Genomic DNA, 288,358 nt, shown 5'->3' on the forward strand with positions numbered 1-288,358 from the left:
GACATTCTATGGAACTTCATGCAAAACTAAAAGGGAACATCATCACATTTTTGAACTCCAGCATTAGCTAATTTAAACAAATAATCAATATTAACCAAAACTATGGTATAATAAAATGTATATAAATTAAATGCAAGATTGCAACTTTTTAAAGCATTTTATTAATTTATTATTAAAACTGTGCATACAGTATATGTTATGGTATTTAGAATTATTATTGTTATGTGAAGAACAATATAAAGTTGTATTGTTACCCTTTTCATGGTGATGTTAATTTAAAGAACACACTGCATTGAAAAAACAAAACAAAACCAGAAATAAAATTATTTATTGATATAAACACGTAGATGTTAAAAGAAGTTCTCCTAACAAGTCTTGGTGTACACCTAGTTAGACTGACAAGAGGATCATTTAGTTACCATAGACAGTATCGTTGGGAAAAAGCAGACTGTGGACATGGATGTGGACTTAATAATGTAGAGAACGATAAAGGCATAAAGTGACACAATTGTTCATCATAACACAGGGTAACACTCGTCAAGAGGTCACAGGCAACAACCCTTCGATAGTGTGGTCACCGGCCATATATACATGTTCTTCCAGGGATCCAGCACCTTCCTGTTAAATAAATTATTTAAATGAACTGTTAATTGTGTATTGCTTGATTTGTGTTTTAGTATATTTCCATAAATTAAGTGTAGTGTGGGTTTAAGGGGCAAGACATTGTTCATGACAGTTTTAGAAAGGCTAAAAGTGTCACGCACCTTATGCTGCAAAGGCCTCATTCCTTCTGCTCCTAATTTGGGTGCGCAACAGATGAACAAATTACAACAACCACAACAACAACAACAGGTGTTAAAAAGGAGTTGGCACTGTAATATATAGACAGCAGAGAATCAGAATTGCTTAAAAAATAAAAGAAAATAAGTATTTTTATTCAATAAATTCTGTATTTTTTAAAACCTATGTATGAATCTGTTTTAAAAATAGTGTTATCTAGCAATTTTCTTATGTTGGATTGTATACACATACATGAATAGACAGATTAAAGGTCCAAAAATGTTCAAAGTGTTAGTGTGGAGGGTGTAACCTGCAAATAAAATGCTGGATCTCACTATTGCTGCTGCTGAGTCGTGGAAATGTGACTACAGTGAGCCAACTTGCCGAGTACACGACGAGCCTTCAGAGATTTAATTTATGGGAGCTACCTCTAGGACTCTTTCAGTGGCAGGAGCAACCTTTTCCAAGTTTAGTGCCCTCCATGTATGGAGGGTAAATCACGGCGAGAGCAGATGTCACCTCAGGACTCATATAGATCAACCTATCCAAAGCATCCAGTTTAATGTTCTCAAGATTTTATTGCCTTCAAAGCATTTCCCATATAATCATGCTGTGCTACTAAACAAAATACAACTTTACTCGAAAATATAATAAAATCAGAGTTTATTCTCATGTATATTTTACAAGGTTGGCCCTTTGATTTGATGATGTCTAACCTGTGAGAATGTGAATGTTGACTTATTTCTTCTCTGAATCTGGAACCGCGATCTCTGTTAAAAATAAAGACATAAATGTTAATACACATACTGGCAAAGCCAATACCTCAATTGAAAAAAAAATGTTTGCATCCATAATTGGTTAAATTAGTTTCTTTAATGTATATTGTTGAGCTCTTGACTTACGTTTGACCTCCAGCTTGCAGCTGACAACTGCCTCTCCGTGACTGTTCTTGGCTTTGCAGGTGTACACACCACCATCAAAGTTACCGGGCTTACGGATCTCCAGAGAACAGATACCCTGGACGCAAATCTGCCTGTACTTTGGGTCTTCTCCAATAATCATCTGGTTCTTCATCCAAATAACCTTGGGCTGTTGAAAAAAAAACAGACTTAAGTGAGCAAAAACATGTTGCATTTGTACTTTTTTCACAACCATTAGCTCACAAACTAACAAGCACCCATTTTGTTCCTATTTATAGTTGTGTTTCATGGCTTGAAAAAGCATTTTGATTGAAGTGGACACAGCACACACCCTGTTTTGGGGTTTTAACGGCACTGACATGGTGAGGACCACCTGGGGCCCCATAAGGGAATGTTACACATGTGACCCCGCTGATCTGTCGCACTCCCCTCCTCCTCCTTTTGCTCCAACTCTTCTCCTCTTCAGGAGAAAAGAATACATTTTCTATCCTTCTCATCAAGACTCATCTACACCACTGTGCTTTTGTTGAGCAGGTGGGATTTGGAGCATAAACAGGAAGCAAGAGCCTCAGACAGAAAGGCTAACAAGGACGGGATCCCACACATTCTCCACTCCAGCACACTGACAGGGAAGGATGAACGAGTGAGGGAAACTCTCAATACATTCACTCACCACCTACATAATGGTTATTCATCTGCTGACAAGTGGCACCATGGGTGTGAAGGAAACAATGAGTGCAAAATTGTTCAGAAGTTTAAAATAACAACTCGGATTCATCACAAATGATACTGTTTTAGACCTCCAGGTATCCAGGCAGTCATTTGTTTCCATTAATCCCTCAATATTATATATGAAAATCATCCTTCAGGGACCTAATAATATAGATAATTCATTAAAGCAAGCTTTAGCCCATTCTCTCCATCTGTATTTGTCAAATTTATGTTGCAGTAGCTTATTTTGTATTTCTGCCTCGGTTCTGTATAAAATTACACTCAGATTTGGTCATTCAACACACTGAATTTATAAGCTACATTTTGTGGACAAACTATGAGCAAGCAGAGGTAGTAGGTATTCTACATTTAAATGTAGAATTTAAATGTAGAATACATTTAAATGTAGAATCTGTCGATCAACAGAGTTCAACGGCTGGATGTTGTTGCTAAAGTTGTGTAACTGCTGGATGATACTGGTCATAGATAAAGATTTTGTACTGTGAATGTACCCTTGGCATTCCCCTGACGGAGCACAGAAGCTTGGTGCTGTAGCCGACGGTGGTGGCTCTGTCGGTCAGAGAGGTGGTGAACTTTGGCGGCTCGGTGAAGTCGCGCTCCTTGAACTCGGGAGGTTTGTAGTCAATGCCTGGAGGGAAGAAACAGAAACAGACATGAAGCATTTAATACACTGAATGGGAATAGAGTATTTTATTGTTCTGTGATTTTTAAACATGCTCATCTCAGTTTCTCCAACAGTTCTTTGAAATATCCAAGTTTCTTTTTCTTGTTTTTCCCCCAATGGAATTAAAAAAGTAAATGGTGGGTAGCACACTTGGATTCAATAATAAATATATTGTTCAGTTGTATTATTATAACATATTTGGAAATTTGTTTAATTATAATTTCATCGTTTTCATTATTTTATAGAAGACAAAATCAATCATTTCCGATATTATCTGATTCCATCTTAAAACAATAAAAAGAAAAATGTGTTGTTTCAACTCTGGGAAGTTGTGATGGCCATATTTGGAATTTTAATTGACTTAACCATTATCTATTACTTAAAGTATTAATCGTTACTAAATAAAGTATTCTTAATTTAATCGATAATGAAAATAATCCGTAATTGTCGCACTTTGATCTAATAATCTACGCTCTAAGATTAATGCAAGAGCTTTCTGAGTTTTAAAGTCTACCTAAAGTGGAGACCAATTTCCATGACTTAATGTGAAATTATTGGGCTGAGTTAAAAGCCTACTAGTAGATGAAGCACTTTTAATACAGCATGAGTGCTACTAAAACTGTCCAAAACTAAATTGGAAGGCTAGGGTAGTTACAATGACATGATAACTGAAAATCCCCCATTAGAAATGTCAATGAAAGTAAAGAGTAATGTGTGCATCTGCCTTTAATTTGGACCCTCTACAATATGTAAGAGGTTTTTCCCTGGCCTATGATCCACCTCATCGTCAAATTTAATAAAAAAAAAATCAGGCCAATCAAACTGAACACATAACTCCCTCAGTGGATGCGATGGGTGAATTCTCTGTGTTTTTGTCCCTGCTGGGCGATGAACTCACCAATCTTCACAATTGAGGCTTCCTCCTTTGCAACTGTAGCCTCCTCGCTAATTCCACACTTGTTTTCAGAAAACACTCTGAACTTGTAGGTGTTGCCCATGATGAGGTCAGAGATGGTGGCATTCATTCTATGGTAATGATCCATGACAGTGAACCAGTCCTGTGGACACATCAGGAGGAAGGATTTACTATCAATAAAGAGCACTTTTTTCTGCCCTTGCACACACACTGCCTTCATAGTGAAAACTTACTCCGGTCTTTTTGTCGGACTTCTGAACGGTGTAGCCTGTGATCTCTGTGTTTCCGTTGTCTTTGGGTGCAGTCCACTCAAGAGCAACATTGAAGCCCCAGGTATCTGTAACCTTCACACTGGCGGGAGGCCCTGGCAGCTCTGGGAACAGCCAAAAAACAAGTTTTATACCAACAGTTTTTATATTTAACTCACAAAACTATTTATTTAATACATTGTAATGATAATAACACATTTCTGAATTAAAGCTTCATGCAGTTGCAGTTCAGTAAAATATTTTGATAATGCTTTAAAAGCACTATAATAATCATAATGTGGTAAAAAGAAGTAGTGAAATTATTAGGATATAGGCAGATTCAATAAGTTAGAAGTCAATAAAAGAGTTCATTATTATTTTTAAGTAAAGTCAAACACCAGCAGTTATGACATGTATTATGATATCTGACCTAATGTCATTATACATTCATTTATGTTGTTATGAATATTTATGACTGCTATAAATTTAATATTAAACAGCTATATGTAGATAAGAATGCATCCTAAGTAGGTTTTCCCCTGCGGTACACAACATTAAATCTTCCACGTTCTTTTCCCCTGTATCATCATTTCCTCTTCCAAACGTTTTGCTCACCAACGATCTGCAGGATGAGCTGAGCCTTGTCCTCAAAGTCGTCCACCTTCACACACATCTCGTACACACCGGAGTCATCCCTCTCGGACACACGGATGAACAGGATGCTGTCTCTCTCCGAGCTGCGGATGTTCACCCTCTTGGTGTCCAGGGGCTGCCCGTCCTTGGTCCAGGAGACCACGGGTTTGGGTTTGCCCTGGTTAAAAATCACACGGGCCCGGGTCATTCATCTGTACCCGTAGGTAGATTTGGTTTGCAGTAAAGAGACAAAGTACCCATAACACACAGCGTTTCAAACAACACAGAGAACAAACTCATATTTTTTTTAAGTAGCCCAGGCTGCAGCACATTAAAAAGAACTACAACTGAAATACAAAATCTAATAAATGAATGAATAAACCAAAAAAATGAAATAAGGAGGAGTGCTGTATTTTTATTCATGATGCATTTACAGGAATGACACATTGATCTTCAGCTTACCGAGAAGGGGATGGTCAGGTTGATCTTATCTCCAACATGAGCCACGTATCTCTGCCTGAGGTAGCGCGGCAGGCGGACCTTGGGACGATCTACAAGAAACACCAATGAATAGTTATTAGAGTATCAGTGGAGGATCAGTTCAAAAAGACAAAATGAGAGCTAGGATCTGTCGAGAGATTTCTGGAGTGAAACAAAAGGATTTTTTTTTTTTTGTGACCTGCAAATTTTGAAGAAATCGATAAACCTACTGAGCAGATCTGAGCCTGTTTAAGCCAAGGACTTTTCAATGGTGCCATCAGTGTGTCTTCCCTGGTTGTAAAAGTAACCCTTTTTTAAAGTTCTTTATCTCTTAAGCTCTTTATCTGTCCACAGGGGGATGCAAACCTGTCATTTTTCATTGCCATGATGGGTTAAAGGTGCAACGAAAAATAAAAAAGTAAGAATAGATTATATGAAGGTCAATAAATGGAGAAGCACATAATATTTAGGACAGGAGCTACAGACTGGACTACGGAATAGTTAGTTTTTGTGTATGTGTATGTTTGTATCATTATATGCTATTTTCTGTGCTACTTTTTAATGTTTAAAGTATTTGAATTATTTGCAAGTTGGTTTATGTTGCAATCTTTTTTCAAATAAATACTGTATTCATTTCCTTAACATTTATTGTTTTATCTAGTTTTTTTGTCAGATATTTACTCAAACTCACCTTGAAAACTATAACTGTGTTTTAATTGACCCTTTTTCAATTGTTTTTTTCTTCCCCAGTTTAATGTTATGTGTTGTCCAAAATGGACGATTGCCTTCTAAAATCAAATGAAGTTCAAATAACACAGTACATTGAAGTGTCAGAGGTGAAAATTTCAGGTTGGGAATATAAAGATGTATAACAATTTAATAGAGGGGGGGGTGGCAAAGTTCCCGAAAGACCAGGTGCTATCGTGGTGTCCCTGAGCAAGGAGCACTAAGCACCGTTCCCTACACTGCTCCCGGGGCGCTGTGCATAATGGCAGCCCACTGCTCCTAACACTAGGATGGGTCAAATGCAGAGACCTTTTTAAATTTCCCCTCTGTGGGACGAATACAGGGATTCTGAATATCAGACATGAGGTACCCTGGTGGCTCATCTCTACGTATTACCTTGTATGAAGCGCCTAAATCTTCATAAAAAGAAAATCAAGAGGATAGTTAGCCAAAGTGACACTTGAAATCATACATAAGCCCCCCCGGCTCATTTGTAAAAGTGATTTGTTGAGAAGCACCACCTGCTGAGTTCAGCATAGCAACATTTGTCCTAACTCTAAATAAAGAAGCGCTCTGGAGTATATCAGCTCGCCTCATGACGCACCAACCGATCCTTCAGTAACTCACATGAGAATGCACTAAAAGCAGGAAATAGTTAAGCAGGAAAGCAACTTGTGCGTGAACATTACCTGGATCAAACATTATTTGGTTTAAAAAAGTAAAAGAGTGATGTGATGCTAAAATGTTTATTAGAGCATATAGTACACAGCATATTAGGTGTCTTATCACTTCATTAAGAGAGGATTAACCTTAATGAACATTCCCCCTGTAAAGTCCGTGGCATGTTTTTAAAATAAACAGCGAATCTCTGGAAGCGTCATGAGACTTGGGTGTCACCTGAGAAGTGAGCTCAAAGTGAACCCACCCCCACCCACTGGAATTTAGCATCTCCCCCCCCCCCACCTGCTCGCCTCTCAGATCATTTGTCACCATCGATCTGGCAGGGCAGCCTGACACTCCATCAGCATGAGTCATGACAGGGACCACAATACAATGCCAAGCCCTTCTTAGAGAAAAATTTGTGTTAATAGCAGCGACATCCCAGCTATTCTTTCACAAAGCTTTGTGTTAATTTTCTCGGAAACCATTCATGAGTTGTTGCAAAACATGCTGGCCCCCCGGTGAATATGGACGTGACTTTTTAAATATTACCAGTTCGGCTGGATCATGTTTCTGTCCCTCCCTGCTCGGCTCTCCATTACTCGTAAGGATGATTTGGAACTGAGCCAAACTAACGCTGCTCGTCCTTTTAAAGCCCTCTGGGGCCCATCATCATTTCTACCACAAATCATTTTAGATGTAACGTTTATAATTAACACTTTTAAGTGTAGGGCTTCTGTAAAACCTCTCTACTTTACAAATGAGTAGTTATCTCACTGTGGTTAGGTGGATCAGTTTTCCAGTCAAAGTGGAAACGTGAGAGAAGTTTTATACCGTTAACACTGCAGGTATGTACCAGCAGGACACGGACAGCTGAGGAGAAGACATAGCTGAGCTGCTTTAGTTTGACTACTGCACTTTACAGCTCCCCTTTCCCCTTGATAAAATGCTCTGTTAAGTTTAAGCCAGACCTGTGTCAAATAGTTTGTGTCTTATTCATTTAACTTTACAGATGTAATAGACCATGCAGGGTAAGAACATAAGCTTAATCCCATAAGATAGCTTCAGAAACTAAAAGGTGTCCTGATGTAATAACCCCATAAACATTTTAAATACACATTTATTGGACTTTAAAAATAGACGTGTTTGTGATTTGACAGTGTAGAAGATGACATCAAGACATGTTTCATGCCTGAGGCAAATCTTGAGAACTAAATATAAAGAATTAGTAGCAATTGGCTCCTTATTTGAGATCTTTGTGTCTCAATAAATATTACGTTACGTTTGACACAATATGTACGCATTATCTGGACACATTTGGGAAGTGTTCATTATTTCCTGGACATAGCAGGTTTAAAACATTTTTAAGGGAATTTTATTTATTTTTTTGTGTTTTAAAGCTTAATTTTCCATATGAAAAATCTGTTCTGCTGTTTTATTTCTTACATGATTTTGATCATAAAGAGGTAAAAAACAGTTATTTTGTTGTGCTTGATAACGGTTGTTAGTACTACATGTTGATGTGCTGTGATTGATTTTGCGTTTTTTTGTCTTTGTGAACACTTCTTACCAGCGACCTCCTTCACCAGCACGGCCTCGGGGAGGGCGAGAGGGGGACTGCGGCCGCCGGCGTTCACAGCCACCACACGGATCTTCAGGCGGTCACCAGTGGTCAGGTTCTTGATAACGTAGCGGCAGGACTTCTGCAGATCCTCATTGACAGCTTTCCAGTCCTCAGCTGAATGTACAGATAACACAAAGCAAGCACACACTTACAGGGCAGCTGTTTATCTCCATAGTATGGAAACTTAACTGTTATCAGACAGTAGTCCGACTGTTAAAACCGCAGGCGGCTTTGTAATTGAAATAGAGGGATTGTGCTCGACACAAATGATCTTGTATTATTAGACAGGAAATTGGTGTTCTCTGGGTAAACAGAGTGCCCTGCTAAATCCAGCCTACATTCAAGGGCTGCTGATATGAGCTTAGTGCTGTAAGTCTAAAAACAGGAGCCTGCAGCAGCTCCTGAAATGCCTCCTTCCTTGTATGGAGAAGTTAGGAAGCTCGAGATGTAACTCTGCGAGTGACACTTCGGTGACAGCTGCAACCGATATGGCTGGCCCGCATTAAAACAGCAATTTAACATGTTCCTCAATGTGTGTTTAAAAGGTACTGAAATAGTATAGATGTAATTACATATATTTGTAGGATAATGATTATAAAAAAGAAGTAAATAAGTCATGCATATAAAAGCTTTACATTAAAAAAGATCAGCTGACTGACATTTTTGTCAAGGGGTATTAATAATCTGACCCCTTATGGGCACATGCTGGTATTCGGTCAAAAGCAGAGAGGGACTTACTTCCATCCTTGCAGACCTCAATTGTGTATCCATCCAGACCAGAGTTTCCGATCACCTCGGGCTGGCTCCAAATGATAGTGACTGAAGTGTCATTCTTGTCCTCAATAAACAGATCCAGAGGGACACTTGTGGGCTCTGCAAACCATAAAAGAGTCAATTATTCAACTGACATTTGCAGAAATGCACAAAATCATTCACAAATCGAAGTTGAGATCCATTAGAGGTGCTCATCCGGTTGTTTACTTTCACAATGCGATAAAAAAAGAAGAAGAGATGGAAGTGGAATCAATCTGAGTCTCCTTTCTTTATAGACCTTTACCTGGAGGAGGAGGGGGTGTGGCGGGTCTAACCTCTTCTGCAGGGGCTTCAGCAGCTTCAGCTAATGTTAGATAGGCATTGGCATTATTATTGGTAGCATGTTATAAGCTGAGCAATACTTGAGCATCAAATAAAGATCAGTTATGTTACTTGTAGCTCTTTGCTTTACAATGCTAGCAAAAAAAAAAGCTTTTTATCCAATCTGACTCAAACGTCATCTCTTAGGGAGGAGTGAGCAGGAACATGTTCTGTTTTACCATCAGCAGGTGCTTCGGCGTCAGCAGCGGGAGCACCTTCCTCTGCAGCAGGAGCGGCAGCAGCTATTATTAAATGTTAGATATTAATACTGAGTGCATTAAGCAGATGGGACATGTTATAACAGATGATAATGTATGTGCATCAGAGTGTCGTAAAGAAGTCAGTTAGTCCGGTTATCCTTAACGTGAGAGGTTGAAGATTTTAATAATTCAAGATGTTTGTTGTGCCTCATGTCATTGTTTTACCATCAGCAGTGGCCTCAGCGGGGGCGGCGGCTTCCTCTGCAGCAGGCGCAGCAGCTAATATTATTGGTTAGAGGATATCAGTATTAGATATTAGTGAAGTAAGCTTTAGTGTAGGAGGAGGACGCTTCAAGATTTAATAAACTTATAAAAGATGTCAGTAGTTGCTCTCTTTTCTTTACCATCAGCGGGGGCCTCAGGCGCGGCTGGCACTTCCTCCGCAGCGGGCGCAGCAGCTAATATTAGAGGTTAGAGGATATCGGTATTAGTGAAGTAAGCTTTACTGTAGGAGGAGGACGCTTCAGGATTTAATAAACTTATAAAAGATGTCAGTTTTTCCTCTCTTTTCTTTACCATCAGCGGGGGCCTCAGGCGCGGCTGGCGCTTCCTCTGCAGTGGGTGCAGCAGCTGGTAGTACAGGTTAGAGGAGCATTAGTTATTAGTTTCATTGTAGGAGGTTCAAGGTTAAATACCTATCCAATATCTGTGTTAATAAACTGCTGTTACCCTCAGCGGGGGCCTCGGCGGGGGACAGCTGGAGCTTCTTCTGCGGCGGGCGCAGCAGCTGACATTAAAGGTTAGAAGATATCAGTATTATATATTAGTGTGCTTCACCGCAACTGTAGGAGCTTCATGGTTTAATACATATATAAGATCTGTGTTAATACACTGATCTTATATAGTGTGTTTTACCATCAGCAGGGGCCTCAGCAGGTGCTGGTGCTTCCTCTGTAGTGGGCGCGGCAGCTGTTTTTAAAGGTTAGAGGAGCATTAGTTATTAGTGAAGTCAGGTTAAAGTGTTAATACTTATTTAAGATATGTGTTAATAAACTGTTACCCTCGGCCGGGGCCTCAGCGGCTGCCGGTTCCTCTGTAGCGGGCGCTGCAGAGGTTAGCAGATATTAGGATTAGACATTAGTGAAGTTGAGTTAACCACAAGGGGTTAAAGTTGTTTTAATATGCATTATATTTGTTAACACACTGTTTTTTCTATCAGAAAGGGCTGCTACCTATAGCAAAAGCAGCAGCTGGTTAACTGGTTAGAATTCACAGGCATTCAATACAGTTATATTTTACTGCTGGAGGTTCAAGTTTTAACACTTGTATAAGATCTGTGTTAATACACAGATTTTACCATCAGCAGGGGCCTCAGCAGGGGCTGCGGTTGGATATATTAGAATTAGACATTAGTGAAGTAAGCTTTACCACAAGGGGTTCTAAGTTTTTCTAACATGCATTTAGTTGTTAAAACATAGATTTTTCTACGAGCAGGGGATGTTTCCTAAAACGGAAGCAGCAGTTGGTATAAGAGGTTAGAATAAATAAGCTTTCAATATTAGTACAGTTAGATTTCCCTGCTGGAGGTTCAAGTTGTAACATCAGTTAATACACTGATTTTACCATCAGCAGGGGCAGCTGGTTCTGCTGTAGCAGGTGGAGCAGCTGATATTAGAGGTTAGAGGTTATCAGTAGACACATAACGTTTTGAAAATATGACAGGACAGTTTCAAAATGTTACAAAAGAGGTTATATCTATGAAAATAAAAAGGAGACGTTAGAACAAGCAGAAACTGTTGGTGGTACTGAGATCTCAGGGTTACCGTCGGCGGCTGGCTCATCTGCAGCAACAGGAGCTCATGAGTGAGAGCAGCAGATATTAGAGGTTACATTTGAGAAACAGTAGTCACTTTTCTTTAATATGAAGTGTGTTGATAATATGCGTTACACATCAGTCTGAGAAAGTCAACACAGCAACCAGTGCCTCCATCTTGACAATTAAAAAAAATGTGGATTTTATGTTTTTTTTACATCAAGATGGAACTTTCACTGAGGTATAACAGCTCACATTAGCAACAACCTCACAAGTGAATACAAGTTAACATCAGTTTTGCAAAAGAAAGGCAAAGCGCACTTTAAGTGCAAAGATCGCAAGAGTATGGCTTTCAGTAACTTGAAGAAAAGTGGTGTGAAGCAGGCGGTTTATGCAGTTAACCATGCTTTTCCGTCTAATGCCGATGGCTACGACTCGTTGCCATTACAACTTACCACCTTACAACTTTACGCTGACTGCACACAAATGCGTGTGCGTAAAGGTTACCGCGTGCTTACCGTTAGGTGAACCGACTACTAGGGCTTTATTTAAAACTTTAAACAATTGTCATTGATTGTAAGTCATGGCTCAGGCGCTGCGCTCGGTACATTACCTTCTGCGGGTGGAGGGGTAGGTGGTTTGGGCTCCTCAGCTGGCGGGGCCGCGGGGGCCTCTCCCTCGGCAGGGGCGGCCTCAGCAGGTGCAGCCTCGCCCTCAACGGGGGCCGGCACGGCTTCGGCGGGTGCAGCTTCGGCGGGTGCAGCCTCAGCTGGTGCTGCTTCAGCCGGGGCAGCCTCCTCCTTCTTGGCTGGTTCTTTCTTCGCCGCCTTCTTGATGGGGGCAGGCTTGGACGGCATTGTGGCGATTGCTGCTAATTCCCAACTCCGTTAAGTCCTCCAAACTGGATCCAATGCCGTCATTTGTGCGGAGGTGGCGGGCTTATAAAGGACCCGGTAGGTCGAAGCCCCGCCCCCTAATGAATTACATGTAACAGATACAGTCTGAGTCAGGCTGCCCTGACTGTTTGTCTCTCTCATCAATGCTCACTGTGCATAGCTAACTGTTGGCCTACTTAAGTAAAACATGTTAAAACATGAAAACATAAGCACAATTAAATAAAGAAATATATGGATCACGCTACCAGGAATTATTTAATTAAATTGTGCTTTTCCGTGGCATTTACAATCATGATGTGTGGTATCATGCTTATGATTATTTAAAAATGTAAAATTAAAAAAATGTATTTATACTATATACATATAAAAAAATATATTATTTTTTTTACTTTTATAGCAATTGTACAGTGTATTGTCTTCATCCTCCCTAAAGCAAATGCAATATTGTTTGTATATTTCCTATTATTTGTATAAATCATGACTGTTAAACTGACACACAGGAGGCAACAGAGTAAATATAACATGTATTTTATTGATTCCAACAACCAGTGATAGGTGGATGAAAGCCTTCAGAAACATGCCTTATTCATGTTTTGGACCAAACTCTGAAGAAATAAACCTTTTTTCTCAAGGATGATTTTTGTTGTGTTTCCCCTCCTCAATGATTGTTGCTGCATCCAGAATGCTGCCCTATTTACAATCTTTACAATGATGCCCTGTACAAAATAGAGAAATTAAGTTTTACAAAGGATTCGTTAGAAAAAGAAGAAAAGGAAATATCAAATATTTTGAGTATTACAAAGGAAAACATTATCTAGCATGAATTTCCTAAACAATAGCCTACATTAATGTCATCTTTTTTTTCTCATCACACAGCAAGTTTACATGCATTTACAACACTTAGGAACCCTTGACATTTCCACGTCAGTGACATTAGATACTGCATACATTTTTTTCTTTTTATCTTAGCTTAGTCCACAACAAGCTTTTGCAAAAATATGACTATTCAGCAACCTGTATTGGCCTTCTGGTTTGATTCTACATAAAATTACCTATGCAAACAGTTAAGTGCTGATTTCATTCTCATAATTCAATTTTTAAACATTTTTGTTTGATTGTTTATCGTGATTTGACCAAGTCCAGTTATGAGACTTTTGTTGCCATTCATCAAAGACAAAACACAAAACACAGCTTCTGCTTGATTTCTTTACCTACGTACATCTACCCTGTTTTCAATGCAACGCCCAACAATCCTCCTCTCTTTAAGATTCCTGCTTAGTACAAGCTTTCACTTTTGTCCTGTGTTGCAATTTGGTCCAAATAAAAACTCAAAGACAGACCTGAAGTTGCTGCATAGTCCTGATACACTAGTAAGCGAACACAATTAACAGCTACTACAGAGCAACAGGCACAACAACAAGTGAATTAGATGAGAAGCTTGAGCTAATGGCTTTGGGGAACCTGCAGAAACAGACCAGGGCTGATATCACTGTCTAACACCTGAAATATTTACAGTAAGTGACATTAGTCCCAATCGCCATGTGACCAGTGTGAGGGTCACTGTCCATTTGGCATCTTTTGGCTCTTTGTCTGTAATTCATTCATTTCTTTTGAGACCAATCAGAGCCGCGGATTAGCTTGAAGTTTCGTTACCAGCCTAACTGTGCAAGAATGAAGCGAAAAGCAGCTCAGATAGCATTTAAAATGTTTAACTTTCTTATTGAGCTGTCATAAAAGTGGTCCAACATTCATTTACAGGGTTTATGTACATGTGAAGTCTGAGCACCTAAAAATGACACAGTTTGGGATGAACAGGTGACTTGTTTTGACAACACTTGAACAACTAATGTCTGCTATTTACCTTCAGGGCTTATGTTTTTACATACAAAATCTACACAAAGCACCTTAAAAAGTGTTTAAATCTTTTCCTTTTTGCCTCGGAACAACTACTCTCCAGTTTCACTTTGACACCAACATGGATGAACACCATACAATGTCACACATGACTTCACTCTCTCTACCTAATGTCTTCAACATGTCCTAAAAAATGATCATCCAGGTCTATTTCACATGACTTAAGTGTTTGTAAGTTCTACTGTAGGACACACAACACTTTTCTAACCTACCCTGAAAAGTCTATGTGATCTTTATTCAACACTAAAGCAATTTGGGACATTGTTAAAGAGCACCATATGTAACTTAATGATGATTATGACATTTTTTGAAACTAAAAATGGGCCTAGGTAGCTTTAAAGTCACTCTACTCAGATGTTGTGTTGCAGTGGAGCTTTGTGATAAGGCTTCTTTTAAAAGCACCTATAAGATGATTGATGATGCTCAATTTGTATACGTGTTTTCTATACATTCAGAGTTGAACTTAAACCACTAGCATGGCAGTCAAGAAGCATGATTAAAGTACAATATTTGGTTCAGTATACTAGATATTTGCACCAACTAATATAATTAAATGTGATGTAGCCTGATTGTATGTACACCATATATATAGTAGCTACTCTGAATATGGGGGGAAAGATTTGAAACAAATGTACTCTTTCCTATAAAAGAAAATCTGGTTTGGATTCAAATAGTTTTTACTAAATCTGTTTAATCGAAGAGTGTTGGTTGTGTTGTATTATCCCTGTGTAAAAAGTATCTAATACCTGATATACATAGCAACATTGGTGGCACAAATTAAGTGCTTGAAAAATAAAATATGGTACTGTGCAGCGACAAAACACACATCACTAGTAAATAGGTTTGTTTTAAGCAAAAAGAGTATGACAGCAAGTGTATTTTTTAAAACTTAAAGCCGTTTAACTGATAACGAAGATGTTAAACTAGGTGAAAAAAGAATACTTATAATTGATTGTATAATATTTCATAATTTTACATTGTAAAAAAGATTATTAATTGACTTAAATAATACAGAAAGTTGAACTGATTCCTGACAGTTTTAGATGGATGATATTTTATAAAAGCACCGGTTCACTCTGATAAAGCTGAGGTGACGTCTTTGTTGTTAAGGCATTTTAATCGTTTCACCCGCTCTGGTTGCTAAGTTAACATTGCATATGTATAAGATTTGGCCTTCAAAGACTTATACAGTAGATATGTACCAAAGAACTTTGCAATAAATAGTAGCATCTGTCATGCTGTCATACTCTTTTCCAAAGTGAGTCACCATGAAGGAGGATATCTCCTGTTGACAAACACTACATATCCCATGATGCAAGTAATGCTGTTGCAGAAATCACCTGAAGTCTAAACACTGAGACAATTAGTGATCTATTAGCACCGATCTAAGGGTAATGAGTGCTCATGTGTTGGTAAAGGGAACTAAAGTGAATGTCAAAATATACACTAAAGGAATACAATATAGTGTTTCATTTAATACGTATGAACAGTCATTTGAAAATACTGTATGTAATAAAATGATTTGTAATTTTCCAGTTATACTTTCAGCCTACTGTGGGAAGGACTTTTCTGAGGGGTTGTTTGTTCCTGAACATGCACTGTATCATCACAGTGGACAAAAAAAAACAAAAAAAACTATACATTTGAAGTGCTGAGTGAAAGCTTTGTGTTCAAAGTTTTGGCAGACTAGGGTCTTCTTTGTCTGGGGATTCAATGTAATTGGCAGCCTCTTGAAGTTTCAAAAGCATTGCCATCTAAAACAAAAAAGAAAGATTGAAGAAATTAGTAATACTTCAGGATTCATTGCAGTTGTGTTGATCAAAGCTGCAGGGCTGTACCATTGTCTCAATACTTTTACATTCCAAGCTTTAATTGAGGTTTTACATTGCAGATTTGTCATATGCTTTTATGTTATAACACTTAAATACAAAACAAATTCTCGAACAAAACACTCAATCTGAAAAATAGGATTCATCCAATTAATATTTTTTAAAGTTTCAAAGCCAAAAATGTAAATGTAATTTTGGTGCTATTAAAATAAACATGTGCCTTCCTCTTTATGTGCGGCAGGCCAGAGATGGAACAGTTTTCGAACCTATCGAAAATGTTGTTTTTTAAAAGGTTCAACACCAGTTAAAAGGAAATTAGGTGAAATAATGTGTTACTTAAAATCATATGAATTTTTGCAATTATCTATGTTTGTTCAATACACTTGGACTTCTAGCCAAAACCTAATTAAATAAATAAAATAATTCCAATAGCATAAGTGTATCCTAATCTTTATCAGCAAGTGTGCAGATATACAGAAAGTGAACAGAATAAAAGTTTTTTAAAGTTGGTTTAGAATCAATAAAGCTTGGGAGCTACGCATTATTTGGTACAGCCCATCAAAGCCCTTCTGACAGACAGACTGAAGTGCTTTCTCACCAGTGGATCAGATTCCATGGAGCTGGGTGGAGTCTCTTTGTGAGGCCTCTCCTCGCAGGGCTGACCGGGGCTGCTGGAGCCGATGCTGGGGGGGGGCAAGTGGAACAGCTTTGCCTGGTCCTGCTGGGCAGATGGCCAAGGCAGCGTGCCCCTCACCCACTCCACCGGGTCCTCCCATACTGCTTTCTGCCCGTGGACCTGCAGCGTCACAACATACCATGACGGTATAATTAGAGCGCAACATTTCCTATGAAAGGGGAGCCATCAGCAATTCGTAGAGAAAAATCTAATGCATGTCCCAGACCGTTTTCCTGATCTGTGGTTTCTCACCTTGATGCCGTCCTTGGCTCCCTCTTGCAGGTAAGGAATAATAGAGTGGTTCCAAAGGTCAATGAACCACGATCGAAACTCATCAACCGTGACCGGACACGACAGGAAGAAGCAGGGCCCTGAGGAGACACGGCAATAGAAAGTAGAACATTATAATACAAACTATTCTACATCATTTATACAAAAACATTTCGCTACGAAATTGAAATGCAGCTCTCTTCAGCCCTGCAGTCATGCCCTGATAAGAGTGTGTGTCATACCGATAAGGAAGTCGGATGTGCTGTGCTTCTCCAGGAAGGCGTGAAGGTGATACCACAGCTTGGGCACCCAGTCTAACACCCTGATCAGGTCCTCATTGGTCAAGTTCTTCTCCTCCTCCGACTCCATCAGCTTCCTGTGCAGGTAGCGCACCAGGAAGCCGTTGGCCGGCTCCACATTGTTGGAGAAGGTCACCATCCTAAGATGCAAAACAAGTCACACAAAAGTCAAAATACAGACCCAGAACTGTGTACATCCATAGGCTACTTCTTAAGCCACTTATTAGATTATGTCTATGCAGTAACCCACTTATCAACATAGATCCTTAAATTTATAGTTAAGGGCCAACCTGTAGGGAATGTTTAGTCGCCATTTCTATTGAGATCCACAAATTAAATGTACCACATTTTGAAGAGGAAACCTGATTAAACTTTTGGTTTAGATACGTGACATTTAATGTAATGGAAATGAAAGTAACCAGCAACATCAGAAAAAACAGTTTGGTGGTTCAATTTCACATGTCTTCTCCTCTCCATTTTTATATTGCAATATCTTATAATCAGTTAGATTCAACAAAATGTTGTTACTTTGAAAGTTTCACAGACAAACCCTATAACTGTATTTATATGTACAGATAAAGGATATATCTGTTTCCGTTTTCCTTAATGTGTGAAAGGGTTTCATGTTGTTAATGTAGAACAGTTTTTAGGGAGATTTTTGTTTTGATTGTCCAACATAAGTCTAAAAGCAAAGCCTGTCAACAACAAAACAACAATTATGCAGAACATTTAGAAATGCTATTTCACAAAATAGTCAAATAAGTATTTGTCGAAGTCTCAACCATAACACAGTACAGTCATAATTTATGGCACTGAACAAAGTCCAACTGTATCAGATCACATAAACACATTTACTCAGAAATGACTATTGACGTGCTTTAAGTCTTTTTTATCGTATTGACTTGCAGACTCCAGGGGGAGCTTCAGATCTAATTTCAGTGTAATCAGGATAATTACAGCCATTTAAAAAAAGACAAATCGTGAAGTTAATCTTCAACCGTTCCTTTAACCAACCTGAAGCTGAGATGAAGGCCATTGTTTGCGATCATCTTGACCGGCTGGTTGCTCGTTCCAATAATGTAAGGACTAAAAGACAGAAAACAATGTTAGTTCAATTACAATAAGTGATCACATAAATATTCTTGTGGCTATTTTCAGTATGAGTTAGTGGAGCGTACCATCTGTGATATTTGCAGGTGAGAGCACCGTTTACAAGTTCACTGAGAGAACCCGGTGCGTGAATATCATCCAGAATAACCACCAGCGGTACTTCTGACACGCTGCTTTCCCTGTCGATTTCATTGGCCAGGTTGGAAAGATAAAGCTGCAGATCCTGAGGAGAGAAAGAGCAACCGTGAGGAAAGGAAGCTTTTGACATGACACGCCAAATAATACGGTGTTGAACTGTATGGGTCGTCACTCTGTCACCTTGCATGACTGCCGGTGCATGTTGAAGGTGACCACGATGCCGTCGGTGACTTCACGGGCACTGCGGTCCACCAGGTACTCAGCCAGCCGGGAGGCGAGGTAGCTCTTACCCGTCCCGCTCGGCCCCGAGAGGATGAGGCGGCGGTGTTTGAGCAGCAGACTGATGTAGTGTTGCATCATGGGTTTGGGAATGAGGGTTTCGAATACAAGGCTGTCCACACACTTCTCCTTCAAACCTGAACAAAGTGAGGAACAGTGATGATTAACTATGTGATCACTCTCTGCTAATTACCCATCAGAAATGAGAAATGGCGATAACCTGTAGTTTGATCCAAATAAGATGACATTGCATTACATGTCATTTAGCTCTTTTATCCAAAGCGACTTAAATAACGGCAATAAACGATGAAAATACAAACTCCGAACAGCATATAACTTGCATTTGCTTTAAGTAAGCCAAACCCTTTCAAGTGCTGCTGCATTAGTCTCAATTGATATAAATATTTTTGTTGCGCCCATTTGTATGTTTTTGGTGTTGTTTGTGAAACCTAGATTGCGCAATGGGGCACTGGGTATTTAGGTGACCTCACCGGCACAGGTGCGGATGATTGGGACTGGGAAGAGCAACAATTTTGTTGACCGTGTAGCTGTGCACACACTGTTTTTCTTTGGAAATAGATGGTATTGAAAAAACTAAAACTGCAGCGTTAATGGAGATTGCACGCGTCCAATTAGTTTGCCAGGTTAGCCAATCCCTCTGTGATATTGAGTGGCAATAGTCACCACAACTTGTATTGCTACAATGTTTTTTTGGTTTATTGGTCATGTTGCAATCAAAACTAGGTGGGTTTTTAGTTTGTGATTGAAGTGCAGACTTTTTGCTGTCCTGATATCTATGAAGAGCTTTCTGTTGAGGGGTACATGTGGGTCCAAACCAATGTGTGGGAGAGGTGAGTCAATTGGCTGACGAAGAGTAAAGTTAATGTGCTGGAGTGTATGGTTTTATCATGTCCTGAATGAAGGGTCTAATCCATTCAAAGCACTTTGGGCCAGTACCAATGTCTTGAAGCGGATTCGCCAGCCACTGGAACCGTGTGAAGGGAGCGAAGGAACGGTGAAGTGTGGGAGAACTTAGATATAAGCTTGTGAAAGAATACGTTGGAAAACAGATTCATATCACCTTGCATGTCCTTCATAAGGAACATTGAGGCTAAGTATTTGGCTCTGAAAATAACTTTGCATCAAGTGTAGGGAGTCTTCCACCCCCCCTCCCACCAGCCTGCAGCAGTCTTATTTTCTGCCTTCACATCTTTGGGGCCCATGTGTCTGAGACAGGCTGACCAGCTGGGCCTGGCTGCACTGGGATCAGGTTTCCCTCAGCCCTGTCTGAGCCACTGTAGCACTTCGCTCCTTGCATTCCTTCATCCAGAAGGTGCGGTGGGGTTTATGATCAAACCGGAACCTCCTCCTTGATCCCAGCATGGGTTTAGAATAACTGATGGGCTTCACATATGTGCAAATCCAAAAGCAAAACACTGCTGTTATAGGATTATAAAGTATAGGACCAATCACAATGTTTATTTAACAATTTAACAAGGCTGTGCAACGAGGTGCAAGAAAATATTTAAGTCGTGTTGAGACTAGGGGTGAAGGGTAATGAATAAGAGTTGTGAAGGGGGCACACTTTTTTTCCCTACATTTTTAGTTGCATTAAGAGCAAACATGCTCAAAGGCAGCTCTGGCTTCTGATGAAAACTGTTTGCGTCAGTTAAAAAAAATATGATGTCTTATTAAAATGTAATTATCAAAGAAACTACTTTTTTGAAGGATATGGTATTGCGTTTCATTACGCAGACTTTACTTGTCGAGAATTGACGCTGATGGGCTAACACTGTTTTTTAAATAAATGTAGTAGATACACTATGATTTTAAAATAATTGATTTGAATGTATTACAGCAGGTCATTACAATTGTTTAGTTATGGCTGAGAATAACCAATAAATAAACACAAACAGCCTATCTCAGCAATTAAACTACAACCATAGGAAGCACAACATAATGTTGGTCCACTAGTGAGTTCATCCGATGCCATGGGGTCGTGTGAGTTTATGTTTTGGTCGATGATGAGGACAGCTCACAGTTCCAGGTAACTGAATCCACGTTGGAGGTAAATGAGAGTTGTTTATTAAAGTAAGCATAATTGGATATGGATCAAATGGCAATAAAGAGAGACAGGTTTAAAGTTAAGTGTGATAACAGACAGGCATGAGGATCAGCACTTTGTCGTGACTAGGATTTAACTGGGGAGATAAACAGATAAACACTTCACAGCATAGCTTATGCTAAGGAACCTGATTATGCATTTCTCAATGTATCGTATGAGGGTGGACACAAGCTTTTAATCCAGAGATGAGTGGTTTCTGAATTGAACAGATTGCTTTGAAAATGGAAGCTGGACTGACTCCAACATGCTCTACTGCTGAAACATTTGAGTACTCTAGGAAAGGAAGTCTCATCAGTCCAAATTCTGATTGAATAGAGAATCAAAAGTCTATAGCTTTGTTAGGATGTGTCAGAATAATGTCTTTGAGCCTAAACTGTTGGTTACACTTAGTTATGTTTTGATGAAATCAACTTTGAGTGTGGAAATGTTATCTTATTTTGATGCTAATAATGCCAGATGTGATTTTATTCCAAATCTGAGAAAGTAAACCTCTAATTATATTATATTATACATGTTTACAGACCTTTCAGGGCCACTGTGATGCTGCTGGGGCCCCGGGACATGCAGCGAGAGGGCTGCGTCTCTGGAGCTTCTCCACCCAGCACTCTCTTAATGTGGCCCATGCTGTAACTGTAGATGGAGTCTGTAGACAGGCTCAGACTAGAAGTGGGGTCCACCTTGGCTATGTACACCTAGAAGTAAACAAAACCAGAAGAGAACTGATTAAATCTACCTTAATATAATTCAGTGCAGAAAGACAGCGCTGCATGTGTTTCACAGCTGACAAACTCCCACTACTTGATGGTGATAATCTTGTTTAGTTACCTCTTACAATAAGGTCAAATACATCCTAAAAGTTGTTGCCTCTTCATAAATCAAGTACAAACGTGATTCTATTCACTATTTCTGCAACATATTTTCCTAACTGTGTGTGAGTAGTAAACACATACCACATTTAATGTGACAGCTGAATTGGGCTTGATGCAGGCTGTACATTCAGTCCCTGCTCACATTGGTCATCAGAGGAAGGGTCTCACCTTGAAAGCCTGGCTGACAGCCGAGTCCAGCATGGGCCAGTCCATCCTGCCATTCACCCGGACCGTCCCAACGAAGAAATCCTGCTGCTTGACCTCCTGCTTTTACAGGGTGCAATAATATGAATAATTAGCAACTCTTCTGCAATATTAAAGTTTATGCAAATTATTTATATTATTATAGCTAACACAATGAACACAAGATTCTGAAATGGGTCATTCTGCATAATCAGAAGTTTGAATTTTCATAATTACAGTACATTTAGAAGCTAATACTTTTGTACTTTTACTTAAGTAAGATTGTGAATAAAGAGATTTAGTTGTAGAAGAGTACTTTCTACACTCTGGTATTGCTACTTTCACTTAACATCTGAGTATCCTGCCGCATGACAAGCAGTAGAAAGCACATTTATTTCAGTATAAGTTAACTGTGAATTTACTCTTTCTACTACTTTATACTTATTGACAAATATTATAGTTTTTACTTCACTATATAAAATAGACAGCTTTAGTACCAGTTACTTTGAAAATAAAACTGATGACCAAGAAGTATTAATGCAACATATATTTAGGTATGCATTTATGTATTTGAAACTAGCTATAAGCATTTACCAGCTGCAACATTTATGCGTTTGAATTATCCATTATGCATAATGAACGTTTTTACTATAAATACTTACAATGCAGGAAGTATTGCAACTTTTGTTATAATTAAGTTCTGAGTACCGCTGATGGAAGGCATCTTCAGGAGTTTTGAAGTGCAATATAATTCAGATGTTTTACTATGTTTACTATTATTACGGAGAAAGTAATATGACACACAACAAACTTACATCTTTGAAGACTCGTAAATCTGCAACACATATCACCACCCTAACACGGTGATCATCCCTCTGTGAGGAGAGACTGAGAGTATCTGCAGAGTAGAGGTCTGCAGGGGACAGAAACAGAAGGGAAGAAAGCATGTATGACACGTCCAGATGTAAGCAACAGTGTTTGTTGTAGTAAATGAAAACTGAGTCCAATGAAGGGTCATGATAAAAAAAAAAAAAGGTTGTAAAGAGTGTGGCCTTAAAGATATTGTCAAAATAATCAAAGATTTAAACTAACTGACTTTCACAATAAAAGCATAATATGATTTGACATCATTTTGATACCTGAACTGAACCAAAGAGTAGATAATAAATAGGTTTTTGCAATTGTAGATGGTGCACATATACAGTACGTAAATGAGATGATTTACAGGCCGGGGAGTTAAAACAAAAAGGTCATAACACACATTTGCGCAATAAGTACAACACAATCCTTAATTAAAAGTGTCCTTAGAACAGCGGTCAAATCATTTCAGTGATACGTATTGGCCATTCATACTGTAGAATCAGCAGGTTATTTACACGCCTACTTGTTTACAACACTGGTCACACCATTCTGACATTGTCAACATGCTGTACCTGAGCTGCCCCCCTCATTCAACCCTCTGCTGTAGCTTTTGGGCATGTGCATGGCTACAGACTGCCGTGGTGATGAACTGCCCAGAGCAGTGAGACCTGAGGACTGGGAGACGGAGCTGGAGGGGCCTGGAGACGGACAGGGGGACAGGCTGCCTGTCTTCAGATGGTCGTTCTCGGCCTTCAGGTTCTCCACGGTCGACTACAGACAAAATAAGGAACAGTAAATAAATAAAAAACAGTTTTTGTATTTTTTATTGAAGTGACAGTGTTGAAAAGGGGGAGACAGATGGGGTTGACACTTGGGCACAGGCCAAATTTAAACCTGGGTCCTCTGCTCAGGGATAGAGACCAAATATATAGGCCGCTCCTCATTACAGTCAGGCTATTAACCATCACAAAACCAATTATTTAAAATATAAAATAATGCAGTTATACAGTACTTTACAGTTAACAACATAGGACAGCACATACATACAGTTCACACACATTATACAGCCACGGAAAAAAATAAGAGACCACTTCAGTATTATCAGTTTCTCTTTTTTTTTAATATATATATATATATATATGTGTTTGAGTAAAAAAAAAAAAAATGTAAAAAAAATTGTATTTTATAAACTACTGATCTTTTTTTCTCTGTCGGAATTCAACAGACACTGTAATGGCTGCCATACCTGTAGAGATAAAGATTTAAGAAAAATGTGGAGTGCTCTCTTAATTTTTTCCGGGCCTGTATATTAGATTCTTCCCAGATATTAGCAAAGAAATAAAAAGTTTGACATCCTAATCACCTCTACAACTCAACACGTGAACTGCAGTATTATAAAGTTTAAAAAGGAGGACATTTTCCATCAAATATCAGAGTGACATATGACACATACCTGCATGCTGCTCATGGCCTCCTGCAGCTGCTCCAGCTGATGGGCAGAGCTCAGAGCCTCCAGCCGGATGTCTGTCAGTTTGCGCTCCTTTTCCCACAGCTCTGTGCGCAGTTCTGTTACAACTTTATCATCGCCCTCCTCGCCTTCTTCACCAAGTCTGGAGATATCCAGGTCAAATAGGACAACATTAGAGAGGTGTGAAGGCGGTAATGATCATTACACTGACAGCTTGGAATAAAATGTTGTATATATCAATGTTATAACACAACTAGACATTGGTTCTGTTGTGATGCACTATTAAAGACAGAGGTTTACCCCGACGATGATGCAGAGGCGGAGGATTTCATTGACAATGTGGTTTTGTCTCCACCATAGTGCACTTTGGGGGAGGAAGGAGCAGAGGATTCTGGGGTGGAAATTTCCTCAATGTCAGCGTATGGCCCTGACTGCTTGGAACCCTTCTTACTAAAGGCTTTGTTGAAAGAGCTGCGCAACTGTACAGAAAAAGAAATGAGACTGAAATCAATGGTACGTCTAACCAAATCACATCAGCGAATTAAACAATTTTGTTGAGGTGAGAGGGATCATCCACACATTTCATTTTAAACTTCTAGTAAACACTATACTTTATTATTATTTACAAAACGGAAAGACTATAAGTCCAATCCTAGCCTCGTGTAATGTTTTATTTTTTCAGTAATAAAAAAAAAATGCTCATAGCACACATACTTAATATATTTTAGTAAAATAAGACACACTTAAAAATACAGTTTCTGAAACTCTCTTCATTAAAACCTCTCCCCTCATTGAACCGGCTATTGCTCATGAGGAAGAATGTCCACAAATCATAAGATAAGCGGTTCGACTCCCTTCTCCTCTAGTGTGAATGTCAATGTTTCCTTGGCAAGATACTGGACACCAAACTGCCCTTGAATTGCTTTGTGAGTGTGTGAATGTGTGAGTGTGTATGAATGAGCACTAGTCTAGAGGATGAGCAGTGTGGCACATTGCATGGATGCCCTGTCGAAATGCATGAAAAGGCAAGTACAGTGGGGCAAAAAAGTATTTAGTCAGCCACCAATTGTGCAAGTTCTCCCATTTAAAAAGATGAGAGAGGCCTGTAATTTTCATCATAGGTATACCTCAACTATGAGAGACAGAATGAGAAAGAAAAATCCAGAAAATCACATTGTAGGATTTTTAAAGAATTTATTTTCAAATGATTGTGGAAAATAAGTATTTGGTCAATAACAAAAGTTCATCTCAATACTTTGTTATATACCCTTTGTTGGCAATGACAGAGGTCAAACGTTTTCTGTAAGTCTTCACAAGGTTTCCACACACTGTTGCTGGTATTTTGGCCCATTCCTCCATGCAGATCTCCTCTAAAGCAGTGATGTTTTGGGGCTGTCGCTGGGCAACACAGACTTTCAACTCCCTCCAAAGATTTTCTATGGGGTTGAGATCTGGAGACTGGCTAGGCCACTCCAGGACCTTGAAATGCTTCTTACGAAGCCACTCCTTCGTTGCCCTGGCGGTGTGTTTGGGATCATTGTCATGCTGAAAGACCCAGCCACGCTTCATCTTCAGTGCCCTTGCTGATGGAAGGAGGTTTTCACTCAAAATCTCACGATACATGGCCCCATTCATTCTTTCCTTTACACGGATCAGTCGTCCTGGTCCCTTTGCAGAAAAACAGCCCCAAAGCATGATGTTTCCACCCCCATGCTTCACAGTAGGTATGGTGTTCTTTGGATGCAACTCTGCATTCTTTCTCCTCCAAACACGACGAGTTGAGTTTTTACCAAAAGTTCTATTTTGGTTTCATCTGACCATATGACATTCTCCCAATCCTCTTCTGGATCATCCAAATGCCCTCTAGCAAACTTCAGACGGGCCTGGACATGTACTGGCTTAAGCAGGGGGACACGTCTGGAACTGCAGGATTTAAGTCCCTGGCCCTAGTGTGTTACTGATGGTAGCCTCTGTTACTTTGGTCCCAGCTCTTTGCAGGTCATTCACTAGGTCCCCCCGTGTGGTTCTGGGATTTTTGCTCACCGTTCTTGTGATCATTTTGACCCCACGGGGTGAGATCTTGCGTGGAGCCCCAGATCGAGGGAGATTAGCAGTGGTCTTGTATGTCTTCCATTTTCTAATAATTGCTCCCACAGTTGATTTCTTCACACCAAGCTGTTTACCTATTGCAGATTCAGTTTTCCCAGCCTGGTGCAGGTCTACAATTTTGTCTCTGGTCTCCTTTGACAGCTCTTTGGTCTTGGCCATAGTGGAGTTTGGAGTATGACTGTTTGAGGTTGTGGACAGGTGTCTTTTATACTGATAACGAGTTCAAAAAGGTGCCATTAATACAGGTAACGAGTGGAGGACAGAGGAGCCTCTTAAAGAAGAAGTTACAGGTCTGTGAGAGCCAGAAATCTTGCTTGTTTGTAGGTGACCAAATACTTATTTTACCGAGGAATTTACCAATTAATTCATAAAAAATCCTACAATGTGATTTCCTGGATTGTTTCCCCCATTCTGTCTCTCATAGTTGAAGTGTACCTATGATGAAAATTACAGGCATCTCTCATCTTTTTAAATGGGAGAACTTGCACAATTGTTGGCTGACTAAATACTTTTTTGCCCCACTGTACATGCACTGTAAAAATGCTTTTAGAGGTCAGAAATGTTCTATATATTTGCAGGTCCATTTATTATTTATAGTTATACCATAGAACCATTTAATGTTATTTGTTCAGTCCTTAAAACCGTGACTGTAATGTAATATGGTCAAAACATGGTACAATATACTTCTGTGTATCAGAATTATAAAGACACAGATGACATAGAGTTTCCAAAGGTTTTACAAGTATGACTCATGAAGTGCATGCAGGCTGGAAACGGGGAGAAGGTGTTTAGGGTTTATTTACTGTAGCAACATCACTCACCTCAAAGACCTAAAATAAAAAGCAGACAGGGCAGCATGAGGGAGAGACCAGAGTCATACTTAATAACAGATTTGGAACTAAATAGGATGAAGGTGACATACAAACACAAATGCAGGAACACACTCACAGGGAATAAAACAAATAAGATCAGCGGCTGACTGACTTCATATATTTTCAAAACGAATAAACAATAATTGATAATAATAAAAAAGGATAATATCACCACAGGAAAACCTACTGTGTTAAAATGAAACCAGACCAACCGAACTGTTTGGTTCAAAACTAAAAACTGTTTAAAAAATACAATGTATTTTTCTGGTGATAATAAATACAAATTTGATTTATGAAAGACTGCAAAACATTTTTTTATTTCATAATAATAATAATTAATTATCTTAAAAAGTAATAATGAAAACAATATAAAAAACAATAATACTCCAAAATATTGGAATAATAATATTAGAAAATAATAATAATAATAATAATAATTATTATTATTACTATTATTATTATTATTATTATTATTATTATTATTATTATTATTATTATTATTATTATTATTATTATTATTATTATTATTATACCATTATTTTGATCTACTTTTACCACACTAATATTATGATTATTTGTTATGTATCTTATTATTTATGATTATTTAAACGATAACTAATAATAATAATAATAATAATACTGATTATTATTATTATTATTATTATTATTATTATTATTATTATTATTATTATTATTATTATTATTATTATTATTATTTTCTGCTTTTACCACACAGGGGAGTATGTTTAGACTCTGCTACACCTCTCAGTCTCTCTGATCACTGTGAGCCCTGGACTCTGTCTGTGTGTTCTCACCCAGCTTTTCTTCTTCTTTTTCTTGGCCTCCTGCTCTTTCAGACTGCCCATACTGGAGTGGCTGGAGGTGCTGGCCAGGCTGGAGATGCTTTCTGAGGAGTTCTGGCGATTGATCGGCATTTCTTAATACCAGAAAAAAAAAGTACATGAATATAGAGAAAAAAGCTTTGGAAATGTATATCTTTATCCTTGCATGCATTTGCTTTTTTTCCCAACGCATTCTGTACCTTTAGGTGAGATTTCTGGAGTATTGAGAGCATCCTGAATGATTTCCTGGGCCTCTGAGTTTTTGACCCTCAGAACCTCGATGGTATCCTTCAGATCAGTGAGCTCAGAGTCCTAAAAAAGGAATATAAGACCATGTGAGCTAACAGGCTGGTAAATCATCCAACATTTCTCTAAACCAAGAATTATGGAAGGTCTATCGGCTTTCAACAAGGATGACAGGGTTGTTTGTGGGGGGTGGCTGAAGACAACATTGAAATCCTACTATACCTACTAACCTTTGACCCACAACTCATTTCCAGAACCCCTATGTCACCTGGAAGCATCTCATTCTCTGACGGGATCTAATATAAAGCATTGAACGATGATCAGACTAATAGATTATCATCACCATCATCAGTATCATCATCAAGTATTTCAAACGGCCTGTTTCGGACATTGTATGTTAATGAAAATAAATTAAGTAACCAAGGGTGGGGGTTTACATCTCTGTAGTCATATGCTTATGAGACACTAACTTGGTTAGACGATAAAGTCATAGTTTGCATGAAAATATGTGTTTTTATCACCTCCCTAGTATGCTAGTACAGTAAGTATGCTTTTTATTATTTGTATTCATACAATGATAAATAAAAATGGGAAATGTTTGTTTTTATCCAATAAATGTGTGATTTATTGTGTGTTTTTTCATACCGCCTGAGTTTTCAAATAAACGGAAACTGTCAAAGGGAGTATAACTATAATTCATCAGCACAGTGATGGATACCTTTTGCTCCGAGGAGACGGACAGGGTCTGCAGGCGTGCCGTCATCAGCGCCAAACTCTGTTCAAATGCTGCTACCAGATTAGCCTTTAGAGACAAGACAAAAAGACAGAGAGTTGGGGGGGTTAGACAACAGACAGCTATGAGTCACCAGCTGCATCAAATCACTCTGCAGCCTCACACGCTCACAGCACATCAAGCAACAGCTCTCTCCATCTGCTGGGAGAGGCGGGAGGGGGAAGGGGCAGTGGACAGCTGTGGATGATGTCAGAGATGAAAGAGGACGGTGGTGTTGGTGAGGGCGGAAACCGGTGTAGTGCTGCAGGACAAACCTCTTCCAAATCATGTAACATGTTTGACCTTTAGGCCAGGCTGTCTCACACTATTCCTGCTGATGAAGTGAACAATTACAAATATACCAAAAGATATGGCTGTCTCTATCCCAGGGAGTTTGTTAAGAAATTCCTGAAGTTTGTTTGAATGATGGGTCAGATATTCTTTTTTTACTGCTTTATTTATGTTGCGTTCAGTTTGTTCTTTTGGTTTTATAGTTTGCAGCATGCTGTGTGGTTGGCCAGAGTGTGTTGCTAGCTTTTGTTAAAATGACCAGCCTTCTTTCAACTGTTATTTACGTCTTTATGGGTTTTTTTTAATGGTCCTTGCTGATGTATTTTTTTTGGGTCCCATTTATCTCAAGGCAACATAAGAGCACACATGGCGGTCGTAACAGTCGCAATGACTGAATAAAATTGCAGCAGGCTATCAATTTTTTGTTAGAGTTTGTTACATCCCCTGGAACTCCTGATTTCAAACTTGTTTTACACATACATTTCTTTATTATATCTAAAAGTTATATTTCAAAGGCTGATGTATGGTATGTTTTTTACCCATCAAATGAAAGAAAGCATAAATTGGTGCTGTGAAAATTTGTATGGTAATAATAAGCAAATTGACAGAAAATAAATAATAATTTCATTATAGTTTGAGGTATTTATCAAGCGAGTATGATAAACATTTGCTGTTTTTTTCAGGATATCCTCAGAAAAAAATTTGAATGTAATATTTTTCAACTATTTGGGGTCGGAAGAAATTAGAACTATAAAGACACCAGCTTGGGAAATAATCATATTCCATTTAGGTGCCAACATGTTCCCACACACAGGAAGCCTAACATAGATGTGAGATAAACGTGTAAGCTTGACGTGTACTGAATCATGCAGAAGCGACAGACAGTTCTCTGGAAGCGACAGTCCAACAAACCTGGCCTAGCTGCTACACCCAGCATCCAAAGGTGCGGGGCAGAGGGATGCAGGCAGGGGGAAGCAGCAATTCCAGCAGGCAATACGTCCAAGTAATTAAAAGAGAGGGACACTGGCGTTAGGCGTGGGAGTAGACTTCTTATATGGCAGAATGATAATCAAAAACAATCAAATATATGCTTGACACGGTCACTTGAACACCCATGTTAGTTGAGCATTAGCAGCGGGTAAAATGTGCAGTAGGAGACTTTAGTTCCGAATGAATGTCTATTACATTGGGATCAGAGGTTAGGTGGTTTCAAAGTAAAAGTTAAGACGAAAACAGGCAGACTCAAGCATCTAGAAGCTGCAGGGGTGAGACAGTAAGAAGAAGCTGAATATCATTCAGTCGAATGTTAAACAGGTTTCCTTGAAGATTTCAGAGCTGGAAATGATAACAGTATTAGTAGTATAAAGACTTGAGTGACAGTGAGTGAACAGGATAGTGGGGTTAAAGAGCCAACCACGAACGTTAACTGGAGACTTTGTTTTCCCTTCTTTAGATGTCATTCATCATCCTACTGTCAGTTACCAAATTAAAAGCTCAACATGTGTTTAAGAAAAGCCCAGATTTAGGAATAGCTCCATAGATCCTAGAAAGGTTGCGGCTGGTAATCCTTCCTCCCTGAAAATCAGCCAGAGTTATGCCTCGACATCCAGAGTCCTCCCCAGTGATACTCATTTCCTAACTTGAGCAAAGATTCACACCATATCTTCCCTACATCTCACCCTCTGAAAAATGCGGGGCAGATATTAGATACACCTGTTAAATAGGTTCTGGATCTCAGTTGGTTATAGGATAAAACACCAGGGACATAGAGGAGTAATAATCTAGCGGTTATATATATCTCACACTGATAAAAAAATTGGGCATGCCCCCAAGACATAAATGAATGAAAAGAGGCAAGAGGTGCCGCTTTGAGAGATGAATCATACATACGTTGGCACTCAGCTGCATGGTCAGGTCTGCAACCTTTTCCTGGGAAGACTCCAGCTCTCGCCTCAACTTGCGGATTTGCTGTGGACAAAGTGAAGAGTAAGCCCAAGCTGCATGAACAATGTTTACAACACCTTGGACAAGAAAGGCAGACGTGTTGAGGATATTTATTGCATTAATGTGTGTTTACGAAAAACAATAACCCACAACAAATAGAAAGGAAATGAAAATGACACTCTAGAAGAAGTAGAAAATGTTATATAAACAATGTTTGAGCACATTTCTCATGCACATGAGGTCTGACAATGTAATGTAAGCAGGTGTTGCTTAAGGATCAAAGATATTAGAGATAAAACAAAATGAACTCAGTTATGAGACCCTGAGTGAAGAGTGTAGTCACAGACTTCACTGAGCACTGATAACATCCTCTTATGAATGGACCCGTTTCAACAGGAAATGACTGACAGACGATACAGAGACAATGTGAGTGGTGGCACGTCGGCCTTACCTCCCCTTGGATCCTCTCCTCATTCTAGAGAAGGCATGGTGGGAACGAACAATAAAACAGGAATAAGGATAACCACTTATCAACGGTAAAGCACATCACTGAAGATGTATAGGGACAATAATGGTGGAATAAAGAGTCGGAATAGGTACCAAGCTGCTGAATCACAGAAAGCAGTGGCAGGTCACTAAGAGGTGTGTTACTGACTAGGTGAGGCTTTAAGTTACCTGAACACTACACATGCTTGTAAATATCCCTAAATAATTCTAAATAGGGCCATTGAAAAACGATGTAATACTGTACAAACGTTCTTAAATGATCAAATCCTCTCTTGTTAACTGGAACATAACATTCACACTTACATTGTACATTTATATATTATTTAATATTCCATTCATTTGTATATAATACCATGCTTTTATTTTGTTAATTTCAATAGTGTTTACTTGTCTGACAGTTTATAGATTATTTATCTTCATAGTCAACTGTATATATATATATATATATATATATATATATATATTTTTTTTTTTTCTAATGCCAGTTTTTTTCCTTCTATTTCTTCTTTGAGATGTCTAGACTTTAGCATTGTTTATTTCTTCTTTGTATTTGTAATTATTTGCTATGCCTTGTATAGTATTGTATTGTATTGTATTTTATTTATTGTATTGTATTGTATTGTATTTTATTATACTGCTGCAACACAAAAATGTCCCACTTTGGGATTAATAAAGTAATTCTTATCTTATCTTGTCTTATGACAGTCTGGAGTCACAAAGCATTAAACTATAGCAAAAGTAACATTAACTGTAAATATAATGACTGTATTGACTCACCGCCGAATAGTTGGATGAAGCATTGGACGCCAAAGAGAGCACAGAGCCATGCACTGAAACAAGGAAGGAAGAGATTTGAATTAATATTTAAAGTAACTGCCAGTTTTCCCTGCTAACCCCAGCCATAAATGCTGCTGACAACCCCTAAAGATACAGGAATATATTAAATTCAGGCAAATTCACAGACAGGATTTAATTGTTTGATGTAAAAAAAAAATGTATTATCACATCCAAATACATTAGGAACTTGGAGTTCTGCCTGCAGGTGAAAGCAGGTTTATAACATTCATGGAGGTTCTCCGTTTTTGTTTCCATTTGGACCACAGATGGTGTCTTCAAATCCTTATATAACTCACTATTGAAAGGGGCCCTATTATTCTTATTTTCAGTTCATATTTTCATTTTCACCCTCTGTCTGAAACCAGAGCCCAGTCTGCTCTGATTGGTTAGCTGGCCAGCTCTGTTATGATTGGTCAACTTCTTAGAGATGTGTCCCTCCCCCTAGCTTATGTCCAATGTGTTTGAGGGCTAGCCAAAAGAAGCGCAACTGTTGCATAGTGATGTCATGAAGTTACAGAAGTAAACAAGGGAGTCCTGCGTTTCAGACAGCAAAGAAAAAACCCCTAAAAGAAATAATACGACGCTTTTAATCTGAAGGTACTCTTAATACAAAAAAAATGCTTTTCACATTTAGCAAACAGATTGAGATCTGCGTGAGTGGACTCGTTTTTTTTTTTGAGACTATGTTGTGTAACTCCCCTGCGAGGGGGGGGCAGACTGGGCACACTCACCATCATCTCCTGGTTCACGGAAAGACCCACAACGCATCATGCTTTTTGGCCGGTCAGCCAGGGACATACTGCTACCCAGGGGGGAGGTTCCAAAGGGATCGCAGGCCAACTCACTAGGGGGGCCGATGCTGTTGGAGCGCGATATCCTTGGGGTGCCACTGGAAATGGGGGCAACTATCATAAAAAAAAGAGTAGGTTTTGAGAAACAGTGAGTGGCAGTGATAACAGTGAAGGATGAGTTGCCTGGAGAAACGCTCTCTGGCACACACTCTTCACCCATAGGTCCATCTGGGTATAGCTCCCCTCTTTCTGATGACTAAGTGAAACACAAGACTACGGTTCCACAACAGTGAATGAGATAAATATAGCCTGACATGACCCCCTACTGCCTCCAGCAGGGCCATATTTCAGATTTGAACACAACTCTAAATGACTGCAGATGTGGGACTGCAATATTTTTTCACATAGTCCAATCTGATAACAGCTAGACAACACTTCATCGTACAGACATAACTTATTCTTAAATCAATATATATTTTCAAAACTATGCTGGACTTTTCTCTTTCCAGTGGGAACTTAACATCCCTGCCCTCAATAATAATCAGCGATTAAAATGGACGGCTAATCAAATACCTTAAAGCCTCATTAGTTTGGAAGCTCATACAGTGTGAGTGTTTTTAGAACTTGGCAGCCAAATGGAGCGAGCAGACTCACCCACGTTGGTGAGAGGAGCCTTGCCGGAGGAGGGGTGGAGAGGGCGGGTTGGAGAAGGCAGCTGAGGGGGGCTATCGCTCTCTGTCATGCTGGATATGGTGTGGGAGTGGCGCCTCCCTGGTTTGCCGTCACTCTCCGACAGGCTTGAGCCATAGCGTCTGAGGAAAAGAGGTCGTTTTAACTTCAGAGATACATCAGTGAGACATGACTAATAGATGGTTGGGACTGTAATTGTTTCGACTTACTCCAAGCCTTTCTTCGGCAAGGTATTTCTGTCTGTTTGCAAGCTGTTCAGAAGAGAATAACACGTTACTAAAAGAGATTAAACAGAGTGTGTTTCTTAGATCTTTACATGACACCATCATTCATTTGTCATAGGACCTCTGCAACACCTAAATAAGACGTCTCAAAGGTTCGCCAATAATTCTTAATGTACATTTTGGCCCTTCACTACACAGCATGGTATTGCCTTAAAGTACATTCTTTGTGCAGGAAATTATTTGGACTATCTCCAATTTAACAGACAGCAATTTTCCAAAGGATCCAACCCTCCATCTTTTAAATGACACCTCAGAGTTTCCTTTCCCGGAAAAACGCACATAGAATCTGGTGGGCTGGTTTGTCTGCTGCCAAGAAACTTAAAAGTCCAATGTTGACTGTGTTCATAATGAAAAAAAGTACAGCTGTTGGGTTATTTAGGGATGCACCAATACATAGGCCAGACATCAGCTGGTGTGCGCCCTATTTACTGCCATTACCAATGGCAGTCGCCGATGCTTTTGTTATTTTTTCCCGCGTTCCCTCATAACATCTATGGCACCAGTAGTTTGTTTATATAAAAAAAAACATTAACGTAAGAAAACAAAAAAATAAAGAACAAAAACATGTCGGCAGTGTGGGACTATTTCACAGTTTCACCGAGAAATTACTTATGTAGATGAACTACATTATCCAAAGTTTACAGTACCTTTGGATAATGACACAGGAATAATAAACGGAGCGCTCTTTCCTCTCTCCCTCTCCTGACAGCTGGTCCATATCCGCCTCATGCAGCTAGCTGATCCGGTAATGAGTGATCTGACAGTTAACCATAAATATATTTATAACTAGTTTAGGTAGATTCAGAGGTAGATAAAACAGCTAATTGTGGTCTAACTCTAAACGTGTGTTTTGCTCCGCTCACCGGTCCCCTCACAGCGGGCAGAGCTGCAGGTAATCCGGGCAAGCTGCGTATTTTCTAAACAGCGTACTATGATGTTATAATAACGAACTTGCTCGGCGTTTGAAACTGAAACCATTTTGCGAGTCAAATTATTTGTTTTTCCTGGCAGAAAGTGGAATAACAACAGTGGAAAAAAAATGACTTTAAAGCATCGGCGAAGAAATTAAGCATTGGTGCATCCCTATTTAAATGAAGTAACTTCTATCAATAATGGTCCATAGGAAGGTGGAAAAAGTGGGCTTAGTGTTGTTTTCATTTACTGTGTGCATCTTTCATGGATCAATGTTAGATGATGCTGAGATGAGACTTGCCTATCTGTAAGATTGAGGGACGTCCTGCTTCCGGCCCCCCAGGTTCCTGCACCCCTCTCTTCCTTGTCATGCGTCTCAGTTCTGACAAACCTCGAACTGGAAGGCACGCTCATCTGGAGGGGCAGGGACTCCATGCTGCGGTGCATGCCTGAGAGCTTGGGGTAGAGCAGCGGGGAGCCACTCAGACTCAGGCTCTCACTGGTGTAGGAGCCGGGGGAGTCGATGTGGAGCACAGGTGCAGGACTGGGGGTGAGGCGGGAGGAGGTGTGGGAACCAGCCAGGTCCTGAAGCTTGGAATAAGGGGGGACTTTTGGTGGAAGGTCCTGGATCGTCACACAGGAGTCCAGGCTGTTGGAGTTGATCTTGTCAAAGTGAGCCAAGCTGGGTGGACGTCCCAGAGACTTTGTGTTCATCATCCTAGGAATTGGGCAAAAAAAACATGTTAAAATACAAAAACAGAGATTTTGTAGTTGTTTTTGCCAAGTATCTGTCTGAGGTATCTGTCTGTAAGATGATTTGACTCTAGCAACATAGGTCAAAAAAACAAAACCTGTTTCCAGTACTGTACACCAGGGGTTTTCAAAATCTGAGACTGTGGGACTGCCCTCAGACAAAGCTTGTAAAAAGGGGCCAAATCAGCCCCCATTAGAGCCAGGATAAGCTAATATTGCTGTCTGACATCACTTCAGACAACCCCAAGTAGATAATATAGCTCTGTCCTAAAGTATTTAATAGTTTCTAAATCTGGAAGAGTGAGAACAAAAGAACAATTTCCCAAATCTCTTTTATCAAGTCACACCCATTAAGGCCATCTAATGTGATCTTATTTTTATAACTAATGTAATGGGCTAACTAATTTCATATGTTACACTTCCTGAGCCTACCCTGAAACAGTTTAGATTCTCCCTGTGGATACGCGCATCCCACTCTGAACATATCCGCTCACAATGTTTGTGGAGAAAGATATTGCTGGTGAACCTTTTTTTTTTTTAATGTATTTTAGTTTCATTATGTTATGGTAGCATATTAAGTGGCTTCATACATTTAAAGTATACAAAACCAAAATTAATCACCTGCATGGCCAGATACTAGTGAAGTATAATACCTGTAGATGTCACTGGAGGACAGAGGGATGACACTTTTTTTATACAATTTAATTGATATTACTTTAAAGTGATATTTAAATGAGACACCTTGGTGTGGTGGGAGATGACAGCTCAGGGTATTTGCTGCTGCTGGTCCGTCTCAGGCCGTGCAGTTTCGTTGTGGACTCTCCTGAGGACCGAGTCTCTGTTTTCAGAGACCCACAGTCCATGTCGGCCCCCACAGCCTTGGCCTTGGCTCTCTCCTTCTCCTTCTCCCGGTCGGTCATGTTCACTGGGCCTGTGCTCGTTCGACTCGACATCTTACTGCTGCTGGGCTCTTTCATCCTGGGGCCTGTGGAGGCCATGGGCACGGGTTTCAAACTCAGCAGGCTGGGGTCGATGGTGCCGCTGAGAGGCCGAGATGCAGGGCGACCAATCACACTGAGCGTGCTGGATTTGGCCGGTCGAGGCAGGCTGCGGTACTGAATGCTGTTTCGAGTGTTTGGCCCCAGAAAGCAGTGCTCGCTGCTGGCATCAAAACTGTTCTTCCTTCCTGAGGGGGTCCCTCCTCCCACAGGCTTCACGGGGATACCAGATGACTTGGGGGTTTTGCCCAGAGTAGCAGAGCCACTGGAGATGGTGGTGCCCCCTGCTGTCATAACGGTGGCGGTGCCGGTGGCTGTGGGATGTTTCTTGTAGCCATAGGAGGCTCCAGCTGTGGGTTTAACTAAACCTGACGGGGGCTTGCGGTACTCTCCAAGATGATCCCTGCCAGCATCTGAGCGAGACCGCTGCAGACCGGCAGTTTTGAGGGAAATCCTGGATTTATCCAGCGGCTTCTCACATTTAGGTGCTAGACAAATAAAATATTGTAAAGTTGAATAACAACATAACGGCACTATCTTTAACATGTATTTAAATATTAAAGAGCAACAAGAATGTGTGTCCTGTAAACACCAGGACTCTGACAAGAATACACAATAAAGATAAATAAGTCGGTAAATGGGATAGTAAAACCAGTAAACCTGAGCAAACAAAAATGAAAACACACATACACTTTAATGGCACAAACACAACTCTCCTGCATATGTCAGGGGGCCAGCAAATAGTTCACCCTAAGCTCCCCTATCTAATCCTGCATAAGGTAGGCCCTACAAAGTCCTAATGGCCTGGAAAACATTTACACAAATGTTGAATTCTCCTGCAATCACCCTAAATGCTTAGGAAAATATAACTATTAACCTTTTCCTAAGCCTTCTCATCCTGTGTATAGGTGCCAACTGTAGTTTGAACAGTTTTTGTCCTATTTAAAAGTCCTTTTTTAAAGATGTTTTATTAGTTGATTCATTTTTTGATGTTGAGTCCTGTCAAAGAAGAATTTCTGTAAGTATGTGACATCTTATCTTCTGTCTGGAACCAAAATGGATAATCAGCTCTGTGATACATCATTTCTCTTTAGCTAAACACTTTTACATAAAAGTGAATGCAAGTATCCTTCCAGCTACAGTTAAGATCAGATATAAGCAAGACACATCTGTATTCACTTAGAGAGCTTTTATGTGCCTATGACATACAAAGTGATTCATCAGCTGACTTAAAAGGGTCTTATGCACAATTAAACTTTAAAAAAAAAATATCATATGAAGTATCCAAGTGATATAATCACTCACAAAAATCTGATTTGTATGGATCGTTAAGAGCACAGAGCTGGAAAATATTTGGCGATTCATTAAAGTATAATTGCAAAACTGTGGTCAGCATACATGCAATCAGATCCAATTTTAATTGCTTATGTTGAAAACTAAAATCAAGGCTTTGTCCAGTGTTGGAACTCAACTTTACCATTTAATCGTTCTATATTGTGTTTGGGATTAACCTAATGTATTTGATGCAGATGGCAGACATGGCGTCTCTGTACAGAAATCAGCTTTTCAGAGATGATGAAACATGGCTCTGGGCTTTAACGTTTTTTTAATTTAATAACTGGATTGCATGACGCATTTTTCTTCAGTATACTGCGGTGTGCTACAAATCAAAACCTGCCTAAGGGGTACACTTCTGTATTCATCCTGACACCAAGCAGATATCCGCCTTGGCTGCTCTACAAACAGGCTGTTTTACATTTGGAAAGAGCATACAGGGAAATAATGGATGACATAGATTTACAACAGCAGATACTGTAAACTACATTCCTACAGGAGATGAATCGCAGAAACAATTAAAAGCTGAGCATAAAGATGACAATCTGTTAGATCTCACCTGCGACTTTCAATGTGCTCTGAGAGGTGTGGGTGATGGGGGAGGTCACACCTACAGGAGGATTGCGACCCCTCCTGAAACTTCCTGGTTGACCCAAGCTTTGAGGCTTCTTCAGTTCTCCTTTACACCCAAAATCTTCACTAAGGCTTGGAGGCTTCTTCCTCCACTTGCTTGGCGCCTCTGTCTTGAGGCTCCCCGTCTCATAGCTGCCACAATCCAGCTTGTGTCCGGCTTTGTGATCCTCGCTGTACCAAGAAAGTCCGCTTTCCACCAGGGAGCGCTTCTCTGCATCAGTGCGGAGCTGCAGAGAGGAGGAAGAAAGAAAAAAAAAGAGGCACAGTGTGGGTAAAAATGTTCGGAGTTATCTATGGTATTGTGTGTTATCTGTAATCTTTGTTTCATCTCAGCTGCATTCCAGTCGGAAGCAAGGGAGAGATAGACTGATATGCCCAAATTGGATTTAGTGAAACCACAGAGGAAGGAGAACAGAACATTTAAAGGGTGAGAAAAAGGTCTCAAGATGTAATGTAAATCTTTCAGAAATAAATCAACACATTAAAAGAAAAATAAAGAAAAGTGTTAGAACAGGAGGAGAGCTTGAGAGTTTATTTTGGTAATGTATTACCAAAAAAAGACACTGTAATAGGAAAGCTATCATGTGGTGCATTAAGGAGGTGGCACTGAGGACAGTTTTGGGCATGCTGCTTCTTGGCACCCTATTAATGTGATACAGGGCGGCAGATGGCTCATTGAATAGCACTAATGTTCAGGAGAAGAGTTCTCCCTGGTGAGCGTTATGTAAGTTAGAACGCTCACCAGGTAGACAGCTCTCCTCTTTTTAGAAAAAATCTGAATATAAGTCACAAAATAAAACTCTTACATGCATGATTTGAAGTTATAGAGAAACGTATCACCTTCAGATAACTGTGAAACTTATCATTCAGTGCACTGTAAGTCAATCATCCCAGTTGACTGACAATAAGCAGAACATTTCTGATTAAAAAAGGGATTTAAGGCTCAGTGAAACTACCGGAAGTTAATATGTGACTGTAAGAACAGAAAAGATTCATTGCACTGCGAGGGATCCAGATTCTCTTCAGAGTTTGTTTAAATGACAGAGATGAGTTCTGTGGCATGTTTTTGTGGCTTTGTCAAAACAAAGGATGTGCATTTAACATAAAAAAGTAAAACCTTGTTTTTATCATTTTAACAAAAGAAATCACGATGAAAAGGAAAGTCAAAGGTTGTCAGAGAGTGTTAGGTGCAGAATTTCAGCTCACCATGGCAGAAGAGTTGCGTCTGGACCCCAGGGGTGTAGTGGGGAGCGAGTTGAGGGAGGAGCTGACGTTGAACTCCTCTGAACTGAGGTTCTCGGAGCCATCGCCTTCACCGTCGCTGAGCCCACTGCTGATGGAGCTGCTCTCATCCCAACTGAAACAAGACAGGATGACCACTTAGCAAAAAAGGACAACAATATGAATGTTCAGAGTTTATATCTGCAGTTTGGAAGTTAAAACAAAGGCTGGCAGCCACAGAGACATTTCCATCTGCCTGCAGTAAGCTGTCTCTGGAGGTGGTCACATGCTCAAACAAGCAGGTAATTCCAACATGGCTGCAGCTGCTTTGTTCAACGAACACATCAGAGCTGCAGACGATATGGTGACCAGAGCTTTCAGAGTGGACCGTTCAGTTTTAAAGATATAAAGCATTCATTTTTTGGACTTATAATCCAATTGATTCTGCTATGTACTTGTTCCAAAAACTTTTAAATGTTGTTTTCTAATATTTATATGAAGGAAATACCTTGAATTAAATGATTTTATAATGTATAACAGCTACTATTAGTTTATAGCTGCCGATAACCCTTTTTCACCTAATACAACCCATTACAGATTAAAGAGGTAAAAAGCTTAAAGCAAACCACAACTCTTTTTTTAGGAAAATGCTCTCCAAATAAGAGAATTATTTTAATGTTTGAAAAGATATTTAAAAAATATACAAGTTTAGCCATAATTCAATACTCCCAGCATGTTTTAAAACAGGGTCAACGCACTGCAATCTCTAACTATATCTTCAAAGGAAACTTTACAAGATATGCTGATAAATCACAATGAATAAAAAATATGGCAACTGACAGCTTGTGGTTTAAGAAAGCAGTCTGGTATGCTCTAAAGAAGCAGGATGAGGAAGAATCGGAGTGACAAGCTGCTAACCCTTCCCTGACCCTTCCCTCCACCCCAGTCCAGCATCGCCCTGAAACACATGGTGCCAGATTGGCCTCTTGTGTGAGGAAGACGAGGACAGTGCAGAGAAACGGCTCACTGGGCATTAGGTCTCTGGATACATGATATCTAAATACATTTAAAATGCAGATTACTGTGTGGAGTTCAACAAGAGGTGTAGCCTTTCATTCAACCGAAACCTCCAGGGAGAATTAAACAATTCAGGGTCAGAAAGGAGTTAGAAACGGAAGAGGAAGTCTTTTTTATGTGCTTTATGGAAGCAATAATACCATGTTGAATTGAAAAATGATTTCGTAAGAGAGCTAAATGCAAGTCCAACTAAAATGATGTTCCCCCATCATTACTACTGGCAACCACAGGTGGTCATCAATTTTTTTGGCACAAAAAAAAGCGGCAAAGGTAAATTAATAAGACCATTTAAAGCTGAGTCACTGCTCAAGCTGAATCAGTACTTTTCCCTTTCTTTTGCGTTCCTACTGAGCTGAAATGTTCTCTGTGGCTCTGCAGTCTGCAATTAGCAGAGGCATGGAACACTGAATAGCATAGAAAAATACAGGGAAACGAAAATGGCCCATACACGTTCAGGATTGGATTTAATCACATGGCTGTAGTCGAGTTGTATACGCAGTTGTTAAACAAGGAAAAAGCTTACCCTGACACTTTGGTTTTTAAGCATTCTGTTGCACAAAAGAAACATTTAAGTTAAGCGACTTGTGGCCGTGCAGACGTGACCTCAAAGACGCAATTTGACACGGTCAAGGAAATTCCTAAGAGTAATGTTTGATTTGAGGATTTTACAATGTTTTCATATACCATCAATGAGGAAAATAAGTTTGATTTACATCAAGCCCAGATGTTCGCAGTATGTTCGGACAATACCACCTCTGTCAGAGGCGACAGAGGGGGCTGTGAATAACCCCACAGGGATGTCAGTCTGAGAGGAGGCAGGAGGGCCGATGTGTTGTTGATATTATAAGCCGAAAGTGTCTGCTCCCAGAGGTGAAATCTAGACGTGGAGAGGGTGGGAGTACACCAGCAAAGTGCATACTTCATACATAGGGTGGCAATTAACTTTTGTTTTCTGTGGCACAACTCCAACGTCTCTCTGATTTGTGTGTCCGTGCTATTATTTGAGTAGGGCTGCTGAGAAAATGTTTTGATTTAGGATGACTTAGGGATGATTGGTGATGTGGAGCTGGGTGGAGACGAAACAATCACTGTCCATACAAAGACCTGAGCATCACTGAAAGCACACACACACACACACACACACACACACACACACACACACACACACACACACACACACACACACACACACACACACACACACACACACACACACACACACACACACACACACACACACACGATAGTTGCCACCATGGCATGTAACAAACTGCAAAAATAAAGGAACAAAAAACCAGCACAGAACTGACAAACTGTATATAAGCACTAGCCTGGTGTAGCTATAAAACTAGATGAAATAGCACACATTAAAAGAAAATTGCATATTGCAGTTCAATTGGCACTGTGTCTACTTTCTGCTTAAAGGAGAGCTAAGACAAAGCTCCTAGGGATGCATGCTTCACTGTGTGAGGGGTGGAGACATCCTCTATTATACAGATAGTTGTGGTTGCAGCACCGCAGTCTTCCAAGCATAAAATGTGTTTCAGCAGATGTTATAGTTCACAGTGCCAAGTCATTGTCAACAAAGTGTCACTTTTCACAATTTCAAACTTCATGTCAACATGATGTAGTGACACGTGTTCAACCCTTTAACAGTAGTTAAAATAAAGGAATCAAATTATTTACTGTAATCCATTCTGTGTTGAAACGTAATAAAGTCATTATAAAAGTACAAAAATAGCAGTAAATCTAGCCAAATATCCTCTATTCATGACCAGAGAATCTTTAGACTCAGAGTATTACATCGATAAATTAAAATACACGTTAGTCAAAAGAATGCTAAAAATTATAAAAAGGCAAAGAATAAATGTATTATCCCACATGCCCTAAATGAGAAACAGCAAACTGTCAGATATCTTAAAGTGAGAGGGCATTTCAAGACGATTCACATGTTAAAAAGGTCGGGAAGCTTTGCACCCGTAATGAAACATCATCTTACCGTGGCGTAAAAAGTAAAGTCCTTTTAGCTCTTGGCGCCGATCGCAGAGGAGGCACTTTCCCGATCAAAACTCGGCCGCTCATCTGTGACTGGTTTAAACAGGACTTCCGTGAATTATCCGTGTGCAACTGAGATTGCAATTCATACCATCCGAAAGAAAAGAACCTTTTTTTCGTTCTTCAATTCAAAGACAGAACGGTCTGCGGACCGGACAAGCAACACTCCCCTTTCATAAAAAAGGAAAAGAGACCCTGATATTCCTCTAGAGGTGATAACCAACGGCTGCAGAGCTCAGCTGTAGCCATAGTAACGCCCATTACCCTGCCTGTTTTGCAGTAATATGACTACTCATAGAAATAAATTAGGACTTGATTAATAAATAATACTCAATTATTAAAGTAGTTAATGTATAGATTATGAAGCCTTTTATTGTCAAGTATATCACTTTGAAACCCAAATTACCTGAACGTTAGTCAAAAATGTTACACGTGCGCAGTTTTCCTCCAAAATTAGCCAGTTTAGCTACAAGCTAAATTAACTTGTCTGACTATGGTAGGACTAAATTGCATATCAAACAGAGGAGTATACTACAGAAAGTCAAAGAAAGGGACATTTCAACAGTGTTACTCATGAGGTTCCTTTTTTTAATCCTCATAAGAAATACTACTCAGCATTAGGCCTAAATAATTATCATTAGGTCATTAGTGTTACCTGGGTATGGTCTTGTGACGAAAACATTTTAAACACAAACTGATGTGTGGGATGGGGTAGCCTAATGAAGCAGTCATTTAGGAGGCTGAGTTACATGATTTCAGGCATTTTCCAAGATAGAAAATGTTCCAAGGTAGAGCGGACCCTAAATGTCTTAAGGCTGGATCCTTCGCAGCAGAGATAAAATCTGCTTATGGCTGCTGTAACACATTTTTCCACCTGGGATAAGAATTTGGCAAATATTAAAATTTTTAAAGGATCATCTTGCTAAGCGTGTGGAAAAGTGACTTTTTTGTGTGTGAAACAGTCTGTAATTCAGTGTAGACACTGTAAGGTCATATTAAATTCAGCAAATACTTTGAATTCTAGCCCAGTCACTTCAATTTGTTTTACAGATTTCTCAATAGTTTCTAAAGTGCTTTCTGAACAGGACACTAACTTTTTAAAGCCCAAACACAAACATTTATTGAATTAGGCTTTCACTTTGACTAACAAGATTACCATGATGACTGTGCTTAAAAATAAAACACGTTCCATCTTCATTCATTACCTTCTGGGGCAAAAATGGAAAAACTCAGTCCAGGGTAAGGCCTGAATCACTGCGAGGACAAACCACAAATACACAGCTGACACGAGGACCTCCAGTGAGGCACGATTTGCGTTGGAAAACCTTCCTCCCCCTCTCATTAGCAGTGGAACAGCCTCACAGGGATGATCTCATCAGATCTATGCTCTGTAAACTAACCAGGAGGTAAAAGCTGTGGGTCAAAGAGGTCCCACACCCATCCACGTCTTACAGTAGGCCAAATTCAGTTCACTCTACTGTTAAGTCAGGCTGGTCTTATTTTTGTTCAAGTGTAGTGCCAAAAGATTGTATCTGACCAAAGGACACATTTATTTAAATCCTCATTTACTTGCAGTGCATCTATTACAAATCGCATAAAGAAAAGATGCCAGCAATGACAGCAAGCTAATGTTTGATAAGAACTTAATAACAAATTATGTCCAACAGTTTTTAGCCTCTTTCTGTTTTTCCACATAAGCCACATTTTTTTGGCATATGAATACAGTCAGCCCAAATGGAATGTAACTGTGGTTTTACTTCTTGTTGAAATGAAACAACTGTTTGTATGTTGGTGTTTGTACCAGCCATACAGACATTCCTCAAAATATCTTTGACGAATAAGATGCTAGTTTGATATAACTTTGTTTTGTCTACTTCCATCTTTTGTCCTGGTGGCAGGGAAGTAGTCCTGTTCACAAAAAAACATAAAACATTTTTGTTTGCCTACCTGTGTAACTTCAGAACTTTAATTTCTAATAGCAAAAATAAACTTGGCATGTTTATGTCTATGCCCAAAATGATAAATGATATAATATGATTTATTGTTTACAGCATAAAAAAAGTGAACCGTGTTGCTCTTGTCTGCTGTTTATCTCTCCCGGGTCAGTGAGCTCTAAACAAGCGGTGTTCTAGAGAGCCTTGAAGTCGTGTTTGGACTGTATACTAATAGCTGTCCAACACTGATAACCAAACGGCTTGTGTCAGAAACATCCTTTGCATGTTTGGTCATTTACAAACTGTGTAGAGATTCAACCCATCTGTGGGAGGTATAAGCACCATGAAGATCAGTACTGAGGTTGCCAGACCAGAAACCCCTTTGATGATCTGACCTTTACTGCGTTTTATCTATTGGTGATGTCTGCCCCTAAAGCAGTAAACTGTGCTGCAATATGTGATGCTTTAAATGCTTGAAAGATGTTGGAAATATTTGGCGACAATTGGCAGCTGAACCAAAAATAGGTCATCATAACAAGTCAAAGGAAAAAATACGACACTATGTTGATTGTTGTATACAGTATGTAATTCATAGCCATGAGTATATAATATCAACAATTAAAGCCATACAACAGATTCTACTCCACAAGGAATGCTTTCCATGAGATTTAGGAACCTGGCTGCAGGGATTTGCTCCCATTTATCCTCAGGCTCATTAGTAAGGTTCGATGCTGGTGTAGCGCGATAAGGACTGGCACTTTTTTGCTTCAGTTCATCTCAAAGGTGTTGGATGAGATTGAGGTCAGAAATCTGTGCTTGCCAGTAAAGTCTTCCACACCATATGTGGAAAACAGTTTTTCTTTTCAAACCTCTCTTTATGTTCACAGGGGCACAGTCATGTTTAAAAAGGGAAGTCATTTCCCCAAAATGTCACTACAACATTGGTTAAAATGTGTTATTAAGATTTCCCTAAATTAGACCTAAGGGTCCTGACCAAAAGCATGAAAGAAACCCAAGGCCATAAATATAGTATGTGGAAAGGGGATATATATATATATATATATATATATATATAATGCATCTTCCATCCACAGAGCTGTTATTTTTAAATGGCACTTTCCCATAAAAAATACTCTGAGTAGATTCTGAGTAGGTAAAATTATATCGAAAACCAATGCTTCATTTTACCTTGGATGAGATACAGAAATAATACAATAAACCTACAAAGTGTGTTTCATGTGGTGTCATGACATCAGATTTCCAGCAGGAGGCACAATGACTTAAAGCTGTGCCTCTAATGACATGTTCTGTGTATTAATCACTGGACATCACTGGATGTTGAAGCCTTCGATGCAGAGAAAGAGCAAACATTCCTCTACTAAATTGATTCAATTCAATAGTACAATATATGGGTGAGCCAGCATTAACACAGTGCTTTATGTCTGTTTAAGTATCCTTCGTTCCAAAAGGACTACAGATAAAAAAGCCAGTGGAGCATTGCCTCAGCATTTATTTGCTCTAGCCTGTGCCTAATTTTGATTTGTATTGAGCTTGACCATAGCTAGGCAAATAGGAGTGGGCTGCAGAGCAGAGGTATTTCAGTGAAGTAAATGGCTCTGAGATGCATCAGTGACTGCGTCTGGGAATGCAGTCGGCCGCCCCATCTCCGCAATGCCTCAGAAAATGGACTTCATCGTCTGATCATTGGACTGGAAAATAAATGTACAGTCTCCATCAGCCTCAGACAGGAAACTTCCCCCCACAGATGTAACCACAATGCAACTAACACACAATTCAACCTGAGACTCAAAGACTCCTGCGGTGCCATGTTCACAGCCTGACAGTCTGAAACAGTCTGCTGTTTGGGTGCAATGATGTCGTTTTGATATGGCACTTCAACACTGACTCTGGTTCCTGTCTGAGTTGCAGATGCATTGTCAACACAGAGCCAAATCCAACATAGAGCAGTATATTATGGATTAATCTGCACCAACCAGCCTTTATTACTCATACCTTAAGCAGATAGTCTGACTTTTTTGTACCAACTTCAAATAAACAAAGTGATGAATTGGGAATGACAGATTAACAGCTACCATATGATTCACATTTTCTTTTAAATATAATACTGTCAGCCAAAACAGTATCGGATTTTCCACCTGGGGCTGAGCATTATGCACTGGTGGGATCCAAACTGCACATCCAGGCGACCACACGCAGACATGATACAGGCATGATTCATGCTCCCTAGGGTGCTGCTGTAATGGTCCATTATTCACGGTGGTGAGGATGCTTGTGGAAGCACATTTGGTGTTGGGGGTATATCACTGAACCTGGTTGGGATTGCTCCATATTGACCCCAGATGTGTTTAAGCCTGGGTGTCTAGGTGACTGTAACAGAAAGTAGGGTCTAATGGAGTGGGTGCCTTTCTGTATGGTTCTTTCTTTAGCCAATTAAATGTATGCAAATTCAAATTTCAGATTGAAAATATAAAGAGTCTAATAGTTAATATTGTGTGTGTGTGTGTGTGTGTGTGTGTGTGTGTGTGTGTGTGTGTGTGTGTGTGTGTGTGTGTGTGTGTGTGTGTGTGTGTGTGTGTCTACACAGGCATAAAGACACCATCCTTTCTTACAGACAGAGGGCCCTTAAACAACTCCAAGTGGTGGCCTCACTTAACTGTAATAATCCCTGCTGCGCCTGCGGAGATCCAAAGAACAGAGGCCAAAACCCCATTTTGTGCATATGGGTTTAAGTGGGTCAGAAAACGTGTGTGCTTTCAACAGTTAAAGAATCACTCAGTGACTATAGGAAGGTCCAGCCGAGGCAGGAAAGGGAAATTGAACACAGACTGCCGGAGGCACAGATCCAGCATCAGATGACTACAGCAATCCCTTTGTGCTTTACAGAATGTGTTAGTCGATAGACATGGGATCCATAAGTGAGGCTGTAACGTATTCCAATATTTAGAAAACCAAAAAAATCTCCCTTTCATATTGAACATGCCAAGCTATGAACAGACCTACTCACTGGCAAAGCTTTTTTTATGGTTACCATGGAAATGACATTGCCAGAGGAGCAAACTAAGGGCTTACCTACAATGTACAGTAGGCAAGGACAGCAATGGACACTATAAGGTGTCTTGTGAAGGGTAACAATGTGTCATTTTGAAATGTCTTTTAATTTGGATAATTGTCTATACCATGCAAGTTCATGTGTTTGCTTTAAAAATATTTAAATATGGTTGTTCTTTTTAGGGCAATCATACATTATTTCATAGTAGATTTCAGGAAAAACTGCTTGAATAAAAAACATTTCCACAAGCACCACAACTGTACATCCAAAACTAGGACACAAAAGGAAACACAAACAATAGCTGTACAGGCAGACGGCTCTCCCCCATAATGCCAATTATACGACAATCTAATTAAGTGGTTAGCATGTAGTCTTCACACCAGTGTTCCTCCCTCTATCCGTCCGTCTATCTCAGTCCCTGTCTTTTTCATTCTCTTTCATTCTCTCCATCACACACACAAACCAGCAGTTGATGCACACACACGCACATCCTCCACATATATATTTGTTCAGCAGCTACAGTATCACACTGACACACAAGGCAGCCCATCAGTGGGTCAGTGGAAGACGGTTGCCATGGCAGCACATCCTGAGCCATGGTGCCGCATGATGAGGTGTGACGCTGCTAAACCAGTCTCCTTACTCTGCTCTGCATTGATGCCTGTATGCTGCTGTATATAAAACACAAAATGGTACAGTCCAGAGCCCCAGATTTCCAAATCCTCACCCCAAAAACCCTCTGTCCCCTTGTAGAGTACAGGACACACTACTTGGTTTCACCTCCATTATGTCTTTCTACAATATGTAATCTAAATGATCAGCTATGATGAAACGGTGGCTTGTTTTGTGTCATGCCTCAGGCCACGAACAGCACATGGTGCCATCATGAAACCTAATAAACTTCTCAGATGAATAACCCATTGTATCTAAACAATTCATTTGTACTGTGAAAAACATTTGTATCTCCAAAAAGAAGTTTCGAAAGATATGTTTATGAATGTATTTATGTCATCTATCGTTCTTTTGTACCGTTTTAAATGACCTGATGTATTAATACAGTCCCCTTGCCTCAGAAAAAGGTGCTCTAATCGATATGTTTTATTAATAATTAAAATTGTGTGATGTAAAAAGGGGCCGCTCAAAGTTGGACACTTACTGATGATCGGCATTTTCCTTTTAGCTTTACAAAACGTTTTAGCTTCTTTTAAGTTTATTGTTTTGATTTTACAGCTCACGACTTCACAGCAGCTGTTTTTAGCAAAAAAGCTACAATAAATTGGCTTTTCACAATCTGCCCAGCACCAAACAGCAAACTGACAGTTTGTGACTAGCTGGTGAACATACAGGAGAATTTAAAAGCTAGCTGAGCCAGATATTACCTCTACAGTTGGCAGAGACCAAAACAGAGCTAAAAGGAGAGCAAACATTGGATTTTCGAGGTGGCCAGAAATACTACTCTGAATTAATCGTACTGTTGCTATACAGTATATACTATATGTGTAACTAGGCAATTAACATGTTCAATATATAAACAATGTTACAATACAGTATTTCATTAGGCTATTTACAGCTCCGGGTGGAGGAAAACTATCAGTTAATGCTCGTACAACAGCAGCAGTAGGTCTAACAATGGCTACTGCACAGACCATGCTTACAGTAGCCAGTTGGAAGTGACTTTCATAAAATACACTGTCAAACCCTAATTTTCCAACCAATTGAGGTTTATGAACAGTTAGTAAATGATAAATTATCCTGTTCACCAATAGGCAAGGTACAAATAACTAGTCTTAGTATTCTTGTCCTTTAGGGTTTAAGAGTTGCTGATGCAACAAAAACAAGCCCAGAAGTTATGCAAGGCTCCAGCGCTACTGATGCATTGCAGTCATTGCAGTCATCAACAGCTCTTTATTGCAGCTAAGTGCCTGTTGCTGCTATTCTTCAGCAAATGCTCCGCCAAGGGTTTTGGAGGCAAACCAAATGCTGAAAGACATTTGCCTTATTTTCGATCAGATCTTCCATTTTAACATGTTTCGAACAGTTAATCTGCCAAAAAAACACATAAATCTGTCACAGACAATTATCGTGTTCTGCTACAAACATTAGGCTTGCATTTATACCATCAAATAAATGCGTGATGGAAAAACAACTAATTTTCCAGATGAACATCTGTACAAGACATGTAAAACTAACCTGTGCTTACATACAGCTGAGTGCCTGTAAAATATCAACCATAATTGACAGAACACTTCTATAAATGACACTGAAGGCTGAATAGTGGTAATAATTTGTATACCAGATATGGAAAAAACTGACCAAACACCAGCAATATAATTTGATAACTGCTTTAGCAGTGTTTTAAATATGGCTTGCAATGGGATGATATCATTTGAGTGATGGTGAAACTCTGCCAATATCGTGGGAAGAAGGTAACCACAGGAAGCAGTTATGATTCTTGACGCGGTCAAGGCTGAATATGTAGCCACCTCAACACTAAAGAGACAGGAAACACAGTCACTCTGGGAAGAAGTTGAAATCAGTCTCGTAAAATTAAGTGTATGGAAAAAAACGACAAACATTTCGAGCAGACAGTGTCTGAGGTAACATTAACAGCAAAGATTTTATGCATGCAATCTAAAACAACTATATAAAACCTAAAACAACAAATACTTTTTATTGTACCAGGGAAACAGTGATTTAGGTCTAATGCAATGTAAGGGTACATTAGTAATGCAACCAAGTGTAACCCTTCAAAATCTCTTGATACATTTAAAGTAGTATCACATTTCTGTGCACAACATGAAAGGGGTTGCTTGTACACACTTCCCAAAAGAGCAGAGATTTTGAGCTCATTATTTATGGTCTGCAAGAACCGCTCTAAACAACATAATTTGAAGCAGCAGCCAAATGTTTCAGGGAATACATTTTTATAAACGAATGCCTAACCTGCACACCTGCAGATAGACAAATGTTATGTCTGGTTTGAGAAGAAAGTAAAACAGCAAACAATTGAATGGACCTAAGTGCAAGTGACCAAAGACACAGTTATACTGAATATTTGAGGTGTGGCTGGTCTGTAAAGGGCGAAAGTTGTCTGAGTCAGTGATTTAATGGCTGCCGGAAACGCTAATAGGCACATTTTTGTTTTTACATTAACAAATACATTATAAAGCACTTCTACATTTCGGTTGTTTCTTCTATCCTCTAATGGCCAATAATGACAATGCAGCTTTGTGTAAGGTTTTATTTATTTCTGGGTATGTATGCTATATTGTACAATGACCATCAGAGATTCAAAGATGTATTATCATATACACAACTACAGTCTAGTTATGCAACGAATGAGAAACTTAGGTCAGTTCTACTAATGATGATATTCCCAGTTTACCAGGAACAAACAGAAATGCTACTTAAATGATAAATAAAACAGGCTTTTTAAAATGCGTTTTTCTCCTTACTTGGCCAAACCCGATTACCATTAAGCTGTGTTTTGGCTGTAGAGAAGCAATCATTCCTCTCTGATGGAAAGATAAAGCTCTTGAGGAGATTGGGATGCATGTGGCTTCAGATTATTGAAGAGGCAGACACAGAGCAGCAGTGATTACTGTCAGTGTGTTCACATTTAGCCTCAAAGCCAGTACTGTCTGCTGCGGGTTAATCAATATCCATTAGACGTCAGGCATTGTGCTGTAGTTCCATGTGTTGATAAACAACATGCATTGTTTCTTAATATTTTACTATTTTTCCTCTTTTTCCAGACAGTTTCAAGCATTACACGGCGGTCTTATACATTACATAACAACATATATTAACAACCGTTTTATTAATTAGTAAGGAGTCTTTTTTTTTACTATTCAGATAGAGTTATTTATAAATGGGGCTAATTTCAGATTAATGAAAGGCATAAATATGTTAAACTGAGGCTCCAGTGAAAGGGAACAAAAATTGCACCTCTCCTTACAGCCGATTACCAGCTGGTTTCCATGGTTACGCAAGAGGAGCCTGATCTATTTTCAAGAGCTGGTAGCTAATGTTTCTCAATGAGCCAAGCTGTGAGAGTGTGACAGGGGATGTACAGTAGCCTAGAAATGCAAATGCAACACAGAATTTGCAAGAGCATATTGTAAGGGAAAAGATTGAGCATGTGCATGTTAAACGGGATTAGCTAGTTATCTACACCAAAGGTTGTTGGTGTATGAGGCAGGATTAACTTTTGATATAGAGAACAGTATTCCTGCAAGAAAATCAAGGATGCTTTGCAGTGAAATTAATCCACACACAGGCAAGTGAACCATACAAATAAGAAGAGTGCAACCTACTCAAGGTCAGTGAGAAGATAGCACCTAGTGTTAGTGTGCTTTGGTAGCCACTACAGCCTAGAATCATCTCATGACAATACCATGTATGTATCCAAACACACCTATAATCCTCTTGGTGTAAATGGTAATAATCTAATGTAGGGGACCATGGCACAATCACCTTGAAAACAGGTTAAGGGACGAGGAAAAGAACTGTCCGGTTACAATGTATACTCAACTATAAATGAGAATGTGTGCTCTTGGAGCGCCAAGCAGGCAATGAAGGCTTTCCAAAATGTCAGGTTAAAAAACCCTTACCAACACTGACAATGGTCGAAAAATATTTATGTTTTTAATCATTTAGCTACAACAAAAAAATGTTTTAATTGGGAGGCACCGATTGCTAATTTATTTTTGAACCAAAAGTTGTTAATAACTATTTGGCTAATGCCAAAACAAATGTTGATGTTTTTCAGAGAATTTTCTGTTGCTGCTTTTTATTCCCCTTTCAGTCCCAGCGAAACAAATAATAAGTGTCATTAAAAAAAAAAAAATCGTCATTATAGTAACTTTGAATGAACACTTTATGAAACTTGATTAACATAATACTGTGACAATGAAAAGCAAACGTTCGTGAAAAAATAACCTTGTAAAAAGCCCATGTTTCAGGCAATTACCTACAGTATTCAATAAGAAGTATTTTAAGTACCGAGTCACAGAAAAAACGACAACTGTCTAGTGACATCAGCGCATCTCACCTTGTCATCTCAATGACAGTAAATAAAGTGGACATTGGCCAATAGCATCCATACTTCTAAAAATGTTTCACTTGTTCCTTGTTTTATTATTTAGATCGCCTTCCTGTTTAGGGATTGTGGTTGTCATAACACTGAGCATGATGGTGCATTTTTTAACACTGTTACATAAAATGATTAGCATCTTCAGAGCCTGTGGTGTTGCAAAGCAGAGGCAAGTCCCCACATTCACCTCTCACAATAATATGAACCACCACAGTAGCGCTGACGTAGCGAGGGACAGAATACAGGACAGATTTAAATGGATTTCGAGTGCACGGATGTTACTGTGAGGAATGGACCCAAACGACATAATCCCCATTTAATCCTGACTTTATCAGAGTTCTGCTGTCTGGTATTTTCCACTTTTCTCCTGACAAAATACCAAACCTTTTCACATGCAGCTGGTAGTAATTTTTCATTTACTACAATATTTACAAGACTCTGTTTTCATCACTCATCATACTCCTATGATGAGTGTCTCTCAATCTAATTCACTTCAGCTCCAAATTTGACAAAACTTGAAAGACCCATTTCCTTTTCACACTGTTTTTTTCTTTGCTCCAATTTTTACTCATCTAAATGTGTCTCATCTCTTTCCTTGTCCTTAATGCAATCTGTAGTAAAAATGTGACCTGGCTAGCAGGGACTAGTGAGCGCTCCAGGGGCAGAGCTTAAATCCCACTGCATGTGCAACAGCGATAAAGCTGCTAAATCACACTGGAGAACTGTCCTGGATTCCTTCTCTCCCTCTCTCTGACTCTCCCCGTCAGCTATCGACTTGGGAGAGGGAATTAAAGAAAGACCACAAGGGATGCCAAAAAAGGGAAGCAAGGGTGAAGGTCAAGAAGAAGACATTGAGGAAAAAGGTGAAAGCGGAGTAGAAGACAAAGAAGGAGTAGAAGAAACAGGACAACATTAAGACTACGAACAAGAGGAGTGTGAAGAGGACAAAGTCGTCTAAGTGAATTTAAAAAAGCAGAGTGTGAAGAAACACAAAAAAGAGAAAAGCAAAAAAATGAATGAGGAAGAGAAACTGTGAGAAGCAGCCTTCATTTGTTGCTTGTGCTCCTCCTAATATAATCTTTACAAGACTCAGAAGCTGCACAGTTCATACCACTGAGAGACAAGGAAGCATTTATTGTGAGGCACAGAGGACACCTGAGGAGTTTTGAAGTCCATTGGTGAAAAAACTTCTGAAGGCCTTCTCTCACTGTCAGCAAAAAAGACTCACAATGTTATGAGAGCTTTGAAAAATCCTTAAACAGCAAGTAGAAAAAAGAGACTGCTGATGAAAGCTCTTTGATAGGCCTGCCAAGTGCAAAAGATGAGATAACACAAAGCAGAAAGCCACAATGTCAGCATGAAAAGCTGACTTCATCCAACTTGTCTGCACAACTGTTGAATGTTAAACAACCCTCTCCAATGAAAATCAAGTTTTAAACCTTGTTAAGGTGTCCATATGGATTTGTTTATACTTCAGGGCACATCATACGTGAAGAAAGAAGTCTATGACGGAACATTTCCACCTTGGAACTGTGGTGCACCAATGACAGTCTCAAGAACATGCCACATACCGTAGGTCACATTTCAAAAGGAACAGATCACGCCAAATTAGGATGGAGCATTCCATAACATTAGCGTAACGGTTAAACGATGGATATCAGAGGAGGCAAAATTGTGATGTTCCAGACAAACTTGAGACAGAAAAGTTAGGTTTGCAGCAGCCTTTTTCCAAAGTACTGTTTTATCATGATTACCCACAAACAGAAGCAATTTGCCATAAAATGATTGAGGTTCAGCGCTTTGTCTTTAGGCGACACAGTGAGTACAAGCCGACATGTTGATCAACCAGTACGTTTCAGTTTCAGTCAGAATAATTCCAATATAAGGACATTGTTACATTTAAGCCATATGGGATTTCTTTCATTCACAATACATACAACAAAAAAAAAAAGTTTTTAACTCCAAGCTGGGATAGGGACTTTAAAATGCCCATATGCATCCTAATGGAAATGCAGCATGGAATAATGACCAGCAATAACAGCAGGACAGTAACCTCCTTATTGCTGTCTCTGAGTAAAAGGAAATGCAACAATTTCTGACTGACCTTTTCAAAGTAACAAGGTGCAGGCCTAAAGGACAAACCGGCATTCAGCCGTCTGGAGCCACTGATTGAATCATGTTGTCATGGTAACAAGAAGTGCAAACCCATGCTTATCTTCAAATACTCTTACCCATTAGCCAGGTTGTCGTCATCATCCGGCAGGCTCTTTCCTAGAAGGTCGCTGTCACTCAGGTAACCAGACTTGAGGTCGTCCAACCCCTCAATGAGCTCGATTCGAGACGTGCTGTTGAGGCGGCTGGAGCAGCGGGCTGGCATCGTCTGCGCCGTATACTGGGAGCAGCTCTTACTCCCCTGGTACCCTCCGCCCGTGGAGGACGGGGCCTCGCCAGCTTGGAGACGAGGGCTGGACTGGCCGTGGCGCCAGGAGAGGGGCGACGAGCGGTTGGACATGCTGGATATGCTGCGAGCGTTGGTCTCATCGCTGTCATAGCCCATATTACTGCTGTCCATACAGCTGGAGAGACACATGGAAGGTCATTGTACCTGAGGCATTTAGCTGACTATCTTCAGAAGTCCTTCAAAGGAACCCACACAGGCATTGAGTCGCTGTTGACCCAAATAGAGCAGTGGTGGCGTATCGTCTGCAGGGACTAAAGCTAGAAATGTGGCCTCTCAGGACCCGAAGACAAGGAAAAGGATGACCTGATATCTCTGGTTTTACATAGCAAGAAAACCCTCCCTGTCTCTTCAGACAACACTTTCACAAAGACAGAGGGATCTGCTTTGCATGACCACACCCAAAAACATGCTGTCAGCACTACTTTACACAAAAATTCTGAATGGAGTATGTCAAAGATTCCTAGTCACTCCCCTAAGTGGGTCAGGGTAAGAAATGTCCTCCAAATGGCTGTGTCTGCAGGTTACGTAACATATAAACCAATTCACCCAAATAAATATTGCAACAGCAACGAGCATGGGAGTATTTTTATCCATTCTTGATGGATAATTTATCAATATGGAGGCTCACTGCTGCCACTCCAGTACTGAAACTGGGCGAGAAGAGTTACTTTTGACAATGAGTATGATTGTAGATAACTACAGTATTATAGTGCTGTGAATTACAAGACGTCTTTTCAAGCATCCATAACAAAAACTGGCCAACGGCAAAATAATACAATTGCACCATTTCCCAGATAAGATAATGGATGGAATGAATGACGGATGAGAAACATATCGTTGTGTTTCGCTGATTGTAATAATTTGTTTAGTCATCGATTGTAATCTAACTTATGCATCACTTGGGTTTAAATGGCTCGAGTTAATCTAATAGCAGACTAAGAAAAGTGTTTAATCAAATAAATATATTGATATAAAATACCACTTGATTACATAATCATTGATGAAACAATTAAAACATGAATTTTGATTCATTTTTTAAATCAAATGCATAACTTTTTTTTAAAGGATCGTTTGGTTTTGCAACAAATTGACTAATATTTTGCACACTTAAGAGTTACTCATTCATGTTTCTGGCCAATAAATGCTCCTTATTTTAGAATTACACTGTTTATGTTGGTATGATTTTGGTTTGTGGGTGAAAAAAAGCATTTTAGAATATGGTTTTAATCTTCTATAATATTTTAGAATACATCCTGTTTTAAAACAAAAATAATCAGTGCAGGTTTAAAGAGCTAGAAACCAGACATATGTTTATGCTCCATTCATGTTTCACAGGATATTACATCCAAACTTTGATGTTGAAATGAAAATACAAACACCTGTCCTCCTCCACCACTGCCTTGTGTTGTGGTTGTTGCACAAATTAATGCCTGGGCCTTTGGCCTATGAGAGCCAAACAGAGAGATTCCTACAATGAAGTCCTGACCATGAAAAAGAGCCGGGCTATTTCAGAAGGATGGAAGCCAGATGTGCATCATCATCCTTTCCAAACAGCCACAGCACAAGTGTTTACACATGACGGTTGTGTTGAGTATCGATCCAACAAACTATCCAGTACTTTTTATGAGTTTCTTTTCAGTTTATACCAATGACAAAAGAATTGGCTCAGGGTCTTTAGATTTCATGAACAAAACATTAACCCTAATGTGTTTGTGATAGTAGCCAGTGGTGCAGGATACAGCATTATGATACAATATAAAATCCTCAAAAACAGATGTATGGCTGTTACCTATGACTTAGCTGGGATCCCCGCAGACTCGTCATTGTATCCTCCAAATTCTGGCGAAGGTCAAGGACATTCTGCACGGTCCGCTTCCTCTGGGACTCGGGGTCTGTGGATCAGCCATGCAGAACAAAAGGTTATGAAACATTTAGAGGGTCAAACTAAAATTCAGACACAGGCTTCTGTTTTTATCCTGTTCCCTGTGTTTGTGTTATAAGAGAATTCATGCATGCACACCCTTCCTGCCTCCACCTGCATGTGCTCTCACGTGCATTATTTGTATCTGGACTGATGTGACAAGTGTCTTCCGTGTAAGCACACAGCCAGCGTATGTTCACATCATTAGGCAGACAAATTTCACTCCATGGGCCCCCTCACCACGGTAACCTCCGCTCCACCCCCCCTTCTGCACTGACATGGTACATCCTGAAAATGAAATAATGAAAGGTTGCCCCACATTGCCCACCAGGGGGACGTATTCTGACATATACAAGGATCTCTTTCAAGGAGTTTTTTTTTTCTTTCCAAAGCTTCTGGTTTTGTTTTATTGAGCATTAACTCAGAGTCTTTCAGTCGAAGCTGTAAGGTTAACAATACACGGAACTGCAGCCAGAAAGATTTCGCTGCAGGTCAGCGTATTTGGACAAACCTGCGTGCAATGCAAAGTGCGAAGTCAGTGGGTCATGACCATGTCAAATCAATATTACAGCGCAATTACGACTGTTGTTGTGTTAGCTGTGACAAATCAGTGAAACCACCCTGTCTCAGAACAAAATGAGATGGGGTTTTCCACTGCAGTGTGCGAAGGCTAAAAACCCTTGGGAAGAAAGAAATTAAAATTCAATGCATAAACTGGAATAGCTGGAGGACGGTGGGCGGTTTCATGGGAACACACGTCAAATAATGTGCTGCTCTCATAAAGACAAGTTGAAGTACTTCAGCACAGTCACATTAAAACATTTACACAGTTCACACATTCAGAACACATTCGTTATGTCCTTTTTGTAAACAAGTCCAAATCTGCATCCAAACGTGTTACTGTAGCACTTTTGATACATTAGGAAGTTTGAAAAGCATAAATCTAAAATACATTACATTTATGGCCTCAGTGAAAAAGCAATAAATAATCTTCCTGGCACTTGTGTATCGTAGTATAACCCAATACAGGGTAATCATAGTTATGCATTATTAACAAGCAAGGTCATCTGTGATCTATGAGTCTGTGAGAGCCCAACTAAATGAGATATTGAGTTAGTTTAAATATTATGTTGATAGAAACAAGTCTGGGCTCAAGGTAGTTTAGAGAAATTATGTAGTGCAACTTGATTTATATGGAAGCAGACAATTCTCAGTGTTTCTAATGCAGATGAAAATTATTATAAAACTTATCATCGGTGGAAGTGTATGGCAGTGTCCTTGTTCAATAATAGACATATTATAATAAAACACACCTAACAGTTCATTGTATTGAGCATTTTAAGTGAGATTTGAACACAAAATGATGCGTGACAGACTCAAATAAAATTGTGTACCGTGAATAAGTTACACTGTTTTGTAGAACTGTGAATTTGGTTCTATCGTTTATCAATTATTAAGAATAACACATTGTGGTTTTGAATACTGTGTACAGTATTTAGTGCATCCACACAAAATAAAGATGTTGTCAGTTAACATTCAGCTGTTATGTTGAGTAATCTCATGTGTATTCTATAAAACGTCATCTCACACATATTACATTTAGTTTATTTGAGATCATGAGAAGAGAGATACAGTATAGAATAACATCTCATAAATTCAAGGCAAACATGCTAAAGTCTCAAACTTATTTCCACTAGTCTGAGACAGTCCCTGACTAAATCTTTTAGTAACCTCACATGAACAAACTCTAACCACATGCTTATTCTGGCATAATTCTAATTTATTTATGATGAATTCCTGGGAATATATTCAAACTTGAATCCTGGACACAGGGAACACATGTGCATCACAGCTGTTTGGAGCATGTGCATTATGCACTGTGTTCCTGTGCAGTGACAGACAGTCCTCTGGCACTCTGCAATGCAGTGACGCCTACAAGAAGGAAAACTCGGACAGTATACTGAAGCAGATGTGAAGGGGGAAAGACTAATGAATGATGCATCCACAGGAAGTGCTCAATATCGACACTGTGCAGAGGCAGATTAAAAGCAAACTAATTATAAAATACTGTTAAAATGCCCTTTGTTATTAACCTTATAAAGATTGCTAAATCAACATTGAAAGGTTCTACATGGTGGCCCAATTAATTGAAACATTAACCTCTAAATTTCCACAAACAAAAAAACGATCAGGGTGGGTATTCAGGGTAACAGTAGTTTTATTGGCCTCTGCAGGTAATTTAAAGCCTGTTTCTTTGGTTAGATTTCCTAGGGAATCTAAAGCACTTGACAAAAATAACGAGAGATTGCTTCATGGCACAACACTTGAAGAGGATGTTTTTACATGAAACATTTAAATCTTGTATAAGGGGCAAAGAGAAGAACTAATTCAAAACTTAGATAGCCTGCCATTTTGACTGAGGTATCCAAATAGTGCATCATCAGAAAGTATGAGACTGTTGTCCTGTTCAAAACTGTTTACTTAACCATTACAGTACCTTATAGAGGAAATCAGGTTCGACCCCTTGCATGCTTGTATAGCATGAAATAATGCAATCTGTGACTATTTCCTCCCCCACATAACATTTTACTGCTCCTCTATGAATCTACATACAGTAGCTGTAGGCCATTGCTACGTTGGAGATGACGATGTTTGCTCAACCCCCTTTTTTTCCAGGAGTCCTGATGTCTGACTTACTCTAATCTTTGTGGATATACATCTATAGTTATAATGACCTGGAATGTACCATTTGTTATAGTCCATTCATTATTTTGAAAATAATTCCAAGCAGCTGATTTAAGGTAAGTCCATTTTCATTTACTACCAAGCTGACGACTGCCCTGTGTGAACTGGAAGAAGATGGGAGCTTAACAGAAATTGCAATTATTTGGTGAGAGAATCAAACCACAAAATAAAAGCATGATAATTCCATTTGACCGGGATGGAAATGTTTTATTTAGTTTTGTTATCCGCAGCCTTGTCTTGTGATGATGAAGTGATGTTCAAGCACTGAATCTCAGCCATGGGGTACTAACCACTATTATAAATGAGCCTTATAACCAATTTCCCCATTTCCTGATGTAATGTTGGTAAACAAAGAGAACCTTTATGCTCAGAAATAAAAGTATCTATTCAGCAGGCTTAGAATGAGATATGCTGCAGAAGCACAGCACTGTATTAAGCACAAAGCTGGCCTTGAATGTAAAGCAGACTATTAATGGAAACATCTTTTTACAGTAACATGCATTTCCACTGTAAATGCAGAGTTAGGAAAAAAGTTCCAGTCTTCAGTTAATGTTACCATGAATGGAACACATCATTATTGTAGTTTAAGATATTTTCATCTTAATGATGATAACATTGTTGTGATAGTTCCCCGCCTTTCCATCATCACGTTCGGTCTCCATTTAGTGGTGGTCTTTACTTTATGTGCACAAAGCACTTGACTTGTGTCAAAGGTAATAAAGATAAGGTAAAGATAATAAAAACCCCCTTTGAGGAAAAATATTTTCGATTGATTAGGAAGAAATCAGTGAGGTCAAAGCGTTACATTGAGGAGGGAAGATGTATCAGCCAGAGGCATTTTGCTACAAATGTCGTGCAAATAGGCTATTAAAGTAGATGTGGGTGTGGTTCCCAATCAAACTGAGCTTTCAGACATTTATGTAAATTCCCATTTTGAAAAAACTGTAATGATGCAAAGCAGCTATTTTTGTTATTGTTTACAGTTCATAGCTGCTTTATGTGTGACCAACATGAGTGATAGATGTCCATGTACGCTAATGAAGCATAGATAACAGATTAAATCACCACAGATGTGTTCATTAAGATGCAGAAGTGAACATGCTCTCCTGATGATTTGGAAGCAAGCGTATGCAGATAATTGAAGAGTACATCAAATACAAGCCTGAACCAGATATGTAGATCACAGGACTTTAGCAATACGAATTAATGCAACGAGCTAATGTGTAAGAAACATGCGCGATAATATTTATTATTATTATATTGTTCTTTACACTAGAAGACCTTCTGTGTCATCAGGAAGGGTAATGCTTCTTTCTTGATAGGTTTTGAAATGGCCACTAGATTTGAGACTGATCTGTAAAAACAACTACAAAATACTATATAAAACAAAAAACAGGTGCACACTTTCTGGAATACAGGTCTAAATCAGACACATACTACACCTGCAATTAAACAAGGAGTCATGCTTTGAAATGCAAAAACAAAAACAAAGCAACAAAGAAGATGGAGTCTTCATAATTATAACCCCCTATAAAATGATCAATATCCCTATTGTTGATCGAGCCCTTCTATTGATGAACCTGACCTACACCACCAGGGAGAAAGCCATTTTCTCTGCCATTTGCACTGCTGTAGTACACAGGGTGTAAACCATCTGTCAGAGCTCTACAGATGAATGGAGCTGGGAGGAGGCTAAATATGTGTCTGTGTGCCGAAGATGAATTCAATACGGCATGCCTTCTTTTCCCATCTCTCTTTTGAATGGAAGTGTATGTGGAGCAGGGGATGGACCCCCTCGAGTGCATCGGCAAATGTTGCAGCAAACAAGAGCTTTATTAAGGGGATCAGCGTGCTGAACCCCTCTGGCTTTTTTCATGCAACCAGCCGGCAATGCTATAGGGGCTATTGCACAATATCAATGGCAGCAAGCCTCAGCCACCTGAGCGACATGCTGGAGGAATAGGAACAATAGAGCTATAGCTTTGGCATTTTCACAAAAAGCTAAATGGTTAATCAAATCCCAAACTGATGCAGCATGGAATGAAATAAGAGGAGCATGATTTGCAGAAACCACAAGGATGTCTTCAATTTTTTCTCATTCGTAGAGCTTCATTTAATCCGTTTAGAAACAGTGTGGGTCTGCAGCAGCAAGAAGGTGCCGTGTGCTATCAAAGGGGGCGTGCTGCCGAGAAGTGCTGAGAAACCTTGCAAGCCACATGGTCACCACACGTACTGTAGGGGCCCTGGAGTGTTGGCGTTATCAAGAATGCTCTGCTGTACTCACCTAAAATCTGACTGAAGAGCAGCTGCTCCAGGTCGCCCAGCACTGTCACCACCAGTTCTGGGTCCACCTTCAGGAAGGGCTTGTCTCCACCTTCCTCCCCCTGGCCTTTGGACCCAGACTCCCCTCCGGCTCCAGCTCCCTGCTTCTTGGCCTTCGCCTTGCTGGAGAGGATCTCATCATCTGACTTCCCATCCTCAGGTGCCTTGCTCAGGGGCTTCACCTCAGCGTAAGGCGCACGCGGTATCCGGCTCTGCTTGTTTAGAGCAGATGGAGCAGCCAGCGGGCTGAAGGGCTTGGGTTTGCCCTGGAACAGTGAGTGCTCAGATTTGGAAAGGTTTCTCGAGAGAGGGGCACCCCCTCCGGCACTATTGCCCCCCCCTGCTGTCTTTGGCTTGCCCATCTTGCTCTGCCCTGCTCCTGTCTTGGCCATGTCATCACACCACTTGGGTTCATAGAGGTGCAACTTCTTCTCAGCATCAGTGAGGACCGCCAGGTTTGTCATAGACCTCTGCTTCCGGAGATTGGAGGGCACTGGTATCCTGCCATCAGAGCTCCCTGCACGGTAAACCTTCAGCTCACCCCTCTGTGTGCTCTGAGGTACTCCAGACTTTGCTCTCTTAGCTGCCATACCAACTCCTTTGCCATCTGCTTGGCCGTATGCCTTTGTACTATCTGTCCTTTCCATCTTCAAATCTCCTTCTCTGCCTCTCACACTATTTCCAAGCATGCCTCCTGCATGAGACCATATAGAGAAGCATCAGCAAGGGACAAAAAAAAGGCTTCCGTATTAGCTCCTTTTCCTTGTGCAAAAACACACATCAAAAACCTCTACAGGCAATCCGGCAGCCTTCTCTTTCTTCCCTCTGTCTCCTTCTCTCCCTCTTTCCTCCTGACAGGCTGCTGCAGTTGCAGCTGTTGCAGTGCTGCCCAGGCACTCCCTTTCTCTCCTTTCCTTCCGTCCTTCTTTCCTCCGATTTTTTTCCACACTCCTCCCTTCAGCACAGCCTCCTGCCGCTGAAGCGCGCAGCAGCGGAATGACAGCGGCAGCAGACGCAACAGCGCTCCCTCCTCCCCCTGCTTTCTGCTGCCTCTCCCTTGCCTCCTCCTCCTCCTCCCCTCCCATCCTCCTCCTCCTTCACTCGTTTTTTTCTTCATTTAAAAGATGCTTTGCTGTGTCTCAGCAGAATATGTGAAATGTGAGAAAGCGATGAGAAGCGATCATGTGTGGCTTTTAAAAACCAGGCAACATTCTCCTCTCACACACCATGTTTTCTCACCATCTCCTCTGGTTCCTTTGTTCTCCCCCTCCCCCTCCCTCACCTCCAGTGTTCCCTGTACAATACTCTCTACGCGATGCATGATTTGTGGACGTGTTATTAATGTGAATGGATGCACGTTTGGATATGCAATTACAGACACATCATAAGTCATCCTCACTGTCAAAATCCCAGACCCTGCAACAACTACAGCAGCCAGATTATCTTTTGATCCCGTCTAAACCTCCTTACCATATCAATTCCAGATTAACAGTTGGATAAATCATATGCTAAAAATCAGCTGTGTAGTGTCCTGCCATAAATGGACAACAGTATTCTTGTCAAATAGCATCTACAATGATGACATAAAAGGGGATGGTTAATGTACTGTACAAGGCAACACGTTAAAGAAAACTGTTGTTACTAATAAAAAGGGGTTGGCTAGTTTTTGTCCACTGCTTAAATTAAAAAAGGGAAAACCGGATTTTCTATCCACCAAAGGCTTAGCCAAATGGGTGACATCACTTCACTGAGCAGAGATGTGCCAGTGTAAGCAAGACACACACCCAAAACCACACTTTGGAAATCCTGTCAAGTCAGTGCAGGACACATGTCCACACACGCGATTGTTTTAAAATTGATAATCTAGTCCCATTGTTTTCTTATCTTCCCCCCATCTCTCAGGAGGATCAGGGAGGCTCCATGGAAACCACCCTCTCTCCTCGCCTGCATGTCATCTGCACCAGCCCTCCAGACAAGACCTTTAGTACACTCTCTGCACAAAAACACAGCCTTTCCTATACCTACAGTGATACGACCCTCATGTTTTTATGTATCAAGTTCATCTCAGGTTTAAATAATCAAAATCTTTTTTCTTTCTCTTTAACAGAGCATGGCCGGATAGAAACATGCTAGATGGTGCTGATCCGTTGGACACGATTGACCTGTTAGCGACAATGCCCACAGGGTCCCCCCTCTAACTCTCACAGAGGAGTTTGCACCACACTCCACTGCTTTTCTTATTTAGCTTTCAGGGCACCTGGGGCAGCTCATGGACTAGTGAGATTGTTCAATCTGGCAAATAGTTTCTGGGAACAATGTGACATCTTGTTCCTTCTCATCACGAGGTTCCAAGGGCTCCCTGCTGACTCCAGACCTTCAAGTTTGATCTTACTCCCATGATGCATTGAATAGCCTTTTCTTTTCCTTTTGGAGAGTGGGAATTGTTAATGAAGCATAAATACTAAATCCGACATGCCAAATTTACTGCAAGTCGTAAATGTTTTATTGGGATATCTACACATAAAGTCTGTATCAGATAGTGATTCCATTCTACTCATACTCAAGAATGAACATATCTTATTAACTTTAATGATCCTGTGAGTTCTTCTCTAGAGGCTAACCTTGTCTTTTTTAGTGGACTTACTTGACAACTATAGGATGGATTGCCATAAAAGATTGGATTGGCACAAAATGTGGTTTATTGTCGCTTTAGCATAACTGCCAATGACTCTGGTGATCCCATGAGCTTTGCTCTAGGGCCACCATGACTGTGACATTTGTTGGTGTGTGTCCTGATAAGTATTGAATGGGCTTTTTTTATTTGGGGACAGTAAATTGTTAATGAAGCATAGGATAAAAAATCCAGGCGTGTACAATTCACTGCAAGTCTTCAATATTTTTTCTAGGGACATCCATGCATACAATTTAAATCAGACAAGCAAATCAAAAACTATCACATTTTTAACATTTTGACCTTGGTTGCTGAAGTGATAAGAATCAACTTTCCACTTGAGAATGGATGAATCCTAATCCTATTGACTTCGATGCTTGTGTAAAATCTCCTCTAGTACCGCCATGAGGCTAACATTGTCTTTTTTTTGGAAATTACCAAAGAACTATTGGAATTATTGCCATAAAAGATTAGAATTGTACAAAATGTGGTTTATTGTCCCTGAAGGATAAACCCCAATGACTTTGGTGATCCCATTAGTTTCGCTCTAGGGCCACCATGAGACTAACATTGTATTTTTTCAAGTACAATTAACCAGACAACTATTGGATGGATTGCCATTAAAGATTGGATTAGTACAAAGTTTGATTCATTATCCTCAGAGCATAAATGCCAGTGAATTTTGTGAACCACTGAGTTTTCCTTAAAGGGCCACTATGAGGCAGACCTTTTTGGTTATTGTGTCCCGACGACTATTGAATGGCTTTCTTTCATTTGGGGAGAGGGACTTATTAATAAAGCATAGGATAACAAATCCAGACATGCCAAATGTAATGCAAGTATTACATGTTTTAGGGACATCTATTGCATCAGACAAACAAAATCAACACTTTCAATCAGTTTTTAACCCTTTGGACTTTGGTTGTTATAGTGTTCCAGTCTTCTTTTACTCAAGATAGATAGATCCTATTGAGTTTGATGATCCCACTCACAACCCTGAGGCTAACATTTGTTATTCTTTTCCAGAAATGCCAATGACTTTGATGATCCTGTGAGTTTTCCTCCAGAGCCACCATGAGGCTGAAATGTGTGGTTGTGTTTCGTCGACAACTATTGGACACACTTGTAAATAAAAACTTTAGAAACTTTGAAAAGCCACCACATCTCAGGAGAGAGGCAGGGTGGAGCTGCATCTTTCATTTGGTCTCTTTCACATCTGGGTTTGATTCTCACTTTCCGACAGGCCATCTGAGCAATTATGTGTGTGTGTGTGTGTGTGTGTTTTATGTGTGTGCATGCTATGACAGCACACTTCCACAGCTGTCTATTATACATTTCCCTGGACAGCACATGTAATCATTTTTGCTCAGCTGCTATAATGCAATAGATTCAAGAACTTTCACATGAGGTCAAAGTGGAAAACCACAGAGAATATCGACATAAATGAGCAAATTGTCACATGTAGCTCAAAGCATGGTGTTAACTAAGCATGTAAAGATAGTGTTTGTGCATAGTATTAAGGTCATATGGTTATTCATTTTGTACAAAAGCCCCTTAATAGAGATTTAATAGAATCATTATGCTTGCTGGAATGCCTACGCCCTGGGGGATGAAGACTTGATGAACTCAAGCTGCTGGAAACAAAAAGGTAAAACCATCTTGATGAAACATTTGTGAGTTATTAAATGTGCTGTTCGATAAATACGGAAGCAATCAATACTCCCTCCTGTGAAACTTAAGTCATTTAAAGTAAGTTTTCTCACCAGATATCCTAACCATGCTTTAGTTCCTGCAGATGTTTCCTACTGCATGGAACATTCATTAAAACAACGCAATTTCTCAACTTCCAGGAAACTTGTATTGAGGCCGGATGACAGCTTACAGAGACAAATCTCTCTGCTCTACAGTCAAAAACTGAATTTAAGCATCCCTCAGGCCCGTCCAGTAGGGACAAGAGGATCTCCCAGACAGGAGGTGAAAGACTATCCTCCCATCAAACCACTCAATCTCTCCGTCCGGCATCTGTCCACCCCGCGCTGAGGGCCACTCAGTCTCTGGCCTCTCCCAGAGGAGGCTCTCTCACCCCTCAGTCATTAAGATAATTAAGAAGGCAGTTAGAGGGCTTCATAATAGCCAAGTGCAGTAATAGGATGATTTCACATGTTGGTTGATATGGAGCAGGAAATATATCACAGATTATAACCACAATGACTTGTCAATGCAGGCTAGTAAATTAGTTTTAAAAAAGAGAGATCATTTACTAAAATGATCACACAGATTGCTAACAGGTTTTATTTTAGTTATGATAGATTCCCTTAAAAAATATTTTTAAGCTATTTGATTTCCACATTTCTTTTCATATAACACTTTAATGCGTTTTCATATTTTCTTTATGGCATCATTAAAGATGGATTGGTCTTTTGGTGAGTCTCATATTATTATACTATTTCATATTTGGATACTTCTTCCACTTAGGATATTGCAATTGTTTAATTTATTATCATCATCAGATCATGTTGAGCATTATCATCAAATCAAATCATGAAATATTAGCTAAACTCAGATAGCTGATTTAGTTAGTAAATGTTATTCCTGCTAAACATCAGTATATAAGCAGTTTTAACATGATGAGGCTCCTGTACAAATATCTAATCTCTAAAGTGAACTAAACAAACATGTTTAAGTATTCATCCTGTTTTGTGGTCATAACTGTTACCCCTGAGTCGATGGTGTCTGCTTACTTAATTAAAATCAATATCACTTATTTACAGTAGATCTTTAATTATGTAATCTGATTGAATTATTGTGTCAGCTAATGGGGAATTGCCTTCACTCACTAAATGATGCCATGCACCTTATAATAATGAAATATTGAGTAGATACAGTGAAAGTGTTTTTATACTAGTCTCTAAGCAACCTAATGTGTGAAGTACAGAGTAATTGCAAGTTTTTTTTTTTAAAACACACATTCAAATCAACTTATGTTTAACGCAGCATAAACAGAAATTACAAAATGAAATCACGATGGCGCACCAGAGACAGAAAAACATTCAGGAAAACAGCGCTGCATTAACGCTGCTGTGTTATTTGAGAGGAGGGCTCTCAAAATCAAGAAAAGACAGATCAAGAATCTGTGTTTTCCCACATGCACATACAGAAAGGAAGCACTTCAGCAAATCTTGATGCAAATAACATGTGGTACATATAGTATGAGGCTTCGTTGTGAGTTGGCAGCGGCTCTGGTGAGAACAACTGCAGAGCTGAACAGAGTCCAGTGTCAACAGTCAGCAGTAATAAAGCCTGGGTGTTACAGAATACAATATAATTGGAAAAAACGGGTGTTGCACAACTAAGTGGTGGAACTTTGTGAACTGAGTGAAAAAGTTAGTTTTTTCCAAGATTGAAGTTATCTGTTCTGCCACTAAAGAGAGAGGACAAGAGGACAGAGAGTGAAATCAATTGTAAGTCGATAAAGTGATTTAACTTTATGGACAGTCTGTTTTTCTACGATCCCAGCTACTGAAAGAAATGACCCTGCTTCCTTTTTTACCGGCAGAGTTTCTGTTGTTTATAGCAGCAACTATTCTGTCTTTGGACCCCTTACAACATTACAACACTTTTGAAATATTCCTTGTCACAAACTGCATATGTGTGAGTCTTATTTTTGTATACTATATATATTTTGGGGGATTTTATTTCTTAATCAGATAGCGAACAGGAAAGAGATGACAGGAAACGAGGGGAGGGAATTTTGGAATCTAACAAATATCCACAGCTGCATACGAAGCAGGCACGTTGTTGTTCATTTAAATAATGTCTAGATGTCTGAATAGTCAAAATGTACTACTCCTCTGTATCATCATTATAAGAATATAGGTAAGAACCATTCTGCAGTTTCCCTTTTTTATTAGGACACGTATAGAAAATGAATTCAAGAAAAAAAAAAACATAGGAAGATATTGATACAAATAAATCTTTAGTCCAGACAACCAACTGGTTAAAAAAACATCAGGGGGAGGAGATTCAAAGAGACTTACCTATATCTTCACAGCAAACCTCCATGGAGTCCGAGGAACAGTCACTGAGATCCTCAAGAGTGGGATCTGTGTCCTCACGGACCTGAAACCTACAGGAAACGAAAACAAACACATACAAGAAAGATACCATTTGTAATGATTGTTAACACGAGGCAGCACAAGATGGCCTCTGACAGCATGATATTTAACGTGTTATGAAAATAGACATCAGCCTTTGCAATGCTGCTTATCTTGCCATCTTTAAAGAGGTGAAACACTGCCCTCACCTGAACCTGAAGGGAGCCACAGCTGCCATGTTGACTTTTCCTGGCTCACTCCCTCTGCGTGGCATGTTGGAAGTTTGAGGAGAAGACTTTGGTTTATTGTAGGACATGCATCTTTCAGCAGTTTCCAGGTGCTGGTGGGAGATGTTCCTCACCTCTTTCTGTATGTTGCCCATCCCAGCTGAAGACACTCCTGATATATCGTTCCCATTTGCCCCTTTAGCATGGAAGAGACGTCCTCTTCCTTGGCCTGACTGGGCATTAGCAGAGAGCCTGCACAAGGCGTCGCCCTCTGCTGCGTTGTCCACACTCCTCAGACGATACTTTCCAAAGGTCCAGTTTTTGTTGGTGGTTCTTCGTAATTGAAGTTCCCGCAGAGCCTTCTGGTTCAGCGTGCTAGCACGGAGGTCCAGAGTGTCTTTAGAGCGTCGGACTTCCCTCTTTGGTATCTGTGGGCTGCTGTACGCCGAGCACGTTCCGTCAGTGCGCTCTGTAGCTGCGGGGCTTCTGTGAGAGTACATGCAGGCTTTTTGCTGCAGCAGGTGGTTCTTTAAAGCTGCACCTCTCAGCAGCTCTGCAGGACCCGAGGAAACGGAAGATGAAGAATAGGATGTTTGTCTTTTGGCTGCATGCTGATACTGCATTGTGGGGTTAGAGGGGTTGCTGTATTGTTGTTTGGGATCCATCTTTGAGAGAGGCATCATGCTACGAGGTAAAGGTAGACTCGAGCTGACACCTGTGTCGCTCTGACTCTGGGATATGACTTTGATATTGACTCCACCGCTCATGGTTGGTGGCAGACACCGGACTGAGATCTGGCGAAGGAAGGACAAAAATCTCAATAAGAATTCAATCTTAGAACACATACAGTATTCCATAAACGCAAACATATTGTGAGTATTTCTAAGAGCATGTGCCTTCAGAGAAATGTCACTATTGCAGTTTGACAAATATAATTAAATGTAAGAACATAAAAAGTAAATGTGGCTGAACACATCTCACACGTAAAGAATCCTAAACTCCTTTTTCATGGGATACATTTAATAATGGCATGATTGTATCAGGGTTTTGGTTGTAAAATATTATCCAAACAGGCAGAAATCTTAGGGACAGGCAAAGAAGAAAATGATCTGCAGTAGCTCATAACTCCCTGACAGGCAACATTTCAACCATCTTCATCAGGCAAAGTGTTAATATGACAATGGGAAAGGTACGGCATAGAGTTGCATGATCTTAACAGAACACTCAATATGCAGTTTTAGAACAAAATAACCAGATTATGCAAACATCTTTAGTTATTTTCAACTGGCTACTTAAGAAGAGTTTATTAACAGCAGATGGAAAATCCTCTAAATATATTTTCTAAAGTTTAAGGAAAAGTTTGTTTCTGTTACAGTAGATGTGATATCATCATGAGACAGCCAGAAATCTGCCAGCTGAGCACAAGGACTGTAAACGTGGGGAAACGGTTAGCCTGTCTCTGTGCAAAGGCAACAGAAACTAACCAGAACACGTAAAGCTCAATAATTAACTAGTTATACATCCTTTTTTCTGCCTTTGTTGATTTATAGTCTCTCTACCAGCTGCTGGGGGATCTTAGCTTCCTTTTAGTGGATCAATCAATCAATCTGCTGTATCTTCCTTATGTTTTTGGCATTTTTTCAAAAATCTCAGCAACAGAGATGGCTAATGTGCTTGCTTGTTTGGATTTGTCTCCCTACAAATAAGTGGAATTCCGAGCTCATGCCAACTCCAAAATACCAAATTTGCCCTAGGGGAGTAACATTGGCCGATTAAAACATTTCCTTAAAGTTTTGAAACTTAAAGCACAACTCAAAAAGGCACATACTGTGTTTCTAGTGGTTAAATGAAGATGATTGAGTACGGCAGATGAATTTATAAAGCCTTTGTTAGTGGGAGGCTGCACACATCCATCCTTGCTGTGTCTCGCATGATGGATAACAAGCTTTCATTTAAGATTATATATATTGTAAAAAAGACTCTAGCAGCAGCTCTGCATTCCAGGGTGTCTGCTTTACTGAGAGCAGCTTTTAACCACAGAGGTACTGACAAAATATGGATGTTAGCGAGTGGGAAAGAAGAAAGAGGAGAGGATATTTTGAAAGTAAGGACCATTACAGCATTAGCCTATGTATCAGTTACAACATCAAAGTGGCCTAAAGCTCGGAGAACCAGTGAGTCACCACTTCAGATTCCTCAACCGGGAGAAACACTCAGATCAAGTAAGTGAATAAAAGTCTCCTGTTGATGCAGCTTTCTGAAGTGAGGCAGTGAAGCAGCAAAAAAGCTTCAAAAGACACCAAAATGTTTGGGAAGAATTTATTCCAATAATGCATTTAAATTAAGATTAAAAATAATCAAACGGTACATAAAAATCAATCAAGGCATCAGCTGCATCTCAAAGACACCATATGTTTCAACAGCTTTTCCTAATGTATTCCCGCTCCTCTGGCCACAACCTCAGTGTGAGGCGTGCTGTGCGAGTCGGGGCAGACTGACACCACTTGGCAGCGGCAGCATAAGGACGGCTCCTTTCAGGCCGTGCCAGCACCGGCTGTCCCCCCCATTGCCCTACAGACACCACCTCTCCTCATAAGACTTAAAGGTGGGGGCTTCATCAAACCCATATCCATCAACTCAACCCTCCATCCTGTCATTTAATGCCGATTGAACTAAAAGTGCAAAATGACCAAAGTCCAAAGGTGCATTAATAATATCTAACACTTTATAGCAGGGGTTTTCAACTGGTTTTGTCCCAGGGACCACCATTCGGACTAGAAAGCAATCCGCGGCCCACTGATGTGCCTGCGCATGCGCGTGTGTATTTGGTGTTACATGCATAGCTCAATGCATGAAACATGAAAGAGAGGCCACGCAGATTTTATAATAATAAAAGTAGATTTATTAAATTAAATTAAATTAAAGATTATTTTAAAGAAAGAATAAAGAATAATAAAGTGTTGTGCAATTCAGTATTGGGAAAAGTAACTAAAAATGTCATGCAAAGTCAGTCTAGGTGTGTGACAAAACAACAACGGAGAACAAAAATCCAACAACACCGGAGAACCAAAATCCAACAAATGAAGACCAAGGCAGCCTCAACTGCTGGCTGGTCAGGGCTTTTATAACCCAGCCAGGACAGACCTGTCACCAATCACCTGCTGTAGAGACAGAGAGATTGAGAAAAGCAGAGAGAGATTGAGAAAAGCAGGGAGAGAGAACAGGCTTACCATTAACACAGGGCGGGGCCTAAACCCGCCAGGGTCGTAACAGTGAAAACATGGGAGAATTAGGCCTACCTGTCAGTGTGATATCTGGGCGTGGTGAAGTCCACACAGCCTGTCTATTCGTGGCGAAATGGTAGACAGAGACAGTCTCATGTCATTCTCTGGATCAAGCCTAGCCCTGTACTTATTCTTTAAGTACGCCAGTGTAGAAAAACCACTCTCACACAGGTATGTGGTTGGAAAGGGCAAAAGACACCTCATTGCTTTTGCAGCAAGCTGTGGAAATTCTGTCTGGCAACTTATCCAGAATTTAACAAGGGGCTGTGTGTCGTACATATGCCTCCTGACAGAGTCTGTGGACATCTCAATCAGCTTATCCTCTTCCACAGCCGTCAGACTTGACCCTACTGATGCATCGTCACTGAATGGGAGCAGGATCCACTTGCTGTCACGGCGCCACTCTTCCGAATCAGTGAAGTACTTTGCGAATTGACGCACAAGCTTCCTCAAATGCTCACATATAGTGTCGTTGATGTCAGTGCTGTCAGGGTATTCCTCAACTGAAGGAAACATCGCCAAGTTATTGCTCTCCACTCGTTCGATCCACTTTGACATTTTTTTCACAAATGCGTCGAGCTTCTCGTAGAGCTGCATGACGTTTGCTTCTCTCCCTTGCATGGAGCTGTTCAACTTGTTCAGCTCTGCAAAAACATCTGTGAGGTACGCCAGCTTAGTTAACCAGTAACTATCGTTGAAATTGGAAGCCAGATCAGAATGCTTCTCGCACAAGAACTCGTAGATAGCTCCGCGTAGTTCAAACACACGGGCGAGCACAGCGCCGCGAGACAGCCAACGCACCTCTGAATGATAAAGGAGAGAGCTGTGTTCACTTCCCAAGTCATGGCATAGGGATGAAAACAGGCGTGTATTCAATGCGTTTCGTTTTATGAAGTTGACCGTCTTGACAACGACATCAAACACACCACTGAGCTCAACACTGAGATCTTTGGAGGCGAGAGCCTCTCTATGAATCAGGCAGTGTGTCCAAATTACCCCCGGAGCCACCCTCCTTACATGCGCAAACAGTCCAGTCTTGCTGCCACTCATGGCTCGGGCCCCATCGCTGCATAATGCAACGCACCTCTGCCCACGAGATATTGTGCTCCGTGAAAAAATCGTCCAGTGCTTTAAATATTTCTACACCGGTAGTTCGCCCGGGCAGTGGTTTGCAAAAAAGAAATTCCTCGCACATAGTGCCACTGTCCTCGTATCGCACAAATGTTAACAGTTGCGCATCATTAGTAACATCTGTCGTCTCGTCGATTTAAGGGAAAACAGAACTGTCTGAATTTTTGCCATCAGCTGGTCTTTGACATCATTTGCCATTTCCCAATTCGTCTTCCGATTTGTGTTGTCGACAACGAATGTTTTCTATTTGTTGGCACATTCTTTCGTTCATAAGATCTCAGCACAAGATGCTATGGCTGCTGGGAATATAGCTGCTCCGACAATAATGGTATGGGCGCTCATGCTACTTTGCAATACCTAGAATGCGACCAGGATAACATTGCTTCAAGCTTTCCTTAGTTTTTGAACTTTTCCACTCAAGTAAGCCACTGTGTTCTGTGAAATCACGCATTGATTGCATGTACGCACGGTGTTTTAGCCTTTCAGTGGAGGATGCTCCACATCATCCGCTGTTTCGAATGGATTCATAGCTTTCATTAAGAAATTTTGAAAAAAAGACTCAGATGTAGCCTCTCTTCCATGGTGTCTGCTTTACTGAGAACCTTTTAACATATCCTACATGTATTTTGTCTACAAATTGGTTTTGCGGTGGGAAGATTAAGGAGAGGTTTGAAGTAAGGGACCATTACAGCATTAGCCTATGATCAGTTGCAGCCATGGCCCTAAGCGTCGGCAGCCTGAGTCCCACTTCAGGATTCCTCCACCGGCACTATTCCATCATATAAAAACGATCCTGTTGTGCTTGAGTGAGCATAAGCACTAGTCAACCAATTTCCTCTTACCTATTTGGCATTTTTCAACACAGTTTCTTCAAAAAACATTAACTGTCCCTTTTGTTTCTTATAAATTCTGCTTCTTAAAAAGGTTCCTACTTATGCAGTATGCTGTAATTATTACTTTGATCAAAGAGTTTACACACTGGTCTTCCCTTCTTTCCAAAAAAGTCACAAGAGCAATTGATTGGGTTGTTCCAATTAAGACACAAGTAGGAAATGGATGTCAGGTTTTAAAAGCTGAAACATAAGTGGATTAAATCAAATAGAAGATCAACAAAATTTAAGCTGTAACTTTTATGATAATTTTATACTAACAATTATGTTTTTCCCATGCAGACTTACAGGTTCATATATGTAACGCAAGTGTACAGGAAACAGTGCCAATTCGTAATTTTCAAAAAAAAAAAAGTCACCTTTTTGTCAATCTTTAAGTTTGTGTGTATAGACTGAGAGATCAAAATACCACCATCCAGAGGATTAAAAAAATACAAATATATATATATATATATATATATATATATAAAATATACAGTATACTGAATATACCCATACATAATTAACATAGACACATATGCAGATATTAAGAGGCATAAATAAAGGCATGCATTCTGTTAAAGGAAACAGCATTTATTGATGTTATAAGGCTTTCACTCAATAAATACTTATACTTAAACTATGAAACCAAATTACAAATGACAACCTCAAATAAAATCATAACTCCATATTCTCAGGTTATAAGTCTATATTAAATGTTTTGTCTTACCTGAGTAAATAATTGTCCCACATCACCCTCAGCACAGAGACACTAAGAAGACAACAGTGCGGTGCAGACTAACTTGCTCTTCCCACACAGACGAGCTTCACTTAACAGTATAATGCAGTTTACCGTAATACAATTTAGACCCACGTGCTGCTTTAAAGACTGTGTGTGTATGTGTGTGTGGGGGGGGGGGGGCAAATCGATGCTAGACAACAACACGCCTATGAGAGAGGTGAAGGGAAACTACATATCTTCACATCAGCAGCTCCACACACTTTCCTCTCTGGTGTCACTTTCACACACATTCCACCTTTTATGAACAGATGTATTAGTGACTCATATTTCGATTTCTCTCTGGTGACATTGAGCTTTGTTCCCGCCACCCCCCCCCCCCCCCCAGCCTTTTAACATGCCATCATCAAAGCAGCAGCCAGCAGAGCAAGGAGCTAAAACTGCCTCAATCCTCCAAACCTATAATCAGCCCCAGGGCCAGACTAAAGATACTCAGACGGCCCGACAACATGTCAGCGTGGCAGCACTTTACTTTGGAGAAGCTTTCAAACTGCAAAGTGTCTGATAATGCTCTCAAAGAGTTTATTTCCTAAATGTTATGAATCAAATTTGGAAGAAAATAAATTACTCTTGAAGCACAGTTGACTAAATCTGGAAATCATCAATTAGTTAAACATTTTAGCAATTAAGATGCTTTCTGTGCCAAATGTCATCTTCTAAAATGTGGATATTTTCCTTTCACTGGCAGATCCTCAGAGCTGGCCCTGCTGTTTTAGTCTCTTCATGCTCCAGTTTCTCTCCAATCCAGATAATAGAGTAGAACGAGTGCATCAGGATCTGTGTAATTCAATTTTCTCAACATTGTCGCACTATCTAGTTTTTACGAGAGGCCTGATCTAATTTTTATTTATAGCACCAAGTCCCAGATTTTAACTGCTTCCTACTGTGTCCTAGCACTGTCTGAGAGGAATTCTGTCTAGGGCAAACAAAAACTTGGGTCAACTCACAATGTATGAAGCACATGAAACACAAAAAGACACTTTTAGACGTGCAGATGAACATGAAAGGGACAAGCTCTTCTTACAGTTGGCTGAAGGCACACTGTTAGGTGATACCAGTTCAGACTTTGCGTTTCTTTTGTGTGTGACGACTGAAAACCACCCCTTTTGTCTAAGTCTTCCCTCCAGCACCAGCAGTTTTGAGCTGTTTGGGATTTTTTTTTTTAAATGGTTGAAAGTCAAAGCAAAATGAATATTTTTTTAAGTTTAGTTTCGTGCATTTGTTCAAATAAAAACATATGAATGTGTTATCGATTTGCCTAATAAGACATTTGACATTTATTGAGTCATTTAGCTGGGTAGCAATATCAGTCAGTCGGTCAGTCCACCACTTTAGACCAAAACTGAATTATATCAATCTCAGCTATCGGATGTGATGCTATGACATTTTCCTCTTTTTTTTGCCACCAAAACTACAGTAAATACACTGTGTAGCTTTATATAAGATGTAAGCACTGTAAAATAAGCAAAGAGTTTTTTGTTTTTTTTAAAGACTATCATCTTTAATGTATGAAGACCAAACTAGGGATGCACTTAGCGAACTTGTATAGTCTATGGCAGTGGTTCTCAACTGGTGGGTCGCAGATATGCAAGTGAAAGAAAATATTTAAGAGAAAAAAAGAAAAAAAAATCTGGGAAAAAAGTCAAACTTTTATTTTGAAGGCCGAAATTTTTAATGCTGCACGTGCAGTAGCCGTTTGACTCGAAATGTCGAAGACCAGAAAATGTTTTGAAAACTGCTGTCACGTAGTGATCCAGGATTGGCTCCAAGTCTGTCTTTTTATTAAATACAAAAAACCATATATATTTAGTACTGCAGTGTTTCAAAACTTTGGGTCGTGATTTATTGACGAAGGAAAAAGTGGGTCCTGAGGCTTGACCAGTTAAGAATCACTGGTCTATGGTATAAACGTTAAACAAAATTTGTTATATATATATATATATATATATATATATATATATATATATATAAAAGATTAAAATATATTATATATATATATATATATATATATATATATAATATATATATATATATATATATATATATATATATATATATATATATATATATATATATAATATATTTTAATTTGTTAATCCATGATCATTCAAGTGAAGGTGACAATAAATAGCCTTTTCTGATTTTAATGGGAGTTATATTGTGTTTTTACTGCAGCCTCATCTGCCAATAAAGCAGCAAGCTAAAGGTCAGACTACATTGTGACCAGACTAGAGGGAATCAATGTGTCAAATATTCCCAGATATTCCAATTTTAACACATCTAAGATTGCACATTTTGCACGGCAACACCTTTTAAAGAAGCGTTTCCTGCTGTAGAATAATTTTCTTTTCTAATCAAATTGTCTCTCCCACATCAATAGTAGCCAGAGTCTCCCTTCTAGTCCATCCCACATGGTTATAGCATTACAACACACTGCAGCAGCACTCTCCCACATTGAGTTAAAGCAATGTTTCTCTGTCGTGTCATCAACTTTAAAAGTGTCACTTTGTTGTCATGTTGGATAAACATCATTATTCAAAGATTAGCGTAAAAACATTAAATGCTGACACAGCCTTTCTATTAAAACCCACTGTAGTTTTTGTGACACAGGATTAGGGTGGGCATTAGGGCGGGCTAGATAATCTGCTGGCCCATTAAAGGGATTTATCCCTTATAATTCCCTTTATGTGATTACCCATGGTCAGTAGCTGCATGGCATAATCGACACCCTGAATAATGCTTCAGCCTCAGGCGGATGTAAACACTTAAATATTAGATAAGTTGAAGATGAACATGAAGTTTTCTTTTATTTAAAGAAGAAATATTATGCTTATTTTCAGGTTCATATAGTATTTGTATTTTGATGTCCCGCCCCTTAACCTAGCATGTACAATGTGTTGGAAAGCAGTGTGGGAGAGAAAATTCCAACACCTAAAAAACTTTGGGGATTTTGCCTTTGCAGACCATTCACACGCAAAGAAAAACAGTACAACACCCTACAGGGAAGGGGAAACCTGAAAAAGGCCCCTTTAAAGCTTGATTTAAACGCATTTTTTGTTGCTGTCATACTTAAGGTTAGTATTTTTAGTATCTAAGTGTTTTATCCAAAGTGTATTAGTGTGGAGGTGGACCACTTGACCTAAAATGAAGCTTATTACCTTAAAACAATAAATAGGTTTTGTAAAACTAAACATTGACACTCAAAGCACAAAATGTAAATGCACCATTTCACATCGAAACAATTATATATTTAGTTTCTGCAATGATTAGCTTAATTGAAGCTACGATGTGTCATGCGGTGGGTGGCACTTCTGACTGGCGGGCTTTGGCAGGGTTTCATTCAAAATGATTGTGTATTTATTTAAAAACATAAACTTTTAAAGCTGCAGTAAAAAGGTTTAATCATTCCAAATTACAGATACAGCCTTGTCTGCTAGCTCTAATCTTCCCCTATTTCCCCCTTTGACAAATAGGAGCAGTTAACCAAGATAAATGTATATGGATTAGCCAATCAAACCCTCAAGTCATGATCGAAAAACCAAGTTAGCTGTATTGGAAACAAGAAATATTGCAGTGGTCAACATTCTGGGTCTTGAACTGATTTGGATTTTCGATTTATTCAACTTATTGCAATTAAATGCACAGTGTTCATAAATAACTCAACATACAACTAATCATATAAAACATAAACACAATAAGTTAAGTGCATGTATATCATATTTTATGATCGTGTTTTATGATACCTTCACTGTTAAAAAAGGAGTTTACAATCCTCTGGTTTTCATTTCAACAGGCTGTTACGACATGTTTTTCATGACCTGGTTTCCTTTTTAAAGAAACACAGGCAGAGCTGGATTTCTTAATTAAAAAAAGTTCATATCAGAGACAGAATTTCAATTTCAATTCAGCTGCAGACATTTAATCTAGTGGTGTCTGCTGATTTGAAGCTGAACAGGGTCAATGAGGCCTACCAACATATCCACGTAATATCCCAGATTACATTGCTGCTCTGACATGAATTATTTCTTTGAACCTGGGACAAAAACAGACATTGCCCCAAAAGGATCAGAAAAAGGATCATAAGCAGCACAGGATGTTGTATTGTCAAATCCCTTATGCACACTGAAACAACCTGCATCTGCTGTCATGCTGCATTTATGCAACCGACACTGTTCTCTAAGGTGAACTGGAGCTCATGTTTGAATAGGAAAGCATTTTTTACAGCATACTTAAGTGCTGTGATGAGCGCATGAGTGGGCTGTTGTCTGTGATGGCCCATCAATCCTGCAAACTGGGCCTTTAGAACAGGTAAGAGAGGTGCGTTGGACATCCACTCCCCAAACTCTGCAGCAACAGATCTTAAAATAGTGGTGTCGTGATTCACTTCATGCATAAACAAATAAAACACGGTTTTTCACTTTCATCCTTGAGACCTCAAAGAAAGACAGCAGTAAGTGATGTGTGCAGATTTTTGTTTCCCCATGTATAGATCCAATAGGAAACATAAATGGTGGCATATGGGGCAAATAGAAATATTTCCATGTGTGTGAGGTTTGCCAGCAAAGACCCAATGATTTCTTCTTTGATATTTCAGATTTCATAGCAACTTCAGTCTGAAAACTCTTAGAGTTAGCGGCAAAAATCTTGCTGATTTAGTGCATTCACGACTCAGGCACATCATGTGTTTAGCTAATGAACATTAACCAATTAATTTTTCAGCTAACATTTGAAGCCCTGAAGTATCTTTTGCCAGGGTGTTTAAAAACAAAAGTACATTTTTGGTTTACTATGTAGTGCAATTTGTCACAAAAGATTATGTTACACTATGTGTGTTGTACAAATGGAGCATGTTCTCACATTTTCAGCAAAAGTCAGGCATAATAAATGTGCTATTCTGAACTTGTTTATTATAAACCAAAGCTCAAAAATCATAAATTAGAGGAGGCCAGGAATATATAATTGTGGGATTCTTCTTTTCATTGAGGCACATTGTGTTATAGCCTCATGTTGTACAGAACCCTTATTTGTAATTCACTTTCTTATGAAGTTTTTGAATAACAACAAACAAAACTTTATTTGTGTTGTGAGTGAAAAAGATCAAACTTCTCTACTTTTTCCAATTTAATCTACCATTAATATACACAAATATTGCTTTTTAGACCATACCTTAATATATTAACAATGACATGTATACGCAGTTGTTGTGTGAAAACCTAATGCCATTTTTTTTTTTAAAAAACCTTCTGATTTAGAATGAGCATCATGTTTTTGAGTTGGTACACAAAAAATAAAAAGTATATATATTTGTCGTTGTATGAAAACCTTCCGAACATCAGTTTGTCATTATATGTGCATCCTTATTAACCAGATACCAAAGCTTTATGTTCAAACACGCACATTTTCGTCAGAGTGACAGGAGTTGTTCCTTCAGTTTGAACAGTAAAAGTCAGTTTTTCTGACGTACTGAGCATCTGCTCTTCACATTCCTGAAAGCCGTCACAGTTGTCAACGCGTCTCAAGAGCCAGCAGAGGAAACATCAGCCAGCATTCATTTACCATCAAGCACTCAGAAAAATGGTACTGTATGCCAGGTTGCTATAGCACAACCATATGCTTAACAGAACTGTATGGATGTTTTTTTTTATTTATAACAGTAACACTTCATTTAACTATTAACACACCTAAAGCCAGAAGGGGAGGAACTAATTAGTGAACAGTGTAAACGGTTGGAATGAAAACATGTGTACATATGGCTCTCAGTGGCACCGCTGAGCTCCGTTTTCAACACTGCAAAACTAAAACTGACCAACCATAATGCTGACCCGGTCCATCTGCAGTGTTACCCACGTTACACTCTCTGTTAGGAAGCACAGGAATCATTGTTAACTCTGACCTATTTGTTGTTCATTTGTTGAGAATAGTGTATTATATTTGAGCTATGATAAGGTTATATTCTGTGAGTTAGTGCAACCATTCACAAACATACAGTTTATTTTTGTGATTCAAGTTTTTGATCTCTATAAGTACAAAAAGTTAGGAACAAGTGTTGCTTTTAGGACGTAAAGAAGTCTTCTTTAAGAGTAGAACAAGCTTTGACCGTGTGAAGCAATGAGTAAATAAAGGACCAATCTAAGATATGTGATGTTATGATCTTTATCTACAAATAAACCCTCATTCAACATTTTGTCACATGTGAGTACCATAGGGTTCCACAAGAAAGTGCAATTTATTTCAATAAATAAACATTTCCAATTAAGACGCGCAGGAACTTGGAACAATTGAAAACGTTTTCTATAATAACTCAAATGTTTGGAATGGGCTGCATCATGAATTTAACTTTTAAATTGCTGTCCTATTGCTGGGACATCATCTAAGTGGTACAGTCCACATCTGGGTTTAAGAGTTTGTGCTCATTGCCTATAAATGAGTGAGTAATGATGTGAATCATAAAACACTCTTGTCCAGCCTTAAACCGACTGCAGATAACATCCACTATGGTGTCCTCATACTCAACTAAAGTCTACATCTCTAGCAAGACGGTAAATGTTAAAGTCTAAATAACATCCATATTGTTTAAAAGGATTCCCAAGCCGCCCCTGTCAGTTTGTCTGAACAGTGTTATCACTAAGAGCCTTCTTTGTCCTTACATCAACGTCTGCTTCAGCTCCCAGAGGACAAAGCTGAACTGAAATGTCATTTCTTCAGGGAGAAACAACGCTCCAACATGCCACTCGACAGTTGTCAAGATGTTGGCAGGGACATTAAATGCAACCTGAAGACTTAACACTGGAACTAAACTTCATTTAAAATCTCAAAATGTGTGTCTGACTACACTTCGAGCAAACGCAATAATGAATTACTTATGAAAGAAGCCTGAGTCATAATAGTAACATTCATTTTACAAACCAAAACATACAATTACATTTTCAATGTTATGTTGTTTTAAAGGGAGCCAGGTAAACACCTTTAGAACACTTCATTCCCATTTAAATGTGTTCTTCTAACGGACATCTGGACCAGAAACATGCCAAACTTTTTTGCCTAAAAGTATTCATGTTGACATGTGGTCTCTGAAATCACAGACTGGAAACATAAAAAGACAGATAAAGTTAGAGCTGCACTTCCGCACACCATGGGAGGAAGTCAAGTCATGTCACATCTTTGTAGCAGATCAGATAAATCTCTGTTCCAAAAAGTCAAATATTATGTAAAACAGTTTTATATAGAAACATCAAATATGTATCAAGTTTTCCGAGCCCGTCATTTTGGGTTAGCCAAGGTGGAACATGTCTGCCAGTGGAGCGTGACTGTAGAAGAGACTTTCCAAACCAGACAAACCACACACACACGAACACACCCGACACACAGAGACGTGGCATTTAAGAGGCAGCAGAAATCCCTCTGAACATGATTCTCTCCGGCATGGCATTTCTCATCATCACTGAGCATTCACGTGCTTTAATATTATATAATCATCAAAATTATTTCGATGATATGTGTAATTTAAAAGTTAAGGATTTACTTTGCAGCAGCTCAGTGTAACCCCAAAGCCTGCAGCGGTAATTCTAAGATGAGAAGGAAGCTACAAAGCATCTACTTTAGGGATGCAAGGCTCCTGACAGAGTTTAAGGCATGATGCAGGCAGTGAACGAGAAAGAAAAGTATGCCTTCAGCAGCATTTCCACCACCAAACTAGTTGTTGTCTTACCACAGGACACTATTTCTGTGATGTCGTACTGTAATTCAGAGTGACAGTGAAGTTATTGAAGTTCAAAAGTGCAGCAAGTTGCGCGCGCACACGCACACACACACAAACACACAAACACACACACACACACACACACACACACACACACACACACACACACACACACACACACACAACAGATCTACTTTATTGGCAATGACTTCACCCGCCATTAGTGGTATTCCCAGGGCCAAGCATGGACTATTTTGAATTGAATTACTTCTATGTCTGCATGTTGTGCATTAGTGTGTGTAAGGGGCTGGGTATGGAACATAAATATTGTTAGGTACCATCCACAATGTGTCATGGTGAAGCACAGAGCACCGACATTTAGCATGTATACATACTTGGATTTGTGACTAAACTGCTGCAAAATTAATGGCATCTCATCAGCCTCAGATACTCAGTGTTAAGAGTTCCTAAGCAAACCAAGGTCGGCGGCGAAGGAATAGTGGTTGAGATCAATGAATCTGGATTAAAGTTTGTTATTTTGAGAAATACAAATAATTTAAGACAGAAATAGTACATTTTTGTGAATATGGTGACATGATAACACACATCTGTATTTGTGAAAAACTTGGAGTGGCGACAGACAACCCAAATAAACTTGCCTTATATATATTGAGTACATACTGTATGTTAAACATGGGCATGTTAGCATACTGATGTTGGTATTACGTGCCTATGATTATGGTTGGGCAATATATGCAGAAAATGAAAAATTGCAATATTTCAAAAACCTTGATAGGTAAAACAGTCACCCACTAGAAAACCAAAACAATGAGCTGAAAGACGCTAAAACGTGGTGCAGAGCTGAGAGATGAGGGTGATCATAATCAGCGGTTTCATAATTATGAGGACACACATTTAGTAATTTGATGAATTTAATCTAAAAATATTGATTAGAGCAGGCAGTTTCAATAAGAAACATGTTTGCTTCCCTAAAAGTAGGGTACAAAATTAACATTCTTGTAAGCACGGAATAAATTTTCCAAAACTATCTTGAGCAGCATTTACATACATTTGTATATCACATGAAACGTCTCGGCGTGTTTCCATTTATTAAATAAAGATTAAACATAATTTAAGCTTCATATTTCAAAGATATTGCTTCTGGCAGCTGAAGAGCTCATGTTGATTCAGGCTTCAATCAGACAGCAGTGCACAAATAATCACAGTCTTCTGTATCTCAAAGTAAACTCAGATGATGAGTGTGAAGTGTGATCCTGATGCAGTGTTAGCCTGAAGCACAGACACTGGTATGAGTCAGCAGTACATCCCAGACAATTACTGGGCCCATGACTCGCCGACCCCCGCAGGATGACGAAAGTCCAGCACAGGACCACAAAGTGTTTAGAGGAATTAGTTCAGCAGCCTGGCCTCTGTCTCCTTGCCTGCAGCCACACACATGACTGAAATATCTCAGCCAATCATGGGACACTGTATTGTTAAAAAGGTCTGCCAACAGCTCACAGGCTCAACAAACACGACAGTGAAATGCACTTTGTAGTGGTGCACTTTATTTGATTTGGATAGCAGGGCCAGCATGTAAGGGAATGGAAAGTTCAGATCAATAACATGATTCATCCAATTACAAATCCAACTGTGCAGCTGGCTTGATCACAAATCCTACTTTATATATTCTTAGACTATTCAACATGGAATTCAAACTTACCTAAAACAAGGTTGACAAAACTTAGTGGCTCAAAAGCAAGTGCAAAGGAGGCGGAGTGATGAGCAGGTGTCCATCAATCTCATGATCCCACTGTGCAGAGTTGCTCCTCCAAGCACTGTGCAAGTACAGTACACTGCAGGGTCTGTCTACTCCCCACATAGGACAGCGTATAGCATCCTCCAGCTCGAATGAGGACCGGAGCAACCCAGCCTCTGTCCGATGCTTTGATCAAAGTGGGACTGCTCCCTTCCTGCTTGCATAACAATACTCTAGACAGATCCTCTGCTGCAGTTGCAGCCCGTGGAGCACACTACTTAGCGGGAAGGCGCTCTCTCTGACTTGCAAATGGACCTGGCACTGCTCCAGTCCAAGTCTCTCTGAAAGAATAGTGGCAAGCCAAAACTGGACAACATCCCTTGTTAAACACTCAAAATAATGGCTCACACTCTGCACTCATTTGATTCTCTCACTCTCTTTCTGTCACAGTTTGCGTATGCATCGTTTCCGCCTGGCGCAGAGTGTCCTGAGTCACAGCCAGCGCCAGTGGACTGGACTGATTTGAATTGTCACTGCATGTTTGTAGCTGGCAGCCTAAAGGGCACAGGCTCCCTCAGAGGGAATCTGGGCCAAAGAAAGCCAGCTCAGAGGTGTCAGCTGAGGAAAACTGAATGACAGGAGCGAGGATGCGGTGACAACATGGGCTAACATTCACATTTTCCTCACATGATTTTTGCGCTAGGATTACACTGGCTAAGACACCCCCTCCCTGTGTGTTGTGATGCCAAATTACAGAATGACTCACACACTCATCTTACAAGGCCGAATAAGTGCAGGACGAGGTGATGTGGTAAAACATGACCAAATTTAGCGTGTGCAGAGAGCACAACTGGGGTGAGGACACAGGGCAACGGGTGGTATGATGCAAGTTATGATATATTCCCCTCGTGCATTTTGCCTCTCTTTGAAGTTAATTGCTCTGCAGGAAGACTTAAGTTCATACGGAGAGATTATAGACTGGAGGCAGTTTGGAAATAAGAACCCTACATCCTCTGTGTCGAGTCACAGACAGGAGATAAGTGAGGATTACAGTCAAAGACGGGCACTGGCTGGACATAGAAATACTCAGAAATGTGCACACAGACACACATACTGTGTGCTGTCTGACCTTGAGAGATACACATTGCTATCTACATTATTATATCTCTGGCACAGGGCCGAAAATAATCACAGCTTAATTAAAGGAGCTGAGATAAAGAATCCACGGGATCACAGGCAGGTATACACAGCAAGAGAGAATTGAACTGATAGCAAAATCCTTCATCCCTCAGCCTACTCTCCCAGCTTATTAATTGTGCACTTCACGCTGCAATGCGCTCTGCACGTTATGCTTCAGTTAAGTCACCTTTTGCATCAGTGTGGCTTACAGCAATAAGTACATGAGAGAAGAGAGAAAGCCAGAAATAGAGGAATAAGGGTGTGCCTCAACACCACTTAAAACACAATCTCTGCCCATACATGACCTCTACTGACTAATTTATGAAACTGCATCACCTCACCTCTCATTATGGCCATGGTGCGTGCCGCAAAGCAGAAGTCAGCACGTTGAACTCAGTGAAACATGATCAAACTGCTGCTTGTTGAATCAGACAGAGAGGGTCATGCAGCTCACACATCCTGTCAAATTCCCTCTGCCCTCCACACAATGATCTCACTTCCCCCCCTGAAACGCATCTGGTGAACAAACAAAGGGTCGTATTTCCATATCCTAATCCATGTCAATGAAAAATTACAAAAAATGTATGGCTACTTGTGTTTAAACAGCTTGGTTTTGTTTTCCCGAGACTGGGAGTCCAAAAAAAACAAGATCTTTATTGCTATAAAGTTAAATTTAGGCGGATTAGTGACTTGATTCATGATGTCCCTTAACACTGTGGAAAAAAGGGCATTTAGTTTAATGAGAGGAATTTATGTTACTGTTCTCTACATAAGAACATGTTTAATTGTCAGCAAAGGATGGCTGCAAGAACATTTTTCCTTCCCATCAACAAAATCTGTTGATAATCTTATTAATTAGTGCTGCAAAAGTCGGAAAAAGTAAAAAAGTCAAAGTTGACATATTAAAATGTCTAATTTTGTCCAACCACAACTCTAAAGTCCACAAAACATGTGGTGTGGTATTCATAAAAAAACAAGAAAACCAGAAAATATTAACATTTGAGGAGCAGGAACTCTAAATGTTTGGTAATTTGCTTAAAAACACGTTTCTGTAATTGATAAATGATCAAAATAGCAGCTGATTAATCTTACTGTATGTCAACCCATTGATTTACAAGCTCTACACTTAAGTAAATACACATATAAAAACATGCATCTTAAACATGCAAAATAAGACTTATACATTATTCTTTTGAGAAATAAAACACCAAACAGCCGCAGTGGATTTACCATGTTACACCAGCGAGTCAAATGTCCAAACACTTTCACACAGTGACAGCTATTCACACACATTCTCAGCATGAACTCACCTCCTCCGGCTCTACCTCCTCACCTGACAACTTGGCAAAGCCTCTGTGAAAGCCGCTGCCAAAAAGAGAGACCATTACCAGGGGAGGAGTCCTGGCTGCCAGTCAGGTCAAATGCAAAAAAGAGAGAGAGACTGTGCTGAATTCCTCTATGAGAGTCCAATAAGCTCCCAGCACTCCTCCGTATGCTGATGGATGGATCCCAGCCCAGCCTCAGCCCTGCCTCTTATCCTCTCCTCTTCCTCTGGATTAAATCCATTGAGTCTCTGTCACTCTACTTCTCTCTTCCTCTCTTCTCCCTCTCCCTCATGAACATAGTCACATGTGCACATACTACACAACAAGCCAGGGCGGATGTCCACAGAACAGAAACAGAGGGCTAGTCTTGGCCAATAGTGGGCTATAAATAGTCTTCTTGAGTTCATCATTGTCTCTTCCTATGATGGTGAAGAGCCTGCAGGGCTTGGAAAGAGGGAGGAGGGCAGACCAAGCAGCATCACTCTCTGCTCCCTCCTTTTATCGATTTCATCCTCCCTATCAGTTTCACCTCTCCTGATCCTTCTTTTCTGGACGGAGATATGTGAGCCTAGCTGGAAGCACCAACTTCCATGTTATTTATTTATTTAAAAAATAAGGAATTAAGGCGCTGTAATACAGCAGGCTGACCTTATAGTGAAGCTGACCATGCCATCCATCTATCATACCGTACAGTAAAGGTCACACAAGTGATGTGATCTAATAAAGAGTGAAAGAGAGTGAGCAAACTGCATAATTGTTGAATGTGACAACAATTATGAATGTGTTGAAATACCAACAACGCTCTCATTGTAGTAGTCGTCAGTCACAAACAAAGGTCAAGTCCACATGCTCCTATTATCAACAACAAAATATTGTTGCAAAAGAGACATTGTGAAAATGGTGCTTCTCCAAATGGTGTGTTGTTTATATAATGATATAACGTTGAGGAGGCAATTTCTCATAAATAATGAAAAATGTATGTTTTGGAGGGACATTGTTTTCACAAGATAGCGACAACTTACTTCTATACCATAGTGACATCACTATGTAACACTCAGACTTCTATTGGCTAACGTTCCAACACATTACGTGATAGATTAGAATGGGTAGGACATCACTAAGCAGTTGACCAATCCCAACAGCGCCAACCAATAAAAGACCTCTTTGAACATTAAAGCATGTACATATGTCACAGTAAAGGCACAAAGTACAAATATGGACCTGAAACTAAGCATATGTCCTCTATAAAGAGACACAAAAGCATCATTGGGAGTACACACATCCAGTCCCTGATCATTTCATGACAGCATAAGAACTACCCTCAGGACTAATCCACTGCAGGAGCTGACATGAGAAAAGGTCAGATGTGGTTAGGAGGAAGGATCTGAAACACATTGAGTTATCACAAAGGTTGATTGCCCACTAGATTCGAATTGAATTTTCCTGTAATCTCACACTCAGTTTTTCAATTTAAATCCAGTGCAGTCATACACTTTCAGCTTTAAGAGTATTTGAGGTTATTCACATCCATATTTGGTGAGCAGTGGACCTGCAGCCCTTTCTGTTCTTCTTTATAGTGCCCCAATTTAGGATAAGCAGCAAGACAATCAAACCAAAACGAACAAGGAGGTTTTTGGTGCAAATCAGTGGAATGCTGTTGACTTGCCAAATCACACATCTGACCTCAATCCAACTGATCATGTGTTTCACGTGCTAAATACCAGACCAATGAAAAAAAGAGGGACAAAATCCCTGAATCCAGCAGAGCATCATCAGGGGGTCAGATAAAGCATGTTGGCCACTTGGGGGCAGCTGCACAACAACTATGACCATTTTTCGACTTTACTGTATGTTGATTTATTTAATTTGTTTAAGGTTGGTGGCAACAGTTGCTCATTTACACATAGAGAAGACAATTGTAACATTAGCTTTTATTTGTTGTGTGGAATTCAAGTCCAGTATTTACTCCCCTTTCAACTCTGTTTTGGTCTCCACCAACTCCAGAGGGAAATCTCTATAAATATATATCATTTAAATAAATTAAAGTGAGAGCCCTATTAATAATGTTAATTAATGTATGTACATTACAGTTTAGCAACTATATGTGAAAGGCTGTACTGTATTGTTTGTTCAGTTTCACGGTTTAAATATGAACATACAACCCCAAATTAAAGCTGAAACTTTTCACCTTTACATAATTGTTATGGTCAATTTCAAATTCAGTGAGATGAATGATGTGTGATTACAATGCCATAAGTTACAAAGCCTTTATCTTCAATAATTGTCCTAAAACTTCAAAAGAAAGAGACAGCAGCATATACACAAAATCCCTCACACTGTCGTTCTGTGAAGAAAAACAAAAACTGAGCTTTCAGAGGAAGAAACAAAAAAAAAGTTGAAATATTTACTTGAGGTGTTCAACAAAGAGACATTTGGATTTCATCATTTATGGAGGTTTTGCTGCATTATTTGTAGATATAAAAAACATGAAAATCAGTTAGCTCTACTTTCCATTTGGGGTCGCTAATGTGCAGAATTACTTTGAACCTCAACAGTTTTGGCTCCTTTTTAGACAACACCATCTGTTGCTTTTACATTTCAATTAAGACTTTTTTCTGGTAGGAGGTTCCGTTTTCTCAACAGTTTCTCAAATATGGAGATGAAGGATCTCTTTCTGTCTCCCACCCTCTCCTATAATAAACTATGAATAACTACTCTCACAGTCTTTTCCCCCTTTCCTCCCTACATCTCTCTCCCTCTCTTGTCTCCCTCTTGTGACTCCTCCCTCAGCCTGGTGTCCTCTCAGCCTCCCTCTGTCTCTCCTCATCAGACCTCTGCCTCTCTTAAACTCAGACATCTCTCAAGAACAACAGAGGATCATTCTTTCACTTACAGGTAGGCTCATTTTAATGTCAACACGTGACATTAAGATGTGATAGTAGAATTAGTTTTAGTTTTGTCTATTTTGTATGCTTTTTCAACTTATAAACATTGGTTGATGTGATGGTTTGAGCTTTAAACGACAGGCCGTATTCATTTTAACAGGAATAAATAGAAACATAAAATGACTAACATTCCTACATTGTATGGTTTTAGTGTGTTAACAACAATCCTAAACAAATCTATTACTTTGAACATAAAAGTCAGTCTTAGTATTATATACATTTGTAAAAAGAAACATCAAATTCAGGTTAAAATGTAGATAAAGCAAGAACTTGGTATTTTTCTTAATATTTGGGCTTTGGAGAAGGGTTACTTTTTGTGTAAGTGTTGCACTTTGCATTCAGTTAAGAGGCCTATTTTTAGGGATGGACATTTCCTCATATTGTCTAGATAGGATACATTTATGCTTCAAAAGTGTTTCCTGGTCATCAGCAGGAAAGAAATGAGACAACCTTGAAAAAAGCACAAGAAAAAACATTCTTGTTTACTTTGTTTTTAAAGTGTTGTAGCCTGAAGCCTCAAACTGTGTTCTTTAGCATTTTCTAAAGTATTGCTTGAGTAAAGTACTCAGATCATGGTAGCTTGTCGGGTTGTCTGAGGTCACGACTGTTAACGTGTGATTACAAAAAAAAAAGGCATGGAATTTCCTGTTTATCCAGAGCGAGTTAGTAGATTGATGACATTCTGTGTGGATTGAGGCCCTCATTACATGAGATCATCCCCATGAAAAGGCCTTACATTTATGTTTCCGAGAGCTGACACTGGCGTGGTTTTAATGCAGAGTGTATTCTGAGGTCATTTCATCTTTATCTTGGCAACGTCAGCAGGTATATTTTGCATTTTATTATCAGGGCTGGACAGTCCTGCTCGAAGGAAAAAAGGAGCAGTGTATCATAGCAAAGTGATACCTCTCCTTTTATAGGTATTATTTCAAATCACCTCAAGTGTTGCAGATGTCCTCCGTCTGCAGAGCAACACTGATCTGTTTTACAAAAGACAGATGTTATATATACAATGAATGAAAAGTGTATACAACTGGCTCTCGTGCTGGCTTACAGAATGCCTTTCGGAGGAGGAAACAAGTGCGGCTGCTGCCAGAAAACTGTATACTTCGCAGAGGAAGTGCAGTGCGAGGGGAAGAGCTGGCATAAATCCTGCTTTCTGTGCAGTAAGTATTTTAAGTTCCCAGGTAATCTGCTTTTTTTGTATACTGACCTAACTCCCAGAGGGTAAACGGTAATCACGGCCTGTGCCAGGTTGGAATGCGGAGTATTTGGCATCAGGGCAGGAAAGTGAGCATCTGCAGGTTTTGCTCAGACGTCTCAGTCCTTATATGGATCCAGTGGAAACATGTGACAAAAGCTTCCTTATATGGCAGAGGAAGGTACACACACTTTCCCTGCAGCACAGACAAGCATTTATCTGAGGCAGCCAAGCACATAGTGGGTTTCCTCCTTAAAATGTCACGCATAGTTTGGGGTAATGTCACAGCTAATCATCCGAGAAAAAATGCTTTGGAGAAAGGGAGTTACTGTGCTGTAGGAGCTGATGAGAGTAAAAGAAAAGAAGTGATTGTACATAGATTTTTAATTTGTTCTCTTTTTCTGTTGTAAGTGGTCTGTAAGAAGAACTTAGACAGCACAACAGTGGCCGTCCATGTGGATGAGATCTACTGCAAATCATGCTATGGCAAGAAATACGGGCCGAAAGGCTACGGCTTCGGAGGCGGAGCCGGCACCTTGAGTATGGACACAGGAGAGGGACTGGGGATCAAGCCTGAAGAGTGAGCAAAACAGCACTTATTTAAACTATTAAAAACACAATTATACTGTACATCCAAATTGTGGAAATACATGTTATATAAATCAAGTTGGAGTCATTGAGTTGAAACTCTTTCTGGACTCTAAACAAGATTTTACAAGTAATCTTTAGATCAGGACATCACTAAAAAAATCCAAGGCACTCTCTTATAAAAAATGTAGATTGCCTAAATTATAATGGCATTATCATATTAAGTGCCTTGGATTTTTTTTTGTCATTTCAACATGTTATATAATATTTGAGTTCTGTTTGAATCAACACTTTCGACTAAGAGATGAAACATAAACCAGATCCAGATACCTGTACCTGCTCTTAATGTAAAGAAGTGGTTTCAGTCTCAGAGATTTTGTAGAGTCCTCCCCAAATGCCTTCTTTAAATCTCTCTTTTTCCATGGCAGACAAGCTCCTCATCGCCCTACATCCAACCCCAACGCCTCAAAGTTTGCCCAGAAACAAGGCGGCTCAGATGTGTGTCCTCGATGTGGGAAAACAGTGTACGCAGCCGAGAAGGTTGTTGGAGGAGGCAATGTAAGAGATAAATGAGTTATCTCAGCACTTTAGATTAAAAAGAGGATTTGTCTTTTCTCAGTATTTTTATTTTTTTTTTACATTTAACGTTTTCTCTGCTCTCTTGTCAGTCCTGGCACAAAGGCTGCTTTCGCTGCGCCAAGTGTGGAAAAGGACTCGAGTCCACAACCCTTGCCGATAGAGACGGAGAGATCTTCTGTAAAGGTAATCTCATGAGGTGATGTCTGAAAGAAAAAAAATCGGCAACTATCTCGATAATCACTTATTCATTTTACCAACAGAAATGGCTATGTTTTTCTTGGTCTAAAACTAATAATCTGGATATCCCGTTTTCTGTTTCCAGGTGTTATATTAATTGGCATTTAGAACTTTGATGCTCAAAATAAAGCACTGTGGGCTTTAGGAAATAATTGGCATTTTAACTAATGGACATTTCTCTTTATTTTATGATATCCTATGGATCAAACAATATATTGATTAATTGAGGAAATAACCTTTTGATCAGGTGATTACATAATTATTTATTGTACTTTTCACATCTATCACAAATGAGAAAATCTTCATCAGTGGATCACAACTGGATGACTGTATTGCAATTGTTTTGTATAGACAGTATAAAATTGTACAACATGTATAATTCCAATATGCAGAGGTCAAACTCAGCCAATGACATTTGAACTTTAACCTTTGGTGCAGACAATCACTCTAAATGTCTTAAGACAGAGTATGAACAGGTCAGCAGCCGTCTGAATTTTGCCATTTAGTATATTTGTATTCATAGTCTATTATGCCTTTACTGTATGTACAAATAAATAGACCAACCGCCACCCAAATGCTGCAGCAGTGCTCTTCAAACAGCAATTTAACAAACCATGTCCCTGCAATTTCATCCACAGGTTGCTACGCCAAGAACTTCGGCCCCAAAGGGTTTGGTTTTGGTCAAGGTGCAGGAGCTCTTGCTCACTCCCAGTAAAACTCCAAGCCTGGGCCCTCCAGGGACTGACCTCGCTCAGATAGCATCACTTCAAGGATCCTTCAGTTGATATATGGCCTATTTTACTCTGTTCACTCCAGCTGAAGGCAAAGCGGAGTGACAGAGGCACTCGACACACTGCTTTATATACACAAGTTCACCAAGTAGATTTTGCTCTGTGTGACATTTCAATCTAGATTGTCCTATTTTTGACGGCTTAAAAAACAAAAATAATGCTCAATGTTTAAAACGCTAACTATGTTTGAATGTGCACATTGTGTGAGTTTGACTGAATGGTTAACTAAAAGATGACCCTCCTTAGGGAAAAAAAAAACAGTTCCCGAGGCTGTAATACTCAGAGACATGTCTAATGCAGTAACAGAACTAAGTTTGGCAAGTGTTGAGACCGATTTATGCCTAAAACAGTTGGCATCTAACCGAGAAAAATAAGATATATTTTAAGACTGACAGCTTTGAAATATCAGGCTTACATAATGCTTCAGTTACACTCAAGATAAAGCGTCCCTTTCTGCCTAGCATGTCACATGCTGTAGATATTGTCTTAAGATATGCTTTACTGCTGAGACACAAATTAAATCAGGCAACAAAAAAAACAAGCGCAATAGATTTTTCTTTCTCCATGAGTCAAAGTTTGGCATGCTCTGCGCAAATGTCATTGTTCTTTTTGGGTTTCTGGTCTGGGGTGTGTGTGTGTGTGTGTGTGTGTGTGTGTGTGTGTGTGTGTGTGTGTGTGTGTGTGTGTGTGTGTGTGTGTGTGTGTGTGTGTGTGTGTGTGTGTGTGTGTGTGTGTGTGTGTGTGTGTGTGTGTGTGTGTGTGTGCGCGGTACTGGGTGTGCTAGTAATTCCTTCTAATCATCATCAAACAGAGGAAAACGCCAGCTGTTGTTAGGAACAACGGAGTCGCAGTGCTCAGCCCCATCTCTGCCTGCGCCGAGGAGCTGGCACGCTGACCAGAGAGAGGGGCAGCTGTGGAGGGGAGGGGGGCAGCTGTTTGTTTTTGTAAAGACTACAACGTGTGTGAGTCAGATCACAGCCAAACTAGGTCCGAATCCACACACAGAAAAAAGTATGACAGTATTTAGATTTAAAAGTCATAAATAATATATTTAATTTCTGACACATTAGACACGTTTTAAAATGTAAACATGTTTTCTCCAAATGTCCTGCTGCAAATATGAAAATACCATGGACATGTAGTTCAATTGTCTTCAGACTTTCCCCACTAGAGGGCAGTAGAGTAATTTAATCTAATTTTACAGCGTGATCAGGTGAAGAGCTAATGACTGCAACAAATCTTTTTATCTTCAAAAATAAAACTACAAATAAATCATTTGGTTGAAGTTGTATTTGTATTATTTGATGGTCTTTTTATTTGTGATTGCACTGATTTAAGCATGTTGAACTGGTGGTTTACCCTCCTAAAGGCATGAAGACAAGAGCGAATATGTAAAGAAAGTTTAAACACTGTTTGAATTTAACATGCAAGTCTAATGAAACAAATGCAATCTCACTTGTTTTTCCCTGGAAAATGTTATACCACATTGTGTTGTGGTTCAAGGTTATGTAAGAAAAAAAGCCTCATTCCCGTCTGACACATCTACGGTGTGTATCTCTCGGTGTATCTCAGTGTGTCAGGGCAGAATAATCTGTATTGGATTTAAAAGAGGTTGACACTTCTGACACAACCAAACTGTGTTTTATTAGTCTAGTAAATCCTGTCATTTCAGCGAGCAAAGAAAGCAAAAGGACCTTGACTAAAGAATCCTTAGTTGATGAAAACTAATAAGTGTCTTGGAATTAAGTTGTTTGGCTGGAGTAAAGCATTAAGAATCAAGCAGCAGCTCAGAGAAGCCTGCATTTGCTTACACTCATTCTATAAATCACATGAAAAATGTTTGTTGGTTAATCTGTTCCAGTTGTGATTGTAAACTGGATTTATGAAAGACCGACAAGATACAACTTCCATGAACACTACAGACTTCAAAAAATGTACAGCACACGGTCACGTCTGAAAACTACTGTACTGTACTGTTGCATAATTCGCTGGCATTTAAATATACGAGTCAGTGTTCAGTTTTTTAGAAACACACACACTCACACACACACACACACACACACACACACACACACACACACACACACACACACACACACACACACACACACACACACACACACACACACACACACACACACACACACACACACACACACACACACACACACACACACACACACACACACACACACACACACACACACACACACACACACACACACACACACACACACACACACACACACACACACACACACACACACACACACACCGCACTTTGGTAATCCTGTTGCCATATAAATTTACTGAGGAATTATAATCAGCTGCCCATAGAGGGGATCTCAGTGTCATAAATCAAATCATCAGCAGGGCTTTAAAGTCCTGATTCCGCGAGAGTCAAAGAACAGTTCGGCAAGTTTTACTATTTCCCAAAAACTGTCAACAGAGAGTATTGGCACACCCAAGGCAAGGCAAGGTAAAGTGGTAGTGCAACAGAAACACATTCAAATGGATATAAATTAATTGCATTTAAATATATTGTGTCCCTAAACAGTTCAGTGCTTTATAAAGCAGCAGTGGTTGAAGTTGAAGTCCATAGGATATCTGGCCATAGGATATTTTACGTTATTATTAACATTGCCGACTGAATCTGAGCACTGACTTTAGTTTGTGCCTCTCTGGCACCATAATCATTTTCTCAGTTTTATTTTTGTTTGATTGAATAAAGTTGTGACACATTCAATCGTTGGTTTGTTCAATACACTTAGTGCTTGGACCATAGAACAGGTCTTTATTGGACTGGTCTCAGTCTGCCGCTTAGATAAAAACTCAAAACTGCTTTATCACTTAGAAATGTAACTATCTATGTGACCAAATTTCCAACTTGGCTTTTACGTTTGTGCCACTGCTGTCCAAGCTTAATCATTAAATCTCTAGTCCACAAATTATTTTGTGGACACAAATTATTTTGTGGACTAATGTAAGAACTTCTTGTCCTTGCATTAGTGAACTCAGCACTTTTTCCTAAGCCCTGCATCCTGTCTTCAGCATCACGGCCGATCTCAGCGAAGGAATGGAAAGGAAAAACAACTCTGGAATACACAAATGATTAAAACAAGGGATTTAAAAGTGGTCGTATTGTGTAGTTGATATAGTTAAAAAAAAAAAAGAAAGAAGATGTTTACAGTATATATTTTCACAATTTAAGTCAATTGGAAAAAAGTATGACTGACACTGCTGTAGTAGTACCACCGTTTGGCCACTACAAAAATTTACTTCCACTTCTACAGCCTTCCGCACACTTCCTGGGGGATTGGTACACAAACCTTTAGCGTGCACGCATACAGTATGAAAGCTCGGACCCAGAATCAAAGAGTGGCAGCCTCACATGGTGCTGCAATTTGTCTATGTTTAGTTGTTGGCCTTAGCTAAATGCATAGTGGAAACTGCATTCCTGCCTTAAAACCACAGCTTAGCATTGTCTGCAGCCATTATCCTAATCAGACCAACGGGGGCCTGGAGTCTCAGAGGTGGTGGGGGGCAGTGCATGTCTCCAACATCACGTTAAGAAGCCAAATAAACTTTCAGAAATCCTCTATAGCCACAAGACAAGCCGTTTGGCTACAGCAGCTTGAAGTTTGCTACAAAATTGGATAAAAAACAAGTCTAACGTCTCAGCTATCTGTTGAGGTTTAACAAAGCTGGTGTATGACAGCAGAGAAGATCCTTTAAATATATCACAAGAGGAAAACAGATTAACAACTGACTGCAAACTGCTGGTGTGAAAGTGGACAAGAACGCTGTTTATCGCGCCTTGGCACACAGAAAAGTTCTCACACATTATTATAAGAAAGCAGCGATCGATGATCTGTCAACACAACATGACCATCACATTTACTGTTATCCTGAGACCACCCCCTCTCATTAGTGTGTATTTGTGTGTGTTTCTATTTAGGTCTCTTTGTGATAGAGGCGGGATAGAGGGCAGCAGGAGATAAATATTCGGGTACGTTCTTCTCTCCATCACTTTGTGCCTGTCTGCATCCACTGCAACAACATAGAAAGGTAAGAAAGGCCTATGCTTCATCAATTTACTCGATTACTTCTGTGTGATTATTTACCTACAGTCAGGGATATTGGTAGAGATTGTTTGATCAAAGATGGGATTTTATAAATGAAATTGTATATTTAAAAATAAATGGAATCAAAAGTATATCAAATAATCTGGACAACAATCAAACTACATTTTGGGTGGCAACTGATGGTTATTTACGTCCTCAACAGATCTAATGGTTAGAAATGCAAATACACATCCAATAAGTTCCCAGAAACTTTGGTGAGAAATGTTTTGGGATATTTCGGTTGACCCACAGTCCAAAAATCCAGGATTCAGTTTAATTTAATTTGCCCTTTTTGGATGTAGAAATGTTTGGGCCAGTCTTGTTTTGTTTATAACTTCTATATATACCAGTCTATAGTCTATATCTGTGTCTTTATCCAGTGGGACAGGGGGTGTAAGCAGGAAATGTAATTTGGATTATCTTCCGTTCTTGGGCTGTGCATGCTTCTCCCCATCTGCCCTCGCTCTCTGGCAGACGTCTGTGCTATCAACACTGAGAGGTGACAAATGATTTGGTCCAGAAGGCCTTTCTACGAATTAGATAATAAAACAATGCCTGATAAACGACAAAAAAAAAAGGTTGGCCAAGTGGAAAGAAATGTCCTTTAGTAACTTAAAATATAATACATTTAAGTGTTAAAGGATAATAAAAGCAATGGAGTAACAATTAACAAAATAAAAGCTTTAAATAGATCAATGTCTCTTCATGAACACTCTATTTTTTCCAGTATTATAACACTACAAAGCCAACTGAATTTGAATGTATAGTGGAGCTAAAAGGGAAACCATAGTTAAGACCCTTTGGGCCACTCGACCCAGTGGTCCCCCCACTTCAGAGGCAAAAACTTTTATTTTTGTCTTCCAGGGGGAATTGAGATACCCAAGATGCCTGAAAAAGCGTAAGTATTGTGTTAATCTGTTATTGTTTCCATTTCCAAATCAGAGTATCAGTTTCATACATCACATCGATGCATCCATAAAAGCACATGAAGTATAATATGGAAATGACCACGTTTTTTGTATCTGCAATGGCATGAATTTTACATTTCTTCTGTCTATTTTGTCCTTTCTTTATTGTCGATCCACAGACCAGAGGTAAGTTTGCCATGACACTTCCCACTAAGAAGTCAAATAAATCACATGTTAAGATTATCACTTTATTGCTCGCCACTATAAAGTTACACTGTATTTAAAAACTGTTTAAATCTTTTTGCAGAGGAAATCAAAAATCTCAGCTTCTCGCAGGCTAATGCTGAAGGTAAGTCCTCCGTCCATTTTGCCCAGAATGCATTTTCACAGTAAATCAAAACTAAATATGATGATTCATGATATTTCAGAGTTTGATGGCTGCCACGGCCAAGGAGGCGCTGGAGCAGGAGTTGGAAGAAAAGGAGAATGAGAAGAAGAAGTACCTGGAAGATAAAACTCCTCCCTTACATACCAGCTGTATGTCGATAGCAGAGTTAAAGGTAGAATTGCCACAGAGTATAATATTTGCAAGCTTAGACTATAGAATATTGTTGCTTAATCTGCTGATGAATTCAATATTAATTTTCTCTTGTTTGTATGTCTTTTTTTAGGCATTATGTGAAGAGCTGCATGCCAAAATTGACGTGGTGGACGAGGAGCGATATGATATTGAAGCCAAAGTCTTGCACAACACCAGAGAGGTAACTGAACATTATTTAAGAAAGATAACAATGAACAGCTCCTTATGATTGCTTAACCAACAAAAAAGACATCACAAAGCTTTCACAGCATTCTGATATGGTCAAACGTATGTCAGAACACCAAGAAAGTTTAGTTTTTTTGTTCGAATGTAAAAGTTGAATATCTCTCACTGTCTGTGGCAAGATACCTAAATTAAATTACTCTTTATGAGTGGTGGAAGAAATATTCAGATCACTCACTTCAGTAAAAGTAGAGATAAAATAAGCCATTACAAGTAAAAGTCCTGAATTGCAAATGTAGTTAGGCTACAGTATTACATTTTTTCCCAGTTTTACATTATCACTATACTGTAATACTATAGTATTCTGTTTTTCTAATTAACAAACTAATGTAAGAGCATATTATGTTGTAGTTGGTGACCACATGGGACCCTTTTTGGATACTTTGTAACATGCAACATAGTAGTACAGTAATGCATCGACTCATATTAGCATCGCATGTGTTTTTATATGTAAAAAGTAAGTGTTACTGAAGTAAGGAATACCATATTTCCCTCTGAAATGTAGTGGTAATAGAAGCATTAAAGAAAACCTTTTATGATTTTGGAGTGTTATTTTTCCTGTAGAGTGTTATATAAGTTTGTGTGCATGTAAATGGTTTGCAAAGCCTACAGTAAAATCCCGAAGTTCCCTCCAGAGTGTGTCTCTCTCCAACACACTTCCTCCCCCTCCTTAGTTTACTTCCATAACATAGTGACATCAATATCTAACACTCAAGCTACTATTGGCTAGTGCTCCAACAACATCAAAGTGATAAGCTAAAGAGCGGGACATCTCTAAGCGGTTGTCCAATAACAACAGAGCTAGCTAACCAATCAGAGCAGACTGGTTGACAGAGGGTGAAAAGAGGGGCTGCAGCACTGGCAGTATGAGGGAAAATAAAGACATTTTTTGAACATTAAAGCATGGAAGATATCACAGTAGAGCCACAAAATACGAATATAAACCTGAAAATGAGCATGATGTGTCCTCTTTAAATGGAAATAATCAAAAGATGTCAAAATACTGTGTAAAATGCTTGTGTAAATGTACTTTGTTACACTCGACACTACTCTCTACTTTCTCTGCAGATTAAAGACCTGAATATCAAGGTAGTGGACCTGCGAGGGAAGTTTAAGAGACCAAGCCTGAGGAGGGTGAGGGTTTCTGCTGACGCCATCCTGCGCTCCCTACTGGGTTCAAAACACAAAGTCTCTCTGGATCTGCGAGCAAATCTTAAGTCAGTCAAGAAGGAAGACACAGAAAAGGTGGGTTAGGAGAAATTGCAGAGAAAGTAGAGGAGATCATTTTAGCCAAGGGACAACATCCTTATTTATTGACATGGCTAACAATGTGCTGAGATATTTTCCAAAAAGAAATTAAAAACCACAGGTGTAAGGGTCAGGATATCATATTGTGTAAAATAAAGATTGTTATATGTCAAAAGGGTTTGTTTTATGGAGAGGCTGTGCCCTAATAGAGGTTTCATTAATCAAAATGTGCAGAACAACATCCCAAAAGGGAAAGATTTTACAAAAGACTCTGTGTTTTTCTCTGTGTAGGAGAAAACGGTGGAGGTGAGCGACTGGAGGAAGAATGTGGAGGCCATGTCGGGCATGGAGGGCCGCAAGAAGATGTTTGATGCAGCAATGGGCCAAAACCAGTAAATGGCTGTCAGTGAAAGAAACAGCTGGCCCCAAAGAATCCATACAGCACAACACATTAATGCATAAACTTAGAGGACTTCACAGGTCTACAGGCAATCTTATATATTCAATTCATTTCTGTGTGTTTTGTTGCATTATCACTGAAATAAATACACCACATGCAGTTTAACTTTTCGTGTCTATCTGTTGCTCTACATTCTTAAAGACACACAGTTTTGCATCAACCAGCTGTTGTGATGAAATGTCAATAAGATGTTTGTTGTTCTGGTTAGTTTGTGTGGGACTGCCTGTCCTCTACAGACAAACACACATGTGATGGGAGATTCCTACAATTATTACCAAAGACATAATTTAAAAGTTGCCAAAACTGCAATCAGGGAAGAGTCAAGGAAGACGCACATTTAACAAAATATAAGACTCAACATAAACAACCTTTACCATTACTCAAATAAAGAGCAAGCATTGATTACAATGCAAATCAAGTAGATGGACAGCAGCATATATGCATACATGCAAAACATCAACCAGCAGGACAGACATTTAAACGTTTGCTAAACTAGCATAAGCTGTACACACCTGCTCTAGCCTGGGGGAAGTTACGCAGTCTTACCTGGCTTGTCGGCGGAGAATAAATCCTTTATGAAGAGTATCTCTGCAGCCCAGGACAGCATTAAACTCCAGCTTGGACCAAACTTTATGGCTATAACTAGCCTTCACTTACACACATTTCTTCTGAAACTGCATGTTAGCTTCTTAATGAAAATGCTAGTTTCCAAGCGTAGCATGCCGCTACACAAGAGCCCGCGTCACTGTGAGGGGTGCGTTTGATTATTAAGTATGAAGGTATCACCTGCCCTATGCACTCTGAATACTATAGCTGCAATAAAATACTATAACTGCAAGTCTTTACTACGTTAACACAATAAACAGTTGTAGTTTTGACTAACTTTTACGGTATCTTTTGGAATCAAAATAAGGTGGGTTGGGGTGAATTTGAGCTCTTTGAGGTGCAATCCTGGAGGCTAAATGTACATTTATGTTAACATTACTTTTAGGTGAAATGTTTATTTTTATTTTTTAAACATAAACTAATAATGTTAATACATATAACCGGGCTTAAAACCTATGGCGATTATTTTTTCAAAATTAACCAAAAATCAACCTAAAAGGGTGAAAGTGCTTGTTTTGTTCCCTGAACATCCCAAACCCCAGTGTATAAAATGGCATGTCTATGTGAGTTTAAGGTGCCTTTAGTAGGCTACTAATTAATATTAATGTATCAATAGTACACTTTTGGTTATTTTAGTAGGCTACCATATGCTGGTTTTACAAAAGATGACGGAAAGTGCATGCAGAAACCTTGATTTCCCCCAGGTGTCAGTATCAGCTCAGTTTAGTAGGAAAAGGATTTCCAACCAACAGGTTTCAACAATTTAAGATAACAACGTGAATAAAGGTACTGTTTGGGTCTTATTGCTTGTGCTGCTAATTGAAAAGAGATTACAATGAGTCTGAAGATCCCTGTCAGGACTGGAGCCATGTCAGGGTTAACCAGTATTATAAGGCCTTAAGTGCTTTCTGTTTGTTTAAATTGACTCCAGGCCAGACGGGTGGAGTTTGCAACAAAATAATCTGGGGGAGAAGGTTTATTTAATCAAAAGAAAGTATAACTTAATACTGTGATTAACTGAGTTGTGCTCCATTCAATGATTAGTAAAGTAACACAACATGTAATCAAACACACACCGTTTTTCATGAAGGGCTATTATTAATGGATAGAATATCATGTTGTAGGGCTTTGCTGCCTATCTTATGAATGACTTCTCTGTGGGGTATTTTTATTTTCCTGTGCTGTGAGTCATCTGTTCAGTATGTCGGTCTCACTTGCATTGCAAACATGTCAAAACAAAAACAAAAAAAATAGGTCAGTTGGCTATTTGTGCTCAAACAACTGTAAGGAAAGGAACCTATATGTGAACAACATTTGAAAAAAATGTTTTCGTTTAAGTGTACGTATTCACACCTTGGTATACTTGTAAATACCAGTGTGCATAGTAAAAATTAAAAATGTACTGTTAGCCCAGACATAATTTATCTCAAAAGACAATAGAATTCAATCTTAAAGACTTAATGATTTCAAGACAACACACACATTTACAATAATAATAGGAATCAAAGTTGCAAGCAGTGGTGAACGGGCCCTCACACATAATCTTTTTAGATAAGGTTCACCCTTTTGTCCGGAACTAACTTTGGAGGGTATTGTCCTTGACTTGCGTTTTAGTTAAAGTTGCACATCAAATGAAAAATGTCCGTCTCCCTGTTGGGTTTATGATGTGCGATTAGCTTGCACTGATTATGAGACCCCAAAAATATCACACTTCTCACAAGTCCTGACAAGTGTGCAATAAATCTCGAGGATTTAAGCATGCTAAGGCCATTTATCAATTTCAATAGGTCCTTCGCCCTGACTCTGTTGGGCGTTGGGCCTTATTCTTATCATTATATAGTCTATATCAAGATTCAGATCTATGCTTTTGTTTCTTATTTTCTTAAACACATTTCAAATAAAATGCTAAACTTGTGAAATTATTGGGGGTTCCCTTGGGTGTTGCAATAAATAATAAATGAATGAATAGCTCAAAACATCACTGTTAGCGATTTAGTCAAAAGATAAATCTGCGGCACACGTTTTTCCTTCCTGTAATATGTAGTATTTGGGGATGAATAATACTAAACTATTAAAATTGATATACAATAAGAATTATGTAAAAATTCCAATATGTAAACCCTTGACATTTTTAAACGTCCTATCAGTGCTATTGAATTGACTATCTCATCTTAGAACATTGGTGACAGTTTGGAAAATGTTCAAATACTTGACTCAAGCTATCTTTGTACAGAGAACAGTAACACTGCTTCTTGCTTCTGAAGACTTGACTGGTTTGACTTGACCTTTATTAGTCCCCATGAGACTTCAAAATAGCTGCAAACAATCTGGAAACAAAGCCCGATGGAGGTGGAGGGGAACTCTGTTCAATCAGTGTTACATTTTGGCTCACGAGAGACATCTGGTGAGTCATACTGTCACCGCGGCTGTGGGGTCAGATGTAATATTAACAGCATACACTGGGAGTATCAAAACACTTGGCATCGTCATAGAGGGTGTTGTTGATAGAACACCAATGCATGTGAGGGCAGAGATCCAAGATTAAAGGCGAGGCGCAGGAGACAGTACTGGTAAAGGGCGTTTTCTTTTTATCATCTCCTTGGCAACCTCCTATGGGAATATTGCACAAAATTATGAGATGGACTACTTTCTGCATGGAATAAATCAATAAATCATAAGCCTTGTGTGTGGCAGGAACCACACATTCAGTATTTTGTATTGACTAATAACTCAATATACTCTTATGATATCCTTTCTGTTGAATAAATGTCAGTTTAAGATGCTTTTGTGAAATAAACCTGTAATTTATCTGTAGAATCATAAAAAGTTGTGCTGTCGTCTTGTGTATCTGCACACAAGAGGAGGTTTACAAAGATTACATCCAGCCTTCCACTCTGAAACCCTTTTATGAGCAATAATCCTGCGCTCTGGAGTCTATAGTTTTGCATGTAAAAATAGACAATGCAAGTCCATGGAGAATGTGTGTTTTCCCATTCTAGTTAATGCCATGTGCCATCTGTTTGCAGGTATGTGCCCACCCTTTGTGGACATGGGATGCTTTCGGCCATGTGATCCACTACTGGGTTTAAAAGCTTATGGCCCACAGAGAAGGGCACAGTATACCATTTTCCATTGAACACAGTGTGAAGCGCGCATCGCAGTATCTAGGTAAGTTTGTGTGCTCTTCTTATATGTTAATTCTGAATTATTGTTGGTGCAGTGACAATCACCTTTGCATGGGACTTACTCGTACAGGTGCTGCAACCTAAACATGTCGGACACAGAAGAAGCCACGTACGAGTGAGTAAATGGACATCTTTTGAAAAATAGAGACTGATATTAACAAAGTGATGCCAGCACAGATTGAATCAATTGTAACAATGTTTTGGTTTTATTTTTGTCTTCTTTCAGGGAACAACGTAAGTCAGTTTGTCATTTCAAGATGCGCCTTCACAGTTTGTAATTGAAGTTAATAGGATGCACATTCCCACAGTTGCTTCACTTAAAAACAAAAATGCATGAATATTGTGATGATGCTGCATGTTAACATTTATGTGTGTGCCTGTTTATATACTTGTGAAATAGCTGACCTTGCTGATGATGAGGATATTTTTGCTCTTTACTGCAAACAATATCTATGAAAACAACAGCTTGAATGTAAACCTTAAGGGGCTGGTTGTTTTTGTTCTGCTACTTTATTACTTCATGCTACACAAATAAATCTTGTATTTCAATTTGCCTAACATACTGCTTCTGCTAAGCTGCTGGCTTCACCATACAGCATATTGTATTTTTGGCGTGTTGGTGCCACTGTAGAAGCAGCTGCAGTGAGCTCAGATTGACCTTTGTCCTCTCAGTCCCTCCTCTCTATTAGAGGCTGGAAACAGCTCACCTTGGATGTAGATCCCAGTGGATCTGTCCTTTCTATTGAAATGGAGGGTTGTACCTCTATTTCTGTCCTTTGTGAGGCTATCCGTGTGGGCCCCTGTGCAGCTCGGCTGTCCCAGCAGCCAAGCGGGACACAGGTCTCACTCTGTGTGCAGTAAAAGTCGCTGTTGGGGAGCAATGTAGGTCAGCTTATGTTCTCAATAGAGGACCTTAGGGAAGACAGCGGCACAAGCACAATACCCACTCTCAGTTTTGTGCCTGTTAGAGGTCCTCTGAATGCAGGTTGGCTTACTTTCTTTGCAATGAAAAGAGGTTGAGTTACCCTCTGTGCATACAGGGACTCTGACTGAAGGCCCGGGGTCACTTTTTCTCACAGAGGCGCAGTGAGGAGAAAAAATAAGCCCTTTAAATGCTTGTCAAAAGTGCAAAAGCAACCATAAAACTGGTGGGATTTACATTCTGACTCCAGTGATATATAAACTGAATTTGTTGTAATGTATTAGCAAACATTGACAAACCTTTTTTTCTAATGTGTCCACACAGTTTCTTTAAAAAGAAAAAGTAATATTGAAAATTCCCTCCATTGCCAATAACTGCATAGGAAAGGAGGAGACAAAAACCTTCACTGATTAAATGTTTAAGAAATGTCAGGTTCTAGAATACAATAGGATTATAAGCAAGAAAAAAATAAAATGCTTTATGTTTTGTGACTAAATCATTTTATAGGTTTCAGAGGCACTGTCAAAAATACACAAAAAAAAAATAATTAATCAAAATGCTGTATGAAATTTTCACATTGTTTGCTTGCTAACTACATGCTTGCTTTGCACAGAAGAAGAGGAGGAGGAGGAGGAGGAGGAGGAGGAGGAAGAAGAGGTGGAGGAGGTAGATGAGGAGGAGTTAGAGGAGGAGGAGGAGGAGGAGGAGCAGGAGCAGGAGCAGGAGGAGGTGAAGGTGAAGGAGGAGGAGATAGAAGGTAGTATTGCTTAGTATGCTAAGATCTGTTTGCCTGCTGTAAATACATCTGACGTTATTCCTAGCACATTGTTGGCAGCCATGTTCAGGTGCTTAGAAAAACAGCCTAATTTCAGCTTCATGCAATAACATTTTTCAGATAATTCAATAGTAATTATTTATTTATTTTAATACTTACACTTCACACACCTTACTACCATATATACAGTTTTCAATGGACAATGATGATGTAAATATGATGTAACGTAGTTTCATTTTACACGTTATTTATTTCTGTAATCATTCAGATATAGAGGTAGTGTCATTCTCTGTGCCTTGTGTAATTTATTACTCTGACACCCTTTAAAGGCATGTTTGTTGGGCAGGTACACAGGCATTATCTGTGATGATTATCAAAAGCGTCCTGCTGTAGACAAACCTGCATTCCCTCAGCACTGACTGTCAAGAGATTGTCAGATAAATCCCTTTAGTTGACTTCTGTGTAAACGAGGTCATTCCAACTCCAATCGTTATTGACAGCTGCTGCTCTCTTTATATGACAGAGCTGAGACCAATGACACTTTCACTAGAATTACTTGTTTACTGATAAACCTCAAGGGTTACAAGGAAGGAAAAAAAACATTTATTTTCATTTTATATCAAAGTCAAATTGAAACACAACTTGACAACTGTTTTGCGAACTGTTTGAGGATCACCTGTGCCATAATTCTCTACCTGTCATTGTGAAATCATGCTAACATTGCTCAACCCTCTCATTTGTCAACAGAGACCGCAGACGAAAATGATGCAGGTATGGAAAGCTTATTCTGGAAAAATGTTGCTCTGTGGTTTTGTAGTTTTGTTTGTTGTTATGTGTTTCTCGTGCTTCATAAACTTAAGATTGTGAATTGCCTTTTTTTCTTTTTTGTGGATACACAGAAGAAACAAAGCGCAGGTTAAAGTAAGGACACTATTTAAATATTTTCCGTACAACTTCAATTGAAACAAACTTGAAAAGATTTCACATTTTCCATCCTTTCCCTCAGGCCTGGTTTTGTGGCTGGTTTGGCGCCTCCAAAAATCCCAGATGGAGAAAAAGTGGACTTTGATGTGAGTTTGTCTCAGAACTGATTAAAGTTACACCTGCAAGCTGTTGTTTATTCGGAAGGGCAGATTTTTTAGAAAGGCTCCCATTAACTTATTGTTATAATTCCAGGACATTCATCGAAAAAGAATGGAGAAGGACATGACTGAGCTCCACACTCTGATCGACGCTCACTTTGAGAAGCGTAAGAAGGAGGAAGAGGATCTTCTCAACCTCACAGATCGCATTGTATGATCTCTCTCTTCTACTGCAACACATCAAACAATGAATCACCCAAATCTTTAACAAAGTGTTTTGTTTTTTTTTGTCACAGTTTGTGTTTGTATGATTTTGTTTTCCTCTTTAAAATGTATTTATTTTTTTACTTCAGGAGACACGCAGGTCAGAGAGAGCAGAGCAGATGAAGATTAGATCTGAGCGAGAAAAAGAACGGCAGAACAAACAAGCTGTATGTATAAAAAGAAAGATTACTGTGACTGAACATAAGTTGGTTTGGTCCAAATTGAATTGAATTGTACCGTCAGTTTCTGACAAAAGTGATATCATTTTGTAACATAATCCTTTGTATTCCAAAAATGTTGTCTAATTCTAATTTAGATGCTTTTGGATTCATTTAAAATCAAAGATTGGAATTATTGCACCCTACCAATTTTCTGGTACAGCATATCAACATTTTAAATGCAAGTGTAAGGCGTTTAGAATAATTAACATTGACAATTTGTTAAATCAAATAACCAGAACAAAAACATATTAGGAAAAACTTCAGCTGTGATCTGATTGATAAGGCCACATTTGATTTACTCTTGTTATGCGACAAATCATTAAAAAACAAAGGTCAGTTTTTACTAATTTTCTTTAAATGGTTATGTGAATTTGAATTAATTTACTGTTTTTTATTTTAGAGACTGGCTCTCAATCCGACCTACATTACACTTATATTGAATAAACCAAGTTCTGTCAATGTTAAAAGAATGTCATTCATCAAAATACTATAAATAATTTCATTAAAGGTCCCTTAATTTGTTCCACCAGGAAGAGAAAGCAAGAAAAGAAGAGGGGGAGGCGAAGAAGAAAGCAGATGACGATGCAAGGAAGAAGATGATTCTGTCCAACTTGAGTTTCACTGGATACAAGGTGAAGAAGATAATATTTGTTTTTTTTTTTTTTATTCACAAACCTAATGTCCATGTTGATATCCCCATTTGTCCTCCTCCTGAGTAGCAGACACAACCTGGGGGTAAAAAACCAACAGAAAGAGAAAAGAAGAAGAAGATCCTAAATGATCGGCACAAAGAGTTAAATATTGATCACATGAAAGAGGACAAACTCAGGTAAAACAAAAACACAGTGACAAAAACTCACAATATATATCATACCAAATGAATAAGTAATAATTTTCTTGATGCAGGGAAAAAGCCAAGGAACTCTTTGATTGGTTGCACCTGCTGGAGTCCGAGAAGTTTGACCTTCAGTATACGCAGGCTAAGCAGAAGTATGAGGTGAGAAATCTTACAGGAACTCCATCGTGTGCTCATCACTAACCTGTCTTTTGTTTCTGGGATGCAGGCCAATATAAAACCAAACCAGGACAGAAACATTAATGACAATGCTAACTTACATAACAAAGAATAATACTGTATCTGACTACCTTTTTCTCTGCTATCATAACAGGAGTTTAGCCAATGTTAGTCAAATGTATCTTTGAGACGTAAATACATGAATATTATACTGTCTTTCAAAAGCAGAAAGACTTAAACGAGAGTAACATTTAGGGGCTAGTTAGCTAGTTAGCCACACTATTTGATATATTACTAATATTAGCTGAACTCTACAATAAACTAATGAACTAGGCAATATATTTCACAAAAGAGCTATTCATTCTTTCACAATGAAAGCTATCCCTCTGTCGCCAATACTGTGTGATCACAGTGTCATTTGTTCTTGATATAAACCAACATTGTAGGAGCTTGTTAAGGCCTTTCTTCACAGTTCAAACTGCCAGCAAGTAAAAGGAGATTAACGTTTAAAATGCAGTTGGAATCGTAAACATGTATTTGGAAACTGTAGTTTGGTGATTCTAAGATTTAATATAGAGGCACAAACCATGCTAACTCAATAAATCAGGTTCAGTTGTGGCTTATTGGATAGGTTTAATTAAATATATGAAATATATTTTCCACAGGTCACGGTGCTGAGAAACCGAGTCAGTGATCATCAGAAAGTGTAAGTCCCACATCACTATGCACTTTCAAAGATTTTATTCAGTGCTTTTGCATGAAAGGAGGCTGGTGCTGTATCAAAAGTGCATTTGTTCTTGTTGTACAACAAAGTACATTAACTCAAGCAAGTACAATGTTTAGGTCCTTTCCTGCCACTTTACTACAGATATGCTTTACTTTTCACTCTGCTAAATGTATTTCCCTAACTCTAGTGACTAGTTACTTTACAGATTTGGATTATTATAATACACATAAAATGGACAAATTAATTCTGATTTTATTCATGTATATCAATAAGACTTTATTGATCCCCAGTGGAGGGAATCCGCAAGCTACCAAGCAGTAAGTAATATACAAAACAGGTAAACCCTAACCCTAACATGCAAGCTGTAATATAAGTGATATACATTCATGCATCTATAATAACAATAATATAATTATTATTATTCTGAAATGTGCCATTCCAAATAATAAGTAGTCTTACTTTAAGTATATTTCTGTACATTCAAACACTTGTTTATTTGTATAGTTTTTCTGAACTTTGATGTTACTTTCTCTCAAATATGTAGGTACTTCTTCCACCACTGCCTCTTTTCCTAACATACTCATCTGACATCTAATGTTTAGCTTATCTTAGATGTAATCTTGGGAAAATTACAAAATACTAAGACAGTGGATTCAAAATGGCTGAATGTTACATTTAAATAAGTAAGAATCAATAATTCCCTGGTGAGGCTCATAGTCAGCACTGATGTAAACGTCCACCTCGTGACCTCTTCAAGTTTCCATCTCCTCCTATTTCCACTACCTCTGCTTCTCTTGCTACTGATGTCTTTGTGTTTGAAGCGGCATCAGTTGCAGCTGTTTGTGTCATCTGCTTGACAGCAGGACTAAAGTTTCCGGAGAAGCCAAACAGAATGGGGGGAAACAAAAAAGGAAGAGCACATGAAAGGGTTTTTTTTTTTACAAAGGGCAAGCTGGGTTATCTGACCAGCCCACATGCACAAAGTCTCCAAGGAGAGACAGGGTTGTAACAGCTGAGCGATCTTATAACTGCTACGTGACAGATCTGAGTTACTGTCGCTCACAATAAAGCAGTGACTGGGCCCTGCAGACATCTCAATACTATGAAGCTATCCTCCTGAAAACATTTTTTAGAAAATTAAGTTGTTTTTTCAGCAGAATATGACGTCTGCATTGCAAACTAACACTGCTGTAAATTACAATTTAAGGTAAACCCTTGAAATAGAGCCTTGATTTTTCTATGTCCAGGTGAAACACTAATTAATCAATTTCAAAACCTGAAACACACATACTTTATCACATGTGCAAACGCAGGTTTTCATGGGGAACCTATGGGATCTGGCACCTGGGTAGCAACAGCAGATAAAGATAGCCGTCAAGTATTTGGTAGCAAATCCCGTTACAACAGCAGTCAGCTATGACAGGCTCTCAGTGTCTGAGGCCAGCAGCAGCTTTCTACACTGCAGCGGTTCCCAAACTATGTGTTTGAATGGAGTCACTATAGGATTATTTGGGCATGAAAGTAAAAGAAAAATCAAGTTAGTTTTTCTTTTTGATCTTCACTAATTTTCTTGAATATAATCTGTGCTGCTTAAATTATCCAGAAAAAATGCAAAGGGTCATCAGAGAAAGGAAGACCACTCTTGAAATCACAACTCATGCAGATTCGGTAATAAGAAGATGGTGCTTTCTAATAAAAAAAACAATATTAATAATAAATTAATGATGGGCCACGGCTGTATAGAGACAAACTGCATTGGGACCAGTCTTTAACATGACCTGAAGAGATTGAAACATCTGCAGCTGTGATGCATATTGCATGCCAGTACAAGAAAACATCTAATGGCCAGATTCTGAACATAGCATTGAATTGCTTCAAATCCAAAGTCAGCAATGTTAAGATGACGGTTGTTTGTGGCCACAGGATGTCTGTTCATTGATAAGCATTTCCCTAAAATAATGAAAACTTCAAAAGCAGCAATACAGGAGTGTTTCCCTTCGCGAAAAATAAAACCTCTAAAGTTTGTGGAATTAAAAGATCGATGAGAGTATGTGATACTAAGCTCATACTGTGTGTACAACACACAAATGCATTTCCCATGGAAGTTATCAAACATAGTTGTGTATGTATGACAGACTGAGTAGGTTTGGTGGCGATATGTCAAATCTCTGCTTGTTTTCCTTTAATTCTCAGTTCAAAGAGCATCAGAAGCAAGCGTGGCCTGAGGAAGTAACATCAGGCGACATCATGAAGGAAACTGCCACACCTGACATTTATTGACAGCAAAATTAACCCCAAAATGCTTTTTTCTCTAAATACTTGAAAATGCAAGAACAAAACAACAAATGCTCTTGAACATTGTATCTGTGAAACAGTGTGCTGAGTACATCTGAAGGAATTTAGCAGGTTAGAATTAGACTGATGTGTTACGGCTTGTGTTTATTAAAGTGGGATTTGACAAGAGGTATGTGATTTCTCATTTAATTGACTCACTATCTGAAAGTACGACAATAAAACGCAATTTACACTGTACTCCTAGTTTTAACACTTAATCTGTCAGATTGAATAATACATTATTTTCTGTGCAATTTTGCGGGTGGAGTAAATAAAAAATCCTCTTAATTTAAAAAATAGAAACAGCTTCTTTATTTTTAAGGCTTTGTTTCCTTCGTGAGTGGGAATTTCAAGATGAGCATTGCCTTCATTGTAATTATAATAAACCACACCTTCTTTAATAAGGTAAAATTGCCTTTGCCAAATCCTGGCAGCCTTGAAGTGTGCTAGAAGTAATACCGGTCCTCTATAAACAACCACATAAATCTTTCAATGTAATCAATATGATACCGCATAAATTTAAGCATGACTCCAGAATCTCTCCCTGAAGATTGGTTGGATTACAACATTGTTATAAATGTGGAGACCAAAGTTCAAATCTCGTCAACAAGTGAAAGCAACAGCTGCAGCGTCTGGCTCTAAGAGCTTGTACTTAAGCCACAGAAAGTAAATTACAGTGTAAGGGTGTGGTGGACATATTTTGAAAGACGTGTCGCTGATCTGCTGAGAAAGAAGCAGCCTAAAATCCAAAGGGGTGTGACAGTGAGGTTTACATTAATAACAGACTTCATTCTGCACATATACATCTGTTATACGTAATATATGCATCTGCCCATACCTCCTCATTCAACAGTGTAAAGTATTTAAATACTTTCAATGTATTCCACATATGTATATATTTCACATCCTCAAATCTTTATTGTTGTTATTGTAAATATTCTTCTCTCTTTTGCACTATTTTATTATCTTATTTGCACCATATATGTTGAGTTGTTGGAGGAGCATGGGACATAAGATTTTCATTGCCAACATATACGTTGTATATGCTGTGCATATGACCAATAAAACTTTGAAAGCTTGAAACCTTGAAACAAGTGACTATGGCTGATAAATAACTCAAAATCCCAAATAATATCTTAAATTAACAGCTTGAGGAGTTTATGTCTGCCAGTTTTATTTATCACACAATTTATGACAATACAAATGTTTAAGGATGACACACACATATATATAAGAAGAAGATGGGTTAACCACCAACATTACAAAATGTAAACACACATCACTGCTTCTTTCTAAACCGATGAACTGCAACAGAGAAACTGTTCTCCATTTTACTTTTATATAACCAAAATATTTTTTATTCAATGTTGTATCACGATTTTAAAACAGCAACCTCAATGAAAAATTAAATCAGAACCCTTATGTTATTATCTAATAAAGCAAGCACATTGTGGAAGATTCCGGACACAAAATGTACATGACCATTTAACCTTCACCTTTTTTCCCCACAGCATTATAAGGGCTTCTATATGTTGACGGAAACATTAAAAAGATACATGTATTGTGTGATATGTGAAATGAGAAAGAATGCTGCTTAGCCTCTGTATGTGGAGGTGACTTTAATCACTTATGGGGATCCTAAGCTGTCGTGTCAATCGACAACTTGAACAGACTTGTGTGCTGCCGCGGTGATGTCATTCACAAAGGAGGACTTACTCATCCCTTGCTGCAAGACAAATAGTGAGAGATAAATCAGTGCACCACCTCAGAAACCGCACTGAACATACAGAGTGAGACATCAAATAAACTGTACTGTGTTCATGGCCCTGTGTAATGCACCATGCTAACGTCCTGTTTTACATGTGCAAACAAACTCTTGCCGGTGTTACATCGAACCTGAGCTGCTAGATTCCTGTTCTGTGTCTCTTTAGCGTATTGTTCACATTCACTGGGCATTTTTTAACGCTGCCTAATCCAACCTTTCTCCTTCTGTTTCTCACAAATACCTGAGAAAGGTGTAGACATTTGAGGTGTACTGTAGTTAGCTGATAGGACACACCCTAACCATGACAGGTCTTGGCACTCAGGGTTAATTTCCACTCACCTTTTTCATGAAGCTTTGCAAATCCTTTTCCGACCACAGGTTGTGGAGAAGTAGGGCGGCGGATTTGCCGGATTTGGGGAAATATCTTTATAGAAGGAGAATTAAGAGTTTAACATCAGTTCAGACTTGTGGAAATTGAACATGCATGCAAAATGTAATCCCTGGTGAGTCATATATATTCCCCATATCTTCATGAATTGTATCTATGGCACATTCTCTGTTTGTTCACATGCAACCTACGTGTTTTTGCTAAGATCATTCAGGGATTTTATCAGGGTGCTGTTTATCAGGTGCTTTCCCATCTCAGGGTTGTTCATAAGCAGGCAGTTGGAGGTCTGACAGGCCAAGGACAGCGTGTCATCGGACTCATTTCCTTCCTTGGTGCCTGCGCTGATGATGCCCAGCAGCTCTGGGAGAGCTTTATGAACTTCAGTGACAATAAAAAAACAAAACAAGAGGCTGTTAAAAGCAAGCTAAAAAGCAAAAAGAGTGTTTACGATCATGCATTTCAAGGAAATTACTCAAATATGACAAAGCAAAAAGTGTCTGAACACACGTTAAATTAATCTTCAATCATAATTGAAACCACCAGTTGACATTTTTTTTCAAAGAAGAGAAAGTACCTGGAACCGATTGAAAGCAACTAACTACAAGTTTCGTCTTGCAGATGCGCCTTACCTATGGCAGTGTGCAAGTTTGGGTTCTTGGCCAGGTTTCCTACCAAAGCCACTGTGTTCCTCTGTATGTTGACTTTGTTTGATTTTAAAAGGGGACTAATAACTTGCAGACCTTTCAGTTTCTGCACAATGGTCTGGCTCATTACACCAGAGACCTGTGAATACAGAATATGAACATCAGGTTGAGGGCAAGCATATATCAAATGTTTGCTGACCAACAAGTCTTTTTAAAAGTAGACTCCCTTAACTAAACCAGGACAAACTTAAATCGAATGAATTTTCTTTTATCTTGGTCATTGTGCAACAGCAAAACGTTTTTTTCTTACTAAGCCGTCATTTGAGGTGAGATTCTGCAGCGCGCCGCAACAGGCTTCCTGTGTTTCTTCTCGCTGGCTAGTGCCTAACAAAGACAGGTAGTTCTGCAGAGTGCTGGAGTGGATCAGCAAACCGGCGCCATTAGGTTGTGGTTCCTCAACCACCGGGAAGTCAAAGCGGCGCTGCACAAGAAAGAGGATGAATCATCATCAACAAGTAACGGCTACAGCATTTAATTAAAATAAATATGCAGACTTTCACTGCAGGACTTTTTGAAATAAAGAATACTAGAAATCAAAAGGTAAATCTAAAATGTTCCAAAACAGTTTGCCATGGTGCTAGATGCAAACATGCAACACACTATAGCCAGACATGTTTAAAATTGTTTAAATAAACCTTAACGTGCCCTATAATGTTCATTTTCATTTTCAGGTTCTTTTTATTTTTTATTTTGTGCCTCCACTTTGACATGTTTACATGCTTTAATGTTCAAAAAGGTCTTTATCTTTCTCCTACTGCCTGTGCTGCAGCACCTCTTTTCACCCTCTGTCTGAAACCAGAACCCAAAAAGCTACCTCTGGAGTGAACTTCGGGATTTTAGCCTTTGCAGACCATTCGACAAAACCTGTTTAAAGGACAGGTAAAACCCCAAACAGCATAAAAGAGCCTCTTAAAAAAATTGGAGCACAGAATGTCACACTTCCACATTAAGCCTTTAAAATGAATAGTGTGTAATTGGCATCCTTATAGTACACTTAAAGAACAAGGATTTGTGACAGACTGTCTACACAAACCGACTTGCAGGCACAGGGAGTAGGTGGCAAGTATTTCTGTTATTATAAAGCATCCCTTTGGCCGTGGTCTGGCGCGGCATGTCCATTTTCCCTCGCCTCACCTCGTGTTCTGAGGACTTGCTCTGTGGACTGAAGCAGCCGATGGGCCCGGCATCGCCCTGGCTGGGGGACCTGCAGACCGTCTTGGCTAACGCTGTGATCCTGCTGAACAGAGCCGGAGCCTCGGCCTCCAGCTGGAAGGTCAGGTTGTGCAGGATGCACACACAGTTCTCTGCTGACTGTTACAACGGGTAAAACAACATACAATATAAGGTCACATTTTTAAGACTCAGACACAAAAATAATTGTGCTCATGCTCAACAATGCTCAATATGAGCTAACATATTGCGCAGGCGGTGTCTGTGACTTTGTCCCTTTCCTGTACAATCCATAGCAATTCAAATAGAAAACCCGGAGCACAGAAATAAATTATATAACATTTGTTTGTGACTAAAAATTGCTTAACATATGTTACCCTTTATAGAGCACTGGAAAGTGACAATATCCATTTTTCCCCCTTAAAGTTTGAACATTAACAATCACTAGCCTGCCTATATTTACTGTTAAAATCAGTAGTTTGTATACATGACTGTATGAAGGCCTTCTAAAGTACACAGACTTCCTGACAGTGAGCACATTATGACTCATCTGAGACTTGTTGCAGTGCTCTGCGTACTACAATAATAAAGTGGTTAGCTCAAACCGCAGCTCCTTGCCATACAGACAATGTTGTTTTTATTCATTCCATATGAAGGTGTGACATGTGAATAAAGCACGAAACGTGCAGGGATTCAGAGTGCAGGTTTAAATAGACATAGATTTTTCCCCGTCTTACCTTATCGTCTGGATTTCCTGCATCGACACACTCTTTTACATAACTGACCAGAGAGTCGACCAATCCTCGACATTTCCTCATGGCCTGTCTGTTGCTTTGCTTCGTACTGCTTACGTTTCTGTTTGAAAAAAAAAATATATATATATATATATATATATGATGTGAAAAGATTATTAGGGATAATGATAGGTTAAGATCCACTTTGTTGATCCCTTGGTGGAATTAACAAGCTTCTAAGCATAAAGTAAAAAGTGGGGGAAAAAAACAAATCCTCCTTTAACATAAGTGATTACCAGATTTATGCATCAATAATAACAAAAATCCAATAATAACATGTCAATTATTCTGAAATTGTTCGTTCTGGAGGAGTACTTTGATTTCTTTTATAAGAGCACTATGCAAATATAGTATTAATATTTATTGTTCAGATTGAAACAGATATGGAAACGCCCTGCAGCAAAGGTTTCATTGAATAATCTGAAATTAATCTCAGCCTGCATTAAAAGTAAACAGTAGTTATCTTGTTCAGTCAGGAAAGGGGAAAAAAACAGCAGGCATGTGAAACGTATAAAGCTCCCACTGAATGACACGGGAAGTCGGTCAATGTTTTACAACACAGACGTGTGCTTTCTGATGCATCAGATAAGAACACTGAAGCTGAAACACATGTAACTGTGGTTTGATTGATGACCATTTACATTCACATTTAGTTTTTTAAAGCATCTACGCCAACAGGTATTTACTGATGCAGACATGCTAGTAAAGATCTGTAAAGATAATGAAGGCTCATGTTATGAACTGCAAGAAAACAAGTTATATTAATGGACTACAGCCTCTAAAATTACCCTAAAGACAGGCTATTTAAATACATACCTTTTAGCTAAGTCTAACCTGGGAACTGAGTCATAATTACATTTGAACTAATGATACAATATTACACATCTTTCTCACAAAGGTAATGTAATATTAAACTGTTGTTTGTCGGTCTGGTCAAAGTTGTATTTGTGCTATTAAATAACCTTGGTAAGGATTTACAATGATACAGTATTTATTTGCCTTTTTCCAGATAATATCTCTGACATGGACTTGGACCTCACCCCGCCCATTGTAAAAACATCAGAAGATCATGAGCGTGAATAATAAAAGCAATAAACAACTGCGGTTAATTTACAGTATCTGTCTGTGTTGCAGTGTTTGTGGCAGATTCAAATCCACTTTCAACCGTGATAACTCTTGATAACTTTTACCCAGTTCTCATACACGTCTTATTTAAACACATTAAATCTCTATGGATTTTATGTAAAAAATACCAAATATTATGTTTACTAAAAGTCCTGTTTGCTATCCTGGATCCCCATATCAGGACAGCCGACACACCTTCCTTTGCAGACCAAAACCCACCTGTTTCACTTCTGCAATTCTGCACCACGTTGCTTTGGTTGACATTTTCAACTTAATAAAATATAGTATAGTGATGTAACATTCTTTGGTCCTGAGCTGGGCTACAATAGCAAAAACACTGGCATGATATCAGGTGCTCTGAGTTTTTCTCTCACCTCAGACATGCGGTGGCATTTAAGAAGACCTCAGGGTCTCGGCTGCTGCTTTTTGTCCTGTCGGGACCTTTAGTGTACGGCAGGATCACACGCTCCATTAGCACAGGCAAAGCACTCGTTAGCAGGTCTGGCTTCAGGCTGTCGACAGAAGACAAATTCCATAGGAGGCCTAGACAGAAAAAGAAAAACCTGTTAATCGACTATTTATGAACTGCCTGATGTAAAAATATAAACCATCAGCATGTTGATTTTATAGGTTCAATGTGTGTAAACATTTTAGTAGGGTCTCAAAGGTTTTAACGACAAGTAAAAGCTGTTGAATCTTGTGCCTGAAACTTGTCTTGGTGCTTGAACACAGTCATAGTTTAAGGATATTTTGATGGTGGTAACACGATGGTGATTTAGCTACGGATTCAAAGATCTAAAAATAATGACTGCTTATCGCCAAAGAGATTAAAACTGAGGTCTTTTGTAACTTTAACCATTTAACCCATTTCCATCCAAATAAACATTACTAAAACATTAGCGATGTCATTTTTGTATGACCCTTCAACACACTGCAGAAAGACAGCACTTAAACAAAGCTTTAGCGAATGACAGCAGGATCTAACAGAGGATTATGTTGTTACACACAACACAGGAGTCTGTGTTTGACTTGTTTGCATGGATAGGTGTGTATGTACCTATATGTGGGTCTATAGGTTTCATAGTAAACTTATACCTGTCAGCTGTCTCTGTGTCTCCACAGAGTCGGTTTCTCTGAGCAGAGCCACAGCCTCCATGATGCCTCCCGAGCGATGTATCTCCTCCTTGTTGTTGATGCTTTTAAAGGATAGGTTACGGAGGGCAGCCGAGGCCGTCTCATTGACTTGTGAGCTGGAGCTGCGCAGCAGATCCACCAGAGGATGGGTTCCTTTGAACTTCAACACCTGCGATGCAAAGGGGATTTTGTTGTTGAAACAGTGGTACATCACCACAATCAAATGATAAGCTTACTTCAATATGGAGTATTTCTTTCTATGACAGATCACAATAAGTTAAATGACCCTTCACCCAAAATATATATGGTTTGATGCATGTTAAAGGGGCCCTATTAAGCTCATTTTCAGCTATACTGTATATATGTATTCTGTGCCTCTATGTGACATGTTTCCATGCTTTAATGTTCCAACGGTCTTTATTTTTCTCATACTGCCTGTTCACCCTCTGTCTGAAACCAGAGCCCAGTCTGCTCTGATTGGTTAGCTGGTCAGCATGTGATTGGTCAATCGCTTAGGGATTAGGGACCAGCCCTTATCCAATCACATATAATTTGTTGGAGCACTAACCAACTGCAAGTGTTACATAGTGATGTCACTATGGACAAAAGTAAACATAGGAGTCCAATTCAGGCAGGGGGGAGTATGTAGGACAGAAACCCCCTCTGATGTGAACTCTGTGATATCAGCTTTTGCAGACCATTGACATGCACACAAACCTATAACACACTACAGGAAAGGGAAAACCCCCAAAAGCATAAAATGGCCCCTTCAAATATCCATATGATTTATATAGAAATCAGACCATGTTTTCCGACGAAAGCCATTCAATATATTTTTATCCAATAACTTCCTGTCTGCAATATTTTTATTGTTAGTGCTGAAGCCATTTTTGTGCTGGGTTCAAACTACAGATCCAAGCACGAGGGACTCACAGGAACTCTCACATTTTATCCCACTTAACTCACTGATAACTAATGACACACCAGAGCTGGATTGAGTTACTGCCAAATCTTGACTGGAGTTTTAATTGACATAGAGTGAGTACGCAATGACAGGATTTTCATTTTGGCAAGACAATATATCAAGTCCAGTTTTGTCAATAGGGATTTCCACGACTCTAAAATAAATGTATCTTATTAAAAGAAATGTCAGTCAACATGGCACGAAGAGAACAAGTCACGCACCTCCTCTTTAGCCTTTTCGTCAATGAAAGTATTGTGCTGTATGTAGGAAGCTCCACAGTGCTGATATGTTTCCTCCTCATTGGAGAGATACTCCACAGCCTCCTTCATAGTGATGTCAGCACTATTGCCACTTGACCTAAAAGATATTAAAATACACAGACATGCCAGAATGATGTCTTTACTGAAATATGGGATGTATACATTCTAAAATGTGTCTAATCTAAAACTCACTCACCCTAAATTTCCTTTGGTCTTTGCAACACCGTCAGTAACTGTTTTGGTCACCTCAACTTTGTTGCCCAGGAAGTGGTTGTTTGATTTGGTCAGACCTGTGCCATTTGTGGTGTACACTGGCTGGGGCAGGGAGGTGGCAGTCTTTGGAAAGTGACTGCTGCTTCTCTCTGCCCTGTAGATGCCTCTGCTGGAAAGCAATCTCTGCGGAGGAACAGAGCATTTTGGTACATAGCCATTCCTGGCCAGTTGAGGCTCGCTGAAGCTGGTGTTGGCTTGACCCAACGCAGTGTGGCCGATGCCGGAAATGGTCCTCACATATTGATAGGTAGAGCCGTTATTCATCTTCACATTGGCTCCCTTTATGGTGTTGACTGGATGGCTGATGTATGGTTCTTGGCTGTGCTGCAGTCCGAAAGATGAAATGTGTGTGTTACTGACATTTAATTGTGAAACTACTTTTTGGTATCATGGCAGCCCTGCGGGTTGTTGATATGATCAGCTGGCAGCTTTTATGGGTGAGGCTGGTGAGCATGTGGTTGTGTGAGAAAACAGAATTTCTCTGGATGGATTGGAAACAGGTTTTTGGGGAAGATTATTTCAAAAGAAAACTGTCACTGCTAATAACAAATCAATTCTTATTAGGCTCTAACTCAATATGTAAATGAAGATTATTGCTATCATGGGCGATTTTTGGGTAATTCTACAACAGTGTTGAACAAAAAAGTTTGATTTACAGGTCAGAATTTAAAAAATATTGAGGTCTGTATCAAAAACTCCCTTATACAACCCAATATTCTTAGTTTGACTGGTCACTAAATTATTTTAGTTTTAAATCTAAAATGATTTTGTGTTTCCAATTTTCAACCACATCAAATAATTCAGTCAATGTGCTGGTGTATTTAAACAATTAATCCGCCACTATTTTAATAATCGTTAAAAAGAGGCCTTTTTCAAACTCATTCCAGTTTTTCAAATGTGAGGATTTGCTACTTTTTCTGTCATAGGACAGTAAATTTAATATATTCTGTTTTTGTATAGTTAAACAAGCAATTCTAAGAAGCCATCTGAGTACCAAGAACACTATATTGGGCAATATGAACAATTTTCTGACATGAGACAAAGCAATTGATCTATTAATTAGGAAAACATTTAGCAGAAAGATTCATTAATTTGTAAAATAGAGGTTAGTTACCGCCCTAATTTTAATGTGGTTTTAAATACTTCTGCACTATAAATAAAACATGCTAATTCAAAGTTATTAGATTCCTTCCAAATCAGATCTTAATAAGCTTAACAAAACACCAAGTGTCATTTGACACTAGATTGAAAACCCTTTAACAGGAGGAATACTCTATACAACAACCCTCACTGGTTACAGTCCTGCATCAGACTCACATAATTTCCTCTGTGACAACACTGACGATAATACAACCACACCAGTCATTGTTGCGAATCAATGGTGAGATAAAAATACAGACAAGCTTCATAACTTACAGTTTTAAAAAAGCCATTTGCAAAGAACAGTCCTCCATTAGATATGCTGGAGTTTAACTTCGGAGCCTCTATGAACACGGAATCAATCGTAGGAGCTGAGGAGAAATGTGGAGCGTTATCAGCTGGGGTCATATACCTGAGATCAATGTCATTCATTTATTACCTTTGTTAAAAGAAATGGAAAACATCTGTTGCCTACTCGGCAATTCTTATATTTGGTTGGTGTTTGAAAATAATAGTGTCCATGTTGTATTAAAAGAGGAATTAATGGTCAGAAGCATGAAAACCTGAAAGCACTAATCCTTTAGAGACCAGGAAACAGAAAACATAAAGTGTTAAAGTTTTGTTTCTGTAAGTCAGAGCATTGGGGGGACAAAACTGAAAGATGTAGAGGCCAGGGCCGTAGCCAGGGTTTTAGTAATATTGAATTCCACGTCACGGTTAGAAAAAGGTGACCACAAACCAAACAGGGGTCTTAAATTGTTAGTTATAAACTTCTGTATTTTTCAGCTTACTGTTCAGTTGAGTATGCTCCCTGTGGTTTTGATTGGATTCGTAATTTAAAGGGTTCCACCAGGTTTCATGATATTCAAGTCGGTAGTTATTTGGTTGTGTTGCTGACAAAAAAGACAAACAATCCAAACCATGAATGCAACATTCGCACTGCAGACAACCCCCCCACCCCGAAAAATGTCACTCTTGTCGCATTTCTTTTCCCATTTAAAAAAAAAAAAAAGCGGTTCCATTTTATTTTCTACTTTTTGTTGTTGTTGTAGCAGTTCATTAGAGGAATTTCCCCTGAAACCCCTTTCATCACATCAAATCCAGCGCAACTAAATCAGGTTAAGAACTTTGTCTGTATTTTCCTTTTATACATAAAACAGAAATACCTCTTATATGAATAATTACATGTCCATCCCCAAATATGTTTTTAATGAAAGAATAATTCTCTCCTTGTGAACTGAGTTGTGTGTCCGGCCCTGCTGTGAGGGCTGCCCTTACATGTCGGAGATGAAGAAGTGAAAGCACTCTTGCTACTGCCAGACAGCCGGGTCTTGCTCCTGCGGATGGTCTCCACCTGCTCCCGGACGCGCTGCTGGCCGGACCGGCACTGGTTGCTGGACGGCAGAGCCAGCGACGTGTCGACCACATTCCCGATGGAAATAACCGATTTCAGGGGATCTAGAGTCGTCATTTTTGAAACTGTCCGATTAGCCTCAACAACATCCAGAAGGGGCTCATACGGCATGTAAGTCCGCCGCAGAGTGACTGGGCTGCCAGTGGTAATGAGTGCACCTTGCCTTGCCCTGCCCTGAAACACCAGACCGCGCCCATGCACAGCAACAATACACTGCAATCTCTCCTGCCTGTCTTGACAAATACCACGCCATTATGTGCTTGGATATGTGCAGCTGATTATAATTTTCCCCACTGGCTAACAGTTATTGGAAGTAATGAACGGAATTAGGTACATTTAAGTAACTAGGTACATTTACTCAAGTACTGTACTTAAGTATAATTTTGAGATACTTGTACTTTACTTGAGTATTTTTATTTTATGCTACTTTATACTTATACTCCACTACAATACAGAGGTTAATCATGTAGCCTACTTGTATCCACTACATGTATTTAATACCTTGAATTACTTTGCAGATTTGGATTAATGATGTGAAATATAATCAACTCTTCTATCAGACCTGGACACACACCTGGAGTCAATTTACAAGCTACAGTCCAGTATACACAGTCATTAAAACTATAGCTGCACCTTTACCAGCTTTGATAGCACTTTAATACATCAATAATTATAATTATTCTGAAATGGACCAATCTGCATAATGAGTACTTTTACTTTTGGTACTTTAGGTATATTTTGAAGCTAATACTTTTCTACTTTTACTTGAGAAACATTTTGAATGCAGGACTTTTACTTGTAACAGATTATTCCTACACTCTGGTACTTCTACTTCTACTAAAGTACAAGATCTGAGTACTTTTTCTACCTCTGAACAGAACTAATCACTCAAGTACAATTTAAGGTGTTTTTACTTAACTTGATTTCCCCCTATGTTATGCTGTGGGTTGAATACTTTTAAAGTGTTATTCAACTTTATAACATGTTAAAAGTTTAAAAAATGGGTTACTACAGCCATAACAACCACAAAATACAAGAAGTGGATATGTAGATTTTAACCAAGGTATGAACTCTTAGTTCAGACCTGTGCATGTTATTCCACCTCACTAATGCAAGAGTTGGATGTGATGCCATCACTTGATAACACTGCAAGACAAAACAAACTGTTAAAGGGGTATTCAGCTTTATTTGTTTTGCAGTAATGATAAATCAGGATAATACAATATTAGTAGGACTCCTATAACTTCATTTAAGGTCATGCATGAAAGACAGACAGAAGAGGCAAGGAGGGAATTTAACTTTGGCAACAGTTGACTTCAACGCAATCTAATCTGTGTGTTTAATACAAGTTGAACAGGGAAGCAGAGAAAGGCGGTGCGTCGTTTTCACACATAAGATAACTGAGGACAATACAGTCAAGTAATCCACAGCATGTTAAAGAGCTACAGACTGGAGGCCTCGGAGTGCTTCTGAGACTACTGTCGATCACAGAGGTGGCTTCGCTCCAAAATGGTGGAAGGATTTCCCTATGATCTTGATCGCGATTTGTTAATTGAGATGGATGCATTAGTTCAATGCATAATAAAAACAGCAGTTTACTTAGCCGGAAATCCACATTGTATAGAGCTCCTGCAGATGATGTCATATATGCTGGTCACGTGACGAGATACGACAGGGGCAGCCATTTTGGCAGTCATCGCGGCAGTAAATTGACAGGCACTGGCAGACTGTCAAGGATGGTGGATAACTGCTGTGCACCAGGTTGCACAAATAGGCGTGGGAAAAAGAAAGGTGTATCGTATTATCGCATTCCTAAAGACGCGGAGAGGAGGGAGAAGTGGATTGGAGCGATTAAAAGAGCCAGGAGCCTTCAGAAAAAGACTGAAAGATGGGACCCCCCGGCCGTTGGCTTTCGCTTATGCAGTGATCACTTCATATCAGGTGGGTGAAGGAATACAGTACAATGCTACAAAAAGTTTCTGGTCAGTTTAATTAAATTTAATTAGTTTAATTTAAGAAGTAGCACCCAGTTATTATAGCTAACGGACACTGTGATGTCCCTTTTTAACTCAACAAGTGTGGCTCTGGCGCAGCCTAGCCAGTTAGCAAGTTAGCTTGTAGCAAGCTAGTGGTAAACAAATAAAGGTAAAAAACGCCAGCCACTTTGGTTGAGTACGATCAAAAATACAAACTAGCAAGTTACAGATGCACTGCAGTAGCTATCCAAGCTAAAAAACATGCTAACGTGACACTTCCGTAGCTAGCCAAGCTAATAAACAAACAATGCTAACGTGACACTGCCTATCAAACTGGAATAATTTAATACTTACCCTTGCAGTGATGATGCCGAAGTTTTTGGATGTAAGACTCCACAGTTGAATGTTGTTTACGAAGCCGGACTGACACCATTTGTAAGCCTCCAAGCTTTTGTACGCTCTGAGGGAGTCTCCTGAGTACACTGATGGAAAGCTTACAAGATAGCTGTGGATGTCTGCGTAGCGCAAGTCGGGTACATCGTCTTCAGAGCAGGAGGTTATGCTCTTGAAAAGCACACCGGGTGAATTATATGGGTCGCTTATATTTAATCTCTCTAATTTTGTACTATAAAGCCGAATTTCACTTGAATTAAAATGAGAAGTATACTCGCTCGGTAAGAAAACACTGGCACCGGTGGTCATGTTGACTGCCAAAATGGTGGCTCCCAACCAAAAGTCACGTGACCGCAGGAGCTCTATAGGCTACTCACTGTCACAAGAAAGGCCAGGGTTCCACAAGAGCTGTTTGGCAAACGTGTCTTACTCAAGTATTCGCTCATTTGAATCCTGTTGTCCTAAAATACAGGCCGGCATTGTTAACACCTTTTTTTCGGTTGCAAAAACCTTTTGTCAAAAGTCAATGATAGATCTTTGTACGTAAACAATACGACTTAGCTGAAAGCTAATTTGCATCAGGTATTGTATAGCCAAATGGGCAGCATGTGTGCATTGTATTCTGCAGTGCATGCTCCGACATATTGCTGTATCTATTTTATTCCAGGTAATAGCACTAAAAACGACGGTTTGAGTTTTAACTTGGTGTCAGTTAACCATTTGTGATTTGCTGTGGGAAAAAAAAATGAAACATGTTAAATGTACCACACCCATGAGTGCCTTTTCTTTGCCAGCTGACATTTTTTTAGCCAATTTGTCATTCAACATGCTCCAAGATCAGTATGGTGTGAATGCTCTCATCTGTTAGCGTTAACTTATACTGCCTTCTAGTGGTGAGTGTGAAGACCCCATCATGCACTGCCATTCCAATTCATCCAGAGCCACAGCAGTCAAGAAGCATGGATTTAAAGTTTTTATTATTGCTTTCATTATCATGCCCATCACAATTTTCAATTGGAATGAACATCATGTTTTATTTTACATGTTATGACCTCTATGAGATTAAAAACTACCAAGTGTTTTTCCAACACTGAGTGTAAGAATACTGTTAAAATGATCAATATGGTCATAGGCTTTAGCTGAGTCTTTACCCGCTTTTACAGTGGCATGGATTATTAAGTCATTTTTCTTTTCACATAGTAACGGAAGTAAATCATCTCGTCAGTCAGCTAAGTGCACTGCACACTAAATATATTAAGCATTCATAGTTTTCTACAGTACATGATGTTTAAAAAAACATTTTTAATTCATGTGATCCAATTAGGTCAAGGTTTAGAGTGTGTACACACACACACACACACACACACACACACACACACACACACACACACACACACAATTATCACTGCGATACTTTGGGAAAGAGGAGTGTAGATGGTCTCTAACATTAAAATACGTGAGACATGCAGATCTTACAATACTAAACAGAAAAGTCTTCGCTGGTGGATGAGATTTCATATTGGATAGTGCTTATGGAAGCTCTCAACAATCTGTTCAAAATAAAATGTACTGACCTAAACGTAAACCTTCAACATAAGGAGTGTCCATGTCTTTGTGCGGTGGAGAGCAGAGGGTTTCTCTCTGTAAGTACATCAGCAAACAGTCTGGACCCAATATGATTGTGTCCACATCACAAAAGGGAAGCATGAAAACAAAAACACAAACATCTGATCCCGCTGAAACTACTGGTTCGTGGAATGCAAGTTGGACAAGCGGCTTAAGAAACAAAAATGGTCACACTTATGAGCGTTAAGAACAGAAGTGTCATGTTATGTAACAGGAAGTGTTTGTTTAGCTAAAGAAGGAAATCTAGGGGTGAAGACGATTATATAAAAAGTATAAAAGCATGTGTCCTGCACTACTTTCAGAAAAGTCCTTCAAAAACTCTAGCATTCTGCAGAACAAATCTAAATCTTAAGAGCATAAAACACATTCATCTTAAAGCTCACTTCAAAGGCTCTTCTCAGAGAGCCCACTTCGACCGCAGTCAGCTCCTCTTCTATTCCTCTGGGGTCAAGGCGCTGGGCTCATGACCCTCTGGGGGCCTCTGCTGGGCGTTGTGGGGCTGAGCCAGAGGAAAGCCCCTGAGCTTCTCCTGCAGACTTCCTACAGCCAGCCTCATCTGGTCTTCAGCCCCCTGCAGAGCCTTCAGCTCCATGGTGTAGAAGATGTACAGCAGAAAGGTGGTCAGCAGGATGGCGAAGCACAGAGCGGCCAGCAGGTAGAAGGAGGTACGAGGGAAAGGTTGCTCCGTTCCCAGGGCCAACCAGGGCACCGCAGCGATGGCCAGCTCCAGGAACAGCAGAGCCAACCCCATCACTCCTGTGCGTGTTGCTGTGTAGCGCATCCTCTCAGCGCAATGCAGGCCCACTTTGACCTCAGTGCGCGCCTCTGTCACAATGTCCACCAGCACAGCCAACTTCCCTGAAGACAGGACGGAAAGGAAAGGCAAGGAGGGAATTACACTTTTGCAACACAATCTAATCTGTGAGTTTAATACCAGTTGAACAGTGAAGCAGAGAAAGGCTGTGGCTCATTTTCACACATTATGTTACTGAGCACAGTCTACTGTAGCTTCAAGTAATTCACAGCATGTAAAAGAGCTACAGACTGGATGCCTCAGAGTGCGCCTGAGACCACTATGTGTCACAGAAGTGGCTTTGCTCCAAAATAGTTGAACAGTTTTCCCTATAATCTTGATAGCGGATCATCTGACTAATCCCCATCTATTAATCCTAACCTTGGTTCATGTTTCTCTGTCTGTACAACAGCAGTCATTTGGACTCAGGGTGGGGCGCCCTATTATGTAAAGGTTAGCTGTTGCCTGCTCTCTTAGGCTTTCTTTATCAGCTGTGTTAGGAGATGACCTCCTTACTTCTGAATATGCATACAGTTAGGGTAAACCTGAGGAAACCTAATCTGACCTAGGCATTCTGGAGACTACTTCTCTGCAAAAAACGTAATTGGTTATGTCTTTCTGATTAAAGGTTTGTTTACCAGTTTTCTGTGGGTGAAAAGAGAACTTCAGAAGTGGTTGGGCAAATGCGTTTGTCAATTCTACAGCCGTAACTACCAATAAATCTTCAGTGTCTGACATCAGTTTTAAGTTCTCCTTAAAGTCTCTGCTTAGAGTCTACACATCTTCTGTAGCATCTGAACACCTGTGTTGAGACTGCAATATTTCAGTGAGATATTTCAGTCTGGATCAAAGTAAATGACTGAAATGTTCATCTCTAGACACCTTGCTATAAACAAACCTGCAGCAGAGTCCTGAATCTTTGTTTGCCTGTCACTTCCTGTCTCAGTCTGAGTGTGTGTCTCCAGCCTCAGTCCAGTAGTCAGAGCTTCATGGTCAGAGTATGGGAATGGATGGTTTGGGACAGAGCCTTTGGTGGTGGACATGAAATCACAATAAATGTCTGTTTTGGAAGAACCCTGGGAATAAAAAAGAGAAAATGGGCTTCAGGAATCATATTACAAATGAATCCTTTGACTCTTGCTGAAGACATGAGGTGATAAACATACAGAAAGCTTTCACCCACCTTGAACAGGATGTAGTCGATTCGAATTCCGTTTTCAAAGGGACGAAGCTCCTTTTTATTGATAAAAGGATTGTCGGCTATTAGAGTCATACCATCCTCACATCCCTGCAACAGAAAATCATTTTAAACATTTATAAAAAAAACTAAGTATATACACGTAAAAACACAAAAACAAAAGGTTTATTTCTTCTTCTTCCTGTTTTTACAGTCTTCTTAACAATCGTTGGCGGCCACAATGACTCTGCTAGAAACAGCTTTATCATTTTGCAGAACTACTCTGACCAAGTGTACTTTTTGAAGTTGTGTGTGCAAGTGCCGTGGGTGGTTATAGTCTACTCTTAGTGTCACATTGCTTTACATCCACATAAAAAGTTGAAAGACTGTCGTTAAATTCATGGGGTGTTTATAAAAACATGCCTAAATGCTAGCCATCTGTGCTGTTGTAAAGCTGTCTGCCACCATCATTGTGACCCATATTTCATCATTAGTCATATAAAATGTAACAAAACTGTATAAAGTATGGCCAAAACTACAAGAATGAATCCACGTAATAACTGGGTTTTCTTTTAATTACTGTGTATCAGCAGACACCACCTACATCAAAATTTGCCGTCTCTAAATAAGCGTCTTGGAGTCCAGTGTAAGACCTGAGGAGCCTGTTGCCGAGGTCCTGAGGGTGCATGTTGAGGTCCCCACCCAAAATCACCAGATCTGCTCCAGCGGAGGTGTGCCTAATAGGTACAGAAAAATACATTAAATCCAATGCCAGAAATCATGTTAAAACTGTATCAATAAGTAAGCACCTCTTAGGAATACTAAAGTTTAAATGAACACTTCTATCAGGCACTGAAGTGTTTCTTCACACTGACTTCAAAAAACAACAGGGGAAAAGTTCTGAGAAAAATATGCAAATTTACACAAGAGTAAACAAATACTGGATCAGTGTCTTTACGCAGATTTAACAAACAAAGCCTCTGTACCGGATGAACTGCTGCAGCTCCCAGGCCTGAACCACTCTGTGAGGTAGATAGGAGTCCTTGTCTCTGCAGTACTCTGCATGAAGCTGCAATCAATACACAGGGACAACAGTGCACTGATCAATAACTGTAAGTATTATCAAGGTAGGGTTGAGAACTGATGTTAGGAAACCTTACATGAGTCACATAGACATTTGCAGTCAGGCTGCCAATGTTTAAGACAGCCATCCCGACAGCTTTACCTCCAAACCAGTCTCCATGGTGAGCCTAAACATAAAGGTAAATACAAAAATAAGTTAGTAGAGACAAAGAAAAGTTTGCGAAGATTGTCAATTGGCTTAATATATGTTTTAAAGGTAGTTGATCCCCTTCAAGGTATGTATGAGACTTATTCCTCACTCTTTTGCCGACTTGCTAGCTCAGTACCTGCCCAAGTTAAACATAAAATTTGAGGAATTTTGAAGCCCAATCCCCTCAGATGAAAGGACCAACACATCAGAGATTGAGGCCAGGATAAAGGTTAATTACTCTTACATACATACACACAGCCAGCAAAACTGTGATCCACTGCAGTAGAAACGCATGCAGACAGCGGCTCGTCAACTGAATACAGTATATTCAATTGCACATTGCTTGTTTTGATTTAAGGACTTGTGTTTCTGTTGTTTATAGGAATAAAATGATGAGATTATTTTGTTTACTGGTGTTTTTTTTATTATTGCCTTCCATGAAGTCATATTTGGAATGTAGAGTACAGACACTTTCTTTGTCTCAGGCTCTCCAGACTTACCATGTAAGGATAACCATTCAGTGAGTAGCGAAAAAGAAACGTGTCATGGATTCTGTGTACGGAGAAAATAGCCAGTCCACTGCCGATGACACCGCTGAAGAAACAGAGCAAACATGATGAGAAGTTATATTTTCCACTACAGGTACAGTATGAGGGGATTGTTAAAGAAAGTCTAATCATTGGTTTAAATATAGATCTACATTCTTCTTCAGTATGTGTTATCTGTAGTACTGTAGATGTGAAAACGTATCTACCAGAGTTGATTTTTCAGTTGCAGAGGGGATTAGAAAGGCCTTGGATTAATCTCATTTCTATGCTTTGGTATGGAGTTCTAAAAGAATTAAGCTGCAAAAGTTAATCCTTTAGGTTGTGCCTAGGCTTCGATAAATGTTGGGTCTTTGGATCAATGCTATGCAAGTTCATTTTTCTGACAGAGGGGCACTTCAGAGGCCTTTTAAAAATATGACAACTGAATTTACGCATTACTTTTTTATCATAGATTAAAAGAGAGTCAAAAGATTCAGAAAAGAAGCACATCGACCTTGGGATGATAGTAAAAATGTACCTCTTGAAGTAATGCGAGTAAGGATGACTACAGGCGAGTTTCTTTTTCAAGGACAGATAGTCCTTCTCACTCCACACCTGGAAGAAAATCAATTTGTCACTTAAAAAGCACATTTGAGCCATCTCTGCATTATTTATATTCCTCATAGGATTTTACAAGAAGATCAAGGTTGTTTTATTGCTAAAAATCACCAAATGTAACTGAGGGCATGAGCCAAAACAGGTCAGATGGCTTTGCAATTTTACAACTCTGTCAGATGGCCTCCACTAACCTCCTGCAGTAAGACGATATCGTGCTCTTCCTTGCACAACATATGCCCAATCATTGCATAGCGCTGACGACAGTGTTTGCTAAGGTAGCGGATCCCCCTGAAAAAAACCAGACTTTTTGTTTTTGCTTCACACATCAAGACAAACAATCAAATGCATTAAGAATCACTACAAACCACAGCCACTGACCAGCAGTTCAGGGAGAGGACCCGGACTTTGACTGAGTCTGTGTTAGCCATGCTGTCAGATCAGCAGGGGAGGGGGGTCAGTAGATGTGATGATGGAGGGTCAGATCAGGGGAGATGACCTGGGCAGCTCCTGATGTGACATGTAAACATTACTGTTGTTAGAAGATTTGAGGTCAGCTTTTGTTATGTGGTGTAGTGGCTCTCAACTTGGTTGCAGGGACATCCAAAGGGGTCACAACATGATTTGTTGATAACACAATCTGCATTATTCTTGGGGTTGCGACTTGAAAAGCTTGAGAACCACCATTAGGTGGCATGTCTGGGAGCACAAAGACTTCTAATAAATACACATAACTACAGTAATACAATGGGAGTAATAAAGTGAGATAGAACAATATTATAATTGAAAAACTGGAACTTAAACACAAAAATGCACACATGTTGATTCAATTAATAAAAAAAACTAAGAACTGAAAAAGCACAGGCACAAGTCTAAGAAAGAAGTTGTGGTAAAATACTTTAAAATAACCATTAACAACTGCATAGTAAGCACAAGAAGTGCTAACTATGCATGTTGCAGTGTGACTAGTTCAAGATCTTGCCCTCCAATGGCTTTAATTATTCAGCAGATTTTACACATTTTGAACTGAAAAACTAAGCATAATCTGATTTGCTAAAATTATTTGTCAAAAGACTGTGAAAACTAAGATATTTTACCAATACTAACATAATGACGTGGCATCCATAAAAGCATAGTCAGTTGGATCTGAAATAGGCAATTATGTTTTTTCCCAATAATGTATATATTGAGCTGACCCTGACAGGCCTCACTCTGTCATGCAGCGGGGAAATGTTGATCTTTTCAAAAAGAGACAAAGTAAAGAGGCCGTTGCATTCACTCCTCTCTCCTGGGAGTGCAACAATACACCAGCCATAAACAGTGCTGACATGGCTCTGCTCAGTCTGGAGTAATAAGGGGGAAGCAGCAATGCAGCGAGGCATCAAGGGGCTTTGGTGTCAGAGGTAAAATGAGTTTTTCAACGTTTTCCAATACATAGAGAGCAAACAGAATAAATACACAATTTCCCAGGAATTCCTGAGGCTAAATATTAACCTTAATAAATATTAACCTTAAGAAGCATCTGCTGAAGGATGTGTATCCACAGAGGTGTGTGCAGATGGTCGATGTCGTAGTCAGGTAACAATGAGTGGCTCCGAAACTGGACTTTAACCTCTACAAGGGTCCACATTAATGACAGTATTTTTCGAATAACTGGTAAAATGTCAATTTAGTAGCATGCATTTTACCTGGATCTTTATATACGTTAAACCAGGTCGAGTTAAAAAACCTTAGACGTGTCACATTTGTATTAAAGAAGCAAGGAAGTCTTTAAGACACAGTTACAGTCTTGTGAAGACTTTATTCTAATTGGGTCAGGTAGAGTATAGGGATTTCGCAGTGGAGGTGGATAAAGTTTTGGCTAAAGCAAATGCTAAACTTGTTAGCAAACTCTTTGTTAGTGGATACTTTGATGAAACCCTTATACAGTCACCCTCATTATCAGGTCAAATCAACTGTTATAGACCCCCGTTAATCACTTACGTTTACAGGTAACGTTGACGTAGCGTTAAGCAGAATGGAAACGTCAACAACTCTAGCTAGCCATTGACGTACTTTATTACAGGTACTGTCAAAAGCTCCGGTTTCTGATGACTTGTTACCAAAATGTTTTATTTATTGATAAGCTAATACAACTCACCTTACGAAACAGTCGGCGTCAGCTGAAGTTAAGGGGACCGTTGGTCGGTTCGTGCCGAAATGTGCGTTTTGGATGTCGACCCAAAACACTTCCTGTTTGCGTGCTGCTTGTAAAAGTATTTGTGAAATCTTACAAAAATAATATCACCATAGTTGGTTGTTCAGCATATCCTATACCAAACACTAACTTCGTGGTGTTTGGCCAATTGCATTGCTACGTACTCTCCTACCACTGTTATTTCAGCTGGTATAATGATCATATGCGGTTATTTCCGGTTGAGACCTTCCTTCAAAATAAAACAAGAACTTGGTCAGTGTCCGTATTTCACCGACTGAACAACTATTAGCACAAGCCTGTGAGCGAATAGTAACTCTAATTAATATATTTGAATTTAAACGAATGTTATTTTTTTCCCTAAACATTTTTATTTTGAGCGATTCACCAAACATCCGGTTTTATTTTAAGGTAACTTGACAATCGTTTCTGGTTGGAGTTTGCGTTATTTCCGTGAAGTAAAAGTCCTTTATTCAAAGCCCGAAAAGTTCAAAAGTATTATCAGCAAAATTAACTTAAAGTTCTAAAAATAAAAGCGTTCATTAGGCAGTAAAATGGTGCATGTTTATGATAAAATAGTTTATAAAAAGTAGCTAATTTCCCTCTGAAATGTAGTGAAGTAAAAAGAAGGCGAATAAAAAGGGTAAAACCCAAGAAAATAGCAAATGTCCTACCTCATAGTATACACCAAATGTTGTATGACCTTATTAATATTAAAATGATAGTATATATTATTCGTTTGAAAGCTTTTGTTTTGGCAATAAATGTGACAGAATCTGATGACCCAATTGAAAACTGTGACATAAATGCTAAACTACACCTTTCATTCAGTAAAATACGAGTGAGATCATAGTTAACAACATTTGTTTTCATAGGTGTGTGCGATATCACAATAAAATGAACTTTCATGGACAAAACAAATTTACAAACATCTTTTAATATGTTTTCAGGGGGGAAATGGCCCCAAAGGCACCATGCGTCTTTTATTGTTAGATACATTTGTTTGATTACATAGTCCAACCTCTACTTTGAAGTATAAAATTGCAATGCACAATGGTAACAAAGACAACAGTAAACCACCTTAAACCAAAAGAAAGAAAAAAACAGAAAAACTGCCCACACCATTCAGAATATGACACATTAGATATCTCATTATTAATTATCAATATCAGCACAATCACACATTATTTTCAGTGAAGCATATGGCAAACACTGAAAGTCGAAAGACAACAGAATCAAAACAAAACATAAATCTTGATAATGGCGAAAAATGTCTGTATAAAAGATAAATCGAGAAACCTGCTAGAGGTGTGTTATTGAATCTACCTTGTGAAATATGACATTCAAAGCCAGGTGCAAGTTTTCCGCCATAAAATATCTTAAATTTAAACTCTTTATAGCACAATTGTCCAGTGAACCACACAGAGTAGACACTTGTCTAGCAGGATCCATGAAGAAACAGTTCTCTTGTCTCTAATATGAGTCCTGCAATACTTTAAACATCTCCATCACAGTGGAAAATGATCAATACACCTCCAGTTCCCCACCCTGCCCTCCCACTATTTATTTTCCAACCCTATAAATAACAATCAATGGTCATACTACACAGCACAGAGACAATAGCCCTCATTTAAGACAAATGGTTCAGGTTTAACGTCAGTAGAAAATTATTGTCTTAAATATCCAAACTGAACTTTTATCAACAGATGCAGCTTCTCCACACATTACAGTGGAGAACAGTGAAGCTAATGAACCAGCTTCACAGCATACAATGTCTTTTTTAAACAAAAGAAACAGTGATTAGCTTCTCTCAACTTAAACCATGGTCTCTGTGCTGAGTTACTTGATCACAAATATGAACAGAAAGTCCCCCTCCAAAAAAATACTCCTATGTAACACATATTCCTTTAGTATCCACTGACTCACAGTACAGAAACAAATCATTTTTCAATTAGGCTACGTAACTCAAGGCAGAAAATAAGCACTGCTGTTGCTTCACCACCCCTTCTTGATCTTTTAAGTGCAACCAAGCACACGTCTTCAAACAGAGAGAAATAACAGGGGATCTTGTAAGAATGGTAAAGCCCTGGCTTTATGTCTGGCTAGCAATGTTACAAGGCATCCCTAGTGTCAAAAGTCAGTAATAGATAGATGCTTGTAAGACCTGATTTTTAAAACTGTGTAATAAAACACTTAAAAAAAGCAGAACCTAAATAGTACGGTAACACAAAAACCTTCTCCCTACATATGTGGACTGTAAAACTTGGGACGATCTTTTGTAAAAACAACAGGCTACAAGAAAATTAGTACTCCTATCCCATTCCTGTCTGTGCCCAAATACAAAAACCTGCTCTAAAGATGTCAATCTAAGAGGTTTCTTTCCAATTTGTTGGACAAAATACACCAGTCTGACAATTTTCTGTTTGTTTAAAAACAAGAGGTAGTAAAAAAAAAAGGCAATCCAAAGTGGCAGGCAATGATAAAATCTTTGGAGAAAAGGCACTTGCTTTTCTAACAAACCTACTGTAACAACACCACTTGGCTCTGGTTTTCCCCTTCCGTGGTCCTGTTGTCTCTCTTCTTCAATCTTATATACACTTCTTATTGCTCAGAGTGTGATCCCCTTGCATACTACAACCGGTCTTTTCAACCCTTAACACATTCTCGTTCCCTCAATTAACATTTCAAGCTCCATCAATTACCTTTGCAAAATTGACCCACTTCATCTAAAGCATGTTTAAACACATGGAAAATAGCTGGTTGTTCGAAAAATCCACAATTCTTCAAATTGCTTTGTGTGTTGGCACGTTGAGATTCACTCTTTTTTTTCCTTGTGAACAAGACTTTCTCTTTAAAGCAATAAATGTATCCGTGTTAGTTTGCTCTAGCAATGTTTGAATGTTTGTTTTTCCTGGATGGTTGAGCTGGTCAAAGAGAGATTGTTTCACGCTTTTGTCCGGCTTTTCCAGAACCTCCCTGAAGAGCTGTTAGTCTTTAACAAGTCTGTAGACGTGATACTGAGCTCCGTGTTCACTCGTGGAAACCTCAAAAACAAACGCTATACAGAGCAAGGTCTCCTGGGTGTCACGGTTCGTCACCACCTGAATGGCAAGATAGAAATGTCAAATGAAGCAGTCTGTTTAGAAATACTGAAGTACAAAAAAATGTGATTGTTTTCTTAATTTGTTTAAAAAAACAGTTTTGAGAAACACTCTTATTGGTTTTCCTACAGAGAATAATAATTGAAGATCCAAGCCACTCACACACCTGTACTTCAAATCTGAAGCCAAATCCAGCAGCTGATGAGTTTTGTTTAGCCTAGCTTAGTTTAACTGACAGACAACAGGAAAACAACTAACCTGGCTCTGTTTTTAGGTCTCACAATACTCTGAACCACACATCTAAAGCCAATTAGTTAACAGATGTATCTAATTTGTTTAGTAAGAACATTTAAGAGACCATATAGCTAATTGTACATTTCCTCCTGTTTCCAGTCTTTGTGCTAAACTAGGCCAAGAAGATGTTGACAATGGCGTCATATTGTGATGATATTTTCGGAGCAAAGAACTTGAAACACATGGAATACACTGGAGGGCTTGGAATCGATGTCAGAAACTGAATATGTATTCGAAGTTAAGTTAGTAGCATTGACATTACCATGGTCAACATGTTGATGTATCCTTGGGCAAGATACTTAACCCTAAGTGGCTCCCGATGGCATGGCCAACGGTGTGTGAATGTGTATGAATGTAAGCTTCTCTAGAGCAAGTGGTACTGCTTTGCATGAATGAGGTGTGAATGGGTGAATGACTCGTAGCATGTAAAGCGCTTTGAGGGGCCGAAAAGACCTGATAAAGGGCTATATAAGTGCAGTTATTGTTCATTATTGAAAAAGCTGAGAGGATTAAAAGTATAATGGGCCCTATAAATATTTCCTTATCACATATTGACCATACAGACATGAGAGTGGTATCTCTCATTTAATCTAAATCTCTTACAGCAAAATAATATTAAATGCATTTCCCAAAATGTCTCTCTTCCTTCAACAAACTACATTTAATTGTACATTACCTGTAGGATAGTGAAGTTTTCGAGAACACTGTTCATCATGTATTTTTCAGGCAAGTGTTTGAGTTTGTGGATAAAGTTGATCATGTACTCGCACATAGGAGAACGATGGATCCTGTAAACACACCTTCCTCCCTCCAGGCGGGCGTACTCTGTCTGCAACACACAAAAACAAACAAGTAATACATCGAAAATAAGAGGCTGTTCATGCGTTGTTTGAGAGGAGAATACAAAACCAGCGCTCTTACCTCTACTTTCTCCACAACCTGCTTGCCAAACGAGCAGACTTTGGTTGAAACGGTGATGGTCATGTTCTCCAGGCTGCTGTACTGACTGCTGACGCCATAGAAAGAACCCGGGCCGTCCTGCATGCCGCTGCTGTTCAGGTCCGCCTGCAGAGTGCAATGATTTATTCAGATTGATCATCACATACTTGGATGTAACTCAAATGTCCTCGTATCATGGGTTACAAAATGATTTCAAGGTTTCAAGGTTTTATTTGTCATATGCACAGCAACAACGTATATGTTGGCAATGAAAATCTTATGTCCCATGCTCCTCCAACAACTCAACATACATGGTGCAAATAAGATAATAAAATAGTGCAAAAAGAGAGAAGAATATTTACAGTAACAACAATAAAGATTTGAGGATGTGAAATATATACATATGTGGAATACATTGAAAGTATTTAAATACTTTACACTGTTGAATGAGGAGGTATGAACAGATGCATATATTACGTATAACATGTGTATGGCAGATATGTATAATATTATATACAGGGTGCGATTTGTAGGGGGGGATGGTGAGGATTTCCCCCCCTCTGGTTTTCCTATCCTTAGCTCTGCTAAATTATTTTTATCTCCGGTGGGGACAAGGATTTCCCCCCCTTGATAGCGATGAATCCAACTTAACTGCTAGCCTACTTAAACTCTTGAAATCTAACGATCTTCAGTGTCTTTACATCAGAGTAGGCTATTCAGCAGCCTTCTGGCAGACGGTGCATATTTCTGAACGTCATCGAACACAAAAACATTGTAACATTTTTGTGCGGGAACTTTGCAGGAAAAACAGCGCTGATGCAAACATGAAACGCGTTCAGAGCAGCATATCATCTTACTTTACAGGACCCATTTGCAGAATTGTGGATAGAAGAGGGCCGAAATGCTGCAGACAATGCCCCGATAGGAAAAACGAAAAAGCCACCACAAATTTGTCACCAGAGCCGACTGTTTACTTTGTCTAGTTTTCCAGACCTGTCCCTGAGTGTTGACAGCACGTTGCGCTATTTAGTGAATTATTTTGAGTGTTTGATTTAAGTTAATTGGAGGGTCTTTTCATGGAGAGCATTGATGCTGTTCTATGGTGCTTTCTGCCTGTTAGTGCGTACACATGTTTTTGTGACGTTGAATAGAAATCCATGTATGGGTTATTAAAAGTTTTGCCATGTTGTGATGGGGACTAATCCACGGACCCGAAAAAAGGGCCTGTCTACTTTTTGCGTTTTTTTCTCCCTAGTTATGCAAGTTAAAAGTCCAATGTTCTTGTCTATGAATAAATTAAAAAAAACATCCCCCCCTCTGTTTTTTTGTCAAATCGCACCCTGTATATATATATATGTATGTGTGTACTATAAACAGATGTGAGTAGACATTCACAGAGCTCAGGAGTTCAGCAGTCTTATAGCCTGTGGTATAAAACTGTCTCTGAGTCTGTTGGTCTTGGTCCGAATGCTACGGTACCGTCTGCCAGACGGCAGCAGACAGAACAGATTGTTGCTGGGGTGATGGGGGTCCTTTAATATCCTACCGGCCTTCTTCCTACACCGCTGGGTGTAGAGGTCCTCCATGGATGGCAGCTCCGTCCTGGTGATGTGCTGAGCAGTTTTCACCACCCTCTGTAGAGTCTTACGGTTGAGGGCGGTGCAACTGCCATACCAGGCCTTGATGCAGCCAGTCAGGATACTCTCGATGGTGCACCTATAGAAGTTGCAGAGTATCCTGGAGTCCATGTTGAACTTCCGCAGCCTGCGGAGGAAGAAGAGCCGCTGTCGAGCCATCTTGGATATGACCCTGGTGTGATGTGTCCATGTCAGGTCCTCACTGATGTTTACCCCGAGGAACCTGAAGCTGCTGACTCTCTCCACAGGAGTCCCGTCGATGGTGATGGGTGTGTGTGCCTCTCTCTGCCTCTTCCTGTAGTCCACAATCAGCTCCTTTGTTTTGCTGACGTTGAGATGGAGGTTGTTGTCCTGGCACCAAGATGTCAGGGCTCTGACCTCCTCTCTGTACGCCGTCTCGTCGCCGTCTGTGATCAGGCCGATGACGGTCGTGTCGTCAGCAAACTTGATGATGGTGTTGGAGCTGTGTGTGGCCACGCAGTCGTGCGTGAACAGGGAGTAAAGGAGAGGGCTGAGCACACAACCCAAGGGGCTCCGGTGTTGAGGGTCAAGGTGGAGGATGTGATGTTTCCCATCCCTGCCCGTTAGGAAGCTCATGATCCAGTCACAGAGGGCGCTGTTGAGCCCAAGGTCCCTGAGCTTAATGATGAGCTTGGAGGGCACAATGGTGTTGAATGCTGAACTGTAGTCAATGAACAGCATTCTCACATAAGTGTTCCTCTGGTCCAGGTGGGAGAGGGCAGTGTGGAGGGTGAGGGAGATGGCATCATCCGTGGACTTGTTTGCTCTGTAGGCAAACTGCAGGGGGTCCAGTGAGTCAGGGAGGGAGGAGGTGATAAAAGTTTTGACTAACCGCTCAAAGCACTTCATGATGATGGAGGTGAGTGCAACTGGGCGGTAGTCATTGAGGCAGATGGGTTTTGTCTTTTTGGGGACAGGGACAATGATGGACTCTTTAAAACATGTGGGGACTACAGACTGGAGCAGTGACCTATTGAAAATGTCTGTGAACACATCTGCCAGCTGAACTGCACACACCTTGAGAGCATGGCCAGGGATGCCATCAGGTCCAGGAGCCCTGTGTGCGTTGATCCTTTTCAGAGATCTACACACATCTGCACTGGTTAAAACCAGTGAGCAGGGATCCTGGGCCTTCTGTGCCTCCACAGCCGGGGGCTTCTCAAAGCGTGCATAAAATGTGTTCAGTTCATCTGGGAGAGATGCAGACAGTTCCTCAGCACCACTCGTTGTCCTTTTGTAGTCTTTTATTGTTTTTAGTCCAGACCACATATTTCTGGCGTTGGAGCCCTTGTAGTTAGACTCCACCTTGTCCCTGTATTGTCTTTTCGCACTGCTAATAGCTCTCCGGAGTGCATACCTGGAATTCCTGTACTCATCCAAATCACTGCCGCTGTGCGCGATGGTCCGTGCTTTAAGTTTAGCTCGGACCTCGCCGTTTATCCAGGGCATCTAATTTGGGAATGTCCGTACAGTAATCCGTGGCACGACGTCATCGATGCATTTGCCAATGTAGCAAATGACCGCGTCAGTGTGTGTGTTTATATCGTCCTCCACAAACACACACCACTCCGTGATGCCAAAGCAGTGCCGGATAGCAGTCAGACTGCTCGGACCAACGCTGCACTGTCCTCGTCAAAGGTCGGTCCCTCTTCAGTCTCTGCCGGTAAAAGGGGAGCAGAAGAAGAGATATGTGGTCTGACCTGCCGAAGGGGGGGCGGGGGAGGGCTTTATATCCATGCCGGAAAGGAGTGTAAACATGGTCCAGTGTATTTCCACCGCGCGTGGGGCAGCTGACGTGCTGATAGTATTTCGGCAGGACTTTCTTCATGTTGGCTCTGTTAAAATCCCCGGCCACAATAAATGCGGCCTCTGGCCGAGAAGTCTCTGTCCTGTCGATAATCCCATACAGCTCCTCCAGCGCTGTGTTGTTGTCAGCGTGCGGCGGAACACTGCTGTTAGAACAACAGATGTGAACTCCCTCGGCAGATAAAAAGGCCGGCTTCCGATCATGATGTGCTCTAGGCTGGGAGAACAGTCCGAAGAAATGATCTCCACATCTGAGCACCACTTGTTGTTAATCATTTTTTATTTTTATTTTAAGGTATTTTCGAGTTTTTTCACAAACCTCTTGAGACTAGATATTTGTTGACAACATGCAGAGACAATTTAAGAGAAATGCAGTCAACCAATCTATTTTAGAAACACTGTTGTTTTATAAGAAAAGGAAGTGGTTTGTATAAGCGGTAGTGCTACCACATGTAGGTTGAAACATTTCGGCAATGCTTTTCAAATAAGCTAGGTTGAAAATTGTGTTTTAGGCCTCTAAGTACACAATCAAGTAACTGATAGAACAAAAAATTGAAATGTAAAGGAAATTTTGTTAGTAAAATATAACTAAATGTACAACTATTTAAAATATTTTTTACAGTCAGTTTTGTATTTTTAAAGATGGGTTTTGTAAGTTGTAGGCCTACAAAATTGTTTTTGCATCAGTTTGCATTTGTGTTGCTTTGTATTGAATTAAACAGTTGTACACAATTACATTTCACACATTTATGCAATTTATGATAATAAGCATGAAAGAGACAAAGTAAAAATTGCACAATGCAATGAATAACTGGTCGATGATGATCTAAAACTCACCCAGAATTTAACTAAGAAGAAAGCGTTCTGAGGGCCTTTCTCATAAAGCTCTTTGAGTCCGCCCTTCTTCTCAGGGAACTTGTCGTATATCTGCCGGATGTCCACAGCCTCGAGGAGCGGGTCACTGTAGGAGGGATTTGTCTGTCCAATGTGGACAAACAAGTGTTTGCTGTACTGCAGTGGACAGAGACAGGAGATACGAGAGGGCGAGGTTAACCTTAAGAACATCAGCTGCAGAACTTCATATGACAATCTGTTAACTTTTGTGCAAAAGGAAAGAGAAGATAATTAGTTTGTACTAATATTCTGTTGGCAAACCATATTGTTTTTCAGCATTAACATTACCATAGATAATGTCCATCACCAGAATTAAAAATTCTATTGCTGTGTGGATGACCGGTCTATTAGACAAGAGGTCTCTAGGCACAGACACGTACCAAAATCTAACTATATCATTAGGATCAGGAGCAACAAACACAGTCAGGACATTCCCTCTGTTAACTGAGGTCTGTGCCTTTTGGGAAATGTCACCTGGCCCCCCATCCCTGCCTGGCCTGTGCTGTTATCCATCTATTTCTGTATGCGGGGAAGCCTTATTGTGCATTTTCACTCACGTTTTCTGGGTCTCTCTGGACCTCCATGAAGGCTAAATACTCCAGCATCCGCAGCTTTGAGGAGGCAATGGTCCGGTCCTGCCACACTGGCACTGCAGTAGCAGATGGAGGGGGTGGAGGTGCCAGTGGCTCATAACCTGGACACACACACACACACACACACACACACACACACACACACACACACACACACACACACACACACACACACACACACACACACACACACACACACACATTTATAAACAGGTATTTTTGGTTATTTTTAATTCTTATTCTTGCCTATTCTTAATTCCCTCATACTTACTTGGTATGGATTGCTGTACAGGACCTGATATGCTTGGGTATGGGGGCTGTGCAAAAGGTTTGATACTGAAAAACAATACATGGATCAGTGAGACAATGAACAGGCAATCAGTAACAGATGTTGACGGCACATGGGTCTTTCTATATTTGTATTTCTGATAAAAGCTTTTTTATTGTGAAAATCGGTTAGTGTCAAAACGTGAGCTTGTGTTGTTGCACCAGCTAGGCGTAAGTCCACCTGCTTCATTTCTTCTTGATGATGTAAAACAGCATCAATTGATTGTGCGTTTACTGACAAATCTAAATGAAGATGATTAGAGATTTTAGTCATTTTTTTGTAAACGCAAGACATCAAAAACGATGAGGATTTATCTCCCCAATTACTTTCTTCTCAATTAAATTTGAAGCAGTTCATTTGCCCGGTGGTGGTTTACATCAGTGCAGGAAACATACAGTACAGTACTGTGATGAAGGAAAGTTAGATGTGCTTTGTGCTCACAGCGGGTACTTCGGCTAGGGGGAACTTACGCATGGCTGGTGCGGCCAAGCCCAGGAGTCCTTCCCGGGTTGAGATCTAGAAGCAGCCTGGTGTGCAAAAATGTGATCTGTTAAACATGCCCTGCAATACCCACCTGATGCTAAACCTAACCCTGTGCTGCCTCAGTCACTCTTAATGCACTTTTTACTCATCTTAAGCACCAATCTCTCTCCTCATGATCTTAACATAACCCCACAAGCATCCGGCGGCATCAGTAGAGGGGCTTACTTACTCCTGAGAGGGTCCAGGCTGTCCTGGGATTGACGACCAGAACTGCAGAGCAAGAAAAATGTAACTTGATTTTCTAAGACGAACAAATGTTGTTTCTACTTAAATATTCATGAAAAATACAACAAACATGTGTGTAAGAGAACAGGAGGTGGGCTAACCCTGGGTGGCTGGTAGGGGGCAGGAGGCAGAGGTGGAAGGTGATTCTTCATCATACTCGGGGAGACGATCTGTGCGGACGACAGTGCTGCCATGTTCTGCAGGGCTTTGTCTTTAGACGCCTGATCCTGTAGATTGAAACAGAGGAATAACATGAGTCGACCACAAGACGGCAGTATAACCTAAACATCACCTACTGCTGTGTCAGAGTGGAGTGAATAGACTAACACACAATAAAATGTATTTATTTGTATCTGCTCGATAAATAATTAAAACAACACATGAATGTTGAATATGTCTCATAAACTTTAGGAAAGCTTTTAAGAAGAACAATACACTTGAGAAGAGCCGCAATCAATACAGCTATTTTAATTATTCCAATAGAAGTTTTTTTTTTAAATAGCAGCTTGACAGAATGAAGCAAAGGTGAGAAGAAAAAGCTGCGTTGGTGTTTTTTCTCAGGTCACTAGAATAATTCACATGTCAGGGTGTTACCAGGATCACCACAGGAAAAAGAGAGTAAAGGGAGTGCATTGGTATGAAATGCAGGTTTGCATTTGTGCTGCATAATTTTTTTTACATCAGCAAATTAAATTCCTGCTATGCAATGAAAGCAGAACTATGTCAGTGAAATTCAAAATATATGCAAAAACAACATATCCACAGTGCATGAAACATATTTTATGATTGACAAAAATATCAAATCTTTTCATTTTTTTTACACTAATTTGAAAATCATTCTTTTGCTTTAAAAAAAAAACAATTTTTGCAATAGAATGCACTCACACTAATTTAGCTGTGACTTTGCAATGTAAGGACAGATGCCTCAGAAGCGAGAGCCCCAAATCAAAGAGAGACACCTTAATGCAAAGCAAGCAAGATTTTGGATTTTTGGCAGAGGATGGGGGGGGAATACACTACATCAGGCGGGACGGCAGCATTACGGTGTTCAAAGCGTGGCTGTTTCCTAAGCATTGTCTCATTACAGGATAATAACGGGGCGGGGGACGCCATGCCAGCAGAGGGCCATAGCAAGGGGACAGTGCACTGGTGCTGCCAAACAAAGGGAGGAGGGAAGCATATTGCACAAGTCAGATCCACTTACCAAATTCATCGCCTGGATCAAAAAAGAGAGAAACCATTAGTACTCGGCAGTTCTAACTTGTGTTTTAAGATTAATAAGTATATGTTGATATAAAATGTGTTTTCTAATCCAAGTTGGCCTCTTCTGTATTTATACAGTAAAAGTAGTGGGTAAAAACTCAAGTTTGCCCTTGTTCAGTAATAATTACCATGTTAGTAGAAGGATTAAATACAGAATCATCACATCTTTTAAAAACTGTTGATTAAGTGTTGCCAGATAATTTGAGATTGAATTGGTTTGGATTGTCTTATTTCATTGGACAGCATAAAAAGGTTGAAATAATACACTATAATTAATGGAATCCAAATCATGTATAAAGACCAGAAATTAAAGTGTAATGCTATATTATTATAAGGAAACCAAATAGAAATACTGTATAATTTGGAAGCACTTCCCTTTATAACACTAAACTTTTTCCACACTACAAGATTGACAAAGGGAAAACATCAAACACCAAATAGTTAAAGGATAAAATCCTTGGAGATATATTGTGTATTACGTCAAACGGACAGCTGGTACCACAGTGTGTAGCCGTTTCAGCAGTCACACTTTAACTTCCTGTTTATTCAGCTGACACTACAACTTCCCTTAAATCCCCAGAGGAAGGAGTCGCTCTTTGTCTGCTGTCGGAACTTAAAAGAGTGGCTTGGAAACAATGTGTACCTTGCCAAAAAAACGTATTTGGCTCAACTTCATAAAGGCTTGATAAACACTTGAACAAGGCGTTGGCAGAGCTGCGACTGCATACACACTTTATAAATCAATATTTAACACTTAAAAGACACTGGAAAAGATAAAGGAACAGCATTGAAATAATCCTTTGACTGCTGCCAATACTTTCATCAAGGTGGACTCGTGAATCACAAATGTTAAATGACCTAACTAAATTACATATAAAGTAAAAACTGTTCATTTTAATATGCATTATTTGTTGTAAATGGGTTAAACAAGAACACACAAGAATGAGTTGATATTTCCACATTACAAAAGTTTGCTACAAAAAACTGTCAACTTATACTTTAAGCCATGTTGTGTGAAGGAGACAAAATACAGATGGTTGTGGGTGCAAAAAAGTTATCACAAAAGGAGGAGAAGAGATAACAGGGGTAAAGTCACCAAACAGAATATAATAAAGTCCTTGAAAAATCTAAAACCGGATTTTAAACCATTGCATTTATGCCTTTCGGTCAAATACATTTTGAGATTATATTTCCACTGGCACGGTTCAGATATGCCCTAAATATGAAAATACATGTGTTTTAAAAGTAATTTTTAAGCTCTGGAAACATTGGAATTGCAACCTAATTCTTTATACCATAATGTGACATAATGTAAGAATTGTGGAAGGGGGGGGGGGGGGGTATATGGTTGCTCTGCTCTGTAAGTCCTGTGACTTTAAAAATGGAGAGTAATAACTCATGATGACCAGTCTGATTATAATTTGCATTCAAGATTGGTTGGACATTTATGAAAGCTCACAAACTTGTGTCACTGGATGAACAAGTTAAGGCCTCAAACTGTATTTTATTAAATCACAAGCTTAAAGTGTGTGTAAAGGAAGTAAAGAGCCACTGCTGGTTAAACTAAACTACATCTGACACAAGTGAAAAGATCGTTAATCTATCTTTTTCGGTTGCTTGTGTATGCTGATGTCCACTGCCGGATTACTCAGTAAAAGGGGTTAGGTTAAACTGAGGTTACCACTACAGAATGCAACAATGTCTCCAGTATTTACACAGGTCTGCATTATGAGTGAAAGAGGATAAACAAATAGAAAGAAAGTATGAACAAAGAACAGAGTGACTACAAAACAAGTCACAAGGAGTCATATGATGAAGATTAATGTATTTTAGAAAACACATCAGAAACAGACAAATTAAAGGAACTAGAGGTATTGAATTAGAGAGGGTTTTAGGGAAGATGAAGTCTTAGAGAAGAGCAGTATGCTGCAGAGGCTGAGCTGGAACAACAGGCAGCTAAATGACGGTTCAGTGGGCTCATCATATCAGCTAGTGCAGCATTCCCTTAAAGCAGAAACTATACTTTCACTACTGAGTGGTGATGTTAGTCTACCAAGTAATGGAGCTCTAATCTAGAAGTTAGAAAGCTTAGTGTGTGTGCAATACATGCATGGTACAAAAGCAGGACAGTGTCAGAGAATTACCTCCTGAAGAATGGTTTTATTTCTACTTCACCAATGTAATTTACTTGCCGAGCTTGCATCCACTTATCTAGCTGAAACTGATCGCACAAAAGCAAGTGATACTTTTTTTTTCACAAATATGGTGGTTAGTGCAAAGCCAAGCCTTTACCAGCCCCGCCGAGCCCGCGGTGAAGCGCATACCTTTAGCTTTGACTGGATCTCGCGAGATTTTCTCCGGGCGAGAACCTGCAAGTGGCTAGAAACCTGCACAGAAGAATAGCCAAGAGTAGGGAAGAGGAAAAGGAGACAGGGAGAGAAAAGACGGGAATAAAGAGAGAGAGAAGCCGTAACCAAAGAGGAAAGAGACGCCCAGTCAGTTTAGCCCGTAGGCTGGTTGGTGGCACCTACCTTTATACCCGCCTGGTATTCACGAACTTTCTTCCGTGCTAACACCTGTATGTGACTAGAGACCTAAAGGGGTGCGAAACAGTTTTTGAGCATAAAAACAACATGCACTCAGATGCGTGCACACACACAAACATGCACATGCAGACACACACATAATCACAGAGATATCTTCTATAGTAGTTCATGCAAACCATAACAAAAATAAGGGTTGGCAATAATCTATGTTATGAAAAATCTTCATGCAAAGACCAAAATCAGCGATGAACTGACCCTACTTAGCCCATGGTGCTAAAGCCTGATGAAGCTACTTCCTAGCCCTCCATTGTTTTCCAACCTGTTGCACTGTGTTTTTTATTATGATACACAAGCACTGTAGTTTAATTTGACCCAATCCACATCTGCAACGTGGTGATTGTCAAAGTAGGTCCATTTTTTTGAATCCATAATTCTTTATATATTGGACCAAAATCTAACAAATCTATTACACTTAAATATGTTTAATATCCTTCTAATACATTTCTCTTTAGCTTTGTTTGTGCGTCAAATTATTCCAAGGGATATACATGAGGGGGCCGCCAATATATTGTCTATCTTGTAAGTAGTCTTTGGTTGAAACTACACCACCACATCAAATGTGTATTAATCCACATCTGAAAAATAGTTCCTAATAAATGCACTTTTTACTCCTGCTTGAATTGTTTGCAGTGCAGGCTTGAGTGCCCAGCTGTTTAAAGAGAATACTTTACCTTTTTAAACAGTTAAATTATTAAGTTCTAACCTTCATCACTTTTACAATGTTCATCTTTAGAAGAATCACAAAAGCTTGTGCGCCACAGACATGGTAGGTTAACTTCCATTTATCCTGACATTTTTTGGTTTTGGTCTTTCATGATATTTTCGGACAATAAGAAATAAATATATACATATCAAACCAGACTTATACTTAATTACTTGTGATCCAGACTTTTTTGGTAATTGAGCTTTGTCATCTGGAGCTATACATAATTGTAGCATCTAACTTATCTGGTATGTCTTGTACTGTCAGTAACTAATCAAAATCATGCAATATTATTTTATGCAAATCGTTAAAACGTGTGTACCTGTTTTCTTGTGCGGGTTTTGCCTGTCCTCAGTTTGATGTACCTTGCTATCAATTCATTGCGACCTGGAACACAAAACAGAAAGGAAGGTCACCAACAAGAACAATGACAAAAGATTATAAATGACAAAGGATATTTCGATTGTACATCAGTGACAGTTCCCTTAAATGGACAGAAGGTGGCACTCTGGTCATTTGTTGAATAACCATTTTACATCAGCTGACCTTTCCCAGAGCTCCTCAGACCTGAGGCAAACACTTTGTCACAGGTCAACGGCCACAATAACGCCTCAGTTTCCTAGCAGACTGTATTTAACGTTATGTGTATTATTTGATTAAGACAGGTATGAAAAAGGTAATTTACTTTTGTTTTACCCAAAGTTTTATTAGCTTGTTTACCACCTACTTATTGTCTGCTCACGTGGCCCTGAAGCCTAATTATAGAGAGTGCTCAGAAAACAGAACCATGTTTTTCATGACATAACATCTACTCTCGACATTCTGCACAAACAGGTTGTGCCGAGAACAGGCTTCTATTCTGGGATTTCATGGTCCTCTTTGCTGTGCACAACTTTTAACAAGCCCTGCTTTCTCAGCAAAATGCAGCTGGAATCAGGCAAAAATCATCCTTGGTGGATGAAGTGCAACAAGCATTATTATGTTGTCTTTAGGGGAAATCAGTCCATCAGTGTTTTTCACTTCTTTTCTTTGCCAGGTCACGTTTACTGGGTTTCTGTGGCTGAAAGTCCAAAAGGAGAGATTGAACTGCTGTATCATTATCAATAATGACTTAAACTCTTGAAAACTTGCTTACAGAAATTGAAACCAACAAAAATCGGCCAAGATGTTCCCCCTTAAACACGCACGCACGCACACCAGACGCACACACACGCGCGCCAGATGCACGCACGCACGCACGCGCGCGCACACACACACACACACACACACACACACACACACACACACACACACACACACACACACACACACACACACACACACACACACACACACACACAATAGAATGTGTGTCTAGGAAGCTGAACAGTCTTTGCAGTATCCAGACACATAATGACAGGAGAAACAGTCCTGGTTTTTCACACACTCTTTAGCACTTGGCCTCCAGAAGGCCCTGGTTACTGCAATTACCATAAAAGTACTGCAGGCCATCTCCGGCAGACTTGCAGCCCTCACCGTACTCTCCAAAAGAGTCAGCCGGCGTTGGGCCAGCAGAGCAGAGCTGAACTGTCTGCCGATACTCAGCTAGCCCGTCCCCCCTCTGCCCCGGGCCAGGGATGGACACGCCCGCTCCAGCGCCTCCGCATTCCTAGCATTCCTCTAAGCCTGTCACATCTGTGCTAGCCAGTCTGATTGGCCTGGGCCTGCGAACACAGCCGGAGCTCGGGTGAACACACACATACACTTCCAGCTCTGGGAGTAACAGGGGTTAGAGCCGGGGTGAGGGCCATTAGGTTGGGGTAGGGGGTCGTCGGTCGAAGGGGCAAAAGGGGCAGCTGATGCAGTTACTCTTGGAGGAAACACAAAGCCATAACTGTCTCTGCCAACAACTGCCACCTGGCAGCAGCCCCCTATTCCCAAAACAACATCAGCGTGTGACCCTGCACTCAACGGACTGCAGCACCTGCTGCCGGCCATCCCAGTGCAGGATGGCAGAGAAAGAACAATGCCAGCCGACCCCCGCGCAACTGTCACTCTCAATCTCCTCAGCAGAGGAGCAAAAGGGGGAAAACAGTACATTGTCCCAACCACAGAGTTCTGCCTTTAATTTCACAGATATCTTATTGCAAAGTACTGACATACAGTATGAGCTACAGTTTAGAAACAGATGAGAACTTCTTTGTGTTGTTACATAAAAAAATGCACAGCAAAGTTTAAGACTTTTTAATGCCCAGAAAAAAATGTAATCTCTTATTTAAAAGATTGTGTTTCTAAATTCAAGTGGCAGACAATATGCATTTTTGGTAGATTGCTTTCTTATAGTGTTCAGCTCAGAAATTATATTGTGTGGTAAATCAAAAATGTGTTTGGTTCTTCTGTTGAACAGTGCACTTCTGTGGTTGTGAGCTGAGACGATATCTCGTTCTTTCTCAACATTTCTGGTTGGTTTTGTAATATTTTAAATTACAACTTTTGTTTTATATGATATTAAGTTTGCTGCAGAAGCACCACTTCGAAGCGGGCCAGAATAACTTCAGTGTTTGATTTCAAAGTTTCAAATAAACTTTTATAAAGTTGAATGTTAAAATGATTTGGAAATTGAACTGTAAGACATTCTCAGACACTACTATTTCTGCTCGTTGGAAAAAGACAAACCTGATCCTGATATAACTGCAACACACTGACAGAGCCTTGATTTATCATCAACCGTTACAATCTAAAAGTTATATAGGACTAACTCATGAGAAGAAAAATAGTTGGTCACAGAACAAAATCAACGCTGAGATAATGAGTCCCAAATCCTTCATCCTACACTTTAACCTTTCCACTTGAAGAGCATATACAACACATTTTAAGGGGTAACATAATCACTCAGCAGTTCTGTGTTCAAACCGTCCTCACATTCGAAAAGCTGCTGAACAGTTTATTCAAGAGACTATCTATCAATAAAATGTGGAGTTGATGCAGTCAGAAAAAAAAACTGTAGCTGTATGGGATTCAACTAGTTTATATATTTTTTAAATCAAAATGTGACATAAAGTGTTAATAAAAGTACCATGTCTGCAAAATACCATTTAATGCCTGGTTTTGTCAGAACATCGACCAAGAATGGGTGGTTATATTAGTCAAAACTTTTTGGACAGTGTTCTATTTAACTTCAACAAAGAGTAGAGAGGTGATCTGTGTGTCGTGAGTGGCAGCTGCAGCCGTGGCAGCAGAGATCTGCTCAGACATGGTGGAGGTCAGACAGATCGTGAAAAGGCTGCTGTTGCACACAGCAGGGGGAACACGAGGTGCAAACAGACACACAGAGCTGCAACCATTAGCCACCTTTTGAGTACACGATAAACAGAAGAATAATCACCAACTATTTTGAACAATTGATGGATAGCCTAAACAGATTAGTGCAAAAATAGCATATCATGCTTTCCTGATTTCCTCTTATTTTTATATTTTAATAATGTGAATATCGCTGGCTTTCTTTCAACCTGACTCTTTGTTTCTGAATTTTTTTTTAACTGTATCATTCTGTCTTTTTTTCCCTTGTGTATTGCATATTGTACTTGTATTTCGTGACTTGCAATGTTTCTATTCTTGTTACCTGCCTGAGGAATTCTGAAGTTAATGAGCATTTTCAGGCAGTTTGACATAATGTATGTTGTACTTGTGTTCATTTAAACAAATACATACATCTCAAAATGTTTTAAGCAGAATTAATCAATAATGAAAATACTAGTCCTAGAGAGACGCTGTAGTAAAATCACGGCCTCACTTGTCGTCAGCCTCTTACGTGATCACAATCGCTATCTGTCCATATCTCTAACCTCTTTTTGAGCTGCTTATGATTTCCATGTTGATTGCTCAACACGGCTCAGATCGCTGCAGGCTGCAATTCTTAACCTCTTCCCCGACAGGACACGCCTATCTCTTTCTTTTACTACATAACCGCTGGAATTTTCCACTTCCATGCTAAGATAGCGGGCAAAAAGGTAATCTCTCCTCACTCCCTGTAACCCCCCCCCTACCTTTCTTTCTCTCCAGCTCTGTCTCTCTCCTGAACCCTTTCTCCATCCATATTCTCTGCCCTCCTCCCTTCTCATAACATTGAGGTAATCCTAAATTGCTAACATACTGCTCAGCCATGACTGAAAACATTCCGAACATCTCAGTGAGGGGGCTGACAGGGAAGGCCTGCTCAGTCATCATTACAGAGCTCAGCCCCCTCTCCTATACCTCCACACACATCTTCTCTCACAACTTCACACATGCACGCACTGGATCTGCTGCTAAGTCCTAATGTGGCCTGCAAAGGTGAAAATAGACATAAGCCTCCCTCTAGCACTGAGATCTTTCTCTTCTTTTGTGAAGAGTGCTTTGCAGTAAAGACAGCTGCAGAAAGAGAGAGAGAGAGAGAGAGAGAGAGAGAGAGAGAGAGAGAGAGAGAGAGAGAGAGAGAGGGAGGTGTGTGCTTGGGGCTTGAGGTACCTGCATAGGCCAGAAAACTCAGAGGAAATACATGTCAGAACAACCCCAGAGCAAAACAAGACAGGCAGCATTTTTGTGACACGCACACAGACACTTCCTCTGAACTCAGGTCCTTAAATGTGCCAACTATTCAATTCCAACAAGGCATAATTCAATGAACCGGAACTGCTATTTGCCTATAGATAGTGTTGATTGTTTTCGGAAAATCTATAGAATTAAAAGTGAGTTTTCTTGCTGTAACAGATGAGAGGAATAGCACACTCTCACATCTCTCTGTTGAATATAAGTCTTTGGCAGCTGCCAGTTAGCCTAGCTTAGCTTAGCATATAGTTGGAGACAGGGGGGAAAGCTAGCCTTTCTTTGTTCAAAGATAGAAAACCTGCTATAAGTATCTCTGAAGCTTACCTGTAATATAAACCAACTGTTTAAACCAAATCAACATGTTTTGGTTAGATGAGGGTTATACTTGTTTATTTCTTTACAAGGGTCATTGGTTATGTTTTGATCTTCTTCTATTTATTAACGGCAAATTCTCAGCTAACGAAAAACACAACGATTCCGAGTTTTAGGTGATTATGATCTATTGTGACAACATAGTGATACAAATATTTTATGTATTTATATCAGTAGATCCTTCTAAATCCACCTCCTTTAAGTAGATATTACCAATGACTGAGCATAGCTAGATGTTTTCCTCTGTTTAGAGCCTCTATTCTAAGTTAAGCTAAACTAACTGGCTGTAGCCCTACGTATGTTTACCATACAGACATGACAGTAGTCAAAAAGGTGGAAATGGGTATTTGTGCTTTTATCAATGATGAATTCTTGATCTGGACTCCTAAAATATTCATAGGCTGATTATTAACATATGTGTAACTTGAAAATGTATGCGCTTTTGAACTCTTTGTCAACCCTCAACTACACAAATTTGGCAATGCTTCTGGTAAGTCTAGACAGGTTTGTAGGGGCAAAGAACTCACACATGTAAGAAGCAGTCATCTTGCTAAGGCGATGGAAATTTGCAAAAGGTTTCCCACCAATAGAAAAAAATCCTGGCAGAAAAAGTGGAACTCCCAATGGGAGGGATGACTTATTTTAGGGGCAACTGGGAGTCTGAGACTGCAAGGTAGACAGTATTACACAGTGCAATCGTTAACATTCCCCTAAGCTCACGTCAGGGCAGCTTTCAGATGTCTGAGGTAATCACCTTGTGAGACGGCTTCTTCTAGGGCATGCCTGCGCTGCCAGCAGAGCCTCAGTTGACTTATTGTAAATGGAGAGGGTGTTTAGAGCGCTAGAAAAAAACAGGCCTCTAAAAGGGGTCCTGACAGTTTGTTGCTAAGGGGGCAGGTTTGTGCACAGTCGGCCTCTTTGTTGACATTCTCATGACGAATGTATGGAGCCTGGGACACAACACTACACTGCTAAACAGGCCCGAAGAGTTATCCAGATGAATTTAGATTTTAAAATGTGAATTCACTACTTAATCATGTCAAAAAAGCTTGAACATGGTAACATGAGTTTAATCAGTGAGCCGTTTTTTTTGTTCTAGTGTTGAAACCTATTTTTATTTTTTATTATTGATTATTTAAGCATTGTTTAGTTTTTGCTTAAATGTCAGAAAAATAGTGCTTGTCTTGAGCCTGAGGCAATGTCTTGACATTTTAATTAACCAAGAGTCCAAAAGGTGGACTCAATAAATGTTAGGCATTTTTGAAAGATAAATTACATTAATGATTAAAGAATCAGAAAACAAAAGTTGTTGATTCATATTCAGTTTAGTAATCGATCTATCCGCTACTTGTTTCCTCACTGTTATGATTCTTAAGCCAGGATCAACAGCAGCGGAAACAGTGGCAGAGTTATTTCAGGTATGTGCTCGTCCTTGAATATCCAAATCTGCCTGTAGAATGATAGGATGAGATTACATCTCGGATGAATAACACCAAAAGAATCTCACGTGACGTCAAGAAAACACACCCAAATAAAAACTAATTGCTTCAAAAACAAACACTAATGTCTAAAATAAACAGCCTCACAGAGACTTTGGTGGCACTGATTGACAGTTATGGTTTCTCTGAAGCTGGAATCAATTTCAAGTTTTTGAGACATGATTGACAATAATTAAAGGGTAGGAAATGCCCAAATTTCGCAAAACCAAAAGGAGGTTTGTTAAGGACAACAGTATGTAAAACAGTAAAGTAAGAAACACAATGCCTGTCAGTCAACATTTGTTTGCTGTTCAGCAAAATTCCCAGCTTCAGATGCTAAATGTAATAGCAGAGCATGCTTTGTCTCAACAACAGGAATGGGAAAGTGGGATCAAAATAATGAAAGACAAATGTGTGCAATGCCCTACACCTGGATGTCAGTGATTCCACCAGAAGACTTGCCAACACATCCATCTGGAGCTTTTCAGGGCATTAAAGGCTCAACACCTGCAATTTAATGAATACACTGCAGGAAACAGCATTAATGTTCTGAAACCATGTGGATGTTTAAAATCTTAAACATTCCAATGTGATGTTTTTGTTCTTGAACCTGGATTCACGCTGCGCTAATTATTGCCAATTTACCCGAGCCATCCTGCATCAAACGCAACACTTCTCCAGAAACCAGCTCCAGCCCACAGGCGAAACTCTCCCCGCAGTACCGGTTTGTGGAGAAACAAGCACATGACGCTCAGCGATACAACACAAAGAGCAGGTTTTGCGACTGAAAGTGTAGCGAGGAAGAGAAGAGGCCATAAAACAGTGGGCTGTAAAGAAAAACAGAGTAGAAAATGACAAGTGTAAATCAAGAGGAGAGAAGCGGAGATGATCTCAGGACGGCAATAACCGGCTCTGAGAGCGCTGGTGCGACTGGAAGAACCTGGCCCAGGGTCACAACTCAACAGGTACAGACTTGTTTAAGAGAGCACTGAGTGGAAAGAAAACACCCCTGTGTCAAAGCAGTGACAACAGCACAAGAGGAAGAAAAGTACTCCTTCATTTTTCTTTAGGGCCTCATGGTGCGTGTTTGCTTTCTTTTAACCACAAATCTCTGTGGGATGAGTGGTTTTCTCATTTTTGTGCATTCATTATTGACTGTTTTCTATGGAATTGTTGTTCTTTTGTTGCTCTGGCTGTTATCCAGCGTACTTACCATACATCTTTCCCTCATCTGACAGGATGATTTTCCTCCTGCCGCAGGGGGGGTAGATGGCGAGGGCCTCCTGGAAGCTCTGCTCAATGTCCGGGCTCCACACGCCCTCAGCGTCCCCGTCAATGGCCTTGTCATCGTTTTCCCCGTCCAGCCCATCTTCTGGGCTACCGTTGGCACTCCACTCGTTGGACGCAATGGTGGCGGCTCCCCCTGGGCCCGACCCCGAGCCCCAAAATCACGGGATCTGTAGGAGACCTGTAAAAGAAAGGGATCAAACGTTTAGAAACTGTTATTATCAACAAATCCCACGATAATTGGTCAAGTTATGTCAGTGCAGTCAAAGCCTGGCATAGTTTATAAACTATAGAGCTCCATTGTGACTCCAACAAGAAGCCTATGTTTGCTATTCGGCTTCTTTGTCTTGTTAACAAACAAACTACTGGCCTGATTTTCTTAAAACCTGGTGAATGGATGTAGCATGGGCAAAAGAAGAAACCATTACATTTTTGAGCTGGATCCCAGAGAAGCAGAAGCATTTGTCCATGGCAAAGGTCTGTGTGCCCTTCTAGTCACCTAACACAGTTTAAAACACATAATTGAGCTACATAATTGCAATCTGTGGCATTTCGTAACAATGAGTGAGGGCACTGTGAGTCAATCTAACATCACTGTCCTGTGGTGATGTGAATACTCACTAGTGCATCAAATCTGTATTGATCCGCTGCTGCAAATAGTTCCCCAACAAGTGCCATGTTTGTTTCTGTATGTTTGCTATATCTACAATGCCCAGCTGTTCCAAGACATAACATCTTATTCAAGAATGCTACTTTATATTTATGGCATCGTTTGAGGATTTATGTTTTGAGTGGGAATTAATAGACTTAAGAGACACATTGAGTTGGTGTGTTCATGTGATTTGCTGCAAAGAACAAAAAATATCAAAATTACAACAGTTCAGCAATCAGCCATCAGTTTCATAATTTTAATAAGAATACTCTCCTGCTTGAACCAAAACATGTAGATCTTAAAACTACAAAAACAACTTCATTTATAGGCAGAGAAAATTGTGCAAACTATTGTATCAATGTTGGTCTATCGGGTGATAGCATTACTATGAGGAAAACATCATGCCTCACTATAACTCTTTCATGAGTTCTAGCATACTGCCTTATTACAAACAATAACATGAAGAAACTCAGCCAGTAGAATCCTGTAAAACACGTTTTATGTTTGGCGCAAGATACATCTTGGAAAAATGTTCTCAGAAAAATCCACTGCTTGTTTATTTGTTTTGAAAAACTGAGCTGTCATAACGAACAGGTTAGTGGAACAGCTTTTTAATTGTTTCTTTGTTTGGACTCTTTATCCCAACTCCGCTGATTTCAGAAGCAAATTTCAGTCGGTTCGATAAAATGAAGGACAAGATGAATTCGATTTAAATTAGGTCTGATACCTCATTAACAGCTTGCCATGATGTGTGAACTTTGTCTCTGCTATGTTTCTCTACAAGTAATGAACATAAAGTGAATGATTTGTGTGGCTTTAAAGAACCGAGAGAGTTCATGTTAAGCATAATGAGAGTTAAAAAGGGAATGTCATTCATGTGTATGTTATTACTTTGTCTCTCTTTGACAATTTCTTTATTGCTGTCATTAAATCTGAATGAATAAACAATGCTAACCGTAATTATTACTATAATTTCCTCAATTTTATTTCCCTGAAATGGCCAAATGAATTCAAGATATTCCATAAAACGTAGTTTAAAGACCTCACTAATCAGAGCTGGCCTCAAAGAATTCTTGTGGTCTGGGAACTGTGTCCCAGTGTGGTTGGCTCATGACTGACTGCAGGCAAAGATCTTAAGTATTTTTCAAGCTTTCAGCATCGTATTGTTTCTGTCTATGAGGTAACCACGATCCTCCCAGGATGCTTGTGTTTCTGCTGTAGCATTTCTGCAGATGTTGACATAAATAAAGCCTAATAGATGAATACAGGGATTTATATTATACTGAAATTTTGAGTTTATATGACAGAATGTAAAACCAGTATGTTACATTATCTGTTTTCAGCTGTAATTTCGCCATCAAGAGCCATATTTTATCCATTTTAAGAGGTTGTGCAGAGTTAGGGAGTCAAATATGGACAGATTATTTGTCACATAAAAATCAAACCTGAAATTAAGTTTCCTGTGTTTTGTAGTTAAAATAATATCTAACATATGAGAAATGCCTATGCAAACAGATGAATCCATTCTACTCAAGGCCACAGAAGTCTGTATAATTATTTGGAGTATAATTAAACCAAAACTCTGCAGCCAAAAAGTGGTTTTATTTTTTCTGGAATTTAGTCATGATGACAACGATAGTTTCGAAATCCCCCTCATCCTCCCCTTCTCCGTTTATCTCTCATTATTTAGAAAAACTCACACTTTTTAACTACATACTGGTGCAGAAGTGAAGGATTAGTGACGCTTCCTTTCGCTTCCCATCACCATAAAAGACGAATTAAAAAAGATCAAAGGCGGTTTTTATCCTGCAGTGATATCCGACCACACGCTACAACGTTTAATTTAAGGACATCACTGAAGCCAAACAAGAGTTTGACAAATATCCACAAGTTCAGCTGCTAATTTTAGCTGAGAGGGTATTGGTTATGGCAGGACCTCTGCAACAGGGTCACAGTGTTAAAACTCAACACTGAAACTGAGCACTCATCAGCAGCTCAAGTGATGCGTGTCAGTCCTCGCAGATCACACGCCTGGATCGCTCCCAATGACTGCCCACTAGAGTCAGGGTTTGTTTAATCCTTGTTTTAATAATACTCTGAACTTATTTTGATATTTAAAAAAACATTATTTCAAATACAATAACTAAAAACAAAGGCATGTGGATATGCAAGTGAGTAAAGAAATAGAAGTGAGGCTGCAACAAATCTAATTCAATTTGTTTATAAGTTCTTTGTCAAAATATTGTTTCCTCTTCATTTTCCAAAAAAGAAATACATCTATTTTTGTGTTGTATTATAGTAAATTAAATATTGTGTTTTGTACATTGAATTAGGGCAGCAGATTATGATTATTTTCTCTAATAAAAAATGTCTGTCTATATAGAGAGGGATTTGAGAAAATGTCTGAGAAATGGAAGCAAAATATTTTGTTTATCATGCACGTCAAACAGGATCATCAATCCAGCAAGTACTTGCAATGTCTGCCTCAGAATTACAAACAATAATTCAGTTAGTAGTTCAGATAAAGTAGTTCAAATCATTGAAATTATTCTTTTTAGAGTTTAAATGTCACCTTTGGACCTTTCTGGAACATTGCGAGCATACATCAACATTATTATTTAATAGTTATCCCAACTTTTCCAGCAGCCTGTGATGACAAAATGATTTTACTTTCATTTTGTAGCTGTCAGCAGCACAGAAACATCTTTAGGCACAAAGAGCCATTAACATCAACACTTCTGTGAACCCTGAACACACACCAGACCACACAAATGCACTTTGTGTGGTCTGGTGCTAGAGTGTCTTGCAGGCAGTATTTCATTAATGAAGGCACAGGTGCTGCAGGGCAACAGCTTCAGTTGAGCCGGGGTAATAATCAGAGACTGGTGGCCCAGTGAGGGAGGGGCGGCCGCTCTATTGTTTATCTCCAATTATAGCAGAGAAAACACTGCAAACCTCCTCCGCACTGCGAGCTGTGAAGAGCAGCAAGCAGCGTTCAGATCTGACGACCTCGATGGAGCTCAGAGTGCTCACAAGAGTGCGTTCAAGAGAGGCTCTTCAGCGAGAGGGGCCTGAATTCCAGACATGTCCTTATTAAGAAAGGGCTGCGAGTGCTCACTGTTTCTCCTCCTGCCTCCCTTGTGTCAACCCAACGCCCTCCCTCCCTCCTCTTCTGCCAGCCCCCCCTCCCCCCCCTTCCACCACCACCCTCCACCCAGCGCTCAGAACGTCTCTACCCAAATAAGGACAGGAGACCAGGGGATGCGTGTATGGGAGGAGTGGGTGGTGGTTGGCTTGGTTGGTTGGTTGGAGAGCAGACGGGGGGAAAGGGGGTGTGTATGTGGGGTGGGGGTGTTGTCCAATTTAGGCCTCCACTTTGGGGTCTGGAAAACAGTGGGATTGTTCCAGCTGGAATGCAACATCAGCAGTGAACACACTCAGAGCTCAGACTAGAGGCAGGCCATTGTCAGTGGAGCCATTTTTCAATACATCCTCTCGTGGAGTCACAGGATTTTAAATCTGAACAACAGTCATGGCTTGATGGTGAAAAGCAAAAGGACGGTTTTATGGGCTGAAATGCAATAGCGAGTTGGACTATAGATGGAGGGATTCGCTTCTCCGACACGATTTACTGCCAGCATGTCGTTTGAAAAGAAAAGCTGTTGTAATTAACATATTGATTACATTACAACAGCTGTTTGTATTGTCCCTTCCAGCCAAGTTCGAGTGATAAACTCAGGCATAGTAATGACTTACAGAACAAAATAAACTGCAGATACACAAAGCTGAGTGTATACAGTGTGATACATAAAGACAGCTACTGATAACCTGGAACAGCGGATTAATCACTAAACGGAAAATGAATAAACCTAAAACTATTTTGATAAGTCAACCATTTACGTATTTTCAGCTGCTCTATCGTGAGGATTATTGCTAGTTCTTTTTCACGTGATAATTAATACTAATTGGACTGGCTGATAATTCAATCATGTAATAAAGATCATCGTGGATGATTTTATGGAATAATATTGTGATGAAACCATATATTGAGATAACAGAATTAGGATACAGAATTATGTTGTAAAAAATGAAAAACAACACGCACATATTAACTCTCATTATCTTATACAGAGGTAATATAGGCTATTTATATAGAATATTCTGAAAACAAATGAGGCAAATCATGTGATAAATAATGCTACCGAGATCTGTAATGACCAATATTAGGTCACTTACATGGCTATCAAACAAAACAAGGAATTGGATGACATAAATTAACCTTTCGGAAATTCTGATAGCAACTTCTTTTGGTGCTTTACGCTTATGCACGAAATGAATAATGTATGAATCGTGAAAAAGATCTCTAGATGTTTGGATAAAGAAAACAAATGTAAATTGCAGTTCTTGTCTCAACCACAAACCTGTGAGTGAGACTCTTAAATGTGGCTGCCACATGGGAAGCTTTATTAAAAGGATCTGTATTTAATCGACACATTAAAAACAAAAATCAGAGACACACCTTCCCTCCTGCTTTCTGGGAGTCACGCCATGAGAGTAACATGCTACAGAATTCCAATGTGCAGCAGGGATAATGCTGCAAAGCTATGTGCGTTGCACGTTCATTCAAACGGCACCATTCATGCGCCCCAGCCCCTTGTCCCATTCTCCCAGCCCTGAACAGAGCGATCACATTGCAGTCTGTTTGCAGCAATCGGTTTATCTCTGCTCCGACTCCATCCATGACCCAACCAGAGTTTATTGGCATCACACTGAGTTTTCTTTTATTTCCCCTTCCTAGACGGGATTGTGTGTGGTGAAATGTCCCAATGAATTCCAGTAATTCTCCTGAGTCACCGTGAGGCTACTGAGTCACATGTAGCAAAGCTGTCAGGATAACCTAAATCTGTAAAGGGATTCCATCGTAGGTATTTGTTTGAGCGTGCCACAGACAGTAGGAAATCCCTTACAAACACCTACAGGCAGGAAAACAAACACAGCCTGTTTCTACAGCATGACATTCTGGAGACAATAATACTTATTCACAGCAAGAGAGGATTTTCTTTCTCACTTTGCCAGTTTTTTACTGCTCAAATGTAGTCTTCCACTTAAAATGAGATCATCTTGGTACTCACAGATGCACCAACCAGATGGGTTTCTACTTATTGCCGAAATCAAAGACTTTAGTAAGACCTTGAGTCAAGATTATTCTGTCATGTCTCATGATTTTTATGGCCTGATGGCAACATCTTTTCTCCAGTCCTCCCGACTTTCAAGACTTAGAACAGATCATAGAAATATATTCAGAGACTCAACAGCCCACCATGAGAGCCATGCGAGCCCATCCAGCTAAAACATTAGTATGAGTACAAAAAACAACACCACAGGAGATTACTTGTACGTTTATTTCACACGTTTTACTTATTTCATTCTGCCTAAGTGTTTATTAACTTTAACCGTGGTTTCTCAAAGCAACTGAGTTTCAACAAATTCCCCTCCTAGAGAGCACAACACAACAGAAACTTTTATTGTAATGATGTCAACACAGCCTGAGCTGGATGCATGAAAAACAGGATCTTTTTTGATGTTACTTGTAAAAATACCAAAAGGGAAAAACAACAAACAAATCCAGAGAGAAAAGTTCCAGCAGAAAAACCTCTGATGCTTTTTGAGGCTCGAAAGACAACATCTAACCATTTTTATGCACATGGTTTCATTGGATTGAAGATGCATGGAGTCACATTCGGTACTCGGTGTTAAACAGAAAACTGAGACAACATGTTGCTTATGTGGGCATCAACGGTAAATTCTCTCAGGAGCTTCTGAGAACTGTGTCCCAGCTGTCATCCAGAATCCAGTCTTTGTTCTAATGTACGTATTCACTCAAAACAATGCAGCATGTAATCTGATGAGCGCAAAAGTTTTGAAGTTAACATATCTACTGTCACATCTGTTTTTTCACGAGATCAGATCATGTACACTCAGGAGGAGTCTTGGTGGCAGTTTGTAATTTTCAACCCTTCTTTTATGTATCAGAAAAAATATTAGTAAACATGGTTAGTCTTAAGTTTATGCATATAAAGAATTAGCTTTGATTCCATTGTAAATACAATACAAGAAAAGCTAATAAAAACTTAAATAGGTAACTTAAAAGTATCTCTTTCTCTATTTCTACCGCTGATTTAGTCTCCAACAACTCCTGAGGGAATTATTTGGCTCATAAGCTACTAAATTCTACTAAATACCAGTTGTTTTTGAGCTAAGCAGGTTGTCTACAGAGGGTATATCAAAGGGTTTTTGCTACAAACATAAATTAATAAAGTAAAGTAAAGTTGCTGAAACGTACAAAAATGCTCTCAAAAGAAAGTCATCCCTGGGTTCAATACAAGTCTGTTTTTTTATATTACTCATAGTATTTAAAAAATAACAAAGTAATCAAATCAGCTTTAAGATTATAAAAGTAATTATAAAAACAAAACAAAATCTGTTACTGGTTTTTGATTTGTATGTATCTTTTCTATTAATTCTCGTAATCATGGTAAGGTTTGGTGATATCACACGCACACACTACGTGAGATGAGCCTCCCACTCCTGTCCCTAAGTCAGCACCCTGAAGACCATGACTCAAGTCTACTGACTCACGTCCCGAAGCAGATTCCCTTCAAATCTATCTCTTCCTCTGTTCTTCTTGCCTCTCCAACTCTTACTGATATGTATGTACCTTTGTCAGACCACAGGATTTGTTCCTGCCTTTAAAAATGCAGCCTTTGTTGAGCTGCTGCTCGACTTGGGACACTTGTTGGCAGAGAACAGACCCCTGCTGGCAGCCAAAAGCCCCCTGCTTAGCCGAGACTTAAACACACCACCACCAATCTTAACATTTTATACACAGTAACAAATCCAGAGCCTAAAACTCCTCCAGACGTCTTGTTAAAGTTGAGGGGCGCTCACAGTTGTCACAGTGAGACCCCCTCACACACATCAACTGCCACACAAACACACTCTTGACAGGGGAAACAACAGGACTTGGTGGCAGAAGGAGCAGCTGCTCGCTAAGGTCAGATTACAGATAAAGAAAACATTTTCAGGCCAGGAAAGCTGCTCTCTGACTAGAACCGGAGACGCTGCCTTATTCCTCCTGACACACACGATGCATTTACAGCAAATGCACATGTTTTGCTGCTTTTAGAAATTAAAAAGTTGATGAGCCAGCTTAAGTGTCGGCATGTCTACTCAAAGATTGCTGCCACTGCCTTCTTCAGACTCATAAAACCACAAGGACCATCTCCAAAAAAAAAAACAGTCACTACCCTCCCTTCTCTCCCTTCTCTGTCTGTGTTTGGCCCTAATAAATTCTCCCCAGCTCCTCCAATAACTTCCTCCTACTTCCTATCTGGCTCGGCGCTCAGGAAACAATCAGAGCTGAGAGTGAGAGGAGGGCTGGACGGCCAACGGCTCACACGGCAGAAAGAGAGGCAGAGGGAAAAGGTTGACACACACACACACACACACACACACACACACACACACACACACATACACACACACACACACACACACACACACACACACACACACACACACACCCCTTGTCAAGTCAAACATTTGCGGTTTGATACCAGCTGCATGCCCAAGAAAAACAATAACGCTCAGAGTAACATCTTGCACGCTAGAAACGGGAATGTGTGAAAGCGATCCGAGTTGGAAAATCTTTTTCAAACAGTTACACCATGAAACTCGCCACAACTGATTCTTATTTGTTGTTTTCTTGTAAACAAATCTCACCGCGTGGAAACAGACTAACTCACTCTGAGGTAAGAGGAGTTTACTGGATTCCTAAATGAGTCACTGAGAGATAAATGAGTGTTACACATGGAGCCAGAGCTTCAACATAAAGTAGATTTACTAATGTGTTGTTTTATTTTAATGCTTGGTGCTGCTGGCTATGTGGTCTACCTTGAATTGTCAAACTTTAAGAGAATTAAGCCTAAAATCCAGCTGAAGAGGGAAAGACTGACACAAAGCGGCACGGGTGAGCCAGAATGTTTTCTCTTTTTTGTAGAGCCTGAATCAGCATTTTAATCGGAAATTTTCCAGCAAAAGCAGCAGACAAGCTTTTCTAGCCTGAATTGGTCATTTTGTGGTGAGGGGAGCGGTTTGAAGCCATAATCTGTGAAACCTTTAAGACATGCATAACTTTGCAGCAGAATGCACGAGCCAATAACTCATCTAACCATATAAATTGTGGAACAAGGCATTAAAAGCAGTCATGGCTTTGATCAGGGCCTTATAGAGAAGATTTTCACAAGGAAAAACTGAGGTTTGACATAAAAAACAGAACCAGAGAGGAAACTCATTGCACTGTTGCACATTTAACGGAAGTATATACACTCATAAAGGCCTGAAAAGCATTCAGACACCTGTGTTGTTTTATATTAGGAGCAATAAGAACAAATAACTCTGCGCTGCAGAAGGGGATCATCCCCCTTCCCAAAACACTCTATGCAAAGGGATTAAAGGGGTTTCACATGAGTGCCCTTGGGTCACTGGAGCTCCAGTGCAACACACAGGCCTCACACACACACGCGCACACGCGCACACGCGCACACACACACACACACACACACACACACACACACACACACACACACACACACACACACACACACACACACACACACACACATCTATGCAACACCAGACGGGCTCAGTGAGCCTCATGTTATCTATAATGGAGGCCCGGGGAGCCACAGACACTGGCACTCATACTCACAGACATCTATTTTCTGAGCTCTTTGCCTGTAGAGAACATTTATTTGGAACATCACTCTGCCGCCAGAGAAAGAACAACTAAAACGTTTAGCAACTTGGGGACAACTGACACAAAGGCTATACTGTTCTAGGCCACTCCCCGGCTCCTCCCCTTAGTGGTCCGAATAGGAGGCCGGAAAGCTTATCGGTTAAAACCTCATGGTTTGGAGGATATGTAAACATGTGCAGTGCATTAACGTGAATACAATGTATATAAATGATGTCCTGGGGACTTTGAAAACTGAAGTATATGTTTAATGATTTGATCAATGCTACAGTATGAACAGCATTTGTTGTATCACTGTAATAAATAGCTCAAATGCCTCTTCATCAACACAACTACACTCTTTAACCCGACGCTGCCAGTTAGACTGCATATTGTACTCCAGATTGTCATTAATGCCCTTCTGCTGAGGGCTGTAGGCTTTTCTCTAAGGCCCTCTGTGTGCTCACCACGCAGACATAAGTGGTATTTGTTCAGATCTGGGTTGACAGAGGGGCAAGTGTCCACCATTTGGACGAGCACTTCTGGGGATGGTGCTAAAAAGAAACCAACGTCTGCACAAATGGGCAAAAGCTCATTAGGCGCTTTGCTGTGGGTTTAACACAAACGGGTGAAGCTGCTGCTGACAAACGGTCAACAGACCTGCACTCGAGTAAACACTCTGCAGAGCAAAGAGAGGATGCACTAAATTGCTGGAATCAGCACAGCTCCACATTTGAAATACCTTCAAGATCTCTTCAGTTTTGGATTAAACATATGTTTGAAAAAAAAGAGAGATTTTCTAACCTTCATGAAAAAAACACTCATTACCTCTTCCTTCCCAATAAGCAGCCTCAAGGAATACAGCTGGGGAGAGAAAAGTGCCACTTTAAGAGGATATTACCCAATGTAATCTAATTGACCTCCATGACATGGGTGAAGCTGTAAAACTTTCCCTCTGCATTTAACTCTCACACAGTTTACAAAATGCAAAACCGCTGAGAAACATAAAGTGTGTTCAAGGAGAGGAAAAAAAGACCACATTCTACATTGGGAGGCCTGATGCATTCATGCTGCATGAAAACAATGAAGGGGGATCTGTCGGAGCAGCAGAATGCCTAATCCTTTCCAGATTTACCCATCAGCATCAAAATCTATTAATAGGCATCTTGGCGTGTCTCATTTACCAAGGACACATTGTTTGGTCGTACTGGTAGGTCGTTGCGTTTCAGAATATTATTTCCACATGTTAATAGAAATTAGTTTTAAAACTACAGCCTCTCAACTGTAACCTACAATGAACAACAGGAAAGAAACGTTTTCCTACGATATTCAGTCATTGTATTTATCAGTGTTGATTTAAACAATTGTAGCTCTACACACACACAGCCTCACCAGAATCAAATCCATCGCATTTTACAATCACTTGGGAAAATTGTTCCCAAGTTGCGCAACTTTGTTTTCCCCTGCATCTTGGTGAAGATACAAAAAAAGTAAAACAATTAAATGAAAATATTACATTTAATGGCTTTAAGTATTGCTGCTGCAGTAAAAGCCAGAGACAGATAAGGAACCAAACAGAAACGTTAACAGGTTATTCTGCTGGTTGTGACTAACCTGACAGACTGCATTCTGTTGTTCAGTCAAACCTGTTGACTGGCACTGATTTTACTATGCAGCTCCTCTGACAGTACGAATCCTAACGTGTATTTTTTATATTTCCAATCCAATCAGCGAAAACATTAAGCAGTTAAAAAAAATGAAGTGTACCCAAGCCTGAACAAACAACACAGACTGAGAGCAGGTGTAGTCCGAGGTGGGTCTTGTATAATTATGAAATTAGCTCGCAAACATATCCATGCATCTCACATCCTCACCCATGAATTATGTACTTAGTAGGACTTTGCAGAGTATCATCACATGCCCTGTTCGTTGGCAAGACAGACAGATAGATAGATAGATAGATAGATAGATAGATAGATAGATAGATAGATAGATAGATAGATAGATAGATAGATAGATAGATAGATAGATAGATAGATAGATAGATAGATAGATAGATAGATAGATAGTATTAAGGCATTTCATGTTCAGAAAAAGTTATTCAATATAAAGGAATCATGTTGTCAGATTATTTTTTTTTTAACAGACAGCCTCTGCTTTCTTCTTATGGCTTTAGAATTTCCTCTAAATTGACAAAAGAAGGAAATAAAAATATCATGCAGAATAATTCCTGGTCAGATTTTAACTAATAAAGGTTTGGTATTTCCTAAATATTTGCATAATAGCAATGACGTTACAGAAATCCTTTTTGGTAAGCAGAAGTGTGTAGCTCAAGGTCTGCGTACACATGGTTTACTTTATTCATTACAAATTATTTGTCACTTGTTTGTCAAACTACTTTTATTATATTGTCTTACCTTCAAACAAAAATAAAGTTTATGTAAATGCGTGAAACAAGTTTTTTAATTCAAAACTGAATGCAAACAATGATAAAACTTAGAGGACATAATTGTATGACATGCATGTCTTCAAAGATCAAAATGTAATACAAATGTAAATGTAAATGATATTATAAATGTAAATTTCATCAGTGCCAGATAAAAAAACAACAAGTATATGGAGTTAAATTTGGTTGAAACATATACTAGGAAATCTGAAATATGTTTTATTTATTTCGAAATGTTGTCTTTGTCAAATACATGTGTGCGTACTGTTGAATAACAGGGAGCTTCCCTCCACTTCACTATGCTGACAGAACAACAACTTGTCTTACCTTTAGGATGCAGAGGTCCCAACCACACAGAAGTTGTGTATTCCTCCAAATTGTTCTTGTTTGTGTCTCTCTCTGAGCCTGTAGGTAAAACTGAGGGATTCCTCTCGAGGAACAAGGCAGGAGGTTTTGGATGATCCAGGTATGAACTGTGCGAGAAAGAAAACAAACATATTCTCTGCTGTCAAAAGAGACGCTTTGTGTTTCCTTTTTGTAATAGTGTGTCAATGAGCAGGGCTACCGGTGGAAATCTGATTTCACAGAGCCTGTCAAAGATATCCCTGCACACTGTGAAAGTCAAACACAATAGAGTATGAATCTGCAAATGTGTTCTTCCCTCCCAACGCAGGGAGCTCCGCGGAAAAATGTAAAAAATGACAATGATCTGAAAACTTCACCGAGACAAGCGGCATGAAAAAACTCAGCCGGAGAAAAGGCTCTAAACTGAAAGAGGCAACATTTGTGCAAAACTTACCTTTTTTTATTCTGCCAGGCAACTGGTTCTCCTCAATGAGAGCAGCTGGACACTTTAGTTAGTTTGTTATATTTTGGCGCCTTGTTGTTTTCCGTAATATTTCTCAGAGGTTTGACAGTATAAGTGGAATGTTAAGTATGACTTTGGTATGAAATCAACGCACTACACTGGAAAACGAAGGGGGAGGGAAAAAAAGACTTGCAAGGAGGAGCCATCGGTGCGCGTCAATCAACAGGCTGGGGGGGCAGTGACTTCACTGCAGGCCCCGCCCACCAAAACCCTGCAGCGCTGCAGCTTCCTGCCCTCAAAACGAACTGCTAGCCTTATGTATGCACTGTATCACTGCTGGGTTAGGGAATAAATAAATGCATCAGCTAAAATTGCACTGTTGCAAAAAAACAAACATCAATTTTATATTTGAAGAGTGTTGGAAGTGAAATTGTAAGGTGAATACACTGTAACCAGTTAAAGTTTTAATAACATTAAATTAGTAAAACTAATATACATTAAACAAGTAATACAATTAATGATAACGCAGAATGAAGCGTTTCAGAATAATATACATTTTATCACAGGATTATATTACATTAATCCTACTTTTATATTGTGTTGTAATTTATCCCTTCAATCGTGTTTTATTCGTCAGATAGTTTACATATTTTTACTTTCAGTCAACTTTTATATTTTCCTTTCTTTAAGTATTGTTTTATCTTCTATTTTGAGATGTTTATATCATATAATTGTTTATTTTATACTCTTTTTTATTTGTAATTATGTACAATACTTCGTTTTACATGCTGCTGCAACAAACATATTTCAAAATGTGGGATCAATAAAGAATATCTTATCTTATTAACCTATAATATTATAAATATATCATTATTGATGCATCACGTGTACTTAAATGTTAAAAATAACGGTAAAGATTGAGCTTATATACAGAAATGAATGTACTGTTATTAAATTCAATAACAATACATCATAAATTAAGTGTCAAAGCAAATGCTAAAGGGTAACCTGGAGTGTATATACTAGTTTATAAGGCTTTATTAAAAAATAAAATTGACATTTAAAAAATAAAAGTTAGTGCTTTGCGGTAGCCGACGGAGTATTCACACTCCGAATAATTTTTAAGATTGCTGAAATATTTAAATAATCAATCACAATGAACGAGATGTTTCATCACAAAGATGAGTCACTTTGCTGCGTTAGTACATTGTTATGATAGGTATTTTATTCACTGCCAGACTTCTATGTCTGATGAGTGTTTTTTAATTACAGTATAGCACTGATGTGTTCCCATAGATATATTTTCAATCACTGTGTCCATACGACTCAATAAAGTGTACATTAGGTTAATTAAATTGAATGTGCATTTCAAATATATTGTGTTTTTTTAATATAATTTCACACTTAAGCATGATTTTGATTTTTGAAACAGCAAATCTGCAATTGGGTTAATAATCAGCAATTTTATGAATAAAAATCACAAGCCATCAGATATTATCAGACTGCTCTCCTCAAGTACCACACTTAAATATTTTTGACATAAAATAGATAACCGTTAACACTGAATCATCTTAAAGGAAATAATTTGCTCTTGTTTTATCTCAAGGCTAATTCATAGGGAACATATCTTCTATCTATAGTAGAATATGTACATCCCTTTAAACTAAATAAACGCAGACCTTGAATCCTGCAACTGCTCCTTCTGTTGGTCAACAGCATGGTTGCAGTTGTTAAACAGAATTCCAACATTAAAGCAGAGCTGCTGTATATGCAGACGGTGTGACAATAACTCCCTCATTACTGCACTAATTGTATCAGTGACTTAGTATGACAACAGAAATCTTGGCAGTTGTTGTGCTGGAATTCACGTAACAGAAAAAAGACAATGAGAGGAGAAAAACTCACCTTACAGCATCTGTCCAGAAGAGCTGCCAGCTTGAGGCTTCGTTTAATTTGCGAGTTTGGACAACTGCCTCAGCAGGTTCAGGCAGAATACACACCTCTCACTTACTCTTCAGGACCTCGGCTCAAACAGGTTTTTCATCCAGAGTGAGGCTCTCCTCTAAACATGTCACACAACAACTGGAGAGCAGCGTGGGTGTCTCTCAAAACGTCCTACTGATTATCTGTTGGCTCACTGAAGAAGAGACTGTCTGAAAACACATTTTAAAACAGACTTCCTACATTCCATTAATGAGGGATTAGGCCCTAAATCACCTTAATATCTTTTTTTTGTAATTCTCAAGCATTTTGGACTCAGTTACGGAATGAGAAACAATATCAGGTTGACAGAAACATGTATTTTCACAACAGATGTTTACTTTGGGGAAGTTATGTAGTATAGTTTATTAAATGTATTTTGTACAAAAACATTCGTCTCGTACAAGGAAAAGACATGACCATGATCTGCAGTCTGTAACTAATCCCAATTGTACACACACAAGTTCAAAAGTTCACTGTTTTATAAATAAATATCATAACAATAAACCTAGAAATGCTAAAAAAAAAAAAGGCAATGTTCAGAAATAAATACATTTTACAAAATGATGGAACCAAAAAATAAATAGTAGAATTCCTACAGGAGCTCAGATCATCTGAGAGCCAAAGAGAAATATGTATATTTTGTCCAAAACGTCACGTTATACAACACCATATATCAAGACACTCCTATTCCAAAATGCAACACTTCTGTCCATGTTACTCGACCAACGTCTGGAATGTCAACGTCCTTGAAAATATATTTTCTCTCAGAGAAGCCTTGCAGGGATTTAGTACCCGTTTTCTTTCAAATAAAAGTACTTCCATTATTCTTTTCATCCTTATTTTTGCGAGAATAACAATGTTTGCATATCATAGTCACATCTGACACAACACATTTTTGACTTATCATTATTTTAAACATACAGCACATGTAGAGTATAACGATGCCAATAGCTGTCAAAATTCTGTGATTCACAGAAAAAACGACTTATCCACTGACAAATTGAAAGAAAAAACCACAACTCTCCTGTGCAATGCAGTGCCAGATTAGATGATAATGTCAGACCAATTTTTGTTTCTCACACCTGGAGGAAGTCACACTCCCTTAAACGGCGACAACCAGGAGCAGGTATTGTCACTTAAGAGGAACTGTCTTTTGTTAACGCGGCCTATCGTAGGAATATGTGATGTGGGCGTGTTGGTAATGGTTTATGCGTAAGTAGACACCTGGGCATCCTTCTGTTACTCGCAGGCAATTTTACCATCAAAGCTGGAGAGTGCGATAGCGAAGGCCTGCAAGGCACACATCGGGTAGTTGTAGTCCAGCGTGAAAATGTCATCGGCTATTCGACCAAACTGCATCACGATGTAGTCAGCTGAAAGAGGCAGGAGAATTGTATTCTTTAAGTATATAGGTAGGAAGATAGATGTTTAATTATGATTGTGAATAATTTATTTTTGTTTAAAATATTTTGGCATCATTTCAGGATTCTAGGAATGTTAGCCTCATATGGAAGTAAAGTCAGTTGAAGTCAGTAGGATTCACCTTCTGGGGAATATAAATGTCTGCACAATATATCATGGCAATCCTTCCAACTGTGGAGTGATGATATTAAAAACTAGCATACAGTATAGGAAATTATGTTATATGATGTTTTAGTAGTTATGTCATATTTAGGTTGTTTTTTTCAGCTATTTAACTAATACAGGAGGTTTGGTGTTTCTAAATTGGCATAAATCCCTATGATGTTATAGACAGTGCTACAAAGAACTGGAGTACCAGATGTGTGAAAAAAAGTTTAACCTTGCTCAGTAATCTAAAACTGAAGCTAAGAAATATCTACACATTGTTAAAATAAGACATGTTAATGAACTATTAAACGAGTACCCTAATAAACGTATTATAAATGTTCGACCCCATCTGTATTATGAGATGTCCAAATGTATCGAAAATGGTTGTTCCAATTATTCTTATAGATACAGCTCCTTTTTGTAAGACAAAGCTAAGGAGAAGTACAGAATGTAGCCATCTTTGTTTTTTTTACGAGGTTTTAAATGTTTATTTGTGAATATTTATATATCTAAAAGTAACAGTAGACTTCAGTACTCACGGTCTTTGCTATGGACTATCTGGAAGTTCTTGATGGAAGCCTGGGTGACCCTGCCGTTGAAGTTGAGCACATGAGACGAACTATCTTCATTCCACACAGGCGTCTTGTTTTGCAGCTCAATCAGATTTTCCATGCGTCTATTCTGGTGCCTTATCAGCAAGCCGTCAAGATCCTGCAAGGAATTGTAATAACACATATAAGGAAAAGAAAGTGTATAATAAAGTTTAACATGTTGGCCTTGTGTTGCTCTCATAATAAAGAAACATTTGTTAAAATATGTATAGAAGCAGGGGATTCTAGGATGGCTGATTTTGCTAATGAGTCATCAGATTTTTTTACACAAAAAATGTCAAGACAAAGACACAAACTTTATGCTAAAATTGAGTTTTAAAAGAAAGATTACACTTCTTGGTCGGAGAGGCACTCGCTCGTTGTTCGTGTCCATCCCTGGAATGACAACCGTCATTCTTCTGGGTCCTTTCATCCCTAAGACATTTGTTTCCTTGTGCCAGAAATAAAAACAAACAAAATTAAGATCAAATCAAATTTTCTATATATATTATATTATATGATATTTAATGTCTGTGAAGCTCTTGAAAAGATAGATAGATATATGCATACTGTGGATAGATCACTTTTTGTGAAAGAGTGACTTACATAAATGATGCCAGCCATCTCCTGCCGCGCATTAGACATGTCTGGAAGAGCTCGGTCTGGATTCAGAGCGTTGTCAAAGACAGTAAACTTTGTCCCCATTAAGTTAGACCTGGGCAATATATATTAAGAATTAATAACTCAATAAATGAAAACTTGATGATATATTACACATTTGAATGGACGGTTATTGTACCTCAGCTTTCCGACAAAATTCTCTCCACCTCTCGATAAATCTGTGGCATCGATAGAGATGAGGTAATTTGAAGTTGCACATTTCTTTCTTTTCCTCCCAGCCAACAGGAATGTCTACAACAAAACCAAATATTCCTTTTATATTTTAAGAAAAAGAGCAATCTACAGTACACAAATCATAAAACTACACCTAAGGACTACTCCTTTATTTTCACTGTTACACTGAAGTTAGATTCCAAGGGCCTGAAGATAAAACTGAGATAAAGAGCAATCCCTGACCTTCTTCTCGTTGTCAAGCTGAAAGTAATACAGAGGGTAGAAGCCCTTGTCCATCCCTCTTTGGTCCCGGGTCACTCTGCATTTCACTGTCACGCCCTGTGGTGCCGGCTCCATCACAAACTTCTCCAAGTTGTCAAACTCAATCTCCGGTGAAGGAGATCTCTCCTGATGAAGAAGCATTCAAATAATTTCATGTTTAATACTGAAATTAAAAATGATACTATGTTGGCTTCTCTAATGGTTATAAATGGGTGTAATGTGAGATTTAAGATACCTTTTTCTTCTTCCCTTTGCCTTTTTTCTTCTTTGATTTCTCTTCTTTTTCTGAGTCAGAATCATCACTCTGTTCTGCCTTTGCTGAAATTAACAACAACAACAACAACAAATGTTATATTTGTGTTCCAGTCACTCGAAATACAATAAAGGTGCTGGTTAACTTGCCTTTTTTCTTTGTCTTTTTGTCTTTGTCTTTGTCCTTGTCCTTGTCTACTGATGTTGTGAAGAGGGATGATGTGCCGGCAGTGGATTTCTTCTTAGATTTGGTGGACTTTGTCTCCTCTTCACTTTCATCACTGTCAGATTTTGCAGCTGCTCAGAGGATGGATTTGTAGATTTTCAATGAATATCATAATTGTAAAAACTTTTAAAGGAACTGTTTATTATCAAAAATAAAATCAACTTCAGCATCAAGATGGAAGCTGTTATAGCTAAGATGCAGTTTGATAGATTGATAAGATGCATTTGAAAGACAACTACCTTTCTTCTTGCTTTTTGAGTCTTTGTCTCCGTTTATCTGGAACATTGACGCTGGTTCTTTCTTCTTGTCCTTCTCCTTTGACTTGGATTTTTTTTCTTTTTCCTCTGAGACATGACAAAAATGTAACAATTTAGAAAATGTTATCCATCCTTGAATGGAATACCAAACTAGAGATCATCTGAGCACACACTGAGGAATTTAATGTCTTTTGAGGCAAATCATGTAAAATCACATGCCTTTGTGTACCTGACAGTGGGAAAACAAGTCCAAACTGCAACTCAGCCAGCAAGCAAGGATATTTGACTGGGGCCTTTTGCATATATTTGCTTGGAATTTAAATGTTTAGCATACTTCAGTGCAGAACAGGAGATATCGAGGCAAGGGATGCCACATTTTTCACACAAATCAAGTAGCAGATATCTATTGTACTCAAAACCTCAGATACACTCCGCATACTGTCGATTCTCACAATTAAAATGTGTGTTACACAATTACGACATGAAAATATATTTAGCTGCTGACAGAATGAACTCTGGGATTGAAAGTATATGGTAAGAAATAAGTTTAGGTAAGCGACTGAGCATTGTGCTAATTACTCACAATTTGGTAAGACAAAAAAATACTGCCATAGCAACCATTAAGTAGACTACTAATATAATGCACATTCTCCCTGTCCAAATAAACACAGCACCTGGCTACCTTTTACTTTACAGGAGGAGCCACAAACACAAGTTGGAGCAGGTTTACCTGACATGACTGACGGCTGAGCTGAGGTGGAGGAAGGTTAAGTTCAGCTCAAAGGCAAACTCTCTGGAGGTGATCCAACAAAAGTAATCGAAAAGAGCAACAACTCTCTGGGCTATATCTGACAGAAAGTCAGTGTTGCAGTGATAATCAAGACATATTGCTTCTCAGATAATCGTTTGTTGTAGCCATGGGAAAGTGATTGAGGAACTAACCACGTCTAAAGTTAGTTTTCGTCAACCCAAAAGAATACTTAGTGATAAAAGAGCTGACAAGGGCAAAAAACGTGATGCACTGAATGAATATTTTAGGACTAGACTGGTCTTCAGTCATGCTAGCTGCTCTGTTAACCATCTCTGTTAAATGTGTAAGCATGCATGTTGATTTCTTGAGGGAAACCTCACATGACTGTCGTGATTTTTGCCTCTGCCACCAAGACAGTGTACACTCACTTTTGAATAACACTCTACCACAATTCCCCCCTGGCTGGCAGACAACTCACTGCTCCATAGCCTCTCTGTTAACTGGACTTAACATGCACACTTACACTTTACACTTATATTATATTTCCGTTTAATATTCCATTACATTGCACTATTCACTATCTGTATATTTCTTATTTCTGATTGTATGCTATGTTTCATATTGTACTTTATTTTGCTGCGGTAACAACATTTTTTTTCCCAATTTGGGATAAATAAAAAGTATTTCTGATTCTGATTTAATCTTCTTAACAACGTCAGTATGGTCTCATAATAACTCTGTTAATTCAATAATAAAACAGTTTTCCTGCCATACCTTTAGATTTTGATTTCTTTTCTTTGGCAGAAGTTGAAGACGGAGAACTGTCTTTAGTTGCCTTTTTCTTAGTCTTCTTTTTGGAGGCGTCTTCATCATCGTCATCATCGTCGTTATCGCTGCCTGAACCTGTAGATATGGAAAAACTTAGTTGATTATTTTACAAAATTCCATTTGATCTATGAGTTTAATTGTATGGTGTTATTTAAAGTTAGGTCTCTAAGGTTTTTAGACTACCGGTTTTAACATTGATGTACCTTTTTTCTTTTTTGGAGCACTTTTGGCTTTCTTTTTTGGCTCTTTCTCCTTTTCTTTTCCCTTGTCTGGTTCTTCTTTATCTTTTTCTGGTTTCTTTTTCTTCACCTTCTTTCCATCTATAATGTTGATAAGGAAACAGCAGTGTTACCAATGTGGATGACCATAGTGAATGATAAAACATAATCTGTTAGAAACGCTTAAAATATCGGTCTTTGAAAAAGTTCCTCACTCTGGATGGAAGGAATTTCCTCTTCGGATCCATCTTCATTTTTTTTTGTCTTTGCTTTTTTGGGCTTGGCCTCTTTTGCAATGAGCTTGGCTTCTGAGGTGATGTTGGTCTCCTCTTTCTTCTTTTTTGGCTTCTATTGATTTTCTTTAGAAATAAAAACTGATTAGTAGAGATTAGCTTGAACAAATTGAAAATGACATGAGGGAGAGAAAACATGTCAAGAACTGAACACAATATTAAATGGGGGACAAAGAAATATAGGAAAATGACTTAAAATAGAACTTAAAGATCTTTATCATTCATAAAAACTTACCATTACAAAGTCAGATGTGAAAGGTAGCGAGGGGCAAAAAGAAAAAAAGAACAATTATGTTGTAACTACTTCTACAGCTGTTATTAATATTGTTCGAGTATATAATTAACAGTATTATGTTCATTGGATCACATTCAATGTCTAAGTCATGCCATCAGTCTTAAAAGCGAGTCATACTGTATCCAAAGTAAAAATATAGAGTGTAATGAATCATGATTAGCTTCTTGTAAAGCTGTATATTAAGTTAGTGAAAGAGAATGTAATGATTACTATTATTTAGTTAATACAGACTTGTTACACAAAAAGATTACAAAACAAGTTTATGCAACTTGCTCAAGCTTCTTCCAGGGTACTGAGAAACTTTAATACATCACAATCACAGCGAAGAACAAACACACTTTACATCACACAAGATGGCAAGACAATAACTCTACAAAAGAATCCCTGTAAATACATTTCAGGGTGTGACCTTTTCTCTTCTGTCGTTCTTTATCTAAAATACACTGGATTTGGTACTTAATGCTTAATAAAAATCTTTGCTGTTCTTCCTTCATCACCTGCATTATACGCTGTCATCTTAGCCATTTAATAAATATAAAGCGAACCAAGATGTGTTTTAACCAAGCATTTCATACGTGTGAAGACTAAACCATTGATAGGCACAAGGTGTCCAGCCCAAGTCACAGAGGAGGAGGTCAGTGTGATTGCAGAGACAATAAAGGTAATCCTATTAGATGCAGATCCTGCATCGATGAAAGTCTATTTTTGGTTGTTGAAAATCCACAACTCAGAGTTATGGCAGCAGATTTTACATTTGTAATATTGTGATTCCTTGTTATGAAAAGTGATTAAATTACATATTACACTTTACCCATTTGAGAATACAATATGTTTTTCTTGAACTGTTGCCATTTTGTTTTAATAACAGTCCCACAAAACTTTAAAATATAAATAGATTTTTGGTGTTTGTACTCAACACAAAGGAAACAAATATTTTCTAATACTGTGTTGTTTTTGTTGATGAAAACACATGTTTTTAATTAATGTGTCTAAAACTATACTAATGTGACACATCGTTGTGTAGTTCTGGAGGATCCAACACATACGTTGCATGATTATTGCTTTTCCCTGAGAGGATTTAGAACAGATAAGTATGAAATTATGATCCAATAATCACCCTTAATGTTGACCTAGTTTTGGCATTTTATGATAATTAGATTAGTGGTTGACAGATATGGTAATGCTCAAAGTAAGTAGAGTAGGAATTCTAAAATATAATGAAAGTACTGCCGTTGCGTATGGTTTGTACATTGCCACTCTGTAAGCGTTGAGCTGGATTACTGACAGCCTTCAATCCCTTGTGCGTGCTTTTGTAGATGGACTGCTCGGCCAATGAGCGCCACAAACGTGTATATTTTTATTGCAGAATGCACCTAAATGTCAGATATGTACGCAGTCCATGCTGAGATGTCTAGAGATGCTTTCCAATTTTTAAGTCATTTCTGAATTCTGCCTCGCCTTATTTCTCTACTGTCATTTGAATATAGAGCAGTTACCTCACATGTGGGTCAGAGATAAACTAAACTAAACACAAGGCAAAAAAAGAATTGAAAGATATCCCATGGATGCATTGGACAACTCTGCATACGAGTCCAACTGTAAATATTGTTGCACGACAACAGCAACAACATTATTTAACTCTTATTAAATTGACTTCCATCCCTAAGGCCTCTCTCCAAATACCACATCATATTTTAAAGTCAATTAAAAACTCAGCCAAACCACAACCCCACCCTTTACCTTCTCTGCAGACATGGTGTGGCCTCTGCCTTCAGCTCTACCACTGCTTCTTGTTAGAGGTTAGAAAATAAAAAAGCAGGCCTCTCAGCAGAGATAATGAAAGAGTGAAAAAAGCCCTGTACTCAGACTCCATCAGCAGAAAGTTGTTAATAGGATTTATGTGTAAAGCCATCTGCTCTGTAGAAACACGTCAACGGGAGAAACCAACAAAGGCTCGGGAGGAGGGAGAAGACTTGTTTATCACGTGTGTCCACTGTCCACAGAACAAACACTTATTTTGTGTCCGGGGTACTCATGCAAGCCTCAGCAAGATGTCATAAAGTGTTTGTCCGTTTGTCTTTCTTTCACACCTACTGTAAGTTAGATGCTAGCAGTATCTAGAAATAAAGTCTAACAGCTTTTACAATTTCAGTATTTATAAGGTGAAAAAGTGTTGTATGAAAAAGTTTAAATACATAATTTAAAAAAAGGATTACCTGAACTAGGGCGGGAACAGAATCCTCCTCCTCTTGACTCCTGCGGCAAAAATATAAACAGATTTTAATTGTTAGAAATAAAAAATACGTTACATGTAAGTTGCTGTAATGTTATTGCATGATTTTTTTTACAATATTGACATTATTGTGTCAACAAAATACATAAGGTTCCCAAAGTAAGGTTTTTATTTTCTATAGAGTATGTGTGATCTGGAATAGGGCTGTAAACAGCAACAATTTCTCCTATCAACTAACCTTTTTTTAAAAATCATTTTTATTCTTCGTTAAGAATTACATAAAATGTAACAGTAAAGCTGTCATTTTTATACTGCTGATGTTATTATACTGCCAATAGAAACCAGATATTATTTACGATAATTACATTTGAAAAATTGCAGTAAATAAAATCCTCATATTTCCTAGACAAAATACATGTGGCATGATTCATTCAATATGAATACCTATTGCTGTATATTATATACTATAAATATTAAAGCACCTTTCCATAAAAATACACAACCATTAACATCATCTATCAATAAGCATGTATAATAAAAAAGACTTGAATATAGTATATTTTTTACCCCGCCAAAAAAGTGTTATAGCCCAATGAACTATGTGATATAAATAAAATGTACGTCTTACAGTACCAGGTCACACTGGCTGTGCTAAGCGGGCCTTAGTAGGTCTGCCGGACACCAACACATAAAGATTTCCCATAATACTCACTGGTCTAGCACCTCTTGGCTAGTACCAGCGGAAAGAGGGCGTGGGCAAGCAGTGATTAACACTCAGTTAAACACAAGGTCTCAAATAGGTAATGGAAGGGATGAGGAGGATATTGTCCAACATTTAGATTGGCCTCATAAAAAGAATGCTTGGATAACAGATACATTTGCAACGTTAGTTTTTTGGTCATGCTTACATACCTGTCCTGTGTCCAGGCCTCTTTCACGATGTGATTGTGGAGGGGCATGGCTGATGTGTTAAGAGGTTACAGCACATCCAGCCTTTGGTCTTAATAGGAAACATTAGAAAGAGGGTGTACTGACAGAAGGATATACAATGCAATGTATTAGTAGATACATATAATCATGAATCAAGCTCTCACCAAGGAGTGTGTGTTTTCTGCCGTTTGTTTGTCCCCATCCAGCTTGTGAATGCCGACAAGGCTCCATACACATCCTGTAGCCCACAGAGGGGTCACATGACCCGGCTTCTAAGAGGATTTTTAACAAAGCAACAGGTTTCCCGTCAACAACGCACCACCACCAGCATGCCTGACCCTTCAAGTGGGATTACTCTAATCAGCTGCTCGCCATCTGTGAGCAATTGTAAGGAGGTTCCCAAGAAACAGAAATATGGCTCCAGTGTAATTGCACCTCACTGGGGGAAAGTAAAACTGATTGAGGTAAAACAAAACAGAAAACACTACTAAACCGGAGATAAAAATGCACATCCATCACAAGTTTGGAAATGAGAGAGGGCTCATAATGGCAAGGAAGTCTATGGTTTGGATTTCAGATAAAGACATTTAATAAAAAATCTCTTCACTTTAACAATCTCCATTTGCTCCAAATTAACTGCAGAGTGGCAGTTCATTACAAATAACATTGTAAGAGTGATGAAGGAATATGTTTGAAAATATGATATGTGATTAAAAAGAAGCATCAGAAATGTCAGTATAATAAAAGTGTGATTTCTTCAGTCAACCACCAGATGTTGCTGTACCCCAAGAGACAAAAAACACTGCAGGAAGCAGCTGTGAGGCACCAGGGGGCACACAGAGATGCTGTTACTCACATATTCTAAAAACTAAAGACATAATGCACATGGTAATATATATTTAAAAAAAAACTAATTATCTGTGGTACGGTGGGTTTCTACAACCTCAAACCCTTCCTGTCCTGTCTGTTTGCAGTCTGTAAGCTCACAAAAGGAGATGGCAAGAGAGTTTACACAGCTCAAGTGAACAACAACACATGTGATAGGAAATAAAGCAGGAAAAGTAATGTGTTTTGTAGTTTTATAAGGCCAGGTCCTTTGTCTCTCCACATCACCGTGCTGCTCACGCTGTCCAGTCTGCTGACTGGTGAAAAGCGGTCTAGACTAATGGCTTTGCTGGCAAATCTGCAAACGCTTGACAGTAACATGTCAGTTGGCAGGCAGCCTGAGGAAGGCCAGCGACCTCAAGGCAGCAGCGGAGGAGCCATCAAGATCTTAAAGAGACAGAGACTTCAGTGCCTTTCTCACCATATACTGTGTTCCCAATCCATTTTTATGTCAGTTGTGTTTTATTACTGCGAGCAGGATGGTAAACATTGTTGAAGCAAGGAGAAGCAGCGGGAGTATAGCTGAGAGGCTGTAAAAGCAGCTCTTACTATACCAACAACTGTAACAACAAGCCTGACTGAAATGAAAACACATCAATCAGAGTTATGGTGAAACAGGGACCGTTCAGAGCAGTTGTACAAACACTAAGCCAAAAAGAATTATGGTAAATACATAAAGGTAGAGCTTCCAGTGGCAGGGTCCAGTGTTTTATGAGTGGGTATGATGATGATATTTTAGTTCACCCATGGGTTGAGTGCTGAAACAGAACGTCGTTGAGGACGTGAACTCTGTGGCACTTTGGAGCCGGTGAATCATCAACTCAGAAAGGGCCCGTATCTCAGGAAGGACAAACAATGAAGACGAAACAGGAAAACCTGGGTTTAATGAGTCTATCCCCAATAGAGGCATTGTTTGGGGAAGGTAAAGGGGGTTCAAGAGAAGACAATGGGTCATGAATGGAAAGATGCGAGTCCAGTGCAAGAAATAGTCTCTTGGGTTGTAGATCAAATTAAACTCTATCTTATACTGATGATTAACCAAGGACACATCCTTAAATGGAGATACTACGTTACTATTCTTACTGCTTTTAATCCTGCTGAGGCAAAGTACAAATGTTGACCTATGATTCGCACTAGTGGGGCAATGGATATCCAATTAAAAAGGGACAGCTCTACAGACTCAGACTTTGCTATACTTTAAATATCTGCTGGGCTTCTTTTTCCAATACAGCTAAGATACTGTTAATACTGTAAACACTTCTTCAGTTTTAAAGTACGTGAGTAAAGTAACAATCTCCATTTGTCATCTTTGGACGATCCAAAAAGTTTTTTTTCCGAGACCAAAATGTTGGACAATCAGACCTAAATATACATGGACATGGAAAAAAATCAATAGAAGAAATTGTTTTTCTAAACATTGGGATATCAATAGTACTTTATGAAGTAAGGTGTGGCTTCATCAAAACTTAATAATAACAACACAATGCTTTAACACATTCATTTGTTTGAGTATGTTTGAACCCCTTGTGGGGTCCTTTTGTATCTTCTGCTCTCTCAGAAGCTAGAATATCAAGTTTATATTCCTCTCACCACAAAATAATTTGTTGTTAGTACACATGTGGTCTTGGACCAAAGGGTTGGCTTCGTGAGAAGATAACGAGACAACACTAAAACAAAAGTTCCCCATGAAGGTTCAAGCAGGATCGTGTCAAATATAATTAATAGCAGATTGCAAACATCCTTTCACTCCGTTTGACAAAAGAATCTGCTCAGCATCATAAAAGGGGATCGTAATATTGCTTTACAGTACAACACATGGTGCATGATTTGCCCTTAGTGACCCATAAGAACTGAAGTACACAATGACTGTTCTGCTGACATCACTCCTGTATTGTGAACAGGCTCTCCACTGGATGGTCCCAGTAGAGAGACATCAGACGCTGGCGCCACGAAAACTATTAAGAACAACTCAATCTTCATAAGAACACTAACATAGATGCATTCCAATGTGTGTGAATGCATCGCACATACACACAAACGCGTGTGATTGCAGGGCTGGATGAGAGCATACTTGTATGATATTTGGACCATTAAGGGCTAATTAAAGGAATCCTTCACCTCCATAACTCACATTTAAATATCAGTGACTTACCCTTTGTACCTTTGAATTAGCTTTTTCACATGCCTCGATTGTGAACAAAGAATCAATGTATAGGAATCAGAAAATCGTTGAAGTTCTTGAATGAATGGAAGTAAATGGGGCCTGGGTGTGGCAAAATGACATTAAAACATCTGCTTAACACCTTTCACATAACCAGTCTAGGTCTCAATAATCAGTTACTTTTAAATCACAGGCATATTTTCTCAAACTTTACTAATTAAAACTTGCACAGACGAGAAGGGCCTGTATAATCATGAAGGTTGAGAGTTTGTATGATTTCAACAGCTGGAAGAGCATGTTTTCACAAAATGTCCAGTGTGGTCTTTTTTGCATCCTGCTTGTACAGTATGCTGCTTATTATAATTGAAAAGAGAACTGTGTTTTTATAACCTCTGAGAAGGCGCAGTTGCTTCTGATAACTTGTAAAGCTTAGAGCGGTCATGTGATCTGTACCCTTCCCATTGCACAGATAGCTGTGTGAAGGGTCAGTGTGTTTCTGAAGTGCTGACAGCTTTTAGACGATAGGGAAACAAAGACGGTCTTCATTTCAGAAAGTTTGAATAATATTCTACTTTTTTTGCATGATTTACACTTTTACTGTCATCACTCCTGTTATTATTTAACTTTTGGCCGCACTGGGGTAAGAAAAAAATGTGTGTTGGCAAATACTATTTCACACAGTTCTCCTTTCTGCCTGCTGCTGGCAGTACACAATGCTCAGAGAACCTCAGTGTCCTCTATATGACACCTGCACAGAGAAGCTTTACAATAGTGTGAGCAGCGGGAGAGATTACCTTTGGAATATGAAGATAACACTAGAGACAGTTAAAGCGTGTTTGGAACATAAACTTTTGTGCACTTTACATCATCAAGTGCATTATTTTTGTAGGGCAAATGTTGCAGGTTAACACCATGCATGAGAAACAAATCTTTAAAAGTGGTGAAAAAGAGACAACTTGGAAGGTTAGATGAGAATCCCTAAGCAACTCAAAGCAGAAATAAAGGCAGAAGCTTGTGTGAGCTCTAACACAAGCACAGTGAGCCCCGTGAGGGCTTGACACACATCTGAAATGGAGGACAAAGTATCCAGGAAATAGTGCTGTAGTTTGCATTTCCTATTCTCTAGGTGTCTGTGATATAGAGGAACGCCTTTTCACAGTGATCCAGAGAGCCGTGGATCCCTTAAAGATGAGCAGATGCCTGAGCTGGCACGAGGTGGCATTACCCTGAGATCAGAGAGTAAGAGTCCTGGGAGCGGTCACTGCCCCGAGTCCCTGAGAGGCGGGAGAGAGAGTACAAAGAGCCAGCGCTCCCCTAGCAGACTTGTCCCCTGCGTTTTTTCTGAAACAGGCAGTGCTTTTTTGAAACCGTGCCAATGGAGGCAGACCCGAAACCTTGCAGCTGAAACTTTTACAAGCTCAGTGTTCGTGATCAGGAAGAGACAGACACAGAGTTAAGATTTGTTAGCAGCTCCTCTCCTCTACTCGAATCTGCTGTCTGAGATGTCAGTACAATGATTCATGCTTGCTTTTTTGTTTAATTAAACTATCAATCGTTGAAGGATAGGAAGAGTTCTTGAAAGAAGACTGCATGAAGAGGATAAAGGGTTTAAAGTTTACATATGGACATAGTTTCTTTAAAAGAAAATGAAGAGTCAGTGACGTCACACAGGAAGCTGTCTTGGATATTGCCTGAGGAAAGACTTTCTGCGGCACTCTGTAGCGTGGAAACATTAAAGAAATGAAGTCGTGCTCTGTTCAAGACTACCACATTGGATTATTTTAGTGTATTCCTTAAATGTGTTGGAGAAAGTCTACGTCAAACCTTTTTGGGGATTTCTTGTTCGCAGAGATTGACCCTTTCCTTGCCCTTATCTCGCTTCAGAGCTCCATGACACAGACTCGAGGATAACTACCCGTTTAATCTGTTATGTTGACAGTAAACACTGTTTTCTATTCAATATTTCACTCAAATTAAATCAGAACCTCAGGTGTTACAATTCCTCTCTAGCGACTCAGCAAAAAATATGAAAAGAACCACAGGCAGGTGCAGAACAACTAAAGACGTTCGGAGTAACTACTGCAAATGGGAACTCTGAGGCATGTACTACCTGGGAATGGTGCCAACTGCTGACAAAAGGCTTAACTGCACGGAGAGAAGCCTCTAACTCATTTACTTTGAAATGCTTCAGGAATATCTGGCACTGAGTTGTTTGACCAACTTTAGATAAATCTGTCAAACCTTCTGGCTGTGTTTCAAGAAAGCATGTAAGTATCACTTCAGTTTTTTGGTTTTTTTTACCCGAGCTTATTTCACTGTCTATTTCCCCTCCCTCCCTCCCAGCCCCTAATCCTACTGTCAAGTGAGATGTGTTTTTGATGACGCATAATCTACAGTTCATGTGACTGATCCCCTTTATGTGGCGGTGAGTTAACTCTATTAACTGTGAGTTCTCCTTTAAGCACAACTCATTCAAATTGTATGCATATTACGGGTGGATGTGATATCTTTACTAGAGCCGTGTAAGCACACATTTTTGACTTCATGATTTCTTTCCCTGCGTCTCTTTCTCCTTGCTGTTTCTGCCTCTTGGCAGCGGGGCTAAAGTGGGCAGGGAGAGAGGAGGGCATGGCCCAGAATCTGCTCTCAAGCCCCAGCCCCTGTTCAAGTGGGGTTGCTGGTACACTGCTCAGCCTTTCCCTTGTCTTGCAGGCGAAAGAGAGGGATGTGGACATTCTTGTCTGCTTCCTAACCCGCCTTTTTTTTTTTTCTCGCCGCCAACCTGGCCTTATTCTCTGAGGGTGAACACAAGCCCGACCTGTACAAAAAAACTCACCTCCAGGTATTTCTAATTTTTAATTCTGCTTCTGTTTAGGTATTGATACTCGCCTTTGTACTGAAGCCTCCCTTTATTCCTTTCTTTTGCACTTCCTTTACGGTCACCTTCCATACTGTACACGTGTCTGCTTTGCACTGAACGCAATGCCTTAATCTCAAACGTTTCAGTTCGATTAATACACACTAGGATTTACTTTTAAATACGGTCGTTTCGTGGTTGGAATGCATTCAGTAATGATACAAAGCATTTTAATATAGTTACTGTAACGATCAGTGTGTTTACACAATAATACACATGCCCCGAGTCAAAAGCAGTTTTAGTTGTTGTGTTCCTGCCTCTTAAAGTACAGGACTAGTAAAAAACAACATTTAAGTATAATTTACTGAAAGTCAGGGCCTTAAGACACTATGACTCGGCACCTCGAGCAAACACATTTCTCCTCATCAAAAGTGATAATTGCCTCTAAGTTTCAAAGAGGAAATTCTAGGCTGAGATAAAAGGCATTTAGCCCTTTTGATTAACATTTCAGGTTCTGTGTTGCAAGGTTGCTACGAAGGTGCGAGAAATTTGCAACAGAGGCAATAAATAATATCCTCTAGCTATACTGTGACTACTGTTCATCATTTATTAAACCACAGAATGAAAAGTATCCCACAAAGCTAGAGTAAGCATCTTAAAAATATCTGTGGTTTGTACATCACACAGGCAAATCGTATCACTTCTTGACTTGGTCTTGAACCTGTTCACAAACCAGTATGAACCAGATCCCTCTGTTGCAAGCATTGTTCTATACATGAAGGGGCTTGCATTGTAAGATTGCAGGGTCTCGGTTTTAGATCAAGATAGTTTGGTTTGTTTTTTCTAACCACAACAGGCACAAAAGCTCTAAAAACAATACTAAAATGTGTATATAAACAAAAATAACTCCTTTTTTTTACTTTACAGATTGCGCTCATACTGTATATCAACTGACCATTCTTGTTGTGGACTGATTGCAAACATTTTGGCATACGATACTTGCTGTGCAGCTGTGTGGTTTTGTTTGCATACAGTCGAGTCAGCATTTGGGTTTGTGTTTAAGTGTGTGATAAGGGCAGATTGTGGCTTACTGTACACATAAGGCGAATGAAGGGGGGGGGGGAAAGGGGGAGGGCGCAGTGAGGAAGGGCAGTAAGAGAGAAAATTAACTTATTTCCTCCTCCCCCCCAGTTGTCCTCACATGAACTTGCTTGATGACATGTTGTTTGGAAAGCCATATCCTCTGCTATTTGCGCTTCTCTCCTCCCCTTGGTTCGATTGACTCTGTGGTTAACAGGATCAAAGTCTATTTTTTTTGGTTGTTGCTTTTATACCACATACACACATTCAGCTCTTCCTGTTTGATAGCAAAACAGAGTCATGGGCTATAAACAGCATTTGATCTGATTATTTTCACATTTATAACTACAAGGTTCAAACCTTTTGAGCAAATGCCATTAGAGATCTATCTTGAGAATAACTTCGGAAAAGTCCAGAGTTCTAATGGAGCCTTGCATTTATCTTAATGCGTGAAATATTGAATTGGCAGGTTTCCTGTGATAAAATACAGTCACGTATGACAATAGCTTACTTAACTTTCGAACATTCTCCTGAGATTGTCTAAGCTTGCAGCAATGTCTTACAATTAAGCTGCTACACTTTGAGTACAAAAAGAACACATTTTGTATGTTTTCATTGTGATATTACATTTGCAACCATAGAATTTACAAAATATACCTTGGTTTAACTACAAATTAATTTAGTATTTACCGTTTATATAATACAATACAAAAATGTAGAGGCTTAATTTGAATACTATGTAAACCTGTGTGAGAAAAAAGGAATGTCTAATGTAGTAAAAGCCCAACCCTTTTGGAGTAAGGGTATTTGAACATTGCCCTTTATTCAACAAGCATTAAGTAGAAGCAGCAACAGTACAGTATGCTGGGGAGTAAGTTAGATCTTTCGTTCCTTTTTGTGAACTACTGCATAGGTTTACTTTTTCAGGCCTGTAACAAAAGGAAAGTCAAAATCAAACAAAAAAACTCAGTTCCTTGTCACAGGTTGCACCAATGAGGTGTATATTTCTTATTCTTAAGGGGATACAAGCAAATAAAGTTTCCGGTAGACTAGACAACAGTTGTTTAGACATATGACAATCTTTTTTCCAAAACACAAATGTGCTAATTTTAAAGTTTTTTAAATTGTATATCCCTCAAACCCTTAAAATGTCAGTGCTTAAAATGTGCTAATACTTGAACAGAAAAGTACTGGAGTACCGGAAAGAAAAAGAGGAACTCAATAGGATAGAGAGTCAGATCAGGAGCATGGAATTTAAAACTAAAGAAAAAACGTTGTGGTTAAATTGTAAATTCCCCCAAAATTGTAGAATGGAGTAAACAAACAGGAACTGATTGAACACCTGCATTTCCATGAGGAACAACACTGTCTCAGTCAAAGCACCAGAGAAGTTGTATCCATTCTCTCCACACATTAAAATCAGTTCAGTGTATACTGAAACTTTAATGCACTCAACGTCAATCCGTGTTTAAACATAACAGCAGATAGGATTACTCTTCTGGATTCAATTTAGAAGTAGTTTGTGTAATAGAACATAAATGCATAGCTCGGTTATTTGGTGCTCCATTGACATCACAATTAGCTTATAGTGTATTGATGTTCTGAATAAAGATGTCAGGACACATGTCAGCTGCCAAGAAGAAGTAAACTTGTCCAACATAAAGACAAAGTCCTCTTATTCAATTGATTTTTCTATACCACACCTAGCTTACAGGGCAAGGAAGCTATGCCACTATACCTTATTGTGAGGTATCATAGCCTGTTTCTGACATGGCATCGTCTCATTGCTTGGCTGCCAATACTCTCCTCCCCCCTCAGTGATGGGTTCTGCCATGCTGCATCCACGACATCACCCCCTTTTTGTCTCATTGAGATTCTGCTTGGCACGCAGACAATGCCCATTTCTTGGCACCAAATATTGGACAGAGCAGCACTACAGAAACAACCTCAGTCTGTCCCTCACAGTCGTCCCTCGTTTCCGTCGATCATCATGGACAAACGCCAACTAGTAAAGGGTATTTTTTGCGTGTTCATCTACTATATTCTCAGTTTGTTCGGCGCCTGTGCATTTGACAACACGGATATCTTTATTAAGTTGAACGTTTACCACTTTTAGACAAGCAGCTACAGGCATCTTTATTTAAGGCATCTGTGAATATACGTGTCGGTGGTATGTTTATTGGGACATTGATTGTTCCAAGGCTTACATGAAGGTCATGGATTTATAATACTATTCCTTCATTATACTCTGAAACAGGGCAGCCATTTTCCTATCATCTGCAGCCTGGGGACTGGCTTACTGTCAAAGGCAAACCATCACACCAAATGGGAACATTTCAAAAAAATAAGAACATTTGCTTTGGTTCTTGGATCAAAACCTACCCACACTTGATCGTAAAGGAGGTACTAGTTGGGGTTTAGATCTAGCAGCTTTGGTTTAAATGCATTCACAAACAGGATAATTGGAAACAATCAAGGTAAGAATGACTAAAAAAGTGCAGCAGTCTGCATGCCTAACTGGCCTGTGGTTGTGTCATGTATTCTGCTTTGGAATTACAACTTCTGTTTAAAGTTATAGTAGCTGTAGACTGAGTAGTGTTAGGGTTAGGGTTAAAGAATGTCATGTTAGCTAATCTGATATTATTTCCGTAATCTGTATAACTAAAGATGGATAAGCACACATCTCAAACCAAATAAATGTTTCTAGAAGTTTTAATGCATCAGCAGCAAACACAGTAAAGGTCCACCACCACAGCAAATGTTTATAGCCCACACAACTTTTCCTGTTTAAAAAGTTGAATCCACTTGATTTCACTTCATCCTCTTTGCGTTGGCGAGGCATATAGAAGAGTTTGATACCATTTACTGTCTAATTAATTCAACATCTCAATTAAGGCCTCACACTCGCCTATGCCCTTGTGCCTTTTCATTCTGCCCCAATGTGCATGCCCTGGCACCATAGCCGAATAGCCTGCCAAAACAATTCAATCACTGTCGGCATTAATTAGGCCAAAGAGAAATTCCGAATGTTAATGACCTGCCCAACCGCTTTTCAGCCACCATGGTTCACATGCTAATTTATGCAAAGCGCCCTGGCTTTTGCATGGGTTGACCATCGTTGTCTACCATAACAGTGTCTGGGCTCAGTCCGCTCAGCCAAAGTATGGCTCTGTCGGGGACCAGACAGCTCGGCCCAGCTTGTGTCCCAGACTCTGCTGGCACGGTAAACAGACTCCCTTTTCAATGGACTTTAAGTGGCTTTCACACGGAGCAAAAAGGGCAATATTCTAAAGTCAAACCTTCAGCTCCCCTATTAAAAGACCTCAAGCGAAAACAAAAAATCACTTGCAGGATATCTTGGCACGCATTTAGGAATCAGCAACAATCAACTCTGTGAAGTAATTTATGAACAAGCATTTCTTTTAGCCAGTCTCAACATCCCCTCTGCTATTCTTTGAGGGAAAATAAACAGTATTTCTTCTGGATAGGGGTTGGAAGGAAGAGGCAGAAGTTAACAGGTTGCACCACAGATGTTTGGTACTGGTGCCAAACGACTTTCTAAGATGGCCGAGGTACTGCCATTTTCCATCGTTCTTCCTTTGCGTTCTGGTTGTAGAGACAGAAATGACTGAACTGGGTGAAACATGCTTAAATTATGCTCTTTTTTTTTTAAATCATTGAGCTGAAGAGCCAAGTTTTAGAGTCAAATAGGTACTGATACTTGGCACAACTGCCCTAAATGATAAACCTTTTTCATGAAAGTAAGCACTCTGGGTACTACAGAAGTGTATTTTCTATTTAAAGTACTGATCATTAAGAAAGCAACATTTATTTTGCACATCTCAAGTATGCAAAAACGTGGGGGTGTATCCGATCACCTGTTGTTCTTAAACACTGGCAGAATACTCTTTCTGAGAGCATTGCAAGTGGTCAGACACTGAACAACACTTACATAAACACAGTTGCACTGTCGAGCTAGTTGTAAGTATGGTGAACTGACCATTGAGTTCACAACTCAGGCTGAAACGTGGTAAGCATAGAGACTGAATGCACCTAGAAGGTAATTGCTTATCAAACTTTTTAGAAGTATAGCTAATTCCATGGTGCTGGGGTTGTCATTTGAATAATGTTGTTTAACAGTTGTTATTTCTGCATGCTATTTTTGATATTGCAGCAGCTTACTGCACCCTAGATTAACAATTAAATGTCGAAATCCGTTAACAATCATAGGGAATGTATTTTAAAGTGTGAAATACAACAAGGACAACATGCATTAAAACCTTCGCATCTTGGACTGTTGAAAATACTTTTCATCAACTGTTTGCCTCAGGTGGATGTAAAAGATAACTTATTGTCTCTTTGTTTTTGTCTCACAGTTGGACCAACTAGATTTCTACTGCTGCCTGCAAAAGTATCTGTCCTTAAGGCTGAGGTAGTAGATTGAATAGTTGTGGGGTTTGTGTCCTCCCTCTGAGATAACTATACAATCTACTGTCTTTCCTAAGGAGACAGGTTGATCTGCTGTGAAGCCGAAGCCTGTATGTTCATGGGAGGCTCTGTGGATAAAGGAACTCACGGGTACATGGAGTATCGTAGATTAAGAGATAACGCGTTTTCCACCTTTGAGAAAAGACTGCAACACAATAAAGACTACATGTTTGCCAGATATAATGATGGGTCTTGTCAAATCTAATAACAACACATACTGAAGTTGGCATGTAGAATAAAGTCTTGATATTTGGTGACAGGAGTTGAGCCTGGCAAGGTGAGGTAGTAGGTTGTATAGTTTGTGGGATGGAGTAAATCCTACTTAGGCGATAACTATACAGTCTATTACCTTTCTTGAGAGGTACAATGAATGCTTGGGATGGAGCTTATTCACATGGGTGGTAAAAGGCCACTCTGACGCCATCTTGTGGCCAAAGACTATCATCACTTGGAAAATGATTGAAGCTATGGTAACTATACTCTGTTTATCTAGGGCCATATTCACAAACATCACAAGGCTCCTATAAAGTGTGAAATATTTCTGCATCATTCAGTCAAATGTTTACCAAATCATATTATGACAAATTGTTAGCTTAAAAAATATTACATGCCAATGTCTTTTTAACAGATGTTTTTTTTTTTAACATTACATTTTATTTAACACCAATGATATTAAATGCTAGATAAACAAATATTTCAATTAGTTTTATGTATGAAATCTATAAATATATTGCTTATTGTTGAGTATTTTGTTACATTTTTTGTGTTTATTTTACATCTTCTGATTTGTTTTGCTTGATTAAATTTATTTTGTGAAAATAAAGTTATTTATTATTATTAATTTGCTGTATAGCAAAAGATGTTTATCAGATACATTGGTAATCAATTGAATAAAGTCAATCGTAACTCATTTGAATATCCTGTGGGTATGACCCAACAAATTAAAATGTAGAATGTTGTTTATTGTGATCCTTACTGAATCTGATGCATTGCTAAAAACATAAAATAAAGGCTTTAATAGAAGAACTTAAGATCCTTTGAGAAAATGAGTCACTATAAACCCAGTGTGTTTAAATATTAAGTTGTATAGTATACACAACTGAGAGTCAGAAATGCAAACATAATGAGAAAACAGGAAATGACCTTGTGGTTACTGCCTTTGCAAAACAAAAATTGTTTTATGACATTTAGCTGCACACTGTATTACAAGTCCAAAACCTGATCTGGAAGTGCAGCTGTGTAATGTAGAATAAAAGGAGGGATTTGCAAATATTGGTCATTTTAGTGTAGGCCTATAACGACTCACAATGACATAAGAGTACAACCTGTAGTGAGCCCAGAAAAGTTTGAGAGCCTTTGGACTTAAAAACAAAAACGTGTGTTCAAACATACACTGGGGGAGAATTGTGGCTTGTAAATCTGCAAAAACTATTTACAGAAAACAGGAAAATAAATGCTCATTAAAAGACTTTATATAAGAACATTACATACAATGTTACACTGTACAGTGGATCCTAATGAGGAAATAAGGAAGAAAAAAAAACATGCAACTGTAAACATTTGATTTGAGATCTAATAACCACACCACTTCAGCTGAATTTCATAATAACAAAGTAAGACAAACATAAACACAAAACAAATTACACAAATATTGCTCAGCGGAAGAAAATGTTTATTCATCTTTGAATTAAATTGATGTACCAATGAAATCATGTGCCAGTATCTCTGACAAGCTGATGGTTTGGGGTCTATTCATTAAACTCTCTCCAAGTTCACTGCAAATATCTTTTTGTGACTTTGTATTTCAAATTCACAAAGTGGTAGAAATAGTTGGTTAAGTTCTGGCGATATAGAAACCTATTGAACAGAAACATTTGAACATCTATGTAACATAATAACATCCAATACAACAGCTCTACAATAAATTCCTCCTTCCACAAATGTCAGAGATTAGTTACAGTACTCTTTGGTCATTGTTCTTGTATACGATAGCCTAAACAAAACAAAAAAAACGTGTTGCAGAGCTTTTGAATGTATCATCTTACATGGGTTTCTATTTTTATTATTAAGTGTACAAGCAGTAAATCAATGTTTCTTCAATTGATAACAAGGATAATTGTGGCCGAACTGGTTTCGAAGGTTAAATTGTCTTTCGAGGGTAGTGAAAGTTATTTCCATTTAATAGTATGTTCAAGATGAAATACACATGAAGAACTGGAACTTGATAGAAACAGAAAAATAACAGTGATGTGAAACTAAACTAAAGCTCTAAGAAAAGTGGAAGTTGTGCTTTTCCTATGCAAGACTGTTTTCACGAACATAACATCTCTTTCTGTTGCTAGATGTGTTTACCGTATCAATACATCTTATGCTATTATCCCAAATACTAACGAAAGAAGTGAACACAAACAAGGATATCTTCCTTCACTTATTGTCAGCATCGTCACTGACATTGTCTGTTGACTGGCTTCTCTGAGATCCTTGATTTATTTCTCCACAAGAGATATACTGTCTCCAGAGCTTTAGGTACCCAGTCTTGATCTTTTGTATTTTGAACGCATACACAACTGGGTTTACAGCCGAGTTAGCATGAGAAAGCACGATGCCAACATAGATATATACAACTGGTACAACAGTCTTACTATTGAAGTAAGTAATGCAGTTTATAATGTGGATAGGGAGCCAGGACAAGGCAAACAGAGCCAAGACCAGGGACAGAGATCCTGCCAGCTGTTTCTCTTTCTTCAGGTACTTCTGACACTGATTCTGGGCACTGTTGCCTGGTTTGACTCGAAGGCTTCCTCTGATGGTGTAGAAAATGTAGCCGTACAGACCAGTCATCACCAACAGAGGTATCAGGGTGCAGAGAACAAAGTTGAAGTAAACCAGGTAGGACATTGACATGACAGTTGTAAACTTGCAGATATTGGTAGAGTTTACAGACACTGACAGGGTGTCATGGTTGTACCATCCAAGCATGGGAGCCAAACTCAGTGGTATTGCAACAAGCCAACATGCTGCGACCACAAGGCAAGAATGTCTCTGCGTTACAGTCCTTTTGTACCTACAGAAAAAAAATGGTATTACTGATAACATTGATTATGTAATAAAATGCACAGTGAATTTACAAATGATAGGAAACCATCAAGAAGTCATTGTAGTGATGTACAGTTTTTTTTAGTGCAAGCCATGCAAGAAAGGCGATAGAGTTTAAGATAAAATAGCTATTGATGTAAAGCTTATGATTAAAAGCCAAATTGAGCAGCACTATTTTACTTTTCTCTGCACAATAAACAATCCAGAAGAGGTCTTACCAGAGAGGGATAAACACCCGGAGGAAGCGGTCCACAGAAATAGCCATGAGGGACAAAACTGAGACCAGTGTCAACAGGACGACCACACAGCTGATGAAGAGACAGCCATGAAATGAAGTGGGCACTCGTCCGTCCACCACCACAGCCATCGGTATGGCAACGCAGCCGACCAAAAAGTCAGCCACCGCTAGACTGACAATGAGACTGAAGGTGGGCTCTTGGATGCTGTTACTGGTCCACAGCGCCAAAATAACCAACATATTACCAAGACAGCAGCCAACAGCAATGAGCACCTCAAAAAAAGTGTAGATAATTTCCTCCAATTTCATTGTGCTTTCTGTCTGACTAAAGTTGGATGATTGATGGTGTTGCATGTCTGAATGCAAGTCTGAGAATGTGCTGTCTGCCCTTTATAGGCTATCATTCATCTAGGTATTGTGAAACCTTTGAGGAAGTCCTTTGCCTCACAAGTTTTTTAAGTTGTGATGACACTAAGATATTTTGCCCAAACTCTATGCAACTGGAACTTGTTTTGCAGTCTAATGACATTATACTTGTTTGCCATTTCATTGTATCATTTCCTAGATTTTTAATGCTGGATAAAATAAAAAATATTGTTGTTTCACAAAAAAAGTTTCCTGATGTTAGTTCCTTCAAGAGGAAATGAGAGTTAACTATTAGTATGACTGGTAGAGATATTAATACTTGCCAACACTTGAGGTGCATAATATTTTTCATACCAACAAGAATCTCACATCCTTGTTGTTAAACTCTGAAAAATACTCTCTGAATTGCTTTCTCTCACTTATCTGCGTTGTTGTCTTTGTACCACTGGTGGTGTATGTGTCATATAATAATATGCATCAAAAGAAGGAAATATGTTACTGATAATCTAATCTTGATTACCATATAACTATCAAGTTAGTCCAAATTACACTTGAATTCATGTTTTTTTTTAAGTTTGTTTATATGTCTATAATTTGCATTTTGCAAAGGTGACAGTGATGATTGCTGCCATTACCTTGTCATGTAACGGGTTTAATCTTTCACAGAACCATTTATAACAGTCTTATTGGCCTTTTTCATTTTTTTTTTGTCTTGTGTTCAAACTTAGAACATGGGGAAAGGAAGCTCAGAATGTAGTTCTCAAAGGTTTTGCTGTAAGAACTGATTTGTATCTTTTTATAAATGACAATGTTGGGTTCTCTGTGGCAGTTTCCCTCTTAACTAAATAATAGAAATCCTTTCACATAGGCATAATGCAGTTGCCTCTTATACAATTAGATATCGGACAGACCAAGCGATAATGGTTTGTTTATAATTGGTGTGATTTATGTTGGGGTCCGTTATGATTTTAGGAGTTGAGAAAGGTAGTGGTTAACACGGACATTTAAAGGTTTGGCCTGATTTGTGCGAGCATTTTATAAATTAGTAGTTCAACATGTTATTAGCCTACCGAGTGTCAAGGGGGTCACCAATTCAATTTGCTTTATCAGCAAAATAGAGTACTGACATAGCATGACACAGATAAAATATATATATATGGAAGAAAAACAGCTTATATCATAAATAAAAGAGGTGGCTGAACAGAAAGTGATGATATGAAGGAACTGGCCAATACTCAATGAAAATGCTGTCGTCAAGCCATTTTTTAGCATTATTGCCCTTTCATAAAATTGAAAAAGAAAGAACCAAAAGATGAACAACCTTCCAGACATCTTGATAAGATGATTAACCATTTATATGTGGCTGCTGGCCTTCATTAATTTAGCCATTATGTCAAAGTTATTGACCGGGAAAAGTTTAAATACCAGGGCCAGTAACACAATAAAGAATGTAAACACTGCTGAGAAATAAAAATGTTACTCTGCAGGCACAATATAATCAAAATGCTCCGAATACAACTCTCTGCTGTTGTTTACTGCTGAACTTGTGTTGTTCACGGTGGGAAAGCAGTGCAGCTAAGCAACTTGTTTTCCATTTTCGAATAAAGTTAGCATTAGCAGACTAGCTAGCTTGTATAAGTAGCTAACATTAGGCTTCCCGTTAAACGAGTCGTGTAGTTGTGTTTTCCGAGTAGCCTATATAACTACTAGGGGATAGGCTGCTTGCCACAGTAGGCTACTGCGACACAGAATGTATACTGAACGAGATGTTAAAGAATAATAAATGTTGCTGTTTGACGATAAAGCAATGCATGATACGATTAAACAGTAGGCTGCCCAGTCCCTCGTTGGAGCAGTTAGCATTTAAAACAGTTGGAGTAAAACCAGAGACTGTATGAGTAAAACTAGCACACTTAATTGCCTTTTCAGATAAAAAGTAAAACATTGAAGTCAGTTTAAAAAATAAGCAAAACACATAACAAGTTCAGTGACATGTTATGTAAAACTGCTTAATACCGTTATTATATCAAAACTGACTCACCACTGCTTTTCATTGACCCGAGTAGAACACAGACCAAAAAGTGTCTCCAAACTGGGTCAGCTCAGTTGGGTAGATCAGCAATTAACAGTCTACAAATCTTTTACATCCTCTAAGATACTCCAAAATCGGGAAACTGGCGACTGTTAAAACTGACTCCTTTATGTACTTCTACTGTCTTCATGAGAAAGCATACACAACAGGTGAGTCTTAGCGTGACGTCACTGTAGTGCACATGTGTGCATGAGTGCAGAAGGGGAGGGGCAATTGATGGGACAGGACGGGTGAGGAGGTCAGGTGTGTCATGGATGAAAAACGTATTTTATTTTGCCTAAAATTCTTTAAAATCCCACAGCAATGCTTTTCATCTGTCCATTGCCTGACATGTTACACTGCCTTTTTCGCACTGCATTGCCATTGGCAACACAATGGTATGTGTGCATCTTGCAGTCAAGCTATAAATAGTCAGTTTTGAGTTGAAAGAAACATAATTAAAACGCAAATATTGACCTTATATCAAGTGTACACAACTAAAATGATGCTCATGCTCTTCCACAAATTTAAGTTAATCAATATTTTAGTGACAAATTAATCAATGAGCTGATTATGGAGACTTCAAGAAAAAATGAAACATTAAATCCTTGTCAGAAGCGTCATCTTTAAATATTAAAATATGCCAACTAACAAACAAACAAGCAAACCACTCAGGAAGCACTCCCCCATCTCACTAGAGCCACTAACTGCTGCAGAAGGAATTGGTGGCTTCCATATAATATTAAAAACCACTCCCTGATTCATTTTTTCACTATTTCCATTTCTGAAACTCCTGAGGTTGACCGATTAATATAGACACAACAGCAGAGCACTAAAATCATTATGTCAAAGTGAAATTAATTCTGCAATTTGCCGAGCTGCTCTGTGAGGACGTTGAGAATAATTTGGTTGATTGGAACCGGTAACAGGAGCTTTAATGTCATGTAATCTCAGTGGCACATGTGCAAGCGGATCCCTGCAAAACCATAATCAAATTCATTACTTCTCTTTATAGATATTGATGTGTTGTGTGGTATACAACAAAGGGGATTGTTCTGTATAGGAATACCAGTGGAAGATATCATTATGTATGATTACCAATGATGTCATATGTCTGATTGTTGTTTATTTTCATTAACAGAGGCCGAAATAATCCTTATTTTGAATTCTGAAAACATACCTACGGTTTAAAAACATGTTTGAATGTGTAGCGATATGGTAATGTTAATTATAAAAGACATTACATATTGGGGGTACTCATATTATTGTTACAAGAAAGGCTGATATACACCCACAGTACCGAACCTATCCAAGAGGAAGACAAAAACGAATAGGTTGGACGATACTCCAGTATTTTTGACATTTACAGTTATTGCATCTCTGTAAGTGTTAATGCTTTCCTCTTAAACTAATGAAGGCATATAGGACGACAGAGGCTTAATAAAACTGATTTATTGTCAGCTCATGAACACTGCATGGACCAGAGCCTGAGAACATATAAGCAATGTCCTTATACAACATCCTGACTCATCTCATCCTTTATATAAAAAACGAAGTTAAGTAAAGTGATCCGTCTGAATACATTTACAGGCAGACACTGAATTTGCTTCCTTAAGCAACTGAAGACCATCTCATTGATTGCTTGCTCATTGATGCTTCTGCCAAAGGCTTTTCTTGAACAGACGATTAGATTTGTTTTTTTTTTAAATATGTAATTGCACATTTTGATCTTATACAGTTTACCCTTGAGAGTCCAAGTTATAGATAAGATTGTAAATAAAAAGAAACGGTGCCACTGAAATGAAAACCAAGACTGTGACCGTGAAACTAAAACATGTATTATCCATTTTAAGAAACACCAATTGACTGTGGAAATTAAAACAGCATAAATACTCATAAATAACAATGAAATGTTTTTTTTGTTGTTGCAGCTTTTGTACAGAATTCTTAATAAAAGAACAGGCATACTACTGAAATATAAACATAATCACAATAACTCCAATTAACGTCATGTATCTCTTTTTGATTTTGATTCAAATGCAACATATTTTAGTCCACACAAAGAAAAGAAGAAACTTCAGCTCATATTAAACAAGATTCTAACAATAAAAGGAATAAGAAATTACAAAAAAAGCAATAAAGCAATCATATAATTTGCTTTCTTGACGGGAGAAAGGCACAAACATTTTGGACAAGGATCCCTTTGGTGTTATAATAGAGAATTGTAACGAGGATGAGCAGGACATTTCAACATGTCAGTGCCCTCAGATTTCCAAACTATGTAATATTGACTTTTTTGTAAAGCATCTTTTTGGCAATACACTTTCATCCACTTACTTTCATGCTGATATGGAGGAATTTGAATTAAAATAAAGCTCTAATGCACATCAATCTTCAGTTGAGATCTTATCATTAGTAACACCCTTATCAAAATGCATCTTGACAGTGATTATGTAATGGACCACAGCACCTCTCATAAACCAGACACACACACACACACACACACACACACACACACACACACACACACACACACACACACACACACACACACACACACACACACACACACACACACACACACACACACAAACACTTAATGTGAGCAAAACTATTGCTGCAGGGTGCTGCGGAAAGCAAAGTCCCTCCCCTTGAATTTATGACCCATTTTTCGCAGACCAGTGAGAGAGTGACTCAGAGAGAGGAAGAGAGGTTGTAGAAGAGTAGTGATGCACTGGTATCCAGTCCTGAGCAAAGCTTGAACAACATGCTGAGGATTAAACATCCAACATCCCTTCAGGAGCACAAGGGCCATTCATGGTGTAATTTTGGCAAAGACAAAAGTACACTTTTTTCACAGAGGGAACATAATGGGAGTTGTTTTTATCTGAAAGAACCCAAAGTGGAGTCAAGAAGTTTCATCAGCCAGTTTTGATTTTTGAGTTAAATAAAAAAATGTCTTCTTCTCCTGGTATCAAGCGTCGGGAGCATGTGGACATGATGTACATCTCCATTGAGACAGCTATTGCCCTGGCCTCTGTGGTGGGCAATGTGCTGGTGGTGCTGGCTGTGTGTGTGAACCGGGCTCTCCGCAACACCACCTTCTGCTTTATCGTTTCTCTGGCCGTGGCTGATATTGCAGTGGGAGTTCTGGTCATCCCTCTGGCTATCATCATTAGTCTGGGATTTAATACTCAGTTTTACACCTGCCTCTTCCTGTCCTGCTTGCTGCTGATCATCACCCAGAGCTCCATCCTTTCCCTGCTTGCCATTGCCATCGACCGATATCTGCGAGTCAAGATTCCTACCAGGTGAGGAACTGTTGTGTTTGTTTGTTTTTATCAACATCGTTATTTAGGGAAAGGTATCTGACATTAATCAATGTCACACATCCCAGCATTTATATCCCAAAGTAATTTGCAATACATAATACATAAAATCCAACAACTACACATTGGCACAAGCATTAAAACACAAAACTCAGAACTAAATAAGGAACACAGACAACACAATATACTCAAACCAACACAAAAAAACAGCTTAAAACGTACATGGTCATTGATGACTGTTTCAGATTAACTTTAAATTGATCCGAGCTAGTATTTAGTTAAGTAAGTAAGTAATGAATTCAGGTTAATCTCACAAATAAATCTGTTTGTTAAATGAGGAATTACACAATTCCTGTTCTATTCTCCACATGCTACTAAGCCAGAGGCACTGAGGTAACTGAGCACTAAGGGATCCTGGTAACCACTTACACAGTAAACAAAACGTAACATGCTAAATGTCTTAATATCATGGCAACGATGTAATCTGCTTTCTAAAGTTGCTTTACCATATAAAAGACTTGGTTTATGAAGTTGCCTGTTACAGAATTTCGCATATGAAAAGGTTGTCATACAAAAAACATTCATTTGTTTTTCTCAAAATTTATAGACAGATAATACAGATTAATTGGGTCTAGCATTGATGGATGAAGAATATGGTGATGACACAGTTTGGAGCAGTATAACAGTATCAAGTACACTCTGATTACGGTAAACACAATAAAATATTTATAACTGACACCAGGAAGCGGATGTCTGCATAATCTCTGACTGGATATGATTGTCTTTTTGACGTAAGTGCTATTTATTCACAGACTGGAATTTAATTGATACATTACACAGCTTTCAACTCTTCCAGTACAAGTAAAATCAAATCAAGTACATCCTTATTACAAAAAATGTCTTATATCGTATCAAAACCAACATATGGGTGACTATCATTGAATTGAGTTACTTTGTCAAACTGCAAAACCCTTATTTTTTAATAGTAATAGCAGTAGTAATAGTAATAGTCCTTGTTTTTTTCTTTCGAACCAACAGATACTATAGCTTAGTGTGCTTTTAGCTTCAAAGAGTCTAGACAAGTTGGTCTTCAGTGTCAATGGGACCATACAGTATATATTGTCTGCATCATTGGGGGCAAATCAATGGGCTGGACATCAAAAGCTTTTAAGCAAATGAAAATGTTCCTGTCTGCCTAAATAATGTACATAGGCACAGTTTGTTAAGGGAGTTTGGCAGTTGCCCATACTTTTTGTTTATCAGTCGAATCCTGATGTCAAAAGCTGGCACTTGAGAAAAATGCTTCTGAACAGCAATGTATAGACTGGCATTTGTTCAAAAAACAACTCATCCTGTAGCACAGTGTGCATTAAAGTGATTGAAAACATGTGTCCATTTGTTTTTCTTCTCAGGTACACCTCCATAGTGACACAGAGAAGGGCATGTGTTGCAGTTTGTCTATGTTGGATCCTCTCCTTCCTCACTGGATTGGTTCCAATGATCGGATGGAATAACCTCGATAACCTTGAAGGGAACCTTACTAGGTCCAGTGACATTGTGTGTGAATTCACCACTGTCATGAGGATGGACTACATGGTGTACTTCAACTTCTTCGGCTGGGTGGTGGTTCCGCTGTCCATAATGATCGCTCTGTATGCGGAGATCTTTAGGGTGATCCGGCGACAGCTCAACCGGCGTGCTGAAGCCACGTGTGATGCAGAGAGGTACTTTCGGAAGGAGCTGAAACTGGCCAAATCTCTGGCCTTGGTGGTGTTCCTTTTTGCCGTGTGTTGGCTGCCAATACACATCATGAACTGCATTGACTTTTTCTGCCCTGATTGTAGTATACCCAAGTTTGCAATGTATGTGGGCATTTTCATGTCACATGTGAACTCAGCACTTAACCCAATGGTTTATGCATTCAGGATAAAAGTGTTCCGTCTCACACTGATCAAGATCACTCGCCACTGCATGTTATGTAAACCCAGAGAGCCCACCCCTTGCCCCACCAGCACACCAGCCCTGACTGAGAAGGTGGAAGTAAAAATGTAACAAAGAACAAGTGATTTATAAAATGAGCAAACAAATCCTGTTCTAATTTGGCCGGCCTGTACCGGGTATCAGTGGTCATGAGTCCCCAAGTTTTCTCAACTGCTGCCCACTCATGCGGGCTGTCTGGTACTGGTGCAGTCGCTCATGTCTAAACTGATACATGATAACGCTCAATGCATTGAAGAGACGTTTTATAGGACAGGCAGCACTACAGAAGCTGTCAAATGTGCATGTGTCATTGAAAAACTGATGTCATATTATGCAAAAAAAGTAAAACTTGAAATATTTGTTACATTTACATCTCTCAACTAAATGGAACCGGTAATGTGAAAAGGGTCAGTCCATCTCTACAAAGAACTGCAGCCTTCCTGTTCAGATGACTAACAGTGAGATGTCATGTAATTATTTGATATTTGGAATGTTAACTCGTACAAACACAAAAAAACAAAGCACTTCATTGAGTTGTGGGACAAGTTCATGTCTGGCCCATTTGTGTTTCTTTGACACAAACAGATTTTAAGAACAATAAGTCTCATCAACTTATTTAGCATGATTTAGTTGTTATTTAAGGTCTCCTTATTTGATTCATATTGAATTGTTATATATATTGTCAACATGATAAGTGATGCAAACATACATTTCATGTTCAACACACTTTTTTGTAAATTCACCAGATTAAATAAAGCATTGCACCTTAATTTATAATGCTACGTTTACAGTTTCTTATTTCACATTTACAACAACGAGAGTCTACAGCAACTTTGAGGCTGTATGTTAGCAAAATGGTGCTTTGAGGTAAATACTAACTCGATGATCACAATGATGATGCCAACATTCGACTATCCCAATGTCTGGCAGCTTAAATGTTTACCATGTTCTCAATCTCAGTTTAGTATATTAGCATGCACTTTTTATAATTATTATTAAAGAGCATTTTTTTCGAAATTCTGTCATGAACCAAAATTATTAAAAGGTTGTCAAAAGATCAACAACGTTATTATAATTTATTCTGAGCAAACACAAGGGGATGTGTATGAAATTAGATGACAACTAATTATGGAGATGTTGAGATATTTGACAGGAAACAAATTAAAATTTTGACCTGCATGTGGCGCTAGAAAATAATTAAAAGATCCCCAAAGTCATTAGGATTCATCTGGATGCAATAAACGGCTGTGTACAATACCATGGCAGTCCATCACACAGATGTTGGGATATTTTAATCTGGACCAAAGTGATCGACCACCTGAAAACAGACAGATCAACATTGCCGTATAGACCAATGCTGCCAATTTGGAGAATAATTAGATTTACAACAAAGAATGTATCTAGATAAATGCCTACCTTCGATGTTTGAACTGAGTATTGTATGTTCTGAAATGTATGTTTCATGGAGAAAAAAAACCATAATATACAGAGATGTGCTTAGAATGCAAATTCTCCGTAAAGAGACAAAATCAAATGGAACAAAACTCTAGTAACATTTAATCAATCTAGCCATTAGTCTTTGTCACTGGATGCAGGCATCTCTTTAGCTAATTCAGCTAGTTTCAGCCATTTTTCAATAGCGGTGGCAGGGTGTTGAAAAGGCTCTAAAGCATTTGAGCAAATTGCCAAGAGAGCTTTATGCTGTGGTGATTTATTCCAACTGTAAAGCTAAAGCTTCTGCTAAAGCTGCAACAGTTCTGCTTTGTCATCAGTCTGACTTCCCCCTGGATCCCTTCCATTCCACACTAACAGAACTTAAGACATAAGAAAAGAAACGTCTAAGCTTGCTTAGAATATGCAAGTTTATGTTTGTAATTCGATATGTGCATTTAATGTGCCTATTCTGTGTGATTGTTTTTCCCTTTCTGTTTTAATTCACCAGTCTTATATGCTGCGCCTATTTGTAAATTTGGATAGTTTCCAAGGACATGCTATCATCTTAAACCCTCACTCTCTATTTGTCTGACTCAGTGTGTCCCTCACAAAAGTATCAATACGTTTTTTACCATCTGTCACCTTCATCCTTGTTAGGGATTTAAAACTGCTGAGTGTGTTCTAATCCCCAGCCCTCGTCTTAGTGAGGGAGGACCTGCATCACCAGCCTGGCATTAACCATCTTAGAACCACACACTCCTGAGGCCTAGCAAGGTGCTGAAGTGGCATGAGCATGGTCTAGGTGACTGTGGAGACAAAAAGCCAAGCGTCTCAAATTTGTTTATTGTTGTTATTTTCATCCTAAACCAATTATTTTTGAGGTAAGACCCTTCACATTCATTTTAAAACTCCCCAAAAAAGACATCAGTACTTGGGTTTGCTAAATGTATTTCTAAAACTTTATCATATCAATTTTCTAAGAGAACTTAAGAGAACTTGAATATTTCAGCACGAAAACCACAGTAAAATGGCTGACACTGACGCAGCAGAGGGTGGCCAGGACCTGGAGGCTCCGGAGGAAGAGTTGGATGGCGAGCAGGAAGCTTTGCTACACTTTGGGAAATACTCTGAAGCTCAGCGCACGATTCCTTGGGAGCAGTGGACCTTTAGACAAAAGGCAAACTTTCATTTGGACCGCATCTTCTTTGGGTTCTTGGTCATTTTTTTCCTTGTGATGCTGGGAGAATTTGGCTATAAAATGTGGTATGTGACAAATGTGAAAGCGATTGCAGAGTTTGTGTCGGATTCTGTGGTCTTTCTGTTCAACTGGCTCTTTACCCAGACGAGACAGGAGGAGTTGTTTGAATTATAGGCTGTTTAAAGAGGGTAACCAATGCTCTAATATGTGTTTTCTAAAAAACAAATGTGCAGTAAAGTATTATAGCTCTGTTCTAACCAGAGATACAGCAATGTTACGATTTCTGGACTATAATTTTTGATGGATCAATGGAAATAAATAATGTGAACAATTAACCAAATCATTGTTCTGCCATATACTAACATTTTTTCTATTTTTAATTTAACATTTTGTATCAGAGTAGATACTGTACTTAACTTGTTATGGATTACCTTCCAGATGATTATATACATTTATACTGGCCACAACATTATCATACTACGGATAAAGAAATACCTTAGTAATAATAATCCAACAATATAATAAAACACCCTAAAAGAAACTGTTCTGCTGCATTAGCGGTTATTTTGAAATCAAAATAGGTTACATTTAACTGGGAACAGCTTACACAAAACTGATAATACAGGATTGTTCAAAAAGTACAACAAATAAAAGTACTATTTATGCAGATTGTTCTATTTTAGAATAATATATATTGTATGTTTTGATTATAATTATTGATGCTTTAGAGTGTTTATCGTAGCTGGTAAAAGTGCATTTGACAATTACTTTGTATGCTGCAGAGTAGACTTTGAATTTACTCCAGGTGTAACTAAAGTCTAAATTAAGTTTTAATTATATTTCACATTAATAATCCAGATCTGCAAAGTAACTAAAGGCACAAAATAAATGTAGTGGAGTAAAAGTACACCATTTACCTCTGAATTGTAGTGGAGTAGAAGTACAAAGTAGCAAATCATGTGAATACTCAGGTAAAGTACAAGTACCTCAAAAACTGTACTTAAATACAGTACTTGAGTAAATCTACTTTGTTAGTTCACACCACTAGTGATTATCTTAATGCATTATTTATAACAATAATACAAATAACGTCTAACCCGTTATTTTATATTGCTAAGTGTTAACATGTTGTTGATTATACAATGGTGGTGAATTATGGCACTACTGACTCCGTCATCCCAGAGGACCAATGAAATCGACGCATTTTCAGTCCTCTACAATTCCCGGCCCCTCCTCTTCCCCTCTTCTGGATTCTCTAGCGTGACCGACGTTTCGTGTCTGTTAAGACTTAAAGTAAGTCAAAAATGTGTATAACATTGTGTGTGGATTAGATACTGTATATATTATTTCTAGTGGTACATGTATTCGACACTTGTTTTTACTTTTTGAAAAATGTGGCGCAGTAGATCCATAATGTTGTCAAAAATGGAGGACGGTGAGAGACGCTGGTCCGCCATGCTGTGTCTGTTAGCTCTGACTTAAATGCATCACAGGCGTACAAAGTGACACTTTTGAAGAGGAAATGACAGCTTACATATGTAAAATGCTCCCTTACCACCGGCCTTTGGTTCTTGTTTTGCTGTCCCGTTTGTGGCTAAGTTCTAATCATCCTTTCAATGTACGGACAGCTAAAGCTAACAGTAGCTAAGCTAACGTCAAACTGTGCTCCTCCCGAACATATTCATCAGAGATTAGTAACGTTACATATTTAGAAAATGTGCTGTGTTCTAAAAGAACAACTCTTACTATATTCCTGAGTAATGTTTGCCGGAGTTTTTACTCAGTGTAAACCACACCACAATGTCGCAACATTTAGTTAAAAATAACCCTACGGCGTGGAAAGCATGGATTTCAGCCTCCTAGTGGTGGTTACAAGCGATGATGTGAGCTGCAACAGTGAGCCATAACAGTACTAACATACCTGCTAAATACACGTGGGCCCTTTTTCATACTATTTCAGTTATCAAAAAGCACATGATTATGGCCGCTGTCTTACATTATACCACTATAAGAGACGATAAGTGAATATTCAATTACTTTCTATTTGTCAACAGAGTGTATATCATCGCTTTAATTAACTTCACACAATGATTTAAAACGTCAAATATTTGTTTCAAATGTCACATCACAATTAACTAGGGTCCAGGTCCACAAATTCACAATACTTTTTTGGTCCAATCAAAAACAAAGGAGATGACAGACTTGACCAGAAAGTTGTATACCTAACATCTTTTATGTCTCTTCTTTCAATAAAGAATGCGTTACGTGGCCGCTTACCTCCTGGCTGTGCTTGGTGGAAACACCAGCCCCTCTGCAAAGGACATCAAGGCCATCTTGGGCAGCGTAGGAATTGAGGCCGATGACGACCGTTTAAACAAAGTATGCCATTTAACTTGACATTATGCGATCTTGAAACTGTTGAGATTTGTTTCCCTAAAAATGCTCTGTAGCTAAAGTTGAGTCTTGTTTTTTTTTTGCAGGTCATTAGCGAGCTGAATGGGAAAGACATCAATGAAGTCATGAACTCAGGTCAGGCCTTCAGGAAAACATGCATTCAGGATTTGAATATGTTTTTAATGGAAGATGGCTAAAAAATGTTTCTATCTTTTTTCCACAGGCCTCTCTAAGTTAACCTCCGTACCAGCTGGTGGTGCTGTGGCGGCTCCTGCTGCTGCTGCTGCTGCTACTGCTGCTGCTGTTGGGGCTGCGCCTGCTGCTGGTATACTACTCATTATTAGCTTACATTCATAATTGTATTAATTAGAATTGTTTTACATTCTAATTAGTATTTCATAGCAAGTACTGTAATGCCTTTGCAAATTAATCAAATTATGATTGCATGTACAATTCCTAAAGTCGATTGTTAAATAATGGAACTGATATTTGTCTGTAGTAGTAATTGTTGTCTTTTTTTATGTCTCGTTCCCAGCGGAAGAGAAAAAGGAGGAGAAGAAAGAGGAATCAGAAGAGTCAGATGAAGACATGGGCTTCGGGCTCTTTGATTAATCTGGATTCTGCCTCTGAAAAGCAATAAAAATGGAAAAGGTTTACACTGAACATATTTTCTTCCTGTCATTTTTAATTACTTCAAAGTGGCTTTAACCAACTGTGAAATGGTTATTATTCCCCAAAACATTACCATTAGGAGTTCTAGAAATAAAATGCCTGGCTTTAAATGCTTGGAAGTTATTTTTGTTGTCGGCTTAAAATAGTCCACACAACCCGTCATCATTAGGCAACCCAGAGTCTGCGTGCGGTCGGTCTGCTCTGTCCTGCTGCTGGACAGAAAGCTGAAACCACATAATAACTGCGGCTTAAAGGGACAAACCATGATCCAACCGACCAACGTGATACAAAACAGCTGCCACTTTACAGTTAACTGACACTTTGGCTGTTAACTTTTGTATAGAACAACACATTAATGCTTTGTAATAGCTTGGTCCTTTTAGGCCTTTAACTAATGTGCAGTTTAGCTTTAAAAAAAATGTCATATAATAGGTAACAAAATTAATGTTCTCTAACTCAAATGTTGAGGTGAGATGGTTCACAACTTTATTTTTTGCTGTTAGATGTTTTCAATGTTAAAAAGTAGTTTTTTAATTAGTAACATTAGTACTGGCAAGCGTTCAGAAGCGTTGACGAGCCAACAGTCTGCTGGGAAATACGCCTGTGACACAGTACTTTGGATCTGACAGCCTGGCTGTGTGAGTCATCAGTCATAACACAATTCATCTTTTGTTATTTGATACAAACTGCATTTTGACTGAACTGCTTATTTCGTCACGTTTCACTACAGTTAAGCAATCCTGGGAGGAAATGTGGTCATAGATTTTTCCACAACCTGCTTCATGCCATTTGTTTTTATGTTACATGACCAGAGTAAATGATTTTGCTGGGTTAAGGGCCAAAATGCACCAATACATCTCAGAATGCCCCTGAACAAAAAAGCCCCAAAATATACATGTTTCCCAGTTAATTAGGCACTTTGGACTGTAATTAAGTGTTTCTAAAATGTTGTTAATGCCAAGTTTCTTATTGACAGCAAAGTTTGCCCTCAAAATATTAATATTAATTTCTTACACTACCGAAGGGTCGCCTGAATTTATGGCAATAAAGTAAATCAAATTAGGTATTTTCTTAAATATAAACAAGAACACAAATGTTTTATGTATGGATAGTTAGCCTTACAATTAAGCAAACACCATTTAGATTTCAAATGGCAGCCAATAAGGTCTCTAATTTTTTTTAAATTTGCTCTCCTGCCTTTATTTCCCTGATGCATGTGAGCACATGTGTTGCATAGCACTGTGCTTCTGGGTGCACAGGAATCCCCTGTGAGTCCATTATTTCTGGCAGGACATAATAACGCAATCCTTAGTGTTGATGCTAATGCTCATGCCTGCAGGTGAACCCGCTCCGAAGGTGAGAGGCATCGCTGCATGCTTTAAACACACAGCTGACAGACTGTCAGCTGATAATTACCTGGTGGCTGGGAATTTATAATAGATGCTGTCAACAATTATAATACACAAGAACATATCTATGAATGTTTAGCTCCTCCACCCACACTGCATACAGTTACAGCATTTACTGACATTTTGCAGGAATGCACCTCCCCAAAAGAATCGTCCATGCTGCAAGCTGTTGACTACAGTTCAGAAAGTAGTCAGTAAAGTATGTACCCGAGAGGTGTGGCAGAATCAAAGCCTGGTTCATTCCTACACTATTACACGGTAGTTTGCGTTATGTAATAGGGCAGTGCTTCTTATTCTTTTTAACTTGTGAACCCTTAAAAAAGTTATTGCCTGCTTGCTTCATTCACTGAAAAAATAATTAGTTTATCTTACAATTGTTTTGCTGGCACAATTTATCATGAGACCCCCTCACCAGGGGCCCCTTGGGAAACACTACTACTACTTACAAAAATTAAAAAAGACATTGTTGTTCGCTAGTCTGTTATCTAGTTTTCTTTTTAAATAAATCAAATAGAGTTTGCCTTTGAAGAATAGTGCCATTAGCAAGGGCTGTTTAAGAAAGCCTTATTCATTGCACAGTTCAAGAGACCCAAGTCATATCACAAACTAGTGAATCCTGACAGTGACTTATGGTTTTATAATAACAAAGAAGCAAACACATTTAAGAATTGAATTAATTAAATATGTTTTTAATTTGAATAGGTAATACGAATGCCAGCATTCATATTCATATTGCAAACATTGTAAAAATGTCACATTTCAGTGTAGTTGTCTATTAAATAAAGCTTAGCTCAATTTCAAATCCTACACAAATATTGCACAGAGGTGTTTAGCTTATATACAACAGTTATTACATAATTCATAATTACAAATCAATGTACAAAAAGTAAACGACTCAATAGTGGATTTGTAAAAAAGAGCATCACATTTTAGAGTTATTGTAGGATGAGCCATTTGGGATTCTAAGACATTACTACATGTTCTAGGAGTGTGTCCCTTTTAAGTTAAATTTCCTTTCAATTTGAAAATCACACATTCCTCTTTACCAAAACCATCCAACTGTTTTTTCAGAAAACATCATGTCACAGCAGAAGTACACATGTTTTTTCTCACAAAGCTGACCATTCCCACAAACTATGCGTGGCTTGCAAGCTTTAAATGTCTTTTAGGTGTACATTGTGGCCTTAAAAGGGGAAATTCAAACTTGCAACATCATCTTTCACCACATCTGTGGCACTGAGAGAAGTTGAACGCTTCCCTTGCAGCATAGTTGTTTGTGCACTGCTGTCTCTCAGACGTCATTGTCCGACACTGGATGATCCGAACATGCCTGAAGAACAACAAAAGAGTTTTGAATAACACATATTGGCATTCCTATTCCTTTCTTTGTGACTGTTCAAATGCTACACTGCCATTTTCACAGAAGCTGAATCTTTGTGAAGTTATTTATATCAAAAATAGACCACCAAAGCTGTCAATATGTACTGTCTGTGTTTTCAGTTTTATCTGTTTTCAACAGTTGGGATTCTTACCTGTAGGTATTCGAATCGGTCCTGTAGGTAACGGCTCCCCAGACCGGTGATGTGACCTATATTTTGTTTGGAGAGCCCGGCTATCCTGGCTGTAAAGTCGAGCGTGAAGGCCAACTTAACAAGCTCAGGTGCTGTGGGTAGGACGGTGGGAGGACTGTGGGTCGGCGACACCTCTGTCTCCAGATACGCATCAGCCAACTTCTGGAACGAAGAGTACGACATCCCCTGGAAGAAGCTGCTCAGGGTGGGATTGTCTTTCAGCTGTAAAATGATAAGGAGGAAACTGTCATTAACTCAAGTACACTTTGAACTGTAAGGGAGGTTACTGCAAGTAAACATTCATGGAGAAACACACCTTAAAATACCCTAAACATAGCTATAATACATTTCTTTATTTGTATTATTCCTGCAGGTTCCCAGCTAAAGTAAATAACACCTTCAACTGAAGGTCAAGGATATTTGCTGTAATTTTCCTCCAATGTCTAAGAATCAAACACGTAACACTTTCTCTACTATAAGCAAATTAATCTGCTGATTTAAAAAAAAAAATGTATGTCCAGAACGGGGGAATCACTAATGTGCCTAAGTGTTGTCATCAACCTGCTAGTTTTGAAAGCAGGCCTCATGACTCTCACTTTTGTTGTCACTAGGGCACACCCTCTCTATCTCTGGCTAAATGATGATGATTGATTGCCGAGATCAGAAGGACAGATCAGAAAATGAAAAGCTGTTGTGCCTGAAGATGTCAAAGCTACTCACTAAATATCACAGATTGATGATGTACAAATGTTTAATTGGAGAAACACTGTTCCAGAGCTCTGGACTCTAACACTACTAATCCAAAAGCAATACAAAAAATAGATACTCAAGATGTTTTCAGTAAATCTATTAGGTTTTGCTTCCTTTTCTTGCGAAAAAAGGAGTGGATGTTTGGAAATAAATTATACGTGGTTGATAATTACTTTCAGGATGGAGCGAGGCCAACACTAACAAAATCAAGACCTGTTTTGGCAAGACCTGATTTTGAATTGCTTAATTTTGTCAGATCACAAAATGAAAAGCTATTGCACCAGAAAATATCAAGGTTACTCACTAAATAACATTGAATGACAAATGTACAAATGTATAACAGGTTGTTTATTTAACATTAGGCTACGTGACGGAGTTTGTACTTCTTATCATCGATACTTTTTTATAGCAGTGATCATGGTTTATTGATGTGCTTTTGCTTTCTGTTGAAACTGCTGGATCACCATCATTCATTCTTTAATAATTAACTGATGAAACAATCTTATGAAGAACCAAACAGCATTAAAAGCAACAGTCAATATTCCAAAACTATTCAACGCTAAACATCTGGCTTATTTATTTCTCAAAGCAGCAATAAATACCAACCTTGTAATCTATGGCATCCCCCTCCTCTTTTGTCAAAGCAATGATCCTGTTGATTACTTCCTCTGAGAGAAAACAAAGCTGGTTATTCTTCCCGCTTGCAAGTATAATCAATATACTTAATATAATAACTTATGGCATTAAAAGGAATAATTTAATCTTTGAGTCCCAAACTAAAATGCCAGCCAAGAAAAATAACAGGATGGCGAAGTTTTGTAACTTCACAAAGACAAAACAACTTTTAATATTTAACCCATTACATTTATCAAAGAAATGCTGGTATTAATTAAACTGACTTGTTTTGTTTCATCACCACATTTTCTGCAAACTTAAAAATGCTGGTGAAAGTCAAGAGAAACTTTTACCAAATGAAAGTGAAGAGAAACTGTTTCTCACCATCAGAGAGAGGTTTAACTTCCTCTTTTTCTTGGACTTCGTGGATAATTTTTTCTAGTTCCTCTGACACCTTCTCGTAGTAATGGTGTGTTGGTTCCACGCTAACAAGTGCTGTAAAAATAATGCATTATTTGTTAATATACCTCTGATATTTCCACTTATTGTGGTTGAAAATATTTTATCATTGATCATCATATTTTTTATTACTTCTTGCGGAACTTACATTCAACTCGAGTGATGTCAGCAGAGTTGAGCTGACCAATTTTATTTGATTTATTAAAAGACAGTCGCCTTCTGGAGAACCTTTTCTTTATCGGTTTACTCCTCTTGGACTTAATTTTTTGTGAAATGACTGGAGTTGTTGGCCGGCTGGGGGTCACACTGTCAGAGGCCTCGGGTATTTCTGGTGGACCGTCCACTTCATCGTTATCCTCACTACTCTTACGAGAGAAAAAACCAAGGACGCTTTTCCAGAATGATGGCTTCTTGTTCTTCTTAGACTTTTTGGTGGGTTTCTCTATTTCTTCATGAGGTTTCTCAGGCTCAACTACGGGGGTTACAGCCGGATAAAATGTACCAATTTTATCATCGTCTTTTAATCCATCAACCGGGTAAGAGGAAGGGTCGCTGGAGTGTCGTCTTAGCTTCCTTGGCATTGTCACCCACTTTTCCTTCCTCCTGGGCCTCCTGTGCCCCAGTGACCCGTCATTTAAGCTAAGGCTGCGCTGGACGTACGCCTCCAGCAGACGGATTGTATCCTTGTGAGGCACAGAGATCAACTGGCCGTTATGAGGCCTTTGTTTTTCTGTTTGTGTTTCCATGGTGGAAAGACTACAGGAGAAAAAGACAACATATAATAGATTAAGAGGGGTTGCAATGAACTTTCAGCCAACTCAAGTCAGAAATCACTTGTATTCTAAGCAGCATTTGGGAAGAAAGCCTTTAGAGCTTAATCAATTGACCAACATTTGTTAAACAAAAAAAAGAATAGCTGTATTCAAGTGAAAATGCCAAACAATGCGATGTCCCAAGTTGTCGATTGTGAGGATTTTCTGTAATTACTGTCTTATGTGATAGTAAAAGTGAACAACTTTGTGTTTCAGTCAGACAAAACAAGATATTTGAAGACGTCAATCTGGGATTTTTTCACTTTTTTCTAAAATGTTTCAAACCAAAGGATAAGCAATTAATCGAGGTCTGATAGCAAATAAATTGATAATGAAAGTTGTCCTTATCTGCAGCCATAAACGTAGAGGTTGAAAAGAAGGTCTGTTTCATTTTGAATGAACAAACAATTTAATATTGAATCGATGGGTCCTTAAACAATGTAAGTAAAAACCTATACAATTCTCTAAAGCCCATGTTGACAGCTTGTTTGTCTGAGCAACAGACAAAACCTAAAGCTAATCCATTTTATTATCACATGACAGTGTTGGAATAAGGAAGCTAGAACCACCAATTGCTTTAAAAAATAACTTAAGCACTTTATCAATGAAACAGTTAATCAAGCTACACTGAAAAATACTTGTTTACCATATTACATACTTCTTTAGAATGCTAATGTGGACCAGAAAGAGCTCTACATTTATTTGTGTATTGTATTACAGTGCTACTCTTTGGATATCATAGCTGCAGAAATGTAAAAACGTTTTCAAAACACAGCTGTAAAAGCAAGAGAAATAGGAAGTAACCTGTCAAACAAGAACAAATGAAGTAGTCTTTGAATATCTCATTTTAAAGCTTCTGTATCTGTGGACTCACCTCGTCTCCTACAGCAACAGAGGAACAGTTTAACTCCCTGCAGAGATCCGTGTAAGTATACCGCAGGTACACAGTGTGACCGAAGTTATATCTCATGAAGGGACTCTCCGCAGCGCGTCTACCTGCTCACATTCTCCACCCATGTTTGGACACGTCCCTGCCTCCTTAACTTACCTGCAGCCGGATTACGTCACATTCACTAAATGAGAGTGGGCGTAGGACGTGGAAAAAATACTTCCTGATGTGCATATGAGCGCAGAAACGTCAGGGGTTTGGCTCTTGTTGTTTACAGTTTCGCCGGCGGTAGCGCTTCTGCTGTAAAAGCCCCCTCCCGGCTGGCTGGGCAACGTTTTACAGGAAACTGTGGCGGAGGTCATTTCCTTTATGAGAGCGGCTTTAGAAGAAGCACCACCATGTGTATTCATGTGTACTTTATCCTGCAAACACTTAAATTGGATATTAATAACATGTGAGCCACAGCAACACATGCTGCATCAAACATATTATGTTCAATTGGACTGCGCCTGAATATAATGTGTTCAATGCAGTGGCGGAATGTAATGAAGTGTAGTCTATTTACTCAAGTAGTGTACTGAAGTAGCTACACTTTTGAGTTACTGTAGGCCTACTTGAGTTTTTCCATTTCCTGCTACTTTATAGTCCTATTCCAATGCAATTTTTTAATCCAATATTGTATCCTTTACTCGACTACATTTATATCACAGCTTTAACTGGTAGTTACTTTACAGCTTTAGATTATTAGATAACACAAAGAAAAAAAAAACATTAAATAAATTATGAAACATTATTATACGTTTATTATTATTAAACATTTTACTTGAGCTATTAAACATTTTTTTAATCATTTGGGTTAGTTGTATTGACAACAGGTTTAAGGTTGTACATTTTTAGAAGATGTTTGTTTTTGTCTGTCTTTATTTGTCTTATTTGTAGATTTTTCCAACAATCACAATCCAAGGAATAAGATGTTACAGGCTATGTATTGCATATACTCAATATGATCATTTTGTTTTTCTAATTCCAATTTATGGTCAACTCAGGGTCTGAGTTTAAGGGGCTGCTTATACATTTGATATAATTCTATCAATAAAGGTAGACAACATTTTGTAAATACCTCATATTTTAATACAATAAGTCAACTTTGCCTGCATAATTAGGTTTATGTATGGGGTATATTGTACAAGTAGACTATGTTATAATAAGGAAAGGCTTTAGTGTTAAAAACATATTTTCATGGTTATACCATGAACCTAAAATGCAATTTCACCTCTGTAATTTGGTTAATCATTCACAACGAGCAACACGCTGCCAGTTAAAGGACGAAGTTATTATGACTACAGTTCATGGGAATTTTCCAAGTATTGTAATGCCTACTTTTTCCTTCAGTGTGCAGATATACATGAACTAAGATTGGCCTGATACAGCTGTACAATGTAAAGCTGTAGTAAATGTTAGCAAAGTGAAACTGTTTTGCATAGGAGGAAACACAGCTTCTCCTCTTGCTTATTTCCCTAACACGCCACTGTTTGTATGACTGATGCATCTGATTTCGTGAGTTATCTCTTATCAGACTAGATTACTGGAAGCACAAGACGCTTTTAGCAACTGAAAGCAACAGTACTAGTTAGATGTACAGTTTGATATTGTGCAACTGGGTATAGAGTTAAAACAACATCTTATTTTCGTTTCTCTGCATTTTCCAGAGAGGACAGAAGACTTTGATCAAAATTAGTGTGTCCTTTTGATACAAATTTGACTAAATTTCTTTTAGATGTATGTATTATTATGCTCTTATGGAAAGTAAGGAATACCATACAAATATGGCTTTCTGCAGTTATCCCAATATTTAAGCAGCGAAGTGGGACTTAATCCATCATTTGTATTAGTTATTAGAAAAGCTCAAGGTAGATATAAAGGACACGATGTATTGAAAACAAGCCAACACATTTACACAAAAGCAAACATATCAGTAAAAACCTTCCAAGAGTTTGCTTTTGTGTAGTAACACAGAAAAACCACAAGGTGTCAAGCTAAACACTTTAAAAAAAGATCTACCTGCTATTTGACCCTGTTCAGTACAAATACAAATTACCCATACTTGTACTTTACTAATTTTACTTCTCCAATTAAATATTTTAATTTCTACTCCAATACATTTAGCACTTTGTTGAAATGTAAAATTGTTCAAATTAGCTCCATGCTGACCACCTACAACGTAAAACTATACTTTATTACTCAAGCATTGATGCATCAGTAATCAGATAATACAATAATGCTTATGCACAGGCAGTTCAACTTCTGACTTATTTATTTTTATAGTAATTTAAAAAAACACAAATCTGGCATCACTACTAAATATGTTTGTGGATATAATTTAAACTTTGTTAAATACTTACCATTTTCAAAGCAGGCCTAAGCCTAGCATGAAAAGTAAGTATTTCTAAGTTGTAGTATTTGTATTTTTACTAGGGTGAGCTGAATGCTTTCTCGTCATGCTCTCCCAGTCAATTTCTAGATCTTAAAACAAATCTTTAGAGAAATGATGAGTTTGTGAAGCAAACAATACAATATACCAATAAAAATGATGAAAGTAACAAAACAATGAAGTTAAAATAAAGGACTTTACTCTCAAAGCTTTGCCGTTGGTTTATGTTCAGAAGGTTTTCTTATTATCAGAATAAATAAGTTATTTTTTCAATGTCGTGTTCCAGAATAATCTTTGTTTTGCACTACAGCTGGATCACTCCTGTTCTCTGCTATTATTGCCTCTCTAAATAGCAATTTAATTGTTTGTTCTGTCCCAGATGTGAAGAACAGCCCGATGGCACCTGAAAGCAACCCTGATCCCAGCTGATCTTCCACTTCAGGTGACCCTCTTCATTTTTCATGGGTGTTAAGCAGGGCAAATGTAGGACTCACGTTTCGGCCCACAAACTCTGTCCGCTGACCTCCAGGGCTGACGCACTGCAGCTGAGTGGGTGCTGTGCAGCTACCTGTCATAAATCTTTATCGCTTTGAATCATTGTTCGCCCTCTCTGTCCTGGGACTCCCTAAAGTGGTAGATGGTTCATCCAGGCAGAATAAACCTGAGCAACAAAGCTCCAGTAACGTATAAACTGAAATTATGAACAACCTGTGTATAGAATATACCCTATATGCTTAACTGATTTAGGATGACATTAATTATAATGGTGTATTTGATATATGGAGAGCTGGTCATCAGAAGCGTTCCCTCAGGCCACTCTTAATTATTAAAGTAGATCAAAATGTAATTTGAATAATTTAAATTTAAGACTTTCTGCCATGAAGACTCGATAAGATCACAGCAGTTTCTTGTTATATCACTAATAGGAGAGCGTAAGAGAGAATTAGTTATTGTGTGACATATATTTCCTGACAACTTCGGAAATAATTGTCTTTTGCCCAAAAACAGTAAAATGATCAACGGTAAGTCAATATAAAACTTGAAATGATAAGACAATGCACTCATCTCATGAAAGTGGCTCTAGGTAATAGCTGGACACTGTAGTTTAAAACAAAAGTTTCTAGAACAGAAGTTAGCATCGTATTGTATTGGGGTCTATTTTCTGACGCATATTTGTATTAACAGCATCAGGTTTGTGGGTTTGAATTCAAACTACTGTAGTTGTGTAACTTTGGAACATTACTGGACTGCATCTTTCTTTTTTAATGGTTTAAATGGACACCAGCAGCAAAGAGGAATGAGGTAGATCCACTGGTTCTCATAAAAACAACAACTTTACACTATTCAATAGTTTTCTTACTGTTTTGTGCTGGCAGGCATAAAACCTGACTGAATATTTTTAATTGGATTTGTTGACAATAAGAAATAAAATAACATGATCATTGTTATTCTTTCAAGCAGGGGTCAATGGGGTCACTGTTTAGACATTCTGTTGCATGTTAAACTGGGCATACAGTAACAATGGCCTTAGGTGCGATTGACAGTATAAACCTATATAATACCTTTTATAGAACTTTCGATACGAAAATATTAAAAACAATAATCTTTGCCCCGACTTTGCTGTGAGGGCTAGTTGCGACACAGTGCTTTATAGCATAGTTCACCCAGCTCACAGGATTGATTAAATGCTTTGTTTTTTCAGATATAGGCCACTTTATCTTATACATATTTAATAAAAACAACCTTTCAAGACGTTATCAAACAATCATACGGGGGCCCCCGGTAGTAAACCTGGAGGTCACAGACTCCCTTTTGAAGACCCATGCATTAAAGTGATAACAGAGGAAATATACCCATTTACTCTTTGCCTTTTATCCAGATCATATTATATGACATATTCAATTTGAGTCATGTATCATAGTGATATCTGAGACAGCAATAAATGGGAGGACGTGCATGATGCCTTAATGATATCAGGGATTTCCAGCATAGGTCAAGCAACTGAAACTAAACATAATAAAACAGAATTACTTCCAGAACATGAGTGTTTTATCACACTGTGTCCTGATTTCCCATCACCCCCTGTAAGAAGCAGGTTGTGTCCACCTGTCTGTCCTCCATCCTCTCCAGTGCTGAGAGAGCAGATGGAGCCTCACAAGCTTAGTTCATCTCAAGCCAAAAATGTGCTGCTCATTTGCCATAATGCAGCTTTTCCCTTTTGGTGAAAACCATTCTGATTTCCCGTTTAATCATATTAGCCCTGGAGTCAATAAAGATGCTCTACAAGTAATGCAAAACCCATGTCTGAATATTCTTGGTCAGAAAAGTCAGAGCACAGAATCAATGGCTCAAGTAATACTGTAGGTGCTGAACTCTGACCAATATTTAACCCATGAGGATTGCTTTGTCACTCAATATTACACCTGCTGCACTACAAAGCAGAACCGGGTTGGCACTTTGATCAAAAGTGTAATACCAAGGTCACGACAGCAGTGCTGCAGTCTGATGCCACCGTGTGCTCTGTCCTGCATGTTAGCGTCACTGGAAGAAACAGGAGACCTTGGACGGATTTAAAACAAACACAAGCTGCCCAGCTCCAACTTTGACTTTGCCCTCTGGAGGGAGTGAACTACAGTACACAGCCTGCTGTCTCTGCAGGCCTGAAATTGACTTATAAAGTGTCTGCTGACAAAACAGAAACCTAATCTACTGATGTGAGACTCACAGTCTGAGCTTTCGTGTGAGATCCATCCTTTGTTTCCTTTCAGGGAGAAGGGCACAGCTTGTCACAGAGTAAAGGGAAGAACAGAGTCATGCAACAATGATATTTTTAGATCCATTAAGGGTTGCAGTACAGTCTGCTGTGTCACAGTGATTGGACACTCTGCCGGTCTTTGAATGGATTTCTTGAAGTAAATCTTTATCTAAGGCAGGATGGATGTGATCTCCTTGTGGAACACCCTATGAATTATAAATGGCAGCATCACATTAGCTTTGACCTTGCCAGAGCCACCTGTCTGTTAAATGCTAAAAAGCTATCTGGGGTTGTTTTTGGGGGTATCACTGTACGATCAGTGATCAGCGGGGCAAAAGGGCAGCTCACTGACTTAACTAGAGACAAGACCTTCAAAAAAACAAGCAGTGTTTTGCAGCAGGAAGTGATTTTAACAGCTCACAGAGGAAAGGAATCACACGAGATAATGATGCGCAGATCAAAATGAGATACTGTTTTAACTCTGAGAATGATTAGACATTTTAGGACAGAAAAGCATCAAATGAAACAGCCAGCTTGCAGCCTTGTAGGCCAAGATAGATAATCTTATAAATGATTCATTTGGTTCTGCATATTTAATTTGGTGCTTTTGCTTTTGAAGCTATCCCCGTCAGAGGCATTGTCAAGCTCATAGCACTCACGATTTCTCCATCTAGTGAAGATTTGTACTGATAGAAAATAGCGCCTAACAACTACAAAAACTTCTCAATATGTCAGCTTTGCATCGTTTGCATTTATGCATGAGTTGGTCAACCCTTTTTTATGGTCCCTTCTGTATCATACTAATTTTTTAATAAGAAAGCATGTTGTTGCAGAACACACACAGCAAGAATACGTCTGCTACTCCAGCTCGCCATCACAACACCATAAAAAAAAAACACTAACCAGGCTGAACAGCTTCTTTTTTTTTGGACAAAGAGAGAAAAAGAGGCAGAAAGGGAGTGAGAGAGGGATGCCATCATGATATCAGTGATGTGAGAAGGCGTTTATAAAGCTAACATGAGGAGATCATGAGTATTTAGCTATGCAAACGCGTTCACCTCCATTCATCACATTGTGGTTGCACAGTGAAATAAAAATCTTCAATTGGCTCAATGTCACAAGAACAACTTATCCCAGAAGTGAAATCATCAGAGGGAAGCTTCACATAGTTAGGATACATGTTTAATGAAAGGCACATAACATAACATAGTAAAGTGCTGAGTACTAACGTGACTAACTGATGACCCCTTATTGCATTTCGATTCAATTAATTACACGTATTGCTCTTTCCATGGGGGAAAAACACCCACTTGTCGTCATTTTTGCATATTGTAAGATTATTATAAAGGCATCGATTGTGCTACATCCACTGCCCTTTCAATACAAGCTGTGTTCATATATTTCATAAACTCACATACAAGTTTGATATGTGGCATGCATATATAGGACCAATTTCCTGATGAGACACAAACCACATCATTATTCAAATCCAGTTTAAGTATTGGCTTTTCCTATCACATGGAATATAATGATCATTACTATATGATTGATATAATATATTAAGGTACAATAAATATGTCAATCTATCAGTTGCTGATAATAACTGACAACTCCTTCTGATTAAACCTTGTTTCAGCCAATATAGCATGCAATACAAGTGAGAGAACAAAGGTAAACATGAGACAAATCATAGTAATTTGTTGTCATTGCTCTCTTTGCTATTCTCTTCATCTGATCACAAATACATATTTCATCAGCCTTCGCTTAACACTATAAGAAATGTGTTTTTTTTAGCCAGCAGCTGATGGTGTTAAGCTCCAAAATTGCTCATAAGATATGGGAAAAAACATCCAGTGCAATAATTGAATATGATTTGAAAGGGTATATTTACATTGTAATAATGGTAGAAGATGATAATTATAATTATAATAAAAAATTGAAACCATATGAATAAAAACAGCTTGTCATTTTAAAAGCATGTAACTAGGGCATGTACTATAATGCAATGTCAATGTAGATATTTATTTTTGCAACTTTTTTCACAGGAGCAACAGCATATGAGCCAAATATTCATCACAGAGCACAGATAATGTTTCGCTGTGTCATATGGAAAGGTGCTGCTGGCTGAGCATTCACAACTTTAGATATGCCTTACACTGGACCCATTCGCGTGACCTTAAAAATCATGCCAAGTTCTATATAGGTTTTGCTGATATACTGAAGTGTAGACTAAATGTGATGAGGTAATACAATCTCTAGTAAGTATACTTACATTTTAAGTGCTACGATTATCACAGCAGTGTTTTCTTTTGTGGGATAAACTTAGTTTTACACACACCCAAATTTTGGTCAAAGATACAACTGACTTTTCCCTTTACTAGAACAGTCATGAGAAGTGAATGTCTTCAAATTGCACTGAATGAAAGATGATAAGAAACACTGTATTGGAAGTTAACTGATGGAGTAGTTGCTGAGTAGTTGTGTTAATTGCACTTTGACACATCCACAAGCGGACAGACAACTTGTGTGAAGGCTGTCCCACCACACAGGGCCTTTTAATACTGTCATTATACGAACAAATGCTGCCATGATCCAAGTACAAAATAGTGAGAAAGATAAACAGCAGCACATCTCACTACTGGATATGTTTGATTTGTCCATGTGTCTCTCATGCCCTTGATAAATATAAAGAGTTTCTCTTACTATATTAGCAGTTTGTGCCATTTTTCTCATTCTGCCAGGTGCCGTTACTTTTGTTTAGTGAGGGTGTGCTTCCATACTTGTTTGCTTCTGACATTTTCTGGGCAGCCTCTGCAGCCGCATCCATCACCTGTTTCTCCTCCTGCTCAGTCTCACGATGGTAAAAATAGTTAAAGTTGGAGACGATGACAGGGACAGGCAAGGCGATGGTCAGGACACCAGCAATGGCACAGAGAGTGCCCACCATTTTGCCTCCCATTGTGATGGGGCACATGTCTCCGTATCCCACAGTGGTCATTGTCACCTACGGCCCACCAGAAGCCGTCAGGGATACTCACAAACTGTGTCTGCGGCTCATCCACTTCTGCAAAGTAGATGGCACTGGAGAACAGGATGACTCCTATGAAAAGGAAGAAGATGAGCAGCCCAAGTTCCCTCATACTGGCTTTCAAGGTCTGCCCCAGGATCTGAAGCCCTTTGGAGTGTCGGGAAAGTTTAAAAATCCTGAAGACTCTCACTAGACGGATGATTCTTAGGATTGCCAGGGACATGTTCTGACTGGAGTTCAAGTCCTCATCAGGGGTCGTAGCCAGCTCAGTTCCAAGGGTCACAAAGTAGGGAATTATAGAGACAATGTCGATGATGTTCATGATGTTATTGAAGAAATCACTTTTGCTAGGGCACACCACAAAACGGACACCGACTTCAAAGCAGAACCAAATGATGCAGATAGTCTCCACAATGAAAAAGGGGTCTGTTAAATACGCAAAAACGTCTTTAACGGTGGGATGAGGGGCAGTCCCGTTGATGAGTTGGGTTAAAGCCGGAGGAAAGTCAGAGTCCTCTCTGAACTCCGGCAGAGTCTCTAGGCAGAAGATGACGATTGAAATGACGATGACGAACACAGAAACCAGAGCGACAGATTTGGCTGCACTCGAACTTTCTGGGTATTCGAACAGGAGCCAGAATTGTCGTTGGAGTTCATTTGTGGGTAAAAGAACCTCCGGCTCTTTGACAAACCCTTCATCTTCGCGGAACTGCTCCATCGCTTCATGACCCAACTCATAGAAGACAATTTCATTCGCAAAAACATCTAAGGGAACATTGGCCGGTCTGCGGATTCTCCCCCCTGACTGGTAGTAGTACAGAATGCCATCAAATGATGGGCGGTTTCTGTCAAAAAAGTACTCGTTTTTCATCGGGTCAAAGTATCTTATCCTCTTCATCGGGTCACCCAGCAGTGTTTCTGGAAAGTGATTCAAGGTGCTGAGCTGGGTCTCGAACATCAGGCCTGATACATTGATGACAACTTTCTCGTCTTTTTCTTCAATACAGTGCTTTTCAAACAAATCTTCATTCTCGTAGCAATCCTTAGCCATCTTACTGAAGACACTGTCAGTTGGAGACTCACTGTTGATCAGGAGCTTCAGATTAGAGATCAAACTGCCACTGCTGGAGTTCGCTTTAGTGGTCAGAGATGGAGGAGTGGACGGTGACAGTCCTTCATGCCCAGAATGATGCCTACGTCGTCCTCTGTGTGGCGACTGGTGAGGGGAACTCAGACGGTGGGGCAAAAGATTCTGATCAGGAGCCTCTGAAGGGGGTGAAGTCGGGTACCCGGAGTCATTCGGGTCCCCAAGGTTAATGCCAACATCATCCATGTTCTCAAAATTAACAAGGGGCACCTCCATTGTCCTTCTTGTGGCTATCCACAGCACCGGCTATCACCCTGGTTCAAGTGCAGAAGACAGAGAGGGCACCGCGACCAGTGCCACGCTGAATATGCTGGCAGGGGCTCCCTCCTCCTGGTTATCATTCAGGCAGCCGTATACGTTTAGATTCAATCCTCAGTGTAAGCTGTAGATGCGGAAGGAAAAATGCCATTATATGTTTTGTCAAATAGTGCAAAACTGTTTTGTCGGAGAGATTTTCTTTCAGCTTGTGTTTGCATCAGCTAAGAATTTGCCATCAGATACTATGCTTGTACAGTTATTTTCTTTCCCCAATTCTCAAGCATGACATAAATGAAAACACAACCTCTGCAAGATAAGCCATGAAAATGCTTAGATGGGGTATAGGTAGCACTTTTGCTGATCATTTTCTGCAAAACTGAACATGTTTGATTTCCTAATGAAAAAGTCATCAAAACCATTTATTTCCTTTAGTTTGAACATCAGTGTCTAAACTGTTTTGGTCACTCCCTGCGTACACTAACTCTATCTCTTAGTAGCCAATTATCATTCCATTTGTCATTTAGACAGGTAACAAATCCTGACACACACTTTTTAGCTGCAACCTCTGTGTCCACTTGACACCAAGGGCCCTGCGCAGTCAGAGACACTCATCTGGTTTTATTTCCACTTGCATCGTAGCAGATAACGTAACAGTCCAGGATATGCACCTGTATCTTCTTATCGAAGGTCATCATGATACGATATGAGCAAAAAAAAAATGTATTGATTGTGCCTTGTCAGCAAAGAGGTGTTATTGAGTCAAAGACAAAGGACAGGTGAAGATGCAGCAAACATTAAAAAAAAGTGTTCGATCTACGCTTGTCTTAGACACTTTTTATTCTTTCTAAAAACTACTTTTTGTGACTAAAATCTTACTTTACTAACTTAATCTCAGACAGCATTGAAATAAAACAGATACACTGACGTGACATCACTACCCTTTACAAATCACCCACAAAAAAATACAAATATATTTTAATTTTGAGTGTAAAGTTTAAAATCCAGCTGTGTGCATAGGTCCGCACCACTCACCCGTGTCCCCGGCTCTGCTGAAGTTGTTGTGCCCGCTCTATCCTGCCTGGCAGCTCCGCTCTGCTCCCCCTTCCTCCTTTCAATCTCCCTCATCCAGACTCACAATTGAGAGTGTCTCTAGCTCTGTTAAAGCTCCCATTGGGTAATTTAACACCCTTTACGAAACCAGAGATGCCAGAGGCAGCCACACACAAACTTACACATGCACACAAACTAAGACAAACACACACGAAGGAAACTTACTATTTTGAATGTGGGGGTCACCTGGCTCTGTTGTCCCTGCTCCCTCCTCTGTCAGTGGGATAAGTGAGGAAGATAAAGGTAGCTCTCTGATAGCAGATTTACCGTGAAGGGAGCCAATCGCTGTTTGATGTGGTGAGGGGAGAGTGGGACCCTCTCTTTCCCCTCTTTCCTGCAGAGTAAGCATCCACATGCAGGATCATCCAATCCAGCCTCACCTTGGGGATTATACTGTATTCTTCCCCTGATACAGCTCTCAATACCTGCAGCAACATATATCTGCCCAGAGGATTCAGCCTTGTCTTGTTAATATCCTTAGTGATAACAGCTTTCTATGAGACTGTCACTTATGTTTTCCAGCTCCTCCCTGACATCTAAATCTAACTTTATTTCTGTATGCCTTTGCTGAAATCCATAGACGCATGCCAATTCCTTTTCAGAAAAACAAGAATAAAGCAGCACTCTAGGATCAATACCATTGATAAATACTTGAGGTTTTCACTGAGGTCATTTATTCTGGGCACTCGTTTCCCCTAGAGGTGTTGATTATAGATTTATAAGAGTGTTCACTGTTGAGAATAACAACAGTATTTTTCTGGGAAAATCCTGCAGATGTGTTTGTGTTTTTTCATTTATTTTGTCCCTGCCAACTCCAGCACCTCTGCACCTGCCATGAACTGTCACATTAAAAGATCTGTCACATTAAAACAGTAGCTCCCTGGCTTTGAGATATATATCATAGAAGTATGCCATATACCCAGCCTAATTAAAGGTCAAATTTTAATGACAGAAAGACTGCACTTCCTTTTATTACTCCTCTTGAATTCCCTCAAGGAGCACAACCTTTAATCAAAGTTAATATTCTTTTTCAGAAGGGCAGCCAATTTGGCAACACAAGTTGAATATTGTGTTACCTGATAGAGAACCAGTTGCCTAAAGTCAAGAAATCATTCCCTCGTCTCACTCAGCTCCTGCCGCAGCCTGGAGTTAGCTGCCTGCAAATCCTCTTTAACATTGCGGCGTGAGCAGCGCTACTGCAGGCACGAGCACATGCATTCAAGGTCACAGAAGACTGTTTTAAGACTTTGCTATACATCATCATGCACTGTCAGCTCAAGACATCTCTTGAGTTTTCCTCATGGGGAATATCATGCTCATCAATAAATATAAACTTGATTTGTTTGTACCTGAGGTATACATAAAGGTGTACCAGGGATGTGCATGTGCACACACAAGCACCAGCTGACTTGACATGCATGATATAAAAGGGATCTTTTTTCTTGTGTGATGTCCTGGATATGTCATTGAGAACGCAGTTATCTGCGGCATGACCCGCCACTTGAATACTTCATAATATAATTTGCTACAGGCAAAGAGAGACAGGAAGACAGACAGTGATGGAGGGATCATAAACTGCAGGAGTCAGACTGAGAGGATAAATAATCGATCCATTCCCCTGCTAAACGATTTGTGTCAGAAAGAGAGGGAGAAGGGAGGTTAATGGGTGGGATGTGAGCCACAGGATGAGGTTGAATACAACTACTGCAGTGTCACTAGTCTCAGGACTCCTGAAAGAGTAGCAGAGTAGCAGAGGGATATTGTCCATCCGACCGTCCTTCTACGAAGCCCTCCATCCATCATCCATCCCTCCCTGTGTCCATCCCTCCCCCAATGACACCACCACCTTACCCGTTAACAGTGTTGACAAAGCAGTTTCTCAGCATGGTCGTGCATGTACTGATGCTGCAGAGGTATAAACACTTCCTGCCTTTACACAGTGCAACTTTGAGCCAGGGAAGCCTGATAGAAAAAAAGGTCAACAAACTTCCCCACTGAAGTGACTGATAGAAAAGGCTCTAGTTTGTTCAGTAAAAGTAAAATGTAAAAATGTGAAAATACATAATAACAGGTTACAGTATGATCTTGCATGTTTATTTAAATCTGTTAATATTAATCTTCTCTACTGTGTATTATAAATTGTTGACCAGTTGTTGGATATTTACAGCAATGTTAATGAATGTTAAATCTCTTAGACACATTTATAAATGATAATATTATTTATTTAACATTATGGAAACATTTACTGAACAAAAAAACCCTATTTATACAGGAAAATAGCTCCTGTTAGTGTTATTCATGTTATGTATAATTAGAGCCTATTTTTACAATTTGATGTTGGGTAGATTATTTCACAAACATGCATCATATTTTATAACACTCTTCACTCTTCTTCTCTTGTTGAAGTTTTTTTCTTCTGGGAAGGAGAGAGAGCAAAAGAGGGAAGGGAGAGGTGGGATGTTATGCAACAAAAGCCACTGGTTGGGCTTAACCATGGACGTGTTGACTGCTCGATGCATCTTTAAGGCACCATGCACTGAAACTCTAACATTTTAAAGTAAGTTATAATTAAATAAGTAATAAGAAATGTAGAATAGAAGTAGTATAAAGACCCATGATATGTAAATACAAAAGGATGTGAAAATTGAATCAAACCTGCAATGGCTGATTTTTTATAGGGTCACTAAGGGGACTACAAAATATTAGTTAAATAATCTGCATTTTAAGAGAAAAATCAGCTTTCATTTGGAGATGTGTTTCTTGCCACATGGCCAATGTATATCCTATAATCACACTTATTTAGCATTACATTGGTTTTCAATAAAGAAAAACATTTGGTTACAAGCTATGCATTATCATTCTCTACTGCCCTGCTTTTTGAATGCACTTTTATATATGTGTTTCCTTTGGATGGTTTGTGTGTTCCCTGTTTTACTGCTTATATGAATGATTTGTTGATGAACTAGGTTAGACTTGCCCATTTATAATTATTCTTGAAGTTTATTTTGTATTTTTGTCCTCGTGAAAGTGGCATGTTTTGTCCCCAGAATTAGACTTCTAATCTAACCAGTCAATCCAGTCAGAGTATAAATATTCTTAATCATAAAGATCGAAACCACCTGTTTGTGTCTGTATACACGCTTGATGTTTAATGGTTATAATGAATGGTTGCTTGACGGGGAATCTCTGTTGGGTAAAATGTTAGATGGATTTCAGTTTTCAGATCTTTTTCTTTTTTGACATGCACCACTAGAGGTATTTCCCTACACTCTATTTGTCTTTTAAATGTCAAAGTAACAAAATATGTGGGCACTCCTCTTGTGCACATGATCTGAGTAATTCTATCTTAAAAGCCCATATGCTAGTCCATTAGGGTGACAGGATTTCAAAGTGCATGTCAGGTAGCACGGATTAGATATTCCAGCCTGGTAATCTTATAGCAGTTGTAAAGGCAGCTGGTTATTCCAGTCTAGTAATCCTATATATTCAGGCAGAGGTTCTCCTCATTGAAAATAACATGCAAGGTTGGGTCAGGAGCATACAAGGGCATTACTGACACAGTATAGAAAACCGCATGCAGCTCAAAATACAGATGTGTTTAGGTGAGAGCTCAGAGTGCCACAGGTTCATATGGCTTCAGTGTCAAACAGTAGGTTCACTTGCTATCTAGACGTGGACACAGCTTTTAATACTGATATTTGTTTGAGAGATGTTTTATTAAAATAAATAGGAAGTAAATATATATTTCAATTGATTTACATTTTTGTGGAACTTCCACTGTGGTCTTGACAATAGACTACAATAAAAACTATAAAAATGTAACCATGTATTTACAATGTCCCTAAATGTTTCGCTTCTTTATTTAAAGTTTTATTGAGATTAAATAATATTTTTCTTAAGACTGTCCTGGCCAAGATACGAAGCAACAACAACAATGACAGAAGACAGATAACAAAAAATATGCTGATGAGTCTGAATAAAACAGTAAAGCAATTGTAGAAATATAATTTTCAAAACGTAGGATTACAATCATACAATTTAAGAGACTTCTTCCTAAAAATAAGTCCAGTCCAAAAAAATAACGTTATCATTCAAATCAAGATTCTAAAATAATCCAAAACATGGATCCACCAGAATAGAGAGCGACCAGTTTCTACATCGGCTATTTTAAAACACAAAAAAATAACCTAATAAAGCAGAATTAAATGCAACTACAGCAGCTTCCAGGCAGCTAGAGCAGCATACTGTATATAAAAGCTCTTTTATGCAGTTCAATGAGGAGCTTTGTTGCATGTCATCCTTCCTCTCTCCCCTCATTTCCTGTCCTCTCTGCACTATCACTATCAAATGAAGGCATGATGCCTGAAAGAGAAAATTCACGTGACAAACTGAAATCTCGATGGGGTCATAAAACCTCTGCCCTAACCCTGTTGAGTTTTACACAACTTTTAACTACGTGCTACCTAACATTAAATAGACTGTGAAATGGTTTACAACAATGACAAGTGGTGTAAATACAGCCTCATTGCAACAAAGCTGATTACATTCGCATGTTATAAACCCATACAAAAAATAATCTACTTTGAATTATAGTTTATCTCTGAGGTTTCTTTTTTTACCAAAAGCATTAATACCCTAGTAAGTAAAAAATGCAAAAAGTTACATCTACCCAACAATTTTGCCTGATTTTTTATATTAATATAGCATCAGGTAGAAATATGCTTCATCTAAACTGCTGAACACTAGTCTCCACTAAAAAAATACATTCAGTCCACTGGAGGTTTTAAGTGAGTGATTAATCTTCGTTATTTTTGACCAGGAATGTATAAACTAGTTGTGATGTCACAAAGTCCTACTCATTCTTACATTTTAAATTCAGATTTAGGATTATCACAGAGAAACCTTTCACCTTTAAATGAAGCTGAAACCGTCTGTACCATTCTGCACACTGAGGTATTTTTTCGGAGCTTAATCAGCCTGTCTTTCAACAAATTCTGGATAATTAAAAACATTTAATCTGTCCTCTATCAGTGTACACTTCCCTTTATTGTTTTGAAGGAAATATTTGGCCTGTAGCTGACACTTGGGACTTTTACTCCACTAAGGAGATTATAAAAACATAGGAGATCAGCCCAGAGAATCACCCTCACAGATAAACTGTGTGTGCTAAATACTACAGGATTAATTGAAATGTCTGGATTGTTTCCAGCCGCACTAATCAAAAGACAAGTGCTAATCTTGCATGACTCTTTGGACCCTACGCGGTGGGGAGGAGGCGTCTGTTCAGAACCAATCAGAGTGCTTCACTAATACTGCAATCCTCTGTGGTTTCAACTGACTGATTAAATAACACTTTTTTTTTAACACCATCAATTTTCCTTGCACTTCTTCGGCTGTTAGAGCATAAAAACACCACCGATACGGGCTGTGGCATACTGTGGATCACAAGCAGTGAGAATAATACATTTTCTGTCCAGCTCCCACACAGGGAGGACGAACGCCATGCACCACCCACTATTTGGATCTCAACATTGCTCACCGTTGGACGGGGAGGTTCCATGGCTGCAGGCGCGCCAAACTCAGCGCAAACCTCCCAAATGACAGAGTCTCTTCTTCATTTCCCCATATGGCCTGCAGTAGATTATAAACATTATAACAGTGAGGAATTATCAATAGGATCATCAAATAAAACGTAGCTGCATGTTTTCAATTATGATTATCTGGTTAAAAGCCTTTTAAAAGACATACATGTAATCCACAACCAAGGAAACAAGGAATGTTTGGTTAACTAAGACAAATAATAGTCAATGCAACATTTAGTCAAACCTAAACTACGAACACTTTGTCTTAAAAAATAATCAAAGTAGCATTTTATTAAAATATAAACACTGTTTGAAAGCGAAACATTATATTTACCTTGTTATCCAGTGGTGAAAGAAGCTTTTCCTAACTCACCCACACATCCTCTCGGATTAAATATCCAAACAGTTAATGGCAGCGTTTTAAGGAGCAGTTGTAAATCTCTCTAAAGAGAGCGGTTTTGACAGAAGGCAGGGCAGATAGAGTTAAATACTCTTTAAACAAGACAGATGTTTTGAGCAACATAGCATCAATCGATTTGAGTAACTTCCAAATCCTCACAGAGCTTCCTGTTTACATCGTGTAATGTCAGTGTTTGTACAGAAAACACTCTCATGTTCTGTTTTAAATATCCTACAATAATGTAATGATACATCAAAGGTAACACAGTCCACACGACCTTCCAATGAGGACAGTAGATGTCACTTTACCTCCAAGTTCTTTGTCATCTTAGAATAGTAACCCTGTTCCCTTCACCTGTCTGTCTGTCCCCTCATCAGTGTGAGGCGGCCAGAAACTGCGAAAGTTAACTTCTGTTTGTACAGCACAGGGCTCATTTTTCTCAGTGCTAGTAAAGTCCTGAATCTGTGCATCTGTCTGCCAGGTGTTCTTGCTTGACTCTCTATCACATTTCACCCTCGTTTGTAGGATTCGTTGGTCACACGCCAGTTTTTTGTGTGTGTGTGTGTGTGTTCACCTCTCTGTTCTTGTTCATTTAGCCTGTGGTGAAAGTCAGTGGGTGTTGACAGATTAAATGCACAACAAGCAACTATGACAATGATGCTTTTTGGTTGAGCCATCACAAAGAAAAATACTTTGCTGTACTTCATCATGGCATTGATCTGATATACAAAGTTTACGATCATTTACGATGACTTTTAGTCATGCTAGGGGTGTAGCTTTTGGATTGACAATGTTGGTCTGTTTTTTAGTCCATCACTGGGATCACTGACCAATTTTGCTCAAGATTACATTTTTAAAAATTGGAGCCTACCCTGAGTCTTTGCCACAAGCCATTTAAAGTGTTCATGTATCTAGTGAAATATCCCTAAATATTTGGATGGTCACAACATTTGGTACAAAAATGTGTGTCCTTGGGTAATTGGGACTTTTCTTTCTAAAATGTCTTATTTGTCCAATCCTGTGGTTTATAACGAAAGACTTGAAACTGGGGGATAGAGGCATGCGTAAAGGGATCCCAAGCCAGAGTATGAGTACATGGGCTGTCTAAACCCTGAGCTATATGGCAACTCCATTCATCAGTATGTTAGCAAAGAAACATTGTTGCACATAAGTAAGCTTCCTAGAGCTGCTAAAATGTATATGTAGGCTGTACATTCACAACAGCCTTGTTTAGTCTGTTGAACTAAATCCTGGAGTGTTTACCCGTTTGATGCAGTTTGTTTGAAATAGTTTGAATGTTAGACTTTCACACTATTTCTGGAGTAGAAACCATTGGAACCAGTCACTGTAAGTAAACCATTTGACGTGTACAAAGTGCGGTCCTCTAAAGTCTGCAGATTGTCAGGTTGTTTCCTGAAACCAACCAATCATTTAATAGCTTGTATCACACAGTTGTGTGTGCTCCTGCAAGCATGATATGAGATGTCATGAAACGCATTTGAAAAATTCAAAATATTGGTGGTTTTGTCAACACATACAATGATAACCATTTGCTTATGAATAGATACTTGGGTGAAAAGGGGAAAACATAATAAATAATAATTGTTTACATTTTAAATGGAGGACTATTATAACCATGAGTAAGTGTTATTTGCAATTGACCAACATTCAGCAATAACGCTGGTAAACTATTGTTGTATCCCTAAGAAAGAAAATCAACATTCATCCTCTACCTCCCATAATCTCATTCTCTTGAGTTCAATATATGCCTTATTATCATAGTGCAGCTTTAAATCAGCACAACAGCTATCATCCAACTGCTATTCTCTGCTGGAACAAGATTTGTTTTTGGCGTATCAAATATTTCTGCTCCAAACACTTGCGCTGTGCCTTGTGTAGCTTCCATTGGTATTGGTACGTGTAGGAAATTGATACCACGGCATGTGTGCCTCAAAGGTGCTGAGAAAGCCCAGGTTACCGCTGTGTTACTGGGGACAGACGGGCATGTAATCAACTCTGCCACACAGGCTATCTCCTTATCCAGTGGAGCATTGTTGGCCATTGTTGCTGTGCTGTGACTGTGTGGGTTGCTGCTTCAGAAGAAAAGAACAGCTATAAATCTTTAAGATTGCAGAAGTAATGACACTGGTTTAATACGCTTTCGTATGGGTCAGAAAAAAATTGGTAGTTTATTGATAAGCAGTGTGTTCATTTATAACATGTTTCTTTTTTCTGTGTTGCAAAAAATACATTGAATGTTGTAGTAGTACTTACATGCTCGATATAACATAATTTCCTCCATTATGTTAAGACTTTGTTCGCCTCCAAGGGTTTCTACTGCATCACTCTCTTTGATCAAACATGAATAATAAATGAAGGCAAGCTGCTAAACCTCCTTCACTATCTCTCCTCCTTGTTGCTTGAACCTGACATGAACGATCCACCAGGAACCCCATTATTTCAGCAGGCAACCAGCTCCAGTGTCTCCATCAGTGTGTTATAGTATAGTACAGTATGTTATCATAAAATTTCACTTTTTATTATGTTATTTTAGGGTCAGGTAAAATGGAAAATATTTAGCTGCAATAATCAATATTTTCAAATGATGTAATGTGTAATGTTCAACAATTCATTCATTTTTCTCATACTGCCTGTGCTGCAGCACCTCTTTTCACCCTCTGCCCAGTATGCTCTGATTTGTTAGCTGGCCGGCTCTGGTGTGATTAGTCAACTGCTTAGAGATGTTTCTCCCCTTAGGATGTTTGCTTTTGCACACCATTTACATACACAAAAACCTATATCACACTACAGGAAAGGGAAAAACCCAAAAGACATAACAGGACATAATAGCCCTTTTACAGGAAAAATGTGTTTTTTCCTACATTTTTGGATGAACATTAATTTGTTATGACATTTTGCTTAAGGAAGAATTGTAATATACATAGAGATTGAGATCCTAGGTTAACTATACACCTTTCTTAAAGGCAATTCTCGAAGACAAATGGCAAATATGCCATTTATCTTTTTTTTCTCTACCAAATAAATAAAACATATATGATTTACCCTAAGTGACTGTAGGCAATCAATGTTATTATAAATGACGGCCAAAACAACATAATTAGACCTACGTTTTAATGAACCCATTAACCTTTAAGGCATCTTATACAGGTTTTCTTCTTCTACATTAAATGAGACACACACATCCATAAACACATACAGGCACAGGTGGTCTTCAATCTTAAATGTGTGTATTTGGGCAAAAGAGCACACGCAGCATCATCCACACAGTGAGGCCCTCTCTTCATCATGAAAATCTTTGCATACATTATGAATAAGATTCTTGAGCACTGAGGGACACATTCATCTTAAACACATACACACAACCCGCACACACACGCAGCCTTCCTTCTGCTGTTGAGCTGATTTTCTGTTTGTCACTTTAAATTGAAATGCTCATCGAGCACATTCAGGCACATTTGGATGTCTCCAATTTATCAAGATTTAATTTTCCTCTGCAAGATCCCTCTCTCTTCTAATCGTTCTGATAAGACAGTTTTTCATATCAGCCGACATTATGTTCTCTCTAGAGAGAAACATGCGCTGATAAGCAGAAAATAGCCAAATTATTTGCAGCACAACATGAATTCATGTCGAGGAGAAGTGGAGGGGAGTAAGACAAAATGCAGTGAAGGCATCAGAGATTTTCCCTTCCTGCTCTGTGCACAATCTGAGAGTTAGCAGTGGGATGTAAAAAGGGGAGAGGCCCTGGGACTGAGATGATAATAAAATATTAACTAACGCAGGATATTTAAAGCTCCTGACATTCTTTTCCTGGTCTGCGTGTTGGAAGTGGCCTCCATCAGTTCTAGCCAGCAGCAAGGATGCAGTTTCACCATAAAATTAAGATAAACTATCCCTATGATTTATTTTAACATGTATTGGTTATGGGAAGCCCAATGTTCTAAAAGTTAAAAGTTTAATTTGTTTCTATCCATCATAACTATTAACCGTATTTTAGGACTGACGAAAAGTGTTTTCTTTATTGGTTTCAGGTGCTTTCACATCTCAGCTTCCATGAATATGTACTGACTTGCTCTTATACATGTTTTATGTTCATGGTGTGCTGTGTTTTCATGCCATTTTAGGCGCTGTATATTTGGCCAGGTCTCAAAGATACAATGTGGAGAGATTGTGACTACTCTCGAATGTAAGTGGTAAACAAAACGAAGAATGAGCCTGAAAACACTATTGAATTAGACTTTTGATATCAAGTTCTCATAAGACCTTTTAATATATTGTAACTTGTGTGTTTATGATTTATTAATCAATGATTCCCTAATGCTTAATACAGTAGATCAGGATTAAACCATCAATATGGGAACCTAATGGGTTACCAGTTGTGAGAAATTCCTATGACTGGTATTTACTGTGTACTTTATATTGATAATACTAGAAATAATGGTCATCCATTAAGTATGCTTGTTTTACACTTTCAATTGAGATATCAGTTTCTATAGGTAATGGAAAAATAACTATTTCAGGACATTAGTTTTTTGCTTTCATGCTTAGAGTGAATAAGAAGGTATAACAACACTCATGTTTGTACAATAAAAATGAAGCAGGCACCATTAACTGGTTAGCTTAGTGTAGCATAAAGAATGGAAAATTAGGTGGTCAACATCTACCAGGCTTATAAAATCCATAGACAAGCCCGCACAAGAAAGTATGAAGTTGCAGTTTTATATGTCAGTCTAGTTTTTGCCAGCAACCAATGGAGTGTCCAGCTCCTGCTTACTCTTTCCCACATGTTTGAGTGTTCATGCTAATATAAGCTAACCGTTTCCAGGTTAATAGCTTCTTACTGAAAAAGTCAGATACAAGAATTAACTTAATATTAACTCTCAGCAAGCAACTTAGACAATTTCCCCCAAACTACCCACCCTATTCATTAAATAAGTTGTTGTGAGTCTGTTTTTTCTTTGCCGTCAGCATGATAGTACATACAGTGGGGCAAAAAATTATTTAGTCAGCCACCAATTGTGCAAGTTCTCCCATTTAAAAAGATGAGAGAGGCCTGTAATTTTTATCATAGGTATACCTCAACTATGAGAGACAGAATGAGAAAAATAAATCCAGAAAATCACATTGTAGGATTTTTAATTTATTTATTTTCAAATGATTGTGGAAAATAAGTATTTGGTCAATAACAAAAGTTCATCTCAATACTTTGTTATATACCCTTTGTTGGCAATGACAGAGGTCAAACGTTTTCTGTAAGTCTTCACAAGGTTTTCACACACTGTTGCTGGTATTTTGGCCCATTCCTCCATGCAGATCTCCTCTAAAGCAGTGATGTTTTGGGGCTGTCGCTGGGCAACACGGACTTTCAACTCCCTCCAAAGATTTTCTATGGGGTTGAGATCTGGAGACTGGCTAGGCCACTCCAGGACCTTGAAATGCTTCTTACGAAGCCACTCCTTCGTTTCCCTGGCGGTGTGTTTGGGATCATTGTCATGCTGAAAGACCCAGCCACGCTTCATCTTCAGTGCCCTTGCTGATGGAAGGAGGTTTTCACTCAGAATCTCACGATACATGGCCCCATTCATTCTTTCCTTTACACGGATCAGTCGTCCTGGTCCCTTTGCAGAAAAACAGCCCCAAAGCATGATGTTTCCACCCCCATGCTTCACAGTAGGTATGGTGTTCTTTGGATGCAACTCTGCATTCTTTCTCCTCCAAACACGACGAGTTGAGTTTTGACCAAAAAGTTCTATTTTGGTTTCATCTGACCATATGACATTCTCCCAATCCTCTTCTGGATCATCCAAATGCCCTCTAGCAAACTTCAGACGGGCCTGGACATGTACTGGCTTAAGCAGGGGGACACGTCTGGAACTGCAGGATTTAAGTCCCTGGCGGCGTAGTGTGTTACTGATGGTAGCCTCTGTTACTTTGGTCCCAGCTCTCTGCAGGTCATTCACTAGGTCCCCCCGTGTGGTTCTGGGATTTTTGCTCACCGCTCTTGTGATAATTTTGACCCCACGGGGTGAGATCTTGCGTGGAGCCCCAGATCGAGGGAGATTAGCAGTGGTCTTGTATGTCTTCCATTTTCTAATAATTGCTCCCACAGTTGATTTCTTCACACCAAGCTGCTTACCTATTGCGGATTCAGTTTTCCCAGCCTAGTGCAGGTCTACAATTTTGTCTCTGGTCTCCTTTGACAGCTCTTTGGTCTTGGCCATAGTGGAGTTTGGAGTATGACTGTTTGAGGTTGTGGACAGGTGTCTTTTATACTGATAACGAGTTCAAAAAGGTGCCATTAATACAGGTAACGAGTGGAGGACAGAGGAGCCTCTTAAAGAAGAAGTTACAGGTCTGTGAGAGCCAGAAATCTTGCTTGTTTGTAGGTGACCAAATACTTATTTTACCGAGGAATTGACCAATTAATTCATTAAAAATCCTGCAATGTGATTTCCTGGATTTTTTTTTCTCATTCTGTCTCTCATAGTTGAGGTATACCTATGATAAAAATTACAGGCCTCTCTCATCTTTTTAAATGGAAGAACTTGCACAATTGGTGGCTGACTAAATACTTTTTTGCCCCACTGTATGTAATGCTAGAGTAAGGTAATAACGTATTTTCCACTCAATCATGAACAAAGCCATTACCTTCAATGTATAGAAGGTTATTTATAAGCAGGTGGATTTTTTTTTCACATAGTCTTAATACCCTGCAGCACACTAACCCATTCCTAGCATATTTAGCTTACTGACAGTTGTTGTTAATTTGTTTTGTTGTCTTTCATTCATTAATCTCTCCATACAAAATAGTAAATGGACTGCATTTTATGAGGATTTTATCCAGTCTTTACGACTCCTCAAAGCACTTTTAAATATACAGCATTTAACCCTTCACACACATTCATACAGCGGTAGGGGCTGCCACCTGATTAAGGAAGTCAACATTCACACACCGTTGGCCGTGCCATCAGAAACAATTTGGGGTGTGTCTTGCCCAAGGACACAGGGGCTTGAATTGGACTCACAACCTGCTGATTGGAAGATGACAGGATATCCTCACAGGCACAGTAACCCAAACTAACTTTCTGACCTTTCAGCACAAACAGCTTGGGCTTGGAAACATAAACTCACCTATTTGCACTCCATATGTTGTTGCCTCATATGACACCGGACTGGAAAACGTTCTTCCATTACTCAGATTAAACTCACTTCTACCAGGATGGCTGTAAGTGTTTATCCATCCCTCCTCACCACAGGTCAGAGGGTCGTTGTATACAGCGCAAACATTACACTGACACCTGGTAGTGACGCTTATCCAGTCCTGCAGCCTGACCACCACTGGTTCCCCTGTGACCTCTGCCCACTTTGTATACTCTGCCCACTTGGTCATTATGTAAAAGAGGATTTTCTCCACTTTCCATACCAGCTGGGCTTTCATATTACTTCATGTCTCCTGGTTTTGTGTTCGCGCTTATGAGCTCGGGAGCATCTGTCCAGTGTGTGCTATAACAGGTTCACCATCCCCTGTGAGATGGGATGCATGGCTCACTGACCTTAACCCAGCCCATATTTCACCCCCAGAGAGGGGGAGGAGAGTGTGTGTATGTGTGTGCTAGTATGTTTATGTGAGAGAGAGTGTATTGGTTCTCATTCCCACTCAATGCGGCCATCACAATCTATAAGTGTATTGATCCTACAAATGACTCTGGAGGGAGTGTGGACATGTGTGCCATTGTGTCTGGAAACCCTAAAATATGGTTACTTATCTCATCATGAGAAGAGACTTAATTACAGATTAGACCAATGAGTAATGTTCCGAATATATCCTGATTGATTTTGTTTCAAGCAGTGGTGGAAGGTATAACAAGTATTATACTTAAATGATATAAATATTATGGTGCTTTACGCAAGTATTTCCAGCATGCTAAACCTATACATTTAAACTTCAACTGTAGCTACTACATTTCAGTGTACAATTTTTTTGTTATTTGAGATTTTAATGTGAAGCATTTCTAAGAATTTGACCAGTAAATGCCAAATTATTTTCTTGTAGCCACCCACAAAAACATAAATTGGGCCCCTATTTACACTCCAGATATACATTTCCCACTACCCTCGTCTGTTTCTTGAAATAACAGCTTGAAGTAGTAATATGCTACAGTACTTACACATTGATGCACAAACAGTGATAACAATTGTATAAGGTAGTATGCAATACTCAGAGGGGCCATTAATGAGAAGCCTACTTTTATTTGTGTTATCTTGTTGATAGTTTTATATTACAATTATAATATTTAAGTATTTGGGGTTATTGTGTTTTTAAGTAAAAAATCTGTATATTTCTTCCACCACTGACTGAAATATCCTCAAGAAAAAAAAAGACCTTTCTTTAGTCTTAATCAGTGAGAAACTGAGGAACATTGTGTTATTTCTGCAGCAACACCCCTAGAGGGCAGTAATGCTTTTTTCTTATTTTTCCATCATCACTGCACAAACAAGGTTCCAAATAAAACTGAACATCTTCAACTGTTCAATTTTCACTTAACTATAACCAGTCCCGGTTACAGTATGTTTCTCTTGATGATGAAAGTATATTTAGGATGCAGGGCTTCTCAGCGAAGACTGGTGGCTGATATCAGGGCAGGAGTTAATGAGTGTGAAAAGCTGAGCCACTCCTAATAATGGGGTGTGGTCCGATGCCAGGGCAGCCCTGTTGGATTAGCACAAGTCCCACAGCCCTCTCCTAATTACAAGCTGGTACTCACAGGGCAAGCCAGTATGACTGCTCGACCGTGCTCCTGTGGGCATGCTACCCTTGCTGACAAACACCCACAGACAAACACCCTAACAACAACAACAACAACAGGCGGTGTTGGCCACCTGCAGCAGGCCTGTGCTCTCGCTGCCTGGGCTGCTCCATCCTGTCTGCCTCTCCCTGTCTGCCCTGGTTTCAGCAGAGAGAGCTGCAGAGTGGTGCAACGCTGGATCAAAGCAAGATTAATGAATACAGCAGAGATGTAGCTAAAGCACAGAGGCCCCAAGAGTTCCCGCTAGCAATGCAGAGCTGTGGTTAAACCACAAGTGGACTAAAGATAGCAGACAATAGTAGAGTACAATGTGACAGGTGAGCAGATGCAAACATGTATCATGGGAACAATGCAGTATAACATCACCTGAGACATATAGCTATGATACATTATACCTGCCTGTATAATGTCCAAACTGCAGTAGCAGATCATCTGAAATAAACATTTTGCCCTGAAAATCACAATCATTTTGAGTGTCATTTTTCCTATTGTGGCTTTTTACACATGGTTGTCAGGGTGGTGCTGCCTTAACAGTTCACTGTGCAGGATTTCTTGAAGATTTTTTCCCCTTCTCTTCACCTTTCTCTCCGTCTCCTCCTCTGCTCACATCCATCCTCCTCCTGCTCCTATCTCTATTCTCCAACACAAAAGCTATTAATAGAACTCCCTTTTAACTGCAGGGAGCATATACTGTGCACTTAAAGGAAGGATGAGGCTGAAGATACCAGGAGGCGTTTGAAAATGTCCCCCACACAGCCCTTGGCTACAAAGACGCTGGATGTCCTAAGAATAACAACAAAGAGGACTTTGATCGATTCATGGCGTTTTGCATCAGCGCAGACGCTCATCGGCTAAAAATAGCTCCTTAAATCATTTTCGGAATAAATACCTTGCCAACAATGTGATGGGAAGGGAAAAGGCTGGAGAAACTTGGAAAAAACACCTTTTACATATTCTTCTTCACATTATAAAGCAACATTTCAAGCAAAAAAGTGACACAAACAAAGACAGACCACAGTTGAATTATTATTGGCTTCATTATTGATATTACTTCTTCAGGGTTAAGATCATTTGGAAGGATTATATGCATTTTTAATTTCACATGTTTTTCTTGTCCATAGATTGTCCTTTTTGTCTTGTAAAGTGCAGATAATACTACGATTTAAATCCAAACTTCACATACAGTATATAGTACATGGTTGTTGCTCCATCATCCATTAGTTGTTATTATTTACATTATTCTCTCGCATTTCATTTCATAGAAAGAAAATCCATTATCCACTGTACCAACTTCGATGGATGTTTTCAGGCCTCTATGATGTGGGGGAGGATGGAGGGGCTGGGGGGGTGGAGAACTGTACATATTGTTTCAGTAGATGCCACACTATCAGGCTCTGGGGGTCAAAAGAAAAGAAAACATTTAACCTCAAACACACACATGCATACAGATTGCATATTGATCATCTTCCCATGTGTATGAGTTTCTTTATGTCTCAAAGAGCTGACATCGCATTTAAAACAAACAAAAGCTCCCATTCACATTCATCCAACGTCTGAGTGTTTTTACAGCAGCAGAATATTGCAAAGTGTGTCGCTTCTGCTTGAGGGGCTCGCTTCAAAAGTGCTGTCAGCTCTCAGGATCAACATGTAATTGGTGCCGGAGTAAAATATAACGTTCTTAAACCTTCTCAACTACCAGCTTATAATCATCTTCTGCATAGATTGCTCAGTGTAGTCACTGTTGGGCACCCTTCTCATGGAGTGGATTTGCTGGTAAGTCCCTCAGCAGGTGAGAGATGATTTTGTTTTTAGAGGATGTATTGCTCCCCATTTAGCAAACCATAAGTTAGTTGACATGAACAACATTTACAGATTAAATCTGCAGCCGATGATTCTACTTGTTTTTGTGCTTTAAGCAGAACTAACTGTTGGTGTTCGATATTGTAGTTTATGAGTTGCTACAGTGAATTTGGTACATTGAGGTGCCCAATTTCAAACATAACAGGTAAATGTTACATGTCTAACATTTATCATATATATATGTTCAAAACAAATGAAATGACGACAATGAGATACAATGCATTTGCATGCATAGACAAATATTTTTGGTCAGACTGTGTATATACATATACAGATATATGTAAATGTCTGTTGCATAAATGCAGCTGTACAACCAGGCAAAGACACTGAAATTCAGTGGTTCTCTCTTTCGTTCTCTCTTTCTTACACAGACACACACGCGCACACGCACAGAAAACTCCTACATAGCTGTTCATCAACACGCCTGCAACAATACTCAACTGATAAACAGGATCTTGGTGGGACTGTGAAGGTCCATTATATTTTTTTAAACCAACATGATCTCAACAAAGACCTCTCGATTATGGGAATATTGCTAAACAAATCTGGTCCTACCTTCGGTTACAGAACTCAATCCATCGTTTATGCCGCTCTAAGAAAAGCCACAAATATATGTGCTGCATTTTATTTACTGAAATTCTCTCAAAACCCTTTCAAGAGACATGAAAGCAGACACATATCTGGACAGAGAGACGACTTCAGAAGCCTCATGTCAGGCAGTTGAACGAGGCATCCTGAGCACATATTGGCAGCGATGGTGTAAAAACATTTTGCTACTGCAGGTTAAAGACTGTAGTGAGCAGAATGAAACCCTTAGAATAAAGATGTATATCCTGGCATGACAGAATTCATGTAGACATTTCTTGCTACACATCTTCTACCTATCCATCACCTTTATAATTACCTAAGACATCTGTGAGAAGATGAAGAAAGGCAAGCGGCTCAGGAGTGAAGTCAGAGGACACCTAGGTTAGCCAATATCTGCTACACAACGCTGCTAATTATCCTTCCCATATTGACGTTGCTGCCTTGAACTGATACCTTGGCAGTGTTGAGCGAACAGTGAATGAATCTCGGCTGGACACAATCCTAGAACCTACTCCACATGCGATGCCAACATTTAAAGACAGATTGAGCTTCTGGCACCAGAGACTTTTTAAAAAGGACAGCCAGACTCCATTTACATTCTGATCAATTTTACACCAATAAAACTCTTGCCTAGGGATGATACAGTTCTGAACAACGTGCTGCCTTTCAACACTTAGTTCACAGAAGGCATTTTTTTATACTAACTGAAGCAACATTTTTTTTGTTTTTAAACATGTGTCAGGTTTGCTGAAAGCGAAGACTATGCTTTTAAAATGGCTAGTAAGAGTGTGTCTTTGGATCTGAAACTGAGAAATATAGACACTGAGCTCAGAACAACTATTATTGTCATTCAAAATTAAAAACATGGCAATGATTTGCGCATTGTTGAAAGGCTCTAGCTTTCTCTTAAACATTGCTATTTAAAGTGTTTTAATTCTCTGATAATAGTATATGTGTCCTGTATAGTACGTGTCCTGTCTGTATACACATTTTGCTCATATATATATATATATGAAATAAATGTATCTACTGTAATTATTATGCTTTTTTCGTCTTCTTTGATCTTAAAAGCATGCTTCTAGGAATGTTTTTGAGGTCATGCAACATTTGCTTAAACCCAGATCAAAAGGCAGTTTGGGGGGGAAGCATTACTCTATACAAGAATCCTAAAAGTTGCTATTTCGATCATGACAACGTGATCCTGTGACAAAACTGTGAAAAACACCGCACTGCAAGTCTATCACGTCTGCAACTGGGATTAATGTCCAAAACTAGAGTGTGAGTTCACGCCTGAAATCACAGCTCAGCGGTTTTCTGGCAATAGTTTCAAGCGATGACTTCTACATGGAATGTAAATATCGACGAGGACACCGCATTAAGAGTACAATTTTACCTTATGGGTATTCCTCAAGAAATTCTCTAACTTACAGCTTTAGGTTCTTGTAACATACCTGCAGGCATCCTTTTAAACACGTGAAATTGTATAGAAGGCAGTGTACACACAAATATACAGTGGTGTAATGAAGCAAGTGGCAGTCAAGAAACAAGTGGAAATTCTCTTTCAGATAAAAATCTCATGCAATTATCTACTATGTTTACTAGTAACAGCACCTACCTACCGGCTATCAGTTAAGTCACAGTTAACCTGCCTATTTATTTGAATAAGTATGTGCGTGTCTGTGTGTGTGAAACTGTGACAAACAAACAAAACAAGAAGAAACATTCAAGTTGTCCTCAAAGCTCTGCAGTAAGACCAGTTTTGGGTGAATGGAAGGGGAGGGGGGGAGCTTGCATTGCAATACATACAGTACATGTAAGACCAAAGCAGTGAAAAGGCAAGGCCATTCTCAGCCATTCATCAGATACTGATGTCTGCTGGGAAAAAAAGGTGTCGAACCATGAGCTAAGTGCTGATGGCTGTCATTCATCCTTGAACTAACATGGTGTACTTAGACACCAACCTCCTTATAGGTCACCCACAGGCCATTCCAGTACTGGGGCGAGCTTGCTTTATGTTCACACATCCTCTTGTTCCTAAATGGTGAATCATAAGACAGTTTTTTTTCATTGGCTCCAAAAAGCAGCATATGTAGCGCGCAAGTAGGGCTCTTCAGAAGCGCATGGCAGAGCAGCGTGCCTTGGGAAATGACGGATGGGGGACTAAAGCAGGACTTGTGTTGCTTTTTTTTCTTTTGGAAGCAATACTTGTTTTTTTTCTTGCCGTGTTTCTCCCTTGTTCTTTTCTTTTGGTGCACTACTTTTGGCTACTGTTGTGAGCAGGAAACATGTTAGTTTAGGCATTGTCTTTTTTTTAAAAACAGCCACACACACAAAACAAAGCCAACTCCATGCAGAAATGCAAAATTTTAAATTTCACTCTGTTTGACAGTTATCAGGAGTTTTAATGGCAAGTTGTGAGGGGTGAAGACAGGATGAGCGAGGAGTGAGCGGATGGTCTAAGTTAAATATTTTTTTCACTTTCTATCATCATCAGCATCCTGAATTCTATTGCCGTGTTGTTTCCAGCACACGTGAGGTGGGAGGCTGTACACCAGTCCCGTCTAGTTGCCAGCTCCACATTTCCCGACATGACGGGAGGAAGATGGCCGATGACTACACGTCTGTGAGCATTTTTGTAATGTTTACATAGTTTGTGTTTGCCAGCGTGCAGTTGGCCGTCTTAAGGTTCTCCTCCTGAAAGTCCTCCCGGCTGTTGTTCACTGCCTCCTGAATTTCCATATAGTCCGATTTACTGATGGTGGAGCCGCTGCGGCTCTTCTTGAGTTCTTCGGCTGAATCCGTTTTGGCCACGTTGACCTGCAAGTACTGCGCCTGTTCTTCGCCTTCAGTTTCACGGTGATAGAAGTAGTTGAAGTTGGACACGATGACAGGCACGGGCAAGGCAATAGTCAGCACACCTGCAATGGCACAGAGGGAGCCCACTATCTTGCCACCAATGGTAGTTGGGACCATATCACCGTAGCCGACTGTTGTCATGGATACCACCGCCCACCAAAATGCATCTGGGATGCTTTCAAACTGCGACTCTGGTTCATCTGCTTCAGCAAAGTAGACAGCGCTTGAGAAAAGGATGACACCTATGAAGAGGAAGAAAATGAGCAGGCCAAGTTCTCTCATGCTGGCCTTCAGCGTCTGACCCAAAATCTGAAGCCCCTTGGAGTGACGTGACAGTTTGAAAATCCTGAACACACGTACTAAGCGGATGACCCTGAGAATGGCTAAAGACATGGCTTGCTGACCCGCTTGACCGTCATCTGGCTTTTCTGCGAGCTCTGTGCCAAGAGTGATGAAGTAAGGGATGATAGCAACAATATCAATTATGTTCATTATATTACCAAAAAAGCCTGCTTTGCTGGGGCAGGCAAAGAAGCGCACTAGAAACTCAAAGGAGAACCATATAATGCAGAGAGTCTCCAGGATGAAGAAGGGGTCAGTGAAGTAGGTGGATGTATAGCTGATGACTGTGGTGTTGGTCTCAGGGTAATAGATTTTCGTGTGAGACTTGTGCATATCGTCTTCATCGTTGCGGAAAATGGGGAGAGTCTCCAAGCAGAAACTGACGATAGATATCAGGATGACCATGACAGAGATTATGGCAATAATCCTAGCAGGACCTGAGCTCTCTGGGTACTCGAACAACAGCCACACCTGTCTCTGAAACTCATTGTCAGGAAGAGGCCGCTCCTCTTCCTTGATGAAACCCTCGTCCTCTCTGAAAATCTCGATGGCCTCGTCGCCAAGCTCGTAGAAGCGGATCTCCTCTGAGAAAATATCAAGGGTGACGTTGACCGGTCTTCTTAGCCGCCCCCCGGATTGGTAATAATACAATATGGCGTCAAAGCTGGGTCTGTTCCTGTCGAAAAAGTACTCGTTCCTCAGCGGGTCAAAGTAGCGCATCCTCTTTTTGGGGTCCCCCAGCAGGGTCTCTGGAAACTGGGAGAGGGTTTTGAGTTGAGTCTCAAAGCGCAGCCCTGAGATGTTGATGACCACCCTCTCACAGCACTCATGGTCGGCCTCCGGGTCGTAGTCCTGCCCCGGGTGTGCAGCCGCCTCGTCAGAGGGGTCGCCTGTGGCAACAGTCATTCTGCAGGGGGAGGAGGCCTGCACCTTTCAATGATTCTGGGTCCTGCAGCCTGGAGAACTGCAGGCAGGGGCCAGGAGAGGGAGGGGGCTCAACACCGTAAAGACCTGACGGCCACAGGATGTCACCTAGGATCCGACTGCATGCAAGACAGACAGAGCAAAGACAAACAACAAGGTCAGGTAAACCAGAGACATGACTCAGCACTTAATACTGCATTTACTCCAAGATATCAGAAATGTGCTTTAAACAACCGATGAAAATGAAGCCACCTTCTGCAACAATGTCAGTAGATCTAATATGAGTTATTTAAAGTTAGATTGTCGTGAGAAGCAATCAATGCAATAATGAATCAGCTCGTGGAAACTTGTGACTGGGCAAATTAATATGCAAATAAGCTAACTGCCTTGCATATAAATTGGTTCAATGCAGGTAAACTCGGGGACTAAACGGCATATAAAACATACAGATGCTTGTAAATTAGGACACTGCTCTACTGCAATGGACAAAATGCAGTGTAATGAGTGGGACTACCTTTTGCAGTCAAGCCATGCATGAATATGGCAATGCAGCAGGCAGGCACCAAATTTATACAGACAGCATCCTGTCTAGAATATCATACAAAACCACTGCAGTCTAAACAGAAACGTACAAGATGCATCTCAGCTTTACTGCTGTACCAAACAAACACACATGCTTCATATTAACTGACTTCAGTTTAGTTTGTTCGAGCATTTTAGTCCTGAAATGGTGCCAGTCTCTGAAATATTCAAAAACATCTATAAATAATTCATCCATAGAAGGAAATAGGTTCCAAAGGAAAAAAATGTATCTCTTGCCTGAATCATCTCCACTCACAGCACAGTTTTACAAATAAAATCATTATGAAACAAATAACAAATCTATAAATACAGGCTTGTTGTCTATACTAACACGATTTCCAGGGGAGTGCAAATTACTGCATTAACTACAAAACGCCAATACTTCAGAACATAATCAGATCTGCTTTATCTCCATACATACATACCTGCAGACATCTGGACTCTGGTACCAGGAAGGTGGATAACCAGCTGCGACAAACAGCTCTTCCGTCTTCCGAGCGGGTTAAAAAAAATCCAATTTGGGGCAGTCGATGATATTCACCTCATGTTGTCTGCAGCATCCTCGCGGTGTACAGCGGGTACAGTATTTGCGGGTGTGTCCTCGCTTTCCCCTCCCAGACTCCTTTCCTCCGGCTGTCGTTGGATTGGCAAAAAAGGAGGAGGAAAGCGATCAAGGAGGTGCTGGTGCTTCCCTTAATAAGCAAAGGTGCTCGGATCAGCAGAAAGATCAGCCACCGCTGTTCCCCTCCACGCCAGCGTGACTGTGTGACGAGCTGTGGCTGCAGACAGCCGCAAAGGTAAAGAGAGCTGATGCTCAGAGAGGCAACATCTGCAGAGGGAGGAAGAAAGCGAGGCAACGCGAGGAGGAAGGAGAAGGCTTTAAAAAAACCAAACCCATAATCTTATTACCAAGATTTAATAATTAGACGCGTTCAGGGACATATGCATCAATTATAAGTTCTCTTTTCATGTCAGTGTGAGAATAAATCTGCCTCCCGCCACTCAGCAAATGCACGTTTATTGCTTGCTTAGGCTTTTTCTCGCTACATGAATAACATCTTAAACCAAAATCCAGTGTCTGAGCTGCAGATCATGCAAAGTCAAGCGCATCCCTGTGCACTCACAGACACACACGTGAGTTTTCTAATACACTACATGGTGATCAGAGCAACATCTTCAGACACTGACTTGAAAAGACATGCATGAAGGGATCGCCTTATGTATTGGGCAATGCAATCATGCAATTACACACACATGTTATAAAGCGGTCTTTATTGTTGGTCCTGCATGGTCTCAGCGCAGCAGCAGATGATATGATTTATTTTCTCAGGTGAAATACTTCACTGTCAGAACAGCTGATGCTGTGTAAAGTTTAGTCAATCCGGCATGAGGACACTGCTCTGCATACAAGAGACAAGCTGGAGATGGAGAAAGCGAGGGCAAAAGAAACGCGTTCTCCATCCGCACTGACGCCTACCACTCCTTACCTTATCTGCAGTGTGGGCAATTTAAAGGGGCACACGTCACCAGCATTGTTTAGCAGCACTGCTGTTGGTTAGCTGTTTTCTATTTTTTTCAATCTGCAATGCCACAAATAGGCGTGATCATTTATTGTGGTTTATTCTAGCAAGATTAGGTTGAGGTCCAAACATACATTTTAAAAGACAAAAAAACAACAGTAAATAGCATTGTCCAACAAATAATCGTCCTTCAATGTATAGGGTGTCCTCATTCAGATGTTTATACCTTTATTGTTTAAGTTATGAAAATATACAGAGGCAACAACGTGCACCTTCTGTCTTGTAACTCTTGTTTCAGCAGTTATATTTCCCTTTCCTGGCAACCCACTTCATCAATAATACAAAAGAGGGTTACTAAAATAGAGCAAAACCTCCATCATTGTGTTCTGTTTTATTAAGAATGGAGAACAGGCTGATCGATAGTAAATCCTCTCACTGCTATCGATATTGGAGCTGGGAATGAATGCATCGTGACCAGGAAAGTCCTCAGGAGAAGCCAAAGGTCAGCGGGAATCCCTCAGTTGTGACGGATGAATGAGGTGAAAGGGGAGGGGGGGAGTGAGGGGAGGCCAGTGGGATGATTTGTGTGAGACACGGCTTTGCCAAGGTTACTCCCAGCAGACCCGAGACCCCCACAGCTCCCATTCCTCCACCCTTCTGTCTGTCTGCCTGCTGCCACACATGCGGATACCTTTCACTATCTCTTAATGGCTTTCTCAGCTTCCTCATGACAGCAAAGACATTATTTATGAGCCAGGGGGCCATTACAAAGACTGTTAATGCATGCTTTAAGGCTCAGTACACTTAGCATTAGCTTTAATTTAAAACTAGACCTTTAAATGCTGTTTGTGCTGAATTCAAATGACATGAAAATGGGTGAAGGTGTAAGTTGGCAGATAAAGGTGTCAATGAGGATTTTGTTTCCAAGAGGTATTTATTTCAGGGCTGCATCAGATGTTTTGTCGCAGGAAGACAAAGCAAGACAAATACATTAGAGGATTTAGAAAACTATGGGTCAGTCTCACAGGTGAGGTCCTTTCTTCACTGTAATGTTGTTTTATTCATTTTAAGGATATGGCATTTTACTGTCATCTTATCATCTGCTATATGATTTATAATTTTAGTCAATAAAAAGTGGCCTGACCCATCCTATCTAGACTCTTTTTTTCTGGTACAAGTATCTTTATGATACCTATGTTATCTTTTTGCAATGCCTCATCTATTAGCAAGTCCACAAAGTTATTTCTTTCATTAAATAAAAGAACTGTAACTTGTCAATGTTGATCGTCTAAGCAAAAGAAGCTAACTAGAATTAAGAATAGTAGAACTGTCAACATGTTCAATACTTTTTTTTTTGGGGAGGGGGGGGCTTTTTGCCTTTAATCGGATAGGACAGTGGAGAGTGACGGGAAAGTGGGAGACAGAGTTGTGGTGCGATCCGGAAAGGACCACGGGTCGGGAATCGAACCCGGGTCACCGGCGTACGGTGCAGGTGCCCCAGCCAGTTGTGCCACGGTCAGGGCCATGTTCAATACTTTTTGACATGGTCTTTTTATTTTCAAGTGTTAGTGCTGTTCAGCCCAGACCCTGGAGTGCAGTGAAGGAGGTCTCCTGTAAATCCTTGGTCCTTCATACTGCATTGCAGCAGCCACAGGTTTTAAGCACACGCACTGTATAGAAAGGGCTGTAAAATAAATTCAACTGAGTAGTGTAGACAGTAGACCTAACTGACCAATGCAACAAAAAGGAAAAAAGGAATATGGGAATATAAGGCTGCACCCATCCTCTCCTCATAAGTCAATGATCTAAGACGAAACCTTCATATTATGATACATGATATACCTCATGTATAATAAGAATAACATGCTGATATAATAACAGCCTACATATTCATGTTTTTTTCATGACCCAAACACTATTCTCCCCAGTGCATCGTCACTGAAACGAAATGATGGGAGATACGTGACCAGCGTTTGGAAAGTGGTGCATTAAGTTTAGAGTGGCTTAAGCACAGAAATGTATAGCATGCAGTTCCCTGTGTCCTTCTATGTGTCCCCTGAGCTAACAATACATCCGAGGCAGGAGGAGATGGAGATAAAGAAGGGAGGGACAGCATTTTGCAAGGAGAAGCAAGGAGGAGGCAGAGATTCATGCTCATCATATGGAGACCCAGCAGGAGGAGAGAGGACACTGGAAAAGAGCCAGACACCAGGAGAGACACAAGGACACACTCTACACTGCGGTATGCTGCCAAGCTGCATCACACCTCCCAGATAACCTCACAGAGGTCAGCACACACAAACTTATTATCTAAATTAGCAGAATACCAGTCGCTACCTTTGGACAGTTGACCCATTGATGTGCAGGTCAAAAGCTACAGCATGAAACATTGTTCTAAAACAAACACACTATTTACTATACGGCTTACTCACAGCAGCAAAAATACCCAAAACAAACAAACGTGGCTTCATTTGAATTCAGTGAGCTATGCTGATGCTGAACAGAGGGACTACAGTATGAGTCAGTGTCTGACTCAGTGTCACTGTTGCAGGGATACCCCTTATGCTGCATTACACAACATGTCAGTATGAGTGAGTGAAATTCAAGTCAAGGTAAGTGCTTGCTTCAGGAGCACTTCAGGTTACATTACACCAAGGTCATACTCGAAATAAGACACCTTCTATATGAGGTTGAGAGGACAATTAGAACACTGATTGTGGATCTGTACCAGAAAGCTTTATGTATGCACAGCGAGGCTCTGGAGAGCGATTGACTTATGCATTGCTTGCAGCAGTGACTTATTGCAGCATATTGCTCTAACCTTGAACATTTTTAGACAGTTGCGATCCCTTTTTATTTTGTAGAAAGTGTACGCAATAATTTGGCACTAAAAGCACAAGCACTAAGCATATTCAGGTCTGCTCTACAGCATTTTAGAAATACTGTAATAAGCTGCACTGTTTTTTTGTTGATGTATATTCTGCGACTTGTGGGATTTACAGTGACAGCTAGTCACTTTGATGATGCAATCCGAGGTTTTTGTTTTCCATTGACTCAAGGAACCAAAATATTTGCCTAAGCATCTTGCAGCAGTGTCTCCCTCTCTGCCACACCAGAGGGATGAGCCAGGGCTGCACAGTTTTCCACATAACCAAAACTTTCCTCAAATATGAATCTTGTCCATCAGGGTTAAGATAAACAGGCAGCCAGAAAGTGCTTTAAAGCTCTGCAGAAATAGTACATAGTCAGCATTGTCACTGTAACTAGGGAAATCTTTTGCTCAGCCTCATCCGGTTGCTATGGAGACCATCTCTAGGGGCAGCAGTGGGAGGAGCCTTGGCATTGTCATCCATCCATAGCGTCTCTGGTGCCGCTGGGATCTAACAGGTAAAGTAACAGCATGATGACAAGCCCTTTAATTTTCCTGCCGCCAGCTGCATTAAGGAAATATGAATTAGGGAGCAGAAAAACAGTGTAAAATGTATGATTTATTTTCATCCTTCACAGTTTCACACCTGGGACCTGATTTCCAGCATATGTTAACCATTTTAAACATATACAGTATATATATATATATATATATATTTGTGCATCTCTCCGCTGGGTGGGGGTAAGGATATATGCTCTCTCTGCTTTCCAGGCTCTCCTGTCTCTCGCCGAGAGCCCTGATCACGCATTGATGCCGAAGAATACCCTTTACGAGTAGCCCCAAGTGTGCCATTACATGTTCTCTGAAGAAAAAATAGATAAATGGCACCCAAACAAATAATGGCAATATGTCTCATGGTTTCTATGTTTGGAAGTATTGAGTTAGAGTTTTAGGGCAAATACTGTAACATATAAAAATACCATTGGAGCAGGAGAGGAAATTAGCATAGCTGTGGATGCAGCGGGTCGGACACCACCTTCCTCTTTCATCTGTGAGTGAAGAACAAGCTTTGGATAAGTTCAACGATGAAAAAAAAACTCATCTCCGTACAGACATTGCTTCCCACTCCATGTAGTGCGCTGCTGCATGGCATTAGGCCTCTCCTCTCGGCTGCGGTATCAGAGAGCACCAGCTGCAGAGCCGACTGTTTGCCTTTCCTGTTTGTATATTTGTCTCATGTAAGCTCTATACAGCATTTGGTTTCCTGTTACTCTTTAGTAGTCTTGGTTTTCTGATGACCAGGATCCTGCAGCAAGGTGCATTCAGGCGTAGCAACTGTGACCGTCTTATAGCTGAGCGGCACTCAAGTATGCTCATTCTTACAAACATACACAAACACATACTCAGACATTCACACAGGTAGAGTGAGACAGTTACGTGCCAACACGTTTTTTTTCAACTAGCAGCAACACACAAGAGACACTTTTTTCTTAATGCTGCTTATTGCATGATGAATTGTTTCACCTATAGTACCACGAGGGCAGAGAAACACTTGATTTGTCATACTTGTGCAAGTTCAATACATGTGTTTCACTACTGAATAGAAAACAAATCGTTCCATTTAATCTTTAATCAGGGATATAAAATAACTTCAAGTCAATCAAGCAGCTGTGCAAGAATTTACCAAAAAAATCTAAATAAATAAATACATTCAAAAACACTGCAATATTAAAATAAGAACTATCTAATCAAAGAACGATCAGACACCTAAAGCTGCATTCTTCTTTTTTCATCCACTTTGTAGCAGCGTAACCAACTGAAAACATAACATTAACATAATATCAGTTTATAAAGTGATACAAGTTTTCCACTTGCAGCCAATGTTATTTCTACCAGATTATCAGGAACAAGCTCTCATTGATCAATAAACGCCCCAGTGTTTACAAGCAAGACACTGATTTTGTCTGTCTGCAGTTTGCTGCTTGTAAGGCTTTTTGCATTACACAGCTTTTTACTGAAAACATCTGCTGCTGCATTTGGAAACAAGATTAGTAAGAGACTTTTGTGCTTGAAAACAGAAACAATAAGCTGAAAGTTGAAAGACAATGTTTAAAGCTGACCGAAGGTTTTCCATTATTCAGAAAGAATATTGATTCATATCTAAAATATGTTGTAGCTTTAAGTCCTGCTTTTGGTACATAGAAGATGGACTTTAAAAAAGGTACCAAAAGCTACCTTTCAGACCATCTTATTGAAAGTTATACAACAGAACATTTTCTTTCCTGATACAGGATCCTTCATTTCCAATAATATGAAACATGTCTTGGTAAATAATTATGTCTTGCAATAACTTTCCTGGAATTCTGACGTAAACACAGCAACAACTGATTTGTCCCTCTTTTAATTTAAATATATGTAGTTATGAGACCACAGTCTAACAGCTAAACCTCTAATGCGAATCTTACCTCTCCACAAACCAGAAGATGACAGGCTGAACTGCAGGTGCACTCTTCAGGGGAAGATTAACGACGCTGGGTAACCTGCAGACAGGTTTTCATTTCCCCTGGTTAAAAATACATTGAAGCAGGACTTAAATTCCAGTAGGGACAGAGGGAACAAAGCAACTCAGCAGTTCTGAGGCAGGGCACCTGGAGCTGAGCAATATCTGTCCAGCAGGACGAAGGTCTTTGATGCTCTGCCTGAAAGTGAACCAGGGGTTAAATTGCACTTTAAAATTGTGGATGGTTATATTATGCTCAGTCTTTAGCTTCCTATTCTTCCTCTTTAAATGTTACCTTGAGGACTCTTTTGTCTTACTGAAATATCCCTTGAGCCACATCCGTTCAAGTTTGATATTTAAATCATTGTCATTTAGACCTTAATCTGACCATAGGAAAATGAAAAAAACAAACAAAGACTTGAAATAAACTTGACCTAATTATTTTAATTGCAAATAAGTAGTTACCTGTGCAGAATAGTATGCACTTAACTGCCAGAGAAATTATGCAAAATGAATATTCCATTGGATAATAACAGGAGGCAACCTGCACGCATTTTAACGTTTGTTTGTGGATTGCAAAAGGCTAATTGTTCTTTTCACTGACCTGAATAACACTAAGATGAAGTATTGAATTGGTGATTCCACAAGCGGGGCCTGCACATAAGATGATACATTATGGCTAAAAAGCATTGTTATTACACCAAAAGGAGGAAATTATATTCTTGCCCAAAAAAAAATCATAGAGTAAGAAATGTTCAATGCATTATCCTACAAAGACATGCTACTTACTGTATGTTTACTATTAGTTATTCCAGAGAGGTATCATTCCCTTTGAACACAATCTAAAATAAACAAATCAGCCCTTCTTCATCCTATTCCGAAATTAAAATGATATTGACAACAATCATACATACATGTTGATATGGAGAAAACGCATAATATCTGTAGCAGACTTTTGAGATGTCAGCAGTTCAAAATCGTTTTTATAAGACAAGGCAACAGGTGTCAAGTTAATGAAATGATTTAAAAAGAAGAATATATTTATGTGTTGTTTAAGAGGACTCAAAATCAATCGAAACAGATATGCTCCAAGCAGTCCCAACAAAATGTTAAAGACACTATCATGATTTTAAAAGCACAACTATACCCAAATCCTGGCCAGTAGTACTAAATCAGTATATCCAGTAGAGGGCAGAACTGAGCTATTTTCAGAGTGATGTAGCCTGTACAATAACAACACAGACTTACAGTCCAGCAGCCAAACATCCTCCTTTAAACTTCTTAATGATACAAAAAGCAGTTTATAGAAATGTTTCCACCTTTAACTCCTAAAACATTGATGTACAAATCATAAAGCAAAACGTGTCAATACACCTGGTGCTGATCAGTGGGCACGCCTTTCTGCTCTTATAAATAAACTAAAAATAGTTTTGAGCTGTAATGAATCAAGTCAAAATAAATAAATAATGATAAAATAAAAGTCTCGGAACATTATAACGCTTTCCAAAGGTAGGATTTGCTGCTTTTCACTGTTTATCATCATTGTTAACGTGATACCTTAGGATTTTGGACTGTTGGGGTTGAATATAGCAAGACATTTCACAAAGCCACATGTCATTTTGTATCGGGCAAATTATAACACTATGTTATGGCATTCCGGGATAAGAGATAAATAGATAATGGACATACATGCAATGTAGGTTGCAGCCCTTAGAATACAAGTAAAGTTATTGTCATTTTCAAAAACTCTTTTACTACCCATAAGGAGGAGATACAGTCTTGTGATTGATTTGAACTCCTTACAGTTTCACAGGTTTTTTTGCCTCACTTTGGCTCTCAGACACTTTTTAACATAGGCACATGTGCAGATGTCTGCAGGAGACGGTGAAAGGTACTGTATAGCTGACGTCAGACCTAGTTGGCATGCCAACTCATAGAAAAGGAGCTCACGTCTGAAACACGGCAGCTGAGGAGAAGGAAATGGAAGAGCGCTGATAAAACAGCTTGGCATTATTCTTGACTTCATTTTAACATATTTTTGATCTCACTGCCTTAGGCTAACGTCAACTAAGGGAGTAATAGTGCTGATTGATATTGATTTAATCACATTTAAATAAATGATTATGTTTATCATATTAAAAAACGGCATATGAGTTCTTATCTCCAAGGACACTGAGGTGATAATCAACCACAGTTGGAAAGTCATTGTAAAATAAATGCAACACAATGCCATGGTTACATCAAAGGGGGTTACCCAGGAAACCACCGTCGTCATGGAGACTGCATCACAAGGCGGGATCAGCGAGGGGCACGAGGCAGGAAGTTCTGCGCGCGCACTCGCTCCATTCATCCAGCTGTTTTCATGCTGTCGTCACCGCGCACATGACCCTTAAGCACACGTTTATTTACACTTTAAATATTTCATATTCCCCTCTGCTTGCTCTGCCAGCATGTGCAATGATGTTTGGTGAAAGGTTGCATTTGGAGTCAGGATCGGTTAGTTTGCGTTTTATTTAATATAGGCTATATAGGCAGTTCTGAATAAAAATACAATTTTACCCAAAAACTATGATAGGCGTTTCCATCTACACCACTCGTCGTGTTTATACCTGAATAATCACGTGAACAGATTCAGAGTCCATCATCGCGACAGGTTATGATATTAAATACAAACTTAACAGACAACTGGCTATATAAATACCATCATCTATTCATTACATTACTGGACACTGAAAACGTTTGTTTCCACGAAGCACAAGACGTCTTTTTTGTGACGGAGGGTTAATGCTATATAGTAGACTATAAATGTTACACGTATCCCAATCATGAACCACAACAACTTTTGCATTAACACCACGATATGTAGGCATCATGTGGCACTATACACTGCACAAATATAGGTTTTAACAAGCCGCTTACTTGTTCATACAAAAAAACATTCCAGTGCACATTTGTTGGGTCATATCAACACGTATTGATTTGTGAGAAATACTCAAAATGTTTGAATCTACACTGGAAACACGTATTAGCGCAATTTCTCGTCAGCCTACATCAAACATAAAAATAAAAGAGTTGTTAAAACGGACATTCACGCACGTTCATCCACAGATATGGACTGACACATTACAATTGGATATAGGCTATATAGAAAAATAATATTATAGCTACTATGTCTTCATGCTCCATAAATGATTCTTTCTGGAGTTCATTTACACGTCTGTGAAAATCTTTTGGATGTTCACGCAGTTCTGGTTGTTCTCAGTGGTGAAGTTGGGCTGTTTGAAGGCGCTGTTGATGCTCTCCTCTATCACCATGTACTCAGACTTGCTGAGGGACGAGGAGCTGCACGACCTTCTCAGCTCCTCAGAGGGGAGGTGCTCGCAGCTGCTGGTGTGCACGTACTGCGGGTGCTCCTCTCCGTCAGTCTCCCTGTGATAGAAGTAGTTGAAATTGGACACAATCACTGGCACGGGTAAGGCAATGGTAAGCACGCCTGCTATTGCGCACAGCGACCCCACTATTTTCCCACCAATGGTCACCGGATGCATGTCTCCATATCCGACTGTGGTCATTGTGACCACTGCCCACCAAAACGCATCAGGGATGCTGGTGAAGCTGGACGAGGGGTCGTCTGCTTCTGCAAAGTAAACCGCACTAGAGAAGAGAATAACTCCGATGAAAAGAAAGAATATGAGCAAGCCGAGCTCCCTCATGCTGGCCTTGAGTGTCTGGCCCAAAATCTGAAGTCCCTTTGAGTGACGTGAGAGCTTAAAAATGCGAAAGACCCTCACGAGTCTGATCACCCTCAGGATGGCGAGGGACATCGCTTGCTGGCCGCCGTTGTTTTCTTTCTCAGCCAGCTCGGTCCCCAAAGTGATGAAGTAGGGGAATATGGCAACGATGTCTATGATATTCATGATGTTTTTAGAGAAGGTAGTTTTGCTGGGGCAGGCAAAAAACCTGACCAGCAACTCGAAAGAGAACCAAATGATGCAGAGGGTCTCGATCACAAAGAAAGGGTCTGTAAACGGGTTTGGCTTGTAGGGAGCTGTGCCATTCACTGTGGGTTCCACTTTGACTGGGTCTCTATCATCCCTAAATTCTGGCAGAGTCTCCATGCAGAATATAACAATTGAGATCAAAATAACAAGCACTGAAACTATAGCTATCCCCCTCGCTGGTCCAGAGCTCTCAGGGTACTCAAACAAAAGCCAAACTTGCTTTTGAAAATCATTTTTAGGCAGTATGCGCTCCTCTTCTTTTATAAAGCCTTCATCATCACGGAATTTCTCCATTGCCTCCTCTCCGAGTTGATAAAACCGTATCTCCTCGGAAAAAATATCAATGGGCACGTTAACAGGTCTCCGAATGCGTCCCCCGGACTGATAGTAGTAGAGGATGGCATCAAAGCTGGGTCTGTTCCTATCGAAAAAGTACTCGTTCCTCAGTGGGTCAAAGTAGCGCATCCTTTTCCTGGGGTCCCCCAGTAGCGTGTCTGGGAACTGGTTGAAAGTTTTAAGTTGCGTCTCAAAGCGTAAACCCGAAATGTTAATGACCACCTTCTCGCAGCATCCCTGCCGACTGCGCTCGTATCGATCCCCAGACAGGTGAGGCGTCGACAGCAGCCCTGGTTCCTCCAGCATGTTTTCGGCTGTCATGACGCCCCTTTCCACCTCAACATAAACCCGGCTCTCAGTCGCGTTGCTGCCCGTGTGCCTGGCGCTGGAGCGGGCCTGAATCGCGCTGAAGGTCTGGTCATCCATACAGGTGGTTTTCGGTTTAGAGGGGCAGAGTGCGGCACGCCTCTCCCGGCCAAAGCCTACAGCTTCAGAGAGCTGTGGCCGACGCCACTCACATCTCTTCTAACCATCACCTATCTCCGCATATCCACACAATGAGGCGCTGCGTTCCCCTCTGCCTTTTCCTTTTTTTCTCTCTTTACAAACACGTCGACACCCGCCCACGGCGTGCATATGTCTGACATACGTCCAACCCTTCCTATCGGAAATTAACTTCACACTTCATGTCTTGCACACACACCTCCATTCAAGTGTGGAGGAACAAAAAATACTTGAGGAAAATCCCATCCACACCTGTTTGATCCCAGTTGGAATATCTCTCTGTGGATTCAAACAGATCTCAAATATATAAGCAGACATGCATTATGGATGTACTGCTGTGTTAAAACAGTCACAGATTTCTGTCTGAGGATCAGAAAGTACACAGTGCCCTCTTTCAGTGTCTGCAATAAAGTCCAAGACGTTTGACACAGAGCTTATCCTGATGACATCAGACATTGCTTCACTTTTCCCTCAGAAACTGAGTTGATGTTATTAGGTTTTTTTCAGAAACACTGGCAGCAGAAACTGAACTGTGCATGCGGATATTCACTTTCCAAAGCAGCTGTAAAAACTATTTATTTGTGTCTTATTTTCTAGTTGTTGAGTGGGTGTTGCTCTCCGTGGTGCTGAAAACAAGCACGCACCAGCTTGTGAATCAATGCGCACTCTCCAGCATACGAGCGTTAAGTTGTGCTCACGTCACGTGTGTGTGTTTCTAGAGATGTTTTTATTAAGTGAACACACAAAAGCCTCGGGATCAATCACCTCATTTCCACTAGGAAATGAAAACCCTTTCAGCTATCTGTTGATAGAACCACCTCTAAGAAGCGTCTCAAGTGCCATTCTCTTTTATAGCTGGATCTATGACAAAATGCAAAATCTGTGTTGTTTGTAATTCATACTGACAAGCTTCATCAAAGACGTCTGTCACTGTCTCTGGCTCCAGGAGCCCCTGCACATGGTTAATGAGTTCAAATGAGATCCAAGGCTAATGCACAATCTGCTCTTTTCATTCATCCAATCGTTTCCATTGTGCAACCCTTTAGATTTCCACATGTAAATCTCAAAGGAATAGCTGAGCCTCTTTCCAAATATGGCAACCTCTTGTACCCCTCTGTAAATGCACTCCGAAAATCCTCTTAAGCTGATGCAACTGATCTAAAAAAAATCTATTGACCTATTTTGCACTGCCTTGGAGCCATGGAGAAATACAATATGGACTTCTACTAATATTTTTGCTGAGATATGAAATGCCCCATCATGATGGAGATTTGTGGCCATATTGCCCAGCACTACAATGCTTAGTTAAGGATTTTCTTATATTAAACAATGATCTGAAAGTACTGAGGAGACTTTTTATTCAACATTTCCCAGCAGGTTGTTACAATAAGGAAAACGGAGATCTGAAGTCTGCTAATTCTCATCACTTCAAAATTGTATAGAATTAAAAGTTTGTGTGAAATTGTCACATCTAGTTTTTTCCTTTTTGAATTATGGCCAAAAGAGGCTTTGTGAGGCTGACAGTGATCTGGAACTTTGGCCACCCCCAAAATCATAATCAGCATCCAGTCCAAGTGAACATTTAAAATCCCTTCAAAGTGTTCCTGAGACATCCTGTTCACAAAACAGGCAGACTGACACCCAAAAACCAAATTCTTGTCGAAAGCACGTAGGCATAAAAATATCCTGAGTCACCACATCAGGAAAGTGAGAAATAACTCCACAGAAACCAGAAGTGCTAAAACTAAATCTAAACTCAGATGTGTCGAATGTCGTTTTCACACACAGTGTTGTCAGCTGTTTTTAAAATCTGACATGTTTTTATTATTTAGAGCACATTGTTAAACTTCTAAGTAACAATGTTTCACCTTAAACCACTGCGTTAATATACTGGCATGTGAGAACCTACAGGTGACAAAAAGCAAAACTTCTTCTAAATGTTATTTTCGTGTCCTTTATCTGCAACCTACAGGCGCAGTGTCTTTGAGTCAGTCAGATTTTCTTGCTTTTTTACACAAAGGCTGATACCTCTTCTGAGTACATCTTAATATATTTAAAAACATTTTTAATAGACTGCAAATACAGAGCCCAGATCTACAGTTAAAGACAACATATAAAAACAGACAAAAGTAAAATGCCAATCCTGGCTGGTGCCCTCTTACTGAGAGGACCCTTGACCTCTGACCTCAACAGAATAAAATAATATTCAATATTCTCTTGATCAAGCCTCTCCAAAGTGATCAATTGCTGCTTCCTCTTTCTTTGATAAAGCTTGGATTGAACTTTACTGAAAACTGACTGGTATTTTTTAGGATTGTCCAAATTTACAAGTTGAGATAAAATATGCAGATTAAAGTGTTAAATGCAGCCCTTTATTTCAGAAATTGTATGAAAAGCACATCCTCACTGTTGTAAGTGTGTTATTAAAATGCTACCAGGAGGCACAGTAGTCCTTTCCTAAGCTATATAATAAAACTAAGGTGTTTTATTAACTCAGCTTTGTAAATTCAATGTATTGCATGACAGTGAATATTGTGCAGAATGTTAATCCTGCTCTTATTAACAACCTCCCAGTAGTTGTGTCTCAGTTAAAGCGCAGGAACTTTTTGTTTGCAATTCTCATCTCCATGGCAACTCAATATCAAGTGTTTTGTAAATGAGAAAAGGAGATAAGATGAAGGAGTTATATAATTTCCGATCCAAATCGTGCAGGAGAGAATAGCCCTAAGACTTTTTATTTTTCCACATCTCCGCTGAGAAATGAACACGTTACATATGAGGATTAGAAAATGAGCCAGGCTGGGTGTTTCTTTTTTTGTTTTGCGAGTGTCGACTGTAATCATCAAACGATAACAAACAGCCAAATGAAAAGAGGGCAGATATAAAGCTTTGGGCACCTTTATTAATATAACAACACTAAGTATTAAACAGCATGTGGTTATAAAACCAATGTTCCCTCTGTGTCTCATATCCACTTCACTCCCCAGTTTAATATCATAGCTCAAAATACATTTAATTATTAAGTAAATTCTTCTGGGTCATGCAAATAGTATTTATGCTTGTCAACAAAAGCTGTGTTAGAAAATAAGATTTGCCTGATTTTCTTTTTAGTTCAGATGAACTCCTAATGATATGATATGAGGGGCCAAGGATTACCATAGTTTATGGCTTCGGCGCACACAGACTCTTCTACATGCAGAAAAATTGCTTTCCTGATTACATTGTTATGCATATATGTGCCTCTGTGGGTTTAGCCGAGAGGGGGAAAACAATCCTAACAACGCCATGGTTGTAATGTAAATCCCATGCAGATACCATCAAAGTGAGAGAGAAGGTGTCAGACTTCATATCCAGTCATTGTTTTCACCGTATCAACACTAGCGATGATGTATTGTCTTTGTTCACACAAGCCAAAGATTTTCCCTAGATATCGGCCTTGCTGTACACATGCGTCTATGAAATCTCAAATGCATTCACAAATGCTTAATAGAGTTTTTATTCCACAAGGTCACTCAACCTATTTTCTAAAGCATTCTGTTTGCCTGCTGAGGATAAAGAAATACCTATTATATATCCAAACCTCTGCAGCTGAAGGCCGCTAAAGATAGACTTTTTATCAGTCTGGGAAGTAAAAGAAAGAAAGGACTTATTAACTTTGGCAGAAGCTGCAATTCAAAAGAGACGTTATAAATTGCATTGTGCTTCTGGTCCTGAGGGAGAAGAGGGCATTTCATATAATAATCCCTTTCCAAAAGATCTTAACGGCATGTCTCATTCTTCAACATTGTAGACGGTGTCAGGAAAAAGAGGGCTGGTTTCCATCAAAAGTGACAATGCTTGCTTTGATTAATGAGGAGCAAAGCTTCATTTTCTGTCTGGCTCTCAGCACACACAGGCTGATCAATAGATGCAGAGAGAGAGAGACCAGCGTCTATCGATCGGTCCTGCATTGGCTGTGATCCCTGCCAGTGCAGAATCATTACACATTCACACTGTCCGCTGCCACAGCTATCATGAGTCAAAGTGAAGGCCAAGGTCATAAATAATGCAACAACACTTTTCCTTGCCACAATGTGAAGCCAGGCGAGGGGTTAAATTATGTGCATTGTAACATTTTCAGATATCTGTGTCAGTCAGTGTCCTGTACTGAATTTATTAAACTCATGGCAATAAATATATGGAATAATCTATTCATTGGATAATAAAAATGCAACCATGCATCTTACAAATCACTAAGGGGATACTAGGATACTAGTAATAGGATACTACTAATTTATGTTTCTACATTATAAGTGTTGTGTGTGTGTGATGGAAACTTCTGGAGTAATGGAGACGAAACTCAGAGAGACAAAGGGAGAGCTGGAACTTGATGGTAAACACTGAAGGTTTATTATGAAGTTAACGGCTGGAGAATTGATAAGACATTTGCGTCTTGTATGGCAAAAGAATGGGCGCCAGGGAACCTATGTTGCAGATAAAAAGGGCTTTTAGTTGTCCCTTAACAACAAACTATCTCATGTCAGCTTGTGCTCGGTCAGAAACTGGGTTTGTGTGGAAGAGAAAATCTGTTTGGCGTGAACTTGCCTTTCAAAACCATTCACATGCACAAAAACCTATATAACACTGCAGAAAAGGGAAAGCATAGGGTCACTTTACCACAAATCAAAGGATTCTGATTGTACAAAAGCGGAGGACTTTACGGAAGATTTTATTTTGTGTTTAATTTAAATACAGTTCCTTTAGTCCTGTACTTCATGACAGTGTTGATGTTTTGTGCGTGTAACCATGACCATGATCTTTTTCAGACTCATAACCACATGCAGCAAAGCAGAGTAAAGCAATGATTTTTGCTAAATGCTAACATTAGCCTGAAAGCATGCTTACATTAACAATGCCAACATGCCAGTTTTTAGCTGGTAATATTTACCAGTTCATTTAAGTTTATCATGTTAGCATGCTAACGATTAACAAAACTGCTCTGAACACAAGTTACAGCTGAGGCTGATGGCAATGTCATTAGTTTTGGCAGGTATTCGGTGTTCGCACCACCATACACCAAAGCAAATTCCTGGTGTAAACGTACCTGGCAATAAACTTGATTCTGATAAACTAAAGTATTGGTGTTTGCCATGATGATGGCTGTAGATGAAAAGAGTAGAGAGCTATAGCAATTGATGCAATGGTTGTAAGGTTATTTTACTCGAAAAACTCAAATGTCAACCTCATTGTGGCATTAAAGGAATGTCAGAAGCTACAATGTCAGATTAATACTATTTTTAAAATAAACGGTTAATTGCCACTCAGCCAATATGTGAAGTTCCTGCTTGCTTTAAATTTGAAAATAAAGAGTACAGGTGTTATCATGTTTGCATCTATAAATGCATACAATATGTATATAAACATCATTTCTTGAAGACAGTTTGTAAAAGGTAATACAAATGATTATATGTGTATAGGTCACACTATACTTTTCATGCTAAGATTTTGTATTTAAAGTGCTGTATGCTTCAGTTCGTCTCTCACCAACAAGGATATGTGAGCAGCTGCTGCCACAACGATGCATAAAGCAAGCGTGACACACATGAAAGACGACGAGGGAATTAAACATAGCATCTCATCAACTTCTGCGCCTTAATTTTACGGTTGCACTTCAAAAAACAAATACATAACCCAGTGAGCACAGGCACGCCACTTACCAGTGCATACTTATGTGCATACATAATTATGTACTATACATGTCAGACATGCACACACAGGAAGAAGCAGGCATCACACACTTTCTAAGAAAAACAATTTCTTGCAGTTGAAGGCAGAGACATCAAAATGAATGTTTCTACTGAAACAAAAACCCCATAACTGAATGATAAATACTTGTGATTAGCATCCTCTGACCTTTAACACATGGCAGCATCAAATCTGAATTTTGATCAGGGTCCTTTAAACTGAATGAGGATTACAATTGGCATTTGAGGTACAGTCGCAAGCTCTCCTCGGGGATGTGACACAAGAATTACAGCGCCAGATAAGGCGTGTGTGAGGTGGTTCATATCTCGTTGCTATTCCAAACAGCATCCCTGCAGTGGGAAGGTCGTTGGCATGAGGAAGGCATATGTTGAAGAAAAGATCCAGCCTCTTGGATTAGAGATCACTGGGGAGCACAATCTCCATGGCCCCTGCATGACATGCTGTCACACCTATAGATTGGTGGGGCTGCACAGAAGGATCCCCCTGAGCATTGGATCACTGCTTTATGTCTGACCTGAGAGGAGTTAGTTTGTGGTAGCACAGACACCACTGGCATGGGCCTGGTTGCTAATAGAGTCCCCTCTATTGATTGTGGACTGAGCCAGCACATAGTTTTTGTCAAAAAAGCAGGTGGCCGAAGGGTGGCCAAAAAGAGGAGTCTCCAAGGGTATTTGCTCTCATACACATGTTGGGTTGAACAAAATAAAATTAAGGATCCAAACCTGAATAACCATTAGTTATAATCGCCACAAATGCAAAACATATGAAGGAACTAGACCTGACTCTCGTTTACAGTGCGAATTGATAAGGGCTGCAAGTAAAGATTATTTTTGTATCCATTATTTTGTAGAAAAAAACTGAAAAAACCACCCTGCTCACTATAAGTCTGAAACCAAAGATTATATTCGTAAGGTTAAACATAAAGAAAGCCACCTATTTTCATAATGTAGAAGCTGTAACACTAATATGTTATTGTTTTTTTGTTTTGCTAGATGAATGATACTTATCACTTGAATGTCTAATCCAGGGGTGTCCCAACTACGGCCCAGGGGCCAAATGCGGCCCGCAGGCCATTTTGAATCGGCCCTCAGCAAATTCTAAAAGTATAATGGAATATGGCCCACAAATTAAACTGTTGCTTGTCTTCTATTGTACATCTCAAATATATACAGTATGTTAAAATATATGACATAGTAGTATTTATGTGTTATTAAGCCCAATTTCAAATAAATTCAGTCATTTCAAATTTAAAACATTTTCTAACAAATCTTATTTCACCAACAAGATCGAAAATGAACCTTCATATTTACTCTTATTATGAGCAATCTGAGGCTTCTGTTTTAAGGAATGAGCTGCCAACAAAATAAATGAAACCCTAAAGACAGATGGGATGTAGGCTGTTTTTTCCTTAAAGTATTTTTAAGTATTGCGCATTATTCACCTACATTTGATTTGTTTTGCTAACTTATAACTTAACTTATGAGGCAATATTCACCTCTATAAGTGGCCCAGCTCTCCGTATATTTTTTCAGTATGTGGCCCTCGGTGAAAAAAGTTTGGACACCCCTGGTCTAATCATTGCAGATGTTGAATATGAAGTTTAAGACTTAAGGGGGTAAAGAGTGTACAACCCAAGTTCTACATATGTACCCAACTGGTTAATATTCGTAGGTTATCAGAATTTAAATCAACAAAAAACCCGTTTGTATGTGGCTCGGTAGGTAAAAAGTAAAACGCATGTTATTCCTTCAATTTCTTTCTTCAAAATACGTTAGAAACAGAACCCTGCTGCATTCTTTCTGCAAATTATCAGGCTTGCACCTCCCTGCAGTAGTCGGCGCGAAATACATGTTTGAAGTGTGAACCACAGTTTGTAAGGAGCAGATGGGCTGACTAATGTAACTCCTGAATGGAGCTGTGAGAATCTCGCTGCCAAATCGCAGTGAGAGATGGCAGAATGGCTCATTTGGGATTGTAGCAGGCTACAGCAGGAAGCACCAGGATGAAGAGGAGCAAGAACTCAATTAAAATTGTTATCACAATAAACAACACCAGACATATGCTTACTTAATTTTGGTATTCTCGGCTGCGGATGAGGTTAATAATTTACTGGGAGCATGAATATATACAGTAGGATGCTCCAAGAACAGTATCTCAGCACAAAAATACTGATAAGAAATATTATAACAGATAGATTTTCATTAGGGTGTTCGACAGGTTTCAAGAAATACACTATTTGTGTTGGCAAAAAGCAAACAAAGTGCCATTTAGTGAGTAATTATGTATTCTAGGGTAAAATACCCGGGAGGCACAATGACCTTTCCAGGAAATCCATATGAGAAGAATACACAATGTGTGTGTGCACTATGAGAGATGTGAAAACATTTCTTTATACTTCAAAGTCACACTTTAATATGTCTTTAAATGCGAGTGAGCAATTGATTTTTCAATGCCAATCATGGTTTGTTAAAGGCTAATGAGATTTATCCAATTCAAATCAGTACTACTACCACTACTTCCACTAGCACTACTAGGACATCACAGAAGGCATCAAACGTTAATTTTGTGACTTACATAATTCAACAAATAGATTAAATGATAATTAGAATATTCCTTTATTTAAATCACTTTTTAATGCATACCTACATTTACTGGTTTCATTCATAGTATTATTATTTTTTCACTAAAAAGGCTCTAAAATGTGTTTTTAAAACATATTTTCTTAAAAGTCCACAAGAAATTGTTTTGTAAAAATAAATCAAATTGAAATCGATTAAAATGTACTTTTTTGGAAAATTTAGCACCGATATACCATAATGATGCACAAAATGTTATAGCCGTGATTCTGTTAGGTTCAACACTTCACTTTGAGCTAAATGCTAACATCAGCTTGCTAACAGGCTCAACGTGAACTTGCTAATGTTTAGCAGTCAGTGTTTACAATGTTCACCATCTCAGGTTAGCATGTTAACATGCTGAAATGTGCAAATTAGCACTGATAGAAAGTACAGCTGAGGCTGACGGTGAAGTCATTAGTGTCCGAGGTGGATTGAAGAAATGTTGTCGAAATGTAATGCTTTTTATCAAGTTGATGTGAAGACATTTCACCAGTGGCGGGCCGTGCATTTCACACCTAGGCCTTCAGTGATGTCCTACACAGTCCTACCTGAATTATTCCACCTCTTAATACCGTCATTATGACGCCATGGCTCTAGAAACTATACATTTAGACAGAAACGCAGTATAACCGGGCGTTGCATCACCTTAACATAGTCAAGTACAACAGAGTTATATTAATATTTCTGAAGCATTTATAATCAATACATCAGCATTTACAGTTAACTTAATTAATCAGATTATCTGACAAACCGCTCCTTGACACCTGTGTCTGTCACATAACGCAGAACAAGTGCCAGCTGTGCTACATTACCCACATCTGACGTCTCGTCCACCATAACAGCGACAAAGGGTGCTTTTTTAATCTTCATTTTGATCTCTTCTCCCATCACTTCAGCAATAGCATAAATCAGGTCGTTTTGTATTTTGCCTGACGTCCCAGTAAACATGTTGTTTGTGTACAGGTGGTAATGCAAATCTGTGTTGTTCTCAGCAAGAAAAGAAAGAAGCTCCACGTAGTTTCCTCTGTTTCTGGACTCGGCGCTTTCATCGTGTCCCCTAAATGAAAGTTCCTGTTTACCCAAACACAAGACACAATCAATCAGTCTTTCAATATTTCCCTATTTTTGTTCACCCTTTCGTTGTGGAGCTCCGTTTCCCTGCGCACTTGTTCGTTGAGCTGTAGATCCACTCGGGTGTCCCCAAAGGTTTTCAAAAGCACCAGTGCTTCCAAGTGCCCAGCTGTGCTTTGGTGTCTCGTTGCTGCCTTGGTTAGACAACTCAAGTTTGCAAATTTAGTGTGGCTCCAAACACCAAATCGATCAGTTGCAAATACCAGGCATTCCCGGCAGTACAATTTGCAGTGCCTCTCGGAGGCTGTGAGCCAGGGGTACCGCTCGTAGTTTCCCTGCTGTGCTAGGCTCGCTAGCGTTGGAGTTGGTCGTTCCCTTTTCAAGATGTGTAGCTTTACTTGAAAAGTTCGTTTTGAAAATGGCGTTGTAATTATATCTTCGACCAAATTGATCTCTTCTCCTCCTTCAGCCATTGTGGGTTGAAAAAAATAGCTTGTAGAAATCTACACAAATTAGCTCGCTCAAGTTCTAGTTCTGTTTGCTAGCTTTGCCCATAGACTGTATGGCTCTGCCTACTGCCTAGCTCTGCCTCTCAATAGTGCGTATCCAATAAAAAGATGTGCACGTGCTAACGTTAGCGTACGCCTGCTAGCTGGCCCGTTGTCACCACCTCGAAATGTGATTGGTTAACACCACAATTTTGTTTGCGTTCACTTTAAGCTACAGCCGCCCGCACTGTTGATTCTGAAGGCCTAAGGGCAGATTTCTTTGACCCTAGCAACACATTATGGCTGAAATATGATTGGATAAAAGCTCTAACATAAAGGCCAGCCCTCCAAATCTCGTTCTGAGGCTGGAAGCAGCGCAGCCAAGACGAACGCTATAAAATGAAGAGAATAGACTATGGGGAATAATTTAATACGTATTTGTGGAAAAAATATATCAAAATTTAATCTATATTCTGATGATGTTTAGGCCAGCAGAGAAGGCCTTGCTGGCCCTGACGGCCCACCACTGCATTTCACTAATATGTCAACCTCATGATGGAGCTAAAGCAAAAGGCAGTGGATCACCAAGTGTCATGGGGATAAATAATGTGTTAACACCAATGCCTAAAATGTTGTACCAATTTCTCAAGCAGATGTTGAATTATGGAACACTAGCATGACTAAATGCTGCCATCAAACAGACCTGCCTATCAATTAGCAGCAGTGCTAATAATAACCTAATTAATAAACCTTGAGAAAAAGGGGTGATAAACATACATACTATGAATACTGATGCACACACATTTTTTTTAATATAAATTAAAATCGGCAACTAAATACCTAAGAGACCCAATGATTCACACTGTAAGAATTTTCTCCGCATTGACCTACATTGACGACCTATGAACGTTACTCAGCCTATATTCAAAACAATTTGCCTAAAAACTGAATACATTTAGAGGGATGCTTTAGGGCCACCATTTAAAAGAACTAGCCTCCCATATCTCAATAATCTGGACATTTCTGGGCAGACTGACGATTTTGCAGATGTAGTATTGTTTGCCTTCACTGAAGAAAAAGACAGGAGGAAGAAGAGTGGGGAAAAAAGCTGCTGTAGGTCTGATACACCAGCAAATCTGTATCCCGTGTGTAAAACTTATATCAGTGTGCTAGCAGATGGTGACATCGCTTTGATGGTATTTTGGCATGCTGATGGTTACCACGGTAACCACAGCGAAAAGGGGGGATCCCGGCGCCTCAATGATGCAACCAGAAACGTTACTGCTCCGTAGACCAGGCTGTGAAATTACGACTTCCAGATTAAATTTCACAGCTTGCTGCCCACTAAACACTGCTCTCCCAGCAGCTGAACCCCCAACATGTACACACACACACACACACACACACACACACACACACACACACACACACACACACACACACACACACACACACACACACACACACACACACACACACACACACACAGTAGGAAGATAAGCACAGCAGGATTAGATGTATCCTACTTATTTGCCTTTCATTTCCTGCCATAGGGAGACAACACACTGTATGGCCACACATGTATGCTCTCGTGTATCCCTGTAAATAGCTCATCCACAAACTCTACTTCTTAAGCATGGATATACACACATGCATAAAAGTATCAGAAGAAAAAAAATGAACAGATAAGGATGTGTGTGTGTGTGTGTGTGTGTGTGTGTGTGTGTGTGTGTGTGTGTGTGTGTGTGTGTGTGTGTGTGTGTGTGTGTGTGTGTGTGTGTGTGTGTGTGTGTGTGTGAGTGTGTGTGTGTGTGTGTATTTGAGATGTTCTCTTTTGATCAAGTGCTCGCCTGCAGCCACAGGTAGAGTAGCTTCTTATTAAGCTCCTGCCTCTTGTGATTCACTGTCTCTGCATCAGCACAATGACAGGAACATCATTAATACTTCAGCTTCCCCTGACATCTGGGAGGGTGAATGGATTGCAGCTTTCTAAAAGGCAAAAATACACCTCTTAAAATGACAATTATGACACAAAATTGGGTCTTATTTACCATGTCTTCATCAGTTTACTTGCTGAGATCGGAGAAAATGGCAGCTTTGCTAAAAATTGTGCCAATCCTGCAAGTTTAAAGAACAAATAGTTGTAACAGACTAGAATTCCCCTCACACTCGCTGGGTGTGTATCAGAGTAAAAGTCTAGTAACGATATGCAGATTAGCAAGAGACAGACTTTGCAAAACAATTCTTAACTAGGTCGCTTTTCCTTTAAACCAGTATCCCAGTTATTTTTCAACAAAACAACAGAATAAATAATATCCAGACTACAGTACGAGGCACGCTCTATAAAACTCAATCCTACATTTTACATTTTTGCAACTGTGTGAGTAACACTCCACAGAATTAATAAACTAAGTTGTGTGTACATTTTTTAAAATATTAATATTAAATATTCTGATATTTTAAGATGCATCAGAAAATTATAAAACACATTTGTCAACAATACTAGAAATGTATTAAAATGCTGCATTCACAACAGATTTTTTTTCCATTAATATGATTTTAAATATTGCTGTAATGTAAAATTTGGGATAAAAGATCAACAGCAAAAGTGACTTTAAAATTATTTTCCCGTGAATTAGAATTGAATTGCATGGCTCTCATTCATTTTTCTATTTCCAGCTTACACATTTTTTTACAGAACCAATATGCAGAATTTCCCAGGCAGTCTGAAACTATTATATTCTACTTTTGAACTTCAATGCAAAAGAGACTATAATCTTAATTCTACACATTTAAATGGATTACATTAAGCCCAAAACTCTTAAAACCCCTAAAGTGGCTTGGGAGCAGGATTTGGGGTAGAGCTGACAGACGGGACGTGGGAGGCTGTGCTGGGGTTAGTTCACACCTCCTCAATATGAGCCAGAAACAGTCGTACAGAAGTTGAGCCTCACATGTATTACACCAATTCTAAACTATAGCATATTTCCTGACGCATGAAGCCTCTGCAGACCTGATCCGCATGTGTCGGACATGCCTCTGCATCTCTGAATTTTGACAACATCACCATCTCCCCAGGGCAGACGGATAAAGAATGTATTATAAAACAAAAATGAGAGAAGATTAGTTTTTTTCTGAGAAGGGTTACAGGGAATTTTGAGAAAAGGATACCTTATCTTTACTATCCCGGTGGCTGAGAACACTGAAGCCAAATCACAGTAGACATAATGTTCAGCTTACAAACACACAGTTTTTGTTTTCTCAGGGGGGGGGTCTGTTCACCGTATTGTTATTGTAACGGCTTGACTAGCGGGATACATTACATGTGGCTGAATGCCTTATTTTGCCAGATGATCTTAACATTCTGCACACAGTCTGAACACAATGGCATTTTTATTTTATTTTATCAGGCTATATGTTACATATCATGTGCCATTTATGGATCCTGTGATTTGTTACATGCAGCTGCATTTTTGAATTCTGGCCTTTTTCAATACCCACTTGGTATTTTGACGATTTTCTAATGCCAACTTTCTGTGGCTGAGAAAGAGCAAGGAAGACAGGGAGGGGATACATTAGAAATGATTGTGTTATGTAGCAAAATTACAAAACCTAATAAACAGATATAAAGTGCATACACAAACATGTCTGAAATGGGTACTCTGGATTGATGGTAGAGAAGTTTCAAGGCAGGATTTATAACATTTAAGTGACTAAAGTTAAAAATGAATGGAAGTTTTTCAAAGAATACATGTTATAGCTATATCCATTTAAATTCTGCAGAAAACATTTAACTGAAAGGTGGTTGTATTTCTAAAATGCCATAACAGCTGCCTATTACCAGTAGCTTCACAAGGGTACAAAGACATGAAACTACATATCGGTGACAGCAGTCTTACATGACTCTGTGTGTCAGAGCCATTTACCCTCCCCGGCCACAGTTTGCATTGAAATATTAAACAGATAGCGCTGTGAGGGCTGACTGAGGCAATGATCCAGGTCAGTGGAGATGATGAGAGCCTGGGTACAGCTGTGGGAAAAGACCCAGCAAAAAAAACACATCCTGTGTCAGCTCGCTAATGTAATTTATAACAGAGGAGAGGGTGTTGAGGTGCAAATTCAATCAGAATAACGAGTGTTCATTTTTGCCGAATAACAATGATAAAATGATGCAATATTAAAACGATTTGTCTCCAACATTTCCCAGAAGAAAAACAAAACAGAGGAGCCGTCACGTATCTGCTTTCACTATGTAACTGTAAAGGGTTAATAGAATTACCAAACCATAACAATCAAATCCAATCATCCAGCCATGATGTAAGGTTCCCCTTCATTTCTTTTTAATGTTAATGGCCGAGCAATTCATCTCGTCTGAAAAAATGTAAACAAAAGCAAACAAAGCAGAAAGCTTCATGAGGACAGACTTCAAAGCACGAGTCCTCATTAGACATACTAGGCCTTTGAAGAGAGACATCAGCAAACCTCAGTGCCAAATCACAGATGGATCTCTCTAAAAGCTTGTTTCTTCTCCACTAGAGCTCCTATAATTATGAAGACATTAACTGGATGTTTATTTTTTATTGTTGTTGGACTTTAAAATGTGTAGTATATCTCAAGCATGTGACAAGCAAAGTGCTGTTGGTGCATGTTTATGCCTTCACTTAAGGGCGAGATCAATTCCTCTTCTGGCAGGGTGCTGCCAAAGTGCGCCCATAAATCCTGTGGAAGTCTTCGTTTATTGGCTTTATTAAAGACGTGGTGATGTTGCTAATTCTGGCTGCAGTAATCAAATGTAAAAAAAATCAATTATGTACAAACCATTTAAAGAAATGGTTTGCAATTTGCCTGTTGGTGGGTTTTTGAATGTTACCCTAAGATTAATTTCATAGAGAACATATTTGATCATAACTGAGTTTCAAGTATTAACACCTTTACATACAGTTTGTTTGCCTATTTTATTTCCAAAACTTGAACTTTAAGATTGAAAACCATGTAACATATTTTACTATCAGTAACTGTATGCATATACTGTACTAATATGACATTTCTAATTTATTAGTGATAGATTTGCTTATCAAAGTGAAAAGTGGTCATCACTTGTTCCTGGAGCCCGCCTTAACACCTTCAAATTCCAAATGAGAAAAAAAGCAGCAAATCTTCATCGCTGATGTGCTGAGACTGTTTGGACATTTTGCTGGATAAATGAATAAAACGTCTTAATGAACCATCACTATTTTTGCCAGTTTATTTGTTTTTATCATCCAATAGGTTTATAGATAGTTCATTTCTCTTCTGCTTATTGTGTCATTATTTAGCAATTGCCAAGACCCCATTGGATCGATAAAACACACAATTGCGAAAAATACATTTGTAAGAAAGAAATAAAACTCCCTTTTTGACGTTAGCTATCAAACAAGAGCGCTGCCTTCCCTCCTGAGATGCACAAATACATCGGCCACAAAACAATCTGAAGTTCCATGTTAGCCGTCACCCTGGTTGTCAAGTCCAGTCATTTGAAATGCTCTTGCTGTGAGTTACAACAAATAAAAAATAGTATCGATACCAATTCCAGTATACATCTTCCAACACAGACCTCTGATCCAATGGTTATGATTTCTAATTCCCCACATTTCAAATCTGTATACCTCACTGCATGGAACTATTTGGAAAGTATTATCATGTAAGTTAATGTCAGACGATTGCTGTGGAGCTAAGGACTGAGTCGTGGTCCACTGTGACGGACAAATGTAGCTAGTACCAAAAACAATAATTTCACACCATCTGAAGAAGTAAGAGTTATATGATCAAGGTTAGTCATGTCACCTTAAATTCATGATCCATACAATTAGCTCAGTATCAATGGAAATACTGATACTGCTTATTGTTCAGATGGATCAGTGCATAACAAGTCAATTTGTATAACTGTCCAAGCAGGTATGGCACACAAAATGGATAAAAAAAGATTTAATAAGTAATAAACTATAGTGGCTTCTTCCTTATCACTTAACACTAACGCTTAATCCAGCGCTTTACTGCAGCTTCATGATGGAAGCACTAAGTTAAAATGACTGGAAAGAGATCGAGTCAGTTGAAGTTCCCAGCCTCTGACCTGAAATCATCATTATGTCAGAGCCAACCAAGCAGCTGGTCCTGTTGGAACTCAGTTTCTTGTGAAGAGCGTTTGAGGAGGCCAACGAGAGGAAGCGCACAAAGTATCAGGAGCTTGTGGATGAGTGCATTAGGCTGGGTTGGAGGTGGGATGCCAAGGTTTAACAGGGTGCTCACTTTGCAACGTGCTACTGGGCATCACAGGGGATGTTAAGAGGAACACAGAACGGCTACTGAAGCCACGGAATAAGCCACTAGAAAGCTTTGGATAAAGAGGGCAGATCTGTGGGCGAATGCTGCTGGGGAGCAAGCTGGGGTCTGATCAAACCTGGCTGGGCATAAGTGTGTGATGTTGAAAGACCCCAAATCACGCAATGCCCCCAGGTTACATCACTGATGATGGTTCCCTGCACATCTGCAGGATGTATTCTTCAACTATATCCAAACCATAGATTTCATGTTTTTTTTATGGCTACATCATTGATTCAAATGAAAGAAAAATTCTAGATGTTCTGCATGTATAGACGTCTACATTTCTTATATTTTGAAAATACATTTATGTGTGTTAAACAATGTTTGAGCCACCAACAGATTTGTGGGGCTGAACAGGTTTACAAACATAGAAAAGCAACAATTATCAAATTAAAAAAGATGACAAAAAACAAATGTCCCAGGCCTGTAGGTAGACATTACAAACAAACAGAAATTAAAGTTTGTTTACAACAGCTTCTGATCAAAACATGGAAATGGAATGTTCAAAGACTTTTCCACAACTGCAGTAAACCAAAAACCCAGATCTATATACACACGCACATACAGACAATTTCCCAAAGCCTTCAAAACAGTTTGTTATCTTGAGCAAACATATTTGTGCAAATGTGATAAAATGCGAGGCTTGCTGGGCTCATTTACTGGAGTGAGCGGCGCTTGCAAAGCACTCACACAGACACAGTAATTCATGCACACAATGAAAAAGGCAGAAAGTGACAAATTTGTTCAAAGACATCCGCTCAGACTTAAAAATGTGTCACGTTTGATACAGCTCACATTTGTTCTCTCTGCACATCTCACTAAACAAACAAGTAAGAGATATTGGACACAGTGGCTGCTCCGGCCTCGCCATGGGGAGCTCTCACTTCTTCCTGCCTGTGCAATTGCCTTAGCTCAATGATTTATGAAAAGGAGAACAATCTGCGCACAGATGGGACATATATATAAATATGCTGAGTTGTCACAAGGAGGCCAGACCCTTCTGCACCCAGCTTCAGGTGATCTATAACACGTCACACACACTGGATTAGAGCTGTGCTGGAATGAGGTTCCAAAAAACGACTCCAATTAAGGACAAAATGAGAGAAATTCACAAAACAAAAAAGAGGACTCATCGTTGTGTTCTTGCTCAGAGCTATAAGTGCTCATCAGTCTTTGTTGTTTAAGATATGGACTTTAACAAAACCAAAATTAAAGAATACGTTTTTTGAAATGTTCAGTCGCAGGAAATAACCATATTGATGTACTTTGCGTGTGATGGAATTGTTTGCGTGGTACAGCCACAATTGTTTACTTCCTACACCTGATCCAGCTGGCAGATTGCCAAGCCAACACATCAGTGCATATGTTCTCTTTGGAAAGTTCCCGAGAAAATCAAAGGCAATTTTCTGTGAAAACCTTCTTTAAAATGCTCTTGTCACTCTAGCATAGATTTTGAAAGCCAAATGAAAGTCTGCCTTGATTGTAAAATAGGACACAGAGACTTTGTTGCATGGTGTTATCAGAGCTCAATGGATAAACTGCACAGACTGTATAATGACTTTAGCTAATCAGCTTACTAGTAGTTCTACTGATGGGTGCAGTAGCAAGAAACTGCAACTGAAAAATATCACTTGGGAGAAAAGATAAGAATTGTGGCTCCTATATTGATTTGGTAACTTTAAAGTTGAAATACAGCTACATAAATTCAGACTCAATTGCTGACTTCAAGAGTTTTCTACAAGGTGCCATGAGGGCTTTCCTCAAAGAGACATCTAGTTAGTCAATAACTTCTGAAGAAATCTGTATGTTTATTGAAACGCCAAAACCTTTACAGTATATGAAGTATACAATCTATGGCCAAAACCCTGTAAAACTGCAAGAAGAGAAGCAGCTTTATTATTTATTGTTCTTTAAAGATAGATTAGGCAAAAACAGGTTTATTCTGACATAAAGAAGACAACATATCCTATAAACGAATCAGCTAAAGCCCATGTGAGGTCCCTGTTGTCCAAAATTACATTACAAGGAATACAGCCTTTCTTTTAGCATGTGCAAGCAATTTCCCTGCTGCTTGGACAGTATAGCATCAGTGTTGATTCCATTCCCTTAACGCAACTATAGTTCAATTAATATCTGCTGCTGCCTCAAAAAGTGACTGGCAAAATAACTAAACTCCAGCAAGACAAAAGCTACCTTCCAAGACAGAACAATTATGGTCATGGTTTGAAAAACTAACGCTGAATTTTAAGTATGTGAACATTGATTATGATCCATTGATATCCCGGACCTGATCCATACCATGTTTTTAACAACATCCTTCTTCCACCTTTGCTCCTTACAAACCGAAATCAATACAACACAAGAGGTGGAAGGAATTCACTCAAACGACCAACACTGTGTATCTGTGTGAGGATGGTCTTTAACAAGAGACTGAACAGATTCACATATTCAAACTGAGCTTTAAATCAGCTATGAAAAACTGCATATACTTCATCAAAAGTCCTCTGCTACAAGGTGCTAAAAACTAATTCTGTATAATAGGTACCTTTGAAATACTTCAATGTACATATAAGTTATTCTATAGCCACAAATAGCTGAAAACAAGCAACACAGAAACCCAGAAAACTGAATGAAAACTATATCAGTGTTTACATTCACAGCAACTCTGCTTCCTTCATCCATTACTCTCCTTTGAGGCTCTGAGCAGCATGAAATGTATGTTGCCGTCTATATATAGCCATCATTATTATGCAGGAATTCCTTATGGATGAGCATACATAAAGCATTTCCTGTAAAGTCTTTTTTTCTATAACGCTTTCATTTATTCCTGAACAATCAGTCACTTTTTATCTATTCAATCCCATACCACCATGTCTACATGCTGTCAGACCATAATGCATTCCAGTGTCGGACTACGACAAAGATGAAATCACTCATGCCTTCCGGGCTTTATTCAGGATGCCATGCTGCTGCTGACATTCAGTCTACAGTACTTCCTTACGATAGGATCTGGGCAAATCTTTCTCCACAAAGAAAGCTTAATTAACCAACAATTTAGAGTTTTCCAGCAGCCGGTTTGTGCATCTGTTGTTGTTGGCCTCGCATAGTGAAATCCCTGAGAGGATTCTTTTTCGCTTTCTTCTAATGAGCAGTAGGACGAGCATACCTGCCCTGTCGCTGCTCCCCTGTGAATATAGGCGTCAAAACAGGATGTGTTGTGCTATACATCCAGTGGCACCGTACAGAGGCAAGAAGAAGATATGGAATTGCCTTGAACGTCTAATGACACATTTTGTAATGGTAGAAAACTGGTAACTATTTTTGAATAAACTCTGACATGATAACTTTTTTTAAAGTACCCATTAGTTAAAGAAAGGTTATAAACACCGATCGATCCAAATCAGAAATCCTTTATACGTAATGTAATGATTAGTCAATTATTACAGCTTCTTTGGTGATGTTTTTTTTATCCGTTTTAATGTTCTAACATGTCACGGTGTGTCCACAGGAGGGCAGCAGATTGCTAACCCCCACTCACACTGCTGGCACACTGAGAGGTGTTCGTTATCCATCTTGTTTCAATTCTGTGAACATTCGGAAGCATCGCTGCGAGACAGCACACAGATTAATTGAAAATGACAGCAGAAGCTTAGTAATGCTTTTTTTCCCCTGAACCATCTCATGTGGCAGACTGAACCTCAAAAAAGAGTCTGCATTAAGGATGTTGAAACTGAAAATCACAGCTCAGTGAAACCTCAGTCAAGGACACAAATGTGCAGTTAGGCATGTTGCTCAAAAGGTCTGCGTTTACTCCTCAGGTTTAATCATCCCTGAAGGTCACACGCTGCGTAGTGAACATATTGCCGTGGAATATATGCAATCAATATTCAGTGATTGGTAGCACCTGTTTCCACCTTATTTATGTTCTAGCAGATTATAAAAACATACATACATTTATTACCACAGGGACAATATAAACTCATACACAACATGGAGCAGAACATTATTACCCATAAATCATCTACACTACTTTGACTTTCGGAGAACATAATAATTCAGACTGTGTTTGAGGGCAGCCATGTCGGGATTTACGTTGATATAGATTGGACACATCTGGCGTCCAGGTTGCCAAATATTTGTAAGCCTTCTTGAGTTTTAGATTTCATGTTCCAAAGGGGTCTAATTAAGTGTAGTTGTGTGAGATCAGGTCAGGTGATTCTGGGAAAATTCATCAATGCCTTACTAAGAAAAGAAGGTCCCTATATGATTAAATAATTACGCTTTGTAGTTTTTTATATTGCTAAATAACTAATAACTAGTTTCTTTTTCGTTCTGGATAAGTAATAATAGTCTTGATATCTGTATTTAGATAAATAGATAGATCAATAGATGGATATATACTTTATTGATCCCATTTGGGAAATTCTTTAATTTATCCCGATTGTATCGTATCTTCAAATGACTTATCTGATTAATTTTTGGACATTTCTGTATTAGTGGAGGGTTTTCTTTGAACTAAAACACTCTTTGTATATCTTCCAGAGCTCTGTAAACATGTATTTATTCGTAATTATGTATGGACCGACCAGAGTGCATAAACATTAACTGGACAGGGCAGCTCTGCTCTGCTTATTGAGACATTTGTGAGCATCGCATGGCTCACATCAGACCTGTAGCACTGTGAAGGCAAACCCTATAACCCTATTGCAAGGCGAAAATGTTGACAGACGGGATAACGGACATTGGAATTGATATCCCGCCTTGGTAGCAGTGCAAATACCTAGCTTATTAAGCAGATCTGGTTTGTTGATATGATTAATTCTCATATTGCCTGTCATATTTCCTCTATCAGCTATGGTTGTGAGGATGGAGCTACTTATATTGTTTTACTAAATGTGATGGAGTCAAGTATGTTTTGACCCACAATTTTTTTTTTATTGGTCCCTGAATTGACAGATTCAGAGCAAATTGGAGCACAGGTTGCTTTTTTTCCTTTTATCTATTTTTGTATAGTAAGGTAAACTATTTTTTATCTTTTACCTTATTATTAAAAAGGTTCCAAGAAGTTCCACACAGTGTGGGATAGACTTTAAATAAAGGGATTAGGGTTAGGTCTTTTATTTTGTCCAATGTTTCTCACTTTCTAGCTTTTTTGAATAACTGCACATGCAACAATGGTATGGTTCAGGTACGGAAACATTTGTGTTACACTGTGTGAGTGTTAGATTAAGGCGGCCAAAACAATTGGTTTTAGCCAAGATCTCACCACTTCACTCCTTAACTTTGCTACAATGGATTTACGTCTTCCTGCATTGGCACTGCATGTTGGTATTGTCTCAAGTTGTGACATGCTGATTCCTCCAATGTGAATTCCTGATGATACCAAGCTGTCTGAGGAGAGAAGTGAACCAATAAGAACTGCTGAAAACAAACAAGTAATCCTCAAGAAATCATTCACAAACAGACAACTAATCCAAGACATGTCCCTAGAACAAAGAGAGAAAGATAATGACACAGAATCGCCCAATCGAACAGAACAATGAACACCAAGAGAGAGGTTGTCGAGAAGTACAGAAAAAGGTAGGAGTGATCTTCAAAACATGTTTACAGTTGTAGTTCTGTCCATCGGTTGGCTTCCTTTTTGTTTCCTGTGTATAAGTACAAAGAAAGAAACCCCAAGGACACTGTGTTGGCACTAAACTTTCACTGTGTTCAACCCATCCAAGTAGCTGTAACCACAACACGACTGGAGAGAAATATTCCCTGTAAGGAGACACAGGCCTGTGTTTCCCTCAATGTGTCCTTAGCTGAGTCGGGAGGTTTGATAACATACACAGTTTCAAAGGTCCTGTGTGCGTGTGTGTGTGTGTGTGTGTGTGTGTGTGTGTGTGTGTGTGTGTGTGTGTGTGTGTGTGTGTGTGTGTGTGTGTGTGTGTGTGTGTGTGTGTGTGTGTGTGTGTGTGTGTGGAGGGGGGGGGGGCTAAATGCCTTGGGGGAATGGTATAATAGTCACCCACCCAACCCTGGGGCCAAACCTCTCCAGCCGTTGGACAAAGTGTCCCGCCTTCAGACATATTTGATTTCAAGGGCCAATCTGTGGTTTGATGAATCCTGGACAGGTAACGAAAGACACAAGGGAGAGGATTGTGCTCTTTTGATTTCTTCTAAATTCTCACAAGTTAACTTGATGGGCATACATTTTAAGAAAATAATCAGTAAAGGTTAAAAAAAAACCTTGCATTTTTGTTGTTTCATAATCAGAGTTATGTCCCCGTAAGCCACATGAGACGTCCTGGTGGAGCTCCTTTCTGCGTCATGCATTTATTCACCACTTGAAAGGTCCTGTCAGACCTAAATAGAAAATAATTGTGTGTCCAAGGAAATATGGAAAGAAATGTTTTCAACCAATTTCTCTACGGAAAATGTGTGCTAGACTTTTGACAAACAAAGATGTCTGTGCCCATGAGAGGAAATGTCACCGAATGAAACATGCAATTTACAAGAAAGTTTGATAACGGGAAAAATTCCAACCGCATGACAGACACATTTTCATGGAAGTGACAGCAGACTCCTCTGTCAAACTGTGTTTTCCTCAGTCCGTTTATCAGCCGTAAGCAGTGCCGCTGAATCAATGCCGTGGGGCATCAGCGGCGGGCAGTGAGCCAACCCGGAGATATAGTGCCTCATAGACAATGGAAGACTATACCATAAACTATTACTGCGTCTAGAATACCACTGTAACTGACGTACATCGTCTTGCATTGAGATTTCAATCATAATCAAAGTAAACAATACTGAAAACAGTGGAAACATGCACACAGAATACAGCTGGCAGAAGTTTAAAGGCCCTGATTGAGGTTTTTTTGGTCGTATCTACACATTGTACAAAACTGGATAACATTAACTATTTTTCTAGAGCATTTTTTTCAAAGTAATTTTCTTTATGAACTGGGAAAGTTCATAAAGAAAATTGTGATGGCTTTTATTTTTATTTTTTAATTATCATTGTTCCGTTATGAGTATGAGAAAAAGCATTAAGTTTAACGTTTTAGAAAATATAATACATGTTCTTATTTCTTGTTAGCATTACAGAAATATAATGTATTCATGCAATAAACATTTCCCTATGCGTATCTATTTAGGTCGTGTTCACGTTAAAGATCACATGGTTCTAAATGTCCAATCACGTAGCCACTATGTCGTGTAGTTCAGAATTTAAACTCATTCCCGTCAAGCGCATTTAAATGCTTCGCATTCCAGAACAATCTGTCGACGTCTTATGTCTGTCATAGCATCGTTGGTATGTATTCGTGAGATTGTCTGTAGAGTTTCATCATTGTTTTGGACGAAAATGTTCACCTTTTCTTTGTAAACGTCAATAAACCTGTGGAAGGAATAAGTAACCCCAGAGTCTTGATGTTGGGAAAAAGTCATATTAAAAACTTTAGTTGACGACTTGGACACAAACTAACATTGCTGCTTTAATTTAACCTCCTTTAGAAATGTGTCCCCTTTTGGATTAGGGTTACCTGTATCCAATTTGTTCCTTTTATATGCACTTGTATGTTGCATGTATTATTTGGCCAGGTTACCCTACAAAGAGAATCCTAAATCTTAATTGGACTCCTCTGCTTATTAAGGCTTAAATAGAGTGGTGCATGAACGAGTCCTAAAACCCGGAAGTGAGTTAGCATTTTACAACTCCCGGTACCCTCGTCTCAGAGTCAATGGGATTTCTCCATAGGATTTTGGTAATAGCTCGAAATAAGGTCTGTGGTTGACGCACATTTAAGAGACGGATCACGTTTTGTTCTACGACATTAAATACATCAGCATACTAGTGCCCACACATACCAAGTGTGTTAATGATACAGTTGGTGGACGGCCACTACAAATATCAGGAGTTCCTCTCAAAGGTTGGTCAAATCCACCTTCAGTGAAGAAACCGGTGGGAAGGAAGTGGAATCTTGCAAAAGTTTGAACCATCAGCACATCAACTCATCAGTCCTCACAGAGCGACACAACCACCCACCAAACACACTGAAGCCTTTGTAAACAAACACCAACTAGAGAGGATGGATGCCCCGATCATCATCACACAGCTGTAAACACAGATGTGTATAGAATCCTGTCATGCAACAGACACAGATGAGGCTGAACAGGATGTACAGTCGATTCTGAACACTTCTTAAACTGTAGAAGCCTATAACAAGAAAGCATGCCAAGCATGTTCTAAAAAACGGAGAACTAATGTATTGGGTGCAAATTTGGATTAAGATGAACAAGGTTGAGAACAATACGCTCTCAGGATGATAAAAACTCAAATTTGCTGACGTGAAATCACAGAATGCTGGGGAAATTTTTTGAATTCCTCTGTTCTAGAAGAAATGTAATACAATGCAGTAATGGTCCTTTCTGTCTAAGACAACCCAGCCATTGTCCTCCAGAGTTGGGGAGCCTTTTCCTGAAAGGCTATCTGCCTGGTGGCCCCAGGCTAATCTGGGCTGTGTGGACTCGAGGTCACAGGCCACATGCTTAGCCTGGTTTTGGCTGGTGGGCTTAGCACAGTTCCTTTAGATCACTGCTTAGGTCAGGTGCTCAATTTGCTCGAGATAAGCTAACAAAAGAGCTTACATACCTTTCTTTTTTTCAGTCATTTTGATTGAGAAGAGGACTGTGGGTTTAAGATTAAACAACCTAAGGCAAACAGAGTCAGTTTACAAGCACAATAAGATTGGAAAAGGGCTGGAAGAAAGTCACAAACATAATTTGAAGGCAACACATGTTTTAGTAGTGTGATGTGTTCTCTCAGGTAAGCTTTGCTATGATGCTCAGAGTCTTAATTTTCTTTGGACGCACAGGGAGGGAGGAAAAAAGACTCAAAAAATGATTTAAATTCAAAAACTAATTTCAAAATGTAACAGAAGATATAGATTCGTAAATTCAGTTTCACTTAATATGACCTCATTCTGGGTATTTGCAAATGGACATCATAACTACTGTGTAACACAACCCTTGTTGACCAGGGAAGCTGAAGCTCGCTGCGGAAGACGACCTGCGCTGCATCTTGCTGTGCCCGTCTTCCCGGTAATCAAATCTGAATGTTTCATAGAATGAAGATTAAGCCCTTACATCCGGCTCATTTCCATGAAGTCAGCCTTCTTTTCAAACGCTGGGTCTGAGTTGATGTGGCTGATGAAGGCCAGATGTGGATCGCCACAGCGCGCACATTTTCTTTCTTCAGTGTAATTTAGAGCTACAGTGTTGCTTTACAAACAGACAGAGCCATCTGCGGTCCACTGGTAGGTCACACTGGATTAGGAAATACAATTGTTGGAAGAGATGTGTTTAAAACCACAAACATTTTTTTAATATAGAACTTTACTCAAAGGATTGTTGTAAAGGAATAATGGGAACAAATTGAACTTCTTAAAGCTGTTCCAAACCCTAACCCTAACCCAAATCACACATATTTGTATTAGAACAATGAGTGCAGGGTTTATATGTTTTTATCACTATGTGCATGTTATATTTCACTCAATTTCCGTTTAACTTTCAGAACCGAGATTGAAATAAGAGAAGGATCACTTCCTTTTTGCCAGACATCGACAATCCTCTCCCCACTGGAGCTACCGTAAACATGAACCATAACGCTCTTCCTGTCATCTACTTGCACACATTGAAAAGCTTATCCCCTCAAAATGACAGCGTTTCAAGCCTGTATCCCATTATATAGGAACATATCTGGATGATCAAATTACATTGATAATAAGATAAAGCGATAATGTACAGAATATCCCGTTCTGGCCTTCAGCCAACAGCAAAGTTATTGGAATAACGACGTCTCCTAAACCCTAATAAAATGCAAACGCATAGTTTCCCATGGTCAAGAGCAGGCTGCGTGCTGCTGCCAAATTAAAAGTTCAAGTTGCTACAACACCAAACCCAAACAATAAAAGGATTTCCGTGTTTCCTTCAGGCAAGCTGTGTGGTACATACAACACACATAAAGTATGTTCACATTTGAACTCTGGAAACATTTATCAAGTGTCACTGAAAACCACCATGTGAGACTGGTTCTCTCCTCCGTTGATCTTCTTCCTGGCAATCCATCCTCCTTCATTACATTTTTTCCAGGACATGTCTAAAGATGTCCGAAATCTGTGATAAACAGCAGAGTACGTCTGGTCTGGCCTGAGTGACTAAATGGGCTCCTACAAATGAGTTTTACAGGAGATCAGCAGGAGGGCCAGGCGCTTCAAATCCCCAAAGTCCTTCAGTGCCAAAGCAGGAAGAAGCCACTAATGTTACTTGTCTGTCATGGGTGTCTGGTTCTTGAGATTCCCTAAAGAGGAGTCTAACTGTAATGTTAATTTATTTTTATTTTTTAAATCGAGTCTAATACTTTGCAGCATTTAGCATGTAGCATTGAGCTCCAACCAGCTGAAAAATGATCAGCGTATGAGAGAGTACCTTTTGATTAAGGGTCAGAGCAATAATCAAAGCCAGAGTGTAACCATGTGTAATATAGTAAGAATACTTTGCTTCCACATGGTCTTTTAAGGATCCAGATGTGTGAGGCTGCTAGTGACATAAATGCGAACACACTGAAGCCCTTATTTTTAATAAAACTCAACCATTATCTAATTTATGAGGAGAGGGTGACTCGACAAGATGAGATGGACAAGGATCAATTGGACCCTCTCACGGCCACTTTTTTCACACCTGGATTAGTTTGTGCCGTCTCACCTCCAAGATCAAATCTCCTTTTGAAACACTAGCACCGAACACTCACACAAACTCACAGTGTTTCAATACTCAGTAACTCTATCCGGTGTAGGAGTCGCCAATTACGTCAGCTTAGAAAAAGTTGAACAATTTTATCAATTGACCAACTAGGGGAAGAAAGGACCTGCAATAACTCTGAGGAGAAACGGCAATGAATGAAAGAATTTCCATTACTTCCAGGTGACCAGAAAAATATTATATTCCAGCATCAGTTCAGAGTCACTGACTCCAATATCAGACAAATGAGAACACTCATAGAAAAATCTTGGAAAGTT

At 39.3% G+C, this 288,358-nt stretch overlaps 18 protein-coding genes and 2 long non-coding RNA genes across 28 annotated transcripts; 7 read left to right on the forward strand and 13 right to left on the reverse strand.

Moving 5' to 3' along the window:
* Window positions 1-312: 312 nt before the first annotated feature.
* Window positions 313-12,432, reverse strand: mybphb (myosin binding protein Hb). Its single transcript, XM_063911731.1, has 10 exons — window positions 12,144-12,432; window positions 9,122-9,256; window positions 8,330-8,497; window positions 5,356-5,444; window positions 4,876-5,071; window positions 4,246-4,385; window positions 3,995-4,154; window positions 2,924-3,060; window positions 1,683-1,869; window positions 313-1,550 (listed from the first exon to the last, which is right to left on the reverse strand). Exons 1-10 carry the CDS (start codon window positions 12,385-12,387, stop codon window positions 1,519-1,521), a joined length of 1,488 nt encoding a protein of 495 aa, XP_063767801.1. The 5' UTR covers window positions 12,388-12,432; the 3' UTR covers window positions 313-1,518.
* On the reverse strand, window positions 9,735-11,050 carry LOC134883395 (nischarin-like). The gene is made up of 6 exons (XM_063911732.1): window positions 10,778-11,050; window positions 10,633-10,686; window positions 10,447-10,504; window positions 10,294-10,347; window positions 10,122-10,175; window positions 9,735-9,996 (listed from the first exon to the last, which is right to left on the reverse strand). Exons 2-6 carry the CDS (start codon window positions 10,633-10,635, stop codon window positions 9,926-9,928), a joined length of 240 nt encoding a protein of 79 aa, XP_063767802.1. The 5' UTR covers window positions 10,636-10,686; window positions 10,778-11,050; the 3' UTR covers window positions 9,735-9,925.
* Window positions 12,433-12,938: 506 nt separating the features above from the next.
* On the reverse strand, window positions 12,939-88,356 carry nav1b (neuron navigator 1b). Of its 5 annotated transcripts, XM_063910616.1 has the most exons (32): window positions 88,187-88,356; window positions 70,139-70,950; window positions 69,873-69,961; window positions 57,966-58,068; window positions 55,947-56,291; window positions 40,470-40,620; window positions 39,190-39,490; window positions 37,039-37,783; window positions 35,846-36,262; window positions 34,558-34,599; window positions 34,313-34,470; window positions 33,599-33,772; window positions 32,808-32,860; window positions 31,975-31,998; window positions 31,470-31,547; window positions 29,235-29,318; window positions 28,747-28,812; window positions 28,471-28,582; window positions 28,244-28,365; window positions 24,748-24,926; window positions 24,433-24,589; window positions 23,552-23,750; window positions 22,934-23,031; window positions 22,104-22,202; window positions 21,590-21,758; window positions 18,843-19,078; window positions 18,593-18,747; window positions 18,429-18,500; window positions 17,358-17,554; window positions 17,098-17,216; window positions 16,768-16,965; window positions 12,939-16,094 (listed from the first exon to the last, which is right to left on the reverse strand). In XM_063910616.1, exons 1-32 carry the CDS (start codon window positions 88,259-88,261, stop codon window positions 16,011-16,013), a joined length of 5,913 nt encoding a protein of 1,970 aa, XP_063766686.1. In that variant the 5' UTR covers window positions 88,262-88,356; the 3' UTR covers window positions 12,939-16,010. The 5 variants fall into 5 exon arrangements, with proteins under 5 accessions (XP_063766686.1, XP_063766689.1, XP_063766687.1 ...); XM_063910619.1 differs by lacking the exons at window positions 28,747-28,812; window positions 69,873-69,961; window positions 70,139-70,950; window positions 88,187-88,356 and adding an exon at window positions 63,127-64,099 and having other exon boundaries at window positions 22,104-22,199; XM_063910617.1 differs by lacking the exons at window positions 28,747-28,812; window positions 69,873-69,961; window positions 70,139-70,950; window positions 88,187-88,356 and adding an exon at window positions 63,127-64,099.
* LOC134883284 (protein FAM200A-like) lies at window positions 73,009-74,545 on the reverse strand. The gene is made up of 2 exons (XM_063911588.1): window positions 73,456-74,545; window positions 73,009-73,317 (listed from the first exon to the last, which is right to left on the reverse strand). The coding sequence occupies exon 1, from the start codon at window positions 74,488-74,490 to the stop codon at window positions 73,459-73,461; it is 1,032 nt and encodes a 343-aa protein (XP_063767658.1). The 5' UTR covers window positions 74,491-74,545; the 3' UTR covers window positions 73,009-73,317; window positions 73,456-73,458.
* A 2,598-nt stretch (window positions 88,357-90,954) lies between the features above and the next one.
* csrp1b (cysteine and glycine-rich protein 1b) lies at window positions 90,955-95,817 on the forward strand. The gene is made up of 6 exons (XM_063910622.1): window positions 90,955-91,096; window positions 92,203-92,312; window positions 92,759-92,927; window positions 93,364-93,493; window positions 93,604-93,697; window positions 94,390-95,817. The coding sequence occupies exons 2-6, from the start codon at window positions 92,204-92,206 to the stop codon at window positions 94,464-94,466; spliced, it is 579 nt and encodes a 192-aa protein (XP_063766692.1). The 5' UTR covers window positions 90,955-91,096; window position 92,203; the 3' UTR covers window positions 94,467-95,817.
* A 4,061-nt stretch (window positions 95,818-99,878) lies between these two features.
* LOC134882759 (troponin I, slow skeletal muscle-like) lies at window positions 99,879-102,210 on the forward strand. The gene is made up of 5 exons (XM_063910681.1): window positions 99,879-99,923; window positions 100,003-100,134; window positions 100,246-100,335; window positions 101,466-101,642; window positions 101,937-102,210. The coding sequence occupies exons 1-5, from the start codon at window positions 99,915-99,917 to the stop codon at window positions 102,039-102,041; spliced, it is 513 nt and encodes a 170-aa protein (XP_063766751.1). The 5' UTR covers window positions 99,879-99,914; the 3' UTR covers window positions 102,042-102,210.
* Window positions 102,211-105,196: 2,986 nt separating this feature from the next.
* On the forward strand, window positions 105,197-106,012 carry LOC134882760 (uncharacterized). The gene is made up of 3 exons (XR_010168192.1): window positions 105,197-105,281; window positions 105,738-105,879; window positions 105,967-106,012. It is a non-coding gene; the product is annotated as an uncharacterized LOC134882760 (long non-coding RNA).
* Window positions 106,013-107,456: 1,444 nt separating this feature from the next.
* LOC134882758 (troponin T, cardiac muscle isoforms-like) lies at window positions 107,457-113,365 on the forward strand. 3 transcript variants are annotated; one of them, XM_063910680.1, is made up of 12 exons: window positions 107,457-107,575; window positions 108,341-108,364; window positions 108,493-108,514; window positions 108,600-108,663; window positions 108,770-108,886; window positions 109,029-109,106; window positions 109,691-109,792; window positions 109,880-109,989; window positions 110,067-110,157; window positions 110,841-110,881; window positions 111,176-111,219; window positions 113,096-113,365. In XM_063910680.1, the coding sequence occupies exons 5-11, from the start codon at window positions 108,788-108,790 to the stop codon at window positions 111,183-111,185; spliced, it is 531 nt and encodes a 176-aa protein (XP_063766750.1). In that variant the 5' UTR covers window positions 107,457-107,575; window positions 108,341-108,364; window positions 108,493-108,514; window positions 108,600-108,663; window positions 108,770-108,787; the 3' UTR covers window positions 111,186-111,219; window positions 113,096-113,365. The 3 variants fall into 3 exon arrangements, with proteins under 3 accessions (XP_063766750.1, XP_063766748.1, XP_063766749.1); XM_063910678.1 differs by having other exon boundaries at window positions 111,193-111,219; XM_063910679.1 differs by lacking the exon at window positions 111,176-111,219 and having other exon boundaries at window positions 107,527-107,575.
* A 1,025-nt stretch (window positions 113,366-114,390) lies between these two features.
* Window positions 114,391-124,518, reverse strand: pkp1b (plakophilin 1b). 2 transcript variants are annotated; one of them, XM_063910675.1, is made up of 14 exons: window positions 124,232-124,518; window positions 123,745-123,846; window positions 123,230-123,324; window positions 121,737-122,137; window positions 121,502-121,637; window positions 120,278-120,485; window positions 119,557-119,725; window positions 118,001-118,118; window positions 117,228-117,404; window positions 116,344-116,514; window positions 116,019-116,172; window positions 115,581-115,767; window positions 115,341-115,425; window positions 114,391-114,962 (listed from the first exon to the last, which is right to left on the reverse strand). In XM_063910675.1, the coding sequence occupies exons 1-14, from the start codon at window positions 124,476-124,478 to the stop codon at window positions 114,888-114,890; spliced, it is 2,325 nt and encodes a 774-aa protein (XP_063766745.1). In that variant the 5' UTR covers window positions 124,479-124,518; the 3' UTR covers window positions 114,391-114,887. The 2 variants fall into 2 exon arrangements, with proteins under 2 accessions (XP_063766745.1, XP_063766747.1); XM_063910677.1 differs by lacking the exon at window positions 123,745-123,846 and having other exon boundaries at window positions 124,232-124,516.
* Window positions 124,519-127,696: 3,178 nt separating this feature from the next.
* smpd2b (sphingomyelin phosphodiesterase 2b) lies at window positions 127,697-135,149 on the reverse strand. Its single transcript, XM_063911814.1, has 11 exons — window positions 134,888-135,149; window positions 133,129-133,257; window positions 132,942-133,038; window positions 132,671-132,747; window positions 132,106-132,199; window positions 131,493-131,582; window positions 131,319-131,401; window positions 130,937-131,069; window positions 130,339-130,443; window positions 130,054-130,231; window positions 127,697-129,220 (listed from the first exon to the last, which is right to left on the reverse strand). The coding sequence occupies exons 2-11, from the start codon at window positions 133,176-133,178 to the stop codon at window positions 128,796-128,798; spliced, it is 1,332 nt and encodes a 443-aa protein (XP_063767884.1). The 5' UTR covers window positions 133,179-133,257; window positions 134,888-135,149; the 3' UTR covers window positions 127,697-128,795.
* Window positions 135,150-135,858: 709 nt separating this feature from the next.
* On the reverse strand, window positions 135,859-172,323 carry LOC134883463 (transcriptional enhancer factor TEF-5-like). The gene is given in 16 exon segments (XM_063911835.1): window positions 135,859-138,042; window positions 139,013-139,165; window positions 139,258-139,401; window positions 143,577-143,750; window positions 144,191-144,327; window positions 144,498-144,562; window positions 145,025-145,081; window positions 145,267-145,307; window positions 145,424-145,549; window positions 146,527-146,538; window positions 149,117-149,179; window positions 150,217-150,281; window positions 157,524-157,541; window positions 157,544-157,778; window positions 169,817-169,962; window positions 172,203-172,323. Coding segments are annotated over 14 exon segments (1,305 nt in total). The 5' UTR covers window positions 157,680-157,778; window positions 169,817-169,962; window positions 172,203-172,323; the 3' UTR covers window positions 135,859-137,928.
* Window positions 172,324-172,613: 290 nt separating this feature from the next.
* Window positions 172,614-199,255, reverse strand: LOC134883461 (tubby-related protein 1-like). Of its 2 annotated transcripts, XM_063911833.1 has the most exons (16): window positions 199,051-199,255; window positions 182,003-182,110; window positions 181,821-181,908; window positions 180,892-180,931; window positions 178,303-178,435; window positions 178,073-178,189; window positions 177,816-177,944; window positions 176,273-176,377; window positions 175,958-176,104; window positions 175,791-175,873; window positions 175,517-175,681; window positions 175,239-175,351; window positions 175,046-175,154; window positions 174,792-174,890; window positions 174,389-174,560; window positions 172,614-173,653 (listed from the first exon to the last, which is right to left on the reverse strand). In XM_063911833.1, the coding sequence occupies exons 3-16, from the start codon at window positions 181,865-181,867 to the stop codon at window positions 173,520-173,522; spliced, it is 1,593 nt and encodes a 530-aa protein (XP_063767903.1). In that variant the 5' UTR covers window positions 181,868-181,908; window positions 182,003-182,110; window positions 199,051-199,255; the 3' UTR covers window positions 172,614-173,519. The 2 variants fall into 2 exon arrangements, with proteins under 2 accessions (XP_063767903.1, XP_063767904.1); XM_063911834.1 differs by lacking the exons at window positions 180,892-180,931; window positions 181,821-181,908; window positions 182,003-182,110; window positions 199,051-199,255 and adding an exon at window positions 180,416-180,822.
* Window positions 187,271-194,340, forward strand: LOC134883465 (uncharacterized). The gene is made up of 2 exons (XR_010168277.1): window positions 187,271-187,726; window positions 193,198-194,340. It is a non-coding gene; the product is annotated as an uncharacterized LOC134883465 (long non-coding RNA).
* Window positions 194,764-199,004, reverse strand: LOC134883464 (adenosine receptor A1-like). Its single transcript, XM_063911836.1, has 2 exons — window positions 196,624-199,004; window positions 194,764-196,373 (listed from the first exon to the last, which is right to left on the reverse strand). The coding sequence occupies exons 1-2, from the start codon at window positions 196,995-196,997 to the stop codon at window positions 195,734-195,736; spliced, it is 1,014 nt and encodes a 337-aa protein (XP_063767906.1). The 5' UTR covers window positions 196,998-199,004; the 3' UTR covers window positions 194,764-195,733.
* Window positions 199,256-201,934: 2,679 nt separating the features above from the next.
* On the forward strand, window positions 201,935-205,377 carry LOC134883257 (adenosine receptor A1-like). Its single transcript, XM_063911550.1, has 2 exons — window positions 201,935-202,391; window positions 203,822-205,377. The coding sequence occupies exons 1-2, from the start codon at window positions 202,036-202,038 to the stop codon at window positions 204,459-204,461; spliced, it is 996 nt and encodes a 331-aa protein (XP_063767620.1). The 5' UTR covers window positions 201,935-202,035; the 3' UTR covers window positions 204,462-205,377.
* Window positions 205,378-208,203: 2,826 nt separating this feature from the next.
* rplp2 (ribosomal protein, large P2) lies at window positions 208,204-210,078 on the forward strand. The gene is made up of 5 exons (XM_063909773.1): window positions 208,204-208,314; window positions 209,277-209,400; window positions 209,502-209,550; window positions 209,639-209,740; window positions 209,951-210,078. The coding sequence occupies exons 2-5, from the start codon at window positions 209,278-209,280 to the stop codon at window positions 210,025-210,027; spliced, it is 351 nt and encodes a 116-aa protein (XP_063765843.1). The 5' UTR covers window positions 208,204-208,314; window position 209,277; the 3' UTR covers window positions 210,028-210,078.
* Window positions 210,079-212,164: 2,086 nt separating this feature from the next.
* LOC134883549 (uncharacterized) lies at window positions 212,165-216,858 on the reverse strand. The gene is made up of 6 exons (XM_063911961.1): window positions 216,578-216,858; window positions 215,040-215,647; window positions 214,817-214,927; window positions 214,424-214,485; window positions 213,029-213,289; window positions 212,165-212,826 (listed from the first exon to the last, which is right to left on the reverse strand). The coding sequence occupies exons 2-6, from the start codon at window positions 215,635-215,637 to the stop codon at window positions 212,788-212,790; spliced, it is 1,071 nt and encodes a 356-aa protein (XP_063768031.1). The 5' UTR covers window positions 215,638-215,647; window positions 216,578-216,858; the 3' UTR covers window positions 212,165-212,787.
* A 7,627-nt stretch (window positions 216,859-224,485) lies between these two features.
* Window positions 224,486-226,169, reverse strand: LOC134883414 (potassium voltage-gated channel subfamily A member 10). The gene is given in 2 exon segments (XM_063911774.1): window positions 224,486-224,782; window positions 224,784-226,169. Coding segments are annotated over 2 exon segments (1,683 nt in total).
* A 16,972-nt stretch (window positions 226,170-243,141) lies between these two features.
* On the reverse strand, window positions 243,142-250,033 carry LOC134882304 (potassium voltage-gated channel subfamily A member 2). Its single transcript, XM_063909935.1, has 2 exons — window positions 249,709-250,033; window positions 243,142-248,820 (listed from the first exon to the last, which is right to left on the reverse strand). The coding sequence occupies exon 2, from the start codon at window positions 248,681-248,683 to the stop codon at window positions 247,193-247,195; it is 1,491 nt and encodes a 496-aa protein (XP_063766005.1). The 5' UTR covers window positions 248,684-248,820; window positions 249,709-250,033; the 3' UTR covers window positions 243,142-247,192.
* Window positions 250,034-258,821: 8,788 nt separating this feature from the next.
* On the reverse strand, window positions 258,822-261,084 carry kcna3a (potassium voltage-gated channel, shaker-related subfamily, member 3a). Its single transcript, XM_063911243.1, has one exon. The coding sequence runs from the start codon at window positions 260,933-260,935 to the stop codon at window positions 259,382-259,384; it is 1,554 nt and encodes a 517-aa protein (XP_063767313.1). The 5' UTR covers window positions 260,936-261,084; the 3' UTR covers window positions 258,822-259,381.
* Window positions 261,085-288,358: the final 27,274 nt, after the last annotated feature.

This window comes from Eleginops maclovinus, chromosome 20 (assembly GCF_036324505.1).
Source record: "Eleginops maclovinus isolate JMC-PN-2008 ecotype Puerto Natales chromosome 20, JC_Emac_rtc_rv5, whole genome shotgun sequence".
Taxonomy (NCBI): Eukaryota; Metazoa; Chordata; class Actinopteri; order Perciformes; family Eleginopidae; genus Eleginops; species Eleginops maclovinus.

Excerpts from the sequence above, each read along its gene's own strand:
- LOC134883284 (XM_063911588.1), bottom strand. The coding sequence starts at position 74,490 with ATGAGTGGCAGCAAGACTGGACTGTTTGCGCATGTAAGGAGGGTGGCT.
- pkp1b (XM_063910675.1), bottom strand. The coding sequence starts at position 124,478 with ATGCCGTATGAGCCCCTTCTGGATGTTGTTGAGGCTAATCGGACAGTT. Across the intron at positions 120,486-121,501 it reads ACGAAAAGGCTAAAGAGGAG|GTGTTGAAGTTCAAAGGAAC; the intron begins GTGCGTGACTTG and ends TTTGCATCGCAG. Across the intron at positions 115,768-116,018 it reads AAACTTGCACACTGCCATAG|TTCATAAAGCTCTCCCAGAG; the intron begins GTAAGGCGCATC and ends TTGTCACTGAAG.
- LOC134882304 (XM_063909935.1), bottom strand. The coding sequence starts at position 248,683 with ATGACTGTTGCCACAGGCGACCCCTCTGACGAGGCGGCTGCACACCCG.
- LOC134883257 (XM_063911550.1), top strand. The coding sequence starts at position 202,036 with ATGTCTTCTTCTCCTGGTATCAAGCGTCGGGAGCATGTGGACATGATG. Across the intron at positions 202,392-203,821 it reads CGAGTCAAGATTCCTACCAG|GTACACCTCCATAGTGACAC; the intron begins GTGAGGAACTGT and ends TTTTCTTCTCAG.
- LOC134883395 (XM_063911732.1), bottom strand. Across the intron at positions 10,348-10,446 it reads CGCCGAGGCCCCCGCTGAGG|CTGCTGCACCCACTGCAGAG; the intron begins GTAACAGCAGTT and ends CTGTACTACCAG. Across the intron at positions 10,176-10,293 it reads GCCTGAGGCCCCCGCTGATG|CTGCTGCGCCCGCTGCGGAG; the intron begins GTAAAGAAAAGA and ends CTCTAATATTAG.
- rplp2 (XM_063909773.1), top strand. The coding sequence starts at position 209,278 with ATGCGTTACGTGGCCGCTTACCTCCTGGCTGTGCTTGGTGGAAACACC. Across the intron at positions 209,401-209,501 it reads ATGACGACCGTTTAAACAAA|GTCATTAGCGAGCTGAATGG; the intron begins GTATGCCATTTA and ends TTTTTTTTGCAG. Across the intron at positions 209,741-209,950 it reads TGGGGCTGCGCCTGCTGCTG|CGGAAGAGAAAAAGGAGGAG; the intron begins GTATACTACTCA and ends TCTCGTTCCCAG.
- LOC134883464 (XM_063911836.1), bottom strand. The coding sequence starts at position 196,997 with ATGCAACACCATCAATCATCCAACTTTAGTCAGACAGAAAGCACAATG. Across the intron at positions 196,374-196,623 it reads CGGGTGTTTATCCCTCTCTG|GTACAAAAGGACTGTAACGC; the intron begins GTAAGACCTCTT and ends TTTTTTCTGTAG.
- kcna3a (XM_063911243.1), bottom strand. The coding sequence starts at position 260,935 with ATGGATGACCAGACCTTCAGCGCGATTCAGGCCCGCTCCAGCGCCAGG.
- LOC134882759 (XM_063910681.1), top strand. Across the intron at positions 100,336-101,465 it reads TCTTGCACAACACCAGAGAG|ATTAAAGACCTGAATATCAA; the intron begins GTAACTGAACAT and ends CTTTCTCTGCAG. Across the intron at positions 101,643-101,936 it reads AGAAGGAAGACACAGAAAAG|GAGAAAACGGTGGAGGTGAG; the intron begins GTGGGTTAGGAG and ends TTCTCTGTGTAG.
- smpd2b (XM_063911814.1), bottom strand. The coding sequence starts at position 133,178 with ATGGCTAACACAGACTCAGTCAAAGTCCGGGTCCTCTCCCTGAACTGC. Across the intron at positions 130,444-130,936 it reads TAGAGACGGCAAATTTTGAT|GGATGTGAGGATGGTATGAC; the intron begins GTAGGTGGTGTC and ends TTTCTGTTGCAG. Across the intron at positions 130,232-130,338 it reads TCGACTACATCCTGTTCAAG|GGTTCTTCCAAAACAGACAT; the intron begins GTGGGTGAAAGC and ends TTTTATTCCCAG.
- nav1b (XM_063910616.1), bottom strand. The coding sequence starts at position 88,261 with ATGGTCTCTCTTTTTGGCAGCGGCTTTCACAGAGGCTTTGCCAAGTTG. Across the intron at positions 69,962-70,138 it reads GTGGCTCCCTTCAGGTTCAG|GTTTCAGGTCCGTGAGGACA; the intron begins GTGAGGGCAGTG and ends CGTTTCCTGTAG. Across the intron at positions 37,784-39,189 it reads GAGCACATTGAAAGTCGCAG|CACCTAAATGTGAGAAGCCG; the intron begins GTGAGATCTAAC and ends TTATTTGTCTAG.
- mybphb (XM_063911731.1), bottom strand. The coding sequence starts at position 12,387 with ATGCCGTCCAAGCCTGCCCCCATCAAGAAGGCGGCGAAGAAAGAACCA. Across the intron at positions 9,257-12,143 it reads TACCCCTCCACCCGCAGAAG|AGCCCACAAGTGTCCCTCTG; the intron begins GTAATGTACCGA and ends TATGGTTTGCAG. Across the intron at positions 8,498-9,121 it reads TGAGGTCTGCAAGGATGGAA|CTGAGGACTGGAAAGCTGTC; the intron begins GTAAGTCCCTCT and ends CTGTACATTCAG.
- LOC134883461 (XM_063911833.1), bottom strand. The coding sequence starts at position 181,867 with ATGCCCCTCCACAATCACATCGTGAAAGAGGCCTGGACACAGGACAG. Across the intron at positions 180,932-181,820 it reads GAGGCCTGGACACAGGACAG|GAGTCAAGAGGAGGAGGATT; the intron begins GTATGTAAGCAT and ends TTTTTGCCGCAG. Across the intron at positions 174,891-175,045 it reads AGATGGCTGGCATCATTTAT|GAAACAAATGTCTTAGGGAT; the intron begins GTAAGTCACTCT and ends TTCTGGCACAAG.
- LOC134883549 (XM_063911961.1), bottom strand. The coding sequence starts at position 215,637 with ATGGAAACACAAACAGAAAAACAAAGGCCTCATAACGGCCAGTTGATC. Across the intron at positions 213,290-214,423 it reads GGGATGCCATAGATTACAAG|CTGAAAGACAATCCCACCCT; the intron begins GTTGGTATTTAT and ends ATCATTTTACAG. Across the intron at positions 212,827-213,028 it reads ACCGATTCGAATACCTACAG|GCATGTTCGGATCATCCAGT; the intron begins GTAAGAATCCCA and ends GTTGTTCTTCAG.
- LOC134882758 (XM_063910678.1), top strand. The coding sequence starts at position 108,788 with ATGGAGAAGGACATGACTGAGCTCCACACTCTGATCGACGCTCACTTT. Across the intron at positions 109,793-109,879 it reads TGAGTTTCACTGGATACAAG|CAGACACAACCTGGGGGTAA; the intron begins GTGAAGAAGATA and ends CCTCCTGAGTAG. Across the intron at positions 110,158-110,840 it reads AGGCTAAGCAGAAGTATGAG|GTCACGGTGCTGAGAAACCG; the intron begins GTGAGAAATCTT and ends TATTTTCCACAG.
- csrp1b (XM_063910622.1), top strand. The coding sequence starts at position 92,204 with ATGCCTTTCGGAGGAGGAAACAAGTGCGGCTGCTGCCAGAAAACTGTA. Across the intron at positions 92,313-92,758 it reads TAAATCCTGCTTTCTGTGCA|TGGTCTGTAAGAAGAACTTA; the intron begins GTAAGTATTTTA and ends TTCTGTTGTAAG. Across the intron at positions 93,494-93,603 it reads AGGTTGTTGGAGGAGGCAAT|TCCTGGCACAAAGGCTGCTT; the intron begins GTAAGAGATAAA and ends CTCTCTTGTCAG.